The sequence below is a fragment of the Telmatherina bonti genome, assembly GCF_933228915.1.
Source record: "Telmatherina bonti genome assembly, chromosome: 9".
Taxonomy (NCBI): Eukaryota; Metazoa; Chordata; class Actinopteri; order Atheriniformes; family Telmatherinidae; genus Telmatherina; species Telmatherina bonti.
In genome coordinates, this window is record NC_136627.1 from 31,154,184 (window position 1) to 31,442,541 (window position 288,358).

At 37.9% G+C, this 288,358-nt stretch overlaps 6 protein-coding genes across 7 annotated transcripts in view; 4 read left to right on the forward strand and 2 right to left on the reverse strand.

Annotated features, from left to right (window-relative positions):
• Positions 1–4,495: 4,495 nt before the first annotated feature.
• Positions 4,496–153,239, forward strand: tenm4 (teneurin transmembrane protein 4; the record flags this gene model as incomplete). Its single annotated transcript, XM_079246627.1, has 30 exons — positions 4,496–4,561; positions 37,185–37,471; positions 38,204–38,476; positions 64,393–64,614; positions 75,185–75,434; positions 77,906–78,004; positions 78,920–79,155; positions 85,111–85,275; positions 86,970–87,184; positions 88,986–89,196; positions 93,536–93,637; positions 94,227–94,421; positions 95,892–96,092; positions 100,028–100,213; positions 105,155–105,301; positions 107,444–107,660; positions 111,944–112,063; positions 115,439–115,700; positions 116,909–117,176; positions 117,280–117,423; positions 119,768–120,017; positions 123,582–123,814; positions 124,591–124,745; positions 128,858–129,735; positions 133,538–133,710; positions 137,970–138,205; positions 143,348–143,644; positions 145,029–146,643; positions 148,976–149,118; positions 152,481–153,239. Exons 2-30 carry the CDS (start codon positions 37,249–37,251, stop codon positions 153,237–153,239), a joined length of 8,475 nt encoding a protein of 2,824 aa, XP_079102753.1. The 5' UTR covers positions 4,496–4,561; positions 37,185–37,248.
• Positions 153,240–165,545: 12,306 nt separating this feature from the next.
• On the forward strand, positions 165,546–170,852 carry nars2 (asparaginyl-tRNA synthetase 2, mitochondrial). Its single transcript, XM_079246266.1, has 14 exons — positions 165,546–165,842; positions 166,260–166,369; positions 166,477–166,597; positions 166,717–166,857; positions 166,943–167,023; positions 167,176–167,270; positions 167,347–167,479; positions 168,630–168,728; positions 168,861–168,898; positions 169,000–169,066; positions 169,191–169,328; positions 169,464–169,561; positions 170,439–170,465; positions 170,579–170,852. Exons 1-14 carry the CDS (start codon positions 165,681–165,683, stop codon positions 170,721–170,723), a joined length of 1,455 nt encoding a protein of 484 aa, XP_079102392.1. The 5' UTR covers positions 165,546–165,680; the 3' UTR covers positions 170,724–170,852.
• Positions 170,853–171,965: 1,113 nt separating this feature from the next.
• On the forward strand, positions 171,966–203,079 carry gab2 (GRB2-associated binding protein 2; the record flags this gene model as incomplete). The annotated part of the gene is made up of 10 exons (XM_079246970.1): positions 171,966–172,037; positions 184,910–185,210; positions 198,498–198,717; positions 200,349–200,944; positions 201,615–201,712; positions 201,850–202,129; positions 202,286–202,376; positions 202,500–202,602; positions 202,716–202,880; positions 202,936–203,079. 10 exons carry the CDS (start codon positions 171,966–171,968, stop codon positions 203,077–203,079), a joined length of 2,070 nt encoding a protein of 689 aa, XP_079103096.1.
• A 5,109-nt stretch (positions 203,080–208,188) lies between these two features.
• Positions 208,189–251,303, forward strand: maml2 (mastermind like transcriptional coactivator 2). The gene is made up of 5 exons (XM_079246763.1): positions 208,189–209,194; positions 242,662–243,858; positions 249,403–249,567; positions 249,671–249,773; positions 249,856–251,303. The coding sequence occupies exons 1-5, from the start codon at positions 208,784–208,786 to the stop codon at positions 250,686–250,688; spliced, it is 2,709 nt and encodes a 902-aa protein (XP_079102889.1). The 5' UTR covers positions 208,189–208,783; the 3' UTR covers positions 250,689–251,303.
• Positions 251,304–255,236: 3,933 nt separating this feature from the next.
• Positions 255,237–282,383, reverse strand: yap1 (Yes1 associated transcriptional regulator). Of its 2 annotated transcripts, XR_013771439.1 has the most exons (9): positions 281,675–282,383; positions 279,813–280,048; positions 269,017–269,132; positions 267,550–267,663; positions 261,613–261,779; positions 259,324–259,451; positions 258,151–258,263; positions 257,567–257,936; positions 255,237–257,484 (listed from the first exon to the last, which is right to left on the reverse strand). XR_013771439.1 is itself a non-coding variant. In XM_079246168.1 (8 exons), exons 1-8 carry the CDS (start codon positions 281,873–281,875, stop codon positions 257,701–257,703), a joined length of 1,311 nt encoding a protein of 436 aa, XP_079102294.1. In that variant the 5' UTR covers positions 281,876–282,383; the 3' UTR covers positions 255,237–257,700. The 2 variants fall into 2 exon arrangements, 1 of the variants encoding a protein (XP_079102294.1); XM_079246168.1 differs by having other exon boundaries at positions 255,237–257,936.
• Positions 282,384–286,322: 3,939 nt separating this feature from the next.
• cep126 (centrosomal protein 126) overlaps positions 286,323–288,358 on the reverse strand; it is a gene marked incomplete at both ends in the record, with an annotated part of 7,078 nt that continues 5,042 nt past the window's right edge. The window contains 6 exons of the mRNA XM_079246053.1: positions 286,323–286,403; positions 286,494–286,558; positions 286,672–286,881; positions 287,372–287,411; positions 287,721–287,839; positions 288,081–288,358. The exon at positions 288,081–288,358 is cut by the window's right edge and continues 1,673 nt beyond it. Of these exons, the coding sequence (XP_079102179.1) occupies positions 286,323–286,403; positions 286,494–286,558; positions 286,672–286,881; positions 287,372–287,411; positions 287,721–287,839; positions 288,081–288,358 (793 nt within the window). The remainder of the gene's footprint in view (positions 286,404–286,493; positions 286,559–286,671; positions 286,882–287,371; positions 287,412–287,720; positions 287,840–288,080) is intronic.

Here is a 288,358-nt window from a genome sequence, read left to right on the forward strand (position 1 = left end):
TCACAACATATGCAATGCAGGACATTTCTTCAAGGATCTGTTTTGATCATCCTGGTGAGACATTTGTTAGCTATTTTACTCAAAAATGTTGAAGATCAGTGTGTTCTGAAAGCAGAGATCTCTTTAAATGTCAAACTGTGGTGCAAATATCACAGTTTTTTCACAGCATTGCACTTCTCAAGAACAGTGATCCCGCACACAGTGTTCAGATTTTTCATTATAATTGTCTTTGTTTATTAACTCTTTAAATTCTAAAGTTTCATCTAAATGTGAAAGCAGATCTACCCCCAGTACGTCCCTGTGGAACTGGAATACCAGTACTTTATCACTTATAACACTACAGTTATAAGAGAAATGCCACATAGAATCAGAACTATATATATATATATATATATATATATATATATATATATTTACACACACATCTTTTTTTCATAAGTTTGCTATGAAGTGAATTGTACAATTTAAGAAACACGTTTAAAAGATTTTTGGTGCCTTGGATTTCCATCCATATGTTCATCATGTTCTAATTATAACGTGATTATGAGAGCAGACAACCATGCACATTCACATTACATGACTGTCACTTCTGGGAGCAGGTACTCTTATCTCCATCTGCAGCTCTGATCAAAGAAAAAAAGTCTAGCTAAGATGAGAAGTTTCTTACTGATGCATATTTCTGTCTGCTCTCTTCTGTATAATTCATCGTTTCATTTGAAAGAGTACCGATTTCATAATCTGAATATATTATTTGGACATTCCTAATTAATCTTAATCTTGAACCTGTGTATGTTTTCATGATCAGGTTTATTTTACATTCATATTTTATGGGCTTTTATATTTCTCTTTGTATTGTAGCTTTTTATTGAAACTGCATCTGTTTTCTAGATAGTAGAAATTAGTAGAAATTACTAATGTTTCATACTTTCTTTGTGTGACAAGATACTTTCTGGTTCTTCATGTTTTTTAATTGTCTTTCTCTTTTTTTTTCTTTTTAATTCAAACAGCAAAGACATATTATGGGTTATTCAATGTCACATTTAACCTAAAGCTAACAACAATTTAGCCAACAGTTGTTATTCCCACATCTAACTGTGACTCAGCATGTTTCTTAAGTCATGCCAATGGCAACATTCCACACGTAAGTCTGCTTCCTTTACATACGTAAATAGCTATGTGCATGTCAAATGTTGTCAAAGGTCATTGCCCACATACTTCCATGGTTGTTAGGTATGGTTGTTTAGGCAAAAAAATCCCCTAGAAGGAAGTGTAGAGTTCAGTTTCACACAATAGCAAACATGGAAATGATGGATGTGATCAAGATAATGTAAATTCTCAGAATGAGACATAAAAGAGGAAGTGCTTCTTCATTGATAACATGTGAGCTATACTGCGAAATACTTGCTCCATGGTTCCTGGTGGTACTGCTCCGTTTGCTACATCTGACTTTGCACCTGAGGGCTCGCTGAAAACAGACCAAAATAAGCATGCAGAGGATGGACAGAAGGCTTCTATCGTATCCCTACTCAACATAGACTATAAATGCGGTCTTAGACCAGGACCTTGTGGGCCACTGTCCTGCAAGTTTTAGCACTTTTCCCACCAGACCCAAATGAATTAGTACTAATAGTTTAAAACTTCATTACAAGCTACTGAATCATTTTTTTCTGAATGAATTGTGTTGGAGCAGGGCAGCATCTAACACCTGCAAATATTCAATGTACCTGTGTGACGTATATCTTTGAAAAGGCAGGTAAATATTTTAATTGTGATCTCTAGAGATTGTGACAGTAATTGCATACAAAGAGTGAGAAAGATGTTTATGTTGGTGGTAGATACAAAGTAAAAGGAATCTATTTTAGCATGAACTATGCTGTTTCTTTAAACAATAATCGTCCTAAAGCCAACCTGGTTATGGCACATTTTTGTCATGGCATGTTGCATTTAGTTGTAACCATGGAAACCTGTAAAATGTAATGTGATGTACAAATACTTTATTTGGTTCTGACTATGATTATTTTCTATTTTCCTTAGTAATATTTCAAAGTTAACTCAACCTGAAAATGAGAAAAGTGTTCAGATGCTCCATCAAACCATCCCTGCTGCCTCTTCCAGGGGACTTAGTGACTTGTTGAATGATAGACTAATGATGATGCTAAAAAGCTAAACCCTGATGCTGCTTGTTGGGGTGGTACAGCATGGCACGTGTTTAAGGGCTTGACCAAAATAAATATGGCTGTTTCAGTTGGAGGACTACGGCATGCTTATCTGTGCTCATTAATTCACTGTCTGTCCTTCTTCTGGTTCTGGCAGAGAAGGCTGAAGTTGGGAACAGAAAAACATCATTTGAAACAATTTAATGACACCAGTGAGAGTGAGCAGGTTGAAACTTACCATGAAGCTGTGAAAAACCTGGAAATTTGGGTGATAATGCTGTTCTCTACAAGTTTATAACTGAGCAACACTTTTGGTCGTGACACATATCTTGCAGATTGTCACAGAAACATTATAATCTTTATTTCCATAATGACAATTTTACAACACCTGACAGCTCTAAAATAATAAGACAAAGTTTCGCAAAACCTTTCCTGCTAGTGGGATTAAAATTGTTTTTCATATCATGAAGGTAATTTTATAAAGTGTTTACATGTGTGGATCTGATGTAAATGTACAGTATAACATAGAATGTGATTGATGGTTGGACACAGGCTACCACTGTGGGCCTTCAATTTATATTTCACACATGGGGCGGCATGAAAATTGGTGTATAACCATTGAATTACAGCCCACCACCTGCAAACATGGGCCTGAATGCAGCTTCTCAAACTGAAATGGGCCCCCTTCCTCCTGTTGCCTGGGTCAACGGCAAATCTCCCATTCCCACAACGACACAACTGACAATACAAGGCCAGTCTTCAGTTTTACATTTGAAAGCATATTTAACTTTTCACTCATTCACTCATGGCCCATGAGCAGTGAGACTCTGAGCCTGGCCAAGATTAGCTTTTTGGCAGACAATGCAGTGAATTAAAGGCCACACATGGCCCTTCTCTTGTTCTCTTGGTGACCAAACACACTTCCAGGGCCAGGAACTCTTGACCAGTATTTTTTATACCAGAAAGAGGAATTGCTAGATGAAAATAAGTCGTGGACTAAAGATAAAAAAAACAGACAAAGGACAGCTGGCCTTCTTGTTAACCCGACATGGCCACAGTGTTGCTTAAGATAAACCAGTTGACAATCATGCAGGTATCCATGTTAAAAGTAAAACCCGTTTGCATCTGAATGCTTTGACCTATGCATGTAAACATTTTACCCAAAAAACCTCCCAGTTTATGAAAAACACACGTTAAACATCACATTTAATACTCTGCGCTGTAGATGTCGTTTATCCTTTGTAAACATTTCATAAGAACTCCCAAACAAAAGTCGAACATGACTGATTATCACAGCATTTTCTGCTGATGCTTAATTTTTTATGAGGAGAAAGCCTATTTTAAAAACAAATTACATAATTCCTGCATGAAATAGGGAGGCTACATTGTTTAAAAGAAGCCTTGTTCAAAGTTCTCTTAGCTGAACATAAAAAATTATTAAGATTTACATCTTGTGATTCAATTTTAATAGATTTAAAACAAGGCTTATGCTTTCCCAGAGGACCTTCTGAAAGGAATATATGTTTAAATAAGGAAATCCAGATCAGTGGCAGAAAAGTCTACCCCACCCTGACATTTCCAGTAACAATATGGAGCCCTGTTCATTTGCTATGGAACATTTAATTCTGGCATAGGTCATCAACTTTACAGTTAAGTGCTTAGTCTTGATTTTGACCTTTGTCCAATAATGTTTTGTCAGCCCAGGTCCTTAAACTGTTGTCATGCCATCTTGGGTGAAAAAGCCTTTAATATGCGAGGCAAAACAGCAGCCTGTAAAACATAATGCGCTGAAGGTTAATAACGTCAAGTCATCTCTTTGGACGTTGTAATCCCCGCAGGATTATTCCAGCTATTCCCAGAGAAAAAAAACAAAAAAAAAAAACAAACAAAAAAAAAACACGGGAGGATATTTGGGAGCCTTTACCGAAGGGGGCGACCACGCACAGTCGCTCACCCATCCTCTGCTCCACGCTCGTAATAGTAAACGGTGAGGGACCACGCAGATCACCACGACACATCGCCTGGTGTATCACCTTATCTTCCCCTCTGTGTTCCGTGGGACTGTCTCGCATATTTCTCCTGCAGGATTTTCACGGCGTTCAGTTGAGGGGTGTGCTTGTTAATGGGCGTCTTGGACGGCTGCCTTTCTCATCCATGTGTGCAGCTCTGAGTGCACTGTAAGCAGCAGCAGCAGCACCTTGGAGGAGCAGAAAGAGGAGGAGGAGGAGGACTGCTTTCTGCCGTACCGTGTGGTGCACGGTGGAAATACGCTCGCCTGCTCTGGTTACTATCAAAACGAAAGGGAAGGAAGAAGAAGAAGAAGACGGAGACGAAGTAGAGACATTAACACCTTGTTTTTTTTGCGCGTCATCTCAGCCGACCACACTGGATGCGTGTTAAGAATGGTAAGCTTCATTTCAGTGTCATTTCTTTTTTTTGCCAATGTAGCAGAAAAACGGACATACACAAGCAATAGCAGGGTACAAACGGAGAAGTAATGCAATGCAGGGATGTTGTTTTTGTCCAGGCTCTTTCTGCATTTTGCACATTTGGCAGCACGTTGTGTTCCGGACGGTGGGAGATTAAACGTAGCTTTGTACACGGCGCAGCTCGGTAGGTTACCTGCTTTTCGGGGTATTTTTCTTTCTCTCTCTCTCTCTCTCTCTCTCTCTTTTTTTTTTTTTAAAGGAAGGGTTCAGAAACCGCCTCAACGTTATGGCAGATAGCCGGTAGGAGACCGAAAAAGTCTAGAGGAACATGACTGATGTGGAACAAGAAGCCAAAAGCTGAAAAGCGTCAAGGAGCCGCTGTGTGAATTTACGCAGATATAACACCCTGATGTTGGCTTTGGCTGCATGACCAACCTTATGTTGTTCTATGACCGTCTGCGACAACACATCACGATCTAATGTGTGTGTCTATAACCTCGGGAATGATAGAGATTTGAGCTGGCTGGGATTTGGACCACACCACCCCGTTCTTATACCTCTCCTTATGTTTTTTTTTAATTTTTTTATTTTATACAGGTGGGTCCGTATTCAACTTTGTAGTTGCATTTGTGTTGTAGTGAGACAGCAGCACCAGCTCACTGGATTGTGTCTGCTGCTTTTTAAAAAGGAGCAGGGCCTAGGGAAAACTGCATAGCCCATAGTTTTACTGCAGCATTATAATGACACGAATAAAATTCATGAAGAGATCTGCTTCTGAGAAATGGCACATGGTAAATCAGTCCAAACTACAACCATATTTATTTTTATTACAAATGTGTGAGAGGGGGAAAACCTTCAAGCGTCCATCACGTCATGGGGTCCCAATCCAACCAGTCTGATTAACTTAAATAAATGAAGACAACTCAGATACATAATGCAGTTCACAAGACTGGAGTAGTGAGAGCATGAGCCTGGAGGACCCCTGGGAGTCATTGTTGGGGGGCCCTGCACAATAAATCAGCTTTGCACTCAGATTAACCAAGTTGTGAGATGCACACATCTGAAAGTGCTGGTGTAGTAGAACATGTGATAGATTTAGGTTACATAGGACATTATAGTGATGTTTGAAGGACTAAAACAGCAGTGTGTACAGATTGTATAAAAAGTGAAATAAAAGGAGAGAAATCTTATAAATATTTATATTAACCAGGGATTGTTTCTGCTTAACAACATTAAAATAAGGGGAAAAAAAATCTAGTGTCCTGCATTAGTTGGCAAACTTTTCCCAGGACACACTGCAGACATCCAGACATCTATTAAGATAGGACTTTGTGTGCACGAGGGGGGGGGGGGGGGGGGGGGGGGGGGGTTGTTGAACTCAGAAGTGCCACCATTGGCTATAGCAGGGTGTGTGACCTTAGATATTAGGGGTTAAATCCAGGGGAATCCAGGGGCCCTCCATCCTCTATGGCAAGTGTTTGGTGGAAGCATCAAATGAGAAGTCTGAAGTTGTTAGGTCCCCTCGAGGTTAACCTTTGTAGAACAAGGCTGCATTCTCCCAGTTGTCTTTGTCGTGCTGATGAGCTCTGAGAAGCAACCTCAGCACTAGTTCTCTGCTTGATAAGAGGAGGGAACGGCCCACCCTTTGTAGTCACAAATGAAAAATCTGTTGCTCGTCTTTTCACCTTAGTCGTTTCTTCATTGTGGATTGAATGCACAGCTATTCTCCTTAGAAACCAGACGCTGAAAGACAGATGACACATAAGTCGCAGTAGGACCTTGTTATATTCCATAAACAATTGCTGCGTTTGAACTAATGTTGGGAGTGTATGAGGGCAGGAGGATGACAGAGAGGAAACAATGAAATGCTACTCTCCCCCTGGAGTTTCTCAGGGGATGTTGTGTGTTTGAAGTAATAATTGTTGTGAGAACCATACAGTCATCTAGGGAGTCGAAGGCTGTGTTTGAGTGGAATGGATACAGTGATGATGAAGAGTAGTTTCTTCCTGATCAGTGGGAAGAAAATTGCATTAGAGATAAATATAAACAGCTTTTAGCCGCTTTGCACAACTAAAGACCTTCCAGTTAAATGGCCGTGTGTGCTAGCGAGGTGAAAACTACGTATGAAGTTTTCCTGTGAATTATATAAGTTTTTTCAGTCCGTACCTGTTTTTTCTTTCTTAGCGTAGTAGCAGCACTGAGTTTAACAAAAGAGGGGAGGTGGATTTTTTAGCCTGAAGCATTATGTTTAGTTGAAGCTGCAGTCTGTCATCTTGTGATTTATCTCACACAGAAGTAATGGGTAGCTGTCACGATTACACCACTTTGTTGGACATGAAAGCCAGACGCTGCCCTTTCTTTCCCATTCTCACACACATGCTCACACACACAAACACCTCATTTTTTTTCAAATGTTGACAGTACCGCTCCAGACTTTTATCATGAGCAGCGGACGCTGCAGAAATGAAAAGCATGTGGTGCAACAAAGCGACTGTTACATAGCAGCCTTTTCTTTTCTCCATGGACAGTTCTTCTGAGCAGATACTCCTCATTATCCCAACATATAAATGTAGATGGAAAGTTTAGGTTAATTCTAACTAAATGTGACAAGATTGAATATTTCTTTGGACTTCTCTGCTCTAATTGGAGAAACAAAACATTTTAACTGTTGATCTACCCAGAGTTTCAATACAGTTCCTTTGTTTCTTTGAATTAACTCCGAGAAAGCTTCAAACATGTTTTATGACATGCTAAAAAAAAAAATTAGACAAATAAAACAAAGATAAAAGAAAGAGTGCAATTTGAGCTTATCTAACAATATTTGCTTATTGATTATTGTTTGTTTGTTTGAATGAAAACCATGATTTGATAGTTTGCAGGTTTGCTGAAACCTCATCAAACCAGGACGTCTTTTACATGTTTATGATGGAATAAACACTCTCAGTGGCCTTTTCAGTTTAGCTTATAATTTTCCAGAAAACCTTAATCTTATACTTGTTAGCTGCTCTGAAAGTCTGAATCACTCAAAGTATGTGAGGAGTGAGATTGAGGTTGAAATTATGCACTTCAGGCCCCAGACACAGGATAGTGTTTCTCTCCGTGAGCACACAGCAACAGACGTCTCTTTGTGTTCAACATTGCATAGTACGCATGTAGCAATTTTTAAGATGACTCTCACTGCTGTGGAGGCCAGTGATAATTTGCAGGTGTGGTGCTCATTATCCCGACATACTTTGCTTTGATATCTTCTTGTCTGTGCAGTTCAGCGACAGAGGTTCAGGTTTTTCTCAGATTCTGCCGTTTGTCCCAGTATTTTCTAGCTGATATAGTAAAGATAAAAAAGGGAAAAACATTCCCCTTATGTTAAAAGGGGATATTTTAAATGAGAGCAAATCTGTTGTTTCATGCATTAAATATGCTTTTTTTTTTAAGCACGATAAAAAAAAACTTGTGCACAATTATTGGCAGGTTTTTTGTTTTTTTTTTAATACATATAAAATGTTTCACTAAGTTTCCTCCAAATACTTTATTTCTTGCTTATGAAGTCTTCAATTAAACAAAAAGGTGAGATAGTCATTCCCAACAGATGTTCTCTTGCTACCAGCTACTTATTGGTCTATTTTCTGCTTAAATAGATCACATTTGAACCTCCAGTTCACACACTAAATATTCTTGGCACAGTCCTAATTATGTAAGCAAGATGATGGAAAGTGAAGACATAATAACATAAATGTTTAGAAAATGATCTATATTTTTTTAAAATTCTATTTGAGATATATTTTGGTGAAGGACAGCCAAGAGGAGACTGAGGGAGAGATTTCCTCATAGTAAAACTACCTGAAATAAATTAAGATTAAATATATAAATCATAGTTATATTCTTTTTTTTATTGTTTAGGATGATATGTCAGTATGTGAGCTCATGCAGGAATGTCATAGAAGTTCATTCATGTGGTCTCTGAATCATTTGAGTCCTTAGTCCATCTGATCTGGCATCAGTAGTAAGGAGAGTATCATCCGCTCATAAAGGAGCTGTGGAATTATCCTGATCAGTTCCAGGTACGTTTCAGGATGAGAGTGGGGCCGTTTGATTCTGTTTGCGGAAAACTGAGGAAAAAAAGAGTACTGAAAATCAAATCAGTTTAGTTTTGTAGATTTAATTGGTGTATAACAAAATACAGAATGTATTTTTTAATATGTGAGAATGATGGACAAAAAATAGGGATTTAATTTGTTAATATAGGTCTGATAAGTTATGTTTGTCTTTATTCCTTCAGTTGGAGATGACTGCATGAATCGTAAGTGTGATTATTGCTGCAACTAACGGGGTCTCATTCCCTGTTTTTTAAAGTATGGCCACTAAAAGGTAACAGGAGGAAGAGAGGGGTTGTTAGAACTGAATGTTGCCTTGCTTGCTTGTTCACAGCCAAAGAATACAAGGCCACTGTGGAAGTGCACTTAGTGCGAACTCTGTTCCTGAAGCTTATCCCTCATTGTCAGATGCTAAGGCTCCCAGCACACGGAGTGTATTTCCTGAAAACTAACAGGTATAATTTTTATGATGAAAGTTCTGGTTGTCCTTATTTAAAAATGACAAACTGGAGAGTCAGAAATGGTGGCAGTGCTGTCAGATCCTGCAGCACAATGCATCATATTAGCTTTTTGTTCCCTTTTCAACAAAGTTATCTGCAAATGCTCTTCAAGATGGGGAAAAAACAATGTCCAGTATTTGTCCTTTTCTTTTGCAAGCCAACCTTTTCAAGTGGGAATTTTCGCCGTGTTGTGATTGTTTTTGTTTCTCTTGACTAGAATTATTTTCTCACATCATCATCTAAACCTGCATCATAAGCCATTAGTATGATATTTATGTACAGAAACATCAAACATATTTATAATCTTAGATTATAAGTTTTAAAGATATGATGCTGTGAAAGTATGTCTTAACTTTGTTCGCACATTGGTTTGTTTGTGTGTCAAAAAGCTACACAAGGTAGATCAGACTGACTCATACTCTCTGCAAAGACCTAAATCAAATGTCAACAAGGCAAACTAGATGTAATCACCTTGTTGTGGCCTGTGAAAATATACCCAGACTGGAGTTGGATTTCTTCAAATAAGTGAGTTAAACTGTTGGCATCTTTGCAAATCACAAAAATGAAGCAATCTCAAAACAGCCAGGAACCTCAAAACGTTTCAAAAATTAAATGTCAGCGTGAGCATCATCAAACGGTTTGCCTTATAAGAGTATGTTTGGCTTTGCTGCCCTTACAAACCTCTCTGTTTGATTGCTCATCACACACTAAAAACTCCACACTGATGGAGATAAATTGAAGCTGACCATTTCAAACTGCTCCCAAATACTGCTCGTAGACTGACTCTGCCCAACTGTCGGGTCAATGTGTTTTACACCACTTGAGTTAAATGCACTGCAGCAAATTGCCCCACTCACAGCATTGTTGTATACACTTCGGACTGCTGTGGCAATGCACGCTGAATGAAAAAGCTAGAAATTTGACAAAAGATCCTCAGCTTATGTTGAAGTTAGAAGTAAGTGAGAGGAATAATAAGATGTCCTTGCAGAGCGATTTAACGCACATCCATCGCATTCCCAACAGAGTGGCATCTTATATTTTCTGCATCTTCAAGCCCTCCCATCAGAACAGCCTCCCCAGTGGCATTTCATCATGACCAGGATAATCTTGTGCAAGGTAGTGAAACTGCAGTCAATTTGCAGGTAATTAAACCCTTGTGATTTAAAGTTGAAAAAGCAACATAGATAGTGAGCAGTCAGTGTGTCTGCATATTGTTTGGGATAATAACAGGTCGCCATTCCACCCAGACCTTCCCTGCATTTTGTTACAGCATTGATGTGAGCTCTGAATGTGGCATTTTCCCTTTCATTGCTCTGAGTGGCAGATCTCTTACTGCTGTAATCTCTGTGTTTTCCGGTTTTATTATTTGGACTTGTTAAGTTCATATAACAACATTGAAAAGCAGAAAAAGCAAAAGGAGTTTGGAGTTATTGAAAATAAACTGATCTGATGAAGACGTGCACGTTACAACAGGGTTTCACTGCAGTCAAGGACTACATGGACAGAGTCGCATGACTGAGATTCAGTCAGCATTGAAGTTTCAGCTGTGCACAGTGCATGAAATCTGATCTGAATCTTCTCAAATATCCAAGATAAAGTAAATAGTTTGTTAGTAGATAGGTAAAAAACAAATATTCAGCCATTTTATTTAGTACTTTTGTCTCCAGTTGTTTATTAGACTGACCTTGGAAATGGCACTTCATGGAGTCGAGTGGAAATGGTCCTCAGGTATGATTGAGCCTCACAGAAATTTTACTCTGCAGTGTTCCAGGCCGTTTGAAAGATTTAACTTCACAGTGCTTAAAGTAAATGCTAAATTCTTCTTCAGTCTTAAGTTAATTTCTAGCTCTGAGTTGGCTGCTTTGACAGAGACATTTTTAGAGGATGTGAATTAGGACTACATGAAAGGACGATGCAGGACAGGAAGCTTATCGTAGTCTGTGCTGATTAAACCCCTTTTAAGTAATTAAACGTTTCCATATCTTAGGGTTTCTTTTTCCTTCATGTTGGCACCAACTCTCTGTTGGTGTTTAATACTTATTCTTCCCACTTATACGCAAGTAATATGATATGCTTTTAAAACTTCAGCAAAACTTGAAGAGTAACAAAACTAATTTAGTCGTTATAATGTTTGTATTTAGCTACAATAAAAGGACATTTAAAAAAAAAAGCAATTTCTCCTTTCTCTCTGGGAATCACTCACGGTCTTTATTTTTCCAAATGTCATCTGGATTTCATTTTAAAAGTATGTTAGTTTATGCAAGAGGCAATGCTTGACTGCTGGTCACCTCCTCTTTGCACAAACATAAAAACAAGACATTTTTTAGTTTGCTATGATTTATTTGAAAGACAGCACTGCCACCAAAAAAAGACCTTGACAAAAATGTTTTATTCATTTTAGGATTAAGACAGAAAGAAGGAAAACATGGCTTTTAAGCATGCCACTGTACTGCGAACACCATGCGGTAGCGTCATCTGCCTCCAGCCATCAGGACGGCTCTGGAGATGCATATCTGAGTAAAAGAACGATGAGATTACCTTGCATTAGCTTTTATATGTGTTTAGTTAATCTACGCAATCAGATAGTGTCTCAGAAGTAAAACTGTCCCTTTGATTATATCCATGTGTGTGTGTGTCAGTTCTTGTCAAAGGTCAGCTTTGCAACTGCAGAGGTTGCAAAGAGAAGATTTGCTGTGAAGGGACTCAGCCAAACTTGACGTAAAAGATGCTTCACACTGGCTGGCAGTACTCGGAATCATCAGAGCGCTATCAGTGGGCTTGCTTTTAAATTCCGCCTCAGATCAGGGTGACATCCATGACGCAACGTGCATGATTCTGCCTTTTCCTTTTTTTCTGAGAATTTTCAGTCCCAGTCTTCATCACTTTCCCTCTCAAGTGTTTTAAAAATTGAATTCAGCTTCCCCCCATTGTGCAAGTTATCATATCAGATAAAACCAAATGTCTTTCCTTTACTGTTTAAGAAAACTGGCATGTTTTTAAAGCCTGCTGCACACCTGCACCTGGATGTTTTTAGTGGAAGGGGAATTTTGAAAAGGAGCTGTCAATACATTTTGTATGTCTTAGGCAGCAAAGTGGAGTGATAGCTCTCAAGGGGGATGGCCTTAAGCTGTTATTCTATAAATATTAATAAAGCCAACTAGTCTGCCTGGAAGGAAGCTAACAGTTTGCTCATGTCAGAGACAGGGCTTCACTGTGACAAGTTGTGAAAAGAGTGATGAGATAACATAGCGGTGGTGAGGTGACATTTAGTGACAGGCCTCATTTTTCATAAATGAAATGTCATCACCGAGGACGGAGGCTGGGCCCGCTGACCTCCTCTTCTAAAACTGTGACACAGCAAACCATACCTGCCATGAATTTTGGAGTCACGTTTCAGATACTGAGTTATTTAGTAACTGCATAAAGTAAACACAGAGTAGCATTCACTTTTATTTACACCTAACGTTTTAGCCATTCAGTGTAACGTTGTAATTGGGATTTCACACTGCAGTCACCGTATTCGTTTCAAACACACGCTGTAGTAAGCATGTGTCTGATCTATTTTCATAATCATTATAATTGCGCTTGTTTTGTGCTCATCTTACTGTCAGACCACTTGAATCTAGCAGTTGCCTGTTTTATCAGCATGGCTGCTTAACTTTAAGACTAATTGCACCATTAATGCAGATGAGAATAGAGGGTTTTGGCTGCTGATGACAATGCGCTGCCAAGATGCACTTGTTGTCTGCAACAAAACACTAGGCAGCAACACAAAGCTTTGGCGTGCTCATAGCTCGAGAGCACTTTCCTACATTTGAGTTTCGTTTATGCAGATGCACTCCGTACATGCTGATATTGTTTGTTTGAGCATTGAGAACAAATTCAAAAGCATCCGTGACAAGTTTTTTGAAGCATATCCCGGCGAATTAAGAAAATCTGCAAGGAATGCAGCATAGCATTGGATTAGATATCTGATTATAGCTTGTTTGATTTCTAATGTCTGTTTTCTGTACCATGCATGCTTGCCTGGTCTTTAACATTGGCATCCAAGCTTCAAGGTTTCGCCAAAAAGTGCCTCAAACATCCCTGGCTTTCTATCAGGGAAACTGTCGGGAAACAAAGACAGAGCGTTCTCTCTGCTGGGTTTGTGTGTTGTCTTCTCTCTGCTTGTGTGGGTTTTCTCTGGAGGTTCCAGTTTTCTTCCACAGTTCAGAGATGTGTGTTAGGTTAACCAATCATCCTCAAGTGGCCATTGTGGGCTTCTGGAATTAGAAAGGAAATGTAAGGAATAGATCTGACTGAAAGGCTTCGCACATGATGCACTTCTGTTGCAGTAAGGAGGATATAGCACTCACCTGTCACTTAAAATCTTAAAAGAATTTAGATGGTTGCATTATATTGGATAAAGTTGCCATAAAGAGACAGAGAAAACAAACATTCGGTGCTTATATTTTCTGTGAAGTTGACCATTTTAACATGGGGCCAGTTGGGACCGAGTCAACCTCAAATGGCCATTTGAGGAACTGCAGTGTTTGACACCTCTTAATTGGCTTCATTTTTGAGCCCCAGAGGTTATACCACTTGGAGTGCAAGCGTGTGTGTGGCTGTCTTTTGTGTCTCTTAGAACTGTGATGGAACCACAGCTTGTCCAGGGTGAAGTAGGCATCAGTGGCAGATGTAGGAGTAGATGGTTAAAGATTGCTGGAAATAACTCTGAATTGCATTTGTGTATAAAATGCATCATATAATTATTTTAGATTCTGTTTTTTAGAAACTTCAAATGGCCACATGAACTTATTTCATCACTGGAGCAACATGCAGTAAAGATTATGGTTTTTTTCTTGTCATATTTTTGGATGAGAAACCTTTGAAATTTTAACCAAACTAGCAACAAAATTAATGATGACTTAATTGAAATATTCAAATGCCAGGAACTGTAGTAAAGTGTGGCATATCATAATTAAAAAGAAAACTTATTTTCAAATTAGATCAAGTCAAACTTTATTTATACAGCCTTTTTTAATACAAAAAAAAAGCTTTGGATAATAAAAAGCATTTTGAATATATTAAAAAAAAAAAAAAAATTAGGCATCAGACTTTACTTTAAATGCTTAGGTAGTTCTGCAATGGACTGGCGAGCTGTCCAGGGTGTGTCCTGCCTCTTGCCCAATGATTGCTGGGATAGGCTCCAGCTTCCCGCGACCCTAAATTGGACTAAGTGCTAAAGAATAAATGGATGGATACTCATGTAGTTGTACTGCCGTGTTACCCCCCTCCCACTGCCCTGTCCAATTAGCTGTGCTTACAAGGAGCACAACATTAAGATAATCATTGTTTAGATTCTTCAACTATAATTTGAGCTTTGTGGGAAATGTGTGTTTTGACCGAGCACAGCCATGTTTGCAAAGCACTGTTGCTGTAATCGATTAGGTTGATGAGTTGCCCCTGCCCTAACTGTACTGCTCATCCAAACAACACGAGCAAATGATTTAGGTCATTCGTGCCAGCTCATCCACCCTGCCCAAGAAACCAGAGAGAAACTGTGCTCTTTTGGCATTTACAGTCATTTCTCCGTGCTCATATCTAGTTTCCTAATTTATGTGTGCGTCTGTTTCATGGTGTGTTGAACCCACTCCCACCACACACACACACACACACACACACACACACACACACACACACACACACACACACACACACACACACACACACACACACACACAGGGCAATTAACTCAGTGGAAACTCTGGTTACAACAACTTTAAGCCAAAATATGAGAAGGACTCATCCAAATGACTTCAAAGTTAGCACTGTGCTCCTCACATATATATATATATATGTATATATATATATATATATATATATATATATATATATATATATATATATATATATATATATATATATGTATATATATATATATGTATATATATATATATATATATATATATATATATATATATATATATATATATATATATATATATATATATATATATATATATATATATATATAGGGAACAGAAATGAAAAAAAAATTATGATGTGTTTAATAATTTAAAAAGCTGTTTTAATCTTTTAAAATGAATTATATATATATATATATATATATATATATATATATATATATATATATATATATATATATATATATATATATATATATATATATATGTGTGTGTGTATACATATATATATGTGTGTATATATATATATATATATATATATGTGTGTGTGTGTGTGTGTGTATATATATATATATATATATATATATATATATATATATATATATATATATATGTGTGTGTGTATATATATATATATATATATATATATATATATATATATATATATATATATATATATATATATATATATATATATATAAAATTCATTTTAAAAGATTAAAACAGCTTTTTAAATTATTAAACACATCATAATTTTTTTTTCATTTTTGTTCCCTCCCATTGAAGATGCTCTAAACATAACTCTATTTACAGAACAGTGTGCTACAAATTCTTATTTGAGGTGGATCTGTTTTGTAAATTCTGCTCTCCCCCCCAAAAAAACACAGCAAAACCTTTCCTTTCCTTAATACCATCTAGCTCTTTAAAATGACCTGTACCTCTGACATTTCCAATAATCCATCGAGTAACATCAATACATTGAGTCAGTGATCAATGAGCCAGTACCGTTTAAAATAACTGTAAAGTTTAAAATAACAATCAAACATTAATTAAGAAATGTCTTTTTGTTTCAATTAGCTTTGTTCTAAAAATTGGATTTATTCAATTTTAATTTGGTCGTTAGTTAATTAGTTTAATTCAAATGAAAGAAATGTATATGCTTGTATATGTACATGTACACATTACACACACACATACATATATATATATATATATATATATATATATATATATATATATATATATATATATATATATATATATATATATATATATTAATATTGCATCATTAAACTTTTACACAAAGAAGTTTGAAAAAGGAGTGGGAAGATGTAAATACTGGTCGAGGAAGATGCTGATATCCAAAGGTGTTACATGCAAGTATGTTAAAGTTCTAAAAATGTTTAGTTTGACACTGTATGTAGAAGGAAAATATTAGATTGTATATATTGAATATTTGAAGGTTTTTTTGGTGACTTTATATGAAGCCCAGCAACTGTCTGCATGTGACACTGTGACTCATTACTGAATCAAATCTATTGAAATCATATCAAGGCAGAATTTGTGATATTGTGCCTGAATGTTGAAATATTATGATCCCTGACAATGATTCTTTTTATTTTTTTAATGGCCTGGTTGATTATTCCCCCACCAGTAACATCAGGTATTGCTTAGAGAAAAGATTTAGTCACCCTTTAAGCAGTGGACTTTATAAACTTGCCTTCAGTATGGCAGCGATTACATAAAAGCCTCATGCTCTCTCATGATATCCATTTGTATTAATGGCATTTCTCACCATTCGGGAGATGAATCTTGTGTTTAATATTGAGCTGCTTTGATGTTAAGCAGTTTATTTAAAATTCAAGATGAGGATGTTAATTAGGTAACACAAAATCTTTTTGGCTTTAGGAATTTTCTTTTCTTTTTTCACCATAATCCCTCCGGCCTGAGTGCAAGCTGCGACGATATTCATTTCAAAGGAGACAGATATGAACAATAACATGAAGCACATGTAGGCAGAATGCCTGGGTGCTGTTTTTATTAATATCCATACCACAACAGACTTTTTAGGCTTCTTTATTTGACACTATTCTTGTTCAGAAATGGTTTTTAAAATAGTCTGCTGTATGTGGAAGTATTTCCAAAATCAAGTGTGTGTCATGAAGGCATCTATTGTTCTGCAGCATTGTATTATAAGCAGTTATCAAGGTAGACCAGGACATTTCAACAATGAAATCAACCATGCCAGACCGTTTTAGTCCTTATAGGGATGGTAAAGATCCCCGACAGTTAAATGCAGCAGGTCGAGCTGTGATGTTTAAAAGTTGGCTAGACGACAAAATTCAAACATACTGTACAGCAACACCTTGCATAATTCCTAACTTTCCTTTTAAGTACACTGGTACTGCAACTTAAAGTGTAAAGAAAGGCCTTTGTGTCAGTCACAGCAACACGTCTCGTTCTCAGATGTACTCTTTCGATTTTTTCAAGAAAGAAATGGAGATTTTTTTCACAATGTTTACAGTAAACTTCTTGCTGAATATATACACACAGTGTGCATATTGGTGCAGCAGTGTTTTCCAAAAACAAAGCCATTATTCACTTTCCTCTCCTTCTAAATGTTTTTTTGAATCCTTTAATGATGGATATTCACAAAGCTGAGATCCTGTGAAATGTTTGGCATGCAGCAACCATGATGCATTGCATCCAGTGCTCTATTGTGCCCATAAAAAGACACATAACTGCTTATTTTTGAGGAAGCCATTAAAATTAGACTTGATCAAAATTCCTCATATGATGTTTTCCAAAAAAACACACTTTTCGGACAATGCAAGTAGAAAGATAAAAAGTGGAAGGTTAAAAGCAAGAGTTGCTTGTGCCCTTTAGCTAAAGTCTAAACAAACTGAGTCATTTGACCACACATGTAGCAGCCAAACATGTACCAACCCATTCCCCATGACAGATCCCTTTATGATTTGGCCCTTCTCCCAGACAAGGACCATTATGTTGCACATCTGTGTGGTCACACCCTGCTGTGAGGATTCAGTGCACATTCAACGTAATGTGGCACTGAAGCATGCAATTTCACGTCAGTGTGGAAAAACAAAAAACAAACATCAAAAAAAGCAACAAAGAGTGATATTAAAGTTGCATCTCGTCAGCCATGTTAAATTTTAGCTGCCAAGTTTTGATGTGCGTTGTATGAATGCAGAGTGATTGCTAATGAGAAGCAGCACCAGAGCCAAAGCAGTCAAAAGTGAGAGACTAACAGAAAATGTGTTGCATATTTTGCTGCCTTGCATTCTGTCGTGTTACAAATCTTAATGTTTTGCTGTCATTTCACTGAAGCTGTGTTCACTTTTAAGCTCAGAAGTTAAATATTCTGCGGTTGCCGTTGCTTCCACTATATTAAGCTACAGATGCAGTTTTGTGGTTAATTATCTAAAAACAAAATCAATTTCATTCCTTGTGCAACAGAAATGATGAGCTCTCTTTAAAGTATCATATTCAGGACTAGAAGCAGCTGTTCGGTCAGTGCAGAGGTTCTCCATCTTGGTACTTTTGTTTGTCTGCTCTTCTGGATGTGTCTGTAAAATAAACTAAACGAGGAAGTGTGAGACTGACAAAGGGCAGACTCTGAGCTGTTTGAGTCTAATTTGTACCTCGCCAGCGTGAGTAAGGCATGGGAGAAAGTGGTGCAGGAGGCAATTTAAACAGACCTCAGGGTATTAAACAGTTTTTTGTGCGTGTGTTTTTCTGTATCCGTTGTTGTCTGTAAATGCTAGTTAAATGGTAAAGTTTTCCAAAGTTCAAAATGCCCGTACAACATTTATTTAACTGAGTCTTTTTTATTTCATACAGAGCACAGACACTTCCTGGTGGTGCATCCACAAAGTGCAGTAAACAGCCTTGGTGGTTGCATCATTGGGAAATAAAGAGGCAAATTGGCTAAAAGTGTAAAGCGTAGTGATTTTGAATAGTTTTAATATGTACAAATAATTTGACACTGGAGACCATGTAATGGTTTCTGCTGATGCGTTTGACCTTTTATATAATAATCTAATCTATTCAGGATCAGAGAGCCTACTTTTAATTTCACAGCCAGCTTGCATTTTCAGATATCCAATGTACTGGCTCAAACATTTTACTGTTGTTCTGATATGTAGTACATGTGCACTGTTCAATAAGTAATGGGGTTGCCTCAACTCGCATGCATTATGCTGTAGATCAACAGAGCTGCTCAGTGCACTTCAAACTCTCTGACTTTCCCAAGTGCCCTTACAGCCTTTTCCACTTCGAAGCATCTGCTTTAAAGCGGCATAAAAGTATTTTTATGTAAAAATACATGCAACCTATCAGTCCAAATCATAAAGTGGATCTGCAACAAGGGATGAACGCCCAGCCCCCTCACACTTCGGCTGACACAGAGGCTGCCAGTGAGTGAAAACGAGTGAGCTGTGTGCAGTTTATTGATGTCACTTTATGAATGTTTATGTAACTTATTTTCTTCCCCTCAGAAAATCGATTAGTGCAGCTTAAATTTGCGTTAGTTTTCTGGCTGTTTCACTTGCTCTTGTGCTATGCTCGTGATGACTGTAATGCAAATGTGCTGGAAGAATATGTTCGAAGCTGTATGATGAAACCTCTTGATCTCAGTTTACTCCTGTGTAGTTTAATTTGATGCTGGATGGTTTGTTAAAGTCATTCCATATACAGTTTTTACTGGTTGCTGGGATTTCCAACAGAACAAAGGTTTCAAAAGTGAGTGGTCTCTTCCCAAAACAGTTCTAAAGGTGCCGATTTAAGAACCCGCATTCCACATCGCAGATATAAGTGTACACATAAGCGTTCATATTGTGGTTAAGAAAGTAAGTAAACAGTGTCCTCACTTTGCTTTCCACATTTTGTCCTTTAATACCAGATTATATGAAAAAAAAATCTGGGAAAGAAGAGATCTGGCACATCTTTGTCTCTCCCTCTTGCCCACTGTGCCACCCACACACTGCCTTGTGTGCTCCGCTTCTCTTTGTTCGACGCAGTGTTGTATAAAATGACAACTTGGTGAAAATGCTTTCTTGCTTTTTGGGCTCATTTGAAGGCATGGTGAATTTGCATTCCCTCCTTCTTAGCTTTTTAGTTGCCTCTTTGCTTTGTGTTTTTTTTTTTTTTTTTGCTAATTTTTAATTCTGCAAGAGCAAATATTGTGCATAATCATTGTGCAACCAGCAGCACAGTAAATGTGCCATCCCACAAAAAGGTACTTTGTAGTTTTTCTCTGAATAATAATGGTAATCAGTAGCGACGGCTCTGATATATGCACATGATCGAAATAGCAGTAATTACGAATCAGATTCTTGTAATGAATTATTCCCTCATTTCTGTTTCTTCTGCTGCCAGAAAGTTTGCACTTTAAATGTAAAACAGGTGTCAAATGGTATCTTGTTGTACGTGCACTGAGCAGAAATGCTTTTGATGCATGTTATTTGTGTATGCAGTGGTTTCCTTTAAATATTTTACCATAGTCTGCAGGTGTCAGAGCTCTCAGTGTGACTCTTTCTAAAAGCCAGCACATCACATACAGACACTTGGAGAGGAGCCCTCGGTCAGAAGGGAAAAGCGTGACATTTTTCCTCCAAAGCTCAAGTTTATTATTATTGGATTTAGTCAAGCCCCCCCATCCACCCACTCGCCCCAAATGATCTGCCAATAACAACAGCCCTTTCAAAGCATATTGTGCATAGTTTTTGTGTATGTTGACAATATTTTATAAGCTTCTGGTGAGGAGCCTGCTAACAGTGACTGTGTTGAGTTTTAATGTTGAGATTGTCCTCAGAGGACAACTTGCTTGCTTATATCCTTCATTTTTGTAGCAAACAGCAATAGTTCACATCAAAAGTTCATCCAATAGGTCAGATTTTTGGAATTTCCAGCAGTGGGTTGCAAGGAAATGATTACTTTCCACTTACTGAACTTAATGATCTCAATATGTTTTAAATATTCTTTTAACTTAAGTGAAACAATCGGCGTCCACAAAAAATACGTCTCCTAAAATATTTGACCACAGTCTCTCAATCTTACAGCAAAATGTGCAAAAATAAATTGGCGAACATTGAAACTGTCCTACAATGCCAGGATGCTCTCTTCACTTAGGTTGCTTTGCATATTTGGAGCTTATGTTTGACTCAAGCGGCAACCTCTGGTGGTTAAAAGTGAAGCATGTGCGGAAGTGCATAAAACTGCAGTTCCCCCTTCATCCACTAGGGGCTGGCTCCAAAACAGAGCAAATCCCCATAGACTCTCATGTTAAAAAGGCCAACTTCACAGCAGAAAATAAAAACGTTTACAGCCTGGTTTAAAAATCCGTTTTCGTTTTATAGGTCAGATTTACCTTCATGACAACTGTGGGGGGAGTGAATTTTTTTCTAACTCGCCCGTTTAAAAGTAATTTAATCTCAAAGTTCGGCATATTTAGAGGCGTGTCCTTTTGATTGACAGGTACCAGTCTCCGGCTTCAAGTCAGAAGAATGTAGAACAACCTCGGTTTTTAGACGGTTAATAACGTGACTTAGCTTTAGCCCGCTTACCTCCGTAAGCTGGTTAGCTCCCTTTATCTTGGGGTTAGCTTGGTTAGCTCTTATCTACAGAAAGCTCGGAGTTCGCTTGATGTCAATCATCCACCATGATGCTCACAACTGCCCTCTTAGCCACACCTCCTTGCCCATATTTGTGTTTTCTGAGCGAGACGACACGCATGACGTTGCCAAGATGGCGATGGTAGGAACCGCCCACCGAGCTTCAGTTCAGCTCTTCAGAAATCTATGGGTGACATCACAGAGGCTCTGTCCATCTCTTTATATACAGTCTATGGTTTGACTACATGACATAGATGGGTAACGTGAAAGACAGTTCACGTTTGACCCAGTTGATTTGGCCACAACATTAACAAAGTGGTGAGTGAGAGTTATAGTCCTCTTAAGAGGGTCATGTTTGAGCCTAATCCCATGCAATATTTTCATTTTTTTTCCTTTTATACTTGCTACTCAATTGCAAATCCACCATTTTCTTCTTTTTATTTTTCACTTTGAAGAACTGATGTTATCGTATATAGGTTTAATGAAGCTCTCTACACAGAAAAATAATGGTAAATGAGTCGCCAGTAAGGTCAAGAGGTTCCAGCCAAACACCTGTATATGAGGAGTTGAGTGTCAATTAAAAAGGGCCCATAATCTGGTTCTCTAGAGGAGTGCAAAACAGTGTAATGCATTTACATAATTTTTGTGGATACATTTTTTAATTGTTGAGAACATGAGTTCTTAATTGGTTGTCTGCTGCAATAACCCAAGGTCATTATAGTCTATAAGTCCTACGATGTGTCATACTCTCAGAAACAAAAGGGAGCATATGGTGTGAGAACATATAAAATTTAAATTAATGTGAGCTGTTAAAAAATGCTATATTCTGTAGAAGCTGTGCTAAAGATTGTGCTGTGGAAATGTGCAAATAAAATGTGCAAAGGCAGTGAGATAAGATAAGGTATTAAAACTGTCACCTTATATAAACAGTATGTGGCGCTTTTAATGCATCTAAGTAGTTTTGCATGCACTTGAGCAGAAGCAGACAGACTGAGGGAGCTGATGAGATCACAACTGAGAAGATGGCTGTGGTGCTGAGTTTAAAGGAAATCATAATAAAGCAAACTGCTGTTCTGTCGTGCACAGCGGGACCCGTAGCAGGAGTTATTTATTGTTGTCAGCTGCCAAGCTCATAAGTTTTATTTAACATCAGTTCAAGGACTCGTGTTGTGGGTTGCAAACAATCTGTGTGTACAACAGTCTTTCACTGATTTAAACTAGAAAACAAATTAATAACAAAGCTGCTCTGAAAAACAAAACAAAAAATGCCATTACAAGTTTTCACCCAGCATCAGTCATAACGGTCTGCAACAGGGTTATTTTTCCTTGTTACAAAAATCTCATTAGTTTCACGCATACTAATGTCAGCCAAAAAAATGTTGTTGATTAAAACCATCAATAAAACTTTTCCAGCCATGAAGATGAAAACTTAAACAAAGGAGCAGAAGCTTTATGTGGTTTTATATAGTGACCTGACCCGTTTCTGCCAACATCACCTGGTCTGATCAGCTTCTCATAGGAGTTTGTTCTTATTAAAGAAGTAGCTTTAATAAGCAGGAGACTAAATGTCTCCTGTAACACACGACTCAAACCCACTACAAGATTATGCATCTGTTTTTTGTTTTTTTTTAAAGTGGAATATCACACATATCTAACACTGAAAAGATTTTTGATGTTCCTTCCTGGAGAATCTTCATGCAGAGTTCATTTTGGCTTTAATTACCATTTTACAGGCTTTTCATTCACATTGCTGTTGTTTCATTAAACCCATCACTGAAAGAATCCTGGATCTGGCACAAATCTGATTATATTCACTATTTTTGATGCAGACATTTTTAACAAAAAAGGAACAAAATATTGTATATACCTGTGTTCCATGAAATCCATGATTCACCCTACGTGTAAGGTTATTCTTTAAACCCACAAGCCAGAGAAAAAGATACCATGATTTGTCTTGAAAATACATCTCTGCGTGCAGAAAGCACACTGAATCATTCCCTGCCTGGGAACTTTAGTGAAAATAGATATAACCTGAATTTATGAAAATGCAGTACAAAGTAATGAGTGAATCTAACATTCTTTTACCAGCGCTGCTTTTTTTTTCTTCTTTTTTTGCATGATTCCAGATGTTTTAGTTTTTCTAAGTATAGCATGTTTACTTTTTCACATGCAAATTTGGACCACATGGAGCAGGAGCCTTGGTCTGCACGAGGGAAAGAGAAACATTTCTATTAGAAGTGTAAATTAGAATATAACTCAACTGATTGACTTCCTTTTAAGAAAATAACAGAAAAAGCAAGCCTTTCCTTGGACAAGACCCAGAACTAATATTATGGGAATTCTCACCAGTGGCTTCAGCTCTTTAGATCTTAACAGAACACAGAAAGCTCGGCACATGCCTGGAAAAAACCATTCTCAAAGAAGTTTCATTGATCTGCGTCTCTTTCTTACTTTCTTGAAGGATTGGCATTGAGAAATATTGACATGAAGCACAGACATTTAAATGACAGAATGAGTGCGTTTTCTGTCTGTTTAGCCGAGACAGCGCGGGGAAGAAAGACAAGTCTCTCCTGCTGTCAAGGAGTATGAAACACCATCCGATGAGGATTTGAAGGAAACCCCAGCCTGTTTCCAAACTTGTTAAACACAGGGTTGGTGTTAACATGCTTTGTTTCTCTGCACAGCCCCCACCTGCACACACACACACACACACACACACACACACACACACATACCCCTCCTCCACTACTATAGCCAAACACACCCCCTTTCAAAGTTGAGTAAACCTGCAGAGAGGCAAGTGGAAGGAGCTTGGCCCTGATTTTACTGTGGTGGAGGAGTCAGGGGGCCCAGGGGACACTCAGGTTACCATCATCGAATCCTGCAGTATTAGCAGGGCACAGTGAAATAACAGTCTACCATCTGGAACCTATGTTAAAGCCATCCTAGCCTTGCAGCGTTCAATCACACTGACCTCAATTAAGTGTTATTGGTTCAGTATTTTTATTCTCTCCTTCCTCTGCCTCTAGAACTTTCTGTTCTGTGTTGTAACCGACGCTCTAACACACTGTGTCAGATCCTGAGTGATAGCTGGAGTTGAGGTTTTCTTACGAGATTCTCATTTTTGTTTGAGCTTTCCTATTAAAATTAAAGCAGTTCCACCTCAGAAGAGGTTTGAGGAGGAGAGCACCTTAAGTGCACGGGATAAAGCTGGTCTTTGTGCTGAGAGATGCTGCATGGTTTGCTGGGCTGGAATGGGTGTTTTTTTCTTGGTGAGCCCTCATCCTCATGACTCAACATGCTCTTTCTTGACCCCACTTAAACAGGAGACAATAAGTGCACTTCAGGTTGTTCCTCTTTTGAACTTTGACGCTCCACACTTTCTACAACTTTAAGGTAAAGTTCTGCTTTTTATCATCAGGGTGCTACGAGGAAAGTTTTAAATAATGTCCGCTAAATTATTGGTAAATGTTGCCATACTGGTCCTCATATTTGATTATATTGATTCATATGCCTAGCTGTGAAAAAAATGATGAAAGATAGTCATTGATTTAATAAAAAAAAATTATTATTAAGAAAAACTTTTTATTTTGTAGGTTTGCTGGCTATCACAGAATTGTGTTTCATTTTAGATATTATATTTGAATAAGTCTGCTTAATTTCTTTTTCTTTATTTATTTGTTGGTAAAGTCTGGCTGCACTTGAAATGAGGTATTTCTGTTTTCAAACCGAGATTGGGAATGTGGAAAATTGGTCAGTGGTATGAAATGGGTTTGAAGTGCCCCTGAACTTGGTACTCAAATTTTAAATTGGTCTCCATGGCTACATTACCCCTCACAGTTATTGCACATTCAAAAAAGTCAATTTTAATGGCAGTTCATTGCCACTTAACAATCCACAAATTAGATATGGTCTGAGTAGCAGCATTGGCTGGATTCCCTTCAAGTTTTGCTGAGGTTGGCAGCACTTTAAGAGACATGCCCACAGGAATGCTTCCATCCAGCTAATTCTTTTAATAATGTTGATGCGATTAGAAACATTAGCTCTTAATTGGAGTTTAGAATTGTGACGCTTTTTAGATTTAGGACAAAGACTTTTTCTTGATTAAACCGTATTAGTGCAATGTTATGTCTTTTTTTTATTATTTTTTTTTTTATGAAAAGGCATTTGTGAGAAATAGTCCACAAGAGAAAAAATAGAAAACATTTTCATTATTGGTTGTGGAATTTGTCTTTTTTTTTATTTTTGACATTATTTTTTATTAATTTCTTGGTCATAAACCAAACATCCAGTCTTTTGATTGCTGTTTTTAGTTCACCTTCTGTTCCCACATTCTCACTTTAAATGACATTCAGGCACAACAGCTGTCATCAGACTGGCTTTGCATCTCCAACCACATCATTAATCAATATATGTTGTTGTATGTTAACATCACCAGAATTATTTATACTTTACTCATGTCTGTTTCAGTACATTGTGCTTTTTACAGAAACAGCTAAACAGATGCTTAGTTAATTGTGTCTCATTACAAAGCCTAGCTAACACACTCTGAGTGTTCCTGCGCTTACCCACTGCGATGAACAAACCAGGCATTATCTCTGTTTGTAGGCCGTAATGTCACATAATCCTCCCTGTGGGTCTGTGTTTAACTTCATGTGTTGAGCTGCTGTTCTTCACCTTACTTTTGCAACTTCTCTAAAACATCCTCTCAGCAGCTCTATTACTCCCGTAATGAGGGCGGTGACAAGGGTGGCGGCGGCATGACGGGGCAGCTCTGGGTGCGGCAGGTGGACTGCAACATAAGATGAGATCACAATGTGAAATTGTGCACATTTGTATCATGGTTTCAGCTTCTGAGTCAGAGGTATTACATCTCTTTTCATCATGTGAGCCCTCAGCTGAAAGGCCGAATGTTTTGTTCACCCTTTTTTAAACCAAAAGACGGTTTTCTTTCATGAAATTTCACATTAATGACAACAAAGAAACTTGCATCAACTGAGATTTTTTCTTTTTAAATAGAGGCTGACAACGGTGTCTGACTGGTTATTGATCTCATCGTCACTTTATATATAAAAAATTATATGAATCACTTTTTTTTCATAGCATAGCAAAAACTCTAGTTTTATGCAACTTTTCTGTAGATTTGACCATTTTGATTTCAGGTTTTACTATTTTCCACTGATGAATATTTTATTGTTGCTCCATATTTTCTTCATAAAAGAAAATAAAGTAAGTAAAAAGGGTAGGTTGCAGCTTAGCAGGAATGAGTAAAATGGCTTTCTTAGTGGTGGTGGTGGGGAGGGTCAGTGGGTCTGTCGGTAAAGTCTTTCATCTCAGAAGACAAGTGGTGTTGCAGTGTAATATAACACTTGTCACAGTTTTTATTTCTGTTTCATTCATTCTTTCACAACATGCGAGTTTTCAGTTGAACAGTGTCCGTCACCCGTGACACATATCAGCAAAGTCCTAATAAAGAAGAAAAGAAGAAGAAAAAGACTGAACTTCTTTCTTATCTGAATTCACCTTTTCTGATAAATGAACCCTGGTCCAACATTTGCATGTTGCTGTGTGTCACCCTATCAGCGTGTCACAGTGCTGGTTGGATGCCAGAGATACCAGGCGGATAAAAGCAACGCAACCCGCATTTTCAATCCTCTATTAAACATCCCCTGCTATCAGTGGCAGACATCAACAGGAGAGTATGCTTTTAATGGCCATGGAGACACATGTCAGAAGTCTGTTCGAACAGGTGATAAAGGGAATGTGTCAGGTTGCTTCCAAGCTTCTTGTCTTTTTAGGCGATATGTTCACTCATCTCCACAAAATCTCTATAAATCTTCATGGTTTCATAATAAATAATGAATAAGTCTGACATGTAAAACCCGTCTAACAACATTTTTTGTATTTTTCCAGTAACTTCAATCAAACAGAAAATCATATTTCTTTCAGCCTTCAGTTTGTTGTTCACGCTGAACAGGAATTTATTCTGAGAGCCGGGCACCCCTTACTCCATTTGGTTAATAGATCCATTAAGCTTCATGGCGTGAGTGGATTGTGGCTGCTGTGTGGAGTGCAGGATGATGTGTTAATTCTGGGTAATTTATTACCCTGGGTGTCCCTGGGCAAGGCGCCTCTGACAGATTCTGTCTCTTTGGGATCGCCCCAGCTAGGCTTCCATGGGCATTACCTGCTTAGCAGTGACTCTTGCATGTGGTGCTCACATCCGCTGATGCAAGTATGATGTAAAACCTTCAGTGTAGGAAAACAACAGCGAAGATACATGTAGTGAGCATTATATCAGACTGGCAGTCTTTGAAGGTAGAAGGCTTAAAAGCACACCTGTGTAGAGGAAGAGGATGATCAAATTTAGCTGCAGTCTTTTAGAAGCACTCGCCAGCTCTCATATGCTTTTTATTTATGGAAGTATCCTTTTCTGTCTAGGCCAAGTTCTGATTAGATCATGGATTCTGATTGTGGCCAAGAGCAGGTGATCAATCTTAATTTAGGAAGAGAATTGAATTTATATAGGACGATGCAGTGCCCTGCCCTGATGGATGAAAGGTCATTCCCCTCTTACGCGTAAACAATCAACACGGTTAACGAAAAGGAACCAAAACACCACCATGATTTCATTTTGTTGTGTGTTTTAAAGCAACTTATTACAGGGGTTTGTTTACTTGCAAGTAATGGCTTCTCTTAAAGACTTGTAGTTGGAAAAAACACAAAAGAAAATGCAAAAATGTTTGTGCATAAGAGTTTCTGCAAGCGTCAGCGCTGTCTAATGTTTAGCCACTGGGATCAGATAGTGCAGACCTCTGGGGGCAGAAGGATTGTGCAGGGCAACGCAGGACTGCCAAGCCACTTGTCAGCCATTTTATGTCATAATCAGTTTGGGGTAAATCACTGCATGTTTTTCAGCGTCCCGGGAAAATCCTTGAAGGACTTTTTTCTGCGCTTTTGTCACCAGAGAAGGGGATGCATTTTAGTTTGAATGTAATGTTGTGATGTGCCGTCTTCAACTTTAAAGACAACAAGCCCATTTTGTTTACAGCAGGCCACTGCAGCAGACACGCCCTCTCTACACATTGCATCTTTCTAGCTAGAGCTGTCATCCGGTGGGTGATGAAGCTTCAGAGTGATTAGCCACACCCAGTGGGTGCTGAGATGGGAGATGTGGGAGGTGTGTGGTTGTCAAAGCAGGGCTTGCAGAGCTGACTATACTGAGCACTTAGAGTAATACCATTACCATTTAGGAATCCTTATTCTAGCTCTGCTGTGTGAGCTGATTTTTTTTTTTACTGTTGATATTGAACATCTGCTGGTTTTATTGTTTCAACAGTGTTGTGTTTGCTCCACGTTGTGCATCAGGCTATCACGTGGTTTTCATTTTCATATATCTTCTGGAGCTTGGCATGGTTGCTGGTTCATTTTGCAAAGTGCATCGAAGATCTATATTATTGCCGCTGTGAGGAAACCTAATTGCCCCAATTTATGTGATTGATTGATGCTTTATACAATATACAGGGCTTCCTTCTGAACAGTGGGAAGCACTAGTTTGATCAAGAAGGTGGGAATCAATTATGTGATCTATGAATGTGTTTGTCTATATCCTGTTTATCAATCATATTGTTTAGTTGGTGTCTCGTGAATCCAAGTTTTTCTAATGCAGTTTGACTTGAGGGACAGCTGCATGGTCAATACCATTCATTTTCATATCTAGGTTGCTTACAGATATCTGATTCAGTATTGTCAGCAAGGTATTAATGCTAGGATACTTTACAAGGGGAAAAAACAGAACAACTAGTGATGTGATCCTGGACAATTTTATCAATGTGCTTTATTTGCATTATAATTATGTAATATTGTAAAGTTTTGTAAAACTCGGGAATTTGCCAGATTAGAAGCAGTGTGCTTAACATGAACTGGTGACATACTGGGCAACCCTGTGGACTGCTACAACAAAAAGAGATGGTACATGATAACACCACAGACTGCGGTGGACCCCAGCGGCTGATAAGCACGACTTTTTGAGATAAGTTGTATATTATTTTTGACTCGGAGGTTGGAGTCAACTCGACACGGCAGCACTGAGAGGGAGCTGCCAGCTGCCATGCAGACTGCTCGAATGGATAGATTGTGCCTCTTTGTACACAAGTTGCTGCTTCTGTCAGTTTCAGATGCTCCTTCTGAGATGCTTCTGAGTCAGTAAACATTTCTTTTTCAAATTTATTTCTAGTCAGAACTCACTCTTAAGGCCCCAGTCGTAGCAGGAAAAAGCCAATCTGGGTTTTACTGACGATCTCACTGTATAATGCTGATTGTACCCTTTCACATTTTGGAAAAAAGACACATATAAGTGTTGCTGTGGTTTTTTTTTTTGGTTTTTTTTCTTGTATGGTTTTAAGTCTCTGATCTTTGCAGTGCACTTCCATACTCTCGGTCTACATGAGTTATCACTTGGATATCTCTGGACCCCCTATTGTGAGAGAATTGTAATTGGTACCCAGCAGTACAAGAACTCTATCTCTCTTTGCAGGGAGTTCTTTCACTCCAGGCTGATCCCTAACAGCAATGTGGTGGCCATATCCTTATTCTCTGTAATGGAAGGTGGAAAAAAGATGAATTAGATAAACAGATTATTAGTGCATGTCCCTGATTGAAATATTTATAAGAAATCATTCTGGTTTGCATGCGACTGCGTATAGACACATCAAGTGCTGTCAGTTCTGCCTGGAACATAGAAATGGAAGTGCATTTCTAGATTATTTTCATGCTGGACAGAAATGTGAAAACCAAACCAAAGTGGTCACTGGAGAAATTTTTCAACCAAAGTCAACCACAATCTGGCGTCAATTACTTTAGATGCTCATTGGATTTTCTGTGTGCCTTTAGCTTTTTACTCTACTACTACTCTACTGTGTATTTTATTTCCATTACTTGAATTTACACTTAAATAACTATGTTGTACAGCTAAATATAATCCATGCACCGTGTTCAGATTCAGCAACTTAAGGATCATTAGTGTCATTGTGGTGCGATAACATCTGTGGCTCATATTGTAAAGAACAAACTCCCAGAGCTGCAGACGTTTAATGCTACTATTTGAATAAGATGCCAAACACCGAAGTCAGATGCCTTTAATTCTCTACAAATAGTACTGTTTATTCACTGTATTTAAATTATCTCGGCACCCTGCTTTCTAGGTTAAATAAAAAATGATTGGATTGCTAGGAAAGAAATTAAATTAGCTTTCACCTTGCTTTGCATGCTTTTCTGCAAATCAAGGTATGTAATTTCTCTCTTGGCCAATGCAAACACAAACAAACAAATAGATACTAATTAACATATGTATGCAGTTCTGTTTTTGCTGGATTAAAGAAAGCCTGAATTTTCTACGTAAATGGCATATCTCTCATGAGAAGCTTGACCTTTTTTGTGCTGAAAGCATGCAGAGATATTTAGATGAAACAAAAGCCAAAAAGCTTTTAGCTTGTTAATCCGCCATAAGGTAAATTTAGGGAAAAAGTGCAAAATGATGTCAGAGCTAAATGATCAGCTCTCTCAGCTAAAGCACCTTAAAAACATAAATAACTGGGAAGAAATGGTGCAGACTCCTGCAAGCTGATCTCCAGGGAAAAAAAATCAACACAAGTGAACCCCCTTTCCATCACTGTGATTAAAAACAAACACAACAAATAGTTTTTATTGGAGGCAGGAAGCTGTTCCAGTTAATATCAGCAGTTTGATTAGTAGATTTTAAGCTACATAACAGATGTGTCAGGTACTTTTTTAGCACCAGAACCTATTTCCATCCTGCTCTGCTACATTAGTCAGAACTTGGGGTCCTTACAGCAAGAATATGTGTTTTTGTAATTCCAGTGCACCAGTCCTGAAGGCATGGAAACGGCACTCAAAATATTTTTGTTCGCTGCATCATTTATTTGCAGCGTTTCAGCGCCATACAGTAGACCCTCCTCAGGCTACAGCTGCAAACCTCAAGTATTTATAACAGTGGCTTTGACAGTTGCAAGTTTACAGTAAGTTGATTATTGCTTAGCTGGTATTAGGTTTTGTTTTCCTGCGGGCCAAACTATAAATCAAATTTATGTCTAGCCTTTGCAGCATAATGAGCATTAGTTGCAAACTAATGAGAGGCAGGTCACCGCCAAAATAGGGGTCCACTTTTAAAGCTGTTTGAACTTTATTTCTTATCTCTGTTACTCTTGAGGGCTCTGTGAACATTATGAGTACATATAAATTATTCCCATTTAGTGACTTTATATGTAACCCTAGATCAATCCTTATGAGCTTTATTTTGCCAAGGTCAGCTGTGTTCATCACTGCATAAAGTGAGTAAATAGACTGCTTTTCCTCCTGCTTACCAGCCTGGCTTAAAAGCCTTATTCCATCGCCTGCTCCTGCTGTCAGGACTAAACCTTGAATTGCTGAGAGTGATTAGTGGCAGGGCGCATGCTGCAGTAGTGCACCCAGGCTACTTTTGTTTATGTTGAGGCTTTTACGCATTTTGTTTAATGCGCTGGTGGGGCTCGCTTTTGATCCCGGAAGGAGGCTGCTGAGATACCCCACCGCCACAAGGCCCCCTCCTCTCCTCAGCGTGCATTAGTACAACCAAATTGAGATCTGTCTGGCAAGCCATTCGGCCCCCCCGCCACGTCTACCCAAGTCTCTCCCCCCCCCCCCCCCCCCCCCCCCCACCCCCCTCTATTGAAAAAACACCTTTCTGTTGACTGAGAAGGCTTTTCTTCATCGAGCCGAGGCATGTGAAAATGTTTCAGAAAAGAAGTAAGTGCTGCCTGTGTGGAGCGTTTCTTGCTCTCAATGGACCATGTAGACAATGTTCTTGATATCTGCCCAAATTCTCTCCAAGTTTCTCTCGATGATGCTGGTGTGTGCGTGTGTTTGTGTAGACGTTACTGTGTAGTGCTGGTTTGACCTTGTGACTATACAAAAATTTTATAACCAAAAAAATCCAAAGGTTTTTTTTTCTTTTCTTTTTTTCCCAAAAGTGTGACACACAATAAATTTCAAAAAATGTTTTCAGTTATATTTTTATTTCTTTTAACTTTTTGGGATTTTGTGGAATTTGATCAGTGGTGTATACATGCGTATCTTTAAAAGCTACATAGTCTGTAGTGGTATATTAGCTATCATCTGCCTAAAAATGTCATCATTTATAAGTAATTAAGTGATTTCACAGACAAGTAACCAGTAATCACCTGAGATTGCACTCAGAGGGTTTTGGCAGGCCTTCTTCATGTGTCTCACTGTGTCTGTTTTCTGTGTTGCTTGTGAATATTAGCATTTATTTCTGGATTCTGCATGGAAAAATCTTTAACATGTAAAGATCTTTAACATGTAAAGAGCAGCTGTAATGGAAAACAAGGATTGTTAAGAGAGTGAAGGCCAGATTTATATGCAGCACCAGCACTGAATAGCAATTCGCAGCACACTGCTAATTGTTTGATGGATAGCGCAGAGCCATTTGCATTTATATTGTACCACAAATGCCTCCCGCCTATTTAGATCCCATATTTAACTCCCGACACTGAAGCAATGGTCACAATTGCCCTGCAAAAGCTTCAACAGGTTATTTAACGGGGGCTTCCTCTGTTCACACTGCAGGTGGTGTGTTTTATGGATTGGTTTGACAGATGTCTTGTCTTATGAAACAAAGGTGACTTTTTTCAGTTGTTGCTGGTTTTCAGGAGGGGATCATCCATAAATAATTTAATGAGTTTCATGAAAAAAGGTCCACAAAACTTGAGCACGGCTACATGTGGGCAGAATGACTGCACAGCGACAACAGCACATATTGTAAATAAAATGTTCATTTGAGACAAAGAAAAAATTGTCATATCTTTCATCTGGACTTAGGAAACTCATAATATTCTTGGTATAACTTTTATTTGTTAAATTATTTAAAGAAAAAAAAACCTATTATGGTTGATATCAGATTTTGCAGGTGATCTGAAGCTAACTGGTATTGATGAACAACGGTACAAAGAGGATTTATCACATCTTTTTAAGTGGGGTCTATAAATACCAGCTGACTGGATTCAAACTTCTGGCAATTTTTTTTCCACTTTTCTACTATAATTCAGCAGCGAACAGTCATTGTGAATGCTGTTAGGCTACATCGAGCGTTCCAAGATGTGTCTGGCGATGGAAAATCACCAAGGGAAAAAGAATATCGAGAGCACGTTCTGCCACTGCAGCTTCAAGTTTACATCCATATTTTATTGTTTTCTCATGAATTAAGCCATCTAAAGGCTCTGACCTTATAAACATGGGAATCGCAATATTTTAGTGAGTGTGACTGGTCTCCATGACCCTGCAATCAGCCCTCAATGTAAGCAGTTCTTTGTGCTGTCCCAGGAAAGAATTAGTGGCCACATTACACTTTATTTTGGTGCCAGGGCCAGTAATTTGGTGGTCAGTACATAAATAATTGTTTTTTCCTTAGGGTCTATCTCTGAGCTGTTACTGGAACCACTTTGGTGGGACAACGGTGTAAGATGATCTAGTGATATACCTTGACTTGATGTTCTGCTCAGTCTTGCACAGATGAAAGATATTGTGTGCACCATAACTCTTTCATTGGTCAGTGAATGAAGGCTTGAGGAAAAGTAAGGGGAAAATGGCTGATTGACTAAATGCTTCAAATGATTGATGAAGCTATTAATGTCGAAAACTAAAAAAAGGAAGAAATTGCAGAAATCATTGGAAAAACATGAAGTTTCGTCCAAAAAAGACTTAAAAGAAATGTTGGTGGTAAAGTAACATATTCTCACTGATGCAGATCTGTTCTATGTTTAGTGTATTAAAACGGTTTTTGTTTATATATTTATTTTTTATTGAATTTATTATAAGTCTTGAACCTTACCATGAAATGAAAAGACAACCAGCACTCCCAGATAGATTTTATAACCTGCAGAACTTTATTGTTTGTAGCAACTTGAATGTTTGCTGTTCTTTATGCACCATATTTTCACCTCCCCATAGTTTCAAACCATTGATTTAAACCTTTTTGTTGCTTAATTGAAGTAGTCCTGCTTTTATTTGGGATGACCTATTCACAGTGTGTAATTGCTGATTGCGATCTTGGATGCACTGTAGAAACCTCTAAGTTTAGAACGGGTCAGAAATGCCTCGGGTGACCCGTTATTCAGAACCTTTGAGTCTGCAGCCACTTCCTCCACATATGCATTTCATCAAAGATTTTATGCACGACTGTATCTGATGACTTCCATTGTTCAACGTCCTTGCAACACTTTCTTTGTAGAAGCATGTTTCAGCAGTGCTCACAGCTGCTCTGCATTTGCTTTACACCCACAAACCTGAATCTACCCGTCGTAGATAATGAAATTACACAAGGTGGAGTTTGCAATTGCTTTAAAGAGGAAAACAGACCATCCATCATTTCTTTTGTCTTTCAGGGGAGACCTCAATTGATTTCTGGATCATTTCAAAGATAAGCAGTTCTTTTCCTTTTTGGCACTACTCAAGCTCTGCAGCTCAGGCTTTAGAAGAACTTTGTGTTTGAAATAAAGACTGATTCTTATCTTTGCTTCATAGATTTCAGTCCGTGACAGTTATTTTTCACTGGTCTTTGTAAACAATTCGTCTTTTTAAGTGTTCCCTTTTTAAACTTCTCTTTCATAGCACTCCCATAACACTCCCTATCTGCTGATGGAAAAGCCTCATATTATTATAATCAATATTATTATTATCATTATTATTATTATTATCTTGGTGTACCAGTACATGAAATAAGCACAAAACAGACATTAAATCTTATAGTATATTTTAATAAAGAAGCATACGAGTCCAAGACGGGGAACATTCATATTAAATATCATCAGTCATTGTGCATGATGTGCATGGTGTGCTGTTGCTTTGAAAAACCTCGCTGGGTTTCCCATGGTCTCTAAAGTACATCTCATTGCCTACAAGCTGATTAATAATGAGGAGGAAGGTCTGCTGAAGAGAGATGGCCAAAGTACTGAGCCCAGTCTCTTTAGAAGCAAAAACAATGCACTTTACAGAACATTCTTGAAACTTTGCAAAGCTGCTTGTTGTGCACGCTCTCACATTTGCATAGCATCAAGGATCTTGAATTAAAGGTAAAAATTAGCAACTCATACAAGCTGCATTTGAAATCTTGGGAGCAGCTGAAGAGCTCTTGTGGCTGCAGAGTAGGAGCATTCGCCCTCCTCCCCCCCTCCACCTCATGTGGCCTCAAGTCATTAATCACCAGGATCTTTTCAGCTGTCAATACATACAAAAAGGGACCCCCAAACCCAACAATGATGTCTCAAATAAAGAGGTTTTTTTTTTCCCCTTTTCTTTTTTGTCAGGGTGGGGGCAAATATAGTTCACTAAAGATGATTGTTTACGGTTCTGTCCGGCACAAATCTCATACAGTATTCATAAAGAGCTTATCTTGTGGAAAAATCCTTGTCTGAACAACACAGCATATTGTCTGCAAAAACTCTCAGATTTGCGTGGATTAGTTTTTATCTCTCTTTCAAAGAGCTGTGTTCTTTTATCCAGTGACTTGCTTCCTATTTTGCTCATAGGTGGCAAGTAGTATAGAAGCAGGGATCCTGTGGCGTGTATGGGGAGGTTTTTAAGCCTGTGATACATAATTATTTTTTTTAAAGCTCTGCATTTGAAAGAGGCAGGGAGATATTTTGAGTGGCTTTGATCTCATTTACTGCTGAGTTGTAAAGCTTTAAAGTAAACAGTGACTAGACCTTTAAGACAGTTTACTTGCACATTGACGTTTGTTAATCCAACTCAATGCCCTAAAACACATGGTCACTTTAAATGAGCTGCTTCCAAGGCATCATCAGTTACCTGCTGTACAATTACCTATTGATTTCCTGCATGTTTAACTGATGCAGCAAAATCTATTTTTTCTTTATTCTCTTCAATATTTTGTCCTTGAAGGCAGGTAAGAAAATGCGGTGCATAGCTGAATACTAAAAGTCCCTGTCCGTATTGATCTTATCCTCAGTGTGCTGTTTGGCAGTTGTGGTTTTACGACGCAGATTTTTAATCACCAGTGCTGGTTCACAGTAGCCCTAGATGGGTTTGGCACCTCACCTTTCAGCTAGTGATGATTTGTAACTTATAAACAACACAATTCATGGAAAGACACCTGCCACTTCTACACAGGCTGGAGACCCAGCTTTTCTGTACGGCACATAAAATAGAATATTTGTGGGAGACTGGTGCTGTAAACTTTATAGGTGCAAGATTTGTTGTGCCATATTTTATTAGATCCAATCGCGGGGAGTCCATGTGTGTGCTGAGCCATACATACACGAGAAGGGAGCATGCATTTGCATTTTATGTGTTTCTGCAGTGGCTCGATTGAGTGCATGTGTGTGTGTATGTATGTGTGTGTGTTGCGTCGTGTGTGCGCGTTGGGGTAGAGTTAAACAGATTTTTTTTGGTTTTTATGTTGTTGTTTGGCTCAATAATATGTTTCTTAACATGACCTAGAATATTTCTTCTTGAGATAGAAGCTTGTCATTGCAGTGAATTATTAATCTGCATTTGCTACATTTTGCGACCTAAAATGAGAAACTGCTTTCTTTCTTCATAAGTATCCTCATGTAAGTGTCCTTGTTTTTTGTTTTTTTTTCTCTTTGTTTCCACAGAATCGCTCAAACTGAACAGGAATAGTAACCCATATTTGATTCTGAACGTAGTGTGGAGGCAGCCATGGAAGTGAAAGAACGTAGACCCTACCGCTCGCTCACTGCACGGCAGGACACAGAGCGGCGTTATACCAGCTCCTCAGCCGACAGTGAAGATGGCAAACCCAACACGAAGTCTTACAGCTCCAGTGAAACCCTCAAAGCCTTTGACCATGACTCAAGGATGGGTTACGGGAGTCGTGTCAAGGAAATGGTGCACCATGAAGTGGATGAATTCAGCAGGCAAGGTTAGACTGGTTCACAGACTCGCTGCTACTTTGCCACCTGTTGAGAGTATAATCTATATTTATACTTTGGATTATAAAAAAACACAGATTGTAGAAGCTGATTATTAGTTAACAGGCACATCACAGCCTGGTTTATAGGATGCATGATTGTTTTAAATGAGGAGCCAGAAGAAAAGACACGTTATCAACAGAGGTTGCAAAGTTCAAGCTCCTCATGCAAAATTCACATATTTTACATGATTTAAATGCATCAAAGAGCACGTCAGTAGTATAGTGTTTTCTTTTCCAGAATCAAGCAACCTTGCACATTGAAAATATTTTTCAAGTTATGTTGTTTATATATAAATATATTTAAAGACAAAATCTGCAAACAATCCAATCCAACAGTGTCTTTTCTTCAACTCACTACAGTGTTGAATGAGAGCAATTCCAAGTATGTCAACAAGTTCCAGTAAAAATGTGACAGACAAGAAGACCTAAATGTGAATTTTATGAAACTAGCTTAAAAGATTCAGAAATTTGTGAAGATAGACTTGAAACACTAAATATAGTCATACTAAATGTACGTTTTGCTTCATTTAACTCTGCAAACAATGACTGAAACTCTTACACTACTTAAAGCCAGGATATTGCTTTCATTTTTCTCTGTAATGAGTACAGTTCATTAGGTTAAGCAATGCAATTAGTTGTAGTTTTAATTACCAGAGCTCTGTGTTTATTGGCTTGCTGTAGGAGCAGACTTTTCCCTTCGAGACCTTGGCTTTGGAGAAGCCCTCCCATCTCACGTAGCCACGTACAGGAGTGACATTGGGCTGCCACACCGCGACTACTCAGTCAGCGTGGGCTCCGATGCAGACACGGAGACAGACGGCATCATGTCGCCAGAGCATGCGGTCAGATTATGGGGCCGCACCAACACCAAGTCAGGTCGCAGCTCGTGCCTCTCCAGCAGGGCCAACTCGAATCTAACGCTAACTGACACTGAACATGAGAACACAGAAAACGGTAGGTCACTCCTCTCTTTTACTTCTCTCTGTTTGTCCTTGTAAAGCAGATTTTCCTATTAAAATGTGATTCAGGCATTAAAACAGAATAAATGCGTGTTTATTTCTCAAGGATGTTCATTTACAGCCGTACAGAAAGACTAGTGTGGTCCTTAATGCCACAAAAATAACCAAATTACATTGAAAACCTGTATAAATTTGATAAATCTGATTGAATTTGCTCTTTTTCTGACAAGTCTCTGCTGGAAAAGCATTCAAAATCTGAGCACTTTAGTCTCTATTTGTGCCATTTTATTGTTCCATTTTAAATTCTTAATTACATTTCTTCTTTAAAGCGGCTCTATGATGCTATTTCTAGTTTTTTGAGCTTTCTACACTGTTATAGTGTTGAATATTCATCAGACAAATGTGCGTCTTTTATCACCTAAACAAATGTTTGAGCTTTCCAGCACTCTCAACGTTCGGTTTCCATGGCAACAGAAACGATTGGTTTTTACTTTTAAATTTTAGTGACGTCCCGGGAGAGGGACTCAGTGATGGGACATCTTCCCTAGGTTGTGCACGTTCACGAGAAGAAAGCCACACCCACCTTCACTGCCCAGTATTACTACTCCTAGCCGTTGACCAATCAGAGGCAGCCCCTGGGAAGGACATAGGGCAGAGATTTCTCTGTCCGCTTGTTTCTGGCAGAGGCTGATCGGAGAGGATCAATACAAAATGAATGAAGGGGTTTTGTGAAAAATGCTTGATTATTTCTTGCCCTTCTGGACTTGCATTTTAAAATAAATCAGACTGAAATGTGCATAATAGAGACACTTTTAAACAAGAGATAATGATCAGTTTTGCACATAAAACCTTCTGTCTGCTGTGCATTACTTCAGGATAACATAATTATTCTAGTTTTTCTTATGTTCTTTATGTTGGCCTGTGTGAATCACTACATATTTCTAGAGAAAGGGTCTGGCATGTTCCAGCTGGAAAACCATATGTATGTTTAAAGGTTTTGTGTTTCTGTTTAACTCTTAAAGCATGAAGGGCCTTTTGTGTGGACTCAGATGGTCACTTAACCTAAAATAAAGAAAATGCCATGAGCACAACAGTAGATCTACTGCAGATAAATTGTAAAGTAGTTTTCTATGCGGTTGTAATGTGATAGTATTAAACTCAGAAGAGGAAATGTGGAGGATTTTTTTCTTTTTCTGGTGTTACAGCTGGTTGTTTTCCAGTATAATATAGTGTGTAAGGCAATACTGTGTGTAAACCTTTGTTTATTCACACTTCATCTTATGTGTGTTCATAATGTATACCGCTCTGTGTATTTGTTCACCTCAGATTCAAATTAAATAATTTTATGGCATGCAGGTTCCATGTGCTAAACATTAAAGCTGCAGTTTGCACAATTAAAAAATAAACACGGATCTAAATAATGCATATTACATGGCAGATTTATATTGTTCCTATGGCACTTCACAGATAGAAAAACTCATGAAGGACCCAGCGACAAATTCTCTAATTGCCCTGAACAGCCTTGCAGAGAAGCTCTTGAATAGTTTTGCATTTCAGTGGGTGTCACGTTATGTATTAGCTTCTTATTATAACTGACAGAAATGACTCTTGAATGTGGAAACCATTTGGCTGAATGACTCAAAGGGGTTGCGTGGCATCCTTCTGCTTGATCATTTGAGATGCCTAGGGCCTCATATTTGGCTGCATTGTACATACAGAGAATCTCCTTGCTTGGTTGTGCAGAGGTTGGTATGCTGGAATGTGTTGAATGCATCAGTTGTTGCAGCATCATGCATCTGTGAGACCCAATTGATATTCTAAGTAGTCTTTTATTCCACCCACCCAAGCAGAAAGAGCACTTGTATTCAGCATTTTATTCAGTAATGCCAGATAACATACAATTTATATATGGCAAGTTAATTAAAATCCATCGAGCAGGCCTGCTTGTGTGTGCTTTAATCAATTTAAATCAACAAACCATTTACTCAGCTTTAATGTATTCAAGCCACTGGGCAGTTCCCCCCTCTTCACATGTGACTGACTTGACCCTGGTTTTAATGCTTGCAAATAAGCGACAGTAATTTTGGAACAATTTTCTTGATGCTTTGATTCCAAGCCATCTTTTCTCTAATGTGAACAACAGCCCTTGCTTATTATTCTGTTCTTAACAAAGACCCATTGCAGTTGTGGATGTGATAATGATAATAGCCTTTACCCTGAGAAACGTACGTACTTAAGAACTAGCATACATGATAACTGAACCAAAAGTAATTACCTCCGCCTCCAGTGGTTGCCTATACACATCTGCAGTGCATAGGCATGGATATGGGCACTCATGCAGTGTGCACACCTATGTGTATCTATCCATCTCATACTGCCTGAGGTTTCTGTCTCCTCGAGGACACTACCAGCAGCCAGCAACTGCTGAGTCATTGCACATCTTACTGAGCCTAAACAGCAAGAAGGCGAGCCAGACTGCTGTGTTTGGAAGAGGGTTGCTTTTCTTGGTTTTTACCCAATAACAGCTTATCCAGATGTGTGCTCTAATCCCAACTTTCTCCCACTGCTGTGCCTTGGCTGTTGCATTTCTGTAACCATGAGAACAGGGAGAAATGATAACCACAAAGCTGCTTGAAGGATTGTTATTCATGTGTTCCATAACCTGTGGAGACAAAAAAATACAGCTAAGGCCTACTCAGCTCCAAATAAAGAGACGGTTGTGTGACTGCTTGTCTTTTTCAAAGGCTAAAATGCAATTATTTACAGTGGGTTGGCTAGTTGTCTACTGATTTAAGCTATATGTGCACACAGGCAAGCTTTGATTATTCTGTAAAAGGAAAGTGATGATTCCATAACATTTTGTAAGCAGTGCAGAGATATTTCATGTAACATGTTCTTTTTTTTATAGATGATTATTGTTTGCTGGTACGCTAGCAAGCTTCAGCCCTTTTCACACAGCTGTTTTGCCTTATCAGCATAAAAAAGATGTCCCCCTTAAATTACCGCTGTTCCTGTTTGGTAGTTTATTCAAATAAAACAGATGCGGAGCGGCACTGCATCAGTGTCTGTTTGCATACAGGAAGTCAGCGCCGCAGTGTCAGTTCAGCTGAGTGACGATCTTTTTCAACTTTTCCTTATCAAGGTGTTGATTGAAGCAGAAAACGGCTGTTGTGAAAATCTCCCCATCAGCCTCTCAGCTGTATCTTGATTTCCAGCAGAATACAAGCAAATACTGGGATTTCATCCAGCTTCTAATTACACTGCAAAAACTCAGCCTTAAAAAACAATTAAAAAAAAGAAAAAAAAAGCATATGTGTACTCAATTTAAGATTTTTAATCTTAGATTTCAGTTTTTGCAGTGTACACCACATATATATTAGGGCTGTGACAATATGCTTTTGTCCAGATTCGATTTGACTCCGATTTTTTTGGGTGCCGGTTCGATTTAAATTGCGATTCCCACAATTGTTTGATATTGCTAATTTTTGTAGATTAAAAAAAAAAATGTAAAAAAAACATTTTAATTTGCTTATCAGTTTTCTTTATTTCAATTTGGAAACACAGCAATCAGATCTTCATTCTGCTGCTAAGTTGCACAAGAAGACTAGTTCAAAGATCAATGAAAATGATAAAAATGACAAAAAAATAATGATGGATTACTTTCATTTATTTAAAAAAAAATCAATTTTTGATTGTTAAGGAAAAATTCCAATTTTTGATTTTTCAATTCGATATTCCCACCCCTAATAAATAGATAAATCTAAAATATTATTAGTTTTATTTAAGTGTAATTTCTGTCATTGTTGATTCTGTGGTAGATTTCTCTCAATCATCATAATATACTTAATTTTGGAACACTATTTATATCATTAATGTCACCTGGAAGTAATTTGTTACAGATTAAAATGTTTACAAGTTTGGCTTGGAAGACTGTCATGTGGTACAGAAACTGCCAGAAACACAGAATTAGCAGTCCTGATAGCAGACTGTCGCAACAGATTGCTTTCCTGCTTGAGCTTGAGTGTACACACTGAGCAGGTCGGCAAGTGTTGAGTGACGGCTCCATCCATGATTTAAAATCACACAGTCAACTCTTGAGACGGATTCAGAGAGCCTTATAGATATCTTAAGGATTTATGCAACGTATAACTGGTGTGGCAGTCCTGTTTCAGTGCAATTTATGTTCCAAGCAGTACTTCAGAGAAGCTCAAGAGATTTTCTGAGACAACTTCCCTAACCACTCACTGGAATGTTGCCTCCGAATGCTATATTGTATATATTCTTTTATATTGTCAACAGTTTTTCAGGAATGGTGTTGTGTAACTTGGTGGGGTTAATTACAATTAATAGCTGACCGTTTGAGTGCTCGAGAAAGGTTTTCCAGACATTTTTCAGGAGGTTTACAATTAGGATATTTATGCAGCAAGTATATAAATAGTAGCATAAAAACCAGAAATAGCAAAAATGACCTGGAGGAATAAGTGTATGTAAATAGTTTCTGTTGTCTTGTTTTAATGATAGTATTTTATCTTTTAAAAGCCAAGACCTAAAGAAATGAAATGCATGTGAGAAAAAAGTTGGGTCACAATTGACCTGTGTGATATTTTATTGTTAGTTATAAATCCATTTTCTGTCATTGGCCTTTATGGTGGTGTATCTATTGATACGTCAACTTGAAATCATTTTAGCCATAGTCTGACAACTGAGTCTGTTTTGTAAAACGTCGGCATATCGAAGTTCTACATGCAATCTTGCAGTAAAAAACAGCAAGTGAACCAAAGACGGCAAAACGTTGTCTTGGAGTTTTATGGGTTAAAACAGACTGATGAGCTTATATACCTTTTCTTGAGAAGAAAGTTTAACAGATTTTTCAAAGGTGTTTGTTATAGATCAGTTACACACAACCACACACACACACACACACACACACACTGATTAAACAAAACAATCCAGGGTATTTTCTGTTTTAATAAACCTGGAATACTCCCCCAGATGAGTTAGGAATACACTGCCTTTTCGGCTCTCCTCTATAAACATATCTTTTTTACAATAGAAGACTTTGAAACTGTAATTTCCTGAGAAAGTTTGTGACTGATGGTCAGGTTTTCTTTGTCCACCACTGCTTTTTGTTGTGCATGATAAAACTTCTGTAATCAATCAGGATTTTTACTTTTACAGTAATATGCTGATGTGACCATGTGGTAAACTTGACTAAGAGCAATATTTATTGTTGATGAGTTGGCAGATGTGTGTATTGTGGTTAGTTTGTTCATGTGGATCCATCATGCTTCTGCGTTTCTATCCTGAATGTTTTTTTTTTTATTTTTGTAGTTCAAAAATATGTTTTAGTCTTTTGGCATCGAAGATGAACAAATGCTTATGTAAAAGTTATTTCTAGTGGGAAAAAACAACTTTCCAACAAGCAATTGCCACTTTAAATATTAGGCATGAATGTGTCTAATAACAGTAGTAGATCCATAACAGTAATAACTAACATTTAGGCTGAAATATTGGGGTAAAATGCAATATAATAATCAAAATGATATTTTTATTAATATGGATTATTTAAAAAGAACTTTTCTGTATTTGTTTTCATACACCGATCCCTTCACACACACGTGGGTGTGCATATTACATCCCAAAGTGGAGAAAGAAATGGCGATGTGTGTAATGGCAATGGGTTTGCTGTAGGAGAAACTTTTTGTCTCAGGACATTTTCTGCAGATATTCTCTGATTTCTGTGCAGAAGTGGAAGAAAACTGAATAACCAAAAATTAACCCCTTCCTTTGTTGATAATTCAACAAAATGTCTTTAGTTGGCACAGAAATACACACAAATCAACACACTTTTGTGTCTCATCTTATGAACTAAAAATATTTCAAACAAATAAAATCAGCATTCTTTGTATAATTAATATACATGGTTTTTGTCTCTGTTGACAAATTTAATGGTAAATTTCCAGTTTATTTCCTTGCTGAGCTGAACGTCCAGGTATTTGGAGCCCTCAGCTCGCTAAGGTTAATGTGTGTTTACAACATTTAGAAAAACTCTCAGTCACACATCTCACTGCAATCTGCTGCTTCACTGCTACACATCAGCAACTCCTACACACTGCTGCTTTAATGAGTTAGAAAAGAAACTGCAGGTATGAGACAAAATTCCTGCAGTAAGTTTAAACCCCACCGTTACAATGATTTATTCCCATGCCACCTGAATCAGATGCCTTTTGGAGGGTTTAAATTCAGGAGAAACTTTGAACTGTTGAAAGATTGAGGTTAAGAGCTCTAGGGTGGTTTTCAGTTACTGAACCTTTGAATGTAAGACGACTGTCTATGAGAGACAGGTGTTCCTTGTAAAAAATGTCACTCTACCCAAAAAATGTAAGGAGCTTTGTATAGCAAATCTCTGGCAGATTTAAACATGAGTGGGAAGCACATCATCTGTCAGTTGTCCAGGCATCGAAAGAACCCTTGTTTAGTTGTATTATTCTTGGCCCATGCCACATTTCCCGTTCATACAGAAACACTTACCGACATCCCAGGTGCTCGTTCAGCGTGTATAAGAGAATAAATCCATCTGTTAAAAAGGTCCAGTTCCTTTTATTTATTTACTCTTTTAAACTAATAATATTTTTTATTGGCACAGATTAGATAGAATCGCAATCTGCTTGTCTAAGCAAACAATGACTTGTGCAATTAAATGTCCCTTATTTCTCTAATCATTTTTCACCCAACTACAAAGTCGCAACAGATGAAAGAAAATAGGAACACTCATTAAAAATGCATCCTCTGCATAGAGATAGTTTTCTAAAATTAACCACAGAACAAGCAGAATTGTTATACTTTGATACAAAAGCCGTAATGTAGCTCATGTTCTGTACGTACCCAAAAGAAAAAAAAAAGCCACAGACGGCCACGTCCACTTCTGGTGTGTGTTTGGTTTCTATTTAAAATAAAACTTGAAAAACCTCAAATTTATTTAAAACAGAAAAAAATACCTTTTCATTCCTAACATAAGTTATTAAGCATTTCCTGTTGAGATTTCGCTTTTGTCTGACCAGTATCATATAGTCAATAATATAAACCAGTTTAATATGATGGTCTTATTAAAGTAATTATTCATTTACATGACATGGACACTACTAAGTGGGCAGTATCTTTTCCCACTGTGTCTGTGGATGATTCCTAAGTTTAATGGTTTATTCTAAGCAAATGAGCTTGTCATGAAGGTTTTAACAAACTACAAGAAGGGGCTGTTTTACCTTGTCCTATTTCCCTACAAGACTTTATTATTGGTCATACTCATGACTTTTACTTCTGTGTGCACCTAAATGTTTTTTAGAAATGTGTTTATTTTCAGTTTTTAGTCACGGTATAAAGAAACAACTCAAATCCAGTACAGTGTTTTTTGATTTTGTATAAATCAACAACAAAACCAAGTTCTGGCTGTTTTGGCAGTGATTTCAGGGCATCCGCAGTCAGAGCTCACTATTGATATCAGTTTTCCTTCAGATATAAACATAATGACTTTTGTCAAACAGCAGTTGTTTTGATACGCCATTGCCTTCTGGCATCTGCGATACGCTGTGATCGTATGCTGTGGGGAACAGTGTCTCCTGTAATACTGGGATCTGTAATTTCACTGCCTCCTTATCGAGCTCAACATGGGAGCTTGTTCTGAAACGGTCACAGGAATCTTCGTGTAGCAGCCGAGTATCAGGCAAAGTGATGCTTCAAAGAAATCACTAGCGGTTTCCCGGCTCACAGCCATGGTTATTTCCACCCCTCATATTTCTTGTGAAGTTATTTTATTTTGTTTACTTTTTTGGCAGAGTCTCTGCTCAGATCATGGATTAGTAGAAATATTCTCTGGCTCATTTGCAGGCTAATTTGCTGGGTTTTAGAGGCCCTTGTGGACAGCTTTGGACTGTTATCTGTGGAGTTGCATACCCACTCTCCACAAGTGCCTTTGACAGTCTAAACCAACAACACATCAGGGCCCATCTTACCACTGAAGCTCAGGGACCTCACCACAGCTCAGAGCTCAGCATGGAGCAGGATGAGCCCCTCTCTATAGAGGATCATCCCAGCACAATCTTGCAGCTTCTCTCCCTGTCTTAACAACATCCGTTAACATGCCGTCAGTTATCTATGTTCATGTTACATATCTTTTAGTTTCTTGACTCCTCTCGGTGCACTAAAACAGTGACTGTTAAACAGATCAGGGACTGAGTAGATCAAAGCTAAAGTAATAAACTTTATTGTTTAATCAGGAAAATGTAATGTACAGTATTATTTAAATATGTTTACAGGAAATTCATAAAACTTAAAATAATGATTTGCAAACGTTCGTACATGAATCTCATCACGTGCTCTGGATGGTTATTGAATTACACTCTTGCAAAGAAATTCCACGTAGCTTTGAACAAGCGGTTATCTTTAGTGAGAGTAATTAGCAGTTGTTATTAAGACTCAGGAAGCAGAGATCATAACGTACTGTTGCTCTGGTATAATGTAAAAGTAATTACACTTCCATGCTGAGATTTCTCTCATTAGCCGTCATCTCTGATGAGTAAACGTCGATGATGGATATTCAGGTAGAGAAATTTGAGACTTGATTAATCTACAAAAACATCGTTCATCAGTAAGTGAAATATGTGAACAAGTCTCTGTCACATCATCATTCCAAACTTTTTTTTTTTTTAATCTCACACAAACATAATTGAATCTGATACACATGCTCACACACTCGTTATCATTTTATTTACTTTAGAAAAGTGAGAGACTGCAACAGTCAAAGCCGATTGTGTGGAACTTTAATCTTTCTCTTATTACTTAAAGGGGTGCTATTATGGTATTTGGAGTTTTCTGAGCTTTCTACAGTGTTACAGTGTTGAATCCTCATCAGACATGTGAACGGCACCGTTTTCTATCACCTAAACACATGTTTGAGTTTGAGTTTGAGTTCCAGCACGCTCTCCGTTCGGTTTCCATAGCGACGAAAAACACGTTGTTTTAGAGAGTTTTTTTCTACTTGGAAATCCTTGTGACGTCCCGGGGGATAAGGTTCGGTGATTGGTTACCTTCTACTGGTTAACAAGGGCATGTACAAATACATCAGGCGGGTGGAAAACGTGGGATAAAGTTATTTCCAACGATGGCTGGTGAGTTTACCAAAGAGAGACATCCTGCTGCATTCGTTGCTGTAGGTTGCTGTTTTCCACTTCGTTTTCAGGCTCTGATTCAGGTTCCAACATGTAGGGCTGTATGCTATGTGTTGACATTGTATTTTGGTTTTTTTTATTGAGTTCATATTAGCCTAATCCTTCTGTTTATGAGATGTTACAATGACGGCGAAAGCAGGTGCGGTGCGCGCTCCCGATGTAGTGCGGTGGCGGGAGGCGGGGCTTAATGCGGAAGAGTCTCAATCCACTCGTTTTGCCCACAGGCTGATCTGACAGCCTACGGAGAGGGTCGGTCTGAAGTAAATAAAGCGATTTGTGACAATAACTCAACCAATCCCAGCCCTTCTGGTCTCAGAAATAAAAATAAATTAGCCTGAAATGCTCATAATAGTTCCACTTTAAAGCAGGAGATTTAACTTTAATGAACTATAACTCTGAAGGCATTCATGAGTTTTATTTGCAACAGTTTTACATGAAGGGTATTGGACTCCAGATGTTTACATGTCTAAGAAACTTTCACTTTTATGACTATTCAGACTCTTCCTGAATTCTTCTTCGCATAGGCACCGTGGAATTTTACAGCCTGTGAATTGAGTGAAAAATAGTTTGGGATATTGTTGCATTTTTTTCCTCTGCTTTCAGATGTTTTGCTTGAGTGCGCCGTCACACTGAAAATACTGGTCTTATCCGTAAGAATAGTCGTTTTTTTAGCAGGTCAGACCAGAGCTGCATTCTTCAAACATCTGCATTTGCTGGGTGAGAAATCCCCAGTTGCGGCATACGGTGTTGCACGTTTTGACAGTTTAAGCTGGTTAAATACTGATGTAGCTTAGCACTAACAGTTGTTTACAGTAGGCTGAACGTGTAACGGCCTTTCATTTAGTGCCACTAGCAAAAGTAATCCAGGACGGAGGGCGACATTTCTCATTTGAGCTTATGTATTGAAGGCATCCATGCATAGTTGTTTCATAATGCTGAAATGGGCACTGGAGTTATTCAGGAAGTCGAGTATAAAGCCCATATGAGGTAACATTTGGAAGGATATGACATTTGAGTATTTGAGTTGTTCAGCAAGAGCTGCGGGCGTCTCATATTGGATACAAAGCACTTTTGGTTTATAATTTATTTATTTTTTCTGTAATAGTTTTAGTTCTTTAATTATATACCATTTCTAACCTTGTAACAGATTGCAGCGTTGCTATTGCTTCAAGGATTGTAAAGATAGGAGAAAGTAAATAAAAGAGAAGCGTTTCCTTTCGAATGAGGAAAGATGTAATTACACAGCTATAAAAATGCATTCAAGGGTGAAAAGAAATTATGTGTTTTTTTGTCCTGTTAACTGTCTTCTACGCTGTCATGTTCATGTCTTGTGCAGACAGAATTTAAAGCTGACTTCTACAAGTTGCATTTTTAAGTGACTGCGAGTAGAGTTTGAAATTCTGCATTTCTCTTACGGTACACATCCAAGAGATTTTACCATAGTAACTTTTCTTACCCTTCTACATTGATCCTGCTATTAGGGACTGAAAGTGAATTTTACAAATATGTATTCCACTTGACAACCAAAACAATAAATAGTCATATAGTTTATCTGTAGAGTGCAAAACAGAAAGGACTGAAACTAGATCAGGCTTTATTTAGCTTATATTGATTCATTAAAATTAATTGGTAGTATCTTGATCCAGTAGATCGGCTTAGTACATCCCCAGAGTTAGATTTCTCTGCACAGAGAAACATAATATCAACACAAATTAATTAACTGAATTAAGTGAGGTAAGAATTATCTTTGTATAGACGCACACTGCTTATCAGCTTAGGCGTTCTGTAAAATATTGAATGTTGTGAAACTTTTCTGCTTTTATGATAGATAATAATAGGCTTAAACATAGCGGCGTGTTGCTAAAGCTGGTCTACTAAGAAAGTGTTTATATCAAATGTGCATCAAATGAAAACAACTGATTATATGTTTAAAACTCTCAACTTGATTTATGGCTGGTTTAGCAGAGTGTTAAAGGATCATCTTGGTTTTAATGCTGTTGACTATATTGAATCACTAGGACTCTCAACCCACAGGCAACTTCATTTATATTCATCGCCTCTGTAGAAATTGGGACTAAAAATTGGATTTCCTCATTCTGGCCAAAATCCTCCGCAATTACGCTCCAGAGAAGGTGTTTTGTGTCGTCTCGCATTATTTTTTTTGCTGTTGCATTTTTGCCACCTGAAGTGTTAAATGCATGTTTGGGATTCATTTCTGAAAAGAGAATTATGAAATGCAGCTGAATAGTTGCAAAATTCTTCTACATGCACAACATCCGGATTACCTATATGTGTGCCAGTAATTCATTCAAAACCATTCCAGTGTTACCCTTAGACTCTTTTACTTCTTTAATTTTATGCAAACCCTACTGGATGTATTGCTGACTCTCAGTGGCTTAATTTTTAGCATGCTATGAATTATATAAGCACTTAGAAACACAAGCCTCTTGACAGCATGTATTTTAGATAGCCTTTTGAACTGTCATGCACTCAGTGGGAGCTGGAGGCACACAAATCAATTCTTCAACACTCTCAAAGTGTCTGAAATGAAAAACTGTGGGCTTTTATGTAAGCTATCCGGAGCGCGCGATGAGAGGAGGAAATTGTGTTTTGACAAAGGTGTTCTCTAGCATGAAAGCATATATATTCCTATTGTGGCGATATGCAACAAATGAGGAAAAACACAAATGACATTATGATACACTTTTCAGTCTTGTAGCATTTGATCTCATGAAATTTTGATCCCAGAAGAAAGTTTGGAAGATGTGGAGGTTTTGGGGATTTTGAGGCCTTGCATAAGCTCTTTACTGTCTTTTATTAGGATTGTAGCTCTATCTTAAGGGTATGCTTTGGAATTTTATTAGGCCAGACCCAGAATGCACTGAGGAATGACAGGGTGGGGATGGTGCCATCTTTGTTCAGCAAGGCCCCAGGCAAGCCACATGTAGCCCTAATGAGTCGCTTACAATTTCAGGCTTCGCTTACTCTCAAACACCAAAAGTAAACTTTTGTCTCCCCCCCTCACCATTTGGGGATCTTAAGAGGATTGTGGGGTCATTATTTATTCATGCCATTGTGTTTATTCACCAGCTTCTGTGTGTGATGGGAGAGGGAATGAAGCAGCCAGTACAGACAGGGTAAAAGCTGATAATTATCCACTATTAGCATTGTTTTTTCAGCCATGGTTTAAGTCGGCTCAGTTTATGATTGAGCTATGATACGAGGCCCTGAAACATCCATTTAAAGCAGATTATCACGTGGATGTCTTTGAAGTCTGAAATCCTCTGCAGAGCACTTGCCGAATGGGTATGGATGAGTTTATAAGCCTGTTTTTTACGCCACTTTTCTGTGCAGTTAGAAAAGATATCCCCTTACAATGTCTCTTACAAATACTTGTGTGGACCTGAAGATCCTTAAAAACAGCCATCACATGCCTGTAGGATGTTGTTAACAGTGAAAGGTGAAGAAATTGGAACCTTTACTGTTCATCCTAGAACAAAGAAAGCCCCAGGGAAGCTTAATAGGGATGTATGAGGGGATTTAGCAATGTTGGACTGCCTCAGAACTAACATTGATTCAAAGGACTTGTGCCACTCGGTGCAAAAAATTCTTGGCTTATGTCTATATAAGGAGACTTGAACATGAATCAATAACTAATTATGTATTTATAAGTAAAGTAAAATAAATAAGATCAATAAAAAACAAAATTGTTTTTCATAGTGATCTATTGATCTTATTGTTGTCTCATAATTTACTCCAGAAAGAGGACGTTCCACACCAAAAACAGCAACTATGAAGATGTGATAATCCTCTCTGATAGTGATCTGCAAAATCTAGCCATCCAGCTGAAATGGTCATTTTATTCATATTACAAACAGCAGGATGAAATACACATAATAAAGCATTTCCATACTGTCAAATATGTCATTTAAAACGTCAGAAAGTTCACCCTGAGAAGGAGGGGAGTGTGTGTGTGTGTGTGTGTGTGTGTGTGTGTGTGTGTGTGTGTGTGTGTGTGTGTGTGTGTGAGAGACAAAGCAACAAAGTGCTGAGCTTTAAAATGCAGACCTTTGTGAAATACCAATCTGTCGGTGGCTTTGCAACTCTTGACTGAAACCCTTTTTCTTACTTCTGTGTTGGGTTTAATCAAAAGCTTGAGTAGGGTTGGTAAATCCCAATAGGATCCCAATGATTTGGGTACTTGGGTCGGGTTAAAGAGGGATGATGGTTCAAGCTAAAATGCATTCAATACAACCAACATGACTGTGACTGATGCATTTTTACAAGTTGAGCTGAATGCAGTATGAAAAGAATTAGTAATTCTCCACTTGATTTAATGCAATAAAGACTTTATTACTACAGAGTAATACAGAGTCAGTCTGAATATTCTTCAAGTTTAGCTCACCGATAAAACCTACAAAGAACATCTGAACCATTTTAAGCTGTGATACAGCTCTAAAATAGCTGCAGTCGTAGTAGATTCAGGTTGTCCAGCTGACTCTTTGCGATAGACATGAAGTTCTGAGTGGTATTTTCATCTCCTCCTCCACCCAGGGAGAGTTTACCAAACAGATTTTCAGGTGGCTTCCTGCATGCATTGTCTGCTGGTTATGGTGTGTATACATGTGCATGTGTGTGGGTGTGCATAAGGGCAGAACTTGGTTGTGTGCAATAGAGAAAACATGTTGAGAGAAAAGATGCACGCACCGTGGTGTAAATAAGATAGATGACACCCGGCTGTTTAGTCTTACAGTAAACACCTGTTCTGGAGGAAATGTAACCTTCAGGCGTCAGTGTTTTGGCCACAGTTTACATCTTGCAGTTGATATCTCAACCTTGTGTCCTTGCATTAGAATATACAGCAGTCCTTATTTTTATGTTATTCTGTGTGGTAATTTTCCATTTTATATAAAAAATATGTTTTTGTCTAAACACTGAATGGAATTTAAAAGATTACATCCGGCAAACTGCAATATTTGTCAGAAAAAAGGCAGCTAGACTTATTCTTTTTTTTTTTTTTTTAAATCCTTTAGTCCTATTAGTTAGAGTTTTATAAAGAACTTTATTATGATTTAAAATACATCTGTGTTTGAACTCTTCCTTAAATACTGTTCTGTACATAATGCAGAGGATAATGAAGGAAAACAAAACGGGAAAAAAAAAGAATTCTACAAGAACAAAGGGGTAAAATTTCCTCTCCTCTATCAGAGCTTGCCTCTTTGGAGATGAAATTTCCACTCACGCTTGTATGCATCAACATCAGCTTTATGATGCTCTGGACATGACTTGTGAGTTAACTTCAGATACCCAATTAGCAGGAAAGACTGCTTTTATACCATGTTTAATAAGTAGTAATCAATAGCAAAAGCTGATTTGGGCGATTCTTTTTTCATAGAAATGGCAAATGCAACATTAATAAACCACATCATTTAAATTTAATAAACTATAAAGACAATTCATCAAAACAGGCAACTGTGAAGCACAGCCTTGAAGCTGTCCATCACCCAGGACCACAGAGGCGGGAACATGACCCTGTCTGGATCATGATAGGCTGTCAATCTTTCTGTAAACTGCTGTGAAAAGAATGAAATTGTTCTCCACTGTATTTGTTCTCATATTTGTGTTGTAGACTTCATGATTTGCTTGAAGTTGAGCAATATTTACAAGCATTTAATTGTAATTACATTTGCACTTTTTGTTCCTGGACAACCATCAATATTCTAGACAGAATCTGTTAGCAGAAGAAATTAGTATGAAATTAATGTAGGATTCCTAATTTACATTTCTAGTCCGATTCGTTCTTCCGTTTGTCATAGAAAAGTCCAAACAGATGGTGTGTTTCCAATGGATCGTAGGGCACACGTTTTCTTTAGCACAGAGCAGCAGAATGGTTTGGATGGCTGAGAGTTGCAGGAGCCAGGCTGGGTTGGGGGAGAGGATGGGAAGGAGTCTGAACTAACAGTCACTTAGAGAAGAAACGTCATCCGCCTCTCTGAGATTCTTTAAATCTTCTTAGGTGATAACTTGAAATAGAAATAGCTGGTTGTGTTATGCTTGTGTGCTGCTGCTCTTTTTAATCCAAGATGAAACTCCCCCTCCGTTTTTCCTTGTGAATGGATGAATTATCGGGGAGTGAACACACCTCTATAAAGTGCAATTTAAAGATGAATGAAGGGTGGATGTTTGATTTGTGTGGGGCTTATGGCTCTGAACATCGATAAATTATGACGTTTGCTGATTTAATTTAATTTACAAATTAGCATCCTGCTTCTTTTTCTTTTTTGTTGTTGTTGTTGTTGTTGTTGTTGTTGCTACTTGTTTTTCGTGTATAATCCAGCCATTTATACACAATTTGGCAGTCAGCATTCTTTTAAAAGCAGAGTAGTTGTGCTTTAAGTAATGGATGTTGGGTTTTAGGGTGCCGGTAGAAATGCAGTGGGTCAGCCATAAATGGAAAAATGCCTTCCGTGGTAATCCTTTTTTACGACATGCATGCAAATGTGATTTCCATTTTCTCAATAATGGTAAGGCCTGTCTGTGATATGAAAAAAAAGAAGTTTATGAGTATTTACAATTTGTTTTCAGTCTTACATTATCTTCAGTCTGTTACTGTGATATTGATTCCTGGCAGGCAAATGGCTCCGACTAAGAAATACTTATCAGTTTTCAAACACTGGCTCATAAAAGCTCATCTTCCACGTCCTAAGCGTGTGTGTTCGTATGTCTTTGTATTGTTGCATTATGTAGTTTGAAGCAAGTGGGAGGCTATGCACAAGACTGCATACTGCATACCCTCCTGATACTAATATACACAGTGGGATGTCTTGTGATTCTGCAGCAGGTATTTTTTTTTTAAATGAACTTTTTAAAATGAACCAATAGCTCAACTTAGCATCAAAATAAAAACAAAAAGTGTCGAAATCTTTGTCAAGATCCCACAAAAACGGTTTATTAGACATTTTTCAAGTTCATTCAAAGCTGTCTGTTGGGGCTGCACACAGTGCTAATTATTTTTATTTTTTACAATAAAATGGGAACACCTGTCAAGTATTAATTTGATTTAAAAAAAAAAAAAATTAGTTCTGGCTTACAGCTGTGTAATAAGATGCAATTATGCCAATTTGACAATTTTAATAATGCAAAAATCTAAATTAAGCTGTTTTGTTTGTCTTGCCTGTAGAGTTCTGATAAGTTAAATTATTACTGAGCAGTTTGCGCTTACGTCGAGTTACCATGAAAAAATTATTGCAGTTTTTGTTTTTGTTTTGTCTTGTTTTGTACCACTTTGAAGTCACTTGATGGCATCTCAGCACTCTCCTTCCAGTGGCAATGTCTGTGGCGCAAGAGCCTCCTCGTTAAGAGGGAGTAAGTATTGTGAGAACGATGCATTTTTTATTCCTCAATCCCATATTATTTCTCTACTTCAAAGGTTTTCGTGTTGCCGTGTCTCTATTGTCTTGATTGATTTTACGCCAACAAATGTTGTTCAGCAAAAAGCATGAAAAGTCTGCCTCCTGCAGAATTTACTGAAAACATAGTGATTAAATGGATATTCGTTTCTGATGACATGAGAACATATTTTTATAAGCCTGTAAGTGCAGCCTGATTGGCCCCATATTACATCCCATTCACCATCCCACCGACATCCCACCTAATGGAGGGATTTAATTCATTTTTACAGTAATGAAGAATTTTTTGGACTTGGTTTGTCACTTAAACTAACTTACAAATATAATGTAAAAAAAAATTCAAACAGTCAATTAAATAACTAGCTTATATATACTTTTTAAATGTGCTATGGATATTTTTAATTTGCAGATGGATGATCTTTTTTTAATTAGGTAAATAAAAATGAAGCAAAACTCAAATTTTCATCAACCTTCTTGTTCATTTGGATGAGTGATAATAAAGTCTAAAATATCTAAGAAAAAGCTCATTTTTATTTGTACAAATTCCTGTAGATAATTATGTCACTCATCCTTAACCACTGTGCATGTGAGTCAGGTAGCTTTAGTTGGCTAAAACTGGATACATTTTTTTTCCCACTGTGAAATTGTCAAGGTGATTAGAAAGTGTGTGATTGTGGCGGCTAAACATTTGACTGTTATAACAATGTGATATGACAGCATTAATTCTGACAGCGTTATTAAGACACGGCAATGAGAGAAAAATGAACAAATTTTAAGGTTTCCCATAAACAGGATAATCTAATTTGGCTATTTAGACATTTGCTGAAATCTCACATCTGTTGACACCTTTACGCACTAATAGAGAGCTTGATTTCATTTGGTCACAAAGGTGCTGAACGCTTCTCAACACCATCTACCACATCACCCAAAGCCTGAGCTGTTGTATAGCTCATACAAGGGTTTGTTTCATCCCCTGAGGCTGAAAAACTGCCAGTCATTTCTTCTCCTTATATTGGCTCTTCTCTTCATCAGACGTGTGAACAATTTAACATGAAACAACATATCCAACACCACATGATCCTGACTGGTAAACACTGTAACTATGAGAATGATCGTGAAGCCACGGGGCGTTATTGAGGAACAAAGCTGTCCCACTAGAAAAGAAAGCAGTGATGCTCAAGCAATTTAAAAGCTATTAAATTTTCCATTATGATACCCTGGGGGCCAAAGAACATGCTAGGGAAAACTCAATTAATAAGCAATAATTTGTATTTAGCTTGGTGTGATGTATTTATATGTTTCCTTTTGAAAAGATTATACAGTATTTATCAATGTTCACAGGACAGATACTGTGGTATTAAAGGGTTAAAATGGCGTGAAATCTAAATAATATGAAAACACATTAATTGTTAGTCTGAACTATTGCGCAGCTTAGCATCCATTAGAATAAACTACTCTTTCAGTTCTCCGTTCTGCTTTAGCACTTACCCCTGGATCAGATATATCAATAACATAAACATGAGTCATGAATTCATGACAAGATTTCAAAGGTATCAGCATCTCCTACAAAGATTTTCTTCTAATAAATGTCATGAGGCAGTGAAAAGATACTTTGCTTATGCCAGCAAATGTTTAGTTCTGATACTGCAGGATTCAGTTGGGGGTCCCATTTAATCCGGTGTGCATTACGGCACTTTCTCAGTATTTGCAACACATTCCTTCAACTACTGAAACTTAAATTGTTGAACCAGTTTGACACAAACTATAAAGAATTAGGCTGATGTAACCTTTTGTTGATATTAATATTATATTTTTTAAAGTAAATCAGCTCATTGATAAACATATTAAAGTGAATCACATGAGCCAAATGTTCTGAGGTGGATACATGATTTTAGATTGAACTTACAGTGGCACATAAATCAAAGCAGGCGAGTTGTGCATCCTGCAAACTGCATTTATCCTCAACCATAAGTTTATAGTTTAGTGCGGTTTTACCACTGACATGACAAGGAGCACTGTCAGCAAACAGCTGCTCATCAGTGATTTGCAATACGCATAACAAGCCAGAATAGGCAGGGAACAATACCGACTGCACTCAGTGTGTTACCATTTTCCCGTGTTTATACTCCAAGAGAAAGATTGAGCTGTCCATTTCAGTTTGAGCCCCACAATCCAACACAATGAGGATACTTTCAAGGAACTGGGAGGATCAGAATATTTACAGTCCGGCCCTTGATTGTGGTGATAGCAGTGAGTCGAGAATTAATCAGAGGCAACAGCTGAAATTATGACAAAAGCGTGCCATCACGTCTTGGAGTGCATCCTGCTCCGCCTACACTGGATAACAAAATTGATGCTGGGAGCAAATTACACAACATTTTACTGATCTGCCAATGACAAACTGCCAACCTCTCACACTCCCCTGTTCAAATGTTACCACACAATTGTCCAAGTCAATTAGTTGACACATAGTGTTTGTGTGTGTGTGTGTGTGTGTGTGTGTGTGTGTGTGTGTGTGTGTGTGTGTGTGTGTGTGTGATTGTATTATAGGATGTGAATTATGTTTAGCATTTAGCTGAAGTTCCAGTATCATGACCACATTAATCCTACATGCGGACTGCTCAGTAGTGAAGAGATTGAACATGATGTGTGCCTTTAGAATAAGAATAAAATGGTGACGATCGCACTCTGACTCACTCCTCTTTTCTTTGTGCTTTGTATATCTTAGCATCAGTAGATGGAAGAGGGCAAGCCCAGGGATGTTTTCTTTTTCCGTTCCCTGCTGTGCCACAGATACACAGCATTTTGTTAAGATGCTGCCTGCAGCTGTAGTCCCTGACAAAACATAATTCTCTGTCAATGTAGAGACGCACTTCTGCTTCACCTGTCTTTATATGTTGGTTTTAAGCGCATTTAACTAAGAAATTCTCTCATCTTTTGTGTGTGTTTGAAAAGTGACAACCTTTATCCCCTTCAATACATCTAATTTTCCATGTTTAGCTTCTGAATTTTTATGAGCTGGTTGTAGGGCTGCAACTAATCATTATTTTAATAGTTGACTAATCTGTAAATATTTTTTTCGATTAGTCGATTAGTCACGATTATTTCTGTCACGCCCACCATCTGTGCTTCCAGTTGACGCAGCTCTTTTTACAGGCTCCAGTATGATTTACCCCACTCTCTATATTTTTATCATAAGAATGTCACCTGATTCCCAGTCAGTCACAACATAATGTCCTTTAGTAAGTTAAAAGAATGACTCCTGAAACAGTTGAATATTGAATTTAAGCCTAAGAACTTACTACTTATTTATTTTGAAACATTCAAACTTAGCTATAGTGTCATATCCAAGTAGTACAGAATTTGCTTCAAAAGGAAAACAAAATAATGAAATATTTTAACATCTTAATTTTTGTAAAATTGCATTTAAATGATTATTTACATCTTGAAAAAGCCTGTTTTGTAGGTAAACAAGCACCAGAATCATTTTAAAAATTCCTGAATCCAAACGGTGATCCGAATCACCACCAAAATTAAATTACTTCTTACTTTTTACATTTTCAACAACTCCTGAAAATTTCATGAAAATCCATCCATAACTTTTGAAGTTATCTTGAACACAAACAGATAAACGTCGGTAACAACATAACCTCTTTGGCAAAGGTAACAACAGCACATCGGTACTCGCTAACGCAAACTTTGCCATCCAGAATGCTGGAAACCATGACTCCAGGGTCCTTTCATTTCAGATGCTCATGCATGACTGTCGTGCTACTGTATGCCAACTCTGCGTGGCAGACGACACATTTCACCTGTTTGACACTTTATCTAGCATGAAATATCCCCAAACTTTGGAAATAGGTTGCACCGCCATCAGTTTCTTCTTTGTTGTTTCAAAAAAGATGCTGCACAAAATGACAATACTGCCCCCAGCACTTCCTGTGGTGCTTTCCATCATTGGCTTGGTGTTTAGAGTTCTTATACTGTTTGAAAAGCCGTGGTTGGTAAACGGCATTAAGTTATTAGCAAAGCTGTTACGAGTTTATAACGCAATGCGTTGACAATGAAATTTAGCGTCAATGAATTTTCATAGTCAATGTTTTTTTTTTTTATATATCCTCCCTTAAAATAATAGTCTCTATTTACCTTCCATCATTTTTAGTCTTTTACCTCACTCAAAAGACATCTTTATAGAAAATATATTGTATTTATTTATATGATAATTACTAATACATCTTGCACATGCACAGACTTGATTATTGTGATTAAGGTCAAAGTTTCATTTGTGGGATTTTGTCTTGAATGCAGTTATTATGACTGCTAATATTACAATAAGCTAAACTATCTTGTTGCCTTCACTACTTAGATACACATCCAGAACCCTAATGTAAAGACCCTTCAAGACAAATGTGGAATATCTTATTAGCTTAAAACTTGATTAGTGGTGAAGAAATTAGAATTTGTTATCAGCTAAGGGTCTGAAAACAAAGAAAAAGGAGCAGAGACCACAAATTTATGTCTTAATGAAAGTGTTTCAAGTTTTTTTTTTTTTAAATGTGTGTCTCCTCTTTCCTACAACTGCCAATAGATTCATTTTGTTTCTAGTCTGTAATAAAAAAACAAAAAAAACAAAAACATTTTGGGCATTGAGCATATTCTTCACAGTTAAGCCGGAGGGTTTTTTCTGTGTTTTGACATTTTTAAGATTGAATGAACAGGACTCTAAAAGAAAATAGCTTCATGCAGCATTCTTAAGATGCGCTTTTAAAACTAGGATTCCTGTTAGGTTTCTGTTTTTAGATGATTGGAGGGTTTGATGTTTGTGGTGTGAGGTATACTGTCTTCAAACAGTTGTATGAAGGTGTACTCTAAACACTTAAAAGAAAGTATTCTTGGGTCTAATTCCTGACGGCAAACAAGTTATATAATTCTATTTTTTCTTAGGTGATAGATTGCCAAGATTCTGTATTTTCAGATACATAACAGATGTCTTTGAACACAGCATCTTAGAAAAGGTATGCATGATTCATTGTTTCTTGTACCAAAGCAGACAGCTGTAAGACCGCAGTTACTTTAGAGAAATGTTGAAAAGTAGAAGTAGAATAACTGATGTAAAATTTCATCAGATAACAGTAAAAAGTATCATATTTGCTCGATTAAAATGTAAAAAGAATTGACAGTTGGGGTTGTTTGCTAATGAAAGTCCATATGCTCTGCAATAAATTCCACTGGGATGAACATCTGGATTTTGGAACACCTGTACAACAAAGTTGCAGTTTATTCCAAACAGCCACTTAATGCAGAACAGCTACCCTTATACAGCTTTTTAGATACACATATAAACTAATTTATATCAATACACCAAAACCAACTTGTCTATGTGCCAGACTTGGCATGCACACATTATATCACACAACACTCGATTCATCATATGGTTGTTAACCTCAAATGGCAGTATAGTCCAAACTTTCTCTTTTAAAGCTGGGGTAGGTAAGGTTGGGGAGCAAGCAGGATGTGAAAGTGGCACCTTGTCTTGGCTCCTCCCCCTCTGGTTTTGCTCCTTACATGAGCCAAGGCTTTTTTATTCGCAGCTTTTTCCACCAATGATTTTCTTTTTCTCGGCTGTTTAGCAGGAAGAGGAAAATAAACCGAGCCGGGTCGGGGAAATCCTCCCTGCATTTTCTCAGCCATGTTTGTATACAGAGTTTCTTCTTCACTACTTTGTATTTTCATCCCAAAACGCCATTTATATGCAGGGTGTGGCTATCAGGTATGTGCTTCGGGAGGGGAGGAAGGGAGCCGGGAAATGAAGCTTATGAAATATAAAAAATGAACAACTCCATTCGTTCCAAACGTTTGGATTGGTTAGAGTTTTTACAGATTTACAGTAAACTGATGGGTCTAACTATATTTCTTATTGTTTAGGATTACAAAATGTACAGACTACTATCAGGACGAGGAACCACTTCACCCAGAGTGAAAAAAAAAATGTCTCTGAGCAAGATTACCCCAGCTTTAAGCAGTGTAAAAGTATTTTCAGTCTTCAGCATAGCTCAAAATAATGACATACCTGGTTTTACTCTACTTTTTATTTCACACATTTTCTGGACTGCGTGCCACCTGCCAGTTCAGGCCCAGATCTGACTCTGCTCCCCTTCGTTCTCTACCAGCAAACATAAATATTTACAATACGAATGTCCAGAATGAGTAATGTAGTGTACATACAACTTTTCTTCTCAAGTCACTTTATAACTTTGTTTTTACTCAAAACAATTTTGGCTTCATAGGCAACAGAACTTATTTCTTCAGTCCCTTATTTCTTTTTCTCTTTTTTTCTGGATGATAAGTAAAGGCAGTTATTGGCTATTAAATGATCTCCTTAAATGCATTTGATCATAACTTTAACGTGATTGAAATTTTGGTATAAACCCTTTCATTGCTGTAAAAAAAAAACTCTTTTTTTCTTATAGGATCTACCGTAGTTTTTTTTCTGCATTTTCTGGCGGTTGCTATGTTTTGCTTCGTTAGCCTGTGTCTGGACAGAATCTCTAAATCCGTTCACCTGCTCCATCTGGGGTGTTTTTCTCTCTTTCTCTAACGATATTCAGTCTTTTCTTTCTGTCTCACACAACTGTTGACTAAATTCACCACTGTGCTGTTTGTTTTGGTTGTGGTCTCGACAGGTGTGTTACGGGATATGTAGAATACCACCAAGAATACAAAGCACTATTATATTGTCACCTATGCTGTACTGGTGACTGTATTTGATTTGTTTGATTTGGTGATCCCACAGTGTTCACAAACACTTCTGTCCAGTAGTCGACAGATGCACACAACTGTGTATTTCCTCTCAAAATTTGTAAGTTTAGCATGATGCCTGTTTTTTATGTAACCTGCTATACTGTAGACAAGACACTTCAGTTCTGAAAACAAACTTTCGAACTATTATTGTCTGTTTAATTATTTATTATTGTCTTTATTATTTCATCTTGGCTTTAGATGTGTGTTTTTTTTCCCCGCATTTGGACTGAAAAATGTCATATTAATATGATGCAGGATGTGTCATTTTTATCATGGTATAATTTTTACTTAAATGTTGTTTTAGTCTAATTTCTTCCCTGTCATTTTTTCAGTGCTTTAAGTTAAACAGAACATTAGCTCCAATCCTAAGTCTACAACACGACATGTGGTCAGCATTGTGTTTTTGGAGGCAACACTAAATGCTACAGTATCATTAGTAGATTTTTCTAGCCTACTGATCACAGTCACAAAGTCATTTGTCCATTGAATTAATTGGGTGGCTAATGAGCTGATTAAGACCTAAAATGCAGTGGGAGGGGATTTGTTTGCATTCAAGCCAAACTAGGCAGTAAGTGGCACTTCGTGGAGCCGTCAAAAAGTGAAGCAGTGGGGCGTGATCCCTGTGATTCCAAGCAAGGGTCCCTTTTCGCTGCTGTAACATGACAAATCAAGGCAACAACAGTCATCTCTGGCAGCCAGAGAACCTTCTCTGGCCATCTCAAGCTGTGGCTTCTCGCCTGCATAGGCGCTGTCTCTGGCTCTAGGTGTGTGTATCTTTGGGCACGAACCGCCCAAAGCAGCATTAATTAAACACAGTGAGACAGTGAAATCTTTGTGCACAAGACTAATAGCTGCTGAGCATGACTACCTTGACCTCATTTAGGTTATGACTTTGACCATTTTTAGAGGACTTTAATCTTTTCTTGTTTCACTAATGAACTCTCTCTGAGAGAAAAATGTTCCAGCATTCACTCCAAGATGCTTGAACAGCTCCTCTTTGTCTTTCATGTCAGGAATTTTAGATTACCTCTGGTCTTTTTTACAGTGGTTCATACAAGCTCACTGGTGCTTGCTTCAGCAGTGTTGTTGTTTTGACACACACTAATGAACTGTCTTAGATGTATCCGAGGGAATCAGGAAATGACAGTAATAATGCTTATTTCAACAATGTTTCCTTTTGCCGGTTATACAGTTGTGTACATTGAAAAGCAACTGTGTTATGGTCATTAACCCTCAGCAGGGCCACTGTGCCTCTGCACCCATTACTGCACAAACTGAGAATGAAATGAAGTGTGTGGTGTGAAGTGAATATAAAGCACAATCTGTGACTCTCTTAAGCAGTGGGCATTTACTGCTTGCGTAGGGCTGTAGCTGATATGTTAATATCACTAATTGTTGCCTAATTAGATGCGAGTCAGTGAGTCGTGTTTTAAAACTCTTTGGGGATCATTACCGAAGGAGAGGAAATTCATCTTTTCTGATGAATGACAGTCTGGTCAGCATGAATTTGAAGGAGTGATAGGGAAAATGCAGGAGAGCAGCAAACTGATGGCTTTGTCGCTGTAGTTGTGATACTTAAATGGAATCATTTTCAGCATGGTGCATAGCTGCATCACAAGTTAATCGCACATTAATAGGAGCTCTATGTGGAAATTTAACATTCGCTAACAGCATGGGATTGAAACCAATAAGCCTTGAAAGAGTGAAAATTTAGGTTGTATATCAGCTCAAAAGGAGCTATCAATAATCATGACTGTGAATTATTCCTAATCTGCTTTTAAACTGAGAGGCCACTCCGAACAAGAAAGAAAACTGAGATAGATGCAGCAGGAGTGAGAATTAGGAAGGATTGGCTCATATTGGAGTCTTTTCTTGGTTGCTTGATGTGTTCCCACAGGAGGGGGTATTAGTACTGAGTCCATTTGAACAGTTTTATAAATCATACATGCATTAAACAGTCCGAGCTCCTATCTACTTGGGTGAATTTTGGCGTTTGGAGAGGGGTCGGTGCACTTGATGAAGAATATAAATGGAGTGTCTAGCATTTACAGTAGTTGAAGTGCTATTATACATGCGGTTGACTTGACCTTTTCCTGCACTGCGTTTCTGTACTGAGTGTTAATGTATGCACACAAATCATCTTCTTCACCTTTTGTAAAAAAAGAAAAAAACAAATATCCCATATTTTTTTGTTTTCATTTTTCCAAGCCGGTGCTAGGCATATGTCTTCTCTATTCATTCTCAAAGTCATTTCAGCTGTTTTGTTCTTCCCAGCTGGGGTGAGGTGGCGGAGACAAAGGCAGATGTGTCCCTGTTTGTTTTTGAAGTGTCAGAGTTAAGACTTGCATGTGTGTGTGAGTTTGCGTGTGTGTGTGTGTGTGTGTGTGTGTGTGTGTGTTCTGCTTCTGTGTGATGTTGCCTGTGTTTGGGTGTGTTTCATTTCCCCCCCATGTGTTGTCTCTGTTTGTGGTCCACAGGTCCTCCGCTGCATTGTTCATCCTCCTCCTCCTCTCCTGTTGAGCAGCTCTCATACCCTCCCCCTTCCATTGCAGCCAATGAGAACCAGGGAAGGTTGCTAGGTAACTGTGCGGCTCAGCCAGCCCAGGACTCTGACTCTGAGGATGAGTTTGGCCCCAATTCATTCTTAGTTAAAACTGGCTCAGGGAACCTGTATGCTCCTGCCACTGCAACTTCTGATGGTGAGTTGGTTTCAAACTACTGTTGCTTTTAGAGGTTAGACATCCCCTGCTCCTGGATTTGTTGTGTTACAGGTCATGCAGATGGCTGTGGGCAACATAATGTCCCTTTTTTAAGCAACATGAGTGAGAGTTGAAACTTGGATATGTAAATTGTTGCGAGTCAGCCTCGGGAAATGCACAAAACTCTGTGAGGCGAGGTCAGCAAAGTTCAGCGCCTCACTAAATGTGATGGATGATTTTGGTTCAGCAAGTGAGATTTGTCTCAGATATTTCTCTTCAGTATCAGTGTCTGATGGTGGGAGTAACCATCTTCCATTCCTCTATAGGATTTTCAGGAACAACTGCCTGCATGCAACCTCCGCACCTCACACTGGAAATAAGCTAGAAATGAAGACAAGTTACTTCATACCAGGTGCAGTGCAGACCCTGCCGTATCATTTATCACAGCAAAATCCAGCTTTGGGAAGTTAAATCAAGATCGGTGTTAGAAAAATGCACTCTAGTTTTGCATTTCAATAACTCAGACTGTGATTCTTGAGATAGATTAGTTTTGAAGACTCCCTATGCGATTTGTCATTAATTGATGTCAGCTATTTATTCCTCATGAAACGCAGTGTCTCCTGCTGTTGACTTAACACTCATTCAGACTGACAGAATGACATTTTTGCTCAAAGTGCTAACATGGTGTTGACAGTTGACAAAAATCAGTGACTGTAAAGCTGCATGTTTACTAAGGAGCAGTCAAAATGTGTCATACATCCAATCAGCTGCTAACTTATTGATTTAATTATGAGGGAGGTTTTCTTTGGCAAGGTTTGTGTTGGCAGGCAACATGATGTGGGTCCTTGTAGGTAAAAACGGTGTTGTTATTTATTTGTTATTGCTATATGCTGACTTGCACATATCAATAGAGTTTTACTATTTGTTCTTGTCTTAGAAGGATTTTGTGCATTTTTCTTCAATCAACACTACCTGTAGTCACAAACACTGGCTGAGTGTAAATATATCCATTAATAATTCCAAGTGCTTTCTTAAAGTAGCTGTAAGAAAAACATAATGAAATGCACACAATATGACACCTGGAAATGTTAATAAATGCCTGTGATCAATTTTCATAACATTTTTAGTTTAAGGATTTACTAGGTCTCACCATCCAGATGACTGGAAGAATGCTGCTGATGTTTTTGTTCTCTGGTGCATCAAACCCAAACAAAATGAAACGGTTTAAATAATTGGCCAGTCTTACAAGTTAACCACCCAGAGGGTTGATTTATATTGAACTCCAAAGTGCCCCAACTGCCTTCCAAGAAAGCCTGAAGAATGAGTTATTAATCCCACTGCAAATCTTCCCACTGATTCCTCTCTAGCAACACCGTGGTCATCCAGAGTGGCTTAAGGGGACATGGGTGGGAGAATGGCCTTTACTGCAGCAGATTTTTCTCACAACAATGGCACTGATTTGCATAGGTAGATCGTTTAGATTGGCCTCAGGCTGTCAGTAAGGGGTTGAGGAGGACTGAGGAGGAAATTCCCCAGCTCCAGTAGCTACCTCTGGTCATCATTAGGCATTCTAAAACCCATTTTAAGTTGGAGAGTAACACATGTTATTCTGCGGCTATTACAAGCAGGTGCAAGACCTTTCTCATGTTGGTTCTGGAAAAAATAAAAGTAATGCATTTGACCTTGGTATGCCTGTCCAGTCTGAGGAATTTTCACCTTGCACATGCTAATGTAAATAAGTAGCAAATTATGCAAAGTGAGATTAAATTTGAGGTTCATTTTTGACCTTGAGTATATAATTCTTGTAAATCTTAAAGAGTGGAGAGCTCATTATAGCAAGGAAGGGAAGAGGAAAATAGCTTCCACTATGTGTTTGTGTAATAAACACAATGAGTTAAATAAGGTTGCTCCATGTTTTTTTTTCTGCATCCTTTACAGTAGTAACACCTTATAAGCTTGCTTGTGTGTGTGTGTGTATATATATATGTGTGTGTGTGTGTGTGTGTGTGTGTGTGTGTGTGTATGTATATAATTTAAAAAAATTATATATATATATATATATATATATATATATATATATATATATATATAAATTATATTAGGTGTAACGGTGTAACTTCTTAACTGTACCAATCAGTGCTGATTTCACCAGAATGAAATGAAAAGACTTGATTGGAAATTGTTCAGTGTGACACAGATATAAAGATCTTATATAAATCTAATTTTCACTAGGCAACCATACTAGTCTGAAGTGACTACACTAGAGTGGACTGTAAATTTGGCATAGAGAAGTATTGTGGACATAAAACTAACATGGTTAAATTAAAGAGCACAAGCTGGCAGAATTTTTTATTCTAATATATGGAAAGACACATCTGGTTTGTATTTTATGCAGAGGTTTAAACTCTGAGCAGAAAAAAATGTGAACAAATGTAAATGGGAATTAGGTATGCATCTCAGGTTTTCAGCAGGAATTACATGTGCAGGTAAAAGGTAATTTAAAAGCCACCAAGGCAAAAATGACTTGAATATTAAATTAGATCTTTTTGATATGCAGGCCAGTTATTGAAGAAATGTTCAGAATTAGAGTTGACACAGTGCAGGAAAAATGTACTTTTTATTGTCAGTAAACAGTAACAGAAAATATGTTCGCCTAACATAATTGGCCCACAGTGTATCTTTTCCACAAGAAAACAGGTGGTTTTTATCACTTCAGATTACATACGCCCAAGGTCATCTTTGAGCCCACGTACCGGACTTCAGGTGTTCTTCTGGATTTGGAACAAGTGAACACTGAGCATTTTATTATTCACATTTAGTAGCCTCTAAGCCTGCAGTGTTTTTTCTTTTTTATTTTATTCTTTTTAAGATCCTGTTTTCATTTCGATGAAGACTAAGCAACGGTTTCTCTAAGGCTGATGAGGCTGCTCGCTGAAGCCTGCAGTCCTATTGTCAAGCATGTGTTTCTCTGTGGCCCTCGGCTTTCTCTGAGGGTCTTCTTCCTGGGGAGACTGCCAGTGAGAGCCCGCTGCCATGCTGAGCTGCAAGATCTCAGACACTGCAGCCTCCCTGCATTAGCATCTCTTAATGCAAAGCAGCATGGGGTCGGCCAGTGTTGGCTTTCAGTGCGGCTGGGCTCCCTGGTGAAAGGGCTAAAACACCACCACCTCACAGCTGACCAAGCAAGAATGCTGAGCTGTGCAGAACGCTCGGGGATGCGGCTATGTGTGAATTCAAATAAGTCTTCATTTGAACTGCTTAATCATCCCCCTGTGTCTGCAAAGACAGGGAAATGTGGTTTAAAAGAGGTCACACCAGAAAGTAATTTAGTCTCAGACACCATGAGGAATGAAACGAACTGAGGCTAAATAATAATTTAATGAGTAGCACATGGCACTTGCCTGCTATGCCCCTGTTTTTCTAGCATTGCAATTTTTGAGCCGACATATCGCGAAGAATCAATTTCCTTCAAAACTTATCAATGAACTGGAGTCAACAGGCATATCGTCCAGTTTGATTCAACTTGCTGTTCTTCAGCTCACAGAGACTATGGATAATGCATTTACAATACCTACATATCTTCTTTTCTTTGACATAAATTGAGATGCATTACTTTCATTGTATGATAATTGCAGACCATCTGTGCCTGCTAACAAAATTTCCAACCTATTGATGGATATGCAGTAGAGTGACATACTGAACGGAGCATACATAACCACTTGTCTTGTTCTTGCCTAGGCAGCTTAAAGAATGACAGAAAATCCATTAGATCTGAGAAAGGCAGAGAGAAACATATGCCAGTGTTGGCCTTAATGGATTTAGGTTGCAATCTGTGGTAGACCTTTATAAATAGTTTTTTTTTTTAATTATACCTTATGTTTAAGTTTGCATAAGCTATTCATATATATATATATATATATATATATATATATATATATATATATATATATATATATATATATATATATATATATATATACATATATATATATGTATGTATAAACACAAATTGATCTGTTTTCTTTATAATCTCAAAATCTATTTAGTGTTGGGAGAGTTAGGACTGCAGGATGTGTTCCTCTTTTTTTTCCCATTGAGAGAAGTAACTGGTGAAGGGCTGATGCGTGTGTTTCATTGTTGTATCTGTTACCTCGCCAATGGTTCTGGGGAAGACAGCCAGAATTCCCACATGTCTTTTACCTTCAGACTCTCCAAATGGTCTAAAAAACAGGAGGACTAGCAGAGAAAACCAGGATCACAGAGGCCGTGCGGAGGGCAGCTTCACTGCATTCATGATAAATTTTGTTTGTATTGTTATAGACAACTGGTACTCAAGTGGAAATTTTGCTCTTGTGATTCGCCATAGGCGATGTGGAAGTAAGCAAGTTTCAATGATTTATCTAAGCTCTGGATAGCTTTTGATTAATTCTGTATCGAACTGCTCTCACCTCAGTGTGCTGATTGGGCGTTCAGGGCATGTCATATCACTTTATTTCATCAGGTGTGACCATTAATTCTGTAGATTTTATCCACTGTCCTTGTTCCAAAATAGAATATCTCCCTAGAATCTGTAGAAAGTGAAAAATAAGTCAAGAATCTGGACTGTTTGCGACCAAATGAAGCTAAAATTACAAAAGAAAATATGTTTCTCCTCTGTTTATTTGTGTATGTATTTTCAAGGTGTTGAACGTGAAGCTTTGCAGTTTTAACATGTTTTTATGAATTAAAACTGACACTCATTGTGATACACATTCACAGTTACCAAAGATTGTAAATACAAGCAGAAATAAATTGGCTTAAAGAACACACTGTGCTGGAATTGATATTGACATGGTTTGCTTTAGAATTAATAAGAGTACAAATCTTCCTACTAGAGTGAAGCATCCAACAAAAAATGTATACTATTTAATATAAACTGATAATTTCTACAGATTTATTTTGACACATCAGTTTATTTAACTTTGTCAATAACATTTATGAAATGAGTCAGCTGAAATATAACATGTAACATTGTAGCTGAATGATGTGTGAAGTTGAGAAAATAAATCCAATCAAAGTCAACAATGCACCAGAATTTATTCTCATGACTTAATGTCATTACTGGCAAGTCATTGTTATTGTATTATTTAGCAAAAATTATATTTAGGCAAGTTAAGTAACCAATGCAAGAAAAGTTACACTCCCATAAATTATCCTTAAGTTTTTATTTCTGTTATTATTACATTATTGTATAAATTCATCAATTTAATATGAGCCAGGCTGAGCCCTCACACACCTTACGTTGTTTAATCTGCAGCATTGCCTTTGGAATTGATCGACCCTCTCTAGCAAATAATAACTATTATCTAAAACATAATCAAACTTTATATTTTAAAAGATGGGCAAGAAAATGGTTTATATTTACAAATACTATAAAATAATCTGAATTTGTCATTTAATCATAGCAGTCTGATTTAGACTCTAAACTGACACAATTTACAACCATTAGTTACACGACGCAAGTTGTTTGCATGTTTTTATCAGTACAGGGAATGAAAATACTTGCTAAGAATCCCACTTAGGTTAATAATCGGTTCTAAATTTAACTTCTCATTGATAGTTTGCCTGCACTTTATTTTTCGCATCAGGTAAAATATTTTTCATACACTCTTGGCTGTTTTTTGGACTTACCATAAAAGGTCAGGGTGTTTGAGCAATACTTTGTGTCTTTTTTATTCCTGATTTAGTGGAGCACTTAGAAATTTTTACAGTTTTCTTCCAGCAATTAGAAAATCTGACCATAAGAGACACTCCTGTTATTTCTCAGTGTGGGGTATGAGGTCCTAGCTAATGAAGTGGATTTGCCTTAATTACTTGTCTAGAAAAGCATCAGGAGGCCTTAACTGGTGCATACATCTGTTGGAAAGAAAAATGAAGCCCCCACATTCCCAGACTGAATGGATATCTTTAGGCCTCTACTTTGAATGTGATGTGAAAGTTTGGCTATTGTAGCGAGGTCTCCCTTCTCTGTCTCTGATAACAAATGAATCTCCTTCTCTTGGCAGTTTTGTTCTGCAGAGCAGGTCAATAGAAAACCATTTGTTTTATTTTTCCCATCCCTTGGATAGTTGTGAATAATTGTTGCTGAATCGCCACATCTGTAGGGGTTGTGTTGTTCTGCGCTTTGTCTCATAGCCAGTTTGTTTTCCATTTATTTGTTTATCTACACAACAATACCTGTGATTACGTACCTGTCTGTCTGAGGCGTTATTGGTTGGACATGGACAGGCATTCCCACAATCAGGCGGTGAATTTCAAACACAATACAATGCTTATCTGGTTCTTTGCTGACTGCAGTCCACTCTGCAAGACTGATGTTTATCTGCAAATAATAGATTAAAGTAAACTGCTTTATTAAAAGTTGTGAACATACGGTTGTCATTAAAGTAAGCTATGTGAGAATCTTATTTTACCTGCTTTGAAATACTGAAAATACTAATCAATTTGTAAAATACTTTTTTTTTTTTTAAAAAGTTGTTTTTCAATAACACTTTCTGTGGTAGAAAATCAAGTTACATATATTTAAGAGATAACTATTTAATTTATTGTATGGAGTTTAAGTTTAATTTGAGAAGTTTCATGCTTACATTAGCACACAAATTAAAAAAGCTTCTGTATTTTTAACACAAAAAGATAATATGTGATGTTTAGAAGTAGCAACAATTTGTCTCAATATTTCAAATTTATGGTCTTTAAGAACCAGTTCAGCTCAGTGCTTTCGATGCCATTAATGGTGAAAATATCCAAAACAAAACCAAACCTTTGCGCAATCGTAGCAAATTACATTTGACTATTTATGTTCAGGCATGTTTGTGGTAATTCTATTGAATTTGTAGCAATATTTTTTTTAAATTTTACTATCCTGATACTTTTATTTAAGAATTAAATGCTTAACTAAGACATATATAGGAAAGCAGTTTTACCACTCCCAGAATCCCCCCCCCCACCAGATGCTGCATCAGCTGGCATCCTGTAACCCAAAGTGCATGAGATTACAATATTTCACAAGCATTTATACATTGTGTTTCACAAGAAAACGAAAAACGAAAAGCAAAACTAAAACCAAAAGGGAAAAGATTAGAAACAAAGCAGGTTCATCGTAGGCTGGGTATCACAAATGTCAGCTATCCGGCAAGAATTTCAGTTGATCAAGTAAAGCTATAACTGCGGACCAAGATACAAAAAATCGGTCTCCAGACTGCCTAAGTATATATTTGATTTTTCAAGGCTGAGATGAAGCATAAGGTTGCTCAGCCATTGGGAGGCTTCAGGTAGTTTAGTAGATTTCCAATAATATAAAATCTTTCTGTGGGCGGAAAGTTGGAAATGCTAAAACCTGCCTACACTTATTGTTGCATTCTTGGTTAGTTAGAGCTGCACCAAAGATGGCTGAAAAGGCATTTGTTTGTAAATTTGTGGCAAAAGCTTGTAGTGATTGGACAAGCCAAAAAGATGTGTGTCAGGGTTGCTGGGGTGACGCCTTTTATCCATGTTAGTGAATCTTCTCCTACCAAGATGGATACCATGTATTACTTTAACTTAAATAAGTCTCAGTTTAACACAAGATGCACCGCAATTAACTCTTGTCAGAGCTTCATTCCATGGGTTCAGAGGCATTATATCTCCCAGTTCTTCTTCCCAACTCCACTGGATTTTGTTTAGGAATGATTTTTTGATGTTTACTATAAATAGACTGATTCTTGAAATTAGGCCTGCTAGAGTGGGCGAGATCTGGAGAGGGTTGTCAATAACGGTGGGTTGTAGGTTAGGAAAACATATGGCCACTTTGTTAAAAATGCAGAAGATATGTAGCACTATTCTTTAAAAAATATTACATGCATGGTCCCAAGACAATTTTACAAAAGTAATAAAGAAAGAAAACTATTATTAAAATGAATTACTACTAGTAAGTCGGCATTTGTTTGGCCGACATCCTGTAGAAAGTAAAGTATTTGTTTACTGAGCATTAACTGCATTCTGGAGTGGCAATTCATTTTTCCTTGTGATATATTTCTCTGTACATCTGTTCTGTGTCTGTTATTAGCATACCCTTATTAATGGGTTCAGGGATCAGGTATGTAGTTAAATAGAAGCAAGGTCATCAAGAACTCTGTGGTGTTACCAGAAACCAGCACAATGTTGAGTGGATTGTGAGGTGTGTCTCTTTCTCAAAGCATCTGCTATACTGTAGAATCTGAACAAACTGGTTCTCTGCACAACAAATGTATAACATCAGTTTGTCTAAGCTTTTGCTGTTCCGTCAATGAAATATATTAAATATGTGACAGTAAGTAAAGGTTCAAAACCAAGTCTGAACAGGAATATTAGAGGCCTTTCTTTTTTTTTCTTCTTTCTTTTTTGTCGTTAATGGATTGTTCTGAACAGAATCACCAGGTGCAAACACTATAAAACTCCAGAAGCACATGCTTGTTTAAAAGCCTCACACAGAGAGACATGCTTGTGGATTAAGTGTAGCACGCTTGATTTTTACCCTGATTTTCTCTGCTTATCCATCCATTTGCAAACTACTTGTTAACACGAAAGCTCCTTTCCTGCCTTTCACGAAAGCATCAAACATGAAGGCTTGATGAAGGTGTGTTGTCAGTGCAGCCATTGTTTCACCTCAAACATTCATCAGTCTGCCTTGATTGACATGTGTTGATATGGGAGCTTCATGTTCCTGACCCCTAAAAAATCTGGAAGGACTCTAAGCTTCTTGACTGGCATGAATAGCTATTGCTTTAATGAAGGGGCTGATTATAGAAAATAAGCCTTCTGTGTGTCTGTATTCTGCTCTCTGTGCTATAAATTGGCAATTTAGTGTTGTGGATATCTGTGAAATAAAGGGGGCTTACTGCTGTAAAGAAAAGCCACTCTGTGTAAAGTCAGGAGTTCATTGATTGATGAATGGCTGAGCAGACGTGGAAATAAAAGGGTACAGAGTGCAAAAAGACATCGGTCCTCTATTTTGTGAAGTGCCTTGAGTCGTGAGTGCAGGACCACAGCCCATCTCTTCTTCTAGACTTCATATCTACTAGTTTCAAATGACAACATGACAGTAAAATACAAGATAAAGGGAGAGCTAATATCATCACCTTATAGTTCTGACCTCTGGTATCACTTTTAACAAGGTTCACTACTGCAGATCTCTTAGTGCTGTGCAGCTGAGCACTGAAGTGCCAAATCCTAAATCTGCTCCTAAAGAGCTACAGCTTTTAAGGAAGTAACATTAGGAATTAAACAAGCCACTGTTTTTTTTGTTGGTTTTTTTTTATATATACAAAATTGCAAACATTCCTCTCTGATTAAATGAGTGTCCAAAAGAGCCTTAAAATTTTGTCAGTTTTAGTGTAGACCAGCTCAGGATGGGAGATTGAGTTGGACTCAACTCAATCTGTTGGTTTCCTTATATAGGCTGTTATGAATTGGCCTTCATTATGTTTTCCCCTCTGTCTGTAAAGCGTCTTGAGATGGCATTGCCGTGATTTGACGCTATATAAATAAAGTTGAATTGAATTGAATTGAATTTGTTTACACAGTAGCTAGTGTCTGTTCTGAGTAAAGTGTGACAGGTCTCTGTGGGATGCAGAGCGCACACAGTGGCAGAGATCAGTTGGGAAATAATGAGCAGGAAAGGGCCTTTTTAAGAGCAGTTCGTGTGAGGTCTTTGTGGCTTGTCAGTGAAAAGGATCTGTAATGTAGGTGTTAATTTGTTTAGTTTCTGCTGGTGAAACTGTGTTGGTGCTTGGCAAATTACTCAGGAAGTAGAACTTGAGTACAATACACTGAAGATGATGATATTGCATAGGTCAGTGGGTCATGCACAAACTATATATATATATATATATATATATATATATACAATACATATATATATATATACAATACATATATATATATATATATATATATATATATATATATATATATATATATATATATATATATATATATATATATATATATATATATATATATGTATGCAAGTAAAATTATGTATATTATAAAATATTTATTAAATATGTTGTAAAGCAAAATATTTACTACTGGAGTACGGTTATCTTTGCTATGTTTAATTAAGTAAAGTCAATCCACTTATACACTACCTGATGCTGTAATTTGCTCTGAACTACCATTATGAGATGGCACAGCTGAGACAATAAGTAATTCAATGTTACTATGTTAATTATTACCTTTAATATGCATCAACTGCTGTTTAAAATGTTTGATTGCTTTTCCTTTTTGCTCACTGTTGCCCATTTAGAATATTGAGGCTCGTTTTGTTGGAAAAAAACAAAACAAAAACACCAAAATGGAAATAAACATAAACACACATACACAATTTCACAAACCATTTCGAATGTGCAAACAGTGGCAGTACTGACATTGTGCAGACAAACAAAATCTGGTTGTTTTTTAAAGCGACTTCAAAGGAAACCAAGATTCAATCGTGCCTCGAAACAAACCATAAATAATCAGAATTCTTATTTTTTTAAAACGTATTTTTGTTTTTTCTTCTCCCTGCTTTCAGACGGAGCTTTTCAAAATCACTCTCGGCTGCGGACGCCTCCTCTACCTATTTCCCACTCCCACTCGCCCAATCATCAGCACCATGCAGCCTCTGTTAACTCCTTGAACAGGGGCAACTACACTCCACGGAGCAACCCAAGTCCTGCACCCACAGACAGTTCTGCTCCTCCTGAGGGTCCTGCTAGTGCGCAAGACTCTGGGAGTACACAGGACAACTGGCTACTCAACAGTAACATCCCTCTGGAAACAAGGTACTGTGTCATTTCTTATCGATAATCATCCACGCTGAGGCTTTGCCATCTTAAAGATTTAGTGTGAGCTTCTGCTATTGAACTCAGTTTTTTGTGTTGTCTGCGCCATATTACATTACTGCAATGCTAACAAGGAGCAGAGCAGTAGTATGGAAAATATCCTGCTTGGGGCAAAGGTCTATGTTTGTGATGAACATGAATTTGTGGCAAACAAGAGAAAAGTGCTGCTTTTGGCCATTTGTAATATTAACAGACCTTACAGTGAAAACGACTGAGTTTCAACCACAATTTAATCGTGCTGGATGATGCTAAATTACATCCGGGCTCCCATGTGCAAGCTTCATAGCTTCTCCACTTCAGCTCAGAGTTTTATTTATTTCATATTAATCAGCGTTCAGTACTCCAGCACATTTCTCAATAGGAGGCTCTTGTGTGAAGTAGATCTGTCAAGTGTTATTGTAATAAAGGGAATGTCTGTTGATATTTCTCTGGCGGGTTTTATTGGAAGGCGGTATGAAATTAAGAAAAGAAAAATTATATCCGTCTTATTAATGAGGGGCTTTTTTGTGACAGTAGTGGTAAAACTTCCCAAATAAAAACTATACTTAAAGTCAGGGATAGAATTGAATTCTTTAGTATATTATATTATATATTATATATTATATATTATATATTATATATTATATATTATATATTATATATTATATTCATTATTAGTAACGTTTGGCCCACATTATTATTCATGATATCAGTCCTTTCTTTTCCTATATATTTATGCACCATCTATCTAGACTTAACTTATAACAAAACCAATAAATGTGAAAAGCGGTTTTTTTTTTTCATTTTGAAAGCTAAAATTGGCTCATATTTTAGGTGTAAAGGGGCAAACACATGGTCTCTTTTCCATTTAAAACAATCAATATCTGTTTTGTCAATTACTGTTCAGGCTAATTTCAGCTGGGTTGGTTAGCTCAGATTCAGCTCCTTCAGCCTGTGATGAAGGCGGAGATGTGTCAACTTTTTCATCACATGATTAGAGGTTGTCGTTTTCTGGATGTCAAGTTAAGAAACTCCTGAGCAGGAATGCTTGTCATGGGCATGTGTTGTCAGGTTAGTTGCAATCACATAGCTTTATATATTTCAGATCTTAGACACACATCTATTTTTGGTAAACTAGTGGTCTGTGAGATGTAATAATTTGCATAAATAAAACAAGTGTTTTCTAGGGAAATGGTAAACAGCTAATTTGGCATCACTAAATAATCAGTCATGAGCAGACTTATTGTCTCCACCTCAACTTTTTTTGGTGACGGTTCAGTCAACAGGAAAATGAGAATCAATTTCCGCTGGTGGGACAGTATAATGTATAACGAATGATTACACATCATCTAGCTGCAGGTATTCTCTGTGGAGAAGAAGACAGATGGTGAGAGGAAGAAAAAGTTCAGTTTCTATAACCCACTGCTTCATAAAAAGATCAACTACCAAAGTAATAAAACTGAAATCATTAGTTACATCCACATGGACCCTGCAATATTAAATTTCACTTTCACTAAGTAAAATAGTATAAGATTGGCCATCACTTTTGTGATATTAAACAGCCCTGACAAATTCTGCACCAGCAGATCTTATCCTGCTCTGCCACTGGAGAGGTGCCAGTAGTTGGTTGGCTCTATCCAACACCACCATTTTCTCTAATGTTTCTGCCAAGCATTTCTCTCGCTCCCTCTTCATTAAAAGTTGCATTCTTCCCCAGAACTAAAGCTTGAGAGACCATGAACAGACTTCACTTCTGGCCTCCATTGGGCCTGGGATCAAAATCAAGCCTTTTCTCTTGGACCACTGAACTTGTTCAGTCTGCCCGCTGCATGTAGACAGTTCATTGCATTGCATTGCTACAGTATTTCCTTATGGAACAGAACTCTCATTAGGGGAGGTGTATAATGGGAGAAATGAGACATGAACCTCAAGATACTTTAGAATGTGCTGTGCTACTTGGAGTGTGGACACCATTTAAGGAAAAACTGTTGTAATCCATTTTCTTGTGTAAAAGCAATGAAACTAGTGACAAGTTCATTTGTATTTAAAACTAGAACTAAGATGTCTAAAACCAACTTTAAGCTTATTTGTAAGTGATACATTGTTTTCTTCCAATCATGAAGGAGCCAGAATACTCTAATGTTTATGAGAGAAGAGCAAGACGCTTGCAGAGAGGGGCAGGGCTCATACAATACAAGGTATGGTAGTGTATGAACATGGGGAACGAGGGAGCTAGATGTTATTTGTCTCACTCTTCTGTAGAAATAGTTCCATAAGGGCCTTGGTTTCTTTGTCTCGTGCCATCCATCCTTATGTCCATTTGTCATTTGTTGTTGGTGTTGCTTGGTGATCACATACTGTACTGGCATTTCTGTGTGTATGGCACGCACATCTCACACTAGCTTCATATCCATCTTTCCACCTGTGTGTAGAAACATAGCAAAGCAGGCATTCCTAGAGACTTTACAGGACAACCCAATTGAGATGGATATTCTGGCATCAGCACGCCATGATGCCTCGTACAACGACGGGTATGTTGCATGTTTGCTATCTGGCTCAAACTACTGTCAAATTCTGCTTTGCCATGAAAGCAATAGACGCCTTTGCTATTTGTCCATCAAACAGCCCTTTGTTTTGAAACACTGTCAGTCATCAGCATATGTTTCCTGCTGTACTACAATCCTTGCTGTATTTGTCCCTTCCTTGTTTGATACAACTAACAATTTGCATCAAGTGACATTGTTGGGTTGTATTGCTTCTGATTAATGTTAAACATGACCGCTTTATGATACACAGCCTCCCACTGCTCGAATGGGACGTCAGGGATTTGTCTTGATATCTACAAATAAAATATGGTCTCGGTGACTTTCTGCATCACACATTATAAAATGACTTTCAATCACATTTGTGTCACTGTCGCTTGGCGGCGTCCTGTAAACTTGTCAGTAAAATGGCCTTGACAACAGCGCTGCTGTCGTTGACTCTCTGATGGGCTGATCACACGCCACTTGGACATGTACTTGGACATGTTTCTACACACGTTTTCTCACATAGCCAACTATGCTCTTCAAGGGCGAATAAATCTGCTTCACTCCATGCAACAACCTTATATGCTGCATTTCTCCTCTGGACAGCCTTGACACACAGTTACGGGGGTCTACTCTTCTGACAGTGACATGAATACATAAACAAGCACCAGCTGTGGTCACTAGTCCCCTGAATTTGATATAAAATTGATTCACAGCTTTAACTTTTCAACCCACTGTGCCTTAGTCTGCTCACTAATCTAGCATGACCGTGATTAACAGTACTGAATGTGCTTGGGAACAGAATGACTAAAAATGGAAGGGATTGCACCTGTAAAGACCATAGCCAACAATATTTAAATAATTGACATCTTTTCCTGCAGTTTATGTTGAAACTTATATAAAACTGTGTTTTTCCAGACATTTTCTGTTCAAACCAGGTGGAACATCACCAATGTATTGCACAACTTCACCAGGGTACCCCCTGACCTCCAGCACGGTGTACTCGCCTCCCCCACGTCCTTTGCCTAGAAACACCTTCACTCGACCTGCCTTCAACCTGAAGAAGCCCTACAAGCACTGCAACTGGAAATGTGCTGCTCTCAGTGCCATCCTCATCTCAGTTACACTGCTGCTCCTATTAGCCTACTTTATTGGTGAGTCTCTTCCAATGCTGCTTCATTTAAGTATGTGTACCTTCTGCTGATACGCCCAACCCGTCATTCAGGCTGAGCCTGTGCTCCATTGTATTTTTTTTCTTTCTTCCATTTTGATAGAGATTAATCTGTTCCCTGCACCTTTGAGTCGTTATATTGGGACTCAAGATTGACTCTTCACTCACACAAGTCCTTTAAAAGAATATTATCATTCATAGATTGGGTAGGTTGGATCTGCAGATGGGCAAGCCAGTGTCTCAGTCTTGTGAATAGGCTAGACAGGAAATAGATTAAAAAGACATCAGCCATCACACAAGAGAGGACTGCACGATCAGAATATTCATCTTCTGTGATTGACCAGCTCTCCCGGGTCCCAGCTGGGTAAAGATTATCAACTAAGTTATGCTATTAAATTAGTTCTACTCAATTTGTCTGCTTTCATCCTTCAAGGGATTGATATTCATATTTTGGCATACAATCTAAAGTTTGTCTGTCCTAGATACTGTATATACAAAATAGCTTCAGACAAAATTTCAGTCAGAAGGAAAATTACAACACAATAAAGTTGCAAATATTTAATCTAACATTACCACTTAGATACTCTGCTTTGAGTTTCTGATAATATAAATATCTGTCTTAATGGTTTGCTGTTGAACCATGCTGGCATCAATTCATCATGATAACTATTCACATATCACTTGTAAAACTAATATTGAGACTTAAAAAAATATTATGAGTTTATAGAAGCTGGAAGAAGCATCTGTTTTGATAATGTGGTCAGAAAGAAGAAGATGATGGGCAGAACAAAGATCAACTGGAGGAGGTGTGGAAGTTTGGGGTTCTTTGTTTTTGGCAAATCCTATGTTGACTCAAATAAAGTGAACAAAGTTTGGTGGTGTGCATAATATAAACTACAAAGGACACACTTAAAGGAAATATAGAGTCATGGGTTCCCTACACACCAGCAAGGTTAAAGTAGTTTAACATTGTTAAAAAATGAAAACAACCAGCTCTGTGAAAAGGCTGGATTTGAATATCTGTCCTGGAAGACTGCATCAAGGATGGCATGTACATAACAATAAATAATAAATAGAAAGCACATTTTTAGTGACAAGTAATTAAACATTTGTCTAGTCTGCTGTTGTAGCTTTAAATAATAGTATTTAACATTTTAATTCCATTTAGACTATTTTTAGGCTATAATAGTGCAAGTGTTTGACTAAATATCTTCCTAATATTAAAATGTCTCACTGTTTAGATTTAGACTTAAGTAAATGAAGAAAAAATGTTAAAAAAGAGAGTGAGCAGAACATTGCTGTTAACTTGCTTGGAGTCAAGCAAAGAGAAGGCAGATCCTTTGCATGAGCACCATCAGGGAGATGAAGTAATTGATTAAATTTGTTATAGATGTGCAATGGGCTGGAACAATCACAAAAGCATTTGTTTCTTCTTCCCTTTGAGGCCAAATAAACTAAAATCTTTTGTCATCAGCTCCATTTAAAGATTTATTTCAGTCCTCCCTTTAAATAAGAATAATTTGTTTGTTTCTGCGTGAATATTAAGTATTTGCAAGTTTGCAGCAGGACAGAAGATGTGATCAAGTTTTGGTTTGGCTGAGTTTCAGCTTCAGCTGTGTAGCTTGGCTGTCAGTAAGATACAGTATGTCTCTGCTGCTGGTGACTTGGCCAAAAGCCAAAGAGCCCCATCAGACTGACAGTGATTAATCAGACTATGTGATTATACCCTGCAAAACTCAAGCCATCTCCTGATGCACCACAAGTAAACATGCTGGAGACCAAACGTCACCCTAAGACTGGAATTTCCAATCAAGAACAAGAGCCGTATTTAATTAAAGGCTGATGAGAAAATACATTTAATTTCAAGAGCAATTCATTTTTGAAGCCTATAATTGGGAAGTCAGGATGAGAAGTCTACTAAACCCCACTATGCCTTGTGACAGATTTGACTTCCAGCACAGTTTTTCTTTCCGCAGCTGTGTAAATCGGCCCATTCCAAAGTTCAGAAAGGTTGGGAGTTTTCAATGGCACTATTTTCTCAGTGGTTACTTGCTCATTAGCACATTTGTGATATCTTCCTCATTTTAAGGTCATCAGTATCCTCCTGTGTTCACTTCCATTCACCATGGGTATCCAGCCAAGGACAAACAGGTTGGGCCTGAGAAATTTTTTGATCCTCCAACCCAGAAAAGTCTTCTCTGCAGCCCAGATCTCACCTGTTTGTCTTTCCGTTCTTCTATAGAGTATTTTTCTTTTTTGTCATTATCCCAATTAGATATTCTCTGTTTTAATTCAATAAAAGAAAAGTTTTGACCGATTTGTAATCTTACCAAGGAAGTCACAAAGCTTAGAGACTGTAACGTGTGAATTAGGCCACTCTATCTTCTTTTTGTAGTTATTTTTTTAATGATCTGATCAGCCGTTTCCCAATAAGTCATTTACATGATGACAACAAAAGTTAATAAAAGTGGTCCTGGCTCTAATGTGTACTATTTGTGGCATTGTCACTGCATGCAAAATATGGATGAAATAGGCAGCAACAGAGTGGAACTTATTAGTCGTAGACCTGCCTGATGTTGATATGGCATTCTCTGGCATTGATCTCCAAGCTAATTAAGGCATTTTTCAAGCTGAACTGGTAGGTCAAAGTAATGTCCATGGTGGTTTGTATCTTGGTTGGGTGTAATAGTATGAAAACTTACTTTGTGACAGGCATCATCAAAAGGAAATGCATCTGCCCAAATGTTCTGCAGATACATCCAGGATATTTTTTTTACATCCTAATTTAGTCATAATTATTATTAAGAAAAAGATATGACTTGCTTTAGCACTATTACTGAATTGGTATGCGTAAATTCACCGACTGGTGACAGAAAGCTCACATAACAGAAAGCTGGGTTAGGGCTAGTAACAAGTCATGGAATATAACCTATAAGAACCCGATTGGCAACTGGATCCTAGACGTAATAATTTCTGCTTTTAAAAGACTAATTAGTCATGTAAAAATAACTTTAGTTGTTTATTTAAAATGATTTTCTTTAGTGTGATGACACTATGGCTCTTATTGCTTCCTGTCTGCTATACAACTTGTTAAAGGCGCTCTGATCTGGCAACAGAGGTGCTTATTGCTGCGGCAGATGACCCACAGCTCAAACTTTTTCAAATTGCCTGAGATGGCTTTCTACATTACCTTTGTTCTATAATTGGCACATTGCATGGCCTCAAATGCCAGGAGATAAGCAAAAGGAGGGCACAACATATGTTCAAGACAAAATTGTAAAATGCTATGAAGTGTGGGACTCTTGACAGGTCAGTAAAATCACTTGAAACACAGACTCAGCTTGTCACTACCCATGGCCATCTCATTAGAAGTACCTTTTTATTCTGTCTACCTGTCTGGATTTTGCAGCCATTTGCAACTGCCATGTGAGTGGCATTGCAGACTTTTGCAAAGTTTGAACAGCGAGCAAAACAAATTTAGGAGGCTCCTCTCTGGCTGAGGGCCAATGCTCTGCATATCATAGATACCATGAAGGCACTGAAGTAAATCTTTCAGAATGGGAGGGGTAGGCTCTTCAACCATTTTCCATTAGAGGCCTCAGGGACGGATGGGATGAAGAATGGGGCTCACAAAGACGTGATTACTAGGACACTTGGAATGACATCCTGCCTAGTGACTTTGCAATCGTTCAGCAACATATGCTGACTTTTTTTTTCATGTTGTCATTCAGTGTGGTGCTACAGATCAAAAGGAATGTCTTTCTGGAGCTTACAAAACGACAGACAAAGCCATCTGTCTCTTCTGTTGTTGCCTTCCACTGACACAGTCACTTCCACAAACATTGGACAGGCACAGAACAGATGCTGGTATTGCAGATGAATTTGCGTCATCATAAAAATCGTGTTTTACCTGAAAGCATATGAAACCTTTTACCAGAGAACCGTCCAATTTGGATTTTTCGACCGTTTTTGTAACGCTGTGCAATTACTGAATGACCGCCACATTCATATAATTTTTTAATGTGTTAAAGCTTTTGTGCATGTAAGAGTCTTCATCATGCACACCACCCAAACTACTAGACATGCTTCATTTTCACTTCAGACTTTTTTTTCCCCTTTATTATCATCATAGTAGAGGGATATGTTCGGGTAGCATGATTCGGTATGTTGTTGACAGAAAAACTATATTTGTAGGACTTCATTCAGTCACATTTTATTCTTCCACTTATCAGAGAGCTGGACAGATTATTGATATGCTCAGACAACTTCTTTATCTTCTTCTTCTCTGAATCATTGTATATCATTATACATACGCACACACACACACACACACACACACACACACACACATATATATATATATATATATATATATATATATATATATATATATATATATATATATATATATATATATATATATATATATATTTATTTTTTTAAACGAGGGATATATTAACGTGGGAAAATTGTAAGTCGTCTTTGAAATTTTTTTATATAATGTGTGTGTTTCATGCACAAGTGTTTCTTACTGTTTTTTTTAAACATTGTGTCATTCTGTGGGCTTTAGTGTCCTTCATGGTAAAGCAGGTAGATGAGAAAGTGGATCAGAACAGTGCTGTATTTAACGTGGGCTGGCTGGGGTTATGGGCTGGCTGTTGTGCTGGATGAACCAAACACCAAGCGTTCAGCAACAACAAATCCAGTTATGTTTTTCTCCTCTTTTCCATCTGGCCATTTTGGTCCAATTGCCATATTTTTTTTAGTACATTTGCTTCTCCGGTGTGTAGCCTACACTATCATGGAAACTCAGACTGAAGCAGCTGATAAACTTTCCTGCTACTGCCGCCAAACTGAGGTTGGGAGGCAGAGGTGAGGTGATTCCTCCTGGGATGCAGCTCTGACTCACGCCTGCTTTGTGCGTCAAACCAGCCGACGTGCTGTGCGTCTCTCTCTCCCACTCTCTAGTTTGACATTAAAGGGGCCACGCTGTTCTTTTAACACAGCATTGTAAATAGCATCGTGTCTCTTTGCATTGAGACAGAACTGTCATCCAAACAAAAACAGACAACCTTTAAAGAACTTTGAGTGTTCTTTCAACTGAGCCACTAGGCAATTAGTTGGGAACATCCCTGTAAATAGAGAGAAAGAGTCATAGAAAGTCTCTTCAATTACTAGTTAATGATTTTATCAAGTAAAATCAATCTGATTTGGAAAACTCAGCAGGTTAGACTTTCAGCTTTGGTCTAAAACAGTCCAATAATTTCCTTCTCTATAATTGAATTTTGTGGTTATTTGCTTCAAGAGCTTAAAAGAATCAACAAAACAATGAAATAACTCTATTGAGTTTCTGGGCCTTTTTTCTGCTGACTGTTAACTTCCAAGTTGGCTTTTGCCTTGCTAAGCTCATCTTGTCCATTCTCTTATTGGTGATCTGTCATGGTCAGCCCCTCCTCCTCCATTCTGCGCTCTGCTGCCATTGTTGCAAAGGACATTTCTTTTGTCAACCTTGTAAAATATCAGTGTGCTTCATCCACTTTGTTCACATTGAAAACCCCCATTTTTTCTCTGCTGATGTGCTTCTTTTCCCTTCATCTTTGTCCTTTAGTTTTGCAGGGAAATATAAAGGTAATGAGTTTGGGAAAATGACAAGGCGTAGAGGTGTATTGCTGCTGTTGGTGTGGTGAGACAGATGCTGTCCCATGGGGTCAGAACATCATTCATCCTGTGATCTCATTGCTCAGCACTATTAACAAAAAGCCATTAACCATCAAACCATGTATTGTTCTTATTTCTGCTTACTTCCTGTTCCTTCACCTCAGTACTGGGTTTAATCTTCCATTTGATTTATAAATGACAATTTCCTGTTTGGATGAAATGCTTTTATATTATTCTTAAGGAAATATAATTCTGACTTTCTCTATATGTATTCTTTCAGCCATTCACCTTTTAGGATTAAACTGGCACCTGCAACCCATGCAGAGACAGATGTACCAGCTGTCAGAGGACAACACTAGTGGCCTAACTTTCCCCACACACCTGAGCTTGCCGCCATTAGGCAATACGGGGTTAGAAATACTTGATCGCAAGGGGAAAGATGACAGTAAGTCAAATAATTTAATTCATTTTATTGTTTTTGTGTTTTTTTTCTTTATTACTTCTGATTTGTTTGCATGACTTGCACAACATAAAACGGGGCAAAAAAGTTTTGCAAAGCTCAGTTTACAGATGACATTTCAGCGCTTATGCGAGTTCGCCATTTTTTTGTCATCCACTTTCACTTTGTGTCTGCTCGTCTCCGTGGTATGCAAAGAGATCTGCATTGTAATCCTATGAAAGTTGTTGTAAGTGGGAAAGTGTTATTTGTTCCTGGAGGGAGAAAATGGGACAGCTTAAGGGATGGAGTATCCAGGGGCTGGAAAGGGATTAGCCACTCTGTCCCCCTCAGAACGGATGTGATCCTTTCATCTCTGCTTGGACTGCCTGTCCTGGCAGCCAAAGAAAGCATGTGCTCACCCCATGGTACCAACTACTCAACTCAAGGAAAGTTTGCTCTGTTCCATTCTCGATTTGCCAAAGGCAGACTACAATAGGTAGAAGATGGGGTTATTACCATATAGATGAATTCAGGAGTTGTCTTTTTCATTTACCAGGCAGCAGAGAGTGCGTTTAGCCAACAACAAGCATGACTACTGCAGAAAACAGCGCCTGCATGGCAGCTGTTGCTGATAGGAAATCAATAGCTGTAGTTTTATAAATAGTTTCATTTTGCAGTGCTGTCACCAGGAACAATGCCTGACTACCTAATATTTCATCAAGGTGATGCAAATGTGCACAGTTTTAAAATTAGGTGTAACTCTTTTTTTTTTTTCTCAAAGCATTGACTTCTCATCATAGCATTTATGTTGTAGTTTAGCTTAAAAAAAAGACTCTCATTTATTTAACCCTAAGACATATTATCACTGGCGTTGCCTTATGATTTATTTAAATAGCCTGATGAGAAAACCATTAATGTGTCGCATAAATATACACACCCCCAACATGTGGGAAATGAGCTTGTGGGCTGCAGCATTATGCACAGCCCGGGTCTGGGAGACATTAGAGTGTGCCCTGTCTTCTCTGATAAACCCCGTTGCCACTGATGGACTTTTGAGAGGACTTCCATCTGGTGTGCCACGTGTAACCTAAAGCCGTGTCTGCTTCCAAGTCCTAAGGGTAGTTTGTATGGATGTCTGCTGTAGTCGACATTGCTGCTGAAATTAGCTCATCTACACAGCCAAACAGATGTTGCCATTCCCGCGGAGTCCAATATAAGTTGTATTATGGAGCGTATGGGTTATTTTTGCCAGTAGACGAGTTAATACCTTAGCAGGTAGTAGCTATTGAAATCCCCTTTTACAATAATTACTACTTTCAGTTTATTACTTTTACTTCTTGCTGTGACGGTGTTCAAACAGTTTGGCAGTGCTTCTCATGCAGTGTTCAGGCAGGTTGATCCCTTGTCTCTTTGCCTTTCAGGAAGAATCAACCTAAAACAAATCAAGATATTTTTTGAATGATATTCAGTCAGATTTTTTTTTTTTTTGCTTTTGTAATCTCTTTTCCAGTGGAACTGGTAATTGCTGGCAGTGGCCAGAGGGATCATTCATTATATTTTTGCTCTGGCTGTCAGCAGTGTGATTAAATGTCTGTGATATGGTCAGACTATCATGCCTCAGCAGACTGACTCGCGCTGCCCTCCACATGCTGGATTAATGATGCGATCTCTCTGACCGATTTACTCTTTGTGCAATGCAGGCAAATTGGACAGCTTGTTCCCAGATGACAGCTATATAGATATGGGAGAGATTGACGTGGGCCGCAAGGTCGCTCAGCAGATTCCTCCAGGTATCTTCTGGAGATCCCAGGTCTTCATTGATCATCCCATGTACCTGAAGTTTAATGTGTCACTCAGCAAAGATGCCTTAGTGGGAATATATGGAAGACGAGGCCTTCCTCCATCGCACACACAGGTGGGAAATATTTAAATGTTCCTTACACTGTAGACATTTGCTATGTTTACATGAGAGTTTTAATTCCTGTTTAATTACGAATAAAAGTTAATTCTGCTTTAAACTGATAAAAAATGACCATGTAAACACTTCATTCCTAATGCAAATTTCTATTCGGAATTAAACTTAATTCTGATGTAAGTGACTGGTTTATTCGCATTTTAATTCCGAACTATTTCATTCCTCTGTCATGTAAACCTTAATTCCGCTCTAAGTTAATTCCGGTCGTTCTGAGCATGCTCGTTACCTTGTCCTGTCCCGATGACGCACGTTGTTTTGCCTCCCGTGTTCGGTGGTCTGTCTTTCTTCTACTCCTTAGTTGCTGCTAAAACTAAAGTAGTATGCTCGTGTTGAGCGGCTACTTCACATTTATAATAAAAATAGCAGCAAAACTGGTACTTATTATGTAGTTTCTAGAAGTTATGACTGAAAAGACAAGAAGCAGGAAGCCAACTTTGTTTATTTCTGGTATACGTCATATGTCACGTGCACCCTCTGTCCAATCAGAACCCTTGCCAACCCGCCGCTCTAAAGAGGAATTAAGTAAGGATGTGTTTCATGTAAACATTCATTTGGAATTGTTATTTTCATGTAAACTCGTAGGAGAATATGTTAATTCCAAAATATTTAATTCCAAATGATCAATTCTGAATTAAAAAACATCATGTAACCATGCCAAATGAAAAGGATTAGTCTGCTGTTCTTGCTAGTTTTATGAAAAGACTATTTGAAATCCTGATGTTTGGGTGGTTTGAGTTGCGTATTTGAATGTTTACTGCAGCAGGGCATGTTCTGGAGCTTTATGTTATGTTTGGAAAAGGCAGTGGTAAATTATAAATGTGATGCTGTGTGAAACAATTCACACTCTTGCCTGCAATTCTTTTTCTAGTCTCCCTCTGCCACTGTATATAAATCATGAAGCTGTTTAAAAAAAAATCTAGCCATGTAGGAAGATGTCATGAATACAGAACAATTCATAAATTTCCTTATTTTTTACAAATCTTATTTTTCACTGGGAGGATTTGCAATACATTTCCTCCATATTCAATATTATCAATGAATCACACAAAGATATTGGGCGCAGGAGTCAAAAGTAAAGATGAAACTTTTCACCAATTTCTATTTGTTGCACAGAATGAAATATATTATATAATTAATCACTGTCATTGTGTAGTAGCATGCTTCACATACTTCTGACTGATGCTGCAAATGCAACTGTTGTTCAACAAATTGTACATAAAATTATTTTAGTTTGCACTAATGTCCAGCGTGATTCACTGCTCTGTTGAAATATCAGGGTTTTCTTGTTATTTTCATTAAAAAAAAAAAAAAATCTGTAGTGGAGTATTCATGCAGTGACTGATTACACATGAGTCAAGATTCCCTTCCGTACATAGATGAAAAGGAAATGCTGTCTCATTGGTATTCATGGCCTCACCGCTGACATGAAGCAAATCAAAGCAGATGTTATTTGGTAAATACTAACTTTACATTTAATTCCCCAGCGTCCCATTTTTCGGTTTGATCATTTCAAACAGCACTTTCATTTAAGTTATTTGAACTATGAAATTATCGCAAACTATCCAGCCAAGATGTGTCAAGCCTTAACTCTAGCTCCTCCAGGATGATGAGTTATTCATGCAGCCCAAATGATGCTCCCTTGTAAAGAGTCCTGAAAGCACTCGAGTCTCATGTGTCACTCTAATAGCACGTCTGTGGTCCATTCATCAGTCATTCTCACTTTCTGTGTGTCTGTTTGCAGTTTGACTTTGTTGAGCTCTTGGATGGACGGCGGCTGCTGGCCCAAGATATCCATGGTCTGGAAGGGCCTGCAGCTATGCAGCGAAGTCTTGTACCCATCACCACACACGACACAGGCTTTATTCAGTACATGGACTCAGGCATCTGGCACCTAGCCATCTACAATGATGGGAAAGAAACGGAAACTGTCTCCTTCCTCACCACTGCCATAGGTGAGTGTAACCTGTAATAGCAATCTGTAATCTCTATACTAACCAGCTGCACCCTGTGGCAAACAGACCTGACTTGAGGCATGAGTAAGAAGCTGGTTGATTTCAGTAGCTGAAGAAAGTGCAAGTTAATCAAAGTGAAGCTGAGTATTAAAAAATCAGGACATCGGTGCCATCCTGCTATGCTACTGAGTAGGGCGTTGAGAGATCATAATATCCTCATTAGCCCAAGTGTCTTCCAAGTGAATTAGGGGTCCAGCTTCTGGGAAACATTTGCATACAATTGAAAGCATGATTGTACCCACCCGCTAGTTGCATTTTTGATCACAGTTTGCTTCAATTTCCATCCACTTTCCACATATGAAGGCAGAAAAGAGATTTCTCGCCTTTGACTGTAACTTGGAGTGGCACACGTCTGTGTTCTACACATACGTCCTTCTTTTGTGGAGGTGACTTCATTTTGTACGCTCCTCTTTGTTCTCCCTTAAGCGCTTTTGATTAGTACTGCTGTATCAAGCAAGGTGTGAGAGGACCCGAGGTGTCAACTTTCACAGGGATGGCAGCTGGGAGCTGTTCTCACATGCTCTTTAATTAAAAGCTCCTGGGCCAGAGTCCATCTGTGACAGGGGGCTGTGCCAGGCAGCAGATCGATGAGAGGCTGTCCTCAACACCAAGCGGAGGCAGGCAAGATGTACTATGCCCCCCTGCTGTGCCAACAACAGCTGTAATTCAATACGTAATATATGATATGACACATGACAGAAAAGTCGGAGCAGCATGTTTACTTTTGCTTATTTCCTCTTGACTGGATGTGCATGAAGCCCTCCTGTGGTTTGCATCCAAGAAAAAAGCATGACTAGATAGGGTATTCTGGGCCACGGATGGGGTGGGGCAGTTAGTCAGAACAAAAATTCTGCCTCTGTTCATTTGTATCGGAGCTGATCTGCTCACAGGAGCTCAGAGGGAGGCAGAGGGGCCCTTCTAAAATGGGTCACCGGTTAAGTGCCCTTCAGCAGAAATTGAATCCACCAACTGCCTGAATTGTATTGAGCCGCGGAGGGATGGAGTTGACCTTCAAATAGAGCAGCCCAGGTATCGAAATATATGTGAGCAATATCCAGAACAGACACAGTGAAACACAAGCAGCATTGTTTAAAAGACACTCGCAGTAAAATTATTTATTTTAGTGTTTCTGGCGGTGGTGGAAAGGAAAGAAGTCTCATTTTACTACCAGTGAGCTACCTTTTGCTCTTTACATGTATCAAATGAAAGATTTTGTAATTGCATGTAGTTATGACACTATATATCTGGTGGGAATGAGTCTGTGCCTTTAATCTGGGTTGCTCCTCATTACTTGGCTGTGGTTCCATGGCGATGTGAAATGTGTCCCACTCAATGTTTTGTATCACAACCCTCTGGAGCATGAAGCCATTTGTCCTTGCTGCCTGGTGCCAGACATGCTTCAACCCAGACATGGCTCCTTGTGCAGCGGGTGGGAGAGCAAAAGGAAGTAAAGGACCAGCACCAATGTCTCACTCTTTATCCTGCCTCACTCCATCGCAGCGTTGCTTTCTTTGCACAGCCCTCATTCAAAGGTGTTGAGGATCCTCTGAGAGCATGGCAAGTCGCTGATTAAACCAGCCTTCTGCATGCTACTCTGTCCTCACCAACTGGAGGGACTCACAATAGTTAGCTCCCCTGATATGAAGGGTAATGAATTTCAATGAAGCTCTGCTTGAATCCATGATTTATTCGTTGGCCTATGTTGAGTGTGCGGCTAAGAGATATTCATGGCCTCCCTTCCTCGCTCTCAGAGGAAATGCAGGCAATAGACATATGCAGCGTGTAGTCTACTAAGTTGGAGCACAACAGATATTATTGCTCAGTTAAACATTTTAGATGGGCTTTATGTTGTTCAGCAAAAAAAAAAAAAAAAAAAAAAAAAAAAAGCATAAAATACTGAGAGAAGAAACTGAATACATGCACTTTAATGTGATATTTCTGCAGGTTTGATATTCTGTTGGTTTCTAGTTTGACCTTTTACAAATGTTGTTAATGTATTTTTGTTTCTAGATATGTGTATGTTCCAAAATTTGCACCAGAAATCTATGTTAAATAAAAGTAATTCTGGGATTCGAACCGTAAATGTGAATTTCGACATACCATATCATTTTTTTTTATAAGGATGACCCTTCTGCCCCCTACATGGCTGACTCCCCCCCTAGCCTGGTGCAAAACAGCTCAGGCCCCTTTCTATACTTAGATGCGGCAGTCGGAGGCCATCAAACTCCACCAAACTCCTGATTGCCTCCACCACACCAGGGGATAGTCTTCCCTGCATCCCTTCACTAACCAACATGGCAAAAGAAGGCCTGAAGCCCCAAAAAACAGCACTTGCATCTCTCTCCTCTCTGCCCACCCTTCTTTGCTTTTCACTGTATCTTTGGTTTCTCTGCATCTCTTGCTCCCTCTCTGTCTTTGTCTTTTTTCTATGCCTTGCATTGCATCCTCAGTGATGATTGACTCTCCAGGGTAAGGGGAAGCTGAATCCAAGGCTCACATTTCTAGCCCTTTGTGGAGTACAAGAGATTCTTTGTTCAATAAGTTTTGCCTCAGAGTTTCTGCTGCCTGAAGGCAGTAGACAAGATTGGATATTTTTCAGCACCATTTCAGGCTTAATTCAGTGAGCATCATGTTTCAGAGTTTTGCTGTTGTCCTCAGAGATCGCTGGTCAGTCATGTTTCAAATAAAAGCCAGTGTCAGAACATAGTACTGTGGTAGAAATCAGCCAATTTTCAGCCAATTTATTTGATTTACAGATTCAAGCATATGTAAGGAAAATTATGGAAAATGTTCCAAAAGGTCCACTGATTGCTTGCTTCACACAGAATATCCTCCATTTATTCAACCTCCGTTTAATCTTGACTTCATTAAAACCCTTAAATAGAAGCCTCATTTACAATAGTTACTTGCTTTGATCACACAAGCATAAAGCTGTCAACCTTTATTTATACTGGAAAACACAACAGGATACAGTCCTTATTTAAAGTGTGGTATTTCAAAATAAAAAAAATAAAAAAACATCAATAGACAATACACACACACGTATAAGGTTAAATAAAAAAATCCAAATATATAAATAAATAAAAACAATATAATGATTAAAATATGTAAATGACAAATTCAGTATAACTCGTTCATAACGTATTTATTTCTTCACTACATGATTGTTGTAATAACTAAAAAAATACAAAATATATATATATATATATATATATATATATATATATATATATATATATATATATATATATATTTAAAAAAAAAAAAAAAAATATATATATATATATGTGTGTGTGTGTGTGTGTGTGTGTGTGTGTGTGTGTGTGTGTGTGTGTGTGTGTGTGTGTCAGTGTCAGTTTTTAGCTTTGAAAATTTAATTTTAACCTTTTGAATTCCAACACATCAACAACTGGTAAAAAAAAGGAGACACATTTCTTTATTTGGCCCCTAAACAAAATTATATTCACCACTTTTACCATTTTTTACAATGTAGAATGTCAAAATCCTTCTTTAATATACAGTGATGTAAAATGTCTTGTCATGTTGGGCTTTATAGGGTTAAGGATTCTGAAACTTCTGAAGGGAAACAAAGGCCAATTTAAAAAGTAATAAGTATCTTTTCTTAGACACCCACTGTTTCTTTTTAAGGTCCCAATATGTATTGGCATACTTTCTTTATGTGCAACTAAATACACAGCTTTGTTTATGCTAAAAGCGACATTATAATTTAAACCAAATTTGTATTTATTTAAAATCCATAAAAACCAACACTGATTGACTTTTGTATGTTCTGTAATATACCACAAGAAAACAGCATCATTTTACACTATTTGACATAATGTATTTTCTGTACACATGAGCCATTTATCAACACTGTAATCTGCATAGAAAATGCTCTATGCAGCATGAAATATTATGGGTCTGCAGATAATCACACATCATGCAATCAGTGCTGCAAATTAAATTAATCAAATGTCTCTAGCGTGGCACTTTAGCATCTAATGCATTTAGAAAGTTTTGATAATTTAGTTGATTTGTAAACTTTAGCAGAAGCATAAGTAATCACAACTTGGTTGCTCTTATTGAGAACTGTTCCATTACCACGAAACATAAGTAACGCTCAGTGAAGTTGCGCACAGTTAAATGTAAATGTTGAGTCTGATGAAGTCGGTACTCATAACTGTCATTACAAAATGGAAATAATCAGGCAAACAAAATGAGGGTAGGAAAATTGTTTTGGAAATCACATTGCTTAGAAAGTCTGACTGCTGTCTTGCAGATTCTATAGATGACTGTCCCAGTAACTGCTTTGGAAATGGTGACTGTGTTGCTGGAACATGTCACTGTTTTTTAGGATTCAATGGACCGGACTGTGGACGAGGTGAGTCATTCACTCTTTCATAATACCTTGATAAGTGCCTTCATTCAAACATATTGTGAGGTGCTGACCATATTATGTTTATTGTATAGAAAAAAGAATGAAGCAGCTTTTTCTCACTGTTGCTTTTTATTGTTTAATTGTTTTTCTCCATTAAATTAAGAAGCTTTTCTCCAAATGCCTCATTGTTTGCCCATGCCCCTGTTAATTTAGTGTTGAGTTGCATATCAGAGATGATAATGTAAAGAGCTTTAGAGAATATGGCTTGTATTGGCTCAGGCTTTCCATTGTTAATACATTTAAAAAAAATAAAAAAAAAAGCATTCTGTGAAAACCAAAAGGTTTGTTTTGTGTGCAGCTTTACACACACTGCACCACCATCTGTAATCCATGTGTTGATGTGCACCGTACTTGACACTTTTATTCAGCTTTCTCTTGTTTTAATTCCTTTTTAGCAGCCATTATTAAGCTATGAGCAGTTTGACCAGACTCTCATTGCCAAATGGAGGATTTAGCACACACACTAAGAATTGTTAAAACTGCTGTTGGAGGGGCCATTCAAATGGATTTATGCTCTCTGCTCTTTTCATAGCTGCCTGTCCAGTGCTATGCAGTGGGAATGGTCAATACCTAAAAGGTCGCTGCATGTGTCACAGCGGCTGGAAGGGTTCCGAATGTGACGTTCCCACCAACCAGTGCATCGATGTCACATGTAGCGGCCATGGGATCTGCATCGGGGGAACCTGTATCTGCAGCCCTGGCTACAAAGGGGAAAACTGTGAAGAAGGTAAATGTTCTGTTAAGTTTTGTTAACGTGTACAAACTTAATAAAACTCTATGACTGCTGTAGCCTTCATCTTCGCTCTATGCAGCCAGAAATTCCGAAAGGGCACTTCTCTAATAAACTTGAAGCTCACAGTCAAAAACAGGATATCCTGTAATAACATTACTGCCATGAAACCTTAGCATTTCAAGTGATTTTTCAGTTTAATTTGTGGATATAAAGCAGTATTTCAACCAATACAGAACATTTACTGTTTTAAAGCTCAGATATAGAGTCTAATGTTAATCTGTGAGGAACTCTACCTTCTTTCAGTGGTGGATAATGCTTGACTAGATAAGATTTAAGGAGCTATTGTGTTTGTCAACTCTTGAAGGCTCTCATTTCAAGATGAAAAATGGACCCTGGGAGTTTGATAAATGGGAGTTTGTGACATCCATAGCCCCCCTTTCTATTTTAGGTGGAGTGCTAGCCATAAGGAGTGGACGGGAATGTGGATGAGGGCCCTTTAACATTTTTACCTTTCTTCCATATGACCTTCAGCCACAATGATTAATTGCCAGGAGAGAGTTTCTTGTCAGTTAGCCTCTGATCTTTGTGTCTTGTGCCCAAACCATCTGCTAAGAGGCAAGAGATCCTGTTTGTCTTACTATAACAGCCTTTATACCCATTTATGTCATGGTAAAGGGGACCTGCCGTGACGTGGCCTACTGCTCTCAGTGGCTAGACACTGCTCTTACTTGGCGCCCATTTGCCATCTGTGTGAACCATGCAGATATTGTCTCGTACACAGAAGGATGCTATTCTGATTGGATGCATCCACAACAGTTGTCCCTAGTGAAATGAGCTTACATTTAATAACATTTCAAAGAAAGGGAAACAGGCATTAATTTGATATTAGCATGATAATTTAATAAAAACAGTTAGCAGAGATGCAATGCAAAATAAAGGGGGAGCAAAGTGAATCAAATGCAATGTTTCCTAAACTGTAAACGAGGACTGAGCTTGCTTTCTTCCTGAGGAAGTGTGGCTATTGCTCCAGGCTTTTCCTTACTCTTCCCTACATTCAGTTATGCAGCTTTCAGTCTTTCTTGCTTTGAACTGGGGATGATTGTGGCTTTATTAAGCAATCTTCCCTCTTTAGAAGGATTTTTTTTCTATGGAATGAAGGGAGGCTGCCAGCTGAAGCGTGGGTAGAACCTGTAGGTTTGTGCCACAACACCCACAGAGCAAACAGCCATTTAATTTGTTTCTATGTAAATCTCTTCTCCAGTTTTCTGGAAAACTGATTTTTTTTTGTGTGGTCTTTCTGTACCTCCATTGTTGATTTGCTAAGCTGGTTGCTTCTGCAGCTCTGCTGCAGCCCACTAGACTTGTCATTCTATGCTGGCTTAGATAGAGATGCCAGGTTGCTTATAAAAGAGGGAATCAGCAATGATTGGTGTGTTTAACATTTTCTCTTCAAAACAATTCCAGTGGACTGCCTGGATCCAACATGCTCAGGCCGAGGTGTTTGCGTCCAGGGAGAGTGCCACTGCTTCGTAGGCTGGGGCGGGCCAGGATGTGAAAGCCCCAGGGCCTCCTGCATGGACCAGTGCTCTGGACACGGAGCTTTCCTAGCAGATACCGGAACATGCAGCTGCGATCCCAACTGGACAGGTCATGACTGCTCAACAGGTAAGTACTTTGATTATGAGACTAAAAGCATTTTTAAGAGGCTTATTTGAGTCTGATTACAATATTATAAAACTGTTAATGTGTCTACTGTGGTTTTATAGCACTATAAATGTCACTTAAGTTATTTTATCTTTTTTTTTTTGTAACTGAGGGTTGGATGTCGAATGATTAAATAAAAAGCAAAGAAAAATGACCCAGGAGCGAGATCAGCCCAAACAATTCAGCAGGCAATCAATCACTCATTCAAAATAATATATATTTATATTGCACTTTTTATACAAAGAGCTTTAAATAACAAAACTAAAATGTAAATGTTAACGATAAAACAAAATGAAATGTCCCAAAAAGCTGGCTTAATGCAGCTTTGAGGAAGCAAAATCTTTGGGACCCCTCCACACCATTATACCAGTCATGTCCACAGAGGCCACCACTACAGGACCCACTTGGTTCATGGCATGCAGGGGCACCCACCACAACGCTTAGGACAGGGGGGGGGATGTCACCAGTAGCAGCTAGTTAACATGAATTAAGTCTTAGAGACTCAGTGTTGCCAGGGAAAACATACCTGTCAATTTTCAGAGCTTTTTGAAGTCACAACCTGCAATTAAATTCAGTCCTAATTTGTTTCCTGATTAATTAGATAGAATCTTTGGTAATTGCTTGGCTCCTCTCTAAAACAAACATTTTTGATTTTCTTCAGAAAAAAAAAAAAATGCTCACAATAAATGCCTCGGTAATTCTAATCAGAAATCAGTTGGATATCAACGGCAATCAAATTCTGTTGATTCCTTGCTATTTCTTGCTCTCCAGTCTTCAGAGTTTCAATCCGTAACAACTGCCAATTAAATGCAACCACCAACATCATCATCATTTCGTCTGTGAAAATTCCCCGTATCTTTGAGCCCAATTTTATTTCTCTGTTTGATTCAGTCCAACTTTAGTAATTGACAGGCTCCTCACCGAAGTGAACAGTGGTGATTTTCTAAATAGAACATGCTTTGCATAAATGCATCAGTTATTTTCTTCAGTGATTAGTTAGAAGTCCAGGGCGAGCAATCAGATTTTGCTCTTAATTTACTTCTTTTCCAAATGGATTCATCTTCAGTTTCCACATGGTTAGGTAGAATCTGCAGAAAGGACAAAAAGCATGCTTAGCAGGACTGCTGTCGGTGAGAATGAGGTAATGATCTTTCTTGTATCCTCCCTCTTTTTAAATTGGTCCAGGTTCACAGCTGATGATAGTTTTTTTCTTTTCTTTTCTTTCTTTTCTCTGGAGGACCGTTCCCATTGTGTTCATTGTGTCCACGGGGAGTGTTCTCCTTTGGTAGTCAAGGAAAAGAGCATAAAATATGGTTTTACAGCGAGAACATTCCATCTTGAGGCTCAATGGATGAAAAAAGGTCCAGTAAAATGTATTTCCAGTGCTGTAAGCAGCATGCTTGCTCACATTTAATGGAAGAAGTCAGTGATGTATGGTTATAGAGCTGTCAAATGCAGGTATCTAGCATTCTAGCATCACTGACTTGCAGTCTTACAAGGTGCAAAAATCAAAGGGAAAACAAGTTGTTGTTTTTTTTCTTTTACTAGTCTGATGAAGAATTTAACAATTTTCCACCTCAATAAATGCTCATGTGAGACCATATTTGCATTCTATAGTTGTTCCCCAGCAAATTATAGCTTCACAAAACACTTTCTGAACAGCCCTCAGATGTGTTGATAAGGCGGTATGTCTGCTCTGTTTTTGTAGAGGCTGATACTGTTGCAGTCTTTAGCACTTCAATTTAAAATAGAATATATATATACTTTTAACAAACTTCTGAAATGTGAGTTGATGCACAGCAGTCTCTCAGATTCAGAAATCTCCTCTGTATTCCAAGCACATGCGATGACCTATTAGGTAATCCTGAGGATTTGGAGGGAAATTAGCAGTTAGTTTGAGTTTGCCTTGCAGAGAAAAAGCTCTGTAAATGATGATGAGTTGGCTCTTTATCCTCCTTTATCCTGTTCATTGTAGAGCTTTCTGTGGCCTAATACAACACTAAGCTATGTGGTGGGCTTCCGCAGCAAGCTGCCTATAACCTTGCAGAGTGGGGAGAAGAAAGGTGCACAGCTATCAATATATATTTCATGATTATGTAATGCTTCATTCCCAAAACTTTTTTATGTCACAAACTCATTTTCTCATGTGGCCCTGAAACAGTATAACCAAGGTGTGTGCAGTTTGTAATAATAGTGTTACTAGCTATAAAACTACGCCTGAGGTTTTATGTATTTTTATGTGTGTTTTCTGCCATTCTCCACCCTGAGCAAAGTTTGTTTACATGGTCCTTTAGTGCACATGGTAATGACCGTCATGGGAATGGGGTTATTTCTCAGTGTGGACTCCTTTGGCTAGATAATAAGGGTTTGCCTGAAGGCTGTAATTGCATATTTATCAAATTTTAAAGGTTCCCCCTGTGTTCAGGTAAACAGTTGTCTGAAAAAAAGAGTCTGACGCGTGTGCATTCTAATAACTCTCAATAATGAAATGCAGGAGCCTGCTTTTGCAGTTTTTTTTTCCCCTTTTCTTCAACATATGTGTTAATGAGATCATTCAAGAGGCACATTTAGTTCATTAGCACCTTATGCCATATAATGTGTCCTTCAGAGCACATAGAAAGCATAGCTCTATGGTAAATGGTTCAACAGGAGACTTGAAGAACTAGATATTTCTCTAATATTTTGTATTTACATGTGCGGTGATTTTAAGTTATGTGATGCTGTGCTAAAATGGCTTTGGGTGCAATTATTCAAATCCTGCGAGCATACATAATAAATCATAATTCAGATGTAAAATTAGCATTTGCATAGTTTGTGCTGATCTGTAATTAACTGCGAAGAGTGACTTTTTTTTAAATAAAGATTGGTAATGTCATTTGTGACTAAAAGGACCACTCTGTTTCCATTTGTAACAATAGCAAAAAAAAAAACACTTTAAGGGTAGTAATTAACTTATTAAAAGATTTTACCTGCAGTTTGATCCCCAGTGGTAAAGTTCGAATAGGCTTGACTAATAAGACAGGAATACTATTGTTCACTGTTGCTCACACTATAAAGTCTTTTTTAATACAGAATAGTTAATAAAGAGGTTAACATTTCAATGAGATTCAAAAGTAATCTGTCAGTGTTTAATTTCTTTGAGCTTTTGGCTTGTCATACTCTCCTGCGAGCTCATGAGATGAGGGAAATGTCCCGGGCTCTATCACACCCAGTTAGGGGAGGTCTTTCTGCTACCATACAATAGCGTCAGCCAGGCTTTACTATGGCTCTGTCTCAGTCTCTTTCAGCTCACAAATGCACTTCTTCCTCTGGTAGACAGCACTGAAAGAGAATAAAAACAGCATATTGAAATTCTATGCCTTGACTCATTCTATGGATTTGTGCCTCTGGCCTGTAACCCAAAGCAGAGCGTGTCGCAAATCTACTCACTCCGCATGTTTTGGAAATAAAAAAATACCAATTATTTGTTCAATCCAAATAACTGTTTATAGAATTAATGATTTTGTTGCAATTTTTTTTTCAAATTTGGCTGTGTGTTTTACCTCTTTTATGGTTTAAAAATATGAACTTAAAGAGAAGAAGAGGCGTGGAAAAAAAATTAAACTGCGAAGGCCGCTGCAAGCCATGTCTTTTCTGGGTAATGGACTTATTACATTTGTATTGTCAAAAAGGATTGCCCCTATGAGGTGCTGGAATTTCTTTTCAGCTGCCATCAGACAAGGTAGTGGAGCGTGGCCGTCTTTCTTTCACAATAACTTCTGGATTTGTCCCCCCCTTGTTGCCTTGTCCCATCACCGCCTTGTCTTCCCTTTCCATCCCATTTCAACCCCCCTTTCTTCTATCTGTCTTCCCCTATCCCCTTCTTTTGTCTTTTTCTGTGCCCCTATCTCCCACAGAGATTTGTGCAGCGGACTGTGGTGGCCATGGCATTTGTGTTTCGGGCACCTGTCGCTGTGACGACGGCTGGATGGGCACTGGGTGTGACCAGAGGGCGTGTCACCCACGCTGCAACGAACATGGCACTTGCAAGGATGGCAAATGTGAATGCAGCCCGGGTTGGAATGGAGAACACTGCACCATTGGTATGATGGGACGAGCTTTTGGGTTTTGGGGTGGGGTTTGGTGTAAATGTCTGTGTGTTTGGGAGGGGTGTGGGAGACCAACAAAGGCGTATAGGCTGCCACTCTGACTGCGTGTGAGGGGAAGCATCCAGTTGGAGAAGGGAGGGGAAAGCATGCTTAATTGAATTTGTGCAACTCAGTAAAGCATGAACAGGTTTACTCAGGGATCTGAGGTTTGCCTTCATGCATTTTAATGTGGGAATGTGCTAAGGTGTCCTTTCATTTTACTCATCCTTTTCTCCATCTCTTTCTTTGCTCTTCTTCCATTTACAATTACTTCCTAATGCTGACGTGTGAGTCATTGTGAGCAGGTCAACCACCGCTTTTAGCTGTGTTTATACTCACAGTTGCTCCTCAATAATGATAGGCAGAAGTTAAGTTTTCGAGGTCAGGACTGAATATTAACAGTTATCATAAAACCTGAGCTCACCTAAAAAACATCATTGTGTTGTCACAGAATCAAGTCTTATGTGTTCTTCTGTAATATAGACTCTACTTATTTTTATTCAAATTTTTTTACAGATAGAAGATTTTAGCTCTACAAAGAGCCAGATGATCTTTTGGCTCTTTGTAGAGCACTGAGGACTACACATGTACTTGTGAATCTGTTTATAAAGTGGAGTTCTCAAAGGAATGATGTTCCGCCTATCACTTGTTTCTGTTCTTATCATCCTTTTTCTTTTGGGCTGCAGTTATGTTTATATTATTAAATGGTTAATTTGGTACCATTATAAAGCCGTAGTTGACCTCTGTTTATGACCTGTCTCCATTGTTTTGCAATCCCCTCTGCCAACCTGATGGCATGAAGATATTATTAGTAATTGTGTGGATTTTCAGAGGTTTGATGGTGTCATTGTTTAATTAAAGCTCATTAAGACAAATGTTTAAAGAGACTTGACTTGGTGATATATGATTTTAATGCTGTCAAACCTCTAATAAACATCAGAGATGAGAGGACATGCTATGTGATGCCTGCTTTGCATACTGCAACTTCACATTCTGTTTTCCTGTGTGTGCATTGTCTCTCTTCTCTTCTCTTCTCTTCTCTTCTCTTCTCTTCTCTTCTCTTCTCTTCTCTTCTCTTCTCTTCTCTTCTCTCCTCTCCTCTCCTCTCCTCTCCTCTCCTCTTCTCTTCTCTTCTCTCCTCTCCTCTCCTCTCCTCTCCTCTTCTCTCTTCTCTTCTCTTCTCTTCTCTTCTCTTCTCTCCTCTCCTCTCCTCTCCTCTCCTCTCCCCTTCTCTTCTCTTCTTCTCTCCTCTTCTCTTCTCTTCTCTTCTCTTCTTCTCTCCTCTTCTCTTCTCTTCTTCTCTCCTCTTCTCTTCTCTTCTCTTCTCTTCTCTTCTCTTCTCTTCTCTTCTCTCAGTTGTGCTTGTTGTTAAATGTTTCTTGTAATGTTTTTTTTTCCATTTTAAACTAAATTTTTTTTAAAATTTACTTTACTCTATTATTTCTTTTGAGTTTTTCTATAACAGTATTGCACAACATGAGTGTTCCCCTATTCCTATAGTTTGAAACTCTGTAGAATAAGATATAGAATAAGCAGTATATCAACCACTGTTATATTATGTTAGGAGAACACAAGTAAAAAATTAACCAATGCTTCTTTGTCTTACACTAGCTACTGCACATTGTAACCCACTTGTCATAATTCAGTTACAAAACCATGCAAGCAAAGTGGGAGCACCATGGCCATCTCCCCTACTCAGTTTGCAGTCGCTCTTTGATCAGAAATTTGCAACTCTCAAACATTTGAAAGTCTAAAAGAAGTCAGAACAAAACCTGGAAATTATTGTGAGACGTTCTGACGTATAAGAATACATTTTCTTACTGTTTTCTCATTCATATCTTGATGCAGTTTTGCCTGAGTACAGAGCCTTGACACAGTTTGTGAATGTTTTATACGCTGGCCTTACATTATTGATGGATCTTTTATAAAGGCCATATTGAGATCCCCACTCAACAAGAATATTCCTCTGTGTTGTCCATTAAGATGTTGAAGATCTCATTTTAAATCAATTTTCATTACTGAGGGCACTGTGCTGGCCCCAGGCCCCATGCTGTGGAGTACATGAGGTCTGTTTTGGTCCCAATACTGCCAAGGCTTCTGGTGAACTCATTGTTTGTAACTGTTTGTCCAAATTAAAGGAGCTTTTTTTTGAACATCCTGACCTCCTGAACAATATTGCTAAAAGACATTTAGGAGTGGTAATGCTTCAATCGTGTTGCTTTTGAAATACTCCCATGAGACATTTTGCCAGTCCCACCATTTAATAAACAGGGACAGACTGAGACGTTCTTTCTGAACGTTGCACTTTTAGCCACTCGTGCTCCTTCCCTGTCGAGCTTTTTCTTTCTGTGTGTTCCATGGTTTCCCTTGTATTCTCTCTGTATCCATTGCTCTCCTCCGTCTTGGATCATGTTTGATGTGTTGCTTCTAATGCATGCTTGCGATGCTTCATGGCAGCATTTTTTTTTTCTATTATTTTCTAATAACTTTTTGTAATGTAAACTAACACATTGCCCTGCTGTCCTGTCACGAAAGTGGCACTGTTCAAACCTCCCTTATATGTCCTGTCTTTTATCTCCCAAGCTCACTATCTGGATAAGGTAGTGAAAGGTATGGCATTCCTCCTTCCTTCTATTTTCCCCTTCTCCCATTGTAACTCCAACCAACATCAACAAATCATGCACACACCATGCTCTTCATACCCTGGTGTAAACCAGTCGCTATCCACCTCCTGTTGCTACAAACAACTCATAGTAAACCCACTTCTCATCACTTTTTTGCCAGATTGTCTCGCAGTAACGTCCACTTAGCACCTTCGCACCTGTTGAGTGAAGTTGTGTTGTTTTCTTTATGTGTAGATGTTTGGTTTGCAGACATTCTCACTTTCTCTGTAGGGGGATGTTGGGAAAGTGTATTGATAAACCTGTGCTATGCATTATGTATGACTGTGCAGCTGTGAGCAGTGGCCGATAGATGCTAAGGCTGCATCCTCTCTAATTAAAAAGAGTTCATGGTCTGGTTGGTGCTGGGCAAGCAGGGGGTGGTGGCTGTACTGCAGCCCTGCATTTCAGCCACCAGCACCCTCTCTTGCTCTCACTGTGCTTGGTAATGGACCACCTGGCATGAAAGCGGCTGCCAGAGGAGCTCATCGAACACTGACATCCTCACGTCTGGAGCTGTTTCAGGCAGGCTTGGGCTGGGCTTTGCAGGGGCTTCTCTCTGAAAGTACTGCCAATTAGGTTGAAATGGTGCCAACAGAGACTGGATCTTTATTTATCCCTATAACAAACATTCTGAGCTTATTATTCATCCTATTCCATTGGTTTAACCAGAACTGTTTTGTTCATTTGCTCAATATATGAACGACTAGTTAGAAAAGCGTCTATTGACAAAACAATGTATGAGCCTTTTTTTGTTGTCTTTTTGATAAAAGATATGTTTTGTTTTCTTGCGCCTGAGAAAAGCATTTCAATATTCTCTTCAGCATTTCATAGTAGTTCAAGGTTTAATCTTTTTATTATTATTCAAGTCATAATGAAAAGCTATGAATAATCAGGGCAAAGTAAACAATATTTTACTATTTAACTTGTAAAACAATTAGTTGTTATACAGAGAAATGGAGGAGTCAGTGGCATCCAAAAAGGATCTGGGAGGCACTTGTCAAAGTTACACCCATAATTTTTTTCTGCTTTTGGAGATTTTTATTAGCATTTATATGGAGTAAATGGGCTCAAGTAAAAATATAGATTGTTTGCAAATCAGCTGCCATAAAACCTTCTTTACTCTGGTCATCTCTCAGTCTATCTCTCAATCTGTCTTTCTTGCTTTTAAACATCTCTTACTCACCATATCTGCATCTCCTCTTTTCTATCTTTCCCATTCTTCCCCTCTGTATGATGTAAGAATGCATACAGTAGAAACAGCTGCACAAGCCTTTATTTGATAAAAAAATGGGTCAGCTTGGCGCCGTTTATACTGAAGCCGTCTGCTAACAACACAAACTGTGACAGACTTGTTTGTTTGATATCCAGAGGTTTTACCCTCTGACTCAGCAAGGGGATACGAATCATAAGGTACCAGATAAATGTCAAACAGCCACTAAAAAATTGGCAAGATAATCCTTTGATCTGTGCCCTTGTGAAGACCTATCAAAGAGAAATAACGGAATATTCCTGCTGTCACTCTGCTCTAGCTTGCTCTAAGTCCCCTGAGGTTGTAAACCCAGGAATGCAGTTAGCCCACCTCTGCATGAATCATTTGTGCTTAGCCTTATCCATTTCATGCTATTTTATTTAGCCCTCTGCTTCTGTTAATGACAGAGCATGCTCTCTTCCTCAGGGGGTAATCGTATTGATTGCTAAGAAGAGTATGGGAGCAATTTATCAAGCAATAATTTAGACCTTTTTTTATGAGAACACAGCTCACTCTTGTTGCTTAAGGCAATAGCAATAACACTATATTAATAACAGCTAAAACAGAAAATTGCATGAAAACTGATGCAATTATGTGCAAAAATACTATCATATACAACAGCACTCTCATTACCCAGCTGTTGTAACACAGGTACAGACTAATCAGCTGTAGTCATAAGTGAATATTGATTTAGAAAATCCCTCTGATCTGATTTTATTCCAAAGGGATATTAGAAGCTTCCCAAAAGGTGTATCAAATTAATCAGCTTCAAATAAGGGTAATTTTGTCTGCTCTTACCCATTTCAAATCTTTACATGACTGATAGAAAAATATTGGCTCCAAGTCCTAATTATTAAGCAGTTGACTTTGTGTAAGGATGTTATTGTTGGTGTTTGTCCACAATGTACCGTGTTTAACCTCTCATATTTCTTAATATTTTACTCTATTCTGACCCTGCTCTTTGTCCTTTTTTTATGTTACCAGAGGGCTGCCCTGGTTTGTGCAATGGAAATGGTAGGTGCACTCTGGGTAACAGTGGCTGGTACTGCGTATGCCAGCTGGGCTGGAGGGGCACTGGCTGTGACACCTCTATGGAAACCGCGTGCAGTGATGTCAAGGACAACGATGGAGGTAAAATTGCAAACAGCACACTGCAGTGTCTTCTGACATTGGCCAGGCACCAATAGAGACATGATTTGACAATAAAATTAACCACCTTAGTGCTTGCACATATTCTGTTCTTGCTTCACTGCTTTTCAGGCTCAGTTGTGCTTTTATGCAGGTCATCAAGTTTTATTTATACAGAGCCAGTAACATTTGAAATTGTCTCGAGATGCTTTACAGAACCCCAAACAGCAAACTTTCTTTCAATAACACAAAATATTAAGGATTTTATTTACCTAGTTATTGAGGTTTTTTTTTTTAGTTTTAACAAATATGTGAGGAAGTGGAAGCCTACAGGATTGAAAAATGAAGCCAGGTGTGCCAAAAATGCCGCTTCTTTAAATGCCCACATAAAGCTAGCTTTAGAAAAGTGATCATCTCTGTTTATTTTCTGAATGAAATGGCCAAAATTCAGTCATGTTTATGGTTAAAAGGTGTTTAAAGATATTTTGGTCTCTTCTGCTGAGGCTCTTGTGCATGACAATAGCAGAGAGACGTTAAAAAGGATTTTGTTAATCAGTGAATGAGTGAGGTGGCTGTTGGTTACCACCATATGACGTCACCGTCCACATTATTAAGATGTATAACTAATGCAATACTGTCAGGTGATGAAACAGAGAAAAACATAATTTGAAGTATTAATATAGAAATTCCCCTTTATAATAAGTTTTTGTTTAAAAGCAGAGTACCTGCCCTGAGGCCTCGAGCGTTCACTGGCACCAGAGGGAAGTCTTTGCTCTTCCCTCTAACTAGCCTTAAGCACAGCCAGGCACTCTTGAGGCCAAGTGGGAGACGTGACTTCCTTTCTTCCAGACCTCATTCTCAGCTTGAGCTATGCTCTAGCATCCCTTATTTATGCAGGGGCTGTTTGTCTTCCCATCACTTTAGAGGGACCACACAACTCTCGACGGCAAAAGCAAGGTGCTGCCGCGGATTTGACTGACTCCTGACAGCAGAGTTTATTTTTATCACCCATCTAGCTAGGCCCCCCGAACACACAAAGAATAGGGGAGTCCAGTGACCTACTTCAGCACGTAAAGCGCATTACACAGCAACTCTTTCTTTCTTCCATTATGTTATCTAAATAGCAGATAAAAAACCATGAACAAAGCTAAAATGTCTGAATGATATAGATATACAATACCAAGGGAATCTTAGACAGTTGTCTGCTGAATATTTATCACAATATTTTCTAGATTGCATATACATATATGCTTCTACTCATTATTAAAATAAAAATGTACTATAGTTTTCCAGGTGAAAAACGGACACATTAAAAGGATTTAGGTACGGATCAGCCAAGGAGGTTCAGAGGAATATAGTAACTGAAGCTAAGACCTTGCAGGCAATAGTAAAATTGTAGCAGCATTATTACCACTTGTCCTGATCTCTATTTTATAATATGTATGTTAAGTGTTACTAGCAAGCCTTTAGGTCTCAAACAGAAAGTCATACCCTTGCAGAGACATTTTTAGTTCTTGCAAAATGGCTGCAGCTTCTCTGATCTGACTTTCCTGATGAGCCAAAATTTATTTCAAAGTATCTTGTCCAATGATGTTTGGGAAAATGTCTGCGATGGACAGATGTGGTGTGTTTATGCTGAGAAGTTCATTTCCACAAATGGAGCTGGGAATTTAATGGAAATAAGATGGCCTTATTGAGCCATCGCAGATTCATTCTGCGGCATGAAAGCAATCCCAAAGAGAGATCTAGAGTCAAAAAGGAGAATCTAGATTGATATGAGGAGCAAGGAGAACTAAAGAGCATAAAAAGTGCTGGTGTCAGCATCATAAAGTCAGTCTGCAAATCATTTGGAACACAAAACAAAAATTTACCATGAAGAAGTGGTATTTTATAGAAGAAGTGTTCAATACAAATATAGATTTTAATTTTTTTTTCATTTTTACCTTAAATCGTTTTATTTTAACTGAACTGAATAATCAGCATATTTATTTAAATAAAACATCCACCAGCAATTTTTTTCCGTATTTTACATACCTGCTTTAACTTCAGTAAACCTTGCAGTCAGTAGGCGCTCTTTTTCCAGGTGTGTGTTTATGATGCTGTTCAATGAGCCTGTTTTGTGTATGACTTGTTTGACCTTGTCAGATGGCCTGGTGGACTGCATGGATCCAGACTGCTGTCTGCAGGCAACCTGTCACACCACCTCTTTGTGTGTCGGATCCCCGGATCCCCTGGACATCATCCAGGAGACACAGATGTCCTCTGCACAAAGCAACCTGCAGACTTTCTATGATCGAGTGCGCTTCCTTGTGGGCAGGGACAGCACTCACATCATCCCTGGAGCCAACCCCTTCGATGGCAAGTGAGTGACATGCACAACTCTCACCAGACACTAACTTGAAATGGTTTTTGTTCTTTTTCAGCATTACTTGTCTTTTATTCATTAGATTCTTGAGACATGACATTCTGGTTGTATCAGTCATTTTGCCCGTGAACCCATTGCATCATAGTCACTTTGCCATATTTGCATTAATTTAGTATAATAGGAACATAAATACAATCCGCTGTACTAATGGATTTGTTATTTCACCTCATTTGCCATTTCCCAGGAAGCAACATTAATGCAGATTTACATTATATTTCCTTTGAGGGCATTCAAACAGTATTACACACCTGCAAGTTTCATAACCTCATTGCATTTAATTGCAAAGCCACCATTTAGATGATCTCCAGCCGCAGAAAGGCACCTGACATAATACTTAAAGTTTTTGGTTGTTTCCTCTACATCCAGAACCATATTTTGCCATGATGACACACATATTCCAACAGATCCACAAGGTGAAAACAATTCCCACTGCACTTACCACTTGGTAAAGTGCAGTGTTTATTCAAATGAGACAAAAGTGTAGTAGGAGCAGCTATAGGCAGTGGAGACTGAAATAGGAAGAGACCAGTAGCATGCACTGCAGGAAAGATGACGGGCATGCATAGAAGGTGGCCAAAAGTGAGAAGCGTTCCCCAATAAGAAGTACATCTCATATTCATGTATTGTGATTACTTTTACTGTAATCCATCTGAGACCCACTCCCACAGGCAGAGCTCATGACACCAAAGTCATGCAATATGAGATCCTTTTATATCAGGCAGGATAGCAGTCAGAATCCCTTGAGATTACCCTGATGTGTTTTCGTTTGTCCCTTTCTCTTTTCATCTTTTATGGTTTGTGAGCGAGTGGGACTTATTTGCATCCTACTTACTTATGTATTGCTCTTATCATTATAATGATGTGGTAGAAATGGACAACAGTAAACACGACATCAGTAGAAAATTTTACAAAAGTAAATAATTTATGGTTTTAAAAATATGGCAAGTCTTCAGTTTAAGGCTCATTGTTTGGCTTCTTTTTGTTTGTCTGACTGCTTATTCAATGGTTATAAAATGGAATAGCTCCAGAGAAGACTATTTTAGTTGAGCTACATCAGCTTGGAAGAGTCCCTTTGCAAGCCGGTTTACATCCTTTTGCAGACACCATCACATCTTCATATTGGGTGCTTTCAAATCGATTGAACCCCATCCTCTTTCAGTGTTTGATTTAACAAACACAACTGCTTGTACTGCTTGAATCCATCATGTTGTTCATTGAGTTCTAATTGTTGCACATGAGGAAACGGTACTTTTGAGCCAGTTTACAGTCAGAAAGAGGGGGAAGTCTATATAAATTACACCAGAGCATTATCAGCTGCCATATAAACGCAAACCCTTTGTGTATTTTGAGACGTTTGTAGTGATTTCTGCTGATACTTGTGAGAAGCAGTGTGACATTTTCCCTCATTGACATTTTTCTGGCACTCAAGAACCACTCAACATTTTGCAGTACTTCACTGGACAGTGGAAGAGGCGTGGAGAGTTGAGTAATACTCTTGTCTCTCTCACAAGATGCAGCCATAAATAAGTAAAATGAAGAATCCAGAGATGAGCTGCAAGATTGTCGGCCTTGGCTCACCTAAAAATATCAGTGATAATCTATTATTCATGCTTGGTATTCATTCCCCACCCACTGACAGATATGAGCAGTTATGACAAGGGGCTTCAGATGAGCCTTACAGGCACAGTTTCAGCATCTTCCTTCCTGGTATGCCTGAAAAGGTCACATGATCATCTTTTTATTGATCCACTAGCCACTTCCTTATGCTAGTAGGCACGTTTGACTGCTATTTCTGACGTTTCCCTTCACAAAAAGCTACAAAGATGTCACTACATGCCATGTCTTGATTCTCCTGCCATGACACATAATACAATAGACTGCATAGGCCCAGCAGTCAATGCTGACCAGAATAGTAAACAGGGACTTTGTCTGTGGAACAGTTTGGAGAAAGATTGATAGCTGGGTTGTAATAGCAAGGCTGAAGTCATCCACTCTATTTGCAGGCTGGCCCTTTTATAATTTTATTTAGAACTCTTTTATAAGCATTAAGCCATTAATGTCAGGAAAAAAAGCCTTTTTTTTTTCTTCTGAGTATGTCCTACCCCTTTTAGCAGTGTGATATATTTCCAGAGCTGCCAATTTACTTAGAATTGTTCTCTATTTACTCTCTGAAAATGATGTATAACTTACAGACAGGGAAATAGAGGTCTGCAGTGACATGCCTACATCTGTAGCAGGATTTACCCTCTAATCAAGTAATTTGTGTGGATAATGATATTTATGTTGCCTCTCTGGTAATGGTAGTGTTTTATTATTATTATCATTATTATTATTATTAGACCAGGTCTTTCAAAGTTTTTTTATTCTAAGGCCCAAAATGCCTTTTTTTTTATCGTATCTGAAAGGCTGTAAGAAACTGTATAGTTTCCACAGTATTATGTGCTGGTAAAATGGGGTGTTCCAGAACTTAACAACCATGCAATGTTTATGTGGAGTTGTTTTTTCTTTTTTCCACCAGAGGCTGCCCAGTTTCATTAAAAGTCTAATTTGTCTTTCAGAGTGACAAAACCACCTCTGCTTAAACAGGCAGTGTGTGTTAAATTGAAATACAAGCAGCGTTTTTCATAAAAATCATGCTGTAATAAGTTGGTAACAAAATAACTTTTGTGGATATTTATTAGAGTCAGTTCAAGGCTTGTTCAAGTTCAAAATGTCAAAAGCAAGTTAGGAGATTAAATCTGTGACTAAATCCATCCCAACACTCAGCTAGATTAAGTCTTGTTATCCATAATACTGAATGGGTCCAAACCTGCAAAGATGTCATGCTAAGTAAAGATGAATCACTTGTTTACTTTGTACAACATGTCCTACCTTCACCCTCTGCTGATGATAAATAATAAACTGAAGGTGTGAAAAAAAAAATTGCAGTTTTTTCCTCTTCGCTGTGAGAATTTGCTTGGACCGGTGAAATCTCATGTGGAGAGGACGTCTCTGCAGTCAAGTTTTCCCGTTTACTTTGCTGCTCTTTCCTTCCGTTGTATTTGATGTCAATATTTAAATCATTTATCCTGACAGAAAGAAATCATCTTTCCATGTGGTTCATAGAGGCAGGAAGGAGATAGTTCCACTTTCACAGCTCCATCCGAAGGAAATGTGAACGATTCCTTGTCCAAACAGGACTGTACAATAAACGAACACTCTGAATGATTAATCACAGACAGCTGATGGGTTAACTTTCTGAGGTGTTTTATGTAAATTGTTTCTGAAAGATCTACAGGAATGAGCCTAAAGATTAAGAGGAGTATCTCCTTGCCTGTTTACAGTATGGTAGTGGACAGCCAAGGTCCTCTGAAGGAGACGTGCGCTAATTAACATAAAACTGGGTTCCTAGGGACTGGGATAGAGTGGGGTGAATGATCTTGCCTCTGGTAAGGACATGTTGAGGGCAGCTGCTAACATGCTTGTGTTAATTGTTTCCGGTACGTTGCAGTGTTTAAAAGCCAAACGTATTAAAAACAGCCATGGTCTAATGAAGAAGTGACAGTAAAGCATTTGTTTGGGGACTAGATTTTTGCCAACGACTACAGAAATGGTGGCTGAACCACGAGCTGGACCTTGACAGTGATGAGGGCAGGAGTTGACGAGAGACGTGATACAACAAGGTCTCGACTCATCACTTTAGTAAGATCGGGAGGTGAATTTGGATGACTTCCCACTATTGATTGGTGGAGACTGATGATCAGATCTAATTTACGCAGCTTCTGGAGACCTGATGTCACTCTGGAAATCTGTTGAGGCCTTGATAATCAGCCAAGCAAGTCTTGCAATCTGCAGTCCTATTATTTTCCTCTTGTGCATTCTGTAATAGAAAAGATAAATCCTCTTTTTTAATTAGAGCAAAAGCAAAGTAAAGCTTTCTTATCTCATTATCCTTCCATTCTGGATAGAGAAACCCCGAGAGATGTCCTTAGAGATGTTAGTTTTTTTTTTTTTTCTATTACAGTTAAAGCTATTTTATTTCATTGCCCAGAAATCTTTGTTGTTTTAGTAACATACAATAAGATTATCTAATTTATATTGTTTTCATTCTGCTAATCCTGATGAATTAAATTGGACAACAGAAATGAATTCTTTGTTTTGTACTTAGATTATTTTTTATAACTTAAAGTATACAGTAAGTTTAAGCAGTGTTTTTTGTTGTTTGTCTCCTTCTCACAAAGCCATGCGTGTGTTATCCGTGGACAAGTTGTGACCTCCGATGGAACGCCGCTGGTTGGAGTTAACATCAGCTTCATCAACAATCCTTCTTATGGTTACACAATCACAAGGCAGGATGGAAGGTAATCATTGCTTTTTTCTTTTTTACACATGTCAACACAGCAACAAACACACATTTTTAACAAGGAACAGGTGATGCAACACAATGCCACTAACAGCTCGGTAAATATATTTTACAAAGATATTACAATGTATTTTTGTTATTGTTAAAGTGCAGTTTAGATTCATTCTAACACTGGAAGGGGAAAAAAACACAGTTGCATCTCCAAACTATGCCAGATTGATCCACATTTATGCTTTCATTGAGTCCAATTTTGGATTACTCGGCACAATTCCCAGAGGAATCAAACAAAACCCTTCTGGTACAGCCATGAGTTATGCATCAGTAGCAGCAAGGAGGGGGCAGAGTGAAATATGCCAGTCCGGTGCATTTCAGTGGCTTTATAAAGAATCGTCCAGATGGATGTTATTTGACGATTGAAGATTCAGATTTTGAAGCATCGCATTTGTGTTGTCAGGTTTAGTCCTTATATACGTGTCCTCACTTGACATGTAATGGTGCTGTTTGAAATCTCTTTTAATGGTTTAAAATAAAATAAATAAAGTCTTCATTCACAACTTGTCGGGTAATTTTATTTTCAGATTGTGTTGCTACAATAGTATATGAGATATTTACTGATATGTTTTTCTGTGACTCCTATCCTCAGAATTTTTCAGGAAAGCAGAAACCAGTCATATTCCAGTGGTAATCCAGTTTTTGTTGTTGAATTCCAGCACCACTAAAAGCCCTTTGGCATAGGGTGTGTGACTGCAATGATGTAAGAAACCAAGATTAACAAGAACAAAAACTAAGGGCTGGCTAGAATGTGTTCCTCTGAAGAAAATAGTAAATAACTAATTATTTTCCTTCTCCATCTGTCTGTTATTTGCTGGCTGTAGTTTACGATCAGATTGTGCAAGCATACAGAACTCACTCCCTTGCAACCTCCATCCTCACTCTATCACTGATGCTACTCTGTGTTAGGTATGCTTTGTGGCAAACCAAGCTCCTCTGTCAGAGCCCAGCATGAATTGGTGTTTGCTCCCCAAGGCCCCTTTTTTCTGATACTTTTATCAGTCACTGACACTCTAAAGGCCCACAGATTTGGTGCCGGTTTGATCTTGATCATTCTTATTTCTCCTCATTCCGTCCATCATCTTGTCATTTTCATCTCCTTTTTACTATTACAAAAATTTCTCATCTCCACTTCATCATCTTCACCTTCTTCACTTATTTCATCTGCTCCTCGTTCCCTCACGCTTTTCCTCCTCTAATCTCCCACTGCCCTTAAGCCTTTCCTTTCTGGGCACCACTCTTACTTATTTCCTGTGCTTTCCTCGAGCCTAGGTCTTATGTCCTTTCCACTGCACTGACTTCCCTCATCTCTATCATTTCCACATTTGTGACTGTCCCATTTTTCCCATGCATTTCCCAGTTTTTCCGGTGCAAAACTCTATATTCTTTTCTACCTCCCAGCATATGTGTAAACACTACTCCGTCTCCCAGGTCCCCCTGTAAACATGCCCAGTCTCCTGCAACTCCCCTGCAATCACTGTAAACAGGCTCGGTGCAGCGTGAAATCAGAAATGCACCTGTTCAGCCACTTAGAAATGGGAAAGCTGTCTCAACTCATTTTAATGATGTGTTCTTTATTATCCACTGTTTTGTTTTGGGGGTTTTTTGTAATTACCTTTTCCACTATGGGTACAAAGTTTTTTATACTCCAAACTAAATAAGTTATTTTAGTTTCTTTGCATGTGTGCAGATATTTTGTAACTGACTGAGCACTGAGATGGACCCATTCCCTTTTATGGATTTATCCCGTGAAAAGTAAAATGCTGACAATGAATCTAGCTCATAACTCAGTGTTAGGCTTTTGCTTTCACATCTACAGGATCCATGATTTCTAAGGAAACCTAACATTCATGTGTTTACTAGGCAGTTAAAAAAATCCATTCTTAGAATAAATTTACATAGACTTGTTATTTTTATGTTAAAATGTATGTAATAATGTATATCCCTATTATATATATGTATTAATATGTAGTAATACTATTATTTAGTGTGAATGTATAGGTGAGTCCAAACTTTTGCCTGCATTTGATTAATAAGTGAGGTACCATTAAAGTCATTATGAATGGTTGATAAAAACCATAATGTTTCATTAATATAGATATGTCCACGTATATTTGATTTATTTAGGGCATACACAGCCAAGTCTGTTGTAGGCACCTTGATGAGATTTGTGACATAACTTAAGGGTGTTGATGATTGATAACACCCAGCACTTTCTGTCATTGATTGGCTTCTGTGCCCACAGGGATTTGCCAACAAGAGTTTTGAGCATGTGCAGCCTCCGCCTGCCTGGTATCATACCAGCTGCCCATCTGCAACTGCAGGGCAACTCATTGGTCACAGCTATATATTGACCTGCAGCTTCTCAACTGCTGGAAGAGTGCACTCTGCTCACACCCAGCCAAGGTCAAAACGCAAAGAGTGAAACAAGCCATTGTTTATCACCCCAGCCGTCAGATGTTTACCCTCAAGGGGAAGTTAGACGGAGCAGATTCTTTATATAGTGGCTTAAACCAAGCGAAGGGTTGCCTAGTTTAGAGGCCGCTGTTTGGATCTGCTTTTTCTACCTGTAATTTAGTAAAGGTGCCTCCTGTGAGAGGATGTGGCCCAGTCCCAGGGGTCTGTGGGTGACCAGGTGCTAATTGGCTTTTAGAGAGAAGTGACAGGAGCTGCAGAAGTCCATGCAGGTGCAGGCATGTTGTTGTCACTATGCAGCATGTTTGCTGAGACTCAGGTCAGACCAGAGGGTGGCCCTTTAAATGGAGGAAAAGGCCCTTTAATGCAACAGCAGATGGGATTGCATTGCAGAGCTTTTAGACTGATGTTACACTGGACAGCTTTCGTCTGAAGGATCAATAAACTAGTGGTGGCTGCCTCCATCCTGCAGTGAACGGGTCTCTCTCTCACACACACACACAAACACATGTGAGAACATAAGCTCTGCATCACATACACATAGTGATGAAACAGTCATGCCTGAAATCTGCTATTTTCAATTCTTCAAATATCATTCCAACTATAATACTCGAGAGATGTGCTTTTTAGATTGTAATCAATACAAATCTTATTGGACATTCAGGCTGTGTATGCTTAAAAGATAGTGCTTAATCGTAAAAACATCCTTTTCCGCTCTTTGAATTACAACAAAACCAATAAGAAATGAAAAATGTGTATCGTATTCAGCATTGGCGTGGTTTAGTCCTAATATTACAAGAACGGATAAGTGGAAGTTGGACTGTATGTTCCTGAAAAATATGCCTTTTTTTTCTAGTGTAAGTGAAGCCATTCATCCTCTCTGACATTGTCCACATTTGTTTTTTAGCTTTGACTTGGTGACCAATGGGGGCATAGCCATAGCCCTGCACTTTGAGCGCGCTCCATTCATCACACAGGAGCACACACTGTGGTTGCCATGGGGACGTTTCTTTGTCATGGACACCATCGTCATGCGGCATGAGGAGAATGACATCCCCAGCTGTGACCTGAGCAGCTTTAGCAGGCCCGTCCCTGTGGTGTCCCCAGCACCACTCACTGCATTCGCTGGTTCCTGCGCCGAAAGAGGGACGGTTGTACCTGAAATCCAGGTGATGCTCCACCATTCAACCTTTTCACTGCTATGCAGGTTGTAATCTATACAGGTTTCACCTTCAGCTGATCCATGTCTTGTAGACTTCATCACGTACAGCTGGACTGATATCATAATTTTACCACCAAGTCAGTTTGGTAGAAATAGGACATGCATGTAGATGATGATCTCACACACAAAAACCAATATGGATATATTAAATTGTAGATTTAAACACACAAGTACCTGTTCAAAGGATTTGCTTGTTTCCTCTCCTTATCATCTATGTGTCATGTTTGTACTAGCATATCCCTGGGCATATGTGTGCAGCTGTATGTGTTGCTCCTCTATATCTAGCAGGCATCTTTCTGCCCATCTCTCATTATCTCCCAGTTTGCTTCATGTGATTGATGGCGTATCAGTGAATTTACTATGCAGTTTGGTCTATTTATAGTAGCCTTGTCTTTGCTATTACTCGAGCTCTGAGTGCACCACACAAGGGCATTGTCCCATTTACACTTGTAAGAAGGAATTTTGATCAGTTAACCACAAATAGCTGTGAATTTAAAAATAAATGCATCACAAATGACATGCCCTCTGACCAAAGTCCCTTTGAGCTGCAATTTTAATTCCTACTCTTGTTTTGTGCTGTGGATACAAACAACAAGAAGTCATTTCATTTTAGTACAGACGATGCAGCATTCTAAAATTTAATTTTCAGTCCTAAATATGAACACTGGATAAAATGTTTGAGTTTTGACTCACTGATTTATGGTTAAGAGGTTGCATGTCTGACCTTAGAAGAAATTTCATAAAGCAAAAATGTTCTGTCCTTCAAGACCAAAGGAAAAGGTATGTTATTGGACTGTGCACATCCTGAGCCTAAGGGTACCCTTGTTGCACCACTGTCATATAGATTATAGGGAAGGCTATTATACTAATGAAGCATTTGCTATTATTAAATCAGTTCTAAAAGAAAACACTCACTGGACTACATAATGAAGAAATCCTTCATCCAATGCCCTGTAATACGTGAGTATAATTGTCCTCCAGTTAGTGTTTCACATATCCCTTGGGTGTATATTTTTGTTTGAAAGAAAGGCGATAAAAAATATATATTTTACTAAGATTGATATTGATAATATTTTTATGAGGAGGAAACATACAGGGGCATGTTAGTATAGTACAATTTTCTTTCAACTGATAAGCTTTGTTGTTTGTCTGTAGTCTCTGCAGGAGGAAGTACCAATACCAGGAACAGATATGAAACTGGGCTATCTGAGCAGCAGGACTCCAGGTTACAAGTCAATACTGAGGGTGACCCTTACCCACTCCACTATACCTTTCAACTTGATGAAGGTTCACCTCATGGTGGCTGTGGAAGGCAGGCTGTTCAGAAAGTGGTTTCCCGCAGCCCCCAATCTGTCCTATGACTTTGTGTGGGATAAGACTGACGTCTACAGCCAGAAGGTTTACGGGCTTTCTGAAGCCTTTGGTATGTGATAAAATAATACATTTCCATGTTATGCATATTCCACTTATGTCTGGCATGTATGTTGCAGAGAAGTTTATCTTTGTTTTTTGTCGTTTTGTTCCAGTTTCAGTGGGTTTTGAGTATGAGTCATGTCCAGACCTTATTCTGTGGGAGAAGAGAACTGCTGTACTGCAGGGCTACGAAATAACTGCATCTAAACTTGGAGGCTGGACAGTAGACAAGCATCACGCTTTGAATATCCAGAGTGGTGAGTCAAATAGTGCCGTTTTACAAATATCTGTTCTCAGCAACTTCTTAATCAAAACACCTACTTAAAAATTCATTTTATACCACTGCATAGCTTAATTTTACATTATGTACCACCACAGTGGACTGTAATGCACTACTTTTTGAAAATGTGTCATCAATGCAATGCAAGTCTCCTTTTTTATTACAAGATACAGAAAATGAATGAAAAAAATCATTGATTAAATTCATATTTTAAACAAGCATTTTATCAAGCAAGCTGTTCTCAGCGATTTTACATAAAAAGAATTTAATAATCTGTTACTTTAAAAGTTTCATGCTTTTCTCTTTTCACAGCATTTTATACTTGAAATGATAAAGGTGTAAAATAGTTTACTGCTGCCCTGTGTTTTGCATAATTTTGTTAATTCAGCATAAAAATGTCCTCAGTACCTGCTAGCTGTTTCGGCTTTTCACAGAAAGCTTTGCAGACTTCAGTAGATCTGATTTTTGGTATCTTTGCAATACATGTTTATGTGAAAGACTTCAGTTTTCTCACTGTCCACAAATTACTCCTGAGAATCAGCAGCAAGGATAACTTCAGGCAGCGCCTGTCACCAGTTCACTGTCTGTGTGTGTCTGGAGGGTGTCATCAGTGGAGATGAAACATACTTGAAAATTGCTCTGGAAGGTGTCTCTCTGATCTGCCAGATACTAAGCCTACTTAGTCTGAGAGTGTTGTCCAGGGGATGAAGAGAGCTGCTTCTTGCCATGCCAGCACTGCCAGTTCCACCATCCCAGCCCATTTGGCACTTCTGTGTCTTGTTAATGCCCAGCATTTTTAGAATCATCCCTAATTTAATTGCTGTCAGACCGCTACTCCCAGCAGCAGCAGTCCCTGAGATTAGATCATGTCCCAGGAAAGGGATGCATGGCTGATCATTTCTGATAGCCCACATGTTGTTCTGCTCTAAGAACTTAGGTCACCAAGTGCCATCACAAGCAGAAAAACTACCCCCGACGTCCAGATGCTGAATTTCAAATATGATTACACTGATTGAGCAGCATAACCGTCTTTACATTTGCATATTTGAAACATTTCCAACAGTAAATTGGCACAGCTAATGTAAAAATCATACGGTGCATGAGTGTGGGGATGCATCTTAGTGCTTGAATATGAACTATGCTTGTAGTGTTGTCTGTATTTTGATTCCCAAGCTTTGGAGGTTAAAAAAAAAAAAAAAGAGCAGTGACAGTTTATTTAATTATTTGTTTATTTGCTGTGTATGTGTGTGTGCAATTATGCTTGTGTGTTAAGATGTTTTTTTTAGCTTTAAGACATTACACTTGAGCCAAATAGTTCTCACTCCACATTTTAGCATGAAATTGCGCTTGTGTTTTAATCCACTCCGACAACTTCTTCATGCAAACATGGGCACACAGAACAATGTTCACAGTTCCAGCTATTGATGTTCACATACAAACCCATTTAAAGTAACGTCAGATTAATATTGTTTGTTTACATACCTGTGAGTTTCTCATCTCATATAAAGTACCTTTGAAACTACATGAAGCCATCTTAAAAGTACAAGAAAGATGGTCATATTTTAATAGTCATGTTCTAAACTATACAGTAATACACATCATTGCATTATGTAGCAAGGATCTCTTGATGACATAATCACATGCAATTCATAAATATTTTTATTTTAACATTGTGCATCTCAGCACCTGGTTAGAACTACAGAAAGAAAGAGTCTGCTTCCAGAATAAAGACATTTCAAGAAACAGGTTTATTTTTCAAGTTTGTTGCGCAAATTAGACAATTTTTCACTGCTACCTTTTTCATGTGAAATCCATAAACAATTTGCAGTCATGGTTTATAAATGTGAATCTATCCGCATCCAACCAACAGGATTCATCCTACTTAACCTTATTTAAAACAAAACTAGTTAAAAATAAAAATATTGCATGTAATAATAATAAATAAAATGGCAGACAAGTTTGCACCATTTTTCTCTCAGAGAGGTTTTTCTTCCTCATTTGATTGAAACTCGCCTTGAAAGAAGACATCTTTTGACATTAGTAGCGTGTTACGCTGCAGGTGCTGTATATTCATCATTCATTATCAAGCATATGGTTCTTGTAATTATTTTCAAAAGAGATGCTGGCGTTGATGCAATTTGGAAAAATAAAACATGTCATTTCTCAAATCTGCCTTTGAATCACAATTGCTAAAACTTGCAAATACCAGCTGATCACACTACTTTGCAGACTTTCCTTGATTATGTAAAAGGGGTATTTAAACTGCTTAATATAAAGACTTTGCAGATGTAAATTGTCTTTGTTTTCTAACATCTCATCAGGCATTCTTCACATGGGCAATGGTGAGAACATCTTCATCTCCCAGCAGCCTCCTGTCATTGGTAGCGTGATGGGGAACGGACGCAGGCGCAGCATTTCCTGCCCTAGCTGTAATGGGCTGGCTGACGGAAACAAGCTCATGGCCCCTGTGGCGCTAGCTTGTGGCTCAGATGGAAGTCTGTACGTGGGTGACTTCAACTATGTGAGGAGGATTTTCACCACAGGGAACGTCACCAGTGTCCTGGAGCTCAGGTAATGGAGGAGTAGCCTACTAACATCTGCTCAGGAGCATAAGCAGCTCAGATGTGCTTACACACAGGTCATAAACCACAGAGGTCGATTGAGATAGGCAGAAATGCCCTAAAGGCAAAGATTGATGGTCCTGCTGCTCTCATTCACCTGCATCAGCTGGAGTTTGGCTCTCTTAGGGGTTGATAAGGATGTCGTGAGGTCTAAACAGATGATGGCCAAGTAAAAATTAATCATTTTGCTAATGTGTGCACAAACATGTTTGATGTTTGATAAGAAAGTGCATGTTTTGTCAGGATTCGTTTGATTAATTGTGTCCACCTCTTTTTTTAATTCTATCTACTAACAACTAATCTTTTCTCTCCTTTCTCTTCTGCTATCATTTCCACTGCTTTTTGCAAACTTTGACAGAAATAAAGACTTCAGGCATAGGTAAGAAATACATTATTTGCACAGAAAAATAAAAGAAATTACAGTCCAGGTATATGGGTTTATTTCCTGCCTCCTGAGACCTACTGTCAGGATTCTGTGCTTTATTTACTGCACTGTGTTTCCATCTGCATGTGTGATTACAAAAAGAAAATGCAGCTGATATCTAATTGCATTGTTGAATATTATGCATTTGATCCTTCGCTACTGCACAATTATTTTAAGGTGTTGTTACATTCTTATTACGAATATAGATGTTTCTATTTCATTAAGCGAATTTGTTGTATTGCAGTTTGGTTTGTTAAGGAACCCCATCAATTGAAAGTGAACCAGTTTATCATGTTCGCCTTTATCCAGTCAAATTTCACTGCAGTGTAGAAAAGTAAACAAATACAAAATATGTTTAAAATGGAGGTTTGTTGATTTAACATTTTGAGTTAAGTCATGTTTAAACGTAAGAAACAGTTTAATAATTTATGTTTGCATACACATATATAAAACATTGTTACCTCCAGTTCAGTAAATGCAAACCACCTGCTGCTGGTGTTACAGATTTACGTACATTATGATTGCAGAATAAAGCAGAATATAATAACTTTCATGAGGGCTTTGGGTGCGAGCCAAATAAAATGTGTCAGCAACTCTGTAGATTTTATCTGTGGCTTAAGATACAGAGACCTCATTTTCCATGGCAGGAGGCAGCAAGGGAAATCTCTGTGTGCCCTCTTTAGGTACCTTGTCTTAGGTAAAGGGCTATTGATTGATTTTCTGTCCCGGGGTCATAACTTAAGCTGGGAAACACGTAGTCAAGATGAGGATGAAAAGCGTTGTGATGTTGGGCCCTGACCTCTGTTTTCAAGAATGATCCCTTTAACAAAACAAATGTAACCTCTCCTCTTTTCTGCTTGCTATCTGAACTATCTGTTCTTTGCTTCTCAAATTTCTTAATGAATAACAGAAATGTTTTCATGCCTTTGTACATTAACTTTCTCATGTCCACACACACATTCTCTGTTTGCTAGACCAAGACTAAAGAAACGTCAAAGCCGTGTCCCTTTGGTCTCTGTACTAGAAATGCATTTGCATGTTAAAAAGGAGATTTATCCCAGGAAAACACAGCATGTGCCTGTATAAAACGGGTGACTGCCTCCTGTTCATGTGTTAGCAAACGATCGGAGTGGGAGTTGGGTGATCTCACTGCAATGTTCATTGACCCCCTACTAAGGATGTCCCCATCCGATCCAACCATTTCCATGACAGCATGCAGCAAAATCCAATTATCTTCTACAAACTAGATGTTGTCAGTGAATATAGACGGTGTATGTGGCCAAAGCTCAAGGTCAGGGAATTACATCTCAAATGTTTCAAACATTGGGGAGAACAGAACTATTTTACATGCAGGACCTGATAAGGTATCAGCTGACTGCACATGGCAGATTAATGCAAACTAAAATCCCCTTACTGCGATCTACTATAGAAAATACGTCTTTTTTTTCCAAGCTAGCCCACTAAACCTGGAATGTGCCGTAAACCAGCATATCAGTCAACCCGGTCAGTGGGCTGATTCTGACATGTGTGCCTGCGGTTTGCAGCAGTGCCCTGTCATCACTGATTCTCTGAAGGTCAATTGTCATTTAATATTATGTACTGGAGATGACAATTCCACAAACTCACTTGTCTTCCCTCTTGTTGTATTTCAGAAACATAGACTGTTGGCACTGTCATAATAACTAAAAGCCTTAAAACAACCCCAAGGTCATAGTTGAAATACAATCTTTATCCACTGTTGAATGACACGTAGCTGACAGGTTTTTACATAAAGCTTTGAGGCCAAGCAGAACCGTGTTAAATGCTGCACAGATAACTTTGGGTGCCTCTAAAGAGGTAGTAATTACAACAATCGGTTTCTTCCCACTGGTTCAAGACGATGCAACTTGTCTGAGTTTACAGCAATAAAGTTCAATTGTCTGTAGAACTGGGACCAGCAAATATTTGTCCTTATTTAGTCATGTTGTCATTGGTACAATTTAGACAAGTAATAAGCAAGGTGAAATCTGCAGAGAAAAGATCTCCAATCTAAGTTTCATTTGTGCCATGTGCTGTATGCATGGTAGCCTTGCCAGAGTCTCTAGCAGCCAGGAGTGCAGAGTAACACATATCCTCACTTAGTTAGATTCTGCTGTGTTTTAATTTGTTCAATCCAGCTTGTTTTTATCATATGTAATAAATGATTGATCAATTGTAATGATGCTCTCTGTCACCTGATTTGTACTTCTATAGATTTATCTGCATGTCTGCTTGTGCTATGTGTTTTCTGTCATCTATCCTTATTGGAGTATACCAGATGTTATGCATCCTGCAACCGCAGCATTGGTTTTGTTCTATTGTCTGTCTGTCAGGTTGGGAAACCCCATGTTGCTTTGAAGGATTACTTTGTTCATTTGGCTGGGAATTAAACAGAATATTATTTTTTGTGCTGGAATATCTGCTTGATAAATGCATATGTTTGGATTTATGGTTCAGTTATGCTTTTTGCATCCCTAGGGAAATGCAAAAAAAACTTATTTATATTTCTTATAGTAGCAGCCAGGCTGCTGCAGTTGTGTGGATGGCTGCTTGTATTTTTTTGCAGATGGTTTTACAGGAATTTCTCAAGTCACTAATGATATATTCAGGCTTCTGTTAAAGAAAGCAAATCTGTTTTCCTAATTTTGCATATCAGTCACTATTACAATAGTTTTATTCATTCTGAAAAACCAAAGCTCGGTATGTATATGTTTGCTACATTTTCACAATAGTCATCTGTTCAGTAGAAGCCTTTAGACAATATTTTTTTAGATGAATGGCATTGTCACTCTTTTGACAACAGGGATTTCTAACTAAGCTGACTGTATTGTAGATGGTTTCTAAGCTCCATTATTATGTCATGTTTAATCTAATTTTATTTTGTCATGTTTAATCTCATTCTATTTTTTCCTTTTTCCATGTCCTGGGTTTAAACTGTAATTGCGCCCAATTGACTCTCTAAATGGCTTTTGAATCCATTTTAATTGTATTACACAATGTTTCTTATTGAAAGCGCTGTAGCCCTTCTAGCTTTATTGACTTGAGTTTCTTCCTCTCCCTTCCTTTATTCAGCAACAGCCCGGCTCATAAGTACTATCTGGCTACCAGTCCTGTGAACAGCGCCGTGTACTTGTCTGACACCAGCAGCAGGAAAGTGTTCAGGGTGAAATCCCTGAATACTGTTAAAGATGTGGCTAAGAATCTGGAACTAGTGGCGGGCACCGGTGACCAGTGCCTCCCATATGATGACGCTCGCTGTGGGGATGGAGGAAAAGCTGTTGAAGCCACTCTCACTAATCCCAGAGGTGATGAATGGATGTTATTATATTAAATGGGTATAAATTAGTTTTAGTCTCCAAATTGACTAAATTGCTGGACTGTGGAAGATGGTCCCTCAGAGAAATATCACATAGGACAGAAATTCTCCAAGTTTTCTTCTCTCCCTGTATACACACATCGCATACAAGTGGCTAACTAGTTATTTATAAACTGAATTTATTTTTCACAGCATGCCTGTGAGTTTCCTGATGTTGTCTCTTCCTTGTTGCCTCCATATTGGTATAATGTATTAGTCATTAGCGCACATGCCTCCTCTTTGTCCTCCACTGGGATGACATCTTGAGTCATATATGTGCTGAACTAATACAGTTCCCCTCTAATTCTCACATCTGCAGTCCAGCTTTGAAGTGAAAACAAAGCCATTGTTCTAATTACCATAAACTAGATAGTTGCTTCAGTGTTGTTTGCCAGATTCCAAAGTAACACAATACCTAAGTGGCATAAATAGTAACTATGGTTATTCTCTGTTCCATTGCTGTCTGAAGTAAAGAAAGCAAAAGACACTGCACTGATTAGATTTTAGTTGTAATTTAATCAATACTTTCAGCTTTCTTCAGCTAAAGTACTGAATTTTTTTTTTTTTTCAGTCGTAGCATTTCTTCATTGGCATGACTACTGTTTTATTTTATAGCAGTAGATAGTCCTTAATCGTCTGGTGCTCTGTTCTTGCATCAGGTTAAGATAAACTAACTAACTGATGGATGTTTTCTCTTCTGCTTACTTGGTGACTTTTTATCTGCAGGCATTACAGTGGATAAATACGGCATAATCTTCTTCGTGGACGGGACCATGATTCGCAGGATTGATCAGAATGGTATCATCTCTACTCTTCTGGGCTTCAATGACTTAACCTCTGCCCGACCTCTCAGCTGTGATGCTGTGATGGACATTTCTCAGGTAAGACCTTTCTGACCAGCACAGCTGCTGTGATTTTTCTTGTCTCTCACCTTCAGCATCCTCCCTGCGTGGCCCAGGCCCCCAGGATGTTTACACCCCCATCTGAGCTTTTCTATCTGTGTCTGACTGTTTCTAGCCACAGGCCCTGGTTGCTCTCAGTTTGCTCTTTAGATGAATTTACTTCCTCAAACTTCAAGACTGGCAAAAGAATTCAGAAATACAGGGAGACATTATTGTTTCTTTTAGCGTATTTTGACTTTTACTTTTCAGTTGCAAGTGGAGTAAATTTTTTATGTTCACTTTAAAACACATCAGTCAATTTTTCACCATAGCTATTATTGGTCAAAAAAGTATTGAGGAATGAGGTGACTTAGATTTGGTTGGGTTTAACTGAGTTTTTACCCCACAGAAGTAGCTCACTCGTTAGCAAATCCGTATGATAGAGTAATTACATTACTCAAAATATAAAATTCTTTGTGTAATTTAAAGAAAGTAGTCAATATTTTCAAATAAAATTTTTTTATATTAATTTTTCTTTGGGGGGGGGGGGCATTTTGAAATACACACATAAAGACTATAACATAATGTTCTTGTCTCTAACTGTGTGTCCTAACACCTATTACCACACACACACTGAGTACTAAAACAAAATCAAAACAAGAAAAAAAACATTAGTAAAGAGAGAACAGAAAGAAATGTTAGATATAAGACAAAATACACTGAAGTGTGCCATACACATACTCACATGCATGCATTTTATTAGTTAGCCAAGGGGACTAAATTGAGTTGCACTGCTGCCATGAGCTTGTTTACTGAGGTTTCGGAAATTCATGCACCAGTTCATTATATATTTTAGAAATTAAAGCCAGTCTCCTGGCAACCTTTCACCATAATTTCTTCATGTGCTAATAGGTTTTAAATTGACAATGATTGATTTTGTCGCGTTCTAATGAAATCCCTTACTTGTAAATCTCTAAAGAACTGACTTCGAGCTTTATTAACTAACTGTTTTAAGTTGTCTCCAATAATAAGCTGCATCTCTGACAAATAAAATCAGGATGAAAGATCAGTTGACTTAATGGTGTGTTTCGTAAACTAAGAAAGAGACGTCCTGTCCTGTATGGTGATAACAAAGATGACCGAAACTTAGAAATCTCTCAATTCAAGCAAACATGCTCACTAGTGCAGTAATGCTCAGTGACATACTGTATGGGACCACACATATGTATACACCTGACAGAACGCATCCTCTCAGGAAGGACACTGCACCGAGGTCACATCAAATAGCTCAGTAAGTACCATATGGGATGTGTATACTGTTTCAACTTTTTCATGGCTATGTCCTCCATGCCATGTTTTCTATGCCCATCAAAACAAGAAATAGTTAAAAACATGTTTTTATGTGCTTGTTATTCACTTTGTTTATAACGATTTCATCTTTTTTTCCTAATGAACAAGCATGTCTGGGATTAACTGGATGAGTTGATCCGAGTCTTAGCTGTGGCTCACAGGCACACACTGGATTATTTGGTACCCTGTTGTGGACCTCACCAAGCAAACGGGTCCTGATGGGGTTTAAAATGAAGCTGGACTGAGGCTTTCTGTGTATAGAAATTACATATATAGTGAAGAAAGCAAAGCCTCCAGCTGCCCATTTCCAGCCCCAGGGGAACACCATCCCCCTCATGACCTCTGCTTGCAGCTTCTTTACCTTCACACACAAGCACCTATAGATGCTCGCTATCCCAGTTCCACAGCCGCGAGGACACGGGCAGACCGACTGCAGCCCCACAATGATGACAAATCACACAAGCATTGCCAGAGACACTCAGACAGTAAAAAGCATCCATTAAAAATTCATCCAGAGCGCATAGCCTCCTACTTCAAACACTCCCCAACCCTCACTTAGAACTACTTCCTCTGGAGAAGGCTCATAGCAGTGGTCATTACTTTTGCTTTTCCACACCTGATTTAGGTAAGAACTAATGTCACATTTCCCTCTATTTGGTGATGAGGTTACTGTTATTTTGCTTTGCCATGTGTGCAGTGTATCCACTGCAGCAAAACTGGCTCTTGATTTAATCTACTTCTCTATAACCTTCTTTTAACATCTTAATTATACTAAGAGTTTGTCCTTATTTAAAAAGGTTTATACTTGTTTACACCACATACTGAAATCTTGCTGTTTTAGAAATGTGCTTAGTTTTCGTTTTCAAGTTTTAAAAATCATGGGTTCACTCCCTATTGGGTTCATACGTAAACCATGCCTTAAAACAAGATCACTTTAATGTATTTCAAGGGTGTTAGCAGCTTCAATGAAGTTTTATCAAGACTCTGACTGTGACATGCAATTCAAATCTGAGAGGAACTTCAAATAATGACATTTCTCTTCTTTAGGCGGGCATCAAACTTGTGTGAGCAAAGAGTGACGAGATTGCTAATAGCAAATGAAATTATAGAGCTAAAACAAAGTACTCATATGTTGTGTTGATGCAAATCCATGAGTTGCTCTCCCAGCTGATGAGCACTTTTTGTTTTGTTTTTTTTCCATTGATAGTAGTTGTATCTAGCGGGCAGTTCTGACAGCTGTCCCACTGTATAAATGGGAGGGTATGATCGAGTTACAGCATGTGGGACAGCAGCTCAAGAAATACCCCTCATCAGTCAGAGTGGCGTGAAAACCTCCTTACAGGCAGGTCCCTTGAGCCACTCCACACTCATGCTCATGAAATATTTAAACCCTAGTGTTGACAAGAAATAGGTTTTAAGAAATTGAAAGTCTTTCCTTCATTATCCAAGTAAACACATTTTCTGCTCACTGAAAGATGACATGCATCCACTGCAAGTCACCTTGGTTGTATTATTTGGGCAAAAGACATATCCAATCACATGAGCTTGCTCTGGTTTGTGAGGGAATATGAAAGGTTTACAGGAGGAGAGATGTGTAAGATCCCTGGAATCTTTTACCACCTACAGGAAATCTGCCTTCAGTTTTATGGAAAGAATTCTACCATAATTCACTGTTTAATAAGCAAATTAGATATACATGCAGAGTGATGGTAAATAAATTAAATACTGCTTTTTGGTGTAATATTGAATGTTTCAGGATCCGTGTAATGCAATAGAGCAAAGCAAAGTCATAGAAATAAAGTACACAGTCTTGTAGAGATGTATGTTTTTGGTGATCAAATTGCAGTATTTCCTGCAGTACATGACCTCATACCCAGGAGATTTCTAGTGTGCTAGCTCTTGCATTAAATAAAATAGGCAGTTTTGTATTTCCAGGTCATTGTTACAAATAGTTTGCTATGGTACCTATTTTCATATTTCTCAATTGTAGGACAAAGTATCTAGAACAATGCCCTTATCTGAAAGGCAGACTAAAATCTGAACCTGTCTGTATTTTAGTCCAGATTTTAATCATTGTCGTTGGAGCTCCAAGGCTTCTATTGAAATGTGACACTTCACATTATGTTTCTAAGAAATCCCACTAGGATCATAAATGAGAAGGAGACCAGTAAATTGGATGAATCCAATCATTCCAATTTGTTAAAAGCCTGAGACATTGTTAGGAGAACAATACGTCATCATTTAGGAGGCCAGGGACTCACTAGGCTTTCATTTGGTAAGTGTGTTCTAGTCTCTGATCAAGGACTCATACAATCTCTTGTCATAACAAAATTAATAACCCAAAGCAAGAAAAAATGGAGCCTTAGAAGAATTGAAGGATACAGAGGCCTTTGTCCTTCACTGTCTGCAGTTTTTATAATTAATTGCAGGGTGCTTAAGATAATTTAATAATTTGAATGATCCCTTTTCTTGTCGCCCTTCGTAACATCTATTGTTTTCATGTCTGATCCTAAATTCATGTTTTTCTGTTTTCACCTTTTAACAGTATGGAAGATGTTATTTTCCAGATCAGATAACAACATTTTTCATTTTTTTATCCCACCAGGTTAAGCTATGAGATAACCTTCCACCTCTTTATTAAGTTTTAATGGACTTTACCTTTTTGTTGTTTCAGTCAGAAAAAAAGAAAACTGCTTGAATAATAGAACAACGCCTGTATCTGTGATCCAAAGTTAATATAAAGATCTTTTTTTCCCCTTTAGGTACGTCTTGAGTGGCCCACAGACCTGGCAGTGAGTCCCATGGACAACTCGTTGTACGTTCTGGACAACAACGTTGTACTCCAGATCTCTGAAAACCATCAAGTCCGGATTGTTGCTGGCCGTCCGATGCACTGCCAAGTGCCAGGAATTGACCATTTTCTCATGAGCAAAGTTGCCATCCATGCTACCCTGGAGTCAGCAAATGCACTGGCTGTGTCTCACAATGGTGTTTTGTACATCGCTGAGTCAGATGAAAAGAAAATAAACAGAGTACGGCAGGTGTCTACTAATGGGGAGATCTCTTTGGTTGCAGGAGCACCAAGTGGCTGCGACTGCAAGAATGATGCCAACTGTGATTGTTATTCTGGAGATGAAGGCTATGCCAAGGACGCTAAACTAAATGCGCCATCTTCCCTAGCAGTGTGTCCAGATGGAGAGCTTTACATTGCAGATCTTGGGAACATTCGTATCCGCTATGTGCGCAAAAACAAGCCCTATCTGAACCCCCTCAGCATGTATGAGGTGTCCTCTCCGATTAATGATGAGCTTTATCTATTTGACTCCAATGGCAGCCACATTTTCACGCAAAGTCTGACGACTGGAGACCACCTCTACAACCTGACCTACACAGGAACAGGTGATGTAAGCAGCATCACTGATAAGAACAAGAACACAGTGATCATCCGACGAGACACCACAGGAATGCCTCTGTGGCTGATGGTCCCTGATGGGCAAACCTACTGGTTCACCATTGGAACTAACAACGCCCTTAAAACGGTGGCTGCCCAGGGTCAAGAACTAGCTGTTATGACCTACCATGGCAGTTCAGGACTCCTTGCTTCCAAGACAAATGAAAATGGATGGACAACCTTCTTTGAGTAAGTAGTATTAAACATACATTTATATATATAAATTGCCAAGCATTTTTATCATTTTTATATTGAAACTCTAACCTGAGCTGATGACTGGTGAGAGAAGTCAAAACGTGCTCAGTTTCATCCGTTTTTGATCTAAAAACTGCACTTGTCGCATCACTTAATCCTGAGATGTTTTAAGTGGCAAAGGTTTAGAACTGAACAGCACCTCCGTCTGTGAGTTTAGTGTTTTTTGGCATATGAGCATATCTAATGCCCAGGTGTCTGTGTCAGTCAAAATACAAGACGTGTGGAAGTATAAATGTAATCCCGTTTGCTGTTATCATACCAAATAGGATTACTGGGGCGATATGTGGCTCATCTGCACGTTTGCTGGCAGTGAGAAAGTGGGGACCATCAGTGGTTTGAAGCTGTTGGGTACAGAGACTAGATTTATCTCCTGACAAGGAGATTTTTTAGAACTGCAAAGTATCTCTTAATACAAGCCAATAGTAGCAATTGATTTCAGAAAACCACACATGCAGAGGGAACAGTTAAAAACACTCCCACTCTCTTTAAGTTATGAGTAAAATTTCATCTTCTTCTGACTGCATGGAGCAATTTGTTTGTTATCCTAATGTTATGTACCAAGGGAAACTGCGCTAATCAGGTGTTATTTAAAAAGTGTGCTTAAGAAGGTTGGCTGGCCAGACATCTGTTTTTACCTCACTGGAAGAATCTAACTCTGAAACATAATCACATGCTCTGTTTAATATGAGCAGACATTTATCACCTGTGTTTGATTTGGATGTCACCTGAGATGGTGTGTGAGTGAAAAAAAAGATGCTTTGAGTGAGTAAAGACGCTCTGATGCAGCTATGCAAAGGCATTTTTCAGGGAAAAGAGAAGTGCCTCTGGCTGCAAAGATTCAGTGGGTGGTTGTAGGTTTGAATTATTTTCTTTTTGACTGTAAAATAGCTTCAGTCAGTCTGTTAGAACACATACATGAACACATGCCCTTTTAAAGATGAAATACTAACAGTAATTTTTAATAAAATATTAGTAGAATATTATGAAACATTTATCAGGATTTCTCCATATTATTTCAAATCGCTGTAAAGTTTTTATGAAGTGAATGATGCCAGGGCGTAAAACATACTTTATTTGGAAATTAGATGATTTTGGCTGTTCCAGATTTGTCATCAGCTGGAGTGACTGTATTTAAACACATAATATGATAAAATTAATTCTTATATCTAACAAATTTACATCCAGCAAACTTCACATTGTATGTATAATAACTAAATTGCCACCTTTATGTAGCTAAAAAGCTGCATTATAGATATGTTGTGTCACAAACTGGACAAAGCTTGTAGTCAATGTGGAACATAGGCAACAGTATAGCTCTAATACCAGAATTTTACATTTTAATATTCAAATATAAGATGTGAAAAGTACAAAAATCCGTTGGGCATCATTAAACATTTGGCTGTAAGAATTTATTTGGATGACAATGAGAAATGTGATCATTCAATTTCTTATATTATTCATCCAAACTGAAAGATGACCTTGTGTTCACCTACAGGAAAATTACATCATCCGTGTTTCATTTAGACCAATAAAGAGCATCTTTTCATGGCTAATTAGAATTGAAGGTCATGCCACCACCTGGGGGGTCAAGAACATCATTTGTTGTCATCAAAACCTTTATCTATTATTGCCCAGCAAAGTGCAAGCATGAACATTTTATCCATATTAATAACATGTTCGGTGAATCAGAATTTATCTTAACAAGTTCAGAGACCAAAGAAAGAACTGACTGGAGAACAAAAGACATCTGCTATTGCTTATATTTTATTTTATTGTAACCTTTGGCAACTTAATTTACAGACATTAACTGTATAAACAGACACCGCTGGCCTCCTCCTATCTTTTTTCTTGAGATAAGTGTTTATGCTTAAGGGTTCCTCTAAATCCATTATATCATCTTGAATTATGAAAGACACATGATTACTCTCCACCCCTCCATTTTACAAGGTGATGATACTTATATTTAGAAACAAATGTACTTTAGCCAAAGGCTTTAAGCCAGTGTTCTTCAGTTGATATTGTACAGCAAAAAAAAAAAAAAAAAAAAAAAAAAAAGCATCAGCTGTTCCAAAATTCTTAGGTACCAAATAAATGTCCCAATAAATATGAGGAAACTACATAAAGGTGACATTTGGTATGCTGAAAGGTGATGCTGACATGAAGTGTTGGACCTATTGTTGAGCCTTAGCGTGAAAGGTCATATAGCAAGCATGTGACACAGAGGTGATGCGATCTGAATAGACTTGTGGCCAGCCATGGGGAAACCAGTCCGCTCCCTCTGTTGAGCACCCTTCCCCTCCATTCTGCTTTTGTCAGAGAAAAAGCAAGTTAATAGGCAGCTGAGCTCAAGCAGGCTGGAGCCATTAACAGCTCAGCACCAAGGCTCAAGGAATAGAACTAACTTACCGCCCTAATTGATACAGAAAGAGTTTGGGTCAGTGATCAAGCTGGCACATGTACAATAGCAGTGCTGTACAATGAAATTTCTGTCTGGCAGACTCTTCTGATGAAGGAGAACAGGAACACTTTGTGTTGAATTTAATAGTTTAGTATGGTAGAGTGCAGATAACATGTAACTGGTGCTTTCATTGCAAAAACTTTGCACCATGAACTAAAGGGAGAACATCTTCCTGGCGAAATACGAGCAGTATCAAAAGAAATCAAATGCTTAGATATAAATTACTCTGCTATTTAGTATTTCCTGAAGTGGAAGACTTTGGTTGAAATGCATCTATGAATCCCAGTCCTTGGTACAGCTAAGATCAGATAACATTTATCTCTAGGAGATAATTCCTCTCCCAGCCTTCCTTTCCATATTGGATATTCGAGATGGCAGCGCTGAGGAGATATCTGTAAACCAGCACCCACCATCTCATTTATTAGAAGCATTATTATGGCAGGCAACAACACCGAAGAAGGCTTTCCAATCTGTATTCAGTGCACAGATAGAAGTCTTCATTCTAAGTAATGTACCGTTCACTCAATCCCATTCTGCAACACTGGCAATCTGAAAGATTTCAAATTGCTCAATGCTGATGTGCTCTCAGAGCAAATGAAACAATCTGGCCATTCATGTTCTTGTATGTGATGAACTGATTTGTAGGCCAGGGAGCTGCTGCATCTCTACAAGGAGTCGCACCTCAGTGCTCCTTTTTCATAGACTATATAATGAGATTAGACGATATCCTTAATCTTTTAAGCGAATAAGCAGTTTTCCAAAGGTAAAAAGGTGTGCTTTCTCATTTCCACTTGAATAATTTATCTTTATCAATGTTTTTTTTTTTTTTTTCTGTTACATGTTTGCATAATTTAAAAGTTTAATTCTGACTGAGAGGCATTGGATTTGGGTCGTAATTACATCTTGTTGAAAAAGATAGAAAGGTCTGAAGTTGTCTTATATAGTATGAAATGCGCATTGTAATAGGTACTTTTTTTTTAAAAAAACATGTCGATTAAACTTCAGTAATTAAAGGTGAGAATTTTTACTTTTTACTGCCTGTTTTCACATATTCTACACTTTGCCATGTGTGAATAAAAGGCTCCACTAAAGAAAGAAAAAATCTGATCTTTAATGATCACAATAACATCTTTTATACAGTATAACACTTCATTTACAGAAAAAAGGTCATAATCACAGCCACTATGAGGTATCGGTGCAGCTTTATTCAACTTCACATCTTTGACATCTGTTTTCTATTTTTTTTTTTTTTTTTGTTCTTTTGGTTTTTTTTTTTAGGTATGACAGTTACGGCCGTCTGACCAACATCACTTACCCCACAGGCCGAATTAGTAGCTACCGGACAGATGCTGACAGCTCAGTCCGCATCCAGACAGAGGGCTCGAACAAAGAGGATATCACAGTAACTACCAACTTGTCTGCTTCTGGCACCTTCTACACACTTATGCAAGGTGAGTGTATGATTGTTGCTCACAAGGTTAACAGATGATTTTCAACAGTGTTTTGGTGACGGGTCAAAAGCTTAACTTTTGCTAAAGTTGGGACATTGCATGTAAATCGCTTAAGGATCTCCCTGTGCTGGACTGAGTATGTGGTGCCCCCCGGTTCATGAGACTTTGTTAGAGGATTTGCCTCAGGTTTCCTAACAATGGATAGTTTAGTTTCCTACACAGGAACCATTATACAATTGCAATTGTGCAAGCTAAACTAGATCCCCCACCCCTTCTAGTGTTTAAGGTGCTGTGCTCTTTTGACTCAAGAAGCTGAGTTGTAAGAACCCACAGTTTTACACAGGAAACCCCAAGGCAAACATGTGCCAGGGAAAGGACTTGACACAAAGCAGTGTTTTTTGACTGGCCATCTTTGGGAACTGCCAAAGATCTCACAGGCAAGTGCCTTGAGGCTCAGAGTGATGGCGTGCAGTTTCACAATATTGTTAGGTGCCAGTTATGTCAGAAACTATGCAGAAGGATTTTTCAGGGAACATGCTGTAGCAGTGTTGTGCATAAACAAAATGATTAGGAGTTTGTTTCTTAACACATATGTAACTGATGACTTTTCCATGTAATTTGTCAGGGCTGTAGGGCAGCACTGGTTACATTTGCCTTTATCCTACCATGGTGTGGTGGAAGTCTGAGATACAGAAATCTCCAAAACTGTGTGTGTGTGTGTGTGTGTGTGTGTGTGTGTGTGTGTGTGTGTGTGTCACCACTCTCATATAGTAATCAGACCTGAAGTGCAGCTCACATTACCCAGAAATGAATATAAAGAAAAGGATTTTATGTGAGAAAAAAAAATTACTAATCATGATGCAGGTGGTACATACAAAATCCTCCACACTAAAGAAAAAAATAAAAGGCAAGTGAGCTTAACAGCACATTCACATCAACGTTTTTGATTCGCATCCTAGTCCGTTTGCACGGAAAGTCTGCTTCATCCGGGGACATGTGAATGTGCCAAACAAATTCTGATTCGGATCAAATAAGCAGATAAAAACGCAAATATCGGTTTGTTTCAAGGGGACCAAATACAGGAAGCGGACTTCAAAGTCACAACAAAAGTCACACTTTCTGTGTATGGTGTAGTATTGCATTGTGGGTTACAATCATGTTAAGTGTCCTTTGGCTTGTTTGTTGTTCATACTAAGCCCTTTGTTGCAGTGTATCTCTGAAATATATTTGCAATATACATAAGACAAAATAAAAAACCCAAAACAGCATAGTTTCATTTACATGTTTGGCTCGCAAATGGGAGAAACAGAGTTTTCTTCTCCACACGGATCTCTTCCTCTCTCTTGTTAAATACTAGTGCAACTCCACCTTTGGTAAGAATGGGGATATTATTCGAATGGTTTGGCTCATTTGACCAAAGTGAACATAATCTCTGTCTGCCTGAATACACCTCCCTACAACTGAACCATGTCACGAATCAGATCGAGCCTGTCTTGATGTAAAATCACCATATGAAGTAAAGCAACCAGCTGTAAAGTATTTTTGAAGAAACTTACCACTAACAGTAGTGTTCTGTCAAACTAATGTAAGCTTGCAAATTAAATTTACAGATGACTACTATTTAGATTTATTAATGTAGTTAAGTTGAGGCCGCTGTGAACATGTTACCTTAGTTTTTCTAAAATGTTTTCAGCATAACGACATGAATGGCTTCTGTTAAAAGACACAAGTAAACCGAAATAACTATATGTATACTAACTAGGGGTGGGAAAATCAAATCGAAAAATTGAAAATCTGGATTATTTGCTTCACAATTTTAAAATAGATTTTTTTTTTTGTTTAAAAAAAATCTTTTTTTTTTTCAAACAAATAAAAATAGTCCATTATAATTTTTTTGTCATTTTTATTGTTTTTATTAAATCTTTTTACTTGTCTTCATGGGGAATTTTAGCAGCCGAATGATGATCTGGCTATTGTGTTTTTTTTCATCAAGAAATCAAGAAAAATGACAAGAAAAAAAATAAGTTTTATACATTTATTTTGTTTTTATTCTACAAAAATCAGCAATATCAAAGAATTGTGAGAATCGCAATTTAAATCGAATCGGCACTCAAAAAATTGAAATAATTGAATCGGAACAAAAGCGCATTGCAACAGCCCTAATACTAACTTTGTTAAATATAAGATTGTATTTGAGTCACACTCTTTACTTAGGTTCATACAACACCAGAACCTCTTTGGTGAGGACACTCAAAAAGGCTTTGTAACAACTTTTTAAGCTCACTTAATTTTTTTGAACACCTTTTTTTTTTTTTTTTTTTTTTTTTTTTTTTTTTTACAGTGCTTGGAGTGTATTGAGAAATTCTCTGAGGAATGTTTTTTTGATGCAGTTTTGCAGTAGCATCACCATTTGCATCACCGATTACTCATGAAGCAGCACTGATCTTTCTGGTGTTTGTTTAGCAGCTTCTTCTGCACCCACATACTTCACCATGCCATAAATACTCATTTGGATGCATCTTTCACTGACTGTGACTACTGAGTCACACTTAAGCTGTGACTGAAACACGAGATGACAGCCTCTGCGTTCTCACTATTGTTAAACAGAGTGGTCACCTCCATGTTGTGACCTTGTCTTAGACATCTTCCTGCAAGAAAAGCGGCGCCAGAAACTCTGCTACTAATTAATTCACCATTGTCTCTTCTGTAAGCTGGCAACTGTACGGTCACATTACATGTGAATTTACTGCCTTCAACATCATTTCCTGGTTATCAGGTGCTGTGTGTGTCTTAATTTCAATAAGCTTCGAATCAGCTTGCAGTCTTTACATTATATAAAAGTATATATAGAGAAGTATATATATTAGAGAAATGTGTAAAATCTAAAATTGTTTAAGTTAGTAAATAAATTTTAGTCCTGAAGGGCTCTCAAATGCTAAGCATCATTGCCATTTAACAGCCTTAAAACTATTAAGGTTGTTCTGTTGTACAATTGTGTTTTCATTTACACAAACTTTTAGCAAGAGCACATCTCTTCCTTGCTGAATTGTGTGCATGCATTCGTGTGAACTCCCCACTTCAGCAGTATTTCCAGCTTTATTCAGCTACTGAAGGGGCCTTTTGCTAAGGTCTGCCCAAGAGGTCTTTGTGCAAATGAAAAGGACGTTGAAGTCCATCTTTCACCAGTCTGCTACTGGTGAAAGGAAGTAAAGAATGAAAATCAGCTAAAGGAAAAGTCTGCTGATAGTTTCCTGCTGTATTAAGTAATGTTTGACAAATCAATGATTCCTTCAAGTATATAAAAAAATAAAGCAAAAAGAAAAATATGGAAAGGATCATTTCTGTGGTTAATTGGTCCTTTTAAACTAAATGCAACAACTTTACCTGAAATAAAGTTTAAGGAATTGTTGAAAGTAATCATTTGGATGAAAACTATTTCAGAACTGTTTTAATGTGTTACTTTAATTTAAATAAGTGGGGCAAACAGTGTTCGAATTATTGGAGTCCATGATACAAATCTAACAATAATAACATAACAAAAACCTCTCCTTCTGTCGAAATAGACATAAAACTATATAGACATAAAAATAGACATAAAATAGACATAAAATAAAAAATAGACATAAAAATAGAAATAGACATAAAAAATAGACATGAAACTCGGGAATGAGTCATTGAAAGTTAATTTTTCTAATGCTGTCACTAATAATAAAATGGTTTCTTAGTAATTATGATCCTAGTTCTTGTTATTTTACTTTCAAGAGGTAAGAGTGAGGCATCCCCTGCTGGGTGCATGCAAGGTTCTCAGCGGAAACATTAGTCACTGTTCTTGGACTGCAACATAGGCTGCCATCACCTAGGAACAGTAATGCACAGGTTTAGATTTATCCCTTACAAATGTGTGTGTATGTGAAAACCCTACCTTCCTGTTTTCTCTGTGGCCAGAGGCAAGCAAGCAGCTTTGATAGTTTTCATCCTTCCACATCCTCCAGGCTGTAAAAATTTACTTTACTGGTGCTGTGAAACCTCTCACTATTGATCTCACTTGTCACAGACTCAATATCACTGCGGTGGTTCGGTTAAATACTGCTGCTAAAGCCTTCCTTTTTGCTGCGCAGCCATTTTAGGTCATTATATTTGTGTCTCACTGCGAAGAATATTAGATTTAGTCATCTTACATCAGCTTTGGAAAGCTCTGGTTGTTTCCTCAGTTCAACTGTAACTATTGCCATTTTGCTCTGTTTTCTCTTCATCCCCAGATCAAGTTCGAAACAGTTATTTTATTGGCTTGGATGGCTCATTGCGTTTAGTTTTGGCCAATGGTATGGAGGTATCCTTGTACACTGAGCCGCACCTGCTAGCTGGCACAGTCAACCCTACAGTCAGCAAGAGGAATGTGACCCTGGCTATCGACAACGGTCTTAACTTGGTAGAGTGGAGACAGAGGAAGGAGCAAGCTCGTGGCCAGGTCACTGTGTATGGACGAAGATTAAGGGTAAGCCTACTCTTGTGTCAACCCTAACCCTAACCCTTTTTTTTTTTAGTATTACACTAACTGTTCGTTTCCTTATTTTCTTTTAATTAAATGATTAACATTTAAGATTAACTTTTAGACTTTAAGACTACATATGCTACCAATCCCATTACTTCATATAAACAGCAGGGTAGAAACTTAGTGTAAAATTGGTTTGACACACCTAATAAAATATTATAATTTTTGATTGGGAAGCATTATTTGGATTTGTGCTTAAAGGTGTAACATTTTGTGAAATCTACTTTTTCATTATGAACAAAATGATGCATCTTCAGTGTGTCAAGAGAGCCTCAACCTGTGATAAAAGACCATCCCCTAGTTTATTTTCTATTCTGTCTCTAAATGAGCTCTTCAGACTTGAAATTGTGACATTCACACTAAATAATTACCACCCAGAGGTGCTGAACAGATCTACCCTCTTGAGAATGAGCAGACACCTCTGTCCATTCATTGATATTTACTTACTACAGCCACTTCTGCTAACTCTTAACATTAAAGGTCTCAGGAATGAACATGACAAATACTGCAGAGGGCTGCAAGAGCACAAAACATGTTTCACTATGAACTGACAAACCAAAGACCAAATAAATTAAGTTTTATTATAATTTGGCCTTTTTTATGTTTTTTAATAATGGCCTAAGAACAACAGAAAATTCTTTTGATGTGTTGTGTTACCATGATAGTGGTTCATATGACTAACATTACCATATGTTTACTTCTCTCCATGTTCACATACTGTAAACTGTATATTCATAATACTGACTCTCAATTTAGCTCCTCATTTACATGTTTTTCTGACTCCTTCATTAGACATAAAAATGAGTGTGAGGTTGGAGTTGAAATGTGGCTCACTAACTACATCTTGCCCAGCTGTTCATTTTCAACCATTTCCCAGCTGCTGCTCCACACTTGTGAAATCCTGACGACATTGACTGTCAAAATTACCGTCCACATATGTGAAAGTCAACAGTTAGACTACATTTACATGTAGAATTACCACTTTTCTTTCATGTTGTACATCATTTGAATTGTGTACACAGTGAGATAAATGAAGAAGTTCTGATAAAGTGAAAATTTAGATTATGAATTAACATCTCACTCCCTTGCATTGAATTAAGCAGATAGAGCGGATGCATTGAATTAAGCAGATAGAGCGGATGGATGGATGGATGGATGGATGGATGGATGGATGGATGGATGGATGGATGGATGACCATTACTCCATAAGTTCATAAATTAACCAATAGCCTTAAAACATGGTTGATAGTAGCTGAAGCCAAACGGTATCATTGAACATGCCCATCGCAGAATAACTTCTTAAGATATTTCTATTTTCATTTTGGGTTACATTTTGATGTTAAATTTCTGGTTAGTGACTCATATGTCTTCTCCTCTATTCATTACAAGCACACTGCCCCTTTTAACAACATTACACAGTCTAGTTCATTCAGTAAAAATCAGAAAACAAGTTGAATGCGATCTTTTTCCGAGTTTCATTATAGTTGACTGTCACGTTTTTTGGCAAGTGATCTGAAAAGATGCTTTTTGTTCATAAATGGTAGTTTCAGCAGTAGCTCAGATTTAAAGCACTGGAAACTGGAAAGGCATATAATTATGCTTGGATTAACAACATTTTTGGCATTTTCAGCTGCTCAGTTACATGAAATAAATGTTTTGAGATTATGAGACTTAAAGAAACAATTGGGAAAGGGTTAACTTTGATCTCTTGTGAAATGAAAATCTAGCAGCAGTGATTCTCAAACTTGGGTGTGTCATGTTTAATTTTTATCTTTGTATTGTTCGGGTTTTTTGTCTTCCCATGCAGCACATCCACTTTAATGCAGTCTGCTACATGTTTTTGTCATCTTTCACTGATTAGAATTTGGCTCATGCAAAATAATGAAATTGACTCTTGAGTCCTGTTCACACTCTCAAGTTAAAATGAAATTCTGGCAGCAAACACATTATGTTGGCACAGTTGCACAAGGGATACCAACTGGTCCCTTTTTATGTTGGAATAATCAACTCTTATTGTGAGGTATTTAGAATTATCCACTAGACATAATTATTTGCACAGAGAGAATTGATAAAGCAAAGAATGCCTTGTTTTCTTGGCCGCGTAAAGCAACTTGCAACTTTGGTTATCTTTCACTTTCTCTGAAAAGCAGCACAGCTAATGGAAAGGTGCCGCTTTGTCTGTCATTGGCTGTTCATTTAATGGCCTTGTTGTCCCTTTGCAAGTGAAAGCTTCTAATGTATGTTACAGACAGTGGCCCCAGGGGTGAGATAGGAAATGGGAGCAGCCTAATGGCAAAAACAGAGGGGATGAACAGAGCTGGAATCATTGAGTGACCTTGAGTGACATGTCAAGTGATATTACGTGGGTGGCTGGGTGAGAGTGTGGCAGTGTGCAGCTGAAGGGAGGAGGCATAGTTGGGAGGGGGGGGTATGGAATACAAATCAAAGAGATACATGCAAACACGAGCAGAAGAGGCAACTGTGTGACTCTGATTCACAAATGTTTGTTGTGTGTTGTGAGCAACAAAGACAGAGGAAAGCAGATAGTTCCTGCTCGAGATTCAGTTTGTTTTGCTGAGTTTATTTGCTATGCAGTGAAATTACAAGTGCATCTGTTTAATGCATTGCTTTTTTCCATGTCTGAAGGCTAAATAGGTCATTTATGGTCTCTAATTTTTCCCATTTCTAGTGTCACGTGCTTCTTGGGCTCTACTCTCTCTGCCACCCTTAATGATAAACTGGCATCAGCACAGTTACTGTACATCTCCATGGAAACAAACTCTTTTAGTTTGAGTAGTTTCAAAATGTACAGTCTGCCATGACAAAGATCCTCACCCACCTAAGCACTGAATATAAAACAGAGAAAGAGCTGATATCTGCGTAGCAGCATTCAAGCATCGACACAGGGGCTTACAATGTAGGGCTGCTCTTTCAAAACAGATGCAGTTTTAACCAAAAGATTAAAAAGAAGATGAAAAAGAGATTAAAAAAAAAAACAGAATTTGTTTGTGAGGAAAACAATAACAGAACTGAATTACTAATAAGCAATGATTAAAGACATTCTTTTTTGTCAAATGACTAATAAAGATTGTCATTTGACACAGAAATCTTTGATATTGATTAAAAGAAAAGATGTTGCTATGCTGTGTTATGCAGAGAAGAGAAATCTACCATTTCATGTCTAGTGTTCTGCACCATCTCCTTTTAGTTTCCCCCACACCTACTTTCTTTGAGATATTCCCTTTAGAGGTGACGTCCAATTTGAAATTATTCCCCTTGAGTGGGTTCTTGTTCTCATGGGATCTTCGAATCACTGTGGTCAGACTTTTTTTTTTCTCTTTCTCTACAGCAGGAGTCTTTGGCAAGCCAGATTCTGGCATGAGGAACTTTTCCAAACAGACGGCAGGTTTCTGCTGCCTTAAAAGGGAGTCTGATAGACTGAATAGTGTTTTAGGAAAGTCCAAAGCAGGTGTGCGGGTGGGCTCTCCACCTTTTTATCAAGTTACTTCTCTTTAAGATATAAAGTTATTTGATATTAGTCTGAGACTTATTGTAATAGAAACTGAAAAGGAAGGATTGAAAGATAAAAACTTTGATGACTCTATTCTCATTTGTGCCATCAACTAAAGGACTGTGGTACTTCAGTTTTGTTGCTTAAATTACTTATACTGCTGAAAATGTTCGTAAATTCCTGGTGCTCACGATTCTGTTGGTTTTACTTAAACTAGTCCTCTCAATTACGTATCAGTGGCATTAATTGCCTTTTCTGCAATTGTCCCTTTACAGATGAGAGGCTTAAGCATGCATGTCTCAATGCAAGATTGTAGAAGGGAGGTTTCTCAGCAAGTCGTGTGTGACCTGCTCAGTGGGAACAGATGTATCTGGAAAGTGACCAGAAGCAGCTTTTTGGACTGTAAGAAGTGTTAAAGCCTCATCAAGTGCTTTACCAAGTCGCACGATAAGGCATCTAATGACAAACTCTAAAGATTAATAATGTGGAAAAAATAAATAATACTTAATGAGATATATAGTTTTATGAAAAAAGAGACCGCTTCAGCCCAATTTGACCTTAAAATACCAGATGGTGGGTAAAACAGTTGTTTGTGTGAAAATGTTATGATCTGATATTTTGTGTTTCTCTTTAGTTCTGGTTTCCTGTTTTGGTTTGTAGTTTTCCTTGTTTAGTTCTCTCATGTCTAGGTTCCTGTTCAGTAGTTCACCTGGTTTGATTTTCTGATTCATTTTACCTGTGTCTAGTTACTTTGTGTATTTCTACCCCTTGGCTTGTCTTCTCAGTTGCTGGATCATTGTGTTTCATCCATTGTTAGTTATTCAGGTGTTCAGGTGTTTTCTTTTCTTTTCTTTTTTTTTGGTCATGACTCCTGTGTTTTCCTGCCTTCAGTGTTTTGGTTTACTTTGGAATAAACATCTGTACTCTGCATCTCTGGCTCCAGTCTCTGCATTTGGGTCCTTCCCACCACCAATCTTGACAGAAGATTTGCTCTGATAGTGTTGTTTGGTCTTTTTTATTGTTTTTTCTTCTGTGGAATTTACTGCATGATGAAATAGTTGGTGGATATTTTTTTTAACATAATCTTTCTACTTTTTACCAAAGGTTGAGGGTTGGAGATAGAGTTCCCCGTGACAGTGAAAAAGAACAGAATTTTTCATTCTGTGGTTTAAAAACATGAAAGCTGCCTGTATCTGGTAATTCTTTTCAGCAAGCAGTGAAATGGAACTTAATGATCGATGTGATTTTAGTCTCTCTTGCATGAATAGGCATGTTCACCCTACAATTTCTGAAATTTTACACAAATAAAGAAATGTGGTAATTCTTACATTTTTTTATTTCTTCAGCGGCTCCTGCAGTCCTGAGATAAAACTCCTCTTTTGAAATTAAAAGCTATGAAGAGAAGAATATGAAATAATCGCTTTGTGATTACAGAGTCCTCTTAGGATTCCACCTCAAAAGAACCATGCACCAGTACTTTCCATCATTTCAAGCTCACAAACATGTCTGCTCCCCTGGTTAAAATTGCCTCGTTTGGAGGAAGTGTTTCTAATTTGCTGCTTCTTCTCCGATAGGTTCATAACAGGAATTTGCTCTCACTGGACTTTGATCGAATCACCAGAACAGAAAAAGTTTATGATGATCACAGGAAGTTTACCTTGCGGATTCATTACGATCATGCTGGTCGACCCACTCTGTGGGCACCAAGCAGTCGTCTGAATGGAGTCAATGTCACCTACTCTCCTGGAGGGCATGTAGCCGGTATCCAAAGAGGAACCATGTCAGTACGGATGGAGTATGACCAGAATGGCAGGATCACCTCCCAGATATTTGCAGATGGTAAATCATGGAGCTACACTTACCTTGAGAAGGTATGAATTCTTGAAGCTGTGATTATTAAATGGTTAAAAGATTAACTGTAATAAACACTGTTTTACAGATAAGTTATGGAGTTGTGTATGCAAAAGAAACTTTACTTTAGAATTAAGATGGGAGTTAGAAATTAGGTTGTAATTTTCCAGCTGAGTTTGTGCTGCACACACTGGAAAAACCCCAGCATAGATATCGGCCAAAATGTAATTAAAAGTGTCTGAAGCACTGCAGATGCTACACTTTACCGTAGTCTGACAGCAAAGTTCAACCAGAAATAGCTCTGATAAGAAGAACAGAGAGAAATGTCACTTTCGGCTCACTAATTGAAGGCATGAGTGTAGGAGAAGGTGTTATTCGCTAACTTAAAAATTTGTTATGAAAATGGCTTCCAATCACCTTCTCAAATGTATATTGGATGTTATACACCAACCTCTATGTGATGGTATGTGGCCTGATTAGACAGCTGTACAAGGGATTTAAAACATTATTTAATTGTTCAAGACAGACTAATATTTTGTGATTTGTTGAGTGGTGAAACATTCAGTTCCCATTTGCTGTTCAGATCAGACAACCCCAGATGTGAAACACTAGAAATAGCTTACCATAGATACCATCCCTTAAAGGTGGAGTATGTAAGATTTTCAATATTTTCAAAGTAAATTAACTAAAAAAAATAACTACAACCATAATTAGATAGTTTTTTTTAAACATGTAGGCTCCAGTCTGTCCATATTTGATGTGTTATTAAATTACAAGTTTAGTTAATGACAAAGACCCTTCTTAAATGTTTGCCTACCAGTAAAAAAAAAAAAAGTGCTTTTTGTCATTTGTCATTAATTAAACTTGTAATTTAATAACGCATTAAATATGGACAGACTGGAACCTACATGTTAAAAAAAACTATGTAATTATGATTGTAATTATTTTATTAGTTAATTTATTTAGAACATATTGATAATCTTACATACTCCACCTTTAAGGAAATATTAAAGTTAGAGTATCAACAACTTATTTATGTCATGGATTATGTTGGTCTCATTTAGCCTCCCTTATTAAAGCATTAGAGATTCTGGTCCTTTTGCGGTATGCCATTGCACTTTTTATATCATTCCAAACCTACCCACAATAACAGCCAAGTATAATGACATAATTGTACATGATTTATGTAAAAAGAAAATTCACACCTCTCGTCTCTTAAATGTTTCTATTATTTGCAGTGCTTGAAGAAAACTACAATTTGCTGGTTATATCAGATCTGTCTGTTTTCATTTCCGTCCAGACTGTTCTCCTGTAACAGCAAACATCATACGTATCACCTTCAAGGTGAATCTTTTAAGTACAGTCAATCTCACACTTTATTGGTGTTTCCTCTTCTCTTTGCAGTCTATGGTATTGCTGCTCTACAGCCAGAGGCAGTATATCTTTGAATTTGACAAAAATGATCGACTCTCCTCTGTGACCATGCCGAACGTAGCCCGGCAGACCCTGGAAACCTCACGCTCCATTGGTTACTACAGAAACACCTACCGCCCTCCTGAAGGCAATGCTTCAGTACTCCAAGACTATAGTGAGGATGGTCAGTTGCTGCAGACCACCTACCTGGGCACAGGCCGCAGGGTCATCTACAAATATGGGAAGCTTTCTAAGCTGCTGGAGATTCTCTATGACACCACACGAATTGGTTTTTCCTATGACGAGGTGGCAGGAATGTTGAAAACTGTCAACCTGCAGAGTGAGGGCTTCACATGCACCATCCGCTACCGACAGATTGGACCACTGATTGACAGGCAGATTTTCAGATTCAGTGAAGAGGGCATGGTCAACGCCAGATTTGACTACGTCTATGACAACAGTTTCCGAGTCACCAGCATGCAAGCTGTCATCAACGAGACACCGTTACCGATAGACTTGTATCGCTACGATGACGTGTCTGGCAAGACTGAGCAGTTTGGCAAATTTGGAGTGATCTATTATGACATAAATCAAATCATAACCACAGCGGTGATGACTCACACCAAACACTTTGACGCTTATGGTCGAGTGAAGGAAGTCCAATATGAGATATTTCGCTCACTCATGTATTGGATGATGGTGCAATATGACAATATGGGGCGTGTGGTGACCAAGGAGCTGAAAGTTGGGCCTTATGCAAACACCACCCGATACACATATGAGTATGATGCTGATGGTCAACTCCAGGTGGTCTCCATCAATGACAAGCCTCTGTGGAGATATAGCTATGACCTAAATGGCAACCTCCACCTCCTCAGTCCTGGAAACAGTGCACGCCTCACTCCACTTCGCTATGACATTAGAGACCGCATTACTCGCTTGGGAGATGTCCAGTACAGGATGGATGAAGATGGTTTCCTGAAGCAGAGAGGAAATGATTATTTTGAGTATAACTCAGCCGGTCTGCTGATCAAAGTATACAACAAAGTTAGTGCATGGAGTATCAAATACCGCTATGATGGCTTGGGCAGGAGGGTGTCCAGCAGGAGCAGCAATGGCCACCACCTCCAGTTCTTCTATGCTGACTTGTCCAGCCCCACACGGGTCACCCATATGTACAATCACTCCAGCTCTGAGATCACCTCGTTGTATTATGACCTACAGGGACACCTGTTTGCCATGGAGTTAACTGGCGGGGATGAGTTTTATGTGGCTTGTGATAACATCGGCACGCCTTTGGCTGTGTTTAGCGGTTCAGGCCTCATGATCAAGCAGATCCTCTACACTGCATTTGGGGAAGTTTACCTTGACACCAACCCCAGCTTCCAGCTTGTAATAGGCTATCAAGGAGGACTTTATGAGCCTCTTAGTAAACTGGTCCACATGGGCAGACGGGATTATGACGTCCTGGCCGGCCGTTGGACAACACCAGACCACGAAACTTGGAAACGTCTGAACAGCAACCACATTGTGCCATTCAACTTGTACATGTTCAAGAACAACAATCCTCTTGGGAATAACGACGAGGCAAAGTGCTACATGACAGGTAAGTTCTCTCAATACACCCACGATTTACAGAGATGAGATAATTGACTCCACAGACTTCAGTGGTTGTCAGTCAGTAATAACAGAACAAATTTTTCTGTGAAGAAAAGCAAGTTGTATTGTTGTATTCTGTGAAGACCTCTTTGCAAATCTCTGTATTTTATAGAAATATATTTACAAATAGAAAAATGAAGATTAAATGTTATAATTGTAACTTTCCATCTGTTAACTATGACAAATAAATCAGAAATACAAGAAAAGATGCAATTAGTATCAGGTCTTGACATATATACTTGAAAATATTCTCAAAATAATGTGAAAAATGAATTGATAACATGTTATTATTACTACAAGAGACCATTATGCCATCTAATACAACAAATGCTCAAATTCTTCAAAGAGAAACCTAATTTCTTAATCAGCAGTTTTCTGATATTTTGTATTGAAACATGTAGCATGACATGAAATTATCTGAAATTGCAAATGGATTCTTCATAATCCAGTCATGAAAAGCTATGTTTTCTATGAAATGTTCCTCCAGTAATGGCAAATAGAAGAAATTACAAAGTAATATGAATATTAACACTGTTTTTTTTTACATCTGATTGCATTTAAATGCCAGTTTTTAGATAAATGATTCAAAAAGTGCTGCAAAGTTACTAATTAGTCTTTCAACACAGATTAGTGGGAGAGATTGGTGTTGCTGGCAGTAAAAAAAAATATTTACATTTTTTTTCTATTGTCCTTTGACTCCAAGCATCAGTCTCAGTTGGAAAAACAGACCCTTCCTAAATTAGATGAACTTAATAGGTTTTTAACATCTCCCTGCCTTACAAAAAGTGTGGTTTTTTTTCTGTGGGCATTTGTTTTTTATACATGCATGCTTTTATTCTTCTATATGTACCCAGTGGTTATTATTTAACAGAAAAACTCAAAGGGAACAGTACTTCATGGCAAAACCCTCTCTGTTGCTGAACACTATTTCTCTAAAAAATGTTCTGTGTTTCTGTGGTAGGTAAGAGATAAATGGCCATGAAAGCAGCCCAGTGGGGAAAGAGAACACAATAGATCCATAGAAACCTCACCCTGAGCTGGTTACATCAGCCTCCGGTGCTGGAAAGAAAACTACATCGTTAAAAATACTTTGTGAATATTCAGAAATCACACCAGTCTGTCTCAGATCTCATTCATAATGTGTGATATCCTTGCCTGTATTTATTCATCATAGTATTCTCTTCCTAATGCTTACATTTGCTGTGATGGAACTTTTTTTCTTTCTTTTTATCCTTTATTTATTTACACACAAACAAAAAAGAGCTAGTTCAGTTAGTTGACTTTAATAAAAAAAAAATGCAAACCATTCTTAAAAATGAGCTGCTTTCAGCTTGTAGCGTCTCTCTCTGTTCAGGCAAACCACTGAACTGCCTGCCAATCGAGCAGTGTTCAGCTTCACAGTCCACCATTATGGGCTGACCGGCATTTGAATGCTAAACAGACTTGTAGATATATTGTAGTTGGTCTACCTCAGTTGTGATTGATGGTGCTGACATTTACATTTCTTTCACTAAATTACCGGGGTCCTTTCATCGTCCTCAAACAAATTCGTATTTAAAAAAGATTTGTCAGCTGCCACAATTTGGCTGTGCCAATCTATGACAAACTTGCCCCTCAAGTGTCACAGCAATGATTCTGCTGTCCATGACATGAGGTAGATGCAAATAACTTGGTTTGAATGGGTTTAGTTTCCTGCCAAGGCTGAACACTTCTCTATGATACTCAGAATTAATGACAGCGTATAACAATGCACGGCAGCAGCACCTACAACCACAGGGCTGGTGGCTGTTTTTAGATACACTATGCTATTATGATTGCATGAAATATGAATCTCTGTCATGTCATTTCCTCTTCTTAGCATTTCATTAGAAAAATATTACAGTAAACAAGAACTTGCTGGGTGTTTAAAATGTCTGGTGGGAAAGTCTGTGTGACATAAAGTTACAGTATGTAATTATCAGCACAGCCAATGCTGTCAGGTGTTGTTTCTGGGACCCAGCTGTGTGCTATTAGTGCAGCACTTACAGGAGTGGACATGAATCATCACAGCAATCTCAAGTGTTTAGGAAAGCTCATCCGTTTTTATAAACAAATCAAGCGCTCCTCTGGATTGAGTAGTATCTTCAGGAGACAAACACTTGACTCCTACTATTCGCTGTTAGGATTTAATCAATTAATTATCAGTGTCTTTGAGGGTTTTTCTGAATCTAGGAATGATTCTGTCTGTTTACAGAATGTATGTGCATCATAGTTACACTGTTTTTACGCTTCCCTTGCAGATGTGAACAGCTGGTTGGTGACATTTGGCTTCCAGCTGTACAACGTTATCCCTGGCTATCGTAAACCAAGCACAGAGGCCATGGAGCCATCCTATGAGTTAGTCCGCACCCAGATCAAGACACAGGAGTGGGATAGCACAAAGGTAGTCACTTACCAATCTCAGTTTTCATCCTACTAAAGATCACTTTCTACCTCAGTTGGTTTCCTTTTCAGCATCATTAGCAAGTAGACATGCTATACGTAGCCAGATTCCCATAGGATGTGCCAGCTATCAAGCCTAACATGGCCCAGTGAGCCAGGTCTCTGCCCCTCGTCCTCATCTTGGGGAATGGGGTCAGACTAAACAGCTCTTGTAATTGTCCTGCCATTAGGGAAATTCACTCTCCATTCCCCTCACCACTGGCCATCGATTTCATCTCAGCTTTACACTGTTGGCCAAGGACTGAGAAGTAGTAGACATGCTCTGTTTCTTGCTTTTTATCAGCTCTTTTAAGTTGGCCCCAACTTATCTGAATTATTGAAGAGCCCACTGTTGTTTTCAAGGGTTTGGTTACGGCTAAACAAGGGAATGGCACCCATCAAAGGGACAGTTTCACGTTGCATGACACTTTGGCTGCTACTTTAACACAGCAGGTATTAGTGTTCGTAAAAATGTTTTCTTTATTTTTGCACCTAAAAGCTGCTGGGATTATATGACACAAGGTTATCCATGAGTATGACCTCTGATCTGATCAACAAAACTAATGAGCACAACCACATCAAGGGTGCATAACAAATAGAAAGATATACTGAATAAAGATTTATTGTGCACAGTTAGTTTTTTTAAATCCTGATAAATAATATGCTCAGTATTTTTTTAAACTATTTTATGTCCTTGTTTATCTTAGAAAATGCACACTGAATTAAAATTGTTAGATTTTACTTAGAGTAGTCAACTGAATGTTTAAACTAAAAGCTAGTAATCATGCATGTACCATGCACGTATTGTTTTTATAAAATAAGTTATTTAAAATTAGAATGTACTATGGTTCATTGCACAAAATATGAATTACTTACCCACGCTGATTTCTTTACACTTTCTGTGTGTAGTGTAAAGCTTAATGGTAGAAATTCCAGTTGTGTTCAAGTCTAGCACACTCTGCTGTACAGTGATTTCTCTTGAGGCCCTTGGGACTGACTCATCCATTTCTGTGAGTTGTTCCTTACAACTTGCAAAAACCTCTGAACTCATCAAAGGTACCAACCTACAAAGCAGATGCAACATAGCAAACATTTTACCTGAATTCATAAAGCACTGAAGCTTTTCCCAGTTCAGCTATTTCATAGGCAGATTTTATGGAGTGTTATAAATTGTAGACAATGATTATCATAGACTGTAAGACTTTAAGTTACTCATCATGGTTGGTCAGGTTCAGGTTTTAAAGTGAATATTAATCTCTTTTTTTCTGAATGTTGAGTATAATCCTACTATGAACACAACTAAATTAGTTGTATAAAATAATATTTGCTTCACCTGGGGTCACCAGATTTCAGACATAGTTCCATGGAGGGAAAATCCTTCACAAACCAGCCAAACACCTTAATTATATGTACAGAAATGTTAATAACTGACTTTATGTAATTGAAAGAAAAAAACAGTAACTGAGGCTTCAAATAGCAAGTTTAGCCTTGAAATGAAGATTTGTCCATGTTTGAATCCGGAGTAGGTATTGTAAATGCAAAGATTAAGGTAATTAGTCATGACCTTGTTAACTAGTTGAGTTATAATATCCTTTACCTGGAATTCTGCCACTGAAAAGGTGTGCTAAGATGGTCAATACCATATTGATTCTCACTGCAGATGGCCAGCTCAGCCCAGTCAGGTTTAGGGTTCTTTGAAGCGTAAAAATACTTTAAAGCTACATGTAGTCCACCTACTCTTCTGAATTAAATTTGATGTCATTCAGAAGAAAAGTATACCTGCATTTCTATGGCTGTCTCTTTAAGCCACTATTTTGCTATGCTGCTGAATTGTTGGAAAAAGCCGCGAGGGGCCAGACAGATGAGCTCTGCGCTGTACGAGACTTGTCTGGTTTGCGCTGGGGGCTGATTGCACCCCCCGCTACGTGAATGATGCCTCTCTTTGAGTGTCCCGGGAGGCTGTTTCAGTAGTGGAGGACATTGGCCTCTGCCCTCCACCATCCCTGGAACAGCTGACTGGGTCACACGCTGGTACAGTACACAAACATGGAGTGGCATGGTGTGAAATATTCCCCCCAGGCCATGGTTCCCGAGGAGCCTTGGAGCACATCTGCCCCCTCCCTTTCAAATATCTCTTCATGCAGGATCTGATGCGGTGTCACGTCTAAGAGCAGGCAAAGCATACAGGTCATTGCAGTGTGCTCTGCTCCCCTTAGCCCCACCCAATTTCCCCCAGCCACCTTCTAACTGAGCCAGTCAGAATTAGAAAACTGTCAGGAAGACTTTGGATGTTACTGCTTGATAAAAGCTCCTTAGGAGTCTTGCTGCCTCAAATGTTGTGTGAAGGCATATAGGCATAGAGTTTGAGAGCCTTTTTGTTTCTGTTCAGATGTACTCGGGCGACTGTCTCATTGTGTGCTGGCCAGCTTCCACTTCCTATCATTTTATCATCATCTCTTGATTTGAGCATCTTTCTTTCTTCTCGAGAAATATCTCTTGTCAAGTAATATTAGAGTATTAGAGTATTAACTTTGGCTAAAGGGAAGGTTTTATCTTTTTGATCCCTTAAGGGATGAGCTATACTGTATACACTAGTTACCAACAAATTCCTATTTCATATTTAACCCAGCAGGGCTGTCAGAAGACAGAAATTTCACGCTTTCTCAAAATATCATGCCTGTCGCAAATGATCAGAGAGATTTGCATTTGCACACAAACACCTCAGCCTCTACCTTAACTGTGCGGTACATTCACAGCATCAAGTCACTAGAGATTTCTTGTTTGCCACAAATAACAGGTTTTTTTCATTATTGTACATGTGATAATGTTATCTAATAAACGAAAAAATATATTTTATATACCATCTTTCAATTTATTGTTTATCTTGAAAAGATTTGAAGAGATGCTACATAGTTTATACATCCCTTGGCATTCCCTTGTCATTAATAAAATTAGTAATTTCTAGTGTCAGGTCGTGTTAATTCAGTCCTACAAGTTAATACAAGAAGAAACTGTTAAGCTGTAACGCTGAATTTGACATGTTTGAAGTGTTAATGAAGCAGTGGGAATCTCAATTATAAAAAAGAAGCACCTGAGTGCCCACCGTGCTGCTTAGTCCACATGCAGAGTAGGATCAGGATCAAGGTGACAAACCAAGGTGTGAAACAAAGAGTGCATATTTGGTAGATACTGTGAACAGTCTTAAAACAAGCAATTGTACTGTTTAATCAATTTCCTGCTCTGAGAGAGAAAAGAAAAGATATGATCCTTTGCACATAGTTGCTGTGGGGGCTGTGACTAAATAATATTGTCTTTGTTTTGCAGTCTCTGCTTGGTGTTCAGTGTGAAGTTCAGAGGCAGTTAAAGGCTTTTGTCAAGCTGGAACGTTTTGGTCAGATCTACAAAGCCAGAAGTGCTGGATGTCCTCAGACTGAGGACAAGAAGATCTTTGCCTCTGGCGGCTCCATCTTTGGAAAAGGTGTGAAATTTGCCATCCGAGATGGACGCATCAGTACAGACATCATCAGTTTGGCCAATGAGGATGGACGTCGCATGGCCGCAGTTCTGAATGATGCCTTCTATCTTGAAAACCTTCACTTCACAATCATGGGAATGGACACCCACTACTTTGTGAAAGTGGGCTCGGTGGAGGGAGATTTGGCCCTCATCGGCATGACAGTGGGTCGGCGCACACTAGAAAATGGTGTCAATGTGACAGTGTCTCAGGTCAACACGGTGCTGAACGGCAGGACTAGGCGCATTACTGACATCCAGCTTCAGTACGGTGCACTGTGTCTGAATACACGTTACGGCAGCAGTGTGGATGAGGAAAAAGCCCGCATTCTGGAGTTGGCCCGGCAGAGAGTTGTCACGCAGGCTTGGGCCCGGGAGCGCCAAAGACTAAGAGATGGAGAGGAGGGCTCACGAACCTGGACTGAAGGAGAGAAGCAGCAGCTTTTGGGCTCTGGGAAGGTGCAAGGCTTTGATGGATACTATGTAGTTTCAGTTGACCAATATCCTGAGCTGGCAGATAGCGTCAACAACATTCATTTCATGAGACAGAGTGAAATGGGCCGAAGGTGACATGAACACAAAGCTTTCGAGTGAAGGACTCATATATAGGAATTGGGACTTCTTGCCAAAGACAGATATGTACATGACCACATGTTTTTTTTCTTTTTTTCTGATGTTACTATTTGTTTTTTGTTTGTTTGTTTTTTTATTGTGATCATATTGGTTTTTGATATACTGTTAAAAAAAAAAAAAAAAAATGGTTACAATCAGTTGCACTGTATTAATAGAAGAGTGCCCTTCTCATTCTGAAGATTCTTTAACAGTCTTTGCCCTCCAAGTGCGGCTGCTAGAGGATGAAAAATCTTGATGTCTTTGACTTATTTTTGTGACTCCATTTCCTCATCCCTGTTGGTGGTTCTGTTCAAAGAAATCCAAGAGGAGTATTGGTAATGCATTATGTTCACTGGCTCACTCTGCTGCCAGACTTGCAGATTGTTATTCACAAGCTTGCTCCATTCTGCCTTTTCTGCGCCTCAGCCAAGGAGATTCCTTCTCTCTTAATCAGTTCTGTTTTATACTTGAAATCCTCATAGCCCCAGTCATCCATAAATAATGAGAAAGATTTCTGTTGGCGGTAAAGCCCTTCATCAAAAGCCCAGCTGAACTTGTCAAAGCACCTTCATTTGTGTAATGTCTTGTAATTTTATAAGAAGAGGCTTTATACTCATTTGTGGTCTTAGCTCAGAAGGCCTCTGTGCACTCTGACTGTGCATGTTGGCCATTTTTTTATGAAATACAAAATTAGCTAAATTGCTTAATTAAGTTTAAATTGTGTTGTAAAGCCAACAAAGGGATATGAGGTCACCTTTTCATTTGGATTCATATTATCTCTAACTGATTTTTTTTTTCCAAGGAAAAAATTGGCATAAATTGTTGTCCACTACTTCTCTCATTTTGACTGTGGTCAAACAAGTTGATCATATGAACACATAAGAGCCAACCCTGTAAGAAAATACTGTGGATTTAATGTCTGTATTAAACAACAAAAGGTATTTTACAGGAATGGTTTTGAATTATATTTTACTTTTGTTTTATAAATAGCTATATGAATTAACAGTATAACAAATGTGAATTTTTAAAAAAAAAAGATGTGAATTATTGTCCCTTTTATTGTTAATTGTTGTACTTGAACAATACTTAAGGGTGTTTGAACACATGGAATAAAAAAAAAAAAGAAGGTGGTTTAGTTAAATCAGTTACTGTGTACTTCATTAGACTGACTGCATTTTAAAGATCTGAATTGCTTTATGGAAGGCACTGTTTATTATTAAGTGAGTTTAAGTCAGTATTCCACAACACATAGTCCCTTCCACTAAAGCTCTGGATGAAAATATGTATGACAAAGGTCAAAGAAACCAGTAACTTCGGTCAGACATGCTTTATTAGCATATTGGCTGCAGAGATGGATCGGCATTACATTGTGTTGTGGGTGTCATAAAACATACAAATTGCCTTTGCCCTAAGGGCTGCCTGCAGGTCAGCATCGAAAGTGCTTTCATTCTCCAGAATAGGGCTCCACTTGTTCCCATGGCTGGTGGAAATGCATTAGACCTGCAGGTGTACTAGTTCCCGTTTACAGACTAAAGGTCGTCTATACACACCAACCTTGGAAAAAACCCGTGTGGATACATTCTAGATCTCGTACATTTGTGAGCCCCATCGGTGGATACTGCAAAGGACAGTTTACTGCTCTCTCTCAAACGTCATGTGAAAACTCAAGAGGAGTTGCGACTATTTTGAAAATTGCGACATGGTACTCTTTGAACTATGCCAAGCCACTGCACATTCAACTTTTGTCATTTTCTGTCAAACATACGAACATGTCTCTGTGTTGCGGTGGTGAGAGCATGGTTGATAGTGTCGATCTGGCAAAGCAAACAGTACTTTATTTTTCCTGATATTGGTTGACTCGGTGACATTTTGTTTCCAAGGGGGAAAAAAAAAAAAAAAAAAAAAAAAAAAAGGAAAGATATGTATGTTTAACATGTCAACATGATATGAATGAAGGAAAATTGCATTGTGGAATATTGCACTGAGAACTGTTGCGTCATAAGACTGTATCTTTTTCTAAAGTTTTGGACTCATTTTGAGTTTTGGTTTGTTCTCAACACTGTGTTTTTAGCGCTTCTCTTTGACTGTGTAAATATGAAAGCATCAAAGTAAGCTGTAAATAAAATGCAAATGTAGATACCTCTTAGAGCTACATCGGTGACCCTGTGTAGTCTTAAGGTAGAAAAAATAAAGGGAATATTTTGTGTTTAGTTTTTGTCTACTGTTATATATATTGTATATTTTCTATGATGAAACGGTTTCTGTTACTGCATCATAAGAGGAAAAAAGTCTGACTTTCATATTTACTACAATTACTTCTGAAAATTTTACTTCTATCAATGGCATCTTAAAAACATCATATAGAGCACATTAATTCACACATGGTAATGCATTTTGTAAGACTTTAGCAATCCTAATATGATACAATATGACAATGTAATATTTTACAGTCTTATTAGAGTCTCAAATTGTGGCTGAATACAAACATTTAAAGTACAATCCATTAAAATGTCTCGAGCGTAAATGTACTTTACTTCATAGGACATCAAGAGATGCTTTACAGAACTTTACCATTAATTAACTAATCAAAGTTGACGCCCAGGCTTTTGATGTTACAAAAGCCACTAGGAGCCTGTTTTTTTTAACTTAATAACTTAATGTAACAAGTGGAAGTCAGTGGTTAATCCTGTTAGCTGGCAGGGTGGTTCGGTACTTCACTGCCAGTATGTGCTGGTAACATGGAGCATTTATACTCGCTGCAGGCACAGTGCTCAGAAGAAAGCATGATGGCCTGTTTTACTAAAGCAGACACATCTCTTTCATTTATTCTTCTCTACTTTGCATTAATTTGAGGCAAGGAAACCACTGATCTCTCTGTGTGAAGGGCAAGCATCAGGAAGCTATCACACTCTTAATGTTTGCTTCAGCTAGTCTGACGCCACAGAAAAAAAATTTCAATCCGTGGCTTTCATTTTCCTTGAGATAGCCTGAGCCTCCAGCTGCACGTGCCTCTGGAAAAGAGGATTTCTTTAAAGGCAACAGAAAATGCTGCTAGCAGAGAACCTGTGCAGGATGAATTTAACTGCTGCAGAGAGGCAAAATGTCCATAAGCCTAGAGGGATGTAGTCTTTTGATAGAATCATAGTAACAAGAACCTCACCTCAAGCAGAAGAGCCTGCCAAGATCTTATTCATTATCAGCATTTCATTATCCACAAAGCCAAATGTTTGCAATTACAGAAATTGAGTTGAAATGGCATGGCGTTGATGGTTAACAAATATCTCAGAATGCATAACATAATGACATGATGTTTTTCCTATTTGCCTTCAGAACAAAGTGGTGCAGCTAATTTGCATGCTTATGATTCTCCAGCAGCAAGTGGCTTGCTTTTCGTTTGTTTTTGTTTGTCTTCTTTTTGCTGAAGAGGGTAATGAGAATATTTCTAATTGCACTGTTAATCAATTAAAACAACAAATCGTGATGGCCACTAATAACTATAATCTTTTCTTTTTCTAATGCAGTTTAAAAAACACCCAAGAACAGTGTTTCTCTAAAAATGTATACACAGTAACAGGCATGTTGTTCTGCTTTTCCTTCCTTGTTTGTCTTTTCCTCTCTTTTGAGATGGCAGGATCTGTAATGGGTCCCAGAGACAGACAGCTGCACCATTTTTTGCTGTGTGCAGCCAAACTGTGAATTTGGTTCACCTTAACAACAACAACTTAAAATTGACGAAGTTCCTGCAGAAATCTTTGTGAGGAAAAAAAAAGAAAGTTCTGCTTTAGGTTTGATTTCATGATAGACAGTGAAAAGCAAACCTTTCTGCAAAACCCATGCATGAACTATTTCTCATTACCTGCACAGAGTCTGATGTGAAGAGATAGCTTCACATTGCTTTCACACTTCATCTGTTTCTTCTCACTGATAATTCTCAGTCCAAGTGTTATATAAACAGTGGCAGAGGTATTTGCTGTTGAAATCAGCCAGAGGTTCATTCCTGCTGTAGTCTAACCATCCGTTCCATCAGTGAATCATGTACAATGTCTGAAAACAGCTAAAATGAAACGCCAGCTGTCTTTTGCCTTTTTTTGCCTGTCAATTTCAGGCGGTACTCATGAATATCAGCAGTGCCATTTGCAAAGAGCATCACCTTGGCATGACTGGTTACACTTGTACAGGTTTTCTAGACGTCCAGAAAATAACTAGTTGGAAATAGAGTGGCCTTAGAAAGTTTACACTTGCCTGTGTGGATAAGACTGCCTTGTTTTCTATCTTTAATCATTCAGGTTCAGATTGCACTTTCCAACAGTTATGCAAATGCAAGACCAATCGTAAAAGCTAATGGGGCAAGGAATGGTAAACCAACTGGCCATAGAGAGGGGACGCAGGACTTTCTTCAAGGTTTAGGTCTCATTTGGATGCCCAGCATGATGACAGAACACAGCAGCAACAGATGCACTTAAAAAAGCCTAGGCCCTGGCACTGAGATTGATGTGATGATTTTCAAAGTATCATATTTCCATGGGTCATACAAAGGCCACCGTTACCTCTCACATAAACTGGGCAAGTGGAAAATGTGCAGTATTAGCACCTTAGGCAGTAAATGCTGCATGTTCATAATATGAGAAACATTATCTAACCCCCTCACCAAAAAAAAAAAAAAAAAAAAAAAAAGCTTAAGAGCTCTGTAAGAGAGCCTGCACTTCCCCTTAGTCACATATTGTGACAGTTTTGACCTCTATGCGAGTAGGTCCTCGCTTCCTATATGGTTTTCATCAATGGAGTAATTTTCACTGAAGTAAGCACAGAGATAATCAATAATCTATAAAGCAGTCTTATGAGAACTGGCCTCACCAATTCACAATCTGGGGTTCATCAAGAGCACTGCACCTGGATTCTGTAACAGAATCATCCAACATTGATTTGTAAGTCTTTAAAAAGGTTTTTTTCCAAAGTCAATGTGTTTTTTCACCTTTGCTACCATAGATTGTGTAGATCCTATTTATGATCTCAGTGGATTACGTCAGAAGCTCGAAGAAAATAATCCTGTCAGCACAAGAAGGAATTATTCCCTTTCTCCTTTAGAAATGTGTGCATGTCTGGTTGATGTGTCTTGGACTCCAGAAGGCCTTGGTGGACTTGATGGACTCACTGGAGGCAGAAGCCACAGCTGCAGCTGCCGCCTTCCTTCACATTTCCCCTGACAGGTGTGAACAAAGGACCCAGAGAAATGTCACTGCAGCATTTTTAAGCCACACAGACACCACTCGCGTTCAGGAATAAAACAGCCTTTACACATTATGCAAATCATATTGACAGCATATCTAATGCTTTTATTAAGCTAATTATGCCTGAGGTCAAATCTGTCCGGTGTAAAGGATCAGTATGCATTCAGAACAATGTGTGTGTGAAAGCATTTGGGTGTACTAAAAGGTTAGGAATACTTAATGTTGTAGGACAGCTTATCATGTCTGCCTTAATGACCATAGAAAATAAGTGTTATTGATTTCAGTTTGTGACCGGGGCACTAATCATCATTAGTCGAACGTTGTCTTCATCGTTTTTTTTAATTTATTACACAAAATGTTGTCTGTATTGTTAAAAGAGATTTAAAAAGGTTTACATCCAGGTATAAGTTCGATGATACAGTGAGGATGTTAAATATAGACAGAGAACAAATTCAGAAAAAGCCAGAAAGGCAAGCAAAGGTTTATTCTGTTGGGAGATACTCTGCTGTCGGGGTTGAGACAAGATACATGTATATTTAATAGATTTGAGATGGAACAACAAAGCAGCTAAAGAATATCAAAACAATATAGTGTAATAAAAGAGGTATGCTTTTGTATTATTTTCTTTAGATTCATGGGAAACTTGGTAATTAATAATGTTCGAAGTGGGTGACAATGTGAGATTTAAGATCTCACATTGGGATCAGTTTGACTTTGTGGCTTTTACATCTGTCTTGCTTGTGCAGCTTAATTTTTCTGAACTGCAGCTGTACAATGCCAATATTTTCACTCTAAAGTTGAACCATTGGGAAGAAGCTCTTGATCTGTGATGTTGTGGTAGTTTAGACAGGTTTTGTTTTTGTATAAAGTGATGCTGTCAAAAATGATCACATTGGAATGGAAACACAAACAAAAAGATCCTGCGCAGCAGGTTTGCCTGTTTACTTTTCTTGACAGTTGAGCAGTTGACAGAAAATGGAGAAATACTTTGTGAATTAAATAAAAATTGCAGTTCAAAAGTGTAATGTGTTGTGGAAAAAGATCATCCTGAGGACAATGTTTGCTGAATACACAACACCAGGTCTTTTCAATATGATACATGCTTCAGAAGCAGTGCAGGTAGTGGCAACTCCCAGGTTACCCTGTGTTTGTGTTGTGTTATCACATAAATAAAGATTATATTTTGGAATGCTTGCTGATCTAATGCAATAGTGCCGAAACAGAAACTGACTGCATGAATAAATCACATGCAAACCTTAAGTAGCTTGACCACAGTGCCCTGAGAGATAAAGTTTAAAATCCTTTTTATTATTAGGGTCTGAGCCATACGAAGTATGGCAGGGCCCTATTGTTATTGAAATGTTTCTTCTATATTATTATTATTATTCTCAGCACAACTTATTATTATTATTATTATTATTATTATTATTATTATTATTATTATTATTAGTATTATTATCATTATTATTATTATTATTATTATTGTTGTTGTTGTTGTTGTTGTTGTTGTTGTTATTATTGTTATTATTTTTATTCATTTCCCCTCTTGTTGTGTTTTAGGATGTTCATTTCTAATTCTTCACAAAAATGTACACGCCTCTGTAATGTAGCCCTCCCTGTAATGAATGTAAATGAAAGCCTTTTAATTTAGATGGATAGTTCAGGCATGTCCTAACTTTTTTATAATTAACAAAATATGGGCACAGGCTTTTGTTTTCCAAAATACTGTGAAAAATAAAAATGTTTTGGTTGAATAACAATGTTTACAAAATGATGTAGCGTGTGTAACTAAAAAGCCCACATGGAAACCCAAGACATTACCATTCATTGTTTGGCTAATTAGAGGGTAGCTGCTGTGTCTGGAAAAACTAAAGTAATTAGTCATCGATTTATAATTGGACATAGGCTTGGAGAGCAGTTGCTCGAGAAGGAGACGGTTTGCTATGACCATCTACACAAGATATATCAATTCAGTTTAACCCACAGGATTATACTAAAGTCATTTCAGGTCTGTATAGAGACCTGAAATGACTTGTTATGACTCCTAACAAGTCATGTCAGGTCACTGCACAGAGAAAAGTAAATTATTCCATATATCAGAGCAGAAAATGAACAAACTGTTCCAGTGTGAACAGGTGTTTTATAACATTATTTGCTCATGGCAAAGAGGCTGAACTGCCCGACATAAATCACATCATTTACTTGAGCTCTGACCTTTCTGATTGAATGTGCATGTGTCCAACATTCCCACGAAGAGTTTACCTCCTCCCAATTGAATTTACCTTGTGTGTCAAGGCTAATAAGTTGTTTCTGCTATATAATTCAATAATATTTTGCTCACAGGAGTTAAATCAGTTATAATTCAATTATCATCAGGTACTTTGTGCTTCAGCAGGGGAGGTAAATGAAATATTTCTGCAGGGGAAGAACACATCTAGGATAGGGCTGTGGAAGAATGCACCCACACAAACTCTTACTGCTCATTTGTAGTTTGTTGTTGGTGAATTGTTTATAATTTCACTGGAATGCTTGAAATAGGACATTGTGTTTGCCTTCAAAAACAAAGTGCTTGTTTAACAAAAAGGCACTCATTGTGGAGCACAGAATGTGGCCAAAAAGCCTTCCATTTAGCTGTAAATGTCAAACATCAGTATAGTATAGATTATTAAATTGTTGCTCAGTGGTTAGCAATGTGTAACATTGTAGAAAGAGAGTTTATGGGGTAAAGGTTTCCTCCATGAAAGCAAAACAAAATACTTGCACTTCTATTATGGGAATGCCTCCTAATAGTTGTATAGATACAGTTTATTAGTTTAGTTTCTTTATTTGTCACATACACAAATGTCAGGACAATGGCAGTGATTTTATTTTTATTTTATTCTATCACAGTGTGACATTTTTATGCATAATTGTCATGTACTTAAGGTGACTTTTTTCTCCTAACATATATCATTTGTGGAACTTAATACCTAAACTGATAAAGCATAGAGAGTAAAAGGTAAAAGTAAAAGGGGAGTAGTAAAAGGAGCTCATTTATCAGACTTAATATGTTTTCAAACTGCAATTTACAGTGACTGATATTTCATTACAGTCATATTAAAAATACATTGTAAAGAAATACATTTGACAGATCATTAATACTGAATGAGCTATTTAAGAACACTTCTAAAGACACTCTCTCCCCAACCGAGGCAAGAAAATAACCCTTAATTATAAGTTGTATGAAAGTAAAAACCTTGCATCATGATCAGAATCTAACAGGATCTTTGCTTTAATTTGTGCAAATTGTCTGCAAATGAGGATAAGCTGAGCTTCACCTGCAAGGAAGGTAAAACTGGAGAAACTAAAGATATGAAGCCAAGCCAATTCTGTTTCTTCCTTAAGACACTGACAAATGAGGGTTCTGCAAAGACCAAAGTGTGGCTAAGAATGAAGAGTTTTGGTTTTTTTTTTTTTTTACTGTGGCCTGTGTGTGTGTGAGCATGTGTTTGAGTGTGAATAACACGTGTGATAAGGGACAATGTTCTGATATTACCTCTCTGCTTTTCTATTTTTCATCATCTATTCTTAGCTCTCTCAGGAGAGTCGTGTCTTTGACTGCCTCCAGTGAAAGGAAAGAAAAGGTTCAAGTGCTAAACTGATGAGACATTTTTAGGGTTGAAACTGTGTTGTAACTGCTCCTAATGGCAGCAATCTACTGTCTCCTGCTACCTCTTATTTGCATCTGCAAATTTTCTTTCAGTGCCGCTGAGGTAGAAAAATTACTCTCATTCTGCCAAAGTTAAGAGTATACAATTCATACCTATCATCTTAACTTCATACAGAGTATTCACCACCCTCAGTGCTGCAGGATTGTTGCTTCCAAAAATAATCACATGGTCTGTTGTACATAAATATCAGACATTGATTTAAGTTTTGAATGAACATAAAAGTATCTCATAGAAAGTAAAACAGTGTACAGCACAGTTATGTGACTCATTGTGCCACAAACAATGAGGAAAATAGTGCAATCCACAAAATTATTTGTAATTATTTGTTTATCTCATAAATTTATTTAATTGTCGAATTGATGAGGAATTATTATTACTATTGTTATTAGTAATAATATTATGATCAATATTATTTCCTTTATTAGTATGTATATGTGTGTGTATGTACATATGTATGTATAGGTATGTATGTATATTTTTCTTTTCTTATTTTCTATCATTTGTTCGAAATGAATTAACTAACTAACTAACTAACTAACTAACTAAGCTCAAGTGGATCCTATTCAACTCATAAAGATCTAAAGTTTCCAAATTCACAACAGAAATGAGAGATTTCCAAGTATTTTTAAACATAAGTTCAAATGAAACCTTCCTGAATATCATTCTAACTAGGTGGTGTGCCGTAAAGTTGTCTTTGAGGTTGCTCAGGGGGAAAACACAGATGAAGAACAGGCTACCTTAAACTCTCACTGAAGTAAGAAATACACAAGCACAAATTTGATTTTGGTTGGAAGACGAAGAAGCCATCTGAAAAGAAGACAACCAGTGATTTTCTTCAATGTGATTAATTCTTGTTTTTCTCAGAAAAGTAGTGTCAAATCTGATCACAAACAGCACTCATTTTCTATTTTGTTTGCTTAGATCACACATGCCACACACACTGTCATAGCTGGGCTTACAATTAATGTACTTTATTCAGTTTGAGTTGTTAATATTATTATTTATCTGCCACTTAAAAAAGCAAAACTATAGCCTGCAATGATTTTACAAGTATGATGCTTATTATTCTGTCATGGCAAACATTACCATATCTATGAGACGGGTCCATTGAGGACTGTTGGTAATAGATATTTTATCTCAGCTTGAGACTTTTTGAACTGGTCCATTAGATATAAAACTACATAAACACAGTATTGTAGTAGTAACTGGAGAGTTGTGGGTGAAGCAGTGTAGCAGCCCAAATCTATTTTAGAAAGGGTTATTAGTTCCTTTTGATTTGTGTTTGGCCGCCTGTCACCTAAACCCATTCCCTGAAATCACATCACTATAATGGTCTAATCAGCACTTAATGAGCCATGTTACATAAAATCAATGCAGCCTTCCATTTGTGAATGCAGAATATTTGGAGGAGCTGATGAAGGCTCGTGGCAGGCGGTGCTGTCAATGGGGTGCAGCAGTCATTGGACAAGCACGCCTGCAGAGAGCAGAGGATGCACTTGCTCTCTGAGCTCAGTGATCCTCTTGAGATCCAAGCTTTTGCAGCAAAATCCTTTGTTTTGCTGACTAATCTTGTATTGATTTTAACAAGTTGTTAAGACCAAATAAGGCTGTCAGGCTACTGCCAAACAACTCCTCTACCTGCAGAAACTCCAAGCACATGCTGCTGTATCTCACATTAAGGCCATTTCACCTTTCTTCCAGATTTGTTATTAAAGGGATATTTACAGGCTTACAGGATTAAGTTGAGGGTGTTTTCCATCAGTTGTGAAACATTCCTAAAGACAGTACAGCAAGCTATTTTCACTATGTTTTATGCATACATTGCCTTGTGGTTTCTGTGGGAGGATGTGTGTCTCTGGAAATGTATATATATGACACATGCTATCAGGCATTCCTCCTACATGCATTTTGTCACATGCCAAGACTGCAAAGCTGTAAAATTTCCAAATCAAATTATTGCAAAACACTGTGGGTACTTCAGCCTCATTGTTTCTATTGATGTGTAGAAAACACTTTTGGATTAAATCTGAGTTGACTGTTCGATCAGCCACCAAAGAAAGCCAGCAGGTCTTTTGCATTATGCTTAGTGAAAATGCAAAGGAACATAACAATGCAAGTTTATTTAGGAGACCTTGGAGTTTTAAATTAAATGTATACTGAGGCCAACTCAAGGGTAAATTATTACATTTGCTGCAGCCATGGCTATGGGAACAGATTGGAAAATGTCATAGAGCTACAGCAAGCCCTTGTGGTAGAAAAGGGAATTGCAGAAGACTTCTATTACTTCATTTTTATATATTTTCAAGATTCAGTATTTTGTTGTTGTTGTTGTTTTTTTTATTTGTTTGTTTTTTTTGTTTTTGCTCATATTTAGGTTGACAAATATTGTTTGGGTCCAACTACCTCCAAGAGGTCTATACCCTCTCAAATGAAAGGAATGCAGGAGAAGCATGCCCTGCTTTCTCTTTATGTAAGACCACATGAATAATGGCTCCATCCATGCTGAAGTTATAAATATCAATGACCCTGCTGACGTTTTAAATGCATCTTGTTGGGTTTAATTATAATATGTCACAAGCACCCCGTTGTGGAAAGACCTGTGTATGTTGGCAGACCATAGACTCCTGAGCTGACAAGTCTGACCAGGTGGATAATTGTCGATGGCATCTTATTATATTTCTGGCATGGTCTGATTCACTCCAGCAACAAATGATGGGAGATCCATTAAAAACGAGGTTTAATCAATCCACATACAAGGTTAAGGAGATTTTTTTCATGAGACTAATAAGTGTTCTGCTGTAATTTCACATTATAACCACTTTATTTGTATTGTGTTCAACTAAAATAAATAGATTTCTTATCTGTAAATAAGCTGTTTTGTAGCTTTTTGTATGAGGCCATGTGACTTTCTCACTTGAATTTTTTGCTTTTCCTGCCTTGACACAAAATTTACCTCGCAAAGTCGTGACAGAAACACCGAATTAAAAACATAGTTATAGTAGTTCTTAATCTTACATGATTGTTATGAAACAATTTCCTCTCAAGTTAATATAGTAAAAAATGGTAAATGTTGGAATTTTCTGGGCTGTTCGTCTTCCTTTTCTTAACCATTAAATTATAAACTAACACGATATAAGATAACATTATTAATCAATTTATTTCAAACTTAACATAAATTCGTGGCAGAATCATCATGTATGGTTGAGTTTTAATAAAACTACAACTCCCCACAGCACTAAAAGGTTGGGCCCAAGAAGTAAAAATCTGATTGGTTGATCGAGACCCACGTGATTAAATGGGACGTATTTTGGAAGACGTCAACAGGAAGTATTGCTGTCAGCTCCCACAACGTGAGAGTTGAAAGTCAAGTGAAATCAAAACCTTAAAATACTATGAAATGTGGTTTATTTTTCGGTGACTAAATGTTTTTGCCGCATTTGTCGTAGAGTAACGTTGTTAGGATGTTTCAAGTTGTAACTAAACTTCTTTCTAGATCATCATTTGCATCACTTTCTCGGGGTATTTCGCTAAGTTTTCGACAATATTGTAAGAAAACACCGATAAAACTACAAGTATCTGACGCACTTTCAGGTGCAAAAGTGGGAGAAAACGTGAGAGTTCAGGTAACGTTGCTACACGTTTAATATCATCCTCTGATGATTGCGCTAATTTGTGCTAACCAGCTATTTGCAGGATCATGCTGCTTATTAGTTTGAAGAACTCTGCTGTGCTTTGATTTAAAAATGATGCACTCATCCAGTTATTTAATTCTTACCAGTCTCCATTTTTAAGCTAAATGTGCTCATTTTGCTGGTTTTTATTTCTGTAAAAATGCAAATTTATCACAACAAATTTATCGTCAGTAACTCCTTGAAATTTTGCTACACTGATGTCCAGACAATGATCATTTCACAATTTATAATTTCAGTCAGAAATATTTGCATTTATAGACAAGTATTTAAATTATTTGATTACTAATATTTTGATCATGTAAATAAAACAAGTGCATTTTTATTTGTGTGTTAAATTTTTTTCACTAGGGATGGGTTCGCTCTGTTAGACCACAGAAGACCAATGTCTTCCTCCATGTGAATGATGGAAGCTCCTTGCAGTCTTTGCAAGTTGTTGCTGGACCAAAGCTGAATGATCCGTAAGCACTCCCATGTTAATCTGTGAAATAATCCTTAGTCATTTCTTAAGTCGAGCATAAACTCAAACCTTCTTCTTCCAACGTATGTCTTTCCTCCCCAAATTAAGGTTGCTCACATTTGGTTGTGCAGTTGATGTCATAGGTACACTTAAGAAAAGTCTGCATCAAAAGCAGCCAGTTGAACTGGAAGCAGCCCAAATCACTGTAGTTGGTGAATGTAATCCAGTGGTAAGAGCAATCACCTTTGCAAATTTTAGTGTGGCATTGAGTGAAGCGTCAAACCATGACAAGTAAGTTCTTATTTTATTTTTGTTTTTGAACAAAAAATGTATTGTTTATTCCTCCAGGATTTTCCCTTTAAAATCAAAGAGAGACACAGCGTTGAGTACATTCGACAGATTCCTCATCTCAGGTGTCGAACAAATGCCTTTAGCTCCCTTCTGAGGATACGAAGTGAGGCTACAACAGCAATCCATTCATATTTTAAGGTGAGGACATTACTTGATCACAGAGTATTTTAGCATAGTACTGATCAATTATTGTCAAGCATGTTTTGTTTTGTTTTTCTCTTAGAACAATGGCTTCGTGCAGATTCATACTCCAGTCATCACTTCAAATGATTGTGAAGGGGCAGGGGAACTCTTTCAAGTTGAGGCAAGTGTCTAAAAATGAAAAGTGCTTTTACATTTGTTTATTTGTGTGAAACTATTATGTTGATGGTTTGTGTGTCGTGTCTGTGGAGCTCTAATCCGAACTGGAGTGTTAATACATAGGTTTGAAACTTAAAATCTTTGCCATCACTACAGCCATCGGGCACTGAAAATGTGGATGATGGAAACTTTTTCTCTGTGCCTGCCTTCTTGACTGTGTCAGGACAACTTCATTTGGAAGTAATGTCAGGGTAAGTTAAATAGATCATATTTATTCATCTAGTAGTGACACTCTCAAGTTAAATATTGCTTCTCGTATCCTTGCAGGGCATTTTCCAGAGTCTATACATTTGGGCCGACTTTCCGAGCTGAGAACTCCCAAAGCAGACGCCACTTGGCTGAGTTTTTCATGGTGGAGGCAGAGATCTCCTTTATTCAATCCTTAGAGGATCTCACAAAGGTACACCATATCATTACCTTCAAATTTTACATTCCACTGTTGTTGACAAATGAAAACATGCATGTTAAATGTAGTGGCGAATAGATGCCCAAATTTCCAATTGAAACACATTAAATTTCCTTCGGCTGTATCCAAACTGCAGTGACACAAAACTATGAAAGTCTCCTCTAGATCCAGGTAATAGTTTGTTGCTCCTGAGTTACTGATGAAACATAGTCATGCATCATGATGGATTGGTTAGGTGGACCTTCACTGTTTTGGACGCAAACAGTGCATCAAATTATATAAAAAACAAAAGCTTTTATAAGTCTTCTTTTCATCCACTTCCCTACAGGTAAACACATTAGTATGAATATTTCTGTTGGTTTCTCAAATTTCTCTCACTGAAAATTTAATTGCTTTGCCTAAATTGTGTTTCTGTGTGTATTCTGTGTGACTGATTTCCTTCTGAAAGCCACTAGTTTCTGTTTATTTCGCATCAAGATTCATTTGAAATAATCTGAATGAGAAATCTTGATGTATTCTAATTAATTTAAAATACATACATCTATTTGAGAATATCTGATCCAAAGTTTTTTCACAAAGCTGTGTGTGAAGAAACTTTGAAGATACAATGTCTTAAGAAGGAGAGACTTAAGGCCCTTTTATGCTCCCTTACGCATCTAAATGAGGTACGTACATTTCAAACATAGTTATTCTCCTCAACTTCTGCATCTTCTTTGGGTGCTTTTTATTTGCCAGTTTCTGCATCACCTTCTTCCTATTCATTATCTTCTTCTTTTGTTTGCTCCTTTAACTGGTTGTGTTTCGGCTATAGTTAACTCAGCACTGCCCTACAATGTTTCTGTGGTATTGCTCCGTTTTCTGCATCAAGTGACAGATAGCTATGCCCCCTTGAAAATGGACCAAATTGCCCATGTAACCGACACGGTAGATGGATGATCTGTCCATCCGTCTGCATATCCGTCTTCTGTGAGCATAAAAGGGCCTTAAGTAGGATTTAATGTCTCACCATTTTTAACAGGAATAAATCTTCATGGACTGACCACCTCTTTTGGGAAAAGTAAATCGAAATACCCAGGGTGACTTTTAAAGTTACCCTTGTGTTGCTCAGGAAGGTTTTAATTATTAAACTTTGCCTACTCTTTAGGTCATGGAGGACATGTTCAGATCTGCCACCGAGCATGTATTGGCTCACTGTGTGGAGGATGTGGATCTGTTTCACAAGCATGTGACTCCTGGACATAGGGTGAGTCCTGAAGGACACTTTCTTAACTTTGGTACAAAGCCTTGCTCCTTGCTCTAAGCAGCCATGACTGCATCTGACTTCATAATTATCTCTGCTTGTATTTTTTCTCCTCTTGCATTTATACTTCCTTAGGACACTGTAGATGCTATGCTGAGCAAGAGCTTCCCTGTGTGAGTCTTTTGTGTTTCTAAATATTGTATTTAACAATACATCCTTTAAAGATTAAAACTGCATGTTCAAGGCCTTTAATGTGTGATAATGTCTTTTTAAGGATTACCTACAGTGAGGCTATAGACATTTTAAACCGCAGCACAGAGAAATTTACCTTCCCTACAGATGTAAGTGGAATAATTTTTCTTTTTCTGTGACAGAAAAAACTACTATGTACCTCTGCTGTATGTTAGCTACTAACTGTTTCCTTCCACAGATGTCCACGTTGACTTTTGTTCTTCTTTTCTGTAGTGGGGCTGTGACCTTATGACAGAGCACGAGAAATACCTGGTGAAACATTGTGACAACATTCCAGTCTTTGTAACTGATTATCCTTATGACCTGAAGCCTTTTTATGCAAGAGACAACCAGGACCATCCAAAGCATACAGTAAGACATGGTCACACTGTTAAAAATGCAAAGTGAATCAATGATTTAACCACTCGTTTCCTTCCTTGTAATGCCAGTTGGGTCATTGCGCTGATTTGCATATCTGAGCTGACTTTGATTGTTGTTTGTGTGCAGGCAGCTGCAGTGGACCTTCTTGTGCCAGGAGTTGGAGAGCTCTGCGGGGGCTCGCTAAGAGAGGAGAGGTTGAATCTACTGAGGGCTCGACTGGAAGAGTAAGAATACATATTTGAAGGGCATCTGAAGGCAATGCTAATACATGTTAAACTACAGCTGGCAACAGGGTCATTCTCAGTATACCCATGTATTTAACACGTTTTGCAGTATTTGATTCGAATAAAATGCAGGTTCCCATCCATACACATTTCTGCAAGCACTGTATCTTCCTCATCATTGCAGCAAAGATGTTCAAGATGCCATGTTTAAAAAGCCACTTTTTTAAACATGACCAACTACAGATCTTCAGAGGCAGAAGACATAAATTTGACCTTGCATCTGTTTTGCATGTTTGTTTTTATGTTTCTGTTGATATAAAAGTACCCTAAAAGTACCATTGTTACTCTTAATCATATTTAAAAGTACTTTAGTAACCAGTGGAAAAATGTTTTTTTCTATATTAGAAAAAGTAACAGATAGATAGATCGATAGATAGATAGATAAAATGCATAACAATATCTGGCTTACAACACAACTGAACTTTATTGTGTGCTGACAAATTATTGCACTGTTTTTGCATGAAATGGATCAATGTCAGAGGAAGGAGTTGCACAAAAGTTACATTATTTTTGTATATTATCTAAGTAAATGGGAAGTAATTATACCATTTTATAACTGTCTTGTACAACTGAAGATAAGATACATTTGAGGTTTTCTCTTGTTCAGCCAAACATAATATTTAAAACAGTTTTTTAGTGTGTGTGTGATATTGAGTTTGGTAAAGAGAAAAACAATTTTTTTTAGTATTTGTGCACACATACTTTATTTAGTCTTATTAATACAGGAAATAAAAATGATGCCATAAAAAGTAATGTAGATCCTGACTTGATGTCATAAACTGTTGCTCTTATATTAATGATGATATTCGTTTTTTAGGGCTGGACTAGGAGACACCTACAGCTGGTATTAAAAAAAAAACAACAAAAAAAAAAAACACACACACACACACAACAGTATTATATAAGAAATGACCACACTTCTTGATAAGTTTTAATGGACATTTTATGAATTTGCAGGTATCTGGATTTGAGACGTTTTGGATCTGTCCCTCATGGCGGCTTCGGACTGGGATTTGAGAGATACTTGCAATGCATTCTTGGTGTTGACAATATAAAAGATGTGATTCCTTTTCCAAGATTTTCCCATTCATGTCTTCTATGAAAATAATAATAAATAAAAAAAAAGCTTGGAAGGAATTATGAAGTTTGTTGTTATTGAATTGTTTCAGTTATTTTCTTTCTGTTGGTGTTCAGATGGCATGTTTTAAAAGAGATCCCTGTGTCTATCATAAACCCATTGATTTATGAAATTTAAATAAAAAAACTACACAAAACCATTATTTTGTCATTTGTCAATGTGCATTACTTTACTTCAAACTCCAGTTCCTAAGGGCCACAATTCAGGAGGTTTTCATTGTTTCCCTGCTCCACAACACCTCAATCAAAATGAATAAGCTGAAACGGCTTCTTGTCAACTTCTTCACAATGACCCATTCATTTCAGTCAGGTGTTTTTAGACCAGGGAAACAATAAAAAACCCTCCGAACTGCGGCCTTTGAGGTCTGGAGTTTGAGTCCCCTGCTTTACTTAAACAAAGAGTATTTCATTCATAAGCTGTGACGTTTCCTGTCTCCATGTAATCTTTAACATCAGCTGATAAATGAGGTTATATTCCACAAGATGGTGCTTTTTCACCATTTCTTTCAAACTCTACTTTTTTCCCCACTTATTCAGCAAAGTTAATTCTGTTAACTTTTTTTTTTTTTTTAATCTCGCCCAGTTTTATTTTGTTCCCCAAACATTTTTAAGTGACCATAAAATCGCTGTATGAGATTTTGGGTGACATGTGACAGTTAGGCATTTAGTTGGAAATAGAATATGTAGTTATTAAAAAACATAGCTGGCGTGAACATTGTCATCATTTCCGTCGTGTAAGCTTGTAAACAATCCGCTGCTGGAGATAAACTTGCTGTTGTCAGATCGTTCCGGGTGTGTTTGGAGCTGTTTTGTTGCAAGCTGCGCTCCCCATCCTGTTCATCCCAGCAGCCCATCCCTCTCTGCGCTGTGGGCGTGGTGTGAGTTGGGAAAACAAACTGCAGACAGTCTCATACTTCCTCACACTGCATCAGTGGAGTTTTCCCCGCGGCTCCCACCATTTGCTGGCCTTTGCCTACTTTCTCACAGACTCGACTTGTGCTGTTTTGAACGCACAGGTTCCGTAAAGCACCGTCAGGAACGGCTGGTTTACGTCTCCGACCGGCACTACTCTGATTTTCATTAAATGGGGGGAGCAGCCTGCAACAGACGGAGCCAAACGCCGACAGCACTTTGAACCAGGCGAGTCGTCATGTTCTGGTGACGGACTGCGGTCTCGAAGCAAAAGGAAGCGGTGGACACTGCAAACATGAGCGGCGGAGAAATCATCTTCCAGGGGTGGCTGAGAAAATCACCTCCGGAGAAAAAACTGAGGAGATATGTAAGTGAAACACACTTCCGTTTAGTTTCTGTGTCTCTAAGTTTGACAGTTTCAGCCCAGTTTCACTGGTTTGTTTTGCAGTATTGGTGCTGCAGGTTGTGCCACATGTGAAGTCCAGCTGTAGCAGGTGCATCCCTCCTTTAAATGTAAACCTCTTGTCTGTTATGCCCTGCTGAAACACACCTGGTCTCAATTTCTGCATGCAGTAAATTATATTTAATGTTTGAATAAATACAGTTGCTAGATTTTACATGGAAGCCACACATGGTGGTTTCTGTGATGACACAGGGTAAGCCTGTGTAATACCCTACAGCTGTCTGTCATTTTGACTAAAGAGCCCTCAGATTCACAAACTGCCATTTGGCTTTATCTGGGTATGATGAGGTAATGTCTAATCAAGCAGTGATGACTATTCATAGTCATGTTGACTAATATTACAACTGTGATGATAAATACACAGCATTTGAGTGCCTTAATAAGACTATATAAGCCAAAGCTGCTCGTCTCTTGTTGGGTGCTGGGCAGGAGAATGGCTGCAAATCCGATAATAGGATTTATGGAGGCAGATAGAACCATGAGACAATCTACTATAAATACAGCTGTCCACTGTTTATGTATGGTGTTGCATTACTAGACCTCTCCGTGTTCCTGCAAGCTGGCTTTGCCATGATGTCATCTTTGTGTTTCACTTGGAAATCCATCTTTGAATGTCTTCAAATACATCCCCTATCCTGTCATTTCCTCATTGTCTTCCACTTAAAGCTGTCCCTGTTTACACAGAGACCACTGACCAAAGTATGGATGAACAGCTGCAGTAGTGCAGGGAGGAAAAGAAAAAAAAAAAAAAGAACTTGCATGGTTACAGATTTTTATAAACAAGAGGAAAAAAAATTCACAAGGCTGGATAATAGCCTGGAAGCAAGAGAGCTGAGCTTCCAGCCCTTCTCACCCTGTGCAATAACCTGAAAACAACTACACACACACACACACACACACACACACACACACACACACACTGTTTTAGCCAGAAAACAGAGTCATGAGATAGTGTCCAGAGCAGGCAGACTTGTGAATGCGATAATCTGTCCATCTGAAATTCCTTCCACTTAAAGTCAGACTATGGACAATCGGGACCATTTACTCACCAGTATTACTGTCATCTGACGTGGTTCAGTTAATGTAGACGGATATTCTCAGATGTGACTTTGATATTTTCCAAAACATTCCAGGCCGAAGGTGTGTTTGGGAAGGTGGAGGCAAATTCGATCAGTTATTATACTGATAGGAGGAGGTGTCAGGAATGTATTGTTTCCAAGCTGTAAATGTTAAATGCTGCAGCAGTTTGTAACGTGCCACTTGTAGGTGATTATTTGCTACAATAAACATGTGTTTTAATCCTTAACAACACCATGCCTGTCAATAAACAACCTCTTTTGACCACAATGTTTCCCAAGCGAGATGAAGCCCGGCCAGATGTGTTAATCAGTATTTCGCTGGTAAAATGATAGATGACTATATTGAAAAACTAAGTTGTATGTGACCTTCCATAGACGATGCTGGAAAATGAGGTATGCAGGTATGGATGGTCAATGCAGAGAGTACAAGTTGGTGCCACTGCTGCAGCTCAAGTATGCAAATATTATGCAAAGCAAAACGGTGTCAGTTAAGGCCTGGTTGCAACTGGTGGTGAGGAGAGGAAACATGTTCATGAACAGACATAAAGAAGCCTCATTTTTGCTAAATGCTTTTTAATTGTTTACAAAAGTGATTAGCTCTCAGCAGTGACTCACTCTACAACAGCCCCTTGCTCCGTAAACACATGACGAGTATAAACTTGTGTCCCCCTCAAGCATGTGACAACAGTGCTGCAGACATGTGTAGTCAATTTTCACCTAAACTGCATTTACACAATATAAGGAAAACAGCCATGGTCTCACTGAATCACTTGGTCAGGGTTTATCTTTTTTTTTTTTTTTTCAGAGCTGATTAAGGTTCCAGAGATGGGGAGTGTTTTACAGCTAAGTGGGAGTGGCCTGCTTGCTTTTTTTGAACCACGTCCAGAAAAAGCAAGAGGACCATGAAAACAACTGACAAATCCAGCACTTACCCAGTGATTCCTGCATAGTTCATTTGAGGTCATTTTACTCATCAGTCAGTGGTTAGACTATATGGTTAATCATGTCTGTTTTATTGACCCCTGAACAATCTTATTTGTTGCTGTTGCATTAAAAAAAAAAAATAAATAAATAAAATAAATGTGTTGCAACTAAAATGAAAAAAAACTGACAGTCTTTATTCTTTGACTTTCAAAAAAAGGACAAGAAATTGCCTCAAGCTTCTTTGTTAACCATTTACATCTAGAAGAGGCACCCCTTTGTGTTGACATATGCATGATAATAAGTCATCTGAGTGAATCATGCATGCATGAATCTTACTTTACATGTGCAGTATGAATCATACATGCAGCATGTGTAAACAGTTCCTGTTCTCAGGATCAAGCTGCAGTTAACTAAGCCCTCCCATGTGTGTGTGTTGTTTTGCCTGACATCACAAACATGTCAGTTCAGATACAGTAAAGCATTGCCACATTCCAGACAGATCATATCGGCAAGGAGATATCTACTCCTACTTCTGCTCACAGTTTTGCCCTTGTGGATGTAAACGAGTAGAAGACATTGGGAGTCGGTGACTTTTGAATGCAGACATAGCAAAGCAGCAGCAGCCCGTGTCCCAATATCAGCTGCTGGGTCTGCTGTTGTTTTGCAGAGGGGCTTTGGGAAGTCCTTGCCCTCAGAGGTCAACTCTGAACGCCTCCCAGTTCCTGCTTTGACAGACACCCAGCGCTCATACAGGCATTTTCCTTGTTCCATTTCATCTGTGGGCCTTTCCCCATAAACTACAAAACTGGGGTGGCATGGGGTGAATGCAGTATCAAGTTTATTATAAAGGTCCATAAAAGTGGGTCCCTGTTGTTGACAAGGAGCTGCAACCTTTTACCATTCTCATTGTTGTTGATCTGTTCAATTCGTATAGCTTCCTTTGGCAAACAGTTCGCATCACACTAGATGAATATCTCCTTTAACCGGAACCTGAAGCCACTTAGATTTAATCCTAAAAGTCATATTTAGTTAGTTATATTTTTGGTCACAAAATATACTTGCTGAACTTCTGTTTGTCTATTCTCCAGGATGTAATTTTCACACATTCATCTGTCTTGGTGAAAATCCAGTGGTGGCCCTATTTAAACCCTTGTCACAATATCCTGCCCTTTGTCATGAACTCTTGAGTTTGGCCTGTGAGATTTTGGTCCAAAATGTAATTATTTCAGCAACAGCAGATGCCAGACTTCCTCTGGATGGTACCTACAGGAAGTGTTGTGACAGAGGTCCCATGACAGGGAAAGAAATTAAATTGGTCTGCGAGTATATAAATGCATTTCCATCTATCAAGACTTTATCAACTGAGCTTAAAATAGTACTGTTCTGGAGGAAATTAGATCCCATTGATTTTCCTTTTTTTCCCCTCTCGTGATTTGGGATAGCAGTGAGAATGTGCAGCAGTGAGAATGTGCTGCCTATTTGCTGAACTCTCAAAAAGCACACAAACGCCAGAGTGATGGCTTCATATGACGGAGCTAATAATGATCAGCCAGACAACAACAGTATAAACAGCTGATTTATATTTATATATATATATATATATATATTAATGTCTGCTGAGCCAAATCTGATAAATTACTAGTTATGTAAAATTGTGTACTCGTGAGATCAAAGATATTTAGTTTATTTTGCATCAGCAATACAAGTCAGAGATACTTTATTCGTGGTTGGTTTGTTTCATGTTCACCCAAGTGTGGTCGTGTTCTTCTACTTTCTCAAATGACATTATTATTGTCCACAGTAGGAAAATGTTTTGGGTTTTTTTTTTGTTGTTTTTGTAGAAGTGTTCCTCTGTAATCAGTAATAAGGAAGCACAGAATATATAAAGCTGGGGGTGACAGATCATATGACTGTGATTAGATTGCCTTTCTGAAAATTTAGCAGTTGTGATGTAACTCTAAAGAAATTCCTCATGGCGTTGCATTTTGCATCGTAAGGAAAAAAAAACGTCAAACTAATGACACTAAAATTAATGAAAGTTGAACTTGTAAAAAACAAAGTTTGGTTTAAAGATGTAAAACCTATCAGAATGCTGTCATAAACATATGCTTTTGCTTTATTTTTTTATGACACTGATGTCAGAGGAATTAATAGTGAGAAGACTATTTGTGTTGTCTTTTAAAGAGATCTTGCTGAAAAAGCAGGGGCGCACATGAGGGTGAGGTAATTTAATATGTGATAGCAAAACTTGACATCATTACGAAGCGGACTAACATCTAACTTATTAGTAATTATTTAGTTGCCAAAGCCTCTATAAAAATATTGAGGAAGTATTTCTTAATCATTAGGGGCTCCTAAATGGTCTGATATGACCTATTGTTTGGATTTATTTATTGTTAATTTTTTATTATTGTCTATTTCTTTAGTTTCTGTGTTCTGCTTGAATTGGGTTTGCTGTTAAAGTTTGTTGGAGAGTTAGAAATATGAAAACGAAGAACCTTTTCGCTGTGGTTGTGGTACATGAGGTTGCAGTAGTCAAAGTGAAAACAACTATGGCACACAAATGTTCTTTGTATTACAGGAACAAAAAAAATTGATTACGTCAGTTCAATGGAAAAACAACTGTTTTGCTCCATATGTAAATTTTCATGTTCTCGTAAATCCCCTGTAAAGGTAAGCGAAGTTGAACTGCATGTCTGAAACTTGAATCTTATTATTTTTAAGTTCTTTAACGTCATTAAAATACAATATTTTACATGCCTGTGCTTGAAACTGAAATTGCCTAGGGATTTGATTCCTCTGGAAAATCTAGACACTGCTGAGTCACTGTAATTCAGTTCAAGGAACTGAAGTTTTCTACAGCTGAGGTTGAGTAAAAATAAACTCTTGAGTAATGTTGCCAGTCCTTAAATATGACTTAAAAAAGAAAAGAAGAAGTGTGTGTGAACATATGTGTATTCACAGAAACAAAGATGTTTAGTGTTTTCTTTTTCCTCAAAATGCATATCATGTGACTCTGAACTAGTGTAGAATATATAGTTGTTGTGTTTTTTTACTTATCAGTTGTTCCTGTTGGTTTGACATCAGATATGTCAATGAATTTGTTACGGTTTAAATGTATAAACTTGGTCATTATTTCAACACATTATTAACACAAAATAACATTTGATTTATTTGAATATTAATCTACAGCTTTCTGCAATGAGATTATTAAAAAAAAAAAAAATTAACTTAATTTCAAATGAAGCCAGATGTGTCCTGCTTTATCAATCTTTTTCACTATTTTCTCATTTTTGTCTCTAAGCACATTTACTGTACTGTGTGTGTGTTCATGGTTGTGAATCACAAATCCATCCATGTGACAAAATTTGGTGTGAAAAATTTGACAATGACGAAAATGAAGCAAACAGCTGTGTGAGGAGGATGGCCATGAAGTAATGTTTGCACTAGCATGATGGTCCCACAGTTGTTGAGGTCACATCTTTCCCTTTTATGTACATATTTCTCCTATGTGGACTGCATCCTATTTCAGTTATTTATTCCATGTTGTGCATCCAAAGCCACTTTGCAAAGATTTAGAAAGGGCAGGAGATGCTCTCAGCACGCCCTCCATACACATGTGTATGAGCTGCTGCAGATGGCAGAAGCAGGGGAAGCGACACAAAGAGTTCTGATTAAAGATAATACTTCCCGTTAGTCAAATTTTCAGCCTGGGCTCAATGCTAAATAAGCCCTGCCTTCTGCTGAAACAAAGACATAGCGAGAGACTACTCATTTTCATTATAGAGAAACTATTGAGCTGCAAATTGAAGTTGATTTATATCTGCTGACAGCTTTTTTGAGGTTGTTTTTCATAGATGTGCGGCAGATTTGGTAGATCATTGTCCAAGTGAAGTGAACGAATGAGAACTGTGGATGCCAAATGCAGCATCCCTCTTAAAAGTCTTCGCACCTGTTAAATGAGGCTTTCTATCTCGGTTGTATGATGGCATTGTATGTGGAATCCTATTTGCTATAACCTTGTAAAAGACTCTGCTCTACACGTGGTGAATAGGTTCCAAAGCTGATGTTTTGCTTTAAAAGGGAATGTGAACTTGCAAATCATGTATGGGATGGAGACGTAAGAATGAAGCGTTTACCTTTCCTCTTGGAGAGGACTGTGTCTGATAGCACTCAGAAGCTGCCCTCCCACCTTCTTTATTAACACAAAAGCATTTATGGGCTTGTTTTGTTCTTCTCTTTTGTGTGTTATGTATCGCAGCTGCCATTCATCCATTAGTGTTTTGACTATTTGCAAACCTGAGCAGTTTGATTTAGGCTGGAGGGAAGCTCTAATGCATTTGTTGGATTTTACATCTTTGCATGTTTACTTTACTGGGCATATGGATGGGACAAAGCTGTCCTTAACTGTTGAAAGTCTGGATCTCCTCATCTGTCAGGACAGGTAATGGATTGGAGCTGCTGCAGCTGCTTACTGTTGGCACAGTGTTGTTTGTGACCTGAATTTATTGGAAATGCTCCAGAAAGGTCTGTTTTAAACCTTGATGGGGACAGCTGTCTGGTTAACATCTCACTCAAAGCCAAGATGTAAAAACTTGTGTAAACTACAACTTCCAAGAAACCATTTGTAGTTTATTTAAGCCACAATAACTAATACCAGACATCTAAATACAGTTACATGACACTTGTAAAGCACAGCATAGATTCTTGAAGCGGATTATCCAGCTCCCCTTTGGCAGGTATAAAGATTATTTTAAAGGAGAATGTACAAGTTCAGGACACATAAGAGTGCAAAGCATTACCGTCAAGCTGAATTTTCATGTATCTGTTTTTTTGTTTTTGTTTTCTGTGTGAATAGAAATGTGATATTTGTCAAACGTAACTGAACTGTGTTCACTACCTTGCGGAAACTCGTAACTGATCCTGGCATGTGATGTCCCACTATTGATTAGAGCTATATTGGTCTTCATCATTAACAACAGTAACCACTTTGGTCTCCATTAGAATGATAACTGTAATCACAAGTGTGTGGACTTTCAGTCATTCCGCAGTGACCACCTTACAGACCCTTTTTGTAATTATTGCATTATAAATTCATCTTTGATGTGTGTTTTCTTTTAGAACGGTTTCTGCAAGAGTAAATGTATTGAATGATTTTTTTTTTTTTTGTTTGCTTTTTGGGTGGGTTAAATTTGCTGTACCTGCTAAGAACAAGTAACCTTTTGAGATAAAACTAAAATCTGCTTCCTTTCAGAATGAGAAGTCGAATAATTTCAAATAATCTTTGTGTATTACCATTCAAAATAAAACCACAAACCTCAGGATTAAACCAGTTATCTAGTCTTTTGCTATAATTAAAAAGTAGCATTGGCTGAGCTCCATTGCTAAATTTATACATTGCCAAGAAAATATGAGTATGTAGACATTTTTTAAGCTGTCCATAAATGGCAAAAAAGTACACAAACAAGGTGGCCACAAGGCTCAGACCGAGCTCTACAGTTTGAGTGTTTAAGCAGCTGTGTCGTGTGTGTGGTTTTATGTTTTGCAGCAACAAGTAATACAGGAGAGGCAGTCAAAGACAAGCTGTTGTCTCCTTCTTCATTGCTTTATTGGGAACAGAGATAAAAAGGACTTTTCTATCCTCTAGCTTGAATAACATACATGCTTAGTTTGGATGTTTGCTCATGCACATTTAAAAACATGTTGACTGATTTTTATCACTTCACCTGTTGACACAGCCTACTACTATGCAAACACATTGGCCTATTGCTGTAAAAGGCACACCTTAGATAATTGTTTAGCCCATGACCATCTCTAAGTTCATTAGTCTGCTTTATTGGGTTGGAAGCGTGATAAAACTCAGTATAAACAGATGAGACTGTTACATTCTCATTACTCCTGCTTTCCTGGATCTTATGAATAGTGTGTTTTATCTTCAGCATTTTTATTTGAAAGGCTAAAACGTTATACCACACAACTGTGTCACTTAATTTTGGAGAAGAAACTATTTCTGTGAATTGTTTTTTTTTTCTCCCAACAGAATAGCTGTTTTGCATTCTATCAAGAATAGAAATTTAAAAAAAAAAAATGTTTACTTATCAGCATCTAAAGAAACAAAAGAAACTGGCCCAATGGACAAGTTTGATATTATTTTTAGAAACCAAAGAATGTTTTGGATTGTTTTGTTATTGGATGTTTTCCTTCCCACTCATCTAAAATAGATACAGACATGTTGTCCTTTGTGCTCCACTAATGTCTCCGTAGCTGGCTGCCATCAGCACAGGACAAATGAGGCTATGTTGGAACATGGTAAGATCAAGTCTTTGTGGGATGATTGAATAAGACTGAAGGGACTAAATGCTGTGCATCCATTGCTGCAGGTCGCTGCTGTCTTTGCTGAAGGGCTCCAAGCGTTGGCAGACAATCTTGTATTTTTCATTTCTTAGTTCAGGTTGAATCCAAACATCATAAACCTTAAGTGTTAACCTGAAAGTTTTGCCAGTGCAGTTTTCCTTGAAGTATTATTTTGGTTTAGTTTTGTACCGTGTGATACTGTTTTCTGCTTTGATTTAACCTTTACTTGAGTTTGATCCCTTCTGGAGAAGGACCAGGTCAGCATGAACCAGCACCAGCTCATGGCAGTCACAACATGTCCCCTGTGGTTTGCAGTATAGACAATGTGCACTGACATCATCAACAGAATTGTTCAGAAAATAAGCCAACTGTTTGATATCTTGTTAGTTTATTTATAGTGCAATTGGTGGCCTGGTTCAAAGCTCTCTTGGTGGTCCTGAGTACTGTCTAGTCCAGTTGTTATCAAGGCTAGTTCTTTTGCACTGAGCCCCCCCTTCTCTTTTTTCCTTTTCTTTTCCTCCAAACAGTTACGCAGCCTAAACCAAAGCCATGAGGGGGAGGGGAAAGTTGAATAGATGGGAGAGTTCAGCCTAGTTTTACAGCTTCGGCCCTCACTTCCCAGTGTTTAGACAGTGATCGATGAGCTTAGACATGCTCTGTAGGACAGGCGATGAGTGGGTTAGCTCATTTTGTTGTGTCCTCCTCCCCCATGATTTACTTCACCAGGGAAGTTGGCTCATATTTTAAGGGCCGCATATGAGACGCGCATGGAGAAGAAAAACTGTTGCTTTGTTGAAAAAGCTTAGTTGAAACATATTATACTTGATAAAGAGCTTAGCTAAAAGAGTGACTGAAAGGATCTTTTACTTCTCAATTTTAGATTAAGCTGTGAATTATTTCCTTTTCCCACATTTACCCATCAGATTTTTACTATGCCAGTTCTGCTAAATTAATTGACTTTTCCTCATCTTTGATAGCTGCCCTGGTTTAATGTGCTGGCCACAGCTGATGGATGCCAGGAATAACCCAGCTGGGTCACACTGACCTTTCCAAACTGGGCATCTCTCCAGGTCTTAATTAAGTGAAGCGCTCATTGTCCAGAAAAGGCAAAATATTTAAATGGTACTCACATTTCTGTAAATGCTGAATAAAACAACTTTGTGGATCAGAAAAAAAAAAAAAAAGTGGTGTTGTGTTTGGCTGTTATGGCTGTTGGGATGACTGTACTGCATTTCAGCGAAATAAGATTATGCTTCAGTGGAAGCATACAGATGGAAACATGTGGAGTATTACTGTGTCCATTTTTGGAATCTGTTTCACCACACCCTTCGCTGTTAGGATTTGTATTTATGAACTTTCACAACAACTCCTACACTCATACGCGACCTAATACATAGTTTTCCACAGCAGCACAACTTATCAGGGCTGATTAGAAATATTATCATCGCACTTCTCTCTGCTTTCTGAAGCGAAGGTAAGTCATTCCAGCTTTGATCAGTGTATCAGTCGACTAAAAATGAAATGAAAGTCTTAGAGCTCAACACTTCAGGAGTGCTTAAGCTACACAATCAAGATAAGATCACAACCTGCACTTCCTGGAAAAAAGAAGACGTGTAGCGGCAACAGATCAGAAGTAGCAACATATAAGAAATTTTTTTAACAAGGCATTCTTTCCTCTTGACTCGATGCTAATTAGAATAAACATGAGTGAATCATTATGTGACACATTAATAAAAGGTATCAAACATTTGAGTAAACATTTCTAAATATTTTAATGCATCCAGATGACAAACATAACAAATGTTTCTGAACTAAGAAATAAACCTCAACATTAAGAACAAGGAGGAAGTTTGGTTAACATTTTCAGAAATGTTCATACTCTTATACAAATTAAATTTAGAAAACTCTTGCACCTCTTTAAAAGATGGATGTGAGTGCAGATCTCAGTCGTGTGAAACTTGTTGGCTGTTTAAAGCTGGGAAAGGTAATCTTGCTCAGATGCATTTTTTTTATTTTTTTTTTTTTTACTCTGGTTGAAGTGGTTCCTCGTCCTAATAGTGGTCTATTCATTTTGCATTCATGAACAATTAGTAATATAGTTACACCCCTTAGTTTGATGTAAATCTGAAAAAACTCTGATCAATCCAAACGTGTGGACTAAAAGGGAGTTGTTTCATTTCTTATAAAAAAAAAAGCCTTGGCTCACACAAGGAGCAAAACCAGATAGGGAGGAGCCAAGACAGGGTGCCACTTTTACATCTTGCTAGCTTTCCAACATTACCTATCCCAGCTTTAAAAGGGAAGGCTGACTGGAACGAGGGTGCTGAAAAGTGTATGGGAATCCCTCAAAAGGCACAAAATTTTGAATTTGAGAATTCGGCTGGTTCAATTCACAGATTAAATAAATGATAGGCATCTTTATCCATCAGTTTGCAATTTGAAACACTTTCATTTGACATTCAGCTGTTGGCATCTTGGTCTTTCTGAAGCAGGAAGTGACCATATTTGGATTAAATATTGAAGTTGAGAATCATTCTTTAAAGCTGATTGGACAAAAGCATGAAACTCTGAGGTCGAATATCTCTGAAATGAAGAAATTGTTTTGACAACCATCAGTGCACTTAATCAAAAAGAGCACTCAAGTTGTTAACAACATAATGACTTGTTAGAAAAATGAAATAACAAATTTTTTGAGCCGGTGCCCAACAAGTGTTAGTGGGATATGTTTAAGGGGCACCCCACCATATGCTTCATGTCTGATGGTGAATGGCTATATTATTTTTGCAGCAGCTTTTGATAAGTCCTTAAAGATTATTTATTTGAAAATGTTTATATGTAAGTGTGTTTTATTTACTTTTCATCTCCATGAAACCATGACTCATTGTTGATCTAAGTAGAAGGTAAATCTCAGCATGACCTCTTCTGGGCATTTTTTTGGCCCAGACATGGAAGCAAATATCAGTCTGAGGCATCGCTTTTTATCCCCCTCCAGTCTACATTAATCTTTTTGTGTCCTTGTTATTTTTTTTAGCTCTCTGTTCACAAAGTCGTCAATGTTTGGCTATTATTTTCTTCTTGGGCACTTCAAATGTTCTATACAAATAACAGATTATATCTTTTGCCATGGGAAGTTGGGATTCAGTATCGGGGACTTGTTTGCTATAATGAAAACAAATAAAGCAATGGCAACGACATTTTTTTTTTGTTGTTGCAGTGTTTCCTGGTAGTTCAGTAAACCACCATGGTGTGACAGATAGCCGATATGCATATTACCTAGACAGGGAAGCCTAGGGGGCTCATTCAGCCATCATTATTTTCACCTCTGCATCTTGCAGCTAATGGCTTTTCAAAATAGAACATTTGCATTCTTGCTTCCAGGACAGATTGGGAATCTCTGATGTTTTCTTGTTTGTTTGCTTGGTTTGGTTTTTTTCCTGTGTGTATGTGTGAGTGTGCATATTTCTGGAATGGGAATGCGAGGTGTTAGCCTTGCGGCAGTGTCTGTGTTGATGGAGGGGGGGGCTGCAGGATCCTGTGTGTCAGCAGCCTGCATGTGAGACATTGCCGGGTGGAAGTGCATCACTGGCAGATGTCCAAAAGCCCCCTGCCCCCCTCAACCCTACTTTACAACCCCTTTCCCTTCCTGGTCTATCTTCCTCTTTTGTCTTGCAGCACAGAGTCCCTTTAGGCAGCAACTGGAAAACCATATGGAGCTATTGTAATGAAGGCCACTCGTCTTCCTGTATGCTTTTCCAGTTGAGAAATACAGCAATGTTAATGGTTTGACACAACAGCATCATACTGCAGTGTTCACCGCTTGCTCTGTTGGAGCATATACCTCTGCTGCCTTTCATGTGGTTAGGAAAAGTTTGATTGCTTGCATCCTTACAGAAAAATGATCACATGAATATGTGACGTAATTAAGATCGGACGCGTGATTTACCAGTTTTTTGATGAGTTTGCAGTTTCTTAATGAAGCTGTCATAGAGGAGTGTTAATTCTCTTTGCTCAACACAGGAAATGCGTTAGGAGGGAGTAAACACCTGCTGTCCCCCTTCCCCCCACGGCTGCTAACATAGACACAAACCACACAAAACTCCATGTTTGCTCAAATAAGTCTACATGATCAACAGTTAACTCCACAACTGGAATCCAGCTGTTCAGTTTGTTACCACAGCAACTTTTTACCACAGCGTAAGAAATTCAAGAAAACCATACTTTTTTTTCTTTTTTTTTTTACTGTTATTACTACTTTCTATTCCTTTTTCTTTTTTAAGTTTTAAAATGCAAATAGATTTCATGTTGCATTAAATAAAATCATATGTTTTTATCTAAAAAACATGCATACAGAAATATGTGATTCAAGATGCCTTCTTGGTGGAGTGGGATAATAACTCTACCTTTTTAATCTCTTTCCAGGCATGGAAGAAGCGTTGGTTTATACTTCGCAGTGGCCGCATGAGCGGTGACCCTGATGTTCTGGAGTACTATAAGAACGACCACTCAAAGAAGCCCATCCGGGTAATCGACCTGCACTGCTGTGAGCAGGTGGATGCTGGGCTGACCTTTAAGGGGAAGGAGTTCCAGGGTAGTTTTGTCTTTGACATAAAGACTTCAGACCGCACTTTTTATCTCGTTGCTGAGACTGAGGAAGAGATGAACAAGTGGGTCCGATCCATCTGCCAGCTGTGTGGTTTCAACCAGTCCGATGACGGTCATGGTAGGTAACTCTGACCTATCCTCAGTTTTTCCCCTTTTTAGCTTCTTTTCTTTCATTAAATGAGTGAAAAGTAATCACAAATGAGCTTGAGTAAAATTTTTGTTTTGTTAACATTTTTTTTAACAGCAGACAGGAAATTAATCTTCATGTGATCCCATATATCTACATCTGTTGTTTCCTAGAAAATTTCAGTCATAGTTATGGTTGATATAGAATAGAGTCACGCTAAAATACTTCATCATGGTAGTGGTTAATCTGTGTTCTTGACAGAGAATTATGAAAACATTCTGTTGTTGTTATATATTATGTTATACTAAATAAGTAACGGCTGCAGACAAGAACGTTGGATACAACTTACAATTTTAGAAATGGTCTAAAGATTTTAATCCTCTAAATCAGGAACCACCAATCCTGGTCCTTGAGGGCTGGTGTCCTGCAGGTTGTCCAAGTGACCCTGCTGGAAAACTCCTGTCTCAGACTCAGACAAGCTCTGCACATGTCTGCTAAATACACATTGATTTGAATCAGGTGTGTTGCAGCTGGGACACTTGGAAAACCTGCAGGACACCTGCCCTCGAGAACCAGGATTGGTGATCTCTGTTATGAGATGATCTGTTATGAGATACATACTAAACAAGACACCTTTGCTATTAATAAAATAAATAAATATTGGTTAAAAAATAGAATAGCAATGGAGATAGTTGGCATCTTGGTTTGTACAGAGAGGTCAGCAGGCAAAGTAAACAGGATTGACTACATGATATCATTGGCAGTTGCATTTTTTCCATCTTTATTTGAGCAGCTGTAATAAGAATATCTCTGCCATAAAAAAAGGACACAGCGCCTGAGATCCTTCCTAATTTTTTTTAATGTCAAAGAGAGTTTCAGAATTTTATGATGTAAATTGTTAGTCTAAATATTTTGATGTACAGGTTCAGTTTTATGTGTTTCACAGCTTTTTCTGTAGAGCTGTTGAACTTGAGAACTGCTTGCGCTTAATGGGATGTAGAATTTATTTAAGTGGGGATGTTTATTGTAGTAAGTACCAGCAATGCATGGAATACTTTCATTTTAGAGAGCACTATGGAGGAAAAGTAACAGGGTTGCTAGTCTACTTGCTAGTCATACCAGAGCCACAAAAAAGGACATTGATCATATAAAACAACTCAAAAAGTTCATAGTGCTTTGAGAAAATACTCTGAATTAATTTTACAGAGCTTGGCTTTAAAATTTGCATTTCCTAAACCAAATGCTCCCACGATTGTGTGTAGCTTTCAGCTTTACTCCATTATATTTCCTCCCTGCTTCTTCAAGCTTTCCTCACTGACCACCTACTTTCAAGCCACAGATTTTCTTACATGATGCTCTATTAGGATTTTTTGCTGTTTTGAAAAGTTAACCACTGATGACCCCAAATTAAAGATGACAATAGTGCTTTCACTGTCTGCAATGGAGAATGTGCTCTTTAACCAAGTATACATTGTTATTGCCTTTATTGCTATAATTATTATCAGTTGTAGTTTGTAATCACAGATTCACAGTGATAGTTGTTCTCATATGTAAGTCACTTTGGATAAAAGCCTCGACTAAATGACAGAATAGAATAGAATAGAATAGAATAGAATAGAATAGAATAGTAAAGTAAATGTAAATGCATTTGCTGCTGCTGTTTTACCCCTTGATGCTTGAAGAGATATCAATTTATCCCTCTGCCAGTCATGAAAACTTGGTCACACTTTGTGAAAAATCTCTTTTGTTTTCTTATTCCTTTGTACTGTATCCAGATTGCATTCATGCTGCTGTTATTTTTCCCGCCATCTGGCAGCTGGTGGACGTTAATCTTTGTGCACACGGTTGATCATCTGTAACATGCAATATGTCCAGGTGTGGAATAAACAACAGATGTTGAGAGTGTAATCATCCTCACATCATGAGAAGGTCCCCATAGCCCATATTCTGTCATTAGCAAGGTCCTGCTATAGAGATCACACAGTTTAAACTGTAGCTAAGAGGGTGTGGCAGGTTGGGGGAAAATAGGCTTTTCCCATTACAGCTGCAGGAGTGATATTAGTCTCTTCACTCTGAACATCACATCAAGCTCATTTTGTTACGAGACTGTTTTCACAGACAGTTCTTTTTTAGTACAAATGTACTCAGAAACTGTGAGCTCTGTGTCCATACAAATGCATTTGTATGCCCTAATTTGGCATGTCCAATTATTAGAAGTTTGAAATTTGTGAGCACTGCTGTCTTTGTTAACATCTTTCTCTGAAAACCCACAAGAATTTTCCTTCAGCCAAAATTCGCAGCATTTTTGGTGCCCAAGGGTAGTCATTTTAAGATAATTCATGGCTAAATTTTGATCAGCATTACTCATTTAAGCCGAAGCCTTCTTTTTTGTCCAGGATTGAAATTTTTATTAAGATATGGAGAAGCAGTACTTTTTACAAACAGGGTTTTCAGATAAAGAACATGGCAGTAAATAATTATCACTATTATAGCTAAACACAGACTGCACTATCTATCATGTCTTTTTTAAAGTCTTCTTGTAGATAGAAGGGCAATTGTAGAATCGAACAACCAACAAAACAGAACAAAAACAGCATGATGGGCAGTAAAATAAAATAAAAAAAGATATAAAAGATAAATAAAAAAAGAATAAACGAAAAATAAATAACAATAATAAAAAATAAATTGATTGATCAATGAATGAATTAATTTTAAAAAATAAAATGAGAAATATGAAATAAATTTAAATAGTAAATAAATTAACTAAGTAAGATAAGATTAAAAAAAAGGGGGGGGGGGTTATCATTTAGTCAGTACTTATCATCCCAACATTGGATGGAATTGACCAGGGAAAGAAAAGGACCCCAGGTTGTGGCAAAAAGATCAGACTGTTCTCTCATGCTTTATTTGATTTTCTCCAAGTAAAGGAAGGACATTAGATCTTTCAACCAAGAGGAAGATGAAGGAGGTTTGTGGTCTTTCCAATGTAATAAGATGCAAGCAATGAGGGAGGCAAAAGCAATGACATTTCTTTCCCTCTTGTTGAAACAATCAAAATCTATAGGGGTACCAAAGATAGAAGTGACAGGGCTGGGAATCAGTGGTCTTTTAAGGAGCTCTTGTCACCTGTGTTGAAAATCTGCTGTAGCTTTAATTTGGAGAGGTGTATTCTGTGAGCAACTCTAAACTGTATTAAAGTTACGCTGTCACAGGGGGATGTGGCATTGATCTACATAAGGACCTCGCTCCACCATTCTGGTCAAATGTGGTGCCCAGTTTGGGTTTCCAGATGTTTTGGGTAGCTAGGGAGGTGCAGAAAATTAAAGTACTTTCATCACGGTTGAAATAAATTTACAATTTGAGGAGGGGAAAGGATGGTTTCAACAACAGAGACAGGAAAATTGGGGAAGTGATGATATGCAAAGTTACAGACTGAAAAATATCTAAATAAGTGAGAACTTGGGATATTAAACATGGATTTGAGATTGTCAAAAGAAACAAAGATCTGGTCTTTAAAAAGTTGTTTAAAGTGGCCTAAGCCCTCTGTTTTCATTCAGCAAAGGCCGAGTCAGCTGAGGAGGGCAAGAATGAATGGTTATTGCAAATGGGTATCAGCGATGAAGCAGAAAAAACTTTGTGTCTAAACTGTTTCCAGATTTTTATAGTTGATATAACTACTGGATTGGTGGTGTAATTTGAGGGGTATGAGTTGAGAGGGACACAGATCAGGACTGGTAATGATATGGAGCCATAAGAATGAGCCTCCATCTTGCACCAGTCAATATCGGGACAATTATACCAACACGTAGACTTTTTGAATATTAGCAGTCCAGTAGTTTGTCATAAAGTTAGAGAGAGCAAAGCCATCAGTTTCTTTTGGTCTCTGCAGAACAGAATATCTTGCCCTGGGGGGCTTTCCTGCCCAAATAAAGGATGAAATATGTCGGCCTAGGTCTTTAAAGAAAGATTTAGGGAGGTACACTGGCAGACACTGGAAAAGAAATAAAAAATCTTGGGCGAACATTCATTTTTATTGTTTACTCTCCCTAAAAGTTACAGAGGGAGGGTTCTCCACTGATTAAAGTCTGATTTAATCTGGTTTAACAACTTCAAAATATTGTTTTAAAGGATGAGAGAGAAGCTTTCTGAGATGTTTATACCTAAACAACGAAAACCAGATAAGCTCAGCTGAAAGGGTAACATCTGGGTTGGGATCGATCTGGCTGTGTCTTTAAGTGGAAAACATTTACTCTTAGTAATGTTCAATTTGTAGCCTGAGAAAGAGCCACAGGTTTGTAGCAGATTTAAAATCCTGTTAGATTGTTAATTGCTAGGTTGTGAAGCACATCAATAAGTTGTCAGCATAGGAGACACCTTATGTTCGAGTCCGTTTCTAGTGATTCCAGAGAAAAAGGATGCCCTTTTAAGGGCAAGGGACAGCTGTTTGATGGCAAGGGCAACAAACAAAGTTGATAGGGGGCAGCCCTGGCAACAGCCTCGTGAAAGTGGGAGTGGCTTGGACAACGTGGAGATAGTAATAACATGGGCTACAGGGTTGTTGTATGGCAGCCGGATCCATGAAATGAACTTTTGACCAAAACCAAATCTATGAAGAAATTAAACATCTCCCACTCCACCCGGTCGAAGGCCTTCTCTGCAATCAGAGATTACCAGCTCTGCTTCTGTAGTACTGGGTTTAGAAAGAAGTATGTTAAGTAGCCTGTGGATATAAGAGAATAGCTGTCTACCTTGTATAAAATCAGTTTGGTGATCAGAGATCATTTTTGGGAGGCAGGGATCCAAGCGATTAGACAATGTCTTCTGAAGTGTTTGTATGCTCTTGATGGGCAATTTTTTTGTAAATGTCAAGCAACATATCCTAAAATATTATTTGATATGAATCATTGTTCATAGGTGCATCATTCTTTTTCTGTAATGCCTGTATTTTTATTTTTTGTGATAAATGACTTGTTAATACTGTATGGTATTAATAAGGTGCTTCTTTGAAATAACACTGCCACCAGCTTGTTTATTTGGTTATGTGCTCAGAAAGATCTTCTTCTTCCTGGTTTTTGTTTCCTTTTCTGCTTTAAATAGCCATACAAACAGGACACACATCTGAAGAACAGTCCAAACAACACATCTCTTCCTTGTAAAACCTGCTTTACTCAGAACACTTTCCAGGCCTCTTACTTGTTTCCCATCAAATAAGTTATTGACTTTTATGCAGATCCACTCTGCTCCTCATTTTAATAACTCCTGCCCACTCCCACATGTGGTGTCACATTGCTCTCAGTGTGGCAGTGGAAGAAAATACTCATCAGTTTGCATCAGTAGTTTTTGTGGGTTGCTTAGTTACCTAGATTAGTTCAAAATCTAGTTGGAAAACCAGAATAGACTGAAACTACTTGTGTATATTGATATTTAAGGAGTTATTGGTAGTCACTTCATGTTATAATTTGTTTATACAGAACAACCCAGAATAAAAGAAGAACTCCTTAGAATTTTACATTCTGCACAAAAATTTTACATTTAATACAAGTGACACATGGGTGCCAACAAAAGTGTCAGTAATTATGGTTGAAACATGACTGGTCTTGATTTTGACTTAATATCCAAAACTGTGGTTGATAATTTTCTAAAAGTCAACTAAACAACTGATCATTTAGTCCTTTTACAACTCGTGAGTGTCATCTCCAAAAGGAATCTATTAAAGCAGCATATATTTGTGAGTAAAAAGCTTCCAGATTAAAAGTCATGTGCAAAAAATTCCATAGTTGATGACGCTTGCTTGCTGTGTGGAAATTCTCAGCACATTCACCAAATGCTTCTTTCTGCTCCATCTGGCAAATACTACCTGTCTGTAATGGAGTCTAAAGATTCTGATTCTCATTTTTCCTTACAAATGTGTGTTTTTTGTTACATGGTGCTTGGGAACTGTGTGCTGCTTTCGGACTGGCTACACACGACCGGGGTAACTAGTATTATGAGTTTATGTGGAATGCTGTAGTTGTGATTATGTTAAGATAATTTGCTGCTGTTATGTGGATGACAGTTAGACAAAGAATAAAACATGCTGAATATTTTTAGCACCAAATATAGTTTGTATATTTTCCTCTTAGTGGCCAGCTGCAGACCAGATTCATTGTCATCTACAGTCTGGGAATTCCCTCTCTCAAAAAAAACAAACACTAACACTAACCTGAGAAGTTACTTCCTCTTCAGGAAATTACACACAGTAAACTGACAGAACCAGAAGATGCAGGTAGCACATTTATTTTTTTATTCATAAAGAAGGGATTAATCACGTCAATCTGCGTGACTTTCTGGGAACATATTTCTGTGCTACAGCCATAATGACATGCAATTTCACAATGTGTGTTTGTGATCTTGTTAACAGCTGCAGTGCCAAGGGGAAGTTAAACTTGTAAATGGGATTATCTGCGCTTATGTAGACCACATCTTTGGAAGAGCTGAAGACTTCTGGGTTTTTTATTTTGATGGAATTGGATCAACTTTAGTCATATCATCATCTTTCTGTCACATTGCCTGGTCTTACATGAGTAAAATGCATCTTACATCTATGAGGAAGGATAGTCAAGTGCAATATGTGGTGGTTAATTGTTTCACAATCAGCTCTCGTGTCATTTTTTCGTTCAATGTGCGTCATTTTGTTTCGGTTTCTCCCTCACATTAACACTCTTACAGCATTTCGCTCAATGTTTTTGCAGCCATTTATTCATATGTATCATGGTTTTTGTTTTGTTTTTTTGTTTTTTTTTTTACCTGAAACAGTTTTTCATTTAAAGTTAATTTTTTTCATCACCTTTTATTTCTATTACTCATACATGGTTAATTAGGACTAAAAGACAGAAATTGTGTCTTGTCCATGCATTTCAAACCAAATTGTGTCAAAATCTCTGAAGTTAAGTCTATAAGCAAACATAAGATTTTATTCAAAAAGTAAATCATTATGCTGAAATTCCAGATAAGACACAAATCATACTTTCAGAACAACTAGAAGTACAAATAAGAAAACAATTTAAATTCTCCTAAATAAAAGCAAAATTGGGTTTGTAATTTCAAAACATATTATAGTATAATACGCAGAACATAAACAGGGCATTTAAATTTATATCAACATTATGGGAGGTTTTAGTATTATTGATGCCCATTCTAGCTTATTGTGATAATTTACTGAATATTTTCCAAAACACAAGACTCATAATACTTTCAACTGTGTCATTTTAACAGAATATCAAGGACCCATGGTGATGTTTTAGTTTTTTAATTCTTAGAACACTGAAGATTTCTCATGACTAATTAATTACAAATGAAGATTAGAATAATAGGAGTCGAGAAGGAGCCAGTCATTCAGTAGTGTTTTGGAGTCTTGGTCCTTTTATTTGTGAGGTTTTGTAGCTGGAAAAAGTGTCCTATCTTTTTGAGAAACCGATGACTGAATGGTCAGTGAGCAGTATGAGCTAATAAGAGACAGAAAAAAAATCTAAATGGCAGACTAACCTTGGTTGAGAAGCATGTTATGTGAACAGAGAGCTGAACTTGTTGGGGAATGCAAGTGTCTGGGTTTGGTCCATAGCTGGATTTGTTCTGGTGCATAGCTACATACCTAAGTACATGCTTATGTCTATCAAAAATGAAAGCGAATTGCAAATACTTTCAACAAAACAAAATTGCCTCACTGTCATTATCCTCCTGTCAAGCAGGCTTTTCAATGCAAGACAGCTTCTCTTCTCAATGAAAAATAGTTAAGACACTTGCTTTAAGCTGAAAACAAAAGTATTGATGTCTGGTGTTGAAGTTATGACTAAAAACACCATTACAATGACTAGATTGTAGATGAAACTGACAATAGCGAACCAAGACCAAGCCAGTCATTTCAGTCTTAGAAACTGATGATTGAAATGATTAAGTAAATGAAACATAGACATACATATTTGCTTAAAACTAACTATTTCACATTCCCTCTCAGCACTCTTCTTGATCTCTCATTAAAAGGGAGGCTGGCTTTTCTCGTACCAAAGTGCCCTTCATCTGCATTGATTTTGTCAAAATAATGACTCCATGGCACTGGAAGGTCAGGTTTCTGTACCCATAGAGCTGCAGCTGCTGCACATCCCACAGTACTACTGGCAGCATCTGAATCATTGCTGGAAAGCAGATATTTGAGAATGTCGTGCACGCTATCTTCCTTTTAAAATAACAGCCTAGGTACAATGTCTCTGGATGTTAGATTCTGAATTATGTTTGTGTTTAATGATGGATTTTTTTTAATCAAATCAAATTTTCACTGAGTAGCTGAAAAGATAAATACAAGAACAATGCAGTTACTTGTTTTATTTTTAACAAACATAAGCAGCAGTATGTATAAGTTTTCAAACGAAGCGGGATGGGTGAAAAGATAAGAATGTATTTACCAAGGCAGATCTGATGACTTGTAGTTCTCATAATCTGATGTTGGATTTTAGCTCTTCTGTTATCAGACACTTAATACTGGGTGTGTGGCGTGGGTCTGCACTGAGAGACCCACCCCCAAACACAATCTAATGAATGAAGCATCAACTCTGTCAATCAAAGGCTTTGTTCTAGTCTCTGCTGGCTGTTTGAATTCAAAGCCAGGGATCAGCTCTGCCTTAGGATGAGAATTTTTCTTGTCAGTGATCTTTGTCTTATAAAGTAGAGATCCCGTTGGTTTTTTTTTTTCTTTTTGTTGTTTCTTCTTCATATATTTAACTTTTTTCTCCATTTTAAGTTTTGCCTCTTGGATGGTGAGATTTTTTTTTTATTTATTAAACAGAGCTTGTACTTTTAGACTAATGGTGTTATTTAAAAAAACAGTGTATGGATGGATGGATGGATGGATAAAACATCACCAAATGGAAACTGAATTTGTTTGGCAGCTCACTAAAAACACTCTTCCATCTCTCACAAATATGTATTAAAAATTGAATAAATAAATACATTCAATAAATACATAAAAACTCCCTGTTTATGTTTTATCACAGAAAAACTAAATGTCATTTTAAGCTCTCACAATCTGTGAGATGTGAATATTACATACAAATCCTAAATGCAGTCTTTCCTACCCTAATGTTGCAATTTTAAATAATATTTTATGGTTGCATTGATTGTGGTTTCTTTGTGAACTAAATTAATTGTGTGATAATCAAGACCTAAATATTGTCTTTTATTCATTATCAATACAGCTATGGGGAAGATTGTAATCTGCCTAAATCCACCAGCTGTGTGCTTCCATTTATTTGTAGTTGGTATAAAATTTAGACTTACTAACAATGATTAAAAAAGTATGATGAACTGAGAGATTCCAAGCAGCTTTTCTTTTCATTCTGAAATCAGATTTTTGTTTTTGATGTCATAAACGTACAGGTAAGTGTTAAGGTCATTTCATCTTGCAGACATAGCTGCTTTCATCTAAATAAATGTTTTTATTAATTTGATTTAGCCATGACTGTCTTTTTTAAAATTGTTTTTAACACGATTGTTCATCATATCCGCTACCAAGAATCTGTTTAGAAAGTCTGTTTTCATCTTCAGTGTGACATCACTTGATTTTTTTTTTTTTTTTGGCATTCTTACAGTATGTGTATTGTTATTTTAAGCATAGGGAAGCGTTGCTTTCTTTATTTATTAATTTAGTCTTTCTACCATCCTATTGCTCTGAAATACATAAACCATATTTCCACAATTAATGCATCTGTTTTGGACATCCTGGCTGCAGGCAGTGGTGCAGCCCACTCCAGATAAATTTAGCCTTCTGTCGTTGGACAGCTTTTGCTTGTTTATTTGTTTGAAAGGTACAAATTGTAATTAACGGGCTTTTGTAAAATGACACAATGTAAATTTGCACAGAGTTAGCCCAGCAGCTGATTTGCAGCTTTTGCATCCTAATGCCATGGCCTTCTAGCAATATGCTCAGGCTGCTGAGTATAAACTACTGATGTGGAATCTGCCTAGACTCTGCAATTAATTGTTGTTTACAAGCCTGAGACTTCTAACTGATTGATCAGACCAACCCATCTACACAAGCTGATGTCACTATGTGGTCGAATTGTGGCGCTTACATGATGTGGTGGAACACGAAGGAGTGTGTTTACTCTGCATTTATGCTTCTGTTTTCATGAGAGACTGATGCTGTCTTGTAACTTTGTTCACTTCAGGCAAATCAAGAGCCAGGACTTAATTTTCTCACTTCCTGACAAGTGTCATGCTCCCTCACTGGTATCAGTTTCATTTATTGTTAGCCTGACTCATCTCAAAAGGAGCCTAGCATCTCCTGATGCAGCTATGCCAGTCTCCCGAGCTAACTAACCTCCCCTGTAAATGGAGCCTACCAAGTGGCATTCTGGGAAATACTGTTATTTTTATATCTATTCACGGCAACATATAGAGTATACATACACTTTTTGTTCCTGTTAAGAATTAAAATACAGATGTGCAAGACATTCACACTAATTGAATGATCCTTGTGATTTCCCAACTACAAGGACATCTTCTGGAGCCTTTAACCTTGAGGTTAATTTTAACACTCAAAATTAAATTAGCTTGATGCTATATGTTTAAGTGTAATTTGCTTGTTAAACCATTTAGAAATTACTTCTGTCTTTGGAGAGCTCAATTACATGGCAGGTGGATAAAGTGTACCTTAAGTTATTATCAAAATCATTATTTCTTTATGGGATGTTTATTTGATGTAGTTTGAAAAGGGTTGTGATGAAGATATAGATGCCCCCTTTCCTTTCAATAGGTCAGTGGTGTTTTCTATTTTTGTATATAATTTGAGATCAAATTATCGTATGTTCTCATCTAATTCTGGCCAGACTAGGAGGAAATGAGAATCCTACAAAGAACTTCTTGTCATGAGTGATATAGCATGGTTCTAATTTTGGACCCCTGAGACCAGCAGCCAGCTTCTATTAGATTATGGACACTGAGCCAATGAGACAGAAGGTGATGTATTATCGAGCATAATTGGAAAATTGTGCTTGAACTTAGGAGCTCTTTGACCCGCAGTAGCCAAGCGTCATTCACCAACCAAAAGGCTCTTTTTAATGCATTGCTTTTAATTTTTGTAGGTTCAAGCTAAAACAATGACACAGATCTTTTTTGGGTGTTGTTGAACTGCCTTGTTTGGTGCTAAGGTTGAGGCATTATATAGTGAGAACAATTTCTGTAGATGACATAAGGTTAATAGTTCTCAGAAATGTGAATCTTTGTTACTTGGGCTACTACCTTGTTTTTATTCATTATCTTTTTAAGCTAAAACGTGACATATGGCATCACCTTTCATATGTAAAATACACAATTTATACACATTTAGTGATCTTATACATTAGCCACTGGTTAGAAATATAACAGTGAATTTTTCTGGAAAAATACAAGTGTATTTTGCTCCTTTTCTTCTCCTTCTTTTTTCTTGTTGTGGTTCTGAGTGCACTGAATTGGTTCCCAGCAGTGACATACATCATCAGATCCATTAGTGTCAGTGATGAGCTATATACGTTTTTCTGTCAGCAAATTAGACTCGTCATCTCTCATCTTGCTTTGTCTCTGGCAGTCATATGTAGAGTAAGAAAAGCCTTATTTTATGCGCACCTGCACTGTATAGATGAACCAGATTACATTTGACTTTTTAGTAGCTGCTTTTTTTTTCTATTGAACGAACTTGTGTTTTTCAACGCAGCTCTCTACACCGTCAGGGGCGGGGAGGCATCTGTCTTTTGACAACAAATCAATAAATCCACCCATATTAGGGGGTCTAGTACTCACTGCGCTGGATGAAAGCTTTTACAAAGCTTTTTGTATAGAGAGGAGATGATGCCTAACCAGCCCAGGGAGAATGGAATCACTCAGAACAATGGATCGTTTGAGGATCGTTGGGGGGAGTCCCTGTCTGTAATGCTGTGGGCCTGGGCATCTCACTGGTGTCCACTGGCCTGGAGACCTCATAACATAGCATTTTTTACCCCTCAGGCCTGGATGTGCCCTCATTCAGTAAACTGGACTCCATAATAGTGTGTACCAAATGCCCCCCATGCATACATGTTTGCTCACAAACCCCATTTGGGTGTGTTTTTCAGCTCAACTCATAAACTATTGCCTTTTTAAAGGAAAGTCTTCCGTTGATATCTGTTTTATAAAGCAGTGGTTCTCCAATATTTTTATCCACAACCCCCAAGATAGCATTAGTTGGTGTTTGCAACCCCCATCCTCACGTGGCGACTGAATGGTTAATGTGCGATACATCTGATGGGCCATCCTGCAGCCATGTTCTGGATGTAAGGCTGGAAAACTGTCAGCAAAAAAAGTCTTTATTTATTCCAAAGCAAAGCACTAATTTACTGATTCTAGCTATTAATAAGACTCAAACATATAGGCCATTCTTTGTTATGCTGTGTTCACTAAACTTTTTTTTTTTTTTTACTTAACACAGAACAATGGTGGTTTAAAAAAAAAAAAAAAAAAAGGTTTCATCAGAATTTTAAAAATGCATAAACTACAGTAAAACGTGTAGTTCTTACCAATATTTCTATTCAAACCTTGCATTTAGTGGACATGAAAAGAGAGAAATTCTTTGGCTGAGCTCTTTTTCCTCTGCCTCAGATACTGTTGCACACAGCACCACAGTTCGATGGATCAGTGGGCCGCCCACTCTACTCCTACTGTTCAATGTGCACCTCCTCATTTTGGCCTCCTGCCCAGGCTGTTTCCAACATCCCCATCTCGGATTTGTCTTTTCTTTGTAGTCGATGGAAAAATCAGGGATGTCACACAGAAACAATAAGATTGTAGGACCATGTTGTTCACACTGTCCCACTGTGCTAAACAATGGTTGGCTCAATAAAATCAAACAAAGCACATTGACCCTAGTTTAAAAGGATGACTTGGATCATGTGCTGTTCCAACCATCAGCTTTCTGTCGCCCAAAAAGCAAAGAGATGCTGTTTTCTCTCCTCCCTTGAGACAGATCCCTCTTTTATATTGATTAGATTGCAGACTGAGAGCCACAGACAACAAACCCATACAAGACTGAGCTCTGAAATGGATTACATGCTGCTGATTTTATTAGATAATGTGACAAAGGAAATGCGTAAGAGATGACAGGTTGGTTGTTGGTTAACTTATGCTGCATAAAAGTGACATAACATGCCTGCAGAAAAAACAGCCTAAGGTTACTTGGAATTAAAATAAACTTTTGTGCTTCAAATAATCAATTACTCCAATTTCTCCTGACTGCAGATGGTAGGTTGCACCATATGCCTCGGTCTGTGGGAGCAGATGTCACCGGCTCAATGGCACCTCTGAGCGGAGAACGCAAATCTTTGGCTCCCATCCACTCCAGCCAACCAACGCTTTTCACCTTTGATGTGCCTGTGCGCCACTCGCAACTGTCCAACAGCGCACCTCAGGATTACCTCCTCCTCCACCAGTGCATGAGCAGGAAGACAGAGAGTGCACGGTAAAGGCCATGACCCTCAGACGTCCTGTGTCAGTTTCCTGTTTTTCGTTAATGCAGGTCAACATACAGATTTACAGAACTTCCTAAGCTTGGAATCCCCAGGGGCTTAATATTACTGTTGCAGGGATGAATTATCTAATTGCAAGTGTAAGTGGGGATGAGCAATATGAATTGCATTATATAACATAGTATGTAGATGTATTTTGCAGTGACATCTTTTAAAATGTAGTATATTTAGAATGATGAATGAAGATATTAATTTCAAGTTTACTGAATGAAAAAAAAAATGCATTTATTACATTAATGCAAAAATACTTGAAATACTGGACAACAACTGTTTAATATAAGTTAATGTTTTAAATTTAGTCATTTGAGCAAACACTAGTCAAGAGGTATGAATTTATGTCATGCATATATATCATAAGCTGAAGAAAAAACAAAAAGGACTAAATGTTTGTATTGAACGACTCTTGTTTACTATTTGGATTCACCTCACCTCTTCCCCATCATGTACGTTTCCTTGGATCAAAAGGCAGCTTTAATAATGACACCATTCAGCATTCAGCAGATAGCCAGTGCAGTGGATGATCAATGAGGCTGAGACAGCCATTCGTCACGCCTGTAGGTTTAGACTGACCAAGGATAGAACTGCCCTCTTAGCCATACAGGTTGCACATAAATTTGCAAGAAATTAAACCTCTCGGTCCGTCTCATCAGTTTCATGCTCCTATTTCTATAATTACCTTCTGCTTCTTAAGTCTGCTGATTAACACAGGTATGTGCTGGCGGAGTGTTATTCATGCCAGATTGAACTCCCTTAGTCTGATAACCAAAGTTATAAATCAATCTGTGTATTTAAACAAACAAAAAGAAAACAACCTGACTGTTCTTAGAAATACACCTAAAACAAGAGAAAAAGCAATGAACCTATGTTTAGAAAGTAAGGTTTTTTTTAATGTATATCATATATGTTGTACATGTTGGCTACATTTAACATAAAAAATAGAAACTTATAGACCACCTAATAAACTCATTTGGAATCTGCTCAGTAGAATTACTATTGAAGAAAGAATATGATTTATTTCCAGAGGTCATTTAAGTCAAGCCATTGCTTAACCAACTGTCCAGAAATGTCTAAGCTTTTGGACTGCTCATGTTGGTACTCAAGGTCAGGTCTTGCAAAAAAAGCCAGAGTAAATGAGGCATGTCCCCAGGGTGCCTGCTAGAGGCTGAAAAACTCTGGGAAAGTTGGACCCCCTTAACATGGATACTTTCTCTTTATGTGCAGGCTGATAAATAAAATAAAAAATAGCTTGAAAATTTAAAAAAAAAACAAAAAAACAAAAACAAATATAAAACACATATTCAAATGTAATGTTGAACCTGTATTGAAATGTGTTTAGAGCTTGAAATGTGTGCTGAAACCTTTTACTGCTGAAGTTTCCTCAGAAGTGCAGCCTCGCCATCTAGTGGTTATCGCTGTAATTACACTAACATTACATTACATTCTGCAGTAAAAAATGTTTGGTTTTCCATTTTTTGCTGACACTTAGGTCTGCTTGTGAGGGTGTCAATAATGTGTTATATGTATGATTCATCTGTACATGTGTCTATCTTTTCCCATGTTTTAGGAGCGCCAGTTTCTCCCAGGCCACACGAAGCAATACATTAATGGGGAACGACTCTCCGGTGCAGAAACTTTCCTACGGCTTTTCGCATTGTCTAAATGGCACTGGTGCTCAGCTACACGGTTTCTATAGTCTTCCAAAACCTGGAAAACATCAGATATCAACACATGATGACTCCACCCAAGAGGCCTGCTATGTACTTCCACGGGGTTACGGCTCTGAGGCACCAGCTCGGAGCAGTTTAGGTGATCCTGATCTCGAAAATGAGGAGCTCTATACCTTTAAAACCCCTTGCAATGCCCTTGCCTCAAGGCACAGCAATGAGCGGTCACCTGACAATTATGACTTCCCTACAACGCCTGGCTCCTTCTATCAGATACCGCGGACATTTGACAAGAATCACAATGCCTTGACATCCTCCAATTCTGAATCCTCCTGCGCTCCTCCTCCCAGGCCCCCTAAACCCAACCAGGGGTCTGAGGGGCAATGGGGGAGTCCTCAGTCAGCTGGAAGCCAGAATGGGGAGATGACATCTGTAGCGTCAGTCATTCCACGCAGGAATACTCTCCCTGCTGTAGAGAACATCAGGCTGCACAGAGGTATGCCCACAGGAGAAAAGCTTTTCTAACATATCCTCTCTAAATGTTGTGCAACAGCCCGACACAGATCTTTTTACTGTCATTTTCACCTGTTTCTGTTTTCAAATGCAAGTTTGACCTGATCAGCTCATGCTCTTTTGAATTGCACTGACTTTGCACCTCATTTTCTTCTTTCTTCCTCTTTTTCTCACTTTACTGATTTAGAAAAGTAAAGATGAAAAAATGTAAAAGTATTGCAGAAATCGGTGAACTTTTTTTTTTTTTTTGGGCTGTTTTGTATTTGTTGCTTTACCAAGTTCAGGCTTCACCTAGCCAGCAAGATTAATTGACTTGTGACTCTTGTTAGTGAGACCACAGGCTGTTCGTGCACCTGTACGACAAAAAAAAAACTACTGGTAATTATAGTCCACCGAAGCATTTAATGAAATGTCATTTCTGATCTGTTTTCATTAAAAACACGAAGTTCTCTCCGTTAAAAGTCAGAAATGTCAGGCTTTTTCTTCTTTCTTTTTTTTTTTTTTTTTTACTAGATTAACAAATTTTGTAATTGTTGTATCATATATGATTCATATGGGTTTGGTATTGTACTTTTTCACTTGAGCAACATTTTTTCCTGCCTCGTACTTATAGCAGCGGTAAATATTGATCTCTTCTTTGCCGCTCTCCACAGGTTCCTCTTTTGAAACCAATAGCCATCACCGTCTCTTCTATTTTAATAACTCAGGCCAGTCTGTTGAGTCTGTCAATGATGGGTTCAGCTCCTACTTGGTGAGTATTTGGATGGATGGTTTGAAATCTTAAACTGCAGATAAGAGAAATGCTCTGCTATCATATTTACTCCAACTGAATGTTACAACTTTCTTAACCTGAAACAGTCATGTGACCTCTGTCTCTTTCGGTGCCAGAGAACCCCAGCCCCTCTGACTCGCTCAGACAGCGGTAATTCAGATGACAACTATGTGCCCATGAATCCTGGCTCTTCGCCACTCAGTGCTGCCCAGGCTGACAGTCCTAAGAATAACTACATTCCTATGAGCCCTGGGCCACATCACTTTGATTTCCCAGGATTCTCTGCAACGTTACCTGCACGTAAAGGGAGCAGTGCGTCCTTGTGTCACAGGCCCAATCGGCTCAGTGACGTTACACCACCACCCATTAACCGCAACTTAAAACCGAACAGGAAAAGTGAGTGTTTGGCAGTAAAACTTTGACTGCTTCAAAGTCATGTATTACAGCTGTCTTTTTATTTTGGTTTAAATTTAGCTTTACATTGGATATTATTGCTTTCATAAAGGTCATAGTTGTTGTTAACAGTATCTTTTCTTGCATTTTATTTCACAGCGAAGCCAACACCTCTTGATTTGAAGAACAATGGGATCATTGATGAGTTGCCATTTAAGAGCCCTGTCACCACATCCTGGACACGACCCATGTGAGTCTTTTAACAGTCCTACATTACCCAAGGCTACTCGTATATTCACACACATTTTGATGGTAAACATTGTTTCTGTATTTTGTTTCTGCCTGAGCTTATTCTCAGTTTGTTTTGTTTCAGGCCTGCTATGAACTCCATGTCTTCCCAGCACTGTCGACCCATCTCTACACAAAGCATCACCAGCACTGACTCTGCAGACAGCGAAGAGAATTATGTGGCTATGGTAAGTCCCAGTAGCTGGAGGGAAGAGATCAGGAGAGAACGCTGTGTTCTTTGTTTGAATGCTTTCTGTACTCATTGAACTCTGTGAATGAAACCCTCCTCTTGTCCCATTAGCAGAACCCAGCATCTACCTCCCCAGCCGTGAGTGGCACCAGCAGCCCAGCCCCTAGGAAGTGTGGTAACGTGGACTACTTGGCACTGGACTTCCAGCCTGGCTCACCTAGCCCACACAGAAAAGTAAGCAGATTATTTTGTGAAAGTGGCCATTTTTCAATCACAGTGCTCTGTAATCTAAGACCACAATCTCAGTTTTGTCATGCATGTCTCTCCACAGCCCTCTACATCCTCTGTAACATCTGATGAAAAGGTGGACTATGTACAAGTGGATAAAGAGAAGACACAGGCCCTGCAAAGCACGATGCAGGAGTGGACTGATGTGCGGCAGTCTACTGAACCTGCCAAAGGAGTCAAATCCTGACAGTGACTTCTGGAAACATGACCAAAATACTTCATTCCTATCTTAAGTCAAGCATCTCCAGTATAATGTTTCTATCATTACCATAAATACTGTTTGGGCTAGAGACCACAATTTTTGGGCCAAAAAAAGCCATAACTTATCCTATGCCTGTTGTTTTTATGATGGTTACTACTGCAATGCACTGCTAGCATGCAGGGTATCAGGACAAACAGGTAAAGTGCCCTGCCAAAGCTTCTAACGCAGACTGTTACAACATTATATAATAATATATCATCCACACTTTCATTCAGCTCTTCAGAAATACATTCTTTGATCAAAGATGCACCACCCTTCCTCTGCAATGGTGTGTTTTGTTTGCATCTAGATGGTAATTTACTCAATTGCACCCATTTAAATAACAGCATTGGATAACTGATCGATGACCATATTAAAATACTGTGCGAGTATGCTAACACGTCTCAGGAATGCCAAGATGCACTCCAATTTTGGCATGCAGGCAGGCTTTCCCTTTTCACTCCAATCTGTCATATGTGCTGATTCTTGCAGAAGCAGTGAAGAGATTATTTTCACTGTAGGCAATCATTTCAGCTTAGCAGTGCATGTCTGGTAAGAAGAAGGTGGGGGATGGGTTGGGGGTTGTGTATAGCCATACAAATATGCAAAGGCCTATTTCAGATACCCTAATGATAACTGCACATGACTGTTGCCTTGGTTTCAATTAAGTATGAGCCAAAACCACATTTAAGAGCTGCCATGCTGAATGGCAGGCCAATTATTTCAGTGAGGTCACCAAGTCAGGTAAGTCTGGATGTATGGAAAGCTTCGTAGGTTTGACTTCGGGTCTCGGTCCAATTTGGGTTAAAATGTAATGTAAATGTGTACTACTGACTGAGAAAAATTATTTAATGAAAGTAGAAATAAAGAAAAAAAAAGATGACAACGTTTCTTCCAAGTACTGGATGCTTTTGACACCACGGACACAAGTTAAGTAGAGAGAATCATAAAATAGTTTTGCTTTCCAGAACTCAACCATCCACTGACTTATCTTTTAGTGTAATATGCCTACACTACAGCTAGGTCTCAGAAGCATTAATGTCTGTAAATTAATGACAGAAATGACATATATAACAGTACATTTTGTTTACGGATGGAAATAGTCTATGTACTTGTCTGAAAGAAAATAACAATGATACACGACAACTTCCCAGACTGAAGATTTGCCAGTTTTTCTGTTATCCTAAAATCCTTTAGGGGAGAATGTTAAGTACATTTTAAAAAATTTTCTATTTCTTTTATTTGCCTTATATGTTAATATTAGCTTGGACTGTGCATTTTGCCATGAATAAATTTGCTTATTCAGGATATAATTCATGGAGGAGCAACTCAATGATCAGTTGTTAGTTCAAGTTAACTCCAGTATTTGATTGTGGTCTGGAACCACTGAAGAATTGATCCAAATTTAATCTTTATAAGAATATTATGGCCATGGATGGTGTTATTGTTTGGCTCCTAATGTTTTTCTACAGTTTTTACTGCTTTTTGTATTCTTTTTAATCTTTACGGATGTGTGGAAGCAAGTGTTGTACACAAGGACCAGATCAGGCTGAATGAAGCTAAGTGTGTTGCAGAGATGTTTAATTCAGTTTAAACTTGCATTATAGATGTTTTTTTTATAGAATTTCTATGATCTCTTCATAACATGGGATGGCTGGCAATTTAGGTTCCACTGGCAAAACTATTCCCGGATGAACTGTGATTCACAAATCGCCAGATAGGAAAAAAGACGAAAAAAAAAAGTTGATAAAAAGCTTGTCTACCGGTCATTCTCTGAAGAGAAATGGATGTGTAATTTATTATCTAGAGAGACCCACTGTAAGCAGGAGAGCTGTGTTATGTGTTGTGATAGATTGTAAGTTGTAGTATGACAGCCTGACTGGGCAAGACTGAAAACACTGTTCAGATCTACTGTCAGACTGTCGCTGGGCTGACGTACTGTACTTGTAGACATCATTTTTTTAACCACTATTATTGCTACTGCTGTAAAGCATTTGCAGATTGCTTGTGTGTTAATTTATTAATTTATTGTGTGTTTTGCTGTTGATAATTGTTTAAGAAAAAAAAGAGAAAAAACAAATAAGGAAAATGTCTCTCTACTAACCCTGATGTATGAAAAGTGTCTTTTTTTTTTTTTTTTTTTTAAAGCAATATGAGAAACTATGGTTATGTGGTACAGTTAATTTGGGATACACAAGAGTAAAAGATGATGCTATTACTGTATTATGGTAGATTTAAACTGTGGACACAGAATAAACCAAGAAGTGAACATTTTGCCTCAAAGTTCCTCTTTAAACAAATTTATTAAGCTAAATTGAAATTTATATGGAAGTCATGAGAGGCTGATTATTTTCTATTATTTGAAGATGACAAGTAGCTTGTTTTTGTTTGTTTGTTAGATAAAGAATCATTCTATGTCATCATTTCTATTATAATGGTGATTATTTAAAAAACAATAAAAATTGAGAGCGCTTTGTTAAAGTTGAAAGAAATCTTTTTGCCATGAAGAAAACAGGATAATAAAATGTAATCTGAATTTAGTGTTGTAGATTACAGCAAACAATTCCCAAAGAATAGGTCCTGACAGCTTTTTTTTTTTTTTCCTTTTGTTTGTTTTAGGTCACCTTGATCATCTTATGAACCTCCAGAATGCAACGCCTCTTATCTTGTGGTAACCAGTAGATGGCTATCCCAACAGAAATTTACAAATTAAAAAAAAAAAGAATAAATGGAAAATATTTAACTTGTCATCTTATGAAAATGAGCTTTGTTATCTTCATGTAACAAATAATGGCATCAAATATTACTGACTGACCCCTCTTGGTTTCCATACATTTTTCATCTCCCTCTAATGCATTTTTTGGGGGGGATACATGATGGCACATTTACTTAAAAACTGCTCTTTTGAGTAGATTTTAGTAACTTTGTAAATGATAGGTTGGTTTTTTTCTATTTGGAAAGTTTATATCAGTGATTTTTTTTTACAATTATATAAAACAGGTAGCCTTTACAAAACTCACCATTGATTAGACTACCCAAAAGTATAAGTTTTAAAACTAGCTGGTCTTGACATCATTTACATGGGAATGTTTATCAGAAGGTTTATGATAAAAATACTTGAATAATTCATGTGTTACTCTTTAACTTAGACAATGAGTGCTTTGTTTTCAATGCTTTTGATATATTTTGAAGATATTACTGAAATATTTTTACTTGGGTTAAAAAAAATACAGATTATAAATCTTTATACTAGTTTATCAAATGATCGAGAAAACATCAATTCTCTGTCTACAAAGTAACAAATAAATGTAAATTCTACTTCCCTGAAGGCTACCATTACACATACTGGTATTGATAAAGTATTAAGCATGCTGATAGACTTGCCACCTGTCCAGCATGTACCCTACATCTTGGCTGACAGCAGCTGGGATAATATCCAACTCACCTATAACTTTGGAATACAATAAGCTGATGTAATCAGTTGATGAAAAATGTTTACAATTATATAGTTTTGACAAATAATGGCTGTATGAGTGCTACGGTATACTCCATCCTTCTCTAAAACAATGTTCAAATATATGTTTTTAACCAGTTCTTTTATTCCTGGTACTAAGATGTCAGAGGTCACATTAACAACTTAGACCGACTTAGACCCACTTAACAATTTAGAAATCGTAAAGGTATTGGGAGTGCACAATATATTTATAAAAATAGGGCTTGTAATCAAGCTGGAAGCAGTTATGTTTTTGTGCTTATACTACAATACACTAGTATGCACAGGTGCAGAAGTCTTAAATTATATATAATGCTAGTCTCCGGTGTGTTAATGAGCATTACATAAGACTTTTTTTGTATCACATCATTGAAATATTGCATAATTTTGCTAATATTCCTCAGCTCATCAAAAAAATTCACCACAGTGGGTCCTTGCATAGTGTGTTTTTCACTGGTAAACTTTGTCTGTGAGTGGTAAAATATTATACTGCGAGTCTTGAATCAACACAGGTGACCGCTAAAGATAGAGTGCTGAACCCCCATCACTGGAAACATATTTAAATGCTTTTTGAAAAAGTAGCTATGCAAGTAAGTGCTCCTGTTTTTGTTTTTTTTTTTGTTGTTTTTTTTATTTTTTTATTTTGACTCTTACTATGCAGGTTTTGCATGTCGTCTTCACCATTTGTGTGATCTTCCCTATGATTTTTTTCATCTGAAATATCATGTTTTCTTTACAAAACATGCAATTTGAGATATTCAGTGTGATTTTTTTTTTTTTTACCTGTAACTATTCATATCCACTGGCTCTTCTTTTGTTTGTCTTAATGTAGCCCTCACCTTGATAAGCAAACGATGAAAGGTTGAAAGTATGGCTGTTAGAGTAAATAGCCTTTGGGCTTCTGTGGCTTCATTAGAAGTATAAGGTGAGCACGTTCAGTGGGTAATTGGTGGCAACAAAGCTTAGCAACACTGTCGACAATTAACTTAATCCCAACATTAAACATACATCTTTGACATGTCCCTTTTCATAAACAGCCGGTAATCTCCACAAGATGTTATTACATTACCTAACAGTGCTGCCACTGCTTCATCAGCATCAAATTAGCCTTGTTTATAATAACATTAATGAGATTCTCCGCACTTTGTCATTGTGCATTTACTGAAGGGGAGTTTACCCTTCCTTCCACTAGAGTGTGCGTTTGGACTTGGCTGCATCCACGCGAGTGCATCATGTCAAAAGAGGAATGTTCATACAATGAGGGTCTGTATAGTAGCTCTGCTATTGCTTCGGTGTACCACACGGACAAATGATTGTCAATGGACTATTTGAGACGGATCTCAAGCAGTAACTGCGACGGCTCTCCGAGTCTGCCTGCTTCTTTTTGACTTATTTGCAACCAGATCCCTGTCTGTGTCGAGATGGAAACCCAAAGAAAGAAAGGATTCGTTTCCGATCGAAAATGTCGTGAGTCCTGAAGTTTCGTGGATTTTGTATGTTTTCACATTCTCTCGTTTTGGAGACGAATTGCTGACTTTTAATTTAAAGACTTGATAGGCGCAGTCTTTCAGGATTTAATAAACGTAACATATTTTAGATTAAATGAGGTGAAAATGTACCGTGGATGTGGAAACTCTCGTTGTGCCATGGGTTTGAATCATCCAGGGTATTCGTATTGAATATAGCTTGTTTAACGTGAGCAGAGGTCGAGTCGATAAGAGCAGAATTCCTTCCAGCTGTGGCTCCACGAGCTTTTCACGTTTCTTAATCATTTCACGTTTAATTATACATTGTCTCGGTAGCATATTAACACCCCCAGTAAATAATATCCAGTTACTTTGTAACTTTTTAACCCCATGTGAACAATACTTATAGCTTACATGGACCAAATCTTCGTATAAATTTTCTTTAATAGTTTCATTTGATTCATTTCCATGTGATTTACCAGACGTGTTGTAAAACACATTAAACGCTCAGCCTAATATAGACAACATCACCCTTTTCCTGTAAGTGACTCAATATTTACAGTCCAGATTTTTTTCCACATGGGATCATAGCTAAGTAATTACGTCTATTTTCCTCGTCCATGCCCTTACTCTGGTCCCTCTTAAGCTCGGTGGGCCACAGTTTTTATAAACTTGTCAGAGACCTACGGGCATGGGAGAGGCGACCCCCGCTCAGTCTGCAGCAGGGACATTCGTACCCATGTTGGGTGTTGGTTTAGGAAGTATGCCCGGTGGGGTTGGCAACGGGGCGATGGTAGCCACCTCAAGAGGCTCAGCTGTTCCACAACTGCACAACGCCATAGTGGAGCGTTTGCGCGCCCGCATAGAGCTGTGCAGAAGGCACCACTCCACCTGCGAGAACCGCTACCAGAGAGGTCAGGCCGAGAGCTCCGACCGGGAGCACGAGAGTACGCTTCATCTGCTCAACATTGTCCAACAAGGGCCTGGAAACCGCAAGACTAAAGGCAGCCGGGGATCGAACCAGCAACCTCCTGAGTACAGCAGGGTCAATGGAGAGCAAAAGGGACCGGAGGGCGAGCAGAAGATTTCTACGCGCATAGCGGTGAGTTGGCACCACAGTTTGTTCCAGATTATCATCAAATGATGACGATTACCACCAGTAATGTGATATTTGCTGCTGTTAGAATGGATCTTTTGCTAATGAGCCCATTATTTGTTGGGATGATCCTAAAAGACTTGACTCTCAAAATGAGATTTTGTTTCTAAGATTTATTTTTGTTGCTGGTTACCAAAGGTGTCATTTGTTCCTAATTTATTTCAATATGTAGGCTAAATGTTTTTACATTTTGTTGGATGGGAAAATTATGTTTGAAGGAATAATTGAATTTTAGGAGAATATCTTTAATAAAACAGATATTTCCCTCAGCAGCAGGATTCAAACATTTACTGCTATTTAATATTTAAGGTTAGTTTTTCTTTATTTTTTATCCTTTCTCATTCCTTTATCTTCGCCAAATCTGAGTGTTTTGAATTAGTATACAGCAAAGTTTGACTTAATGTCATATTGGGTACCATCTAATTTGATTTGTTTTTAAGGAAAAGGTAAGGCCTCCTGTTATTTACCTAAACCTTTCTGCACTACCTGGTTAGAAAACAGATGTTAATGAAAAATTGTTAGAGAAAATCTTAAGAATATGCCTGCACTGAACTGTAAGTCCAGCAACACTTAGACCAAGCTGTGGTTTACAAGACTGACACCACTGTATAATGTTCAGTCAAATCCATTAGATAATTTATCTAAGGGCATCTTATCACACTGTGGCTACCTTTTATCTTATACCGTTTTAATTCAATACAACATAGTACAAATATTGCTTTATTACCCAGGTAGATCAATTAAAATGGAAAGAAATATTTCTTTTCATTGTATTAACAAATTCAAACTGCTCTCCTCATAGTTCCTGCTCAGATATCGGTACTTTGGGGGTCAGTTTATTAGGTTCCTAAGCACCTATTGCCCGTAGACTATAGGTTGCCAAAAAATAAGCTTTGGAAAATAACAGAAAGTATTTCAAATAAGAAGTTATTCTTACCTTTATATTGCTCAAGCACCAGTCAGCAGAAAGACTTGGAGTGGGACCGAGTATGATGCGAGATGGCTTAAATATGTATGCGCATGATAGGAGAGTGCGATTCTGGATTTTAATACAGTCCAGCAGTTTTATTCTATAAACATAAAATAGCTACATTTGTTGACAATGTAGTCGTCTCTTAAATGTTATACATATTTTCTGTAGCACATAGTTTTGTGTAAGACAGCTTTGAGGTGTTGTCATTGGCAAACTCATGTTTCTATATTTATATATATATATATATATATATATATATATATATTTTTTTTTTTTTTTTTTTAATTTACTTACTTCATCCAATTCAGGGCGAGTAACAACAAGGTGGAATAAATGTTATGTTGTGTTGAAGAGTTCAGGTTGGTTGTATGAAGGTCAGCACATTAACTTTGCCAGCAGTTCCCTCTTATCTGCTAGCCTAAGTTCTTAGTGGATGTTAAAAGTTGCAAATATTCATTAAGTGGGAGTTTAAGATAATAACTGTAAGTATGTCTCAACTTTTAAAGGCAAATGAGACATTTGACCATTTTGGAGACTTCAGTCTAAAACATTCAATAGGTTCATCTGTGAAAAGTTTGTCCTTGATTGAGCCTAACTTGATCATTCCTTTACCAGTGACCATTTCCATCTTAAAATATCATCTTCTTGTAAAGATGCTGACAAAAACAATTAAAACAAAAAGTTCAAAGACAACTTTGAAACTGAAGACATGATGTAGGAACAGAAAGCTAGTTTGCTAAACAATCCAGTGTTGAGGAAATGATTTTTGGGTCATTGGGCCACAGGGAGGTTTTGCATTTCCTGTTCAACATGTCAGCATCTCTCTTTCGCAACTGATCCAAACAGAGGGATGCATTTGCATTGGGTGCCTTACTTACTATTTAACATGTGCTGTTTACCTCTTTTTGCTGTACAGCAAATCTGTTTCCTTTGTGTTGCATGACTTAAATTCTCCTTAGATTGCTACCTATCATTGAATAGACCTTAACAGAGTACTCTAAGAAGCTATTTAAGTGGGTATTATCTAAATTATGTGCATCTCTAGAAGTATATGATGTGTAGCATAAAAGACAATATTGTGTGCACTATGCATGCTCTCCCCTAACAGACCATAAAACAGAATAGTAATCCTTGACTTTGTTTTCAGTGTGTTTGATAGCGCTGATAGGGCTGATTTCCTGAATGGTGTCTGTTAACAGAGGAGTCAGTGAGATGTAAGATTTATTTTGTTTTCTTTCATTGGGCATGAGGGAGTTCAGCATCTAGGCTATGAATTATTTCCCAAGCAGTATTTCAGTATAATGTCAAAAGGGTTACAAAACTTGCAGATGTTCCATCTCTGAAAGTGCTTGATATGCTGAATGGAAAAATAAACAATGAACCATTTTTTCCCTGTAAAACCATAGAAGGACAGCAATGATTGTTTTGTAATTTTATTTGTCTTCATCACTGACATTGTGAAAGAGAAGTTTTCTACTACATGTCATGGAGCTGTATCAGCAAAGCTCAAGACATTCACATGCAAGAAATGTGGTTTTTTCATGGTTCATAGTGCTAATATGATATGGGATTTATCTGTCAGCTGTTAGGCACTATACTACAGTGTAACATGATGGGAGGCAAGACGCAACCTCATGGATTATAGCGATTGTCTAAAAGAGGTCAGGGAACAACATCATTATCATGTTTCTTTTTTTTTTTTTTACTGATGTTGACTCTGGAGCAGTATGTTCTACATAAAACTGATGAGTGCAGCAAAATGGTGTGGAGGAAATGAAGTCCAGGCGTACATGTTCATATCAACCCTGAGGTTAAATTTTCACAGCTCATGATGATTGGGTAAAGCAGAATAGAAACCATTGCAAAAAATACCTGAAACTGCACTGCATCTGTCCAACATTGATACTTCAGAGCGTTGTTCTTCACATTTATTAAAAAGTGTAGAATAGGAATTGCAACCTAACATATAAAATATGTTTTGATTTGACTAATCCATGAAAACATAAAAAAAAGACCCCCACTATTGCTGAGGTGGCATTTCTGTGCATGTCAGAGCAAAACAGATGTGAGTCAGACTATTTTTTTGTCAAAGAAATCTGGAAAGACATGCACATTTCTTGGCTGTTCGAACTGAAGTGGAATGCAAGAAGAAAGGCTGTGTGAGTGTGTTGGGGTGGTTGCAAACAACTTTATAGTGGTGCATTACCTGCAGTTTTCACATTCTGATGAAACTAACGTCAGAATTCAGCACAGCCCGCTAGTTCATAACCATGGCAACGTAAAAGACGCATAGAAGTATGAAGGGTGGCAACGTTTCACAACCCTTAAAACAGACTTATTGAGTACTTTAGGTAGCATAAATGAGCTGGATTGTGTTTAAAAAAAACTGTTGATGGTCATGAAGATTGTTGCTGTCTGTGTCTATCTGAGTGACACTGAGGGGGGCAGTGGTTGACACCTGTCTGCTGATGGTGGTGTGTTTGCGTCGGGACCAAACAACAGAGGAAACACTAGGCAACAACAAAAACACAGTAAATTTTGGTGAACAGTTTTCAGCCTTACACTTAATTGTATGTAACCATGTTGCCATCCAACTCCATCCATGTAACACAACAGGTAACATGTGTTATGCTAGTTATTGCTAGGATAATATTGAAGCAGTTTTGATAATTTCTCTTTAATGTTTTTTTTTTATTGTGTCGCTTTGGAGAAAAGTGTCTGCTAAATTACTTAGAATAGAATAGAATAGAATAGAATAGTGGGATAATTATGAGTAAATTATTTAGGCTTTTATCGGTTGTGTTAGCTATGTATTGGGACCACTGCTGGTTTCCGGTGTAACTTAAGCAGGAATCAAGGAACTGTAGTAGGTTCTGATTCACGCTTCGGGTGCAACAGTAACTGAACGGGCTTTGTAGGGGTGTCAGTGTTTGGGAGTAGTGTGGGGTGGTGGGGATGGGGGCCTTCCTCCAACATGAATGACAGCTTAGCCTTCATCCTATCTCTCCCAACATCTCAAGTGGTAGTTTCAACAGGCATCCCAGTACAGAGCAGCTCTGTACTGGAATGTCTCAGAAAAGTCAACCCAACAACTGATGCAAGCTGACGTCAAATTGAGGAACATCAGCTAATCAATGCGTTTGATTTTACTTCTACCAAGTCCTACAAAGGCTGAAATTGCAATGAGTACAGCCGCTCTGAGCTTTGGTAATCTTCCAGTGTGTTGTCTTTTTATTCCAACAATATTCCAGTATTATCAGCTATTGAAAGCATTTTCTGACAGATAACTCATGGTTTAGGTTAACACATTGATGTCTAACTAAAATTAAAAATAGCATAGTCAGTAACTGTATATCAGTGTCTAATGTTATAGGTCCAGATATCTCTGCTGCTGTCCATTTCGATACAAGGTTATTAGGAATTGCAAGATTAAGCAACACACAAGACGACTGCTAAATTAGCCTAATAGCCTATTAGTCGTAATATTTCCACAAACTATATTCTCCTTATTTACAACATTTGTTCATAATATTGATTGTTCACATTGGAGTTTACAGTGGATATATAAGTGGTGGGCTACAACACAGTGGGTTATGACTGCCTTGAAGCACAGAGTGAGCAGCACACAACAGTGCTCACTGAGACCAGATCAACAAAAAGAATCTAAAAAAAAAAACAAAGAACAAAACAGATTTATCCACTCAAGAAAAGAAAGAAAAAATTGTCCAAAATGCTTACTCGACCTGAAAACTTTCTACTACCACTCTTTCAGTCTTTTCCTTTAAAACTATATCAGTAAATACATTCATCTCAAAAATGGGTCACACAGCAAAGCTCACAAAACACCAGCTCCATATTACAACGTTCAGACAGTCATTTTCATAAGATCAAGATCCATCATCAGCTTTTATCATCTGTCAATGAGATAGATAGTGAGTATGGAAACTAAAGCATTAATGAAACAGCCCTGCCGTGTGCTAGCATGCCATGTATTGTCATACCCTATTATCATGTGTTTAACAAATGGCCCTCTAAGCACCTTCTTGAACGATCTGTTGACCATGAAACAGTTTGAACCACAAGGCCCCTGCGTAAATGTGTAGAGCCACTGAATACATTTCCTGCATGTGTTTACTTTAAGTCAAACAGGCCTTGAAAAAGCTGTAGGCGAGGGATGCCTGGTGATTAACAGTCCTATGTGCACTGGGAGGATTTTATTATTACCCAATGACAGATCTGGGAACTATAGACATAGAACAGAATGCACTCAAACTGTTTTATTGGTGATGTTTTGTCCTGCTATCTTTACCCATTTGGAGCCTATGATCCTAGCTGTCTGGTGGTGTGAAGCACAAACCACATAATGTTTGCATTTGCATGAGGAATCTTCTTCTAATAATAATATTTTTGCTTTATTATGCCCGATTGGGAAAATCAGCTCTGTATTTTATCCATCTCTAGATGTACTACAGAAAGGCTGCCAAGTTTTTGCAAGGAGTTGGAAGGAGTTAATGGCCTTGCTCAAGGGCTCACAGTGGTTCACGATATGCTTTTGTCCCGATTCGATTAGATTTTTTGGGTGTCAATTGGATTTAAATTGCAATTCTCACAATTCTTTGATTTTGCTGAATTTTGTAGATTAAACACAAAATAAATGTATTAAAAAAAATTTTTTTGCTCGTCATTTTTCTTGATTTCAAATTGGAAAAAACAACACATTAGCCAGACCACCATTGTGCTGCGATAATGCCCATGAAGACAAGTTAAAAGATGAATAAAAACAATAAAAATGACAAAAATTTTAAAATGGATTATTTTTATTTATTTAAGAAAAAAATATTTTTTTAAACAAAAAAAAAATCAATTTTAAAATTGTGAAGCAAAAAAATCCAAATTTTTTATTTTTTTATTTGATTTTCCCACCCCAACCAATAACCCCAACATGATTAGATTTGTATTAATAATATGTGAGATGAGTTGTGCATTTCATAGTGCTATAACTAGAAAATGAGTCTTTATGATAGATCTCATATAGAACTGGAGTAAAGCCGTTCTTCTACTTGTAATGGGTTCTTTTTCAAACATGGGGTTAAATGTAACATTTTATATATGGTATGTTTGGACAACTCGATTTTATTTTCATGTGTCTATAATCGCAACGTTCTCAAGTGAGACAGATTCACTGGTCTTGACAAGTATTTGACAAGTAGAATGTTAGTTTTCAATCCTTTTGACTTTGACTTCTTGTTTTGAAATTGTCCTAAAAGGTGTTTTCCAGTCATATAAAATCCTTTTTATGGCATGTTGACATGGGTCTGGATGTTCAGCAACTGGTTAGTTAAAGTATCACAATATTTCTGAACGCAATAAAAATTTCAAGTGCTTGTCCAAGTTGTCTTCTTTTCTTCTGGTGCATGTTTTGTAGTGTTCCTTATTATTGCCTACAGGACATAAAAGTGAGTTATGTTTTCTCTTGTCCCTGGTTGTTCAGGTTTGGTAGCTTTAACTTTAACTTGTAGGTTTGATCCTACTGTGATCAATCTTAGCAAAGCACCCCGAGGAAACTGGATAAGAGTTATTGAACAACTGTTTAGTGCAAAGGAATATATAGAATGGCTTAAAATTACATATGGGTCAGTCAGCACAGCAGGGTTTAGATTGGTTTCACATATTGTTAAATTTGTGATGTGTGATACATTCAACGTTATCTAATATAAAAGATAAATCAAATGGAATCAGTTTTAAGAAAATGCATTCTCCATCAAGTCAGAAAACCTTCAGCAGCACTAGCTGCTGTGTGTTTGGAAATATAGCTCTCTGAATCTGGGACATCTCTGTACCTGGCAAGAATTTCACTGCTTTCTCCTTCTGAAATGAGCACAATTTTATTCTTTCTGGACTAATTTAGATGTTGTTAACAAGTTCCATCCTACAGCTGCAGAAACACAAAATAAGAAAACAAAGACAAACATATGAATCAAGACAGAAGTTTCCAGACGCCCAGCGGGACAGTGAGGATGTGTCAAATCAAAGGCATTTATGGATAATGTGTTCTACTGTATCTTGAGCAGCAGTGTAGTAAGAACCCCCCTTCACCCTCCCCTCCTATTCCCTCTTTTCCTAGTCCTATACTTTTCCACTCAGCCGCTCTGCATCTCTCTCTCTCTCTCTCTCTCTCTCTCTCTTACACACACACACACACACACACACACACACACACACACACACACACACACACACACACACACACACACATACAAAGAACACACTCCACTGACTGCACATTCTTCATGTTTTATTCAGCAACCTATGGGAAGACAGTATCTGTCTTTGAGGAGTGTTGCAGAAACCATGTAGTAAACCCATCTCATCCTCAGTCTTCTAGGGATGATAACCTGCAAGGTATGCTCAGACAAACATGATCTTCTAATTGTCCAGGTGGGCTGAATATCCCCTTCTGTTCAGAGGTATGTCATGACTGGACCTTTAGGGTAAATCTAGCCTTTGCTTTTCATTGGCACTATTGTCCTTCGTGTATTTAAAGCCTTTCCTCCAGAGACATTTCTCAGCTGTCCTTGGCCAAAGTCCTTTGCATCAAACCGAGCTTGCAAGGCAACAGCTTCACCTTCAAATGCTAAAAAGTTTTTTTTTAAAAAGTTAATTATTGGCATTTAATTTACAAAATGTCTTTCCTGGTGGTTTAAGTGTGGCTGTTATTTAATGAGCCATTTAAAACTTAAGGCAATAGGGTACAAAAAGCTGTGTTTATGTTTTTCTATACGTTTACATAAAACAATCCAAAACAAATGCAAGTAAAAAATGTGATTTTCAGTCATATGTTCATATTTTTAACAGAGAATACTTCATAGTGATAATGAGAAATATTTATGTTATAGAAAAATATCAAAATAATAATTTGCCAAAATGACTTAATACCTTTTTGGGTTTGTATTTGTGGTCAAAATGACACTATTAAATAAAACAACATCTATACTCTGTAAATTAGATTTTCAAGCATGCTTAATCCTTCATAATCAGATTTACTTGTGCTCTAGTGGCGTTGAATAGATTTATTTGCACATCCAAAGTTGGCATTCTAAGAATAAAAAAGAAATGATTTTCTAAATTGTATTTTAGGATTTTGTCCTATTTTAATGCTGCAGTTCAGCCTGCAAGAAATATGATTTTCATTTGATAGCTAATGCAATCTACCTGATTGGCACGTACATGCACATATCCAGATTCAGAAAGAAATGGATTGATTACTCAGTCAGTTATAACAGTGCAGTCTTATTGGCAGGGTCTTCATTGCTAATGTTAGTTAAGATAGAGCACCTAAAGATATGCTGCTGGATAAATTTAATCTGTAAAAATTATGCTTACTATTCTTCCTGATCACAAGGCCCCTAATTTAATAGGATTGATAGACTCATCTCATCATCAAACCACCCATTTATTTGTAGTTATCTATTTTTTTTTACATAGCCTTGGTATTTTCATTGATGTGACATTTAGAGTTGCATGTTCCTGATGCTTAGTGTTGAATTATAAACATGGACGACTTTTTGCATGAGTGAATTATTTTTGTGGAACTGTTTCTGCAATCAAATGCAAAAACATAAAAAAGCAAATGTGATGAGTGCTTGTTAATGTACTTTTATAAGAGTTTTAATTGGATTTTTGTGGAGGTAAATTTTGTTTTAAAACTGGATGGGATTTTTTTCTTTTTTTTTTTTGTAAACTAATAGGAACAAACCTTCAGAAAGAATGTGTCTTACCCTAAGAAAAAAACAAAATAGGTGGTCAGAAAGATCGGGATGGAAAACACTTACACTTTGATTAAATCACCGAATTAAAATTAGTAAATGAGTTAAAAACATTGTGCAAATATTTACATTCTGTGTTAATACTCCAACTGCAAATTAGTCTCTGCAATAGACCTTGTGAATATATGCAGACACTTGTTTCATTGTTTGAATATAAATTAGGCTGAAATTCATTGTTTTCATGCAAGTGAGCATTTCACTTGGTGTTACGCTGAAATACTTAAAATCCCAAAGGGTTTGGATTAGAGTCCCCACTGTATCCCTTTGTTGTTGATTTGTGCTTTCAGCAGAATTTCTGTTGTTGCCAACACCTTGTTTAAATTTCAAACATTACATGGACCTTGAGATAAAAAATAAAGAAATAAAGAAATCCAAAAAACTCATCTGTGCCACTGAAGTCAATGTGAACTTTAGATAGACTAATAAATTAGTACTCCTGTGGTGCTGGTAAATACACTCAACACAGGAAAAAATATTTCTTGACTTTTCATCATCTGGAATTTGAACGTAAAAACAGAAGTTAAAACAATCACATGACAAGAAAGACCCATATCATTATTTATATATATATATATATATATATATATATATATATATATATATATATATATATATATATAGTTTAGAGAGGACTTGTAGAGGTATTTGTTCATACTTAATGTATTTTCTTCTACTGAGTAAGATCTTTGAGGTTTGTCAAGTTTTTCTGGCATGACTTAGTTGAAGCAAGGGCAGCAATGTGTGTGAGGGAAAAGATGGAGGGGGTGGAGGGAATGCCTTGGAGTGTCTTTCCACGAGCGCTTTGCTACACAGTGCTGAAACCGGAACCCTGTGGGAACAAGCATGTTCAGGTGTTCATGTGCAAGGTGAAGAAAGGACAGCAATTGGAAAATGAAACACAAGCAGAGTTTTTTTTTGCCCAGCTGAAAAATAGGCCCTGATACAGGCCCTGGTTTATTCTGGTATTAAAATATCTATTTGAGTTTGGAAGTAATTTGAACATCAATATAAAAACTAAATGTTTTGTTCTACAGCTGACAGTTGTGTGGTTGGATAAACAGGAGCTTATCTAGAACTGTTCACACTCTTATCTGACAATCTGCCACCTGATACGGTAGTTTCCTGGACTTGTTGTAGCTGCTGCTGTAAACAGATCAGATTATCACAGCTGCCACTGGTGAACTGGTCATGGATCTGCATTTGTTACTACGTTAACACAATATGTCTATCACTACATGTCAACTTTGCAATGCTTTGTAGACTTTCTACGAGATCTGTTTATCTGACAAACCCCTTTGAAGCTCAAATTAATCTAAATGAATCTTTTGCTAAAGACCAAAAAGAGTGCATGGGTTCAGAGAAAAACAGCTATATTTGCAGCAAGATTTCAAAGAACCCATTCTCCCCAGGGTCATTACCCTCCTCAGGAAATGAGAAAGTGGGCTCCTTATGTCACCAGCAAGCAAACCCCCTTGCACAGAAAGCTGGGTTAAACTAGGAGAGGGTAGGGGAGGGCCCTCCTAGATCAGAGTTCAGGCATGTTTACATTACAGCTCAGGATATTTCTCAGAGCCTGACCAAGCTGCTGAAGTTCCCAGGCTCCAGAGTTGCAGAGTGCTGAAAAGAGGCACAAGCATTCCCTTATTCTTTTCTTCTCTGCCTCACTCTCCTGTGCTCTAGGGTCTAAGTCATAGTTCAACTCCATTTGCATTGAGGTAATGTTCTGTTCTTTGCAACATCCTTGGGGGAATTTTATAGATGTTAAAGATTTGTAAGGTGAATATCACAAACCAGGATTGTACGTTGCTGCATCTGGACCCACAGTAATAGAAAATTTAACTGGTGCAAGCAAAACTGTACATTTTCTTGCACGTTTCCCTTGACATCTCACACCCCTAGAAAGAAAAAGGTTTTTATTTAAAGGTTCTTTTTACTGTGTCAGCAGTAGAAATGTAAATAAACTTAACTAGGTAAAGTGGTCCTATTTTCAATCCTAACATCAGACTATGGAATACACAATATTATTATTAGTTTGCTTGTTTTATTTTATAAACCTCACAAATCCCTCCCATATCTGTCTGAAAATGAATGTGAGATATATCAGTCTTGTTCCATCAGTAGACTTTCATGGCTGTGTTTTGGCCAGTGTTGTGGAGCTTCTAGCTTGGTTAAACAATATAATTAGTTGTGGTTTGAGTGGGGACTTCAAAGAATAATTCTTGGTCAGTGCAGCTTGGATCATTTTTGTAGTTTTCAACAATACTTTTGGTTTTGATGATTGATTCATCTAGAAATGTGACATTATTGTGAAAAAAAGGGAATGACATTGGCCAAAAGAAAATTAGGACCAGAAAATTAGACAGTTAAGTCAGCTTAAAGACTGAATGAAATTGGAAAATTAAGGAAAGCAAAAGCCTCAAACTGTAAATATTCAGCAACCTATATGTTAGACCTATGCTACTCGCTTTAGCTGTTTGGACAATTTTTCCATGAAAAACTTATGTGTGTTGATACTCAGTTAAAACTTTTAGGCTTATTATATATTTATTTGTTGCAGTAAGCTTTGGTTCAGAAAACCTGTGCATTGCTCCAGGACTTGTGCTTGATTTGTGAAAAAGAATTGTTAACTGAAAAAGATGTTTATAATGTGTATAATTTTAGAGAAATTGATAAACAAACCCGTATTATGGCATTATCTATTAAAAAGACAATTAATTTAATCTTTCATTATCATTGCCTGTTTTTGTTGGGAAAGTCACACTTATTGTTAAAATTGAATATGAAAAGTACAGATATCTGTTAGGCATATTGCAGGACTGTGACAATATGCATTTGTCCCGATTCAATTCCAATTTTTTTGGGAGCCGACTTGATTTAACTTGCGATTCCCACAATTCTTCCATATTGCTGATTTTTGTAGATTAAAAACAAAACAAAAACTGTACAAAACCTTTTTTTTGCTCGTCATTTTTCTTGATTTCAATTAGAAAAATAAAACAACACAATAGCTAGACCATCATTCTGCTGATTTAATGCCCAAGAAGACAAGTAAAAGGATCAACAAAAACAATAAAAATGACAAATTTTAGAATGATTTTTTTATTTATTGAAAAAAAATAGATTTTTTAACAAAAAAAAAAATTGATTTTAAAATCCCAAAATTCAGTTTTTCGATTCGATTTTCCCACCCCTAATAAACTGACAACAGTGTACAAAGAAGAGTAAGTAAAAGTTATACTTTTTGGGGATAGAGGAGACCATTAAGTCAGTTACAAAACAAGATTCACAAAGCTAAAACATCTTTTAGCTAAAACAGCCTGTGTCAAGCATATTTTGGTATTTTCATTAGCTCTTTAATTCCTGACTTTTCTGCAGTGTTAACAGATATAATATCTCCGGCATGAGGTAAGTTAGTGATCACAGGTTATTATTCTGAGATGGAGTCTTCCTTAGCACAACTCAACCAAGGCCTTAATGTAACTTTTATGATTTTGGATAAGCAAATTAAGTGCAGTTCTTTCTATCATTGTGATATCTTAAGGATTATGGATCTGTTGAAGATGATTGACTATTATCGCTGCAGAATCGGATCTCTTCTAATATCTCACCTCCATAACAGCATCCAAAGAGGTCATAAATTACCATGGGACCTTTTGTTTTCTTATATCATTTTCATCTAGTAAACTTAACACATTGTCAATGTATAGATATCAAGGTTACTGTCTATACCAATACCTTTAGTTGGAGAATAAACTTGGCGAAAGTCTGGAAGCTACTCGTCAAACACTGTGAGATGCAGGTCTAAGGAGTAACATAGATGGCCTTGTTTCTTGCCTCAGCTCTCCCAGTAAAACTGAGAAATGGCAGCTGGAATGTTTGTGTTAGTGCTCTGCTGTGGTGAGGTGTCATGGTGCCGAGGTATGCTTTGGCGCCTGCTCTCTCTCCATCTTGCCTAGAGGTACATAGAAAGTGCTTTTGCATCTCCAGCATACATGGAAGGTAAAACCAGGGGAGGATCTCTGGTGTCTATCTTTCCTCCTGAATCATCTGGGTTTAACTGGAAACAGTGCAATGGTGGCAGAGGTGCCACATAATGCGGTGGTTATGTTAGACTGATTTCATTCTCTTTGAGAGCGGCATATGCATCTGATTATTTCGTTTTGATTTCAAGTTGTATCTCTTGCTAGAGTTTCACAGTGTTAAGGCCTTTAAACACTCGGATCGATGTGAATATACAACATAAAATTACAAAGAAATTTGGAAAAGAAATGCAAAATTATTATAAAATTATGAAGATTCTAATACAAACTCTCAATGCAGATAATTGTGTAATTTATAACACTGAGTATAGCCAGGTTTAAAATTCTTCTTTTATTTTGTGGACATGCTTGAGTCAAATGCTTCTAATGAATGAATTGTGAATCTTTTGTTCATAACTAAGTCAATCAGAAAATACTATTACCACTGATATGCCATGATAGTCATGACGATTCTTTTGTTGTTGTAGAGTTGTGAAAATTCAAAAAGTTTTATAGTCATAACCTTAGATTGAGTGCTTCTCACCAAGAGGTTATGATTTTGTTGAAAGCTGAAGATATGTAAATTAAATTGAAATACAATGTGTGAATTAAGTAATAGTAAATATGAGCAAATAAACAAAAAATGAGAGAAAATTTTGAATTGAAATGTTTTTGTTTTTACCATAACATAACATTTGCAGTTGTATTAATTATATTACATGTATTGTATGTTAAAAAAAACAACAACACATGAATACATACTAGTTTAAATGTTACATAAATACCATGACTTGTAAATAGCCTTGATATAAAATCATATGTTTATTTTTTAAACAGAATAATTTGATTATGATGATATTTTCCAACAACATATATCATTGTTTCTGTTTAGAAAGTAATTTTATGGCCCATTTGAGGTCTTTGTTCAAGGATAGAACAGTAATTGTTCTTTAAAATTGTTGCTTTTCGTGACTTGAGTTCTACTATCGATCTCATTTTTTCTCTTATTAAAAACATTGTACAAAGTATTTAATCCTCCTGGTAAAGCCAGGAGGTGAAAATTGCCTCCAGAAGATGAGAATGAGCCTCCCACCAATTAAGGAGTAAATCCTATAACCACATGCGAGCAGCTTATAAACTGGATTGCAGAGTAAATCCAAATAAGGCAAGTCATCTTTATAAAACCTTTAATATGTTACAAAATGGGGTCAATATCCGGTCATATGTCTGGTCTATTGGTTGGCCTTAAAAAACAGCACACAAAAATGAATAGTGATATCTATTTAAGGGAATTCAGCTACAGGCTTACTGCTAAATGGTGTTTGACACTATAGGAAAGGGGATATGTCTCGGGTCAAGTGATGCCTTCCAGTGATTATTAATCTGTTAATTATTAAGCATCCCTACATTAGTTTTCCACTGTGTCAGTACCTGGCATGATTATGCAACATATTGGAGCATAAATTATAAGAAAATGAGACAATTTAAAAAAAAAACCACAATGGTTCCTGTAACTGGTCCCTTCCCAGTTTATTTAATTACTGTTAAAGACAGCAGTTGATAGTTAAAGAATTATTCTTCTGGCCTTTAAGAGAAAAACGGTGATGCTGCATTCTTCTCATAGCTGTTAGTGAAAATCTGGGGTTATTATGTGTGTGCATGATAACAAGAAAGAGAAGAGAACATTCTTTTCTCACTCCCACTCTCCACCACCACACCCCCATTGCTACTCGCTGCCACCCCACCCCCAGTTTCCTTCCTGTGCTTTTTTTAGAGTCTATTGGATGTTTTTCCCACATCCGGCAACAAAGCCAGTCTTTTCATGCCATAATCTAACAGCATGGCGTTCTGTGGTTCAACTGTACACAAGTACGGTCAATTGTGGTTAATTCACTAAAACTAAATAAACCAGTATTTCCCAAGTTTTCAATCTCCTTGACCTTACATGACTTATAGATAGGGTGGAGTGTCTAATTCTAAGAACAGAAATGGTACTAATGAAAGAGTTGTCCATATTGAGATAAATGTGCAATGTGCAAATTGACTCATGATAAAGAATGAGACCTCATTCTGTTTATTTAGATTTTCCTCTTTGCTTTCTATTTTCACAATTTGTTTTAGACTTGAGTTAGTATTTACATATTTATCAGTCATAGATCAACATTAGTAATGCTTATATTTGTTACTGTTTGAAATGCATCTTTTTGTATTTAGTAAAAATTGCCCTTCACTGCTGTCTATGGTTAGCAATTGCTACATCAGTTAAGCTACTCATTGTAACAATTTTAACTGAGGAAATAAGTGCTATATAATCTACACAAAGTTATTTTTCATAGAATAAATAAAGTATACTTATTTTAACTGATCAAAATTACTTAGGCTGACTACTGATTGATTTTTTTTGTCCTTATACAGTTTTTTTTTTCAGTGGTCATTGTCTCACCTATTGTAGGCAGTGGTCAGAAATCTAGTTTAGGGGATTCAGTAACTTAGCGGAATGAAATGTCACTCAGAACTGCTTCCATCCATCCATCTATCCATCCATCTATCCATCCATCCATCCATCCATTCATCCATCCATCCATCCATCCATCTAACCAACCAACCAACCAGCCATTGGCTATACCTCCTTATTACAATGCAGGGTTCAGTTCAGTTCAGCTTCATTTATATAGCGCCACTTCACAACAATGTTGTTTCAGGGCCCTTTACAGACATCAATTAAAGCCAGTTTGTCAATAGTCTAGCTAATAGAAACCAACTGATTGCATCAAATCTTGACTTTGTCCAATCCTTCATCCTGAGCTGCATGAGGTGACCATGGAAAGAAAAACTCCCTTTTAACAGGAGGACAAAACCTCCAGCAGAACCCGGCTCAGGTATGGCAGCCATCTGCCTCAACTGGTTGGGAGCATAGGACAGCAAAGACAGATTAACATGCACTGCAGCTTTTATTCAGAAAGACCTGCGGAAAAAGAAGAAATATATAAATGATCGTATTACCAACATATTTTTTATCCATGAAGGAAACGGAGCAAGGTACTACTCAGTGCATCAGGTGATGTCCCCATGGCTGCATAAGTAATGGATGGCTAGACAACCCCTAACTATAATAGCATAACCTGGACAGTTGAGCCCCATACATGCAGACTTAGGAGATGCTCGTCTTTATGGCTGCATAACTTATGGGTGGCTAGACTATCCCCAACTATTGGGTTGTGGGGTAGCTGGAGTAAATAGCCCATCTGTTCTCCAGATGAGAGTCAGGACATACCCTGGACTGGCCCCTAAAACTACTTGAATGTAAATTTGGGAAATTGAGTGAGAGCCTTATCATAGATACTGACAATATATCACGTCGGTGTCTGACAGTTGTTTACTTTTCATAAAATACAAAACTTTTTGCAACAATGTGGTCTACATCCTGCCAGTTTGCAACTAATTCCATGTAGCAATGTGGACCATGCGATACACACCTTATTCATGTAACAGTTTGAGGCAAAAGTGCTGCCGTTTAATGCTAGCTTCACACCTGGAGCATAGCGTCTGAGGAATGTGCTGGTTTTCATTTTAGCTCCCATGTTAACAGATTACAACACCCACACTATCTGCATCTCAGCCACAGAGTTTTGACTTTGGGCCTGTTTTTTGTCATTTAAGTATTAGAAAAACAGTTCTGAAGTAAATACAGAGTAAAATAATTTGTTGATAATCATTTTGACTTAATTAGCAACAATAGATGTTTCACAAGTGTTTTAGTGTGGGCTACATCCTTTAAAGAAAGGCTGCAAAATTCTCCCACCCTTAAAATGTATGTATCTGACTCATTTAGATAGCATACTGACATTAATTTTTCATGTTCCTGGAGCTGTTGTTGCCCTGCCACGCCTCAAGGTTTAGAACTAGCACTTCATTACATTTTTTTTCCAAGCCGGGGCATCACATGACTGCTATATTTTGTGTCACATCCCAGCAACGTGATATCAACACACTGGCCATTTTCGATGTGGACCGTGGCCGATTCACCAAAGCAAAATGACAAGAACCACAATAGGTGTTCATGTGTGTGGTCAAAGAAAAGATTTTAAAAGAAAAAAAGCTTTTCTGTTATCATTCAGCAGTTTTTTGGTTGGGAGAGCATCTGATTTCCCAAAGACAGAGGTTCAAAGATTTGCTTTAAATATACAGTAAATTTTCATGTGTTTTTACAGTATTGGACCGTTGTTTTATGTGCATTATTACAATATCTACAACTTAGTGCTGTGCTTCTTTTCTTTAAGTGTCTCTGTAAACTGAGCTGGAAAACAAAAACTGTTGCTGCTGAACCAATGTGAGCCATCTGGTGTACTGTTTTTGTGCAGATGTGTTGTTGCATTCGTTTATTTTGCTACTGAGGTAGTACTAGTTTACATAAGACTAGACAGCATTATATTCAGACAAATAGATATTGCTCGATGAGCTTTACATCAGTGGCACTCTTGTGTCTTTGCTATATTTTATATATGCACTGTCTGGCCAAAACAAAGTCACTACCTGGATTTAACTCATGAATAGGTTCAAATTACTACTAAAATTGGGTTAAGAATTGTCCAACACATTATTAAACACTGAAAAAATAGTAGAGAACCATGATCTTTGAGGAGGAATGTAGTCTGAAATATACCCGAATAATGGTGATCGGTGATCACTGACATGTTTGGTCAAATCAAATCAAAGAAAAAAAAATAGTAGGACTGATGGCTATGTTCTGTTGTAAAAATGAGATCATTTACACATGACCAATGTGAAGGGAACTTGGGAGAATTGGAACTGTGTAGCCATAGGGAAACAACTAGTGAGGTTAACTGGAAAAAAGGTTTCAGTTTGCGAGGGAGCATAGAGAGTGGTCTCTGGAGCAATGGAAGAAGGTCTTGTGGTCTGATGAGTTTTGTTTTACCCGGTTTCAGAGTGATGGGAGAATCAGGGTTAGAATAAAGCCAGATGAAGTGATGCACCCACCATGTCTAGTGCCTACTGTACAAGCCTGTAGGGGCAGTGCTATGATCTTTGGTTGCTTTTTTTTTTTTTTTTTTGGCAGATTCAGCAACATTATGTGCCCAAAGATTGAGGTCACCTGAATATACTGGTTATTCCATCTAGGGAGTTTTTTTCTTCCCTGATAGCATGGGATATTCATAGATGACAATGCCAGCAGTAAAATTGTGAGTTGTTCAGGGAGCATAAGACATAATTTTCACTCATGAATTGGCGATCCAGTCCAGACCTGAACCCCACTGAGAATCTGGGATGTGCTTTAGAAGGCTTTGTATAGTGGTCAGACTCTCCAATCATCAATACAAGATCTTGGTAAAAATAAAAAAATATATCTAACCCAGGATGTAAATAATTGTGACACTGCAGAAGCTTATCAAAACAGTATTACAGCAAATGCATGCTTTAATTAGAGCTAAAGGCAATCCAACAAAATATTAAAGTATTACCAAAATAAAAGAGAAATATAACCTTTTTCAGATATGTATATTGATACATGTGGTAGCACATTGCATTATAATGAGACAACTTCAAAAACTGAGACAACTTTAAAAAGCACTGATTAAATTACTGACACTGTTTCAGTGTTCATCCCCACTGCCAGTGAATTTATTCCCTGGGTAAGAGGGAATTTTCCCCTCCATTGTGCTGCTTTGGCTGCATTTGAATCACCAGGCTCATCTGTTTTGCCTGAAGTAGTCAAAGCGAGGGGGAAAAACAGCTGTCTAGTCAGTGAAGGGACGCCTTGCCAGTTGAGCTGTGAAATCCACACAAGTAAGCAGGATAATCTCTTCCACCCAGACCAAATATTATATCCTGTGATGGAAATACTACTTTCATGTGTGCAGCCTTGACCTAACAGGATGTAATTTCATGTGACTGCACCATGTGAACAAATATGACATCATGAATCTCATCACATTTCCATTGTTGCATTTAGTTTAAATGACATTTTTACAGACAGCATACAAAGTTAAAACGCTGCATTTTCAAATGTTTTTATCTGTTACATCACTAGATTACCAGCCACTGAAGATCACAAACTGTTTCATGGTCTGTCAGTTTGCGTATGTCCATGAATGTTTGTGTCACGGTAAAATGGGTTCCTGGTGGCACATGGTGCATTAAAGACAATGAAGCAGTTTTGAGTCCTTTGTATTCAAAGTGACACAGCCATTATGCATACAGTCAAAAATCAACCTCTTACTTTATCAGATAACCATACTACAATAAATGAGTATGACTTAAATAATTGTTTACCCAGTGTTACCTGTTGGCCCTACTGATCAGACAGTTCATGTCAATTCATTGTCTCATGTCTTGTGGATGGGGGCTTTGAATTCTTTAAATTAAAATTATATTTAATTTATTAAATTTAAATTTAATTTAATTTAATTTAAATTCAATTTTAAATTAAATTTAAATTCTTTGCAATTTAAGTTAATTTAAGTTTAATTTAAGTTAATTTAAGTTTGCAATTTAACTAATTGTGCAGTGTTGTGGCTTATTGTGTTGTATTGTAGATTTGTGAGGTACTGCAGCTTTTGTATCAATATGACACTTCTGGGCCAACATAAAAGCCTCTTAATGACCTTTTAATAATTTGACTCAAGTGTTTTAAATTGCAATTTAATTTGCTCCATTAAAAAATAAAACAAAAGCCTTAAACAAGGGTGACTGATCACTCAGAATAATGTTGATACTGTACAAGCACACACTTATTTCCAAGAATAATGCATCACCTTTTCAGAGTAAAGTTTTTCCTATAGTTTGTCAGTTTTCTGCATATTGTTGTTGGCAGGACTGTGCTGTTGTTTCTAAATGGTGTTAGAAGGTAGTTTTAAACACTTTGACCAATTCGTTTTTAATTTACACTCCGTATTTTTTACTTCTTAGAATTGTTTTGAGATCTAATGAGACAGTGTGCGATGAGGACTTTTTTTTTTCTTTTTTATGTACTTTATCAACAAATCTGTTTAATCAGATCAAATTCTAACCGACTGCTTTGCACTTCACTAAACGTTGCATAAAAAGTCAGTGATCACTTTATGGGAAAGATTTTTTTTTTCCTTTTGAAAAAACTACCTGAAAGCACACACTTTGCCTCTGTCTTTCTCTCTCTCTCTCTCTCTCCCTCCCTCCCTCCCTCTCCCTCCTTCTTTCTCTCTCCAGCTGCAACATGTAAAAGAAAACTAAAGCACTGGTTTACAAGACTCACCAGAACATACAAGAACAGCTTGCATGCAGAAACATGCTTTGAGATATGACTTTCCAGTCACCATTCCAGACTGTGGGTAATTCAGTACGTAGAGATGTTCACAAGTAACTTTTGCAGTTCAAATCAAGTCTCAAGTTTTAAGGCTCAGGTATAAGGGAAGTAACAAATAAGTTTTAGTTTTAATGAGTAAACAGTCATGTAACGCTTTCTAATTGTGACTAATTGTGCAGTGTTGTGGCTTTTTGTGTTGTATTGTAGATATTTATGAGGTATTGCAGCTTTTGTATTAATATGACACTTCTGGACCACCATAAAAGCCTCTTAATGACCTTTTTAATAATTTGACTCAGGTGTATTGCAGCAAAAAACATTCAAAACCTGCAGGACAGTGGCTCTAGACGTCCACTACACTTTTGGTCCAATAAATTCCTAAATCAGCAACAGCTGTAGTTTTCCAATAAACAGATACAGTAAAACTGTGTTCTTTACAGTGGGTCTGATCCCATTTTGGTCAAACCTCTTCATTCCAGTCAGCAGTTAATGGAAACTGTGTTCAATAAATGTCCCCTTGTTCTTCTGAACACATTCCAGAAAAGTTAGGAATGTACCTGAAGAAGAGCTACAGTGCATTTGATTTGTACTTAGAAGTTGGTTGTGGGATTTAGTCATTGTTATTGGTGAAGTCAGAGCTACTATGTCTTCTTTGACCATCCGAATTCAAGGTTCATTTTTGTGCATTTCCGAGCGAGAACTCTGAAAATCCAACTTTCAAATGCAAATCAAATGCACCATTATTATCTCCTAACAAACTGGTTAAGTCATCTTTGTCAGATTTCTGTGGTTATGGAAGAAAATGACCAAGGTGTCATTGTGGAGGATGTCTGTCTGTAAAGCACATCATTAAAAATGGTAATGAAAGGATGCAAACACTGAATAAACATTACCACCTGCAGGATTAACACCAGCTTTGTACCTCTGAGTAAAGGTCAATGCACAGCAACTGGGTCTTACTTTAATGTTTACTTAAAGTAAGATTGGATGCCATTGAGCCATTTGCAATTTTGTGATTGTGTACTTTGCAACATGGTGAGTTCAGCGGCATCCACGCAACGTTACATTATACAGATAAGAAAAAAAAGTCTTTTGATAAATAGTTTTACTGTCCATATATAGCCTACTCAGCATGAGGTCATGCTTTTTGTTGTTGGCAGTGTGCAGTGGCCTGTAGAAACCATATTTAATTTCAGGCATGTGGTATTTTTTCTTTTATGTTCACTGTTCAAGTATTGTTTATGTTTCAGACAGCAACTAGCCTGCTAAAAGAAGGCTGGAGGACAAAGGCTAGCGTAAAGCTTTTTCCATGTGTTGAATAATCCCTACTCAGATTCAGAAGAAATTTTAAAATAATTATTTTCAATGAACGGCAGAAAAGTAAACAACACAGCTTTTCATGTCAGTCTCTAAAAGTGTCCAACACCAGAACAAGTTAATATATAATGCACTAGTCACTTCAAAGAAAAAAGTTGCTAGAGAGGTCTGAAAACTTCCAAAACATAGTGACAAAGCAGCACTGTAAACAATGGTCAGGTAGATTCTGTAGGGGAGGGGCTGCCTGCTGCAGTGGCCTTTTAAAAATGGATAAAGTATTATATGTAATAGTAATAGGCATAAATATAATAAAACATCATGTGCAATAACCTGTATTAAACCAGTAAAATATCAAAACAAAACCTCATCCTTGGTAACAGTGGTAGCAAGATCATGAGATCTGATAGGCAACCGTAATCATGTGGCACAGATGGAATATACTGTGGCTGGGCTTCACAGGCAGTTTTATTGCATAAAACAATCAGAAGTGAAATGAAATGCCATGTTTTGTATCAGCACAGTGGTATTTTGATATTTAAAAAAGCATCAAACCCAATATTTTGACTGGGTGATATTGAAGTATCAACTTCAAAGTATCAATATATCCATCCCTACTGCGAACCAGCACGTGCCAATGTGGCATTTAGGCAACCATAGCCATGATAACTGATATATAACTAGATATTAGAGTATAATGTTTAAGAATTTCTTTTAGTTTTTGACATTAACCCAAAATAAAGTGAACAATTTTGTGTATTCAACCAAGGCAGCCTTGTTGCTAGCAGGATTCTTACAAAACAATACATATAAAAACACAATTTTCGAAGCAGCATGTTAGATTCAAATAAGAAGAGTGGCATACACTTCAGATGTTTCTACATATTTCTGAGGTTGATCCCAAGTGGCAGTAGGATGCAATAACACATAGATGTACGCTGGCAAAGCAAAACTACAGAGCAGTTGCAGAACAATGGGGGGAAGCTTGGATGTTTGTATAAGTAAATGCTTCATACTGACATTTGCGTTATCAGTATGATTGAGGGACAGCAGTTTTCTAATATAGTGGGTGGGTGCTTACTGACCCATATGTATGGAAAGAATGTGCTTAGAACTTGCAGAATATACTACAAAAATAACAAACTGGCTGGAAAGTAGTAGTTGATTTGACAATATCCTGAATTAAATGAGATTTTTTCAGCCATTACATCTATGATGGTAACTAACTGCTGAGATGTAACACTATCATGTGATATTTTGTTTTTGTCTTTCTGGGAAATGTCAGGCTGATGATAAATTTATATAGAGGTCACATATTTTCTGCACCATGATCCCCTCAGTCCCTCCCTCCCTTACAATCTACAGTTTTTTCTCAGTTAGAGACAGTGAGCTCTGCAATGCTTTCTGTGTCCATTTCTACCAGCACCGGGCTACGCAGACCTTATTTGGAATGTCAGGGCTGCTAGGAGTGGGAGTCAAACAAAGCTTCCCACACATTTTTTTTTCTCTTACTTTTGGGCTGCAGTGGTCCCTTTTCTAACCAAACTAGCAGAGCATTGTTTCAGAGCATGAGTACAGATTAGTTTGACTGCTCGCCTATCCTCATGCATGTGTGTGTGATTAAAGTGAGAGCCGATGGCAAAATTCAACAAGTATACCCTTTTCAACTAGTGGATTTTTCAAAGCTTTCTCCATTGAAGCAGTTTAAAACACTAAATGTGTTTTCCTGTCTCTAAAAGCATGAGGCTTATCAAGACCTGGCTGAGTGAAGCAGCATTAGCACAGCATTAACCACTCAGCCCAGGTTTCCCACGGGATATAAAATGGACCCTTGCTTCACTAGAAAATTGCCACAGTAATGTTGCTGAAGAGCACTTTGCTGTGTTCACATCAGATATTGACAAATATTGTTTCCTGCTTGGGAACTGCAGTCACAGCACTTCAGATCGGGTATCAAGGAATTGTTAATCCAAATAAAAGGATGATAGCCTAAAAACAGGACCCAGAAGTGTTAAATGTGGTACAAACGATCTAATCCAAAAATCACTCTAAAATCTAAGTAATGCACATTGTTAGCATTTACTAATGGGACTACATGATAGGTTTCCTTTGTTGTGGCCAGAAAAATGACTGGAATGGCTCAGGACTGTGTTGCTCAACTCAGCAGTGGCACTCTTGGCTCTCATCATGATGCAGCTGCATGTTGAAGAGCAGCCAGATGTTTGAGATGGTGAATTGAGCCTAGTGAGCAGGAAATGGTTCTGCATGCCATAGGAATCATCTATCAAAACAGGAAGGCAACTTGTTCCCTACTTGTGTGTCTTTTCCTGTGGCATGACCGGAGGCAGGCCTTGTGTTTGACGGTTGCTGGGGAAAAGGTACTTGTGGTTGCAAAGTAATGGCCTTTTAAGGGTACAGGCATTATAGGAGAGCTGAGCAGAAGGGATAGACCTATCCCTTCTGGATAGGTCTACAAGAAAAGGTATTAGTATTCATTTCCACATGTGTTAACTATTTCAGTTTTGAGATTTTTATGCAATGTTACATTCAAACTTAAAAGAAATATATCTACATCGATGACAAAGAGTCAGTCAATTTCTACTTGTTTTATTGTTTTATGAAGCTTTTCTCTGCTTATGTTTTTGTCCTTAATATTGATTTTACAATTAAAACATTTCCAATCATTTTTAATGATGTGACAGGGCCTTGATAAGGTGCTCAACTTAAAAATTGTCAACTAAATTTGCAGCTCCATAGCCATAAATAGCCTAACGACAAGCTGAATTTAGCAGGAGTAGGTCAGCACAGCACAGCCCAGAGACACGAGGGACTAAAAACAAAGGCTAATGTTCTGCACCAGCTGGGTTTTTCAAATAGCTTTTTCATTAAGCTAAAAGCTTATGGTATAACAGTGCTTTATCAACAATCGGTTTTGGCTGCCACAAATATGTAAGGAACCTTGTCTGGTTTAAACCTTGATTGTTAAAATCCTTGAAATGTTCAGAATTGTGTGTTTGCACCTTCAAGTATTTTCTTGAAATAAAAAAGTTTTTTTTCTCCTGCCCTTGAGGCATAATGTCATGCAATAAACCAAGTGAAAGAATTATGGCAATGTGATGCATTCACCATGCTCTTTATTTTTCCTTTTTTATTCACCACATGGAGCTTGGCAAGAGGCTGTCTCTAGAACTTGGTGTTGGACCAATGACACTGTAAGCTTGTAGTATCATTCAAAAAAAAAAAAAAAAAACTGTTTGACCTATAATTCCCCATTTGCAGTCCTGAAGGATTTTTTGAAGATCAACTGTAGTATTCTAAGGAGTTTAATGAAACAAGCTGTCACACAACCAACAGGAATGTCTGGAGGAACATCTTTTCAGTATGTGATGCACCATTTACTCTGGTGGCCCCTGTTGACATCCTATTGAGCTAATTCAGCATGGTGTATGGCAAGGCTCAAAACTGAATGTTCAGCGCAGTGAATAACTGCATGAGAGGGATGTCGGTGCTAAGAATATAAAGCAGATGGCCCATTTTACATGTCATACTCTATCTCTTTTTATTACTCATCTTCATTTTTCCAAAACAAGATACCCAAGTGAGTGAAAAGCTTAGGCCGACTGATGATCATGATTCAAGAAAGATTTGGTCCTAATTACAATGCTTGAAAACATAAAAAAAGTTGTTGTTTTTTTTACACAAAGCACCTCTAATGTCCAAATGGGATGAAAATGCATCATGTAAACACCACAGCTCATTCAAGAAGGGTGATTGAAACCTTTTCACAATCTAATCCACAAGAAAACTATCCACGTACAAACTCATTCAAAGCATTTTGGTGGTGTATGCTCTTTGTGAATGCTTGAACCATGCAGAGATTTCAGGTGCATTGGTGAGTTAAAGGAAAGCCTTGAAAAATGGTGGCTGTAAAACAGTATTGGAATTTTTTTTTGTTGGAAACTGAAAGAGTTAAGGATTATTGACCATCTAAATTGGGAAAAGACTTGGAAAAAGGTGTTCATATAGGTGTTTGATGAAATGTTCTTGTACCAAATTAGTACAGACTGCCCCTGTTAAAAGCATAATTGTCTATTGGGTGAACACAACTGGTCTAACGTCTATGTTAACATTCATTTGTTCATTATCGTACTGCTTAGTCCGAAAAAGGGGGAGCTGGAATCTATTCCAGCAGTTTTTGGGCAAGAGGTGGGGTACACCCTGGACAGGTCGTCAGTCCTTTGCAGTCTATGTTAACATGTCAATTGGCATCTCAGTGGTCTTCTTGTGCAGGTATAGGCCAAACTGTGCCAATGTATTTAAATACATTTAACAAATGTTTAATAAGCAGTACAAATTATCATGAAAAACATACATCTTCAAAAGTGTAATCCCCAACCTGTACATTTAAACAAAACCTGACATTCTCAAAAATTTAAAAGAAAATTGGCTTTAGCTCAGCTTCTTTAAATGCTGTTATTCTTCTGAAGTGTACATGTATAAAGTTATGTTCACACAGGTCTTATGATAAACCAAAATAAAAAATGTTTCTGTGGTAGCTCACATTATTATTTTAATGTGTCCTTCATCACACTTAAGTGTGAACAGTACTAGCACTGTAGGAATCTACAAAATAATACCCATAAATGAAAGAAAGAGATTGAGACTGATTAAATATTGCTGCGATCTCCTTCCACAGACAGAATTCTGATGTTTGTATTTCCTCTCTCCTGTCAATGTCAGATGACACAGAGCATTTATGTATCTTATTTAGGACATCGTGTAAAGGTGGCCTGGGTCAGATTTTTTAAAAACTTTTGATTGTGCTGTTTAAAAGATCTGTAAGGAGTCGATAATGGTAAAAAAATTTGGTGTGATCATGACAGTTAGGCTTAAAAATAAATAATAGTAAATGATACAGTATGTCTTAGTTATTCTTCAGCTTTCTATACTGTGCTATGTGCAGCTAAACATGGCGGTAGATGGTTTCTAGCTTTATTGAAAGGACTCTTTTTACTAGAAACTACATGGTACGTATTGCATTAGATTGCTCCTGACTCTGGGGGTCCCTCAGTCCTCCTTAGTAAATGTCTTTGTGGTTAAGAATGACATGTAGATGAGAGGCGACAGCAGTGTCAGGAGCTCTGAGAGCCACATGGCCATGGGTGATATGATGTGACAGCTTGTCACTGTGATGTTGGTGACCTGTGGTATGTCTGAAGTGGCATGGCCTAGCTGGTGCAGCCTTAATGCCCTGAGTTTCAGCCCACAAACGCTAATCCTTGTATCTGTCAGGAGAATGTACTCTGTGAATTTAATCTATGATAATAGGTCATTTAACTGGTTATGTGAAGATTAATCTATAGTTTTAGATTATTCAAAAAGGTTTGATTGATTTAGACTTATATGCAGCATTTCATGTTTCTTTATTAAGGGGTTCACTTGTGGTTCTGGTGCATAATTTTCTAGATGCTTCTTTTGCATCCTTAGCAATAGGAACATCATATTAAACATGTCTGGATTCTGAGCATACATTGTGTAAAGGTAAAGGCAGATTGGATTGCTGGTTTTATTAATCTCTACATTTAGATAATGGAAATCTGCTAATGCTAAGTTTCTTAACATGATTTTTAGTGTACAAGCTGCCCATTTTTCTATGTAAAAAAAAATCTGTCTTCGGTAAACATAATGGATGATTTCTTTTCAAAGGAGCTCTTATCATCTCTTCCCTTTTCCCAGAGGCTGCCACAAAGATGCCTTACTCGTTTTTTTCTTGCTACTGCTGTTCATCCTCTCCTGCCTGCTCTCTGGAGGGCAGCCTCAATCTAATACAACTGTGTCAGGAAGTGTGGGGATGCAAAGTGCTGATGAGCCAAAAGTAGCCCACCTCTGCAGTGTGCAGTTTCGTCCCAACACACACCAACCTTATTAGGGAAGAACGCAGTGAACCCATGCTCACTTCCCTGTGCAACCCTGTGGCACATGACCCACAGTGCCAGATGCCACTGATTTATGCAGCAAGATGTAAAATATTGCTGCAGAGAGTTGTCAAGTGTTAACTATTGTCTTCTTCCTCTAAACGGAAGTCTGTTCAATTGTCTCTATAGACTAATCTAGTAGCTATTTTATGTGTTGTGCCATCTTGCTGTGCTGCCATTACTGAGGTGGCAAATTCCTATTATCTCATATCTGCTGACATGGACAGCAATATGGATATCTCTAATTAAATTGTGCTATAAAAAAGAACTTTCCCTGTTTAATGATGGTAGACAGTGGTCTACAATTACTGATAGTTGGTATCTTATTGGTAGATTGCAGTATCCTTTTTTTCATATTAAAAAAACATCAGTACATAATGGTTCATCTGGAAGAAACTGATTTTATTCAATGAGAATTTACATACAACAAAATCTTGTTATATTAAGTGATTAAAAGTTGGTAAAGAAGTAGTTTTAACCTCTGAAAGCTGTTTATTTTCTAGTCACCTGTGTGTGACTAGTTTGTTATAACAAGTTTAAGTGGCAGGAGAGGATGTATATGATCTGTTTGTGTTTCCAAATTAATTATTTTTATTTTCTGGTCAAAACCTTGCCTTGATTATTACATTTCATAACATCTCCAAAATTAGTCATGTACTCTCAGCAACACCACAGCCCTTTGTTGCATAGTCTATTAGCATTACCTAACATAACAAAGGCTACATGTTGTGTCACATTAGGTTGGATGGCAACATGGATACACACAATTTATTGTCAGATTGACAACTATTCTACAAGATTTACTGTTTTTGTTGTTGCGAATTATATCCAGCGTTTACTCTGCCATGGCAGCATGTCATTTTTCCTCTGCTCTCTGCACGTCCATTGCTCTGCCCTGCTGTGAACACACCACCATCATCAAACAAAAAGTGTCGACCACTGCTTCCTCAATGTCATACAGACTGACACAGACAGTGTTAAACTTCATGAAGTAAATATCCATTGTTTATGCATTCATTTTTTTATTTTTATTTTCCCACATTTAAAGTTTTCCTTTGCTGTTTGATCAGCCAAAATGGCAAAAGTGCTTCCAGATTTCGTTGGGATTTTTAAGTAAATAGTCCTATTCTCATTTTTCTGCTCTGACATGCACAAAAATGCCACCTCAGCAATGGTGGAGGGTCTCCTTCAGGTGTTTGCCCGGATTAGTCCATAGATAAGATTTCATTTATAGTTGCTTGTTCTTGCCTTAGTGACCTTTTGAAGTTGGATTACCTTCAATATTACTACTGTGCAGATGTTTTTGTTAAACTAGAACATTTTCTGTGTAGTTTAAGATCAAATGTGGTTACATAAAACATAAGATAGACAGAATTGTCATTATTACTTCCATATTTAATGTTTACTGTAATCTAGCAATGTTTAACATGGGGCACTTTGTATACATTACTATGTGCTGAGTAAAAATAGACAATAAATCCATAGAAAACAAGGATTAAGAAAGAGAATCTAATAGTACCCCTGACCTGATTTGACTATAAATTGCCTCATGTAACTACATACTGAGTCTCAGCCTCAGCCTTTAAATAATTCAGAAAAATTCAACTTATCGAGAATAGTTTTTGGCTATAGTATCATGGCTTCCAGCTTCACACAGCCAGTACAAATTTCATAATTCAACTGAACTCTCCACACTTCTCCAGGCAGATAAATTTTGTATGATAGCTGATCACTGGCACTTGTCTGAGGGTTCCTTTTTCTATTCTGGCAATAAATGAGCTGAAATTTTCCCTTGCAACAGTGTACAACCTGCAAAAACAGCATAAATATTATGTCTCCCTAGGAACACAATAGTTGTATTTATTCCTTATTTTAAGAATGTTTTTTCATGTCAAATGCCGAGAGGGAGACTTCTCACATTCTCGGGAGAAAATTGCAACATGTTTCAGGGCTCTGGTGAAAAGATTAAAGGCTGGTGAGCTCAGTCTTTTGTTGAGCCACACACTCCATTTCAAACACACACACAAATCTGCAAACGCTCCCAAACCTATACACTTCAAGCATTTTTTACTGTGAGGGCTGTGCCACTGGACTGACAGATGGTACCAAGAGGTCTGGTGTTGTCTTCCTGTGATGACTCACCCGGAGCCCCATCCACAGTGCTCAGCATCACTACACTGCTCAGCTTGACACAGAAGCCACTAGCCTTCCAGCTTCCATGCAAAGATAGTCTCTTTTGACATGGCCAAGGTCAGGTTCTACGCCATCAGAGTTAAGGAACATTAGTAAGAGACACTGAAAAGATTAAAATGGAAATCTTTCTTGCTCACTAATGGATGCCAGAAAAGTCTCCATCTATGTTTTTGTCACTGCCAACCTTGACATTGTATCAGGGAAAATAAATGTAAAAAGGTATGAATATATTCTTAAAATGATCAGTATATAATGCATACATTTAAGCCTCTTGTGTAGCAGGAGTCACTTTCAAAGTGATTCAGAGCTTCTGAGCTCATTAAATGTTAATCAAAAAATCTATTTTCAGATCACTTGGAGATCAGTCACGAGGATTTCAGGCCAGCTAGGAGGCCACTGCTTCTGAGTACTGAGAGTTGAGTGAACAGGATGGTCCTTTTTTCTGATGGATATGTTAAGGAAAAATGTTTCTGTAAGGATCCCCCAACCCCATTTTTTTTTTTAACTTTTGCTTATTAAAGTTAGGAAACCAGATAAATAAGAATAACCATGAGAAAAGCTTGGCCATAGAAAGATACTTAAACATCAAATTTAGATATTTACTTGACTAGAGTCTGTTTAAATGGCACAGTGGAAAGAATGAAGCAACCCTGTCTCATAACAGCTTTTTGCAACACATGCACCGTCCTTTCCATTATTCATGATGTGTTTTCACAGACAGTTCCTTGAACTATGAGTTTTCTTGCGTGTCTTCTCCAGAAAAAGAAAGTGAGGAGCACACCAGAGGCCCTGTTTATATCTGCATTTAAAAAGAAATTGCAGATGTCTAATTATTCACCCTGTAAATGATGATAAAAACAGAAAAATGTGATAGTTTGGGTGCGATAATGAGGTTTTTGTAATTTGAATTGAGTTAGTCTGCAATGAGTCATATTCAGACTGTCAGTCCTCAAATCAGCTTACTTTAATATAATTCTCTTTAGTCTCTTTTAAGAACTCATTTATCATTTTTGGGCGACTATAATTTACATATTTTCTTTGTAAAGCTGCTCTATATATTGTTTCATTATAAAATGATTATGATGTGTAACACCTTCAACCAGCAGATGAAATCAGTAGATAACAACATGTTAAAGAAGTGACATTGCATGTTATTGACTAGCATGCATGTTTTGCAAATGTTTTATTAGTCTAGTACTTATGGTTATTTAGAATTCATGACAAATTTAATATTTTAAAAGATCACTGGACAATTTCTAACCTAACATCCATTTAACCCTTTAAAACCCAACCACACAACCACTGGGCAGAAAGGTCCATTTTTGAAAATCTGAAGTCTTTATCAGGCCCTTTAACAAAATCTGAAAAAAAGCAATTTATCTCTTGGTATTTTCACCATTTATCACCATGGTCAAAATTATTGTAGTCATCTGCTTTCTGGAGTCCACCAGGCGGCAGGAGACTAGTAATATATGGTGTACAACAGGGTTTTGAGTAAAGTTACTACTATAGTGATGCAAAATGTCTCAGAAACTTTATGTATCAAATATAACATGTTGGGTTTATATGGTTAATTAGTGTATGAGTTTTTGTTACATCAATATTTAATGCAATAAACAATCATCGAAATGATGACATTTGTCATTTTAAAAAAATCATAATGAATTAAAAAACTTTTGAAGCCAAAGAAAAACCACCACATAAATGCTGCCTGATCCAATGTTTATGCTAAGGAAACAGAAACACAATTTAAACTAGGAATGGTAAATCTCTGAATATTACACCACAAACATCAGTACTGGAACAATCTCAAATTATCAGGTTGAAATACATGGAGATAAAAAAAAATTCACACAAGTGTAAGAAACAATAGGATGAATTGATCAACAGATATGTAAATATGACACCAACCTCTCATTCAGGAGAATTATATAATATACGGAGGGTAAGGTATCCAGTTGAGTTTATTGTGGTGTGCCAAGAGGAAAAACACAGGAAGGAAAGGCTTATATCATAAAGTGTTTTGGTATACCTATAGGGTATAAGTAAAACTAAACATATTTTATGTAATTATAACATAAAGTTGAATGTCATGTTAGTTAGGTCATAGTTTTCTCCCAAAATATTTGTAGTTTTATGGCTTTATAAAGAAGCTGAGGGAAATTTTCCATGGATTTATTTAAAAGAAAAAAAAAAAGCAAAAAAAAAAAAAAAAGCAAATATATGCCAAAATATTGTCCAATGTTTGTGGAATCAAACTAGTCCCCTTTGATTTCCTTTGGCACTTATGTCTCTTTGTCTTTTACTGGATGAAGAGTTTTTCCACCTCTACTTCTTTTCCTGTCTTAAGTTTTTTTTTTTTTTTTTTTTTATTGTGCTAAAATTTGCATATTGCAAAAGAAAGTTGCTTTATGAAATCATCCTTGTGAAAATTTGTTATTATTGAGCAGCTAGTCACAAGCACAGTCACGTTATCAGATTTAGTAAAGAGATTTAGTGAGCTAAATATAGAAATGTACATTGATTAAAATGTGCAGATGTATCTCTGATTTATTGTTAAAGCATTAACAGAGGTAATACAGTCATGAAGAGAGTAGAAGTGCAGGATTCACTCTAACCCTCAGGCAGTGAATCATCTTCATGTAATGTTTGCCAGCAGGTGGAAATGACTGAAATTTGTTCCCACAGTGAAATAGACAACACACTGATACCGCTGTCTTATGCTGATGCTCATGTACGATCCGAGCCATTTTGTTTCTGTGCAGGTCCACATTGAAACCCAATCATATAATCACATTCTTTTTTTGTTTATACAGCGATGTGAGTGAGTTTGCTGCCAGGCAAACAATTTCTTTATTAGCGGATTTTTAAAAAAATGATTCTATATGCACTAGTAGATGAAAAAAAATCTTTTATATCACAGACAATAAGGTAAATAATTTTAGTGAGATGAAATCCTTATTAATTTTAGATTTTTAAATTTCTAATTTTATGGAGTCTTACTGGTTATAGTCATGTGTCATGACCATGTTTATACCTAAATGAAGACATGAGTATAGGACAAAAGGAAATCAGATATCTGCACCAGTATGTTAAGCAGAATCTCAGTCACAAAGGGGAAACTCTGCTATCTAACGAAACACAATGGAGAAAAATATAATGTATGCAAATGAGGGAAACAGACAAAGACCCTATTCTTCTCTCTGCTTTCTGTCGACTGTATCAGATTCCTAACTATCTGCTCACCGCATCCACTGCTCTCAGACTACATTATATCAGAATGCATTTCCATAGCTTCACTGCTGAATTTCAAGCATTTAAATAAAAATGTGAAGTTTAGCAAGTGTTATTTGGACATATCTGCATAGTCTTACAAAGCGGCGTCACAGAATCATACGCTGAAGACTTTTTTTTTTTTTTTTTTTTTTGCTGTTACTGTTAAAGCAACACTTAATCTTCTGAAAATAGCTTTTGTCTATTAACAAAAGCTTCATCCTAAATTCCAGGAATTGGTCAAGTTGGTGACTGAATTGTGAAGTAGGATAAGTATTCATATTTATGTAGGTGCTTTGTCCTTTAGTTGTAATTAAGTATGACCATTTTCAGAACTGTTGCCTTGACCAAAACTGAAGTCTTTAAATGTTTTGTGTGCAAGGTTAGTCTTTTTTCAAACAGCAGAACCATTCAAATATTTTTTTTTAATACATCCACTCACATAGTAAATAACTCTCAAAAATAAAGTGAGGTGAAGGTCTTCAGCTGAATTTGTTTCTTTCTTTTCGAGGTGTAATTCTATTATGTTGTCTTTTGCAGCTTCAAGGATCTCTGCGAAGGAAAATGGAGGGAAATGCTCCAAAACAGAATGGTCTCTCCTGTGGTTTCTCTGCATCAGACTTCAAGCGTATCCGTATGGACACAGGTGGTCTGGGACATGTTACCTGCAACCACAACTTAACCCAGTCTCATTCTCTGCAAGGATCGTCAACCACTAGCATGCAGAGGAAGAATTACATGATGCCCCATGGACTGGGATCAGACGTATTCAACATGACTCTGAAAGAGATGAAAAAAGAGCCCACAGAGATCCAGTCATGTGGCCAGTCAAACTCAGAAATGATTTTTGACTTTAAAGAGGAAGGTGGTGGTCAAATTGACCCAGAGCTCCAAGATCTGTTTGATGAGCTAACAAAGTCAGTGCCCCCACTGAATGATTTTGAGTTTGAAAAGATGATGAAACAGGATGATACATTTGGTTTGGATTTAGGTCGACCAAGCTCAGCAGGAGCAGCTCCCAGTTTATGTTCCCCAATGGAGAAGCCAATAAAGATGGAGCACTCACCAGATTTTGGCCAGGTTCATGGAGGCTCGCCCCAGCTTCGACCTGCCTCAGCAGGTCCTTCTTTCACGCTGTCCAGCACCTTTTCTACAAGCACACAACAGAAAGCTAACACTCAAGCAGGAGCTCCCAGAGCCATGCCCTGCTGGCCAGAAATATCCCACGCACAGCAGCTCAAGCAGATGGCTGCAAACCAGCAGCAGCCAAATTCTCTTCTCCATCACCACCACCAAAACCTACCTGTGGGAATGACCAGTTGGAGTCCTGCAATGAGTACCCACTCCACCACCAGCACTTTTCCCCAAGATAAAGTCTCCAGCCCAGCCCCACTTAGCCAGCAGAGGATTGGGTCCCATAGCAAGGGAATCAGCAACTGCCTCTTCAAGTCCAATGGCCTCAATGGCTCCCATCCACTGGACATGAAGGGTCTTAGCACCAAGCCCACACTGCACTTCAGTCCCAAAGCATCCCATTCTGCCAACCAGCCCATGTCTATCATATCAAGCCCGGTGACCAAAACAGAGGCGCAACAACAGTCACCCTCACCCAGCCAGAAGCAGCCGCATTCAACCCTCCATTTCCAGAACCAACAGATCTCAACATCTGGGGCCCTTTGTATTCAACCGAAGTCTGTTTCTGCAGGGCTGCCATTCAGAATGTCTCCACAGCAACAGGTAAGACTAATGTCCACATGGCTTTTTCTCTTGCTCATCAAGAAAAAACAGTTTCCAGACTTATTGATAAAGAAGAACATTAAAATCAGGGTTAGAATGGTAGATCTGCATGTGACACTAAATCTGCTGTAAAACATCATGCCATCATATTTAAAAATAATCTTGAAGTATCAAGGTTTTAATGAAGCCTTAGCCGATATGTAGTGACAGTTATTAGTACAGGTTGAAAGTACCATGAAAGTATGAGCTAAATGCTAGTTGATGGCTATAAACACAAAATATAAACCATAAACACTAATAAAATGCCATTACCTAAAATTACAAACAGAATGAGAAGATTAGAGGGCAGTACTTTGTTTCAATACTTTATATACCTTTCTTGTAAATTATTACACTGTATAAGAAAAGTTAATGACAACCTATTCCTTCAACTAAAGATGTTTAAATGACATACAGTACACACTCAAAAATAGAGGTACCAGCTTGTACCTAAAAAGGTACAAATGCTTGTCGCTGGGGGTGTACTCTTTTGAGAGACATTTCAGTACTCTTCAGTTCTGGTCTATTTTTGTACCATATCAAGTTCAACCTTACCTTATCAAGTTATGTTTTTTATGTTTTTCACAGCATTAGACCTGGTCCATACCACTTAGCAATATTATCTTATCTTTAATCTATAAATACTCTTCAAAAGCTCAAAATACTGACGTTGTGGGCCACAGCAAGTGCTGTGCGTCTAAACCGGTCTTAACAATACATTTCTTTTGAGGCGGCTTTTTAAATTTTTTAAAATAAAATCATCAAATATCAGTTGTAATATGTGGTGAAGTCGTAGGGGGGTATACTGATTGCTGAAGAAAAGCTGGTAAAAGTCCCAGTATGCACCATTCGCTGTAAAAAAAAATAGTACCGGTACGCAAAAGGATAGAATTTAAAAGTGCCGGTACTGCGTTCCACTGCATGCCGGCCCACTTAAAGCACTGCTGCTAACAATAGTTTTTGTCATGCCAAACATTTTTCAATGCTGCAGGTACCCTTATGGTTAAAATGGTACAAATTTGTACTTTATGTCACTTTGAACCCTTTTTCATACTCTGAAGGTGTGCTTCTGGCCTCTTAAAGACCAGAATTGTACTTTTGAGAGAACATTTCTTTAAAATGTACCTATAGGTACAGAAATGTCCCTATCTTGTACCTCTATTTTTGAGAGTGTATGGTCAAACTGTGGTACTTCAGTTTTTCCTCAGTTGGCTTTCTCAGTTTGTGTCAGAAGTGTCGGTAATGCAGTACTGTTTGCTTTTGGATTTTATTGTTCTTGCTAATGCCTGCGTGTTTGCTGTTGCTGGTCCCTTCAATATGTATTTCCCCAGAAAGTGTTTTGACGATGACACAGATTGCCAGAGCATGGTAAATTAACATGCAGGACTTCTAATTTCTCTGCTTGTCATGGTGGCTCCCTGTCAGGGTACAGATATGCACAGCGGGATTTGTTAATTGGAGGTTGTTAGCTACAAGGGACAAGTGGTGGAAAATGACAGTAATCTGCTTAGCCTGGTGCCGGAGGTTGAATCACTGATTTGTTATGATTGGGGAGATTTAGACTGTCCCTTCTTTCATTTTTGCACCAACAGTATCTGTCGCTGTCTTTGTGTGAATGATAATGTGAGCCATACAAGAGAGCTCTCATAAACTCTGCAGATCAAGGGAAGTGCTTGAGTGACTGGGGGAGGGTGAGATGAGGGGAGAGGGACAGAGTTATACAGACATTAAAGTAAACAAGGTGGGATGACAAACACATCATTATACATTTATAAAACAGGAAGAGTTTAATATATAAACTATCTGAATCCTCGCGTATAATTCCAGTTAAAGACTTATTTGATACCCAACAGATCCCAATATGTATCTTGTCTCATGTTTAACTACTTTAAGTAGTGTAATATCATAACCTTTCATACTGGAGGTTGAATTGCATTCAAACATATCAAGAGTAAGTGTAGAAGGTAAAAAGACACTAGATATTTGGTAACAAACTCAAACATCTATTTTTTTGGTCTTCTCAGACTATTTTGTTAAAACTGATAAAAGTAAAAGTCTAGTAATTTTATACTTTGAGTAATACTTTTTAGTATTAGAATTCCTTTGAGCAATCGTGATAACACTGTATAAATACTTTCTAAGAACGTGTTCTAGTTCTGCTTTTTGAATTAATTTATCTTGTTTAAAAGGTGAATTATTGGCAACAGAGGATAAGACATAGTTAAAAACTAAAGCAGTGATAAAGATGTGAAGCAAATTAAGTCACTGTATATCAAATAATGAAAATATTTTAAATGGATTTTGATAAATTATAAAAAAGGGCAAACTTTTCCAAAATGCCCAGAGGTCCTATAAGAAGAAGCTGAGTCAACTTTGGTCATTAAAATGCCAAAGTTATCAGGATGTGCTCATCTTCATTAGAGGTAAAGGTTTGATGAGACGACTACCCGAAGGGCTTTTTGTTTCACTCTGCATTCTGTTTTCAGCAGAATGCAGAGTGAATTTATACCCAAACACAATGCTGGAATGAGAGTCATGAAAAGAAACAAATGCTGCCTTGTAATTTTAGAAGACAGTTTTAAAAATGCAGATAAGTGTTTGTCTTATACATTCAGCAGGGACAGGGTTAAAATTCCAGTTAATGAAGAAGGGACGGCTCACTGGGAGGGAAAAAAAAGAGGGAAGTCTCTTCCCACAGTGAGCTGAATTAGTAATGCCAGAGAAATGAAGGTACTGAAAGAACGTCCTGATCGCCCGCATAACACTAGCGACTAGCAGTAGGCTGAAGCTATCGACCTGTAAAAAACAGCAGCTTTTTTTCCTTGTCTAATATATTTAACAATATAAAAACTCCTGAATCAGTAGTGTTGAATTTCAAACCAACCATTATAAATTTAATTTCAAGGTCACATAAAAATTACCTGCACTCAGTGGAAGTATGAATCACTCTACGGTAACAGAGAACATACAGTCATTAGAGAACATGTGGTTGACGTGATGGGCAGTGCATTCATAAGAGGAATATGTAACACTGTAGTCATGTCTGTAATGTAGCTGTGTTATAGTTAAAGAAAGGAAAAAATGACTTTGAGGCTACATGACACCAACAAAGTGGGACAAACCTCTGGGATATTAAATCTGACTGCAGAATGTTGTTTTTATTATTTTGTCTGAAACCCAGTCCTAATTCATTGGCGGTGTAAAATACATTGATTATTAATGTGTTAACTAAATGCTAAAGAGACAATCATGGATAATCACACAAGTTAAATCTCTCTCACACAAACTTTTAATTTGTTAAAGCAAAATAAACTATTTCCACATAGTTGATCCTTAATTATTTCAGATTTGATTAATTTATAACATTTATTTTTGTTTTTAAGAGTTGTCGTTATTTAAAAATGCATGGAATAATTTGCTTGCACAAAGCTACAATACAAATCTTTTTCAAATGTCATACCAGTGTAAACTTTAGACACTCCTTAGGTCTGTTCAAACATTTGACTAGTTCTGCATAAACACAGTCTGGATTAGATCAAATGGAAACATTTGACACCTATTTCATGATCTGGGATAAACGTCAGCTGAAACTAGTACCAATACTAATACTAAAACTTCAATACTAGAATGTTGCTTTCTGCCAAACAGAATACATTCCTAACATGTAAAGTTCCATTTACAGCACACACCAAATTTACACACAAAAAAAAAGAATGAGAAAATAGTGCAACAAAGGTCTGCAGCTGAATTCAAAACATGGATGTGTTTGGTTGTTGTTTGTTTACCATCGTCTTCATCAACAACAGTCCAATAACTGCAAAGGACCCTTGAAAAAAACAGAAACATGAATAAAAGTAAAACTTGTAGCATCAGCCAGAGCCCAGGTGTTACCTGCAACAATAAAAAAGTCTATACTTTTGTTGATGTTCTTGTGGCACCACATCCTTCAGTAAAGATAAGAGCAGGACCACAGGACTGGAGCTTACCAGGTTGCTCCGGCAGGGCTGTGAAGGCAGTGCTTGTTTCCTGGGAAAGGGAGCTGCAGCCAAGTCCAGATGCCGAGGCGCTCCCAAGGGACAGCATCCTGAGACCAGACTGGAGGAAGTGCAGTGTGAGAGTCGGCAAGACTGGGCCTGGATCACTGTCAGCTGCCTGCACTGCCGCAGGATGGGAGACTAAATCACTCTGCTCACTCTGTTGAGCCTGAGCCACATGTGGTATTCATTTACAACAAGCTTGTGAAGAATGAAAAGGGGGGCATGGAAAACAGCTTTATGACACATCAGGATGAGAGGATTACTCAGATGTACTTGCTAAAACAGCCTTCAGTGGGATTTTGCTTACAGCATAGGTAGAACAAACCCTCTTCAGTTGATCTGTGCCGGTCATCAGTTCTTACATCAATCATCATCAATTTATTCATAAAGCTCTTAAAGACGGATCAGAGCTGAAAGAAAGCGCTGTGTGATGTCTCTAACTATGTACAATGAATCTAAGCTGGTGCCTCTGCTTTCTAAGGTAACAATAAGAAATAGTTTTGATCTTTGGCTCCTTGTGTAAAATCATTGCTAAGCTTGGCTTGCTGTGTGGGTTGAACTAAGGCAAAGACGCTGGATATTAGCTTACAAGAAATGGTCTGTCACTTATGACTTTACTTACAAACACACACACTTATGACTGTGTGTAATGTATGTACATGTTTTGTTCTTTTTTTTGTTTGGAGGCGCAAAGTCACCATCTTGCGGATATTCATTTTCCGCAATTGACCGATCTTGTAATAGCTTCTGTTAAATACACTGTTGGATTTCTGATCCATTTCACCCTGAGAAACATTTAAAGTCAGCACAATGACTGACACTGCACACACAGTTTGTACTGACTTTAACATTTACGTCCTCACTTGGATGAAGCTTGAACATTGTTACGGTGGCCTTGTGTCCACATTTGGACTACTTGAGGTGCCTGCATGGCTGCCCAAAAAAAGCAGAGCAAGGACATAGAACATCTGAAATACCCATGAAGACGAACACTTTTCTGCATGAGGACAGGACTTCAAACAAGAAGCTACTGTGGATATCTCAATTAATTTTAAGTGCTGCCGACTACAATATTTTAATCAGTGATAGTGTTTTGAGCCAAATGGGTTTCCAGAAGATGGAATGCCTCCTTGCCAAACACAACACAGTGATCAGTAAAGGAGAGCTTATTAAATGTAGGTAGTCATGGAGCTGGTGCTTAACTTCCCATCGACACACATTTCCTGCTGTCTCAGGGATTCTTTCCACTCTCTTTAGACACAATTATCAAGGGAGAGGCAGGCCTTGAGGAGGACTCACTCTCCCCCTTCCAAAAAAACCTCTCTCCAAGTCCCCCTGTTTTATCTGCAGAGGGAGTAGCCTTGACCACTTTGTGGAGGCTGAACAGCATCTTTAACATAGATGTGTGATGTCTTGTAGAGTATTGCCCTCTAGTGGTTAACCAGAGTCCTGTTTTTCTTCTTCAAAGGGTGTTCCTACTGGTCCAAGGCTACCCGCTAATGGAAGCTTGGGAGTCATGTCAGCTCAGTCACAGCCGCAGCCCTCAGAACCCAACAACCAGCAGAAAGACCCATCCAAAACCCAGGCCATGCAGAGACAGTTTAACCAACAACAGCATGCCATTAACAATTCAGTAAGCTGCATTTACAGCCTGTCTTCTCATTAAACAGCATTTCACAGGAGTTTGAGATTTATTATATATATTCAGTTTGCTTAACATTTTCTTTCTTTTTCAGGACAAAGACAATACACATGATCAATTCAATAGGCATCTAACAAGACCGCCACCAGATTACAAGCAGTCAAGGAACATGGTTCAGCAAGGAAATCTCTTCACAGGTACTGTTCTGCTGAAAAAATAATTAGTGCTTACAAAGTAAGATTAAAGTAACCTTTAATTTATTTTATTTCTCTTCTGTAGGTCCAAGCTCCTCCCAGCCTCCCAACAATGGTCCTGAGAATAACCTCCAGTCCATATCCTGTCACCACCCAACTGGGTCTGCTTCAAAGCTGAACTCTTCACCATCAGACCGCAGATTTGGTACTGGGACAGACTGTAATCAGAATTCTTGTATTGGCCAGTTCCAGCAGCAAAACAGTCACCATCGTATTGGACTGAGTCAGAATAAACCTAGGTTCATGGGGCCAAACACACAAGTAAAGTCCTTTGGGATGAACAATGTAGCAGGTGTACAGCACCAGAGAGGAACAGCTGACTTGCATTCCACTGGGGTGCCAGGACAGGGTCTAGCTGGGTTGATGACAAATGTCAGCATGGGATGGGGTTCAGCCAACAAACAAGTGACAACTGGACTCGGCATTAGGCGTCTACCCAACCCCCTACAGTCGCAGAGGGTGCAGGACATGCCAAACCATCCTTACCAACAGAGGCACATGGGCCCTCCCAACCGGGTAGCAACAGACACTGGGATGCTCCCTCTGAACCCCTCCATGAGAGACAACGGCTCAAGACCAAGCCAAGCAATGATTGGCTCTCCATCACCAGTAGGAAACCTGAACCAAGCCTCTCCTGAACAGAGGGTACCAGCAGGTAACTTTGTAGAGGCCAGTCCCAGCTACCAGAATAACAGATCCAATCGTCTGACCTTTGACTTCCTCCCTGAGGGAGACAACACAGTCCCAGGAATCAATGCAGACTCAGACTTCATTGACTCTCTGCTCAAATCTGGCTCTGGGAATGATGACTGGATGAAAGATATAAATCTGGATGAGATTCTGGGCAGTCACTCGTGAATTTGGGTCACAAGTAGTTTAAAATTGACCTGCAGCTCAAATGATACAAACCATGTTGGATGGGATGATATTTGTAGGTAACTTTTAAAAAGAATTTTATAAACTCATATTATTTGTTATCCAAGTATGTAAATTGTATTTACTGTGAAAAGAATGTGTGTTCTATTCTCAATACTCTGTGTAGTCGTTCCTGGTATATTGATCATGAAACTGCTTTTCTTTGCAGTCTCTGTTTGTGTGGACTGTATTTCCAGCTTTAGCGCTGTTGTTATAGGATAAAAGTCTAAATTCACACTGTGAAAACAAAATGTAGCTGTGTTATTTTGAAAGTCACCTTGCTTTGAGCTTCTAAGGCTTCATCAGCAGTTTGGCATGGCGTGGTATTTACCTTCTCAAGTTTTGCCACCACACTTGGAGCATCTAGTCTCAGCAGTTTGCTCTTTACTGTGTAAACCTTTTCATCTGTGGTAGTTTTCAATGCAGTTTAAATAATGTAATCATTATTTTTATCATGTGATATTTAATATTTGGGATAGTACTTAGACATCACTATACATGTAATTAACAACATTTATTTGAATAAAGTGATGTTTTTGTTTGTTTTCTTCAAGAGGAGTTTGTTTTGCAAAGATAGGATTCTTAAAACGTTAAAGTCTTTAAACATTTCTCCCTGGATTGTACTGTTTTACTGCCAATATGTAATAAATACACAAAGACACATACAAATGCAGTACATTTTGGAAAAAAAAAAAATCTAAATGTCATAACTTATAAAATGTTCATTTAGACTGGTGAGTGTTGAACAAACATGGTCTCCTTTTAAGTTTGCCTTTGAATAGCTGCAGTTTGAATGGTTGAAGTCAAACATCCACTCACTCTTTGACATTTATGAATACTAAACAAGGGCAAAGAAGTGCAAGTCATATTTGCATTTCTCCCAGGTGGATCAAAGCAGCTTCTGGTCCACAATGTCACTCCTTGACAAATCAAGCTAAATCCGTCATCTTTGGTGGATGTCAAGCTTATTGTTTTAGCAGCATTTATGCCATTTCTTGCATCATCTTAGCAAAGTCATATGAAACATCATAAGCTTATCTGAAACGACTGAAAGTAATGAACAGGTGTGCATCTACAAAAAAAAAAAAAAAACACTTGTCACTGCAGAGTCCAGTTTTAACATGGAACATAATCTGTATATTTATTTTACAAATTAGAAATTTTGTACATTTTTCATAGTGGAATGGATTTAATATTAAACAAAAATTATTTGTTATCAAAGAACTCTAAATGGATGGTAAGTAAAACAAGGGATGGGTTGAAATATAAGGTGCAGTTTAAAGGTCCTCAGCAGGCCTTTTCATTGATCAGCAAACATCTTATAGAAATGACCTGAATGTTTCATTTTCTACTGTAAAACACCATGTTCCCAGTGCTAGTTGTAGCATTGAACGCAGGCTTAAGTTAGTGCTGTAATACTTCATGCATTTGTTACATATTTCCTAAATTTTGGGAAAGCCACATTTGTTTGTGGAGTATCTCCTTTTTTTATTTACCAGTTAGGACTCCAAGGCGTTACAAATATTTGTATTGCAACCACTTAGATGTCTACGTGTGTATGTACCGTAAATAAGCCTGCCATGGTGTTTGTATCCTTTTTGAGATTTTATTTTTTAAAATAAATAAATAAATCATTTTAGTTGGGAGGCATTCAACATTAATTGCTCAGTAATTAGCAGAAGACGAGTATAATGCAGTCTGACTAGCAGTGTAAGTAATTCTTCCCACTGATCTCTCTCTCACACACACACACATATGTATATATCTATATATATCTATATATCTATATCTATATATATATCTATCTCTCTCTCTCTCTCTCTCTCTCTCTCTCTCTCTCTCTCTCTCTCTCTCTCTCTCTCTCTCTCTCTATATATATATATATATATATATATATATATATATATATATATATATATATATATATATATATATATATAAATGTGTATATATATATATATATATATATGGGTGGCACAGTGGTTAGCACTGTGGCCTCACAGCAGGAAGGTCGCTGGTTCGATCCTTGGCTGGTTTGGTCAGTGGCCTTTCTGTGTGGAGTTTGCATGTTCTCCCCGTGTATGCGTGGGTTCTCTCTGGGTACTCCAGCTTCCTCCCACCATCCAAAGACATGCATGTTAGGTTAATTGGTCACTCTGAATTGCCCCTAGGAATGAGTGTGAGCATGAGTGTGGTTGTTCATCTCTCTGTGTGGCCCTGCAATGGACTGGCAAGCTGTCCAGGGTGTACCCTGCCTGTCACCCAAAGCCAGCTGGGATAGGCTCCAGCTTCCCCGCGACCCTGAATTGGAATAAGCGGTTCGGAAAATGAATGAATATATATATATATATATATATATATATATATATATATATATATATACTAGGGCTGTGACGGTATGCTTATGTTCGATTTGGTTCTGAGTTTTTGGGTGCCGAGTCTTTATAAATTGCAATTCTCACAATTCCTCGATATTGCTGATTTTTGTAAACTAAAACAAAAAAAAAGTGCAAAACTTCTTTTGCTTGTGATTTTTCTTGATTTCAATTAGGAAAAATAACATAGTAGCCAAACCATTATGCCCAAGAAGACAAGTCAAAAGATCAATAAAAACAATTAGAGTGACAAAAATTTTAGAATGGAATATCGAGAAAAATCAATTTTAAAATTGTGAAGCAAAAAATCCCATTATTCGATTGTACGATTTGATTTTCCCACCACTTTTACAATGGTTATTTTTATGCTTCTAGGGACTGTACTTTTATTTTTTACAAATAAATAATTTTACACTGAATATGTCGCAGGCTTTGCTCTTCATGCCTGTGTTGTGAAACTGTAGTTACACAATGTGACCACAAGAGGGAAAACATCGCTCTTCTACAGCAGTGCAGCTTCCAAAGCTATTGGATTTAGCTAAGAAGCTGTTTTGGTTTTTAGATTTAAGTACAGTAAATAAGTAAGATGTCTCATTCCGCGTGACTCCATTTTGATTGAAGACTTAATAAACTATGCAATCAAATGTTTTATGTGTAACACGTTTCTGCAACGCGACCACATTTCATACATCCTTTTTTTTATCAGGTGATCGTGGGAAATTATTATGATAGATTAAAAACAAACAAACAATGGCCCATTTCTAATGGGGGAGAGTTAATTTGTGTGCTCTAAACAATGCTGGTTCTGACATTTAAAAAAATAGAAAAGAAAAAAAAAAGTTTACATGGAATGCCCTATGGTAATAATTTAAAACAAAAGTATAAAACAAGTAAAAACACAAGTATATTTCACAAGGGATTTTCTGACTTACGGAAAATGCCGCATTTCAATGTTAACTTCGTCATAGCGACGTAATTGCGCTGCGATGGGCCGGCCTGTCCAGCGTGTACCCCGCCTTTCGCCCAAAAACTGCTGGGATAGGCTCCAGCTCCCCGCGACCCTTAATCGGACAAATCGGTTTGGATAATGAATGAATCAATCAACGTAACTGCGTTTACGAAAATGTGGTATCCTCCAATGAGCGCTTGTTTTTTTTCCCCTTTAGTTTGAAAGTACAGACCGGAAATGGTAATATGATATTTATGCTGACTTGGCTTGTGAATCTGCAGTTACTCATAAGCACCACCAGAGGGCGACAACCTTCCTACTGAGCGGTTTAAAGTATGGGAAATGTCACGCAGGCTAGTCCATCTTTTATGGTTTAAGATATTTTTACTCAGTCTATGAATGAGATTAGAAATTGGAAATGCAGTGTAAATAAGACACTTTCTTAGTACGCTTTTAAACTCTGTCACAAATCTGAACCCAAAATGGTAATATGCTGACGTCATTGTTGCACCATTGTTTGATATTTAGTGGTTGTTCACTATTTTGCGTGTGTGGTATGAAGTGAATTTCTTAAGTGTTGCAGTTCATCTCTATGATTGCTGCAAATGATACGGGACCACTCTGAACCGGCTAGGTCCTCTACAGCATCGCTGGTATAACTGCCCTCTTGTGGTCATAGTTTGGTACTGCAAAATCCCGTCAGTATAAATAATGTAACTTTCGAGAATGCTTTCACAATTAAAACACTGAATATTTACAAACGAAACAAAATTCTTCATGATTTTATTCATGTTTGGAAATAAATGGATTAAACTAAATTTAATTAGATCACCTTCTCTTATAGGTTGCTTTGGATAAAAAGCGTCTGCTAAATGACTGAAGAAAAGCACAGAATAAGTGTTTTGTCAAGATTTTGGTTGTGAACTGGTTCCAGACATATAAATTCAGTTGAATTTAGTGCATGCATACTCAACCCTGCATCATTTTTTTTACAGGATCTGTGAAAGATACCTAATACTTCCACGGAGGCAAAGGATTTATTACAATTACTGAGACTTTAATGATGAAAAGCAAAAGGAAATGGAAGGTATAGGCTACAGATAATATGACCCAGTGCAATTATACTGCAGACACTGTTACCACAAACAACACAGATCACCACACAAATTAAAATTACCACAAAGTATATACTTTATTTCAGGCCAATTTCAAAATATATATGAAGAAAGATATAATGTAACAGAATTTATTGTTCCAAAACACATGCACTTATCAAAAATGAACAGTCATTACTGAATATAAATTCATTTTATGTGCATTTAGAAAACTCTAAATACAAAATCCTTTAATTTTTGATTAGTTCTACTGCTACAACGTGTCAACAGCTAATAATGCTCTCACACACTAAGTAAGCATAAAAATCAGGTTTGAGTGACAAAATGCATCATTGCATTAAAATGAAAACTCTAGCCGTGCAATACAAGCACTGTGGTGTACCACTTATTTTAGTTGCATTGTTTTCACCAACACTGTTCATCTCTTAAATCCATCAACACGATTTAATGATCAGTAAAAATCAGAACTAAAAAGAAGTTTCTCACACAATACAAAATTGTTCATGTTGTCTAATCTAAAATACGTAGTGTTTCATCAAGTTAATACTACCAACTTACTAATGGCTGGCAACAGAATCAGTGTGACATCCTGCAAGGTCTAAACCAAGAGCATGCACTGCAGGCTGATTATTCAAAAGGTTACTGCAGTAATGCAAAGATGTAGTCATTGTGTAAACATCAACATAACATGATTATGAGAATTGTCATTGTGTTGTCTCCACTGTGGCTGTAGTAGTTAAAAGTATGTAAACATGCGAGTGCTTATTGGAGAATCACTTGTATCTCTTTTCTGAAACCTTACCTTAAAAATCTGAGGGTTAGTCACTCAAAACACCCAACTAAAAGAACAGAAAGGAAATCTCTCAGCTAGACCTATTCAGACATGTCCACGGACACTTATAAACATACATAAATCATCTCATTAGCTTATACAGTTTTTTTTGTTTTTTTTTGTTCATACAAAGGCTAATTTACAAATCACACCATCTCTGGACTGGGAGCATGTGTTAGTGTCTTTACAAAAAAAAAAAAATCTTTGGAATCTGCCACAATTCTTGACTGACATTTCTAATTATTTCTGGATTGTTTAACTGGGGGGGGGGATCTGTGACACTCACAGACATCAAACCCTGACCTTCTACACTACATGACTATCAAACCTGCTTGTCCTTGTCCAAGTCACAATCTGAAAACCTCTTATTAAAACACTCAACACAGCATCGCAGAGGTTTCAGCTCCATCTGAAGGAAGTCTCAACTCATGTATACTGTATGCTGTCACAAGCTTGAACTGATCAAAAGAGATATAGTTTCTGCTGAGCCTAGAGATCTGCCTTTTTTGGTTAATGTTTAGCAGAGCTAGTAAAAGCTGCTTGTGACCAACAAAAATAAAACAACACTAGTATGTGTTTATAGTAAAGGAACAAACGCCAAACCTATGTTCCTGCAGACCAAGTCTTGAAATGATGTGCTGCATTAACAGTTAACCCTGTTAAAAAGATTTAAATTCACCTATGAAAGAAAAATAAATGTAAAATGCCATTTGATCTAAGCTATCATACATATGTAAAAAGCTAAACATAAAATATGAAAAATAAAACAAACAAAATGTGAGCTAGGCTTGGATAAGACTGAGATACAAAGAAGCTAGGGTTAAAGAAAAAAAAAAGATCCCCAAATCACCTTCTGTTTATAAAATAGAATATTGGTTATTTACCTTAAAGAAATACGTGGCTGATATTCATGAAAACAGCCTGATGCTTGTTATTGTAATACAGAAACATGATACTTATTCGTGTTGCTCGCGTTTAAAAAAAATACAACTGAAGGCACTTGATCGATCAAAGGTTTAAGTTAAACTTGCTGGCACAGCCAAGCAGCAATGTAGCCGGTCCCCTGGTTCCAACCCCCCCACCCACACCTCAAGCAAAGCCAAAGTGTCCAAACTGAGCCTCACATTACCAAATCAGTATTGTTCTTTATGCGTCAAATACATCATTTTTGGTTTCTCAGGTTTGTTATATGAAAAAAAGAAGAAAAAAAAAAACACTTGAGGCCAAATATACAGCTCGAAAACTAAATGCAATAGTCCCAAACACATTGATGTAGTGCTGCTGCATACTATTCTGCAAGAAAGGCAGGCTCCAGAGACTTAGGAGAAAAGCAATAATGACAGTCTTTGCAGAAGTATACATGCACCTGCACAGTTTAGCTATGCTCTGGGAAAATAAGCCCTGGATTTACTGACAGACCTGTGAAAAATCGAGGGATCCTTGCATAATTGTCTGTTCATAGGCCAGCCTTGAAGACACAGACAAAATTAAGAGATAAAACACCAGTGAAAAGAACAGAACAATACTGCCTGACAAGAGGTCGGCCTTACATGCTGAGAGGCAAAGAAGTCCAGAGAAGCTTGCTGAAATGTCTGGTCAAAGCATCAATGAACCCTTCACAGGTCAGAGCAGGCAGAAGTTCAGAGTGTAGTGAGAGGAGTGAGGCGCGTCCTGTTCAGGTTCTCTATAACCATGTGAGGAAACTCTCCTTGTCGATCTTGGTAGCTGCCAGCACAGACTCCATGTCGTTGAGGATTTCAGAGCTCAGGGCCTCCTGCAGACTGGGCATCAGCTCTTCGCCCTCCACCGCCATGCTCTCGCCCTCCAGGGTGCCCAGATCCACGTCTGTTCCCGGGATGGCGTCCAGATAGTCGGGGAAACGGCTGGGCTGTGTTGCTATGGAGGCTGGAAGTGGGTCCCCTGATGAACAATTGAAAAATAGTCTCGTCATTTGACAGAACTTAGAAATTAGTGCAAGATAGTAGAAATGATGAGAGACAAAAAACTGGTACAGTATGATCCACGACGTCTACAAATCCAACCAGTCAGAAGTTTAGTGTAAATAAAATCCACCAACAATCCTACTTCAGTAAATCCACTTGTCTTTTCTTTTTATCAGCAGCTACTGACTCACCTGTGTCCATCTCATCCACACAGTTGAGGAAGTCATCTGGAGTGCGAGGGACGCTGTAGCTGCTCATGCTCAAGCCGCTGTCGGTGCTCTCGTCCCTGGAGTGGTAGGTCCCGCTGGGAATACGACAATAAAGTAATCTGGGTTACAAACTCTCCGCCGCCATTTAAATCACTCTGAAGTCTGTAAGAAGCTTTGTGTCACAGAGTTCCACTTTAAACAGAACCGGGTTTAAAAAGACAATAGAAAACACTCAAGTTATTTAGAAAACAAGTAGAAAAAGTTTTTTTTAAAAAAAATTCCCTACGGGGTCTTCTGCATCTAAATGACTCGGAGCTTCACGTTTTTACCCCATGTTCCAGAATACAGGAAAAAGAGCAACAGTAAAAAAGGACAAGAGAGACAAAGGGAGAAAAGAAGACATTTGACAAGCCTATACTAATTAGCAGAAAAATATGTAGGCAGAGTATGGCAGAGGCAGGATGAATGAGGCCTTTGTAAGAGCAGGGGAGTAGAGGCAACAAGGGGAGGAGGGGAGATTAGGTTGGCCTGTCTACAGACTGGACCACATGTTCTCATGGCCTGCTTGCTATTCAGGCCTTTCCTCACTTTGTCTGCTCACAGAAGAACTAGAGCTCAGACTGCTGAGAATTATATCCCAGCATGACACGGAGCAGCTCTCGAGTTGCAAAATCTTCCAGGGTGTTCATAACTGCAGCTGTGTTTTGTTTTTGTTTGTTTTCTTTTTGTTGCTTTCGATTCACTAAACTTCATCTAAATTACTCAAGTTAATGGAGTGTGGCTTTCTAGTTTTTTCATAATTTGCGCCACCATTTTAGCTTGGATTGTCTTTATTGCAGCGTTTGTACACCAGAGGTCCTCATTGTGCAATGAGCTCCAGCACAGATCTATATGAGTCATTACCATGTGAGGCGGGTTAAGCTCAGAGACTGCCCTTCTGTTTTTATAACTCGTGTAATTCAGGGAGCTCCCACCAGAGCGTAAACTCAAATAGCAGAGCGCACAGATTTGTCCAGACAGGACACAATATGCATAAAGAGCTGAACCAGAACAGGAGTTATTGGCAGGTTAGCTGAAATAAGCCGGATTGTACTTAATATTTCCTCCATTTTTTTCAGAGTAGACTCCAGCGTCTGGCTTCTGTACGGGACTAACCTGTTGAGGAATGGGTCAGAGCTGTTGGCAGTCATGGTCCGGGGATCTTGAGCCATAGGGGAAGACACCGGGTTTGTGCTGCCATCTTGATCCATACTGGTGGGCAGCTGGTTCCTTAGAGCGAGCTCCTGTGGGAGATAAACAGGAGCAAAACAAATGTAAATCTTAAGGAAGACTCACACTGCCAACATGTTGCTTTCCATTCCCCCCCCCCCCAGAGTCTCAAATTACAAGCGGGGCCGGACACAGTCGGAGACAATTGTTTTCTACACATGCTGTTTCAGATAAGGTGTAAGGATATGATGTCATGTTGTTTCTTTTCACATCCTTCCCTCAATGTCCTTTAATGGGAAGAAGAAATGGTCTCACCACTCACTCATTTGAGATCTTATTTAACTTTTACAGGGAAATAAACCAATGGAAATCAGCCAATAAGGAGTGAGTTTCCATCTTCTTGCCTTGTCAGCATCTATTTCAGCAGCTCTAAAGAACAGGTCCTGCTACAGAGAAAGTTACAGATGTTCATATCTCAGTTATGATAAAGACTAGACTTGGTTTCAGCATAAAAACAAGCACATGGTTGGTAAAACAATGAGGCATACTGAGCAGGTTTATCTGATGGCTCAGTGGCATCTGCTGCTGCTTTGTTTGCATTCTGTGTTACTGTTCTTCTCCTCTGTTTCGGTCATCTTGCGAAATGGCCAAAATGACTTCTAATTTTCCAGCAAATGTGATTTCTTCTTTGGTGACTGAGACCAGATTTCTCACCACCAGCTTCTGCATTTAAGTTATCCCAAAATGACAACCTAAATGAACTCAGATGCTTAGATAGTTTCTGTCACAGGACAACACTTTACCGTAACCCAGCTCGGCACAGAGGACTAACTTGGAGGCAACCATGTTTTATTTCATTTGTTTTAATATTAATTTCATTTTCCCCACATTGTACATCCAAGTCAGGACAGCTACACTGTTTTACAGCATTAGTTACTATATTAAACAAAATCAGAAGAAAATCACAATCAGGAAACAATCAGGCTGTCAAAGGTGATGCTGATTTGGCTCATGATTCTATTTTCAACTGCAGAAATGTGAAAACTCTTTCTTTATAAAACATTTCTCCTTGTATGCATAATAGTCACCGCAAGTATCCCAGTCCTGTAGTTTGTTAAAGCTTTTGCTTTTTTGACAGCGACTGTCAGATTTTAAGTAATAGCTTTTTGTAAATCTGTGGTGGGAATTTGTGTGACAACACAAGTATTTTTGGAAATTTGAATCAAAATAATTTCATGCTCTGCTAAAAGTCAATTTTATTTACAAAAAATTAAAACTGATATTACAGTTTAATAAAATTATTGATAATCTAAGATATATTTATGCAGAATTTAAATAAATTTTTCCTCTTAGTCTTCATTTCCAACACATGGAGCCCATTTGAATGCTGTCTGGACAAAGCGGGAAGTTTTGCCCCAAATTTGAACTCCTAACTCAAGCATAGAGCCTACACAGTTGCACAACTGATAAGTGTGACTGTGGTTTAGATAATAAAGATGTTTGTATCTTCATATTTTTCTTTAAATTAAATCCAGCAGGAAGAAAACCATCCATGCTCTGTAATAACCTCTTCACTCACTTTTGTCACAAATACATAAAAAGGTTTGAAACAGAGAAGAGACTGGAATTCTGTAGCAGAAACCAGCCATCTCTATCGCACAGTTTAAAAACAACGACAACCACCTGGTTGCTTAAGACCGCAGCACATAATCTCTGTGGACTTTCAGTGAGGTTGCGCTATCATTTTCTCCTCACAGCTTGGTGCATGTACACACATGGGTCACTTCCTACACCATGAACTTTAAACAACCCATGTGAACAGTATGGTAAATAAGGTATCAAGCAGTCTCATTCATAATCATAAAGCTCTGTCTCTGGTGTTATGACACAGCCTTGAGTAAACTAGTTAATGCTTCTGTACCACCCTGTGTGGGTGGCTCCGACACGTCACCAGTAGGAAGTGATAAAATTACCACAGATGACTCACAAGACTTCATGGAAGAGTGGTTGAACAATAAAGACAGATCAAAGAGGCTTAAGATCCACCACTATATTTATGACTGATGTCAAAAGGCCTATTGAATTTCTTTTTTCTTTTCATTTAATGATTAATGCCATGCCCAGTTAACATGGAAGTTTCATGGATCTGTAATGACGGACACATACTGAAACTCTTTTCTGTGTAGCTGCAAAATGTTTGCAAAGAGCTTTGGATATGTAACTCTGATTCCTGACCTGTGGTCTCTGCCGAAGAAGCTCCTGTTGCTTCAGCCTGAGTCTTTCTTTCTCTATCTGCTGCAGTCTCAGGCCGTTTCCTGCCATCACGCCACTGTGGGTGCTGGAAGGCAGCTGCCCTCCCTGTTTCACTGGGGCACTCTGGGTGATCCTCTGTTGGTTCAGCGCTGCAAAAGAAATAGTTCATATATCAGCTGTGCTGTCTGCACAGTGTGCTACATAGGTAACACACAAATATTCAATGATGAGGGAAAATAAATAAACTGTTAAATATGACAGAAGCTTATGGAAAATATGCAATATGCAAGTTTTGGTTTGTTCATCTGCATTAAAGTATCAAAACTAGAGATAAATGATCATTTCGGCAAACAAAAAAACAAAACAAAACAGGAGTATCTTAGTTATGGGAAACATTTGTCTCTTAAACTTAAAGGCTGTGGGACACCTGTGGCTTTAACAGTGATACTTTGATAAATGTAAGCTGAATAAAACATACAAAATATCTGTCAGACAATAAATACAAGATGATTTCTATGCTTGGATGCATTTAAAAAGTGACATAAGTCAAAAAAAACTTGAGCAGCTGTCAACAGGGTGAAGTTATAGAAGAGACGATCCAGTGCAGCAGGTTGTGTAGGACAGCACAAGTTTTCTATCAAGTGAATGAAACAACTATTCCTGTAAGACCTGATCCCCCTCCCACTCAGTGACTAAGACAGGCTTTGTTAGTTTTGAGCGTTGCATCAGTCATGACTTATCATTTTCATTGTGTCCTGCTTCCTTCGAAACAAAATGCAGTTCATCTCTTTCCTCAGGCCTGATAGGTATATGTCAGCTGGTTTAATAAATTCAGTATGACTGTATTGTGCATAGCCTGAGAACTGAATCTTATATAGACCTACATCAGATTATGTAAACTGTGTATTAACATTATGTTTGTTTAACACAGCAAATGTGACTGCATTGTGCCCTGGCAAACTAACATGTTTACAATATCAGAACAAATGTGTTTGTACTGAAAACACAGCTGTTCCCCAGTGAAATCTTTGTTATTCTTTGCTGTAGTGGGGGTAGGACTAATAAACATAAGTATAATGCAGAAAAGCAGAGCAGCAATCTATGCATGCGAAGTAGGTCACACGTACTATCCCTGTAGTAGAGAAAGGGGTGTTACAGCCATGGAACCAATGAGGACTGCTGTATTCTTATGTGCTTGAAGTAACAACCAAAACAAAGCCTTGATGGTGGCACAGTTTTCATGCGGTGTTAGTCTCTGTGTGCCGTCCTGCCCACCCCGGCACCTTTCTCATCACCATTCAGTCCCTGTCTGTTTACACTATTACAGGAGCTGAATGAGCTGTGGCTGAGTGCTCTCCATGGGAAGCTCTGGTGGCACACCCTGCTCTGTCCCGTACCCCCTAGTGCTGCTTCCCCCAATAACCCCACCCCGGCACATGCACGCACACACACACACACACACACACACACACACACACACACACACACACACACACACACACACACACACACACACACACACACACACACACACACACACACACACACACACACACTCTCGGAGTCGACCCCTTTCTACCACAGACACATCGAGTGAATCCGTAGGAGAGTGTTACTTCTATTTGCTTATCTTTTGCAGATACTAAGGCCTTTTGCAGCTGAATCTCTCTGACATCAGGGCACCACTAACTGTTCTCAAGACCAAGTTTCTACACATGAGCCTTGCCAGCAGCTGTAGATTTCGTAAGGCTTAAGCTTTGAAGAAGAGCTGCATTAACATTAAAACAACATCCCTAATATTCAGTCTTACATTTCAGGACGAGCTAGCTTTCTCTTGTTGAAAGTGCATTGCTTTTATAGACACTGCATGGACAGTTTCTCTCCACATGACGTGATTCACATTATCTAGCACTTCCAAGATTAGCAAGACTCTAGCTAATCTGGAAAGTGTAACGTTTTCAACAAAAATATGTGATTGAACCCAAAGCTGAAATTAAATGGAATTTTCCTTCAGAGCAGCAAAGCTTCAGCTGTACCAAGTCAAGGACTTTGTTTCAGACCAAACAACAACTTGTGTTACTGGAGGAACCGTGCACACACTGACTATATCAAAGAAGGGAATTACATCTGCGAGTGAGATAAGTGGAAAGGACAGGTTCACTTCAGGGCCAGAGTGATAGTTTAAAAGCAAGCAAAACGAAAGACAGACGTGTGTGTGTGCGTGCATGCAAACATGTTGGTGTGGCATGTTGGTGTGGCACACACACACACACACACACACACACACACACACACACACACAGGTGGTGACTGCTGGTGGGCCAAGCAGATAAGAGACAAGTTAATGCTGTCTGCCTTTTGTCTTCTTCACGCTCTCATGCAACACAACGAGCCAACAACACAAACCCTTATCAGGCCATCACACTGGCAGGCATATTACACCACAGGATCACCTGGGGCAGGTAAAGATGAGGGTGTGCCAACTATGGGAAGTTCTCAGTGAGACCAGAGCAAAAAAAAAAAAAAAAACACCATTGAAGGCTTAGTTAATATTTGTCTTTTGTCAATTTACAGGATTTAAAAAAAAAAGGACACTTTGGTGTGTATGAAGGTGTATAGAAGCATGCAATATTGACAGTGTAGGGCAACACACACAAAAAGTCTTATTTTGAAAATGACACTTTATTTGAAGAAATAAATATTTTCAAATATAACATAAATACAGTATTGCAATTTTTATTTATTTACTTCCACTTGTAATATTTTTTGGGAAGTTAAGTTTGTCTATAAAACAAACAAAAACAATGTTAATAGTGAAGAAATTCAATTGGATATACTGTAGTCTGTTCGAATGAAGTTTTCTTTTTCACCCTCCAAACCACAAGGGCCATTTTAGTGAAATAACCTGCTAACCTTTCCCAAATGTTACTTGGGAAAAGTGAAAAAAACAAAAAACTTACTGTTTCATAGCAATAAAATCACTGAGCATTACCATTCCTGACGACAGACAGAAAAACCTCTCATGACATGTTTAACAACTTTGACGTAAGATTTTCAACTAAACTTTTAAGGAAGATCCGTTGTTTTGTAAAGTTACGTATCATAAATGTTTTTCCATCCAGCAATGTACATCCAGAAAGCAACATATACTATTCAGGTCCCTCTTGAACTAAGCCACTGTACATTTCAGGCGCGTTAGCTTCTTAATACCTTTTCGAACCTTAAAGAGGAGACATATTTATCCTATCGGCATTTTCCTTCTGTCCCTCAGTTTTTCTCTCTTCCTCTTTCGACTTGCCTCTCCCTGCCTCCCCCACCCCCTCACACTGGAGTTCTTTGACTGAAAAGGTCTGGAACAGATTAAGAGTTGGACCACAGAATAAAGAGGCCTGGCAGAGATTCAAGTCTGTCTGGAGCTAAAGCGAAATGGGGCTGTGCCTGCACTGGGCCTCACACAGGGGAAAGCCAGCCGGCAACAACCCTTAGTTAAAGGCACTCTGCTGCTTTTCTTCCCAAAGCTCAAATTAGCCTCCATTATCAAAGCAGCTGGCTTATAATTGGAGACCTACATAGCAAAGGATCCCATTTCCATCCAAAAATCCAAAACACAACTTAAAATACAACTACAACAAATAAAATAAGTTTTTCTTTCCAGCAATGAATAAATAAATAAATTTGAAGGATGTAGATGTGAGGGCTATAAAAAATTAAATAGGTACAAACAAAGTCAAAAGAAAAAAACAACAAAAGCCATGTTAACTAAGGAATATATACATTTACTTGGAAGAAATGATAGAACATGACATGAAAGGAATAAAAAAAAAGTGTGAGAAAATTTGTTTATGGCACATAATGAGTTAACAGTCTCTCTTTATCCCTCTCGCTCACATTCAGGGGCCCAGCCACCTTGTGTGTTCAAGACTTATAAATCTTCAAAGAGCTTTGCCGATCACAGTCGCCATCTCTTCCCAGCTGCCCCACTCCCCTTACAACTCTGTTTTGAACTCTCCAGTCTGCCATCAGAGCACAACACGTTTGCTTCTTTTTTTTTTTTTTTTAAAAAAAGAAAAAAGAAAAAAAATGTACTCCAAGTGCCATGGCTCGATAAAAACTAATGATAAAATGTAATAGGGAGCATGCAGATTCACACATGCCGCCTTTGTGAATTATGGTGAGCCTCCCTGGGAAACATTCGAGCAATGAAAGGATGACACCTGAAGCATAAATGAGTCAAAGTGACATAAGCAGGAGCCTTGATCTCTGGAAGTCTTCTCAACACACAGGGGGATTAGCTCATTCCCATGGCCACTGAGTCTCAGCACATGTACCTGGCCCTGTCACTAATTCACCAACCATAGCCACCACGCTCTGGAAGCCAACTGTCAAACTTTAGCTTGGCCCAAGGGATTAATGGCTAACTCAGCTGTTGCACCAACACTAAAATGGCTGACAAAAGGTTAGGCGAGAAATTTGAGGGTGGGGACTTTCAGAAATCTGATTTGAACTATTAACTGTATGCCTACTCAGTCCTAAGTCATGTTCTGTACAATGGACTAAATAATCAAGAATTAATTCACTATTGCCATGTGATGGAGCCTTTTTATAAATGAGCCTCAGCAGAGGGAAGGGAAGTTTCTATCAAAAGGATAATACAAATATTTCATAAGCTCCTGTATCCAGACACAGGTCTATTAAAAAAAAAAAAGTCATATAAAGCAAATTAATTGTAATAAAATGCATTTCTACATTTATATTTCTGGTAAACTAATAATAAACTGAATGATTTAAGGCCTTCATACACCAAACTAGCATCAAACTGGCCTGGTGACTTGTTCAACTTCTAACCAGTGTTTGTCATGTATGGCAGCAAAGATGAAGAAACGGTACAATGTCCAAATGAGAGAAAGGAACTGTGGTCTGCACATTATTTCAAAGGGGAGACTTAAATGCAACAGTGATATAAAAAGTATCCAGTAATCCAAAAATTACACGATCCAATACAACAGGACATAAATAAAAAAATAAAAAATAAAAAAAAAAAGTTTCCAACATCCCTAATGACCAAATGTTAGCTTTGGTGTGACATGGCCATTTAAATGATTGACTAATGTTAGTGTATGTAAACACACCATTTTAAACTTGATCCTGGATTAATGCTGCACTCAAAGTGGTTTAAAAGTGGGATGTTGGAAACAAAAATCACACAAAAATCACATCCTTTTTAAGCCTGGAAAATGAGATGCACAAAAAATACTTAAGTGTACCAAGTTGCCTTTTAGGGAAACCTAATCACAGTAACAGTCTAGGAAATCCGGCTTCCCAGTTGCCACTGGATGGTGCACAACAGGATATGAGACAGAGACTTCAGTCATCCACAGAACAAAACAACAGAACAGAAAGATACACCATAATGTACCAAATTCTGAAAATGGCAGGCATTTCAAAAAAGAAAGAAGTCTAAATCACTTGGCAAGTAGTGGAGGACACATCTGTCCATTCAAGTCACAAGCAAACTTAAATTAAACAAACGTAAAACAAACCAGGAGCTACAAGTACTGGATGCTGATTGGTTTGAACTTTGAGGTTGTGGTGCCATTGCATGGTAAATGGGTGTCATTCAACAGCAATTTGAACGAGGTGGTGTTGTTTTTTTTGCTTTGTTTCTTCCCCTTTGACCTTACACCAGCATTTTGTCATTGCTGTCTATACACCCTGCTCCCATTGGCTGCAGCCCCAAAGCATCCCAAACACAGCAAAAGAGGGAAAAAAACTACAAGAAATATCAGCAGAAAAATAACCAATTATTTAACCTTAGTTTTTTAAAGTGAAGTCTTCATAGTATGAGTATTAATAAGCAAATAAGTTTTCTTTTTATGAAGAAAGAAAAAAGAAAGGAATCTGAATGTGTTTAAAGCTCACCATAACGTGGCTCAAGCCTTGGGTCAAGCCAGGATGTGGTCTTGTTCTTGTGGTTGATGTAGTAAATTTCTCCTTCTGATGTAACAGCTTGTTCCCAGCCGTCAGGAAGGGGTCCTGAGAGATAATGATAAAAACTAATGTTGAAGAGATACTGTACAGTTATTCAATGCAAGATTTATCTAAACTGCTGATATTTTGTGAAGTATTGAACGACACATAACTGTCAGCTGACAATGGCATAATAGTACAATATAGATGGAGGAGCAAGAAAGGGAAAAGTAATATTTGTGCATGCTAGGAAAAAATACAAACAAATGACAGCCTGCAGCAGTAACAGAAAGATCAGCTCCGTATTCCATCTTTGAGCAAATCATTATTGACTACGGTTACATGATGTTTTTGGATTCCGAATTAATAATTTGAAATTAACGTATTTTCCCACAAGTTTACATGAAAATAATAATTCCGAATGGAGGTTTACATGAAACACATCCTTACTTAATTTGTCTTTAGAGCGGCGGGATGGGAAGGGTTCTGATCGGACAGATGGTGCACGTGACATATGACATATAACGAAAATAAACAAAGTTGGCTCCCCGCTTCTTGTCGTTTCAGTCGTAACTTGTAAAAACTACACAATAACTGCCAGTTTTGCCAATAATTGATAATAATTTTGAAGTACCAGATTGACATGAGGCTACTACTTCACTTTTTGCAGCAACTGAGAAGGAAAAGGAAGATAAGACCACCAAAGACAAGAAGCAAAACAACGCAAAACATCGGGACAGGAAAAAGTAACGAGCATGCGTGGAACGACCGGAATTAACTTAGAGCAAAATCAAACTTTACATGACAGAGGAATTAAATTGTTCAGAATTAAAATGTGAATAAACCAGCCGCTTACATTGAAATTATGTTTAATTCCAAATAGAAATTTGCATTGGGAATTAAGAAATGACCATGTAAACACTTGTCAGTTTAAAGAGGACTTAACTTTTATTCGGAATTAAAGTGAAATTAAAACTCCCATGTAAATGTAGAAATGATCTGTTACAGACAAAAAACCAAAAAAAAAAAAAAAAAAAAAAACCTGTTTGTCAACAATTGATGGAATTTTTGTTTTACTAAGTTAAACGGTAGAGGAAGGAGAAAAAAGAAAAAACTTCATCTGTAAACTCCACTCAGTGAGTCACAGAGCTCTCAAATATGTCAAACAGGACATGTAACGTTCTGCCTCAGTCTTGCCTCACCTAGAGCAAAATTCCATCTGCACGGCCAAAGCGAAGGTACACCGAGCAGTGGCATGTAAAGACTCAACTACACCCGATTTCTAAAGAAAATGTCCACCGATAACTGGTTTAAAGGAGAAAAATGAAAACAAAAAACCCTCAACAATGTAACACAAGCATTGCGGCATTTCACTTTTAATTCATTTGAACAGAGTATGCATGAGCGTGAATTACACACCACTGGCTGGGTTCATAAGGTTCTGTTGCTGCACTGGTACAGAATTAGCCGGGGCAGCCTGGTTTATCTGGAGCAGCTTGCGAGGATCCTGCCAAGTGGTGGTTTGATCAAGGTGGCTGTAAGGAGACAAAATAACAAAAGAAAAAAGAACAAAGATGACCACCATTACTTTCCTTTCACCAGTCAGTATAAACCAGGAGGAATGATTATGCATTCAGGAACAGATTAATACACTGCATTGCTTATTTTGTATACATAATACTGTTAGAGGATTTCACATTTGGTTTTAACTGCTGAACGCAAAATATATGTTTCACTTAGTTAAGATTAGTTTGGATTATTTGCTGTTATATCTTGCAGATAAATATAAGATATAAAGAAGTAAAACAAAAACCTCAAATTGTGCATAATAATAACACAAAAGTGAACCTGAAAACTTTTTTAAAAGTATTCTTTAGAGGCTGTAAATGGTTTCAAAACAACTATTGTAGAGTCACACAATGTTGTTTCATCTATTTTCTGACTATCTTTGCTGGGACAGGATTGGGGGGGGGGGGGGGGGGGGGGGGCATTGTGTGCACTCTGTGAAGGCATTGATAATTAGTGCTTTGTTGGCACTTGTTGCTTGATTAAGATGGAAAGCTAATACAGGAAGCCCTCCTCTCCCAAGCAGGACCCTCTCTATTGAGAGAGGGTCAGCCCAGGGGCTCAACGCAGGGGGTCCTTTTTCCTGGAAGCGGCTCGGACACTGCAGAGTGTCAGGGGCTTTAACAATCTGGCGCCACATTTACAAAGCTTTCACCTGCTGCACAAAGGCACAGACTGAGCTACGACCTAAAACCCCACTATTCACTTGTTCTTTTATTTATTATTATTTTTTGGGTGGTTGTTGTTTTGCTTTTTAACCGTCCCATTTAAGAAACCCCCTTAACTCAAACCAATAGGCTTCAAACTTCAGCAGCTTGTTTATACAACACCACAACTCTTGCCTTTACATGGTGACTGAATTATTCCAATATGCATGACAAAACAAACGATAAAAATAAGTCTACTGGCACAGCAATTAAATAAATCCTACCCTAAGTTCTGGAAGAGTTGTTCCACCTAATGCATTTCTTTAAAGCTCACTGTTCATTTGATACTGAAGTGCCATTAGACCAGATTTTGGAACAGCTGGGTGAAGTGAGAGATGCAGACTTTCTCTTGGCCTGTGCGGTAATCCCAGCCTGCCTGTCTGCTCTCTATCCCAGGCCAGAGAGCGAGAGGGACTGACTCAGCACTCCTCCCCCTGACACAATGAAACCCATTTTGAAGCCCCCCTCTTGTTTATGCTTTATTGATCAAAGGAGCTGCCAAATCCCTTACCGAACCCTCCCCCAGCCCTCACACACACAAACACCAAAAACCAAGCAAAATAGCTGGAACTGCTCTGACTGGAGGGCGCTCTTAAGAAAGTGAGGTCACACGGAGCTAAAAAAAAAAAAAAAAAAAAAGACAACTACAGAAAAAAGACAAAGAGTGAAAGAATAGAAAAAAAAAACTTCTACAGAAGCTATCCCTCTGCATTTTATTGGCTGCATGAGTTGCTGTGGTTCTGTTACAGTCGAAGCAGCTGCCCTGCCCCCCCTTCCCACTCTGGAAACTATGACATTCATTATATAGCGGGGAGGGAATAGCAGGGGACGAGGGGAGGAGACTGGGAGACAAGCTCTGGGATAAGGAAGGGAGGGTTTATTGGAAAAGAGATGCCTGTACATCTTGGCACACTGACACCAAGCAGAAATCTTACAAGATAAAAAAAAAAAAAAACCCACTGATGGAAATGTATTTCCTCAAAGCTTCCAGGAAGTTACTTTCCAAGCTGAGAGCAGCTGATAGTACAGATATTTTCAGTTAAACAATTGCTTAGATACTAACTTTTGATTAGTTACAAACTTTTGTTGCCTAAATCTGTCAAAACAGACGTAAACAAAGCCTCAGTTCAAAATACAGACAATGATGAATGGTCAAGAGTCAGTGATAAAACCCACAATCCAAAACTGCACCACATTCAAAGAGCTTATATGTGAGAACTAAGCGAACAGATTAATGAGTTACTAAGACCCAGTAATTCATCACCAGCTTTTAAAACTAATAGATAATTTATTCACTGAAACTTCCCTGGACCCTACATGGACAGCAATACACTTCTTTTTGCCAAAGAGTAAAACAAATCAAAGTGTTCGGACTTCTGGAGGCCACCAGTTGCTGGAAGGAACTGCTGATGATTTGCAAGCTTCACAGTCACAACTGCTCGGTGCTGTCATTACATGCCTCAGATGACGTCACAAGTTCAGCATGGTGGCCACTGGACCTTCCCCAAACTGTGTCCCTTTATTCTGCTGGTATCTGCAACTGCAGTGAAATTAATATTTAGATTTCCTATTCAAGTTGTGATATTTTGCTCCACTGTTTTTTTATGTAATACTTCTGAAAATACCTATGCGAAATGTTAAAGATATAGACAGGCAGAAATTCTCACTAGTAGTTCCATCATATGTCAAAGTGGTATATTTGCTCCAAAATATTCAGAAACATGCAATATGGGATACTGCTGAACATTGCATTGACACAAAGACTTGCAAAATATTATAATACTTCAAAATTAGGTGTCAAGTTCAGGTCTGTTTATGAGGGCTACATTCCACCTCTGCACCTGTTCATTCAAGTCGCTGTAAAACACAAAAGCATGACTTTCAAGAGGAATGCAGTGCTAAAAATGTTGTCTGTGGAAATATCTATGCTCCACCATTTATTGAGTCCAAACAATATTTTGCAATATTGATGTTATGTTGATGCTGTTATAACAATTACATTTTTAATACACTGTTAAACGTTTGATAAATTGTCATGAGTTTTACATTCTGAATAGACAATCATTAAGCTTCTTCTTGAGAAACTGTCTGTAAATAACTTTAAATGTCTTCGGCTGAAATGTGACTCATGATCAACTTAGTTGACTGCAGTACGGATAATTACACACTAATCTTTGCTGAGCCATCATCATGGTTGGTTTTGCAGATTGCAGAGTGGAACTCTTGATCCATCCCAATACTTGACCTTTACTGTGACTAATTGCCTGGTTTCCAACTTGACATTTATTGTGCCTGTGTTCCTTATAGTGTCGTCAAGAGAACTGTGGCAGACCTTTCATTTAAAATCTAAATTTGGTTTTGCTTAAATTATTTGGCAATATTTTTATTCCACACCACAAGAAATAATGGTGGGTCTTTTAAAACGTGTGTTGTTTTTCTGCCTTTTATTCTTTAAAGCCTTAAATGTAAGACTGAATTCTGGATTAATCACCAAAGACGAACTTTTAGGATTTATGATACATTTTACAGGATCCAAATTGAGAAACTTGCATATTTGGTTTCATAGATGTCATGTGATTAATTCAATACAAAACATGCAGACATTTGCTGTTTGTTTAGATCTAGTTGTAAGGAGAAAACAAATGTCTCCACGTAAGCTTTTCTACCTGCAAAACACTGGATCAAAGCTTGATTTGAGGTCAGACTGAAGTGTTTATTCCACTGACATGAGTGTTTTTCAGAACTAGATGTAAAAAAAAAACAACCCTGTGTTTCCCCTTGTATGAAACAGGGAGTGAGGCTCTAGGGAGTGCAGCAGTGATGAAACACTCCCACAGCTGAGTTGTCAAAATGTTAAAAATGGGATCCTCAGGCCACAGGGGCTCCACCCAGGGAGTATATGCTTGACAGACTGCTGAGGCAGATGAGTAAAGAGTGCACTAAGGGAGGCCAGATGTAATCAGTCCTCTAAGATGAGGATGACCACCTCCTCTCTGGTTGACTGGGGATGCCTGGCTGCCTCTCTATCAGCAGGACATCATCAAGAGAGATTATTGGGGTGACCTCTGTGACCCTTTTGTGGCTTTAAGTTTCTCTTTGAAGGACGGTTGGTATTGTCAGACTAATGAAGAAACTAATTTACAAAGTACTAAAGACCAAGTGTTTCTGTAAATTTCTATCCAAAACTATCTCGAAAGAATAAATCATTGTCGTTTCAAGGATCGTCAAGTGAGATTAATCAGTTCAACCAGACTTTTTCCTTTTTGTTTTTTGGCAAAAACTATGGTTAAGAATGGTGCACAAGATTTTATAAACTATAATATAAACTATAATATAAAAATGTTCATTTTCTTACCGAAGATATGTTTGCCATAAGTGATTTTTAGGAGCACTAAATTCCCCCTGCACCCTAGGATTTAGTGTCTGTGGAGATGCCCACCGTGACAGTGAAGGTATTGATGTCTGAAAGTGAGGTGTTACATGGAGACTTTGGTAAACACTAGCCTGACTTTCTCACAGTCCCGTTTGTGTACTGAGCTGACAGGCCACAGTTGAACAGGAAGGTTCTTGTCTGTGTGTGGTCAATAAACCAAAAGTTTGTCAAACACAAAGTTGCTCCAAATGAAGGCTTCACGCACACTTACAGCCCAGTCTTCCAAGCACCATTTGTGACTGACTATGTAGCTCAATATGGATGTAAAGCTGTGTGAAGTTTTGCAGTCACTTAGAGGTCAATATTTCTTTCAAAAGCCTTTGCATGTATGCATTTAGATAAGCTTTTGCTATGTCATCATGCTTTGAGAAAAAAAGTTATATCTTATTAAAAATGGCAGCTAAAATAACCTAAGATATTGATCACATCAGCAAATATGGCTAAAAATGCAATTTTTTTAATGTGAAGTTAATACTTAATAAAATGGGTTTTGTTCAGTAAGGTTAGATTTAGTGTTCTGAACATCACTTGAATTTTTTCTTTTACTTAATATCATGTTATCTGCTGGAACTGAAATCTCATCAAAAGAAAACAGAATCTAAAGCAGAGAATGCCTGCATACAATAAAAGCGTGAGGGCCAAGTAAACGCTATTATCTTTCCCATTGAAACAGGGGTCTCTGACTTTGGGATTTAGTCTAACAGATGTTTAGGAAACCCCTAATAGGAAATTGTGAAGCCAAACTGCTGAACTAATTATTAGTTCATTCAGTAATATTCAGAACCATGGTGGTATTTGAAAAAAAAAAAAAAATACTGAAAATAAATAAAGGAAAAAGGCATTTGTCAAATCACATTTCTGAAAAAAATCTCCTTATAATCACTGCTAAAGTGAAAAAGAAACCGAAGAAGTCAAGACAAGCAAGTTACTGATTGTGGAAAACCAGGCTCATAAAAACATTTAGAAATCTAACTGTGAAAAGACAAAAGTGTCCATCAACACAGTTCTACCTGCCCCTCAGGGCAGACAAAAGCTTCTCCCTTAAAGCTTTCCTCCGCTTAGGGCTGACTTCCCACGAACTAAAAGCCCTTTCAAAGCTGCATTTAATAAGTGCCCGGAAACAGTGATTACCCCTGCTAGTTCACCGGTGTGTCTAAATTAGAAACCTTCATTAGTTTATGACCCAACCCTGGAGACCGGCCCTGCCCCCATCCCAGCACCAAGCAAGGTGACCCAACCTCTGTGCCCCTGCTGCCATAAATCAAAGGCCACTCCAAACTCCTGGAAGAAAGAGGAGGAAAGGTCAACAGACTTTGTTGACAGTCTTCCAGCTTTGTTTTTTTATGTAACAGTGGCCAAGACAAAAAGTTTGTGTGGGAAAGCTCATTTTTAAGTCCTTTTATCATCAAGACATCAACTGCTGACTTCTGGGATTATCTATTTGACTATAACTGCTGTGGTTTCTATGTTTTTTAAGTTTTGATAAATCACTCAAAGATAAACCAACTATACAGTTAGCTAGCAGATCATTTTTTATGGATGCTTAGAACAAATGATCTGCAACTTATTGCAACATTAGGGACTACCGAAAAGTAGCAAATAATGATAAAAGCACATTATCATGGATTGCTATCTTACAAACTAGCCTGACAAGAACAGAACATTTCAGGTAATAAGAACACTGTTAAACTTTAAACAAAGCCAATGCTCTTCCACCGCCATCTTTAAACTTCATGTCAGCCATTTGTCTATTTTGGGAAGGCTCACATGAGTCTCAACAGGCCTGTGGTCTGAATAAAGATCACTGTTACACTGCTGGGACAAAGGGAGGGCCAGAGTTTCTCTTGGCCCCTCTACTAGTCATCTCCACATGGCTGCCATTTAACTCCATTGACACACACACAAAAAAAGGCACCATCCCAGAGCTACATCGCCATTCATTCCAATACTAAGACAGACTTTTCAAGGGAATAGTACATTAGCATCTGAGGGCTGATGGGACTCACAGGGACCACTCATTCTCAAGTGAATAATCTTATAGTGCACCAATAAACAACTAAGGAGAAGGAAGGAGAAATAGTATCTTTAAAAACTTTCACCCTGAGTTGATTTATCTCTAAGGACAACAGCGGTCACCAGAGTGAAATGTGAGCCTCCCACTCTCTGCTTAGCTTTGCCCTGCTAGCTGGTGACCTACTCCCCACCCCCCAACCAGTCCATACTCCCACCCACACACACTCTCTGGCTCTGATTCACTGCCTCTGCAACGCGTCTCAGTCAGACAACCCCTGTTTATAAATAGGGGAGTGTCTTTTCCAGCAGTTCTGCCGAGGCCACCTTTATTCTGGATCAAGTATCTGCACTTTGATGTTTGTAAGATGTCGCTTTGCGTTTGCCTTACTTTAACACAACCTCTGCATACAACAATTTTTTTGCTTGTACAATATGAAATGCAGTTCTTCCATACAGCAACTCTGATGTTTTGTTAAGTCTATGACTTTAAAAAGTGATAGTCAGATATTGAATCTTGACATTGTATAATTTTTTTTTCCATTTGCATAAAGGAAGATAGTTTGTTGCGATATGATACAAAACTAAACTATTTTTAATTTTGCTTTCCTAAATATTTAAGGACTTATGTGCATTGTTCAGTAAAATGTCATGCCTTTTTGTGCCGGTTGTAATTTTCTGCATAAATGTCTAAATTTACACAATGAGCGGCTCAGTCTGTTCAGGACATTACATTGGTTGAGCAGACATGTTTATCTAATGTTGCTTCCAAACGAAAAATACATGGGCTATTGGGGTTCAGTATTTTGTCCAAATACACTTCAATATGAGACATGGAGAATTTGGGGATTAAAGCTTAGATTTAAGACTAATTTATGGTCTGTATGTATAAATATACATACACATAAAAATGGAGCTTGCTGTCCATCCTATATGTTCATTTTGTGAGTATTACCGCCCATTTCTAAGAGTTTGCAGATGCAAACGAAGCATAGGGAAGTAATGCCAGAAACCATGGGGCAGTCTTGCCCAGTAAAGCTTACATACAACCAACTAAAGAAAACCATACCTACATAATGGATACATGCAGTATTTGAGCAGTGACAACATCTGACATGGACATACCTATTTATGTGTGTCAAGAGAGCCTGAATACACCAAAAAGGAAAACCACCTAAGCTACTGGCATCCCATAAATGATCTCCAACTCTTACCCTCTGCTGATGTTCAGTAAATGGACCATGGTCCCCCTTCTATGGAGAGCGCTACTGGCTTGACGCAATACACTAAAAAATATCAATATTACGGATGGGTCTTTAACCCACTGATTACAATTTGTGAAACATTAATGCATTAAAAATGTAGCACATTTATTTGTAGTTTGAGTTCCAAACAATACAGAACATTTTTCAGTGCACAACATCCTGGTATACCAATTACACTTATTCACATGTTGACAGCGTTGCATACTTAGCTACTTTGGTGGACTTTATTTTAAAATAGTGACTAGTAAATCTTTCTGGTGATTTGGAGATTGGTGTGAAAAGACATATTTTGAAACAATTCAGAATATCAACGAATAAAAGCTGAGAGCAAAAATCAGTATTGGATACATGTGATCCTGAAGCCATCAGATGGTTTGGCATAAGAAAACACGACCATAATCAGTATAACCACATAAGCTTGAGAATACTTTCTTACCCAGCACAGTCTGCTGCTGCATTCTTATATGTAACCTCAAAAGAGGAAGTCATACATCAACTATGTGGCAAAGATGAGAAAGGCCAGTCAGCGTGTTTGAGGTGTAGAGGTGCATTGAGCTTGTTGCATACGCCACGAGAAGAGAGAACTTTTTTCTTGTTCTCGAGGCCCCGAGAAGAAAATGACGTCATTTTGTTCTTGCGGATGCGTTTAAAGACAGTTCTCGTCACATCAGGCTGGCAGAACTTTTTTCTTGCGAGGCTCTGAGAAGTATCGTGTGATTGGTCGGACATTTGAAGTGGGCGTCGTTAACACGGAAAAAGCATGAAGCGGAGTTGCTGCTTGCTGTTGCGGAAAATGGATTGTTTTGATAAAACAGCTGATCGAGGTGGTGAGAAAGGACCAACATTTTTACATGTGGCATTAAAACACTCGGACCCAGCTGCATGCACGACCCGCCCTGCTGCGGATGAAGTTGCTCGTTAAATATGAAACTCAGAGAGCGGAAACCTCCGCCAAGCACAATGTTAATGAATCCTTTTAAAGCATTAATGGAACCAAATGGTGATCCAGATCACCACCAAAATTTAATCAGTTTTTCATTTTCACATTTCCAAAAACTCCTGAAATTTTTATAAAAATGCCCCGCTGCAGACCTGTTTCTGGTGGAGTATGTATGGGCCTGACGAAAAAGAATTTCTTCTTCTTGCTGCCTCGAGAGCAAGAATTCAGTTCTCACTTCTCGTGGAGGATGTAACAAGCTTTAGGATGCAGTCATATCAGGATAGTCCGCTAGACTCGGTCTGACCGTGTTCATGCAGGACTTGGGTCAAACCATTAAAATATCCTCGTTCTCATTAAAGGTGGCGCTGCACTAGTATGTAGCAAAAGAGAGGACAAGGCAGAGGACCCTTAAGCCCTTAATGTCCACAGCAAGGACGACTGACACGCTAGCGTACCATCAATGTAGAGGCATATATAGGGATTTGAAACATAAAGAGACATCTTTTTTGTTATCCCAAGAACTGAGTTTTTACTTCAGCATGAACATGCCAGATTACATTCTGACCAATCTACAACAGTATTGCTTCAAAGGCTCAGTTTGTGTGTTTGACTGGCCTACCTGCAGTCTAGATATGTTTACTATTGAAAATGTAAAGTGTACTGTAAAAATGAATCTGATCAGTGAAAATACAGCACATCCTTTACTCTATGCTTGTGCCTATAAAATAACAGGACCAAGTTGATCCACTGATGGCATTCTTCAGCTGGACTGCTTCTTTCTCCCTTTTTTAAGCACAATATACTCACATATTTCTCTGAAGTCTACCAAAACTGGAAGTGAAAGAAATATCTATGGGAAGATTTTTAAAAAATAACTTAAATTTATGTTTAAAATGTAGACATACAGTACAATAACATGTCTTCAAAAATAGTCTTTTCATTCTCCTTCCTTAAAGGCATTTTTTTTTCTTTTACACTTTTACAATTTTAACCTACTCCAAATGAGCCCAGATGTGCTCCAGATGTGTGACCTTAAAACATGTGGTAATGCAAGCTGTTTTTTGATCCAAGTAAATCTGAAGCTATCACGTTTGTTCAGACTGCGGAAAGGCAAAATTTTTTTTACTGTAATTGGAACTTTTATACCTAAAAAAAAAAATAAAAAAAGAAAGAACAACTTCTTCACCAACATCTTCTAAACATTAGTTACTGACCAATGCCTGAGGAGCATTTCATAGTATAAAGATTATATTAACACAAATTGTTGACTTGGACACAATTTTTTCAATGAATATTGCAACTTATTTTCAAACACACCCAGACAAAGGACTTATAAATAATATGAAAATACAATGTAGCAAAAACTTCCCAACCCATTCATAATGATGAACCTTGGCAAACTGAAGTGCTTCCGCTTTACTTGCAATTTTACTTTGGATCGCAAATGTGGTGAAGATCTGCTGGCTAGGAGATGAGCTTAGCAGAACTGTCTGTCCTTTGCTGTCTGGGGCAGCAACAGTGGCCCATTGTTTCTACTGAAACCTGAGACCTCGAAAAGGAGCACTACATACAAGCAGAGGTCCCACAAGACTTCGCTTGTTTGCAGACACAACTAAATTTAATAACCTACAATCTAACTCTTGCAATTGTCTCCTTCTGAGCACACTCACCACTTTTGTGCACTGTAGCACATTTGATAACTGTAGTCAGGGTAATGCATATTGAGCAGAGCAGTAGCATGAAAGAATGGTCTTGACTCATCTTGGCCATTGGGAGACTTAAGCATTTCTAATCCTACAACAAATTATATAATATCTTTTCAGTCAATGCTTATTAAGATTAATCAACAGGCTTCCTGATTTATCATTATTTGGCAATACAAAAAAACTGAAAAGTAATCAATCAATAAAGTATGTTTTTTGTTTTAAATAGGTAATGACTCGTTTGAACCCTCTTTTCTTGACGTGATGTTTAACTGATGAAAAAACAGAAATATGAGATTTCTCATTGGCAAATGTACATGAAATCCCAAATGTTCAGATAACCAACAGTATTGATAAAATCCAGAAAGGATAGTCAGTAGGAGATGCATGAAGAGGAGCTAACATTTCATATTAAAAAAAAAAAACTTTTTCTAGTTATGAAAATGTTAGATTACTAGTAATACAAATAAAATATATGCAAATGATTCTTAATTGTTATTTAAGTTTCAGTAATGCTTTCTTTTAAGCTGCATATCATCTGGGTTTTTAAAGGATTGCATAACACTAGACGCCTACTGCAAACAAACTTACTTGAGAAAGTATCTCTGGCCAGAAGGAGTCTTGGCCATCTCCCATCCTGCAGGCAGGGGCAAGTCATCAGGAATCTCATAGGAAGACTGACGGAGGTGTTGGGGGGATGCTCCTGCTGAGGCAATGCCAGACAGGGAGCCACCAGAAACAGCCCCCAGCTGCAGAGAAGCTGGTGAGGAGTGTGCACGTACATGGTGGGGGGTGAGGACACCACCACTCCCAGCATCAGTGCTGGCCTATATTGGGGTAGAGAGTAGATGCATTATGAGTTCAGAGCAATTGTCTTTTCATGTCATGTGTTCCATCATATTAGGTATTTAGTCCATGGGCCAGACCAGTTATTGGTACCAGTCATGGTGACGAAACTTACTTATGATTTTTGGAAAGATCCATGTCTGTCTGTAGATGATATTTTGGTATGATAACCCTTTCTGACTGGTTGCTGTATCATAGTTATCAGCCCATGAAGTTACCCGACCCTCATTAGAAAATTACATGTAGACGCTGGTGCATATCCTGAATTAGACTCTGCTATCGGCACCTGTCAGTATTTAGCAATATTGTCTTTGCTATAATGTCAAAGGAGGGCTTTTCAGTTTTCATTCAAGCTTAGATGTGAATCTCTAGGAACAACATAGAGGCCACTGTAGCCCTTAAAACAATAGACAACACTTATTTTTAAACAGTTTTCATCTAAATTATATACTATTTTTAAACCCTGTGTCATCTGAGAACAACAGGGATACAAATCATAACATGTGTCACTTTTAATCATTGTATGAATGTGTATTAATATTATTATTATTATTGTATACATATTTCTGGAATAGAAAATATCATATACAAATACAAAATATCACTTATATATTAATGCCAGTTTTAAAAAAATAAAACAACTTTAGGTAACACACCATTGTTTTTTTCCGTAACATTTCTAAACTTTGCATTGATTGGATTCATTCAGTTTTCCAGTCATTGTTCAAACATTATCGTGACTTTCATGTTTAGTCATGAATTCTATCCATGGGGATCTGCAGCCAAGTTTGAAATTAGTCATGGCCCAGGGAGCGGATCCACTGCCTGTGGGACAGAGAAGAGCGCAGACTCGCTCCACAACAACGCATGCGCAGTAATTACAGAACTTCAGCGTCCCAAAGTTGGAAAGGGAGGTTGGGGGTTGAGGAAGACAAAGGGAAGATGGGATGAAGTCAACCATCATATGATTTTGGTAATTTTGGTATTTGTTCCATATGACCTTGATAGTAAAAATGAAATTCTGGAGCTTAATTTAATAATTTACTCATGATGAGGAGGCTATTATCTTTCTATAAAGATACATGGGAATCAGTAGGACAAAGTTTATGAATCCCTAATCTGACAGCTAACTTTATATATTACACTCCCTAATCGTCTTTGGATCAATATATCAAATAGAAAAACGCCGAGCAGGCTATGACATGTAAACAGAATTCTTTGTAACTTCATAAGCAAAGTCATGATGACTGTTTTAGTTTAGTTGGCTTGGATAAAGTATAGGCTACTACATAGACGCAAAATTACCACTTTTTTTTTTTTTTTTTTTTTTTTTAATAATCCCAGGCGCCAATTAAATGTTATTTAACAAACATCAAGATGTAATGATGAAATTGTCTGAGAGAGGGTGACGTCCTAAATGCTGACACAGAAAAATATTTAAATAGGAACAATTACTCGCAGCCTACATACTGAAATCTGAAAAATGACTGCTAAAGTAAGAGTAAAGTTTGTGCCAGTCACGTACTGTAGGCCGGAGCCCCACAGGACGGGCCCAGCTTGAAACGTGATTTCTCGGAAGGGGCAGAGCAGAAACAGGGCGGTCTTACTTGTCTGGAATGGGACTTGGGCTCTGGGGGCTTGAAGAAGGAGTCTGGCAGCTTCCTCATCCTCATGGGCACGGAAGGGGGCACAATTGTGTTTTTTGGGTTCATCACGGCGTTAAAAAGCGCCTCCAGGTCTGTCTCGGAGTCGCCCCGTACATGGACGATTTGGTGTCCGGCAGGAGGGTTGTGCTGGCTCGGATCCATTGTCCCAGAATAAATCTGCGAACTTCAAGTGTCCGAAAAAGTTGTGCTCAAAAACTTACAAAAACAGATCTGAGCCAATCCCAAACCTTTGACACGCAGCAGGAAATCTGGAAATCTCGACGACACTCAGTAAAAGTTATCCAGAGTCATTCTAAAGTTTTCCGCTTGATCACTTTATTTTCTTTTAAAGTGTGTTAGCTGTCAAAATCTGCAGGAAAAGACATTTTTTGTCTGTTGTTTCCTGATGGCATACTTGTAAATGTAACAAAGCGCATATCTACTCCACAGTGGAATCTGGCTGTGTTGTCGTCCGGCCCCAACTCTCTCCCTCCTCCAAAAAAATAGAAAAAAAAATGCACAGCCAGCCGCTAAGACGAAAAAACACCAAACGCCTCTGGCTGGAAAAGTTTCACTTTTATGAAATCGGACAAGATAAAATTCTGTAGGTAATATTTTCAGAAAAAAGTCATAGTTAGCTCCACAAATCTCCGCAGCTAACTATCTAGAAAAAAAAGTTTCCTCTAGTTGGATCCAAACTTTTGGGCAGGACATCAAACTTTATGGCTCATGGGACGTCCAGAGGCGGAGCTACAGGCTCCAGTTGGGATAGGACATTTTAAAGGTACAGTCAATGTGGTCATGACAAGCTAAGAGTTTACTTGTTGCATTTTGTTTGCATTTAGTCTATATTAAAAATAAACGGCTCCTAAAAAAAAAAAAAAAAAAAAATACTAATAAACACAAATATAGATTGGTATTTTCTTTTTTTTCTGATTATATGCTATTTTTATTCGATCTTAATTTTAATTTATTGCTAAACTTAACGTATTATTTCAAACTATATATATATATATATATATATATATATATATATATATATATATATATATATATATATATATATATGTTAAGTTTAGCATATATATATATATATATATATATATATATTATTTCAAACTATATATATATATATATATATATATATATAGTTTGAAATAATACATTAAGTTTAGCATATATATATATATATATATATATATATATATATATATATATATATATATATATATATATATACATACATAAAGGCAATTAAAAATATACAGATACTTATACATTTGTGACATGTAAACACTTAAATTCAGATATTAAAACCTTGAGGGAGGACTGTAAATCATATATCTGGTAAGTCATATATCTGGAAAATTTCCGTGGATAATAACATTTTCCCAGGAATACTAAATAATAAGTATTTCTTTCAGTAATTGACCAATTCTCTCTCTCTCTCTCTCTCTCTCTCTCTCTCGCTTTCTCTCTCTCAATCTATTTTTTCTCTTTATCTATCTTTTTTGTTTTTACAGTGCCTATGAAAAGTAGACCCATGCAGTTCCCACAATTGTCATGCTAATGAGACCCCTCTTCCATTGAGAAATCATTTTGTCCAGATCCTCCCTCTTTGGATACATGGGCTCTGTTTCATCTTTTCCTATACAACCACTGAATAAATAATTATGAAGCCCTATTTAATATCCACATCCCTGATAAAACCTCCTAACAGCTTTAAAAGAAACTTTCCTTGTCTATTATAGTTGGCAGCTTAACCACTTTTCCAAATTGGTGTGCAAATCAAGTTTAATTTAATTTAGTCCATTCATAGCTTTAGAAATTCTTCTGCTTAAATCGGACCTGGGACTCTGAAAACTTTTAAACATAGAATTACTAAGATTTCATGTGCAAAATATTGTGAGTTTCAAATACCCAAGTATTGCCTTCTTTATAATTCTTATTAAATAAAATTGTGTTTTGATAGTAATTGTTAGTTTATGTATCTATTCAAAGTGCAGCAAAGGATTAATAGACTATTATAACATAACAATTACCCTAAGTGGGAATGTACTACTTCATGGCTATTGACCCTCATATTTTAATGAATGAATGAGACATTCAGTACACACATGCTGCCAGTCAAGAAATTCCCATTGTAAGGGTGAAAGTGGTCATTTTCACGTAATTGTTCTGCACTTAGACACATTAGAAGGTGGACAGCAGTGCCTCGGCAGTCCTAAGGAGACCACCCACTCTGCAGTGTTTGGCCACCTCTGGTCTCCCTCCCTTCATCCTCCAGACGGGTCTCAGTCTCACCGAGATGTTGCGGGACTGATTTTCTGCGCTCTATTTACCAGAATCATTTTGTAATCCAAAGAGGATGGTGGCTGTTTCATCAGCCTTGTTTAAAAAGCGTTGTGTGGTGTTTTTATCGGAAATGGTGATGCACTGTTGCAACAAACAAATGAGCCGATGGGAGTCTGAGTGCCCCCTACTGTGTTTAATGGGTACAGGCAGTCTGGGAGTACACATTCTAATAAACAAACTCAGGTCGTGCCTCCTCCTTCTTTTCCCACTCTTAGCGTGCGTCTTTATTTAAAGAAACACGACAAATCTATGACCTCACTGCCAGAAATAAAGAAATTGCCAAAATAACTCAATGTGGACCTTTAGGAACTTTATCACATATTTTGCAAGGTTATTCCTGAAAGTGGTTACTTTAATCCATTTGTTTTACTCTTGTAGACCAATGTTTGTCTGTTATCTAGATATTTCTTGCAACTATGCAGGATGTCTTGTTTAGTGACCAATTAAAACAAACTGACCAGGGTAGGAAAAATAAGCAAAAAAAAAAAAAAAAAAAATCTCAGTTGCCTGCATGTAAAATATTGCCACCACACTTACCAGCCCTTGCATGTTAAATGCAACACAAGACTTATGAGATTAAGCTTTACAACAGACCACAGCACAAGCTGGAACATGTAACTGAAAATCTCTACCCATGTCTCCAAAACTCTTGGTGTTTCTTGACGAGTTTCTGGGTGTTGTGCTGTTTTAGGCTTATGTCATTAGAAGCAAATCTGTGTAAAAACAGAGCATCAACAGTAGCAAATTAAGAACCAGCTTCTGAGCAAAACTGCAGTAAAACACTTAAAACTTCCTTCATTGCTTTCTGTATATAATGTTCAGACAAATGAGCAACTGAATTTACTATTTAGGATTTATTTCCTCATTAAAACAAAGGATTACATTTAATATTTCTGATTAATATTTTTCTATTAAATTCAGTGTATTTATTGACAAACTGAGTTGATGAAAAAAGTAGTTGGGCTGGATAATTCCATTGCATACTTGACTCAATAATACTTGAATTCAGACATTATTATTCTTATAGTTACACATTTTTTACGTGACTTTTTAAACCTTTTCAATCGCAGAAAATGTACTTAGGCTGGAAGTGGCACCAACACTCTTATTCAAATAACAATAGACACTATTTGTACATTTACAACTACTGATGTGTTGCTCAGTAACTTCTAAAAGAGCTTTGACTGCTGTTAATGGGAACATCAAACAATAAAGATGAAAAAATTACCCCTTTTTATGGTTTTTTCAAATTTCCCTAGATTTGGTTTGAGATACAGAGTCTGCATGACTACATGTCAGCGAGACGTCATCATAACATCAATATTTATAGCTTCTTCTTGAAAGCACTCAAGAAATCTGCAGTTAAACAAGAGAGTTTCATCACAGGAAAAAAGAACTTTGGCTCCTTTCACCTTTTGAAGCAAGTCCCAGCATGCTCACTGAGGGGCAAAACCAGACATGCTGTTGAAGGAGGGGTGACTGAGCTCACACGAATACCCCCCCCCCCACTCCCCATGCAGCCATTGTTGGTTAAGGAAAATAGAAAAACTTTTATCTAACATGCAAAATGTGCAGCAGTTAACAAAATAATTTAAAAAAAATTATTGTTGAGTATTGTTTTGTGATGCCACTATAATTTAAGGATATATAACTGAACAGTTGTTTTGGGTTTAGCGTCAACATCACCTCAACAGAGTACAGATATAGTATCCTAAGAAGTTTTATTCAGTTTGATGGCTGGTACTCACAGTACAGTTTCCATCAAATAGTAGTTTTACTTTACATATAAACAAATACAGAATAATAAACAGAAATACGGAATGAAAATGCCATGAACAATACAGATTAATACCAATCTATAGCATACATATAATCAGACCGTGATGCCAGACATGTGATATGGGAAGGCTTACAGTATTTGCCTTTGAGAAATAAAAACAAACTGAAGCCAGTCTAACTTCCACAGGCACTTAGATCAATAGGAAAAAAAGCCAAAAATAGATTTTTTTGGCAATGAAATTTTGCCCAAGCAGTGTGTAAAAATGTTCAACAAATTTTAAAACACTAATTTCACTTTGGTCTTATTTTGATAACTTGTATCTGAAACATTCTACCCATTTTATTTCTAATGTTTAAGCCACTGCAGTTGGCCTATCTAATAAAATCCATTTTTGGTAAAGAGGAACCTATAAAAAGATCCAAATACTTCCCACTATGCACCAGTGAAGACCTCTTAAGTTCAAACAAGTTAGATTCAGAATTTCCTCTGGTATCGGTGGCAGTCAGCTGAGGATGCACGGTTCATGTAGCTGTTTGCAACTTTCACTTCTCTCCTCTGGAAAAACAGGAAAAAGGTAAGAATTAAACCACCTAATAAGTGACATTATGTATTGAGGAAAGCCAAGAAGTTCATATATGTACTTACAAAGTGTGTATCTATAACTGCAAGACCACATGTGCTCGTGTTACCCACCATGTGTTCCTGCAAACCTATAAACAGACAGGAGTGGTTATCCTGCACTGACATAACATCACATACATAGATAACAACAATTAAACCAATCAGATGAGGCCAAAAGCAAACAGCATGACAAAATGCTCACAGTGTAGCTGGTGGTTGAGTCTTTCCAGAGAGAGAAGGATTTTCTTCTCCTCTGAGGATGTGGTGGTGAGCCCCTGCTGTTGGTTGTGTTGTCGCATTGTTCCTGCTCTGTGTGTTTGGGTGGTATCCATGGCAGCCACAACATGCTTCTCTTCTAGTGACCCTACAGCATGCATTTCAGCCAGGTGTAATTGGGCAGTACTCTCAAAGCCTGAAAGATCATGCAAAGTCATGTCAGTGGCAGGTGTTGTGACCACAGGTGAAGACAGATTATATTAGTTACTAAAAAAGCAAATTAGATGTTTATAGTGATGTTAATGGGCTGATATCACACATCTATTCTGTATGTTAGCACAGAGTATGAATGTAAGAAGTGTTCATTTCATTTGTCAGTAATTATTTTGATATTATCTTTGTTTACTTTCTAGGTGATTATGGGATTAAACAACAGAATTTTCAAGCTATATGCACCCAGGCATTTGGCAAAAGTTGGCCAGAAATGTTGAGTAAAGTAACTTTTCAAGTGCTGAGAGGGAAGCTTACTGTGTCTGGCTTTAAAAAGCACCACTGCTAAATGATACACACACAGTACAGAGAGTTTATCAAATGTTTGACTTGATGTAGGACAAATACTTCTTATCGTAACACAGAAACATGAGGAAAATTTTACTTTCCCTCTGTAAAGGCTGTGTTGCTCAAACCTGAACATGTCCTGCCCAACTCAGTAGTTTGCTTTGTAACCTACACAGAACAAAACGCATCATGTTAAAGAACCTACAGTTTATACCAGCTTTACATGAAATTCTTGCAGCCTATATCATACAGAATTCTAGATGCTCCGAATAATACAGAATAGCAAATAGAGCAAGTTAAGAAAATATTGAGCCTAGTAAAAATCAAATTGGTGCAGAATGATATATGTTGAAGAGCATAAATTGTTGCAGGCATTCAGTTTACTAAGACAATCTCTAACATGACATTAACTGTAAACAAGTGAAAAAAAACTCCTTTGGCTGTTCTTCAGTAATAAATGACTGTGCATGTGTAAACCTGAGATGTCTGAAGAAGTTTTCCTCCCTCTGAGCCAGGAGGCTGCCTGCTGTGCTCAGTGCAGGGTTTCCTTAAGACTCGCCTACACTCTGGGACTTGTCTTTTACCCATGATTTTTGCTGAAAGAAATGATTTCATTGGAGTCATGATCAAATCATACAGCTATAACAGAAAAAGGAAATGTTAAAAAGACAAAAAAAATTGCTACTTCCTATAAAGTTCCATGATAAAGAAAGTACACCCTCTTTCAATAACACAATCAGGACATCATATAGGTAAATATCTTATATAGGTAAATATCAATAACCTTCATCTCAAACCTAAAGTGTATCAACAGCTATAAACCAGAATTTTCATTACCATCCTTTGTGTTTAAGGCACTGCGGACACCGTGCCAGAGCTGCGAAATCTCTTCATCTGTGGGAGTGCATTCTAAACAGAGGCCTTTTTCGCTCTGCACTGTCTCTCTTCTTCTGTTGTTTTGAGTCTCCTGATGACTTGAAATGGGCATACTTTTCATGTTGGCCTCTGGTAAGGGGCAGGTGTAGGAGTGTGGGTGAGTTTTGTACATAACAGTAGTGTCTGTTGTAATTACAGGATGTGTGTTTGGTGAGAAAAATCCCTCTGAGTTCTTCTTG

What these genes read in the sequence shown, in the direction of transcription:
- nars2 (XM_079246266.1), top strand. Translation starts at nt 165,681, where the DNA reads ATGTTTCAAGTTGTAACTAAACTTCTTTCTAGATCATCATTTGCATCA. An exon ending in TTGGTGAATGTAATCCAGTG is followed by an intron (nt 166,598 to 166,716) that starts GTAAGAGCAATC and finishes TTATTCCTCCAG; the next exon opens with GATTTTCCCTTTAAAATCAA. An exon ending in CTGAGCAAGAGCTTCCCTGT is followed by an intron (nt 168,899 to 168,999) that starts GTGAGTCTTTTG and finishes TGTCTTTTTAAG; the next exon opens with GATTACCTACAGTGAGGCTA.
- maml2 (XM_079246763.1), top strand. Translation starts at nt 208,784, where the DNA reads ATGGGAGAGGCGACCCCCGCTCAGTCTGCAGCAGGGACATTCGTACCC. An exon ending in AGCATGCCATTAACAATTCA is followed by an intron (nt 249,568 to 249,670) that starts GTAAGCTGCATT and finishes TTTCTTTTTCAG; the next exon opens with GACAAAGACAATACACATGA. An exon ending in GCAAGGAAATCTCTTCACAG is followed by an intron (nt 249,774 to 249,855) that starts GTACTGTTCTGC and finishes TCTCTTCTGTAG; the next exon opens with GTCCAAGCTCCTCCCAGCCT.
- yap1 (XM_079246168.1), bottom strand. Translation starts at nt 281,875, where the DNA reads ATGGATCCGAGCCAGCACAACCCTCCTGCCGGACACCAAATCGTCCAT. An exon ending in GGCCAGAGATACTTTCTCAA is followed by an intron (nt 269,133 to 279,812) that starts GTAAGTTTGTTT and finishes GTCTCCTTACAG; the next exon opens with CCACCTTGATCAAACCACCA. An exon ending in CCTTATGAACCCAGCCAGTG is followed by an intron (nt 267,664 to 269,016) that starts GTGTGTAATTCA and finishes ATTATCTCTCAG; the next exon opens with GACCCCTTCCTGACGGCTGG.